At 38.5% G+C, this 255,845-nt stretch overlaps 11 protein-coding genes and 2 long non-coding RNA genes across 18 annotated transcripts; 6 read left to right on the top strand and 7 right to left on the bottom strand.

Annotated features, from left to right (window-relative positions):
• Positions 1-67,024: 67,024 nt before the first annotated feature.
• rhbg (Rh family B glycoprotein) lies at positions 67,025-78,150 on the bottom strand. Its single transcript, XM_014989024.2, has 10 exons — positions 77,752-78,150; positions 73,322-73,511; positions 72,756-72,906; positions 72,494-72,641; positions 71,576-71,742; positions 70,583-70,720; positions 70,285-70,418; positions 70,005-70,126; positions 69,508-69,581; positions 67,025-67,776 (listed from the first exon to the last, which is right to left on the bottom strand). The coding sequence occupies exons 1-10, from the start codon at positions 77,984-77,986 to the stop codon at positions 67,702-67,704; spliced, it is 1,434 nt and encodes a 477-aa protein (XP_014844510.2). The 5' UTR covers positions 77,987-78,150; the 3' UTR covers positions 67,025-67,701.
• A 7,998-nt stretch (positions 78,151-86,148) lies between these two features.
• On the top strand, positions 86,149-90,154 carry hapln2 (hyaluronan and proteoglycan link protein 2). The gene is made up of 5 exons (XM_088013739.1): positions 86,149-86,811; positions 87,440-87,805; positions 88,010-88,126; positions 88,218-88,400; positions 88,946-90,154. Exons 1-5 carry the CDS (start codon positions 86,718-86,720, stop codon positions 89,221-89,223), a joined length of 1,038 nt encoding a protein of 345 aa, XP_087869865.1. The 5' UTR covers positions 86,149-86,717; the 3' UTR covers positions 89,224-90,154.
• Positions 90,155-91,785: 1,631 nt separating this feature from the next.
• On the bottom strand, positions 91,786-102,727 carry bcan (brevican). Its single transcript, XM_014989017.2, has 14 exons — positions 102,530-102,727; positions 101,272-101,664; positions 100,803-100,977; positions 100,271-100,398; positions 99,513-99,806; positions 98,549-99,421; positions 97,376-98,059; positions 96,656-96,889; positions 95,071-95,175; positions 94,818-94,976; positions 93,573-93,655; positions 93,241-93,385; positions 92,982-93,164; positions 91,786-92,755 (listed from the first exon to the last, which is right to left on the bottom strand). Exons 1-14 carry the CDS (start codon positions 102,687-102,689, stop codon positions 92,640-92,642), a joined length of 3,732 nt encoding a protein of 1,243 aa, XP_014844503.2. The 5' UTR covers positions 102,690-102,727; the 3' UTR covers positions 91,786-92,639.
• Positions 102,728-109,346: 6,619 nt separating this feature from the next.
• On the bottom strand, positions 109,347-114,264 carry isg20l2 (interferon stimulated exonuclease gene 20-like 2). 2 transcript variants are annotated; one of them, XM_014989023.2, is made up of 5 exons: positions 114,143-114,263; positions 112,937-113,004; positions 112,180-112,824; positions 111,666-111,866; positions 109,347-111,081 (listed from the first exon to the last, which is right to left on the bottom strand). In XM_014989023.2, exons 3-5 carry the CDS (start codon positions 112,756-112,758, stop codon positions 110,977-110,979), a joined length of 885 nt encoding a protein of 294 aa, XP_014844509.2. In that variant the 5' UTR covers positions 112,759-112,824; positions 112,937-113,004; positions 114,143-114,263; the 3' UTR covers positions 109,347-110,976. The 2 variants fall into 2 exon arrangements, with proteins under 2 accessions (XP_014844509.2, XP_014844507.2); XM_014989021.2 differs by having other exon boundaries at positions 112,180-113,004; positions 114,143-114,264.
• A 517-nt stretch (positions 114,265-114,781) lies between these two features.
• Positions 114,782-120,918, top strand: mettl25b (methyltransferase like 25B). Its single transcript, XM_014989015.2, has 8 exons — positions 114,782-115,137; positions 115,248-115,366; positions 116,320-116,536; positions 116,623-116,685; positions 116,854-116,991; positions 118,281-119,044; positions 120,109-120,293; positions 120,386-120,918. Exons 1-8 carry the CDS (start codon positions 114,997-114,999, stop codon positions 120,469-120,471), a joined length of 1,713 nt encoding a protein of 570 aa, XP_014844501.2. The 5' UTR covers positions 114,782-114,996; the 3' UTR covers positions 120,472-120,918.
• A 6,474-nt stretch (positions 120,919-127,392) lies between these two features.
• Positions 127,393-138,018, top strand: LOC106918924 (uncharacterized). The gene is made up of 14 exons (XM_014989014.2): positions 127,393-128,268; positions 128,858-129,223; positions 129,883-129,981; positions 130,200-130,541; positions 133,013-133,378; positions 133,547-133,894; positions 134,110-134,463; positions 134,556-134,573; positions 135,282-135,345; positions 135,430-135,473; positions 136,409-136,559; positions 136,827-136,940; positions 137,133-137,200; positions 137,607-138,018. The coding sequence occupies exons 1-14, from the start codon at positions 127,876-127,878 to the stop codon at positions 137,628-137,630; spliced, it is 2,751 nt and encodes a 916-aa protein (XP_014844500.2). The 5' UTR covers positions 127,393-127,875; the 3' UTR covers positions 137,631-138,018.
• A 50-nt stretch (positions 138,019-138,068) lies between these two features.
• LOC106918923 (NACHT, LRR and PYD domains-containing protein 3-like) lies at positions 138,069-151,160 on the bottom strand. Its single transcript, XM_014989012.2, has 18 exons — positions 150,827-151,160; positions 149,756-149,872; positions 148,612-148,695; positions 148,175-148,258; positions 147,811-147,894; positions 146,755-146,838; positions 146,126-146,203; positions 145,708-145,791; positions 145,446-145,509; positions 144,746-144,944; positions 143,819-143,915; positions 142,546-142,597; positions 142,199-142,421; positions 140,184-141,960; positions 139,923-140,096; positions 139,581-139,754; positions 139,427-139,473; positions 138,069-139,286 (listed from the first exon to the last, which is right to left on the bottom strand). Exons 2-18 carry the CDS (start codon positions 149,869-149,871, stop codon positions 138,754-138,756), a joined length of 3,954 nt encoding a protein of 1,317 aa, XP_014844498.2. The 5' UTR covers position 149,872; positions 150,827-151,160; the 3' UTR covers positions 138,069-138,753.
• A 578-nt stretch (positions 151,161-151,738) lies between these two features.
• Positions 151,739-170,362, bottom strand: LOC148154946 (uncharacterized). Of its 4 annotated transcripts, XM_088014141.1 has the most exons (20): positions 170,239-170,362; positions 169,327-169,426; positions 168,218-168,322; positions 167,237-167,341; positions 166,855-166,959; positions 165,988-166,092; positions 165,606-165,710; positions 164,771-164,875; positions 164,367-164,471; positions 163,919-164,023; positions 162,768-162,831; positions 162,090-162,318; positions 161,299-161,389; positions 160,424-160,484; positions 159,671-159,890; positions 157,112-158,903; positions 156,849-157,022; positions 155,937-156,110; positions 155,686-155,732; positions 151,739-154,238 (listed from the first exon to the last, which is right to left on the bottom strand). In XM_088014141.1, the coding sequence occupies exons 2-20, from the start codon at positions 169,413-169,415 to the stop codon at positions 153,727-153,729; spliced, it is 4,293 nt and encodes a 1,430-aa protein (XP_087870267.1). In that variant the 5' UTR covers positions 169,416-169,426; positions 170,239-170,362; the 3' UTR covers positions 151,739-153,726. The 4 variants fall into 4 exon arrangements, with proteins under 4 accessions (XP_087870267.1, XP_087870266.1, XP_087870268.1 ...); XM_088014140.1 differs by lacking the exon at positions 170,239-170,362 and having other exon boundaries at positions 169,327-170,188; XM_088014142.1 differs by lacking the exons at positions 165,606-165,710; positions 165,988-166,092; positions 170,239-170,362 and having other exon boundaries at positions 169,327-170,186.
• A 2,117-nt stretch (positions 170,363-172,479) lies between these two features.
• Positions 172,480-196,760, bottom strand: LOC106926011 (NACHT, LRR and PYD domains-containing protein 3-like). Of its 2 annotated transcripts, XM_088014144.1 has the most exons (18): positions 196,691-196,760; positions 195,579-195,678; positions 195,333-195,437; positions 192,531-192,596; positions 184,841-184,945; positions 184,352-184,456; positions 183,889-183,993; positions 183,402-183,506; positions 183,188-183,242; positions 182,024-182,255; positions 181,209-181,299; positions 180,333-180,393; positions 179,194-179,413; positions 176,694-178,482; positions 176,436-176,609; positions 175,345-175,518; positions 175,094-175,140; positions 172,480-173,859 (listed from the first exon to the last, which is right to left on the bottom strand). In XM_088014144.1, exons 1-18 carry the CDS (start codon positions 196,716-196,718, stop codon positions 173,354-173,356), a joined length of 4,068 nt encoding a protein of 1,355 aa, XP_087870270.1. In that variant the 5' UTR covers positions 196,719-196,760; the 3' UTR covers positions 172,480-173,353. The 2 variants fall into 2 exon arrangements, with proteins under 2 accessions (XP_087870270.1, XP_087870271.1); XM_088014145.1 differs by lacking the exon at positions 184,352-184,456.
• A 3,560-nt stretch (positions 196,761-200,320) lies between these two features.
• Positions 200,321-207,316, bottom strand: sri (sorcin). Its single transcript, XM_015000632.2, has 8 exons — positions 207,029-207,316; positions 205,819-205,872; positions 205,410-205,479; positions 205,067-205,110; positions 202,535-202,682; positions 202,227-202,340; positions 201,113-201,171; positions 200,321-200,622 (listed from the first exon to the last, which is right to left on the bottom strand). Exons 1-8 carry the CDS (start codon positions 207,074-207,076, stop codon positions 200,596-200,598), a joined length of 564 nt encoding a protein of 187 aa, XP_014856118.2. The 5' UTR covers positions 207,077-207,316; the 3' UTR covers positions 200,321-200,595.
• A 3,245-nt stretch (positions 207,317-210,561) lies between these two features.
• Positions 210,562-210,988, top strand: LOC148154945 (uncharacterized). Its single transcript, XR_015765601.1, has 2 exons — positions 210,562-210,631; positions 210,755-210,988. It is a non-coding gene; the product is annotated as an uncharacterized LOC148154945 (long non-coding RNA).
• Positions 210,989-215,375: 4,387 nt separating this feature from the next.
• LOC148154944 (uncharacterized) lies at positions 215,376-216,517 on the top strand. Its single transcript, XR_015765689.1, has 2 exons — positions 215,376-215,748; positions 215,986-216,517. It is a non-coding gene; the product is annotated as an uncharacterized LOC148154944 (long non-coding RNA).
• Positions 216,518-229,699: 13,182 nt separating this feature from the next.
• On the top strand, positions 229,700-231,777 carry LOC148154943 (uncharacterized). Its single transcript, XM_088014095.1, has 5 exons — positions 229,700-229,763; positions 229,873-229,954; positions 230,237-230,372; positions 230,527-230,774; positions 231,514-231,777. Exons 2-5 carry the CDS (start codon positions 229,892-229,894, stop codon positions 231,697-231,699), a joined length of 633 nt encoding a protein of 210 aa, XP_087870221.1. The 5' UTR covers positions 229,700-229,763; positions 229,873-229,891; the 3' UTR covers positions 231,700-231,777.
• Positions 231,778-255,845: the final 24,068 nt, after the last annotated feature.

Here is a 255,845-nt window from a genome sequence, read left to right as displayed (position 1 = left end):
ATTTGTCTGCGTCACGTTACGTCAGAGTAGTAATGTTTTGGCTTTGAAAGTAACAAGGCTTGATATAGATCAGCTTTAAAAATTAAAATGTGTAAAAACAGTGCAGATACTTGAGAAATTAAAGCATCAAAATAAATCACTGTTTAATTTTTTTTTTCAATAGGGAAGATAAATGTAGAAATAAGGGGGGGAAATGAAAAACTTAACATAAAAAGTTTTAAAAGTAATCTTAAAATCAACATAAGGTTCCTCACAGAGCTAGATAGCATTTAAGTAGTTTTGTTTTGTTTTATTATTCATGAAAAGCAATAAATAAAACATATATTAATAAACACCTATATTGAAAATGTAAAGGTACTAACATAATTTAAAAATAAAAAATAAGTACTCCATGAAAAACAATGTTTTTAAAATAATATTTCTTTGAAAACTTCTTTCACTGAGCTAAATTAATCTGAAATAATATTAAGGTAACAAGAACACACGTAAGACTAAAGTACAAAAAATAATCAAATAAATTAAAAAATTTAAATATATAGTAAAATGTTAATAGGAAAATTATAAGAAATTAAAAAAGATCAATTCTCTCCTACACTTCAAAGAGGAATTAAATATTTTTTCTTTATATATGAAAATAAAAAAACAACTATCTAAAAATAAAATTAATTTAAAAGAAGAAAACAGTAAAAAATATATATAAAAAAAAAAATATATATATATATATATATATATATATATATATATATATATATACAAATTCTATTTTAATAATTTAATTAATTTAGTTTGACTGCATTTTGTGTAAACTTTGAAAACTTCTTTCACTGAGCTAAATTAATCTGAAATGTTATTCCAATATAACAATAAAAGCATGTCTCTGTAGTGCAGTGGTGTGCCAGCCACAGCTGTTTTGGAGATTTGTACGGAAACTGACCCGAGGTCAAGCCTAAAAAAGGAAGTCAAATGCAACTCAAGTGGCACTGGGGGAATGTTGTAAAAGCACAGAACATGTTCACTTTTTTGTCAGTTCTATTAAAGATGTGTACAGCTTGTACAAGAATGCCCTTTAAATACACTGTGTGGAAAAACTATAAAATGCACCAAAATATTGCATATAACATTTGTCATCTGCTTGCTCATGGTGAGCCAACAGATGCACAGCTGCTTTCTCAAACCTTTCAAAAAAACAATATGTTTTACTGAGATTTTAAACAATACATAGTTGTCAAAATTTCATAAAAATCTGAACTGTGTGAACTGAATTTGCATTAAGTCTAAGTCATGGTTTTTAATGGACAAAATTGCTCACAGCCCAGAGCGCCATTATTTCTGGCAGTGCCATAATCACAAGGGGAAAAAAGTTGTCTCAGCTGGGCCCAAATCTGATTTCTATTGCTTACTGTGATCTGTTTCAAGTTAACAGTGATGCATTAAAAAAACAGCATTGCAAAGACCAGGGAACACCACATGCAGACTTTGGAGAAGCTTGATCAAGGTTAGGTTGTAACACAATACGTCAAGCTTTGAACGCGTCACAGAGCTGTTCAATCTTCAGTCTACCACTCAGATTGAAGATTCTGTCAAAAGGAAAACTATTGATGCTCCACAAATCTGACCTTTTTGGAAGAATAGCAAAAACAGCTATTGCTGAAAGAAAACCATATGAGTTTGTCTTGACACACTCAGGCAGGGAACACAGCAAGCAAGTGGGAGAATATTAGACCGAACTTCAGAAACTGAACTTCTTCATGTTGTGCTGATGATCAATGCTTTAAGAAAACCAGTTAGAGGCTGTTAAAGACTTGAATCTGAGGTGGACATTCACCTTCCAAGAGGACAATGAACCTAAACATACAGTCATGATACAATGAAATGGTTTAGGCAAAAGCATATTCATGAGTTTAAATGGCTCAGTCAAAGTCCAGAGAATCTGCGGCAAGCCTTGAAAATTGACATTCAAAGATGCTAACAAATCAAAATTTTAGCTATTATGCAAGAATTCTTGGCTTTCACTTTCTAAATGTGCAAAAATACATAGAAATACCCCAAAAGGCCCATAGTTGTAATTGCAGTAAAAGTTGGTCCTAAAGAAGGTGGTGGGGGCAAACAATTGTTCACTACACTTCCCTTCCATTTCACAATTATACACTGCTTTCCATAGGCTTGTCACATAAAATCACATTTAAATAAATTCAAGTAAGTGATTTTAATGTGACGTTTAAAAAAAACTCATAGTGTGTGAATACTTTTGTGGGAGTTTGTTACAGAAGACTAAAACAGAAGGTTAAAAAAAAATAAAAAAATAAACTGTCATGTTCTCCAGAATTAAAACATGTGATAAAAGCAGAACACAGCAGGGAGCAGACAGCTAACTCCATTCACAGTCTGCAATGTGAAGCTTTTTCTGTGCAGAGGTTCTGTGGAAATCAGCCCTCTCATTTGCTATCATCTCAGTAACTGTCTACTATAAAAACTGAGAAGAGGACAGATACGTTTCCTCAGTTTGAGAATCAACTCTACTTCTAATCTGATTATTGTGTCTGCGAACACAACGTAGTCTGTCTTATCTGATGTGCTGATCAAGCAGCAGCCAAACCAAAGTAGTGAATTAACTGGTAGTACTAGTAATAATGGTGACAAAAGCTCAGACACAGGGGGGAGTGACGGCGAGAGATTACACCGTGTTTTCTGCTTTACATAAGAAGCTTATACCGTTGGGTTTTTCTGTGGAGAATTGCAGCAGTCAGATGGGCGCCCTGCTGTTCTCCTCTCCTACAGCTGGGTTGTCAGGGGGTCAGCCGCTCAGCCAGGGGTCAGGGAAATGCCACGGGAAAAATGACAGCAAACAATCTCAGACACATCACAAACTGGAGGGAAAATGGAGAACGCAGCGGTAACACAATCTCACGAGAGCAAACCTAAGGAAATCCTAATTGCAATTAATTAAAATGAAATTATATAGTCTACCTTTATTATTGTAAGGAGATACGTTGATTCACCTTTACCCTCAAAACAACAACACTCCAGAGGTTTCACTCACTACAATCAATAACAGTTTGCTGCCCCCTGTTGAAACTAAAGCCTCCTATGGCTCAGTGAACAGCAGTTGATATATATTATTACTTCAGATCTTAATTAAATCTCCAAGCTGATTAAGCAGAAACAAGTCTACTTAATTGCATTGCTGAGAAAATATTATTTTTTATTATGTGCTGTGTGTTTTGATATGATGAAGTGTAAAGTCAGAGCAAGACCCAGAGGGTTGATTAATTTGGCCTTTCAGAAAGATTGGATGTTGGGGGATTAATAAAGAGCACACTGCTTCAGTATTGCCTGTCAAAATGTTCACACTGATACCTCTCCATACTCTCCTTTGGTCGGGGCCTATATATAAAGCTGATGCAAAGCAGTTTATATAGGAAGTACAGCAATTAGCTTTCAGACTTTTCATGTAATAGAGTTTCTGTTGTATCCATTAAAGAAAAGTACACATTAATATACTGCTCAGATATGAAAGTTGTATCACTAATGCATATTTTGATATACAGGTCTGAATTCACATCAATAAAACAATAAATACAAAATAAGAAAAACTGTCAAACAGCATAAAAATGAAAAATAGAGTACTCTCAAAAAGTATTCATACTGTTCAAACTCACTTATGTGACAGATTGACAGAAAGTAGTCAAGTTTAAGTCACGTTTATTTGTATACCACATTTCAGCAACAACGCAGTTCAAGGTGCTTCATAAAAACAACTTGCAGTCATCAATCACATTGTTACAAATAAAATCTGAAAAGAATGGATTTGTATTTGTAGAACTATCTTTTGCAGCCGTCAGTCATTTTAGGGGTTTTGTCAGCAACCAACCAATCAGTGGTCGCCATTTGACCCGATTTGACCTATGTGGGGGAACGAACCTCCGTCAACATTCCTGGATTCATCATCTCTAACACAATGTGGTCATAAAGAATTGGAGGAAAATAATAGGAAATCATGGTCCAACGTTGCCAATGGGGAACATGTAATTCCGACAGCTGCTACCCAGAGGGCGGAATACAATTTATTACATTTCCAAAACCCAAACAGAGTCTGGAATAATGAAAGAAATTGATCAAGGCCTGCAGCCGGCCTCATGTCCAGTTCAATAAAATTGTGATCATTGGCAACAACCACAAAGGAAACAGGTAGCAAACATCCCATTTTTTTAATGTTTTTTTTTTTTTGTAAAGACACCTATTGATAAGGCAAAAAATGACTCAAAAATGTTTTGGGTAACGCATAGAGTACCACTGCCTCTGCCATTATAGCATTTTTTGTTTGTCAGAAGTCCGCTCTACTTCCGCATGGGGGCGGAGCCGGCGTTGTGTCAATTAGGGTGATGATTGGTTACATCGGATTGTGTGGTATTTTGGGGTTTCACAATAACGGAGGCTCAATACATGCATTTGTGAAACATAAACTCTGAAATCTGAAAATTGTGTATCATTTTCTTCCTACCTTACAATTATCCCTTTTTGTTGATCTATCATATAAAATTCCAATTAAGTATATCATTGTCCATGGTTTTAACTTTGCAAAATGTGAATTAGATTAGGGGGCATGAATACTTTTCCAGCTCTTCTTGGATGAAAACTTACAAAAATTGCCCAGGCAGACTATATCTATCTAGTATTTCAACTTGCTGTAAGAAGTGTAAGAAGTTTAAATTGTGTTATAAATTACCATATGTCTTGCAGTAAACGTGCAAAACCAGAAACTCAGCGACCTTATTGTGCATCATCCTGTTTATTCAACATACAACTTGCTGTTAATGGTTTAAAAGTGGAAATAAAATGATTCATAAACTGATTACATCAGTTACTAATATGAATATTTCTGAGAGCTGCTGCATGTTGGGCCCAGAGTTCCAAATATCACATCACAGCAAAATGTGATGTGATGTAAATTGTAAACTAGCAGGTCAATTAGACCACAGTGAGTGATAGTCAGTGTTGCAAGAACAGTTGTGCATGTGATTCTGTTGGCTTCGTGAGGCCATGACCTCCAGCATGCACTGGAGCAGGGGTCCCCAAACTTTTTCCTGCGAGGGCCACATAGCTGTTCCTTTCTGTGGTCGGGGGCCGGTCTTAGTTTTTGCAGTAAAAAAAACAAAGAAATTCTTGTCGACGGGGGGGGGTTGTTCTGTATTCGAAACTGTCGAGCGGGGGGGGGGGGGGTTCTGTATTTGAAACTGTCGAGCGGGGGGGGGGGGGGGGGGGACGACGACGACGACGACACATTCGCGCTTTTGGATAGATTTTTACCCAGAATGCAAATGGAAAAAACCGTGAGTGAAACGGTGACTGACGAGTATATATTCCATTGAGGGAAAGTAAGTTTCACATTTGCTCAAAAGCCCCCTGGTGGTTGAAGAAAAATCCACATATAAACCGGAAAATACAATATATGAAAAAAAACACTGAATGCTCTCTGGTATGAGCAGGCGGGCCGGATCCGGCATTGTTCAGGGGGCCGGACCAAATGACGTGGCGGGCCGGATCCGGCCCGCGGGCCGTAGTTTGGGGACCCCTGCACTGGAGGATGATTCTCAACCAGAAAAGGTGGAATGCCTCTACTGGGTTTCTTCACATTTAAACACAGAGCAAACTGGTCTGTGAAAGCATACTGACTGAGTGCTCAGGCTGTAGAGTGCATCATGCTGTTAGTTTAGCTAATGGGAACTCATTTAACATTGTTGCTTAACTAACTGCCTCTATTAATGAACTTCAGTTCTAAATGTTTGTTCTATTTTTGCACTGAGGTTGTGTACTACAGCTAATTCTTTTCCTGCTATTTTATTGCTATTTGTTTTCATTTTTTATGCAAAGTGAGAACAACAATAAAATTAGTTTAGTCTTAAAATAAGGTCAACATGTTTGTGACACAAAAAGAAAAGAAAAAAAAAACAAAACTGACTGTATTTGATCCCAATTAATTAGCCAAGGCATTTTGTTCTGATAAATGTTTCATAAAGTAATTTTTGATTAGTTTGAAGTGATTCAGTTAAAGAATTTCTGTTTGAGGCCATTTTAATCTCCACAGAGCTGATGTCTAACTCTGCAGACCCCTGAACTGGCGCTGTTGTTTATTCACACTTTCATCTCCGCTGCTGTCACAACAAACCAAAGACTGTTTAGTTTTGAAAGATTTTGCAAACGCAGAAGAATAAACTTAGCGTAGATGTAAAAACAACAACAGAGGTGCCTGTCTTATTTGCGTAACCTGCTCTCAGTCTGAAGCTCCACCTTCACATCCCTTCTGTCTCTTTTTAGCTCTTATCTTCTTCTTTCCTCGCTCTGTCATTCCTCGTCTCTCTTTATCTTTAACTAGTTTCACCTCTCACATTCTTTCTGTTTCCTGTTCTGGTCTCTTTGTTTATTTTCCTCCTTACTTTCTCTCTTTTGTCTTGTTTGCCCGGTGATCAGGTTTTTATTTGCAGTGGGTCTTTTTCAGATCATAAAGTTTGACATATTTTAATATTTTTCATCTTTACAGTGCTTTGCATAAATATTAATACTTTTTTAGCTTGTTTTATTTTCTTACGTTACACATTACACAGTTACAAACCTCAATGTTTTTATGAGGTTTTTGTGATAGACCAACACAGCATATTGCAGAATTGTGAGCATGAGGAAAACTTAGTGTTAAATGTTGATTTACAACTAAAAATCTGAAAATTGTGGCATTCTTTTACACTGAGCCCTCTTTATTCTGATGCCTCTCAAGAAAATCCAGAAGTTACTTAATTACTAAATTATTGCCTTTTCTTTCTGTATTAACTATTTTCCAAATGACCTTATCAGGGACTGCAAGAACAACCAACCTTCATATCACTTTTAGACAACTGGAGAAATATCATCTACCAAAAAGATGCCAAAATACACAATGCAACCCAATGAGGACCAAATCGCTGACCTCTGTCCACTGCTGAAAGCACCAGCGATGGGCACATCAGCCTTCTTCCCTCAGGATGTACTGAGGGAAGAAGGCTGATTTGCATTGGAAGTGTGATGCTTTTTAGCAATGTTCCTCTGGAAAACCTTGAGTCATACTCCCAGGACACATTGCCAGACCAATTTGGACAATGGGAGAAATAAATAGTACCCAGAAATAACACACAGATGTACAGGAAAGTCCCACACAGAAAAAATAAAAACTTTGCAAGGATTCACACAAAAGACCGTATTTCTGTGAAGCTATGCAGTCCTTTCAAACGTGCCACCATGACACCCTAAGCAAAGGATAGATTGTTTTTTTTCTCTCTAAAAAGATGAGGTTTGTACAGAAACCTTCTGTGAGGAAGGTTCATCTGAGGACATGGATTTATTTCTATGACCAGAATAGGGAATAAAGTCATAAAGCTTTCTCAGCATTTCTGGATTTTTCATTGGCTCCAGTTTGAGTTGAGGGGTTCATATCAATTACAACATTAATGACAGCTTCATTTTGGTTAGCAGCTGGGTGCAACTATTTCATGCACGCTTCTAAAGTATCCCTTCCAGCTCAGCCTTTATTGAATTTATTGAGGTGCTGCTTTGAGATGATTCAAATTCTCAGCAGGCACTCGTTCAGTTTTAAGACAGCGTTCGTGCAGCTTATCTCATCCCTTCTGATTTGTCCTTTCTTGCAGATTGTTTCCCTTCCCTTTTGTGTGTGGGTGAACATCACTCTCTCCACAGTGACCCATTGCTCCACTTCCTCAGCATCCCACTGGCTGCTTAGCAACGCTCAGTGTCCATGGCAACAGATCCAACAAACACCCCCGCACCTCCTCTGCCTGCGACCCTTAATTAGGGCTAAAGTGTGCAAATCAGGAGGGAAGAGTCATGTAGTCAGGGAGGCCCAGGAGGAGCCTGAGCGCGGAGGTTCGAACCCAACAGGTTTTGTTGCTGATGCTTGCTAAGTCATCAGAGATGTGGCAGTTTGTATCTGAGGGAGCTCAGACATGGTGAGGAGGTCAAACATCAAAACAGAAACAGGAGGACAGGAACAGCTGCGAAGCAACATGCAGCAGCTGATTGTGTTCGTTGGCTTTATTTCTGGAACAGATTGCTTCAGGTTTTTTAACGAATTGAGAAAAAATACATGACCACATTTCCACATGATGGATAGAGAAATCTGAATCAAAGGGGAAAAAAAGTGAAACAGCTTCATGATGCTCACAACTTGTGCTCCAATTAGTTTTACAGTTTCGCATCTGGTCAGCTGGGGCCATCTCATTACTTCATTTAACACCGCTTCAGAAACTTCTCAGCTTAGACTCCTGGGAACTCGTAACCTCGGTATCTTTGTTCTGAAAAAACAGACGGACTTATGACTGAGTCTCTGTGCAGCAATGAAGCACAGAATCAGAGTCTTTAAGGTATTCAACTGTGTCCACACACACTTTCTTTCAAAGGTCATCACCAAGACTTTTAAATCCATCTTCTAAAATTATCTCCAGTGATTAACAGCAGGTCTTTTTATTCTTAGAGGATTCTTTGTATACCATGACATATAGATGGTTGTAAAACATTACATACCTTTCAAACTTCACCATGTTTTGTCACAATAGAATCACAAAAATCAATACATCCTAATGGGATTTTGTTTGATAGACAAACTGAAAGCCCTGTAGTTTCTTGTTTAAATACAAATAAAAAAACATAAAACTGAAATGTTCATTTCCTTTCCTGAGTCAATGTGAAACTACTGTTTGCTGAAATTACAGCAGCAAATCTTTTGGGGTGTGTTTTTTTTTACCAGTTAGATTGGATAGAAAGAAAATGTGAACATCAATGTTGAAGCCCTACCACAAATTCTCATTTGGTTGTGTTTGTGGACTTTGACTGGACCATTTCAACATTTCATGGTGGAAAGTAAACCTGCATCACAGTCTCAAACATTTTACAGCCACTAACGACATTTTTTCCAGATTCTTCTTGTTTTAGCGCCACTCACCTTCCAGTTGCCTCTGACCAACTTTAAAGAGCCAGATGAAGGAAAACATCCACGCAACATGATGCTGCCACTATTTTGTCTAATGGTAAGGCATTAGTATCCCCCACTCATGCAAGTTTAAGTTTATTGTTACAAATGGGACAATACATATTGAACAAAATATTCTACCAACAAACTTGAGGAGTTTCACAGATCGGTCCACAGGGGGGCAGTCATTGTGACCAGGGAGAGGAGAAGTGGGGCGAGAACAGATATCTGCAGTAGCTGGTCCTGAATGTACTTTAGCAGTTCATGTTGTTAACTGAAAGACAAGTGAAACATTTAGTGAAATATCAGATCTACAGAGACAGGATTATCTAACTAAAGAACTGAACTCACAATATACCACAACTGATAGAAACCAAAACTCATAATCATAAATATTAGATAGAAAATGTAATTTCAGTTTTTATGCTGTCTATTTGTGTCAAACAAACATTTCATACAAAGCAATAAGCTTACAGCGACACTGCAGTCTGTTTGATCTTTGTAAGCAAACTGATCTGATATTAAAGCTTATGCATTCATGTTTGGTGATCTCATGCTGCCTACCTCCAGAATCGCTGCACATCATCAAAGGGACATGATAAATAATACAGGTGGTTCATTTTGCCACCATGTGTTCAGAAATGGATGTGATGATAGACGACTCAAGAGTTTTTAATATGGACTAAATATGTTGATATTGGTATACTTTATGTTTTGGAATGGAGTGTGACTGAAGAAGAAATTAACTCAGTTAAAAATGAAAAACGATACTCGAGAATTATATGGTGTATAAACATAGTAGTAATGTTTCAATGATATTAAAAAGAGTGCTTGTATTTATGTATTAGCATATTAACTGCAGCATATTCATGTCGATGAAGATGTGGTGTAGTAAGACGACAGAGCCACTAGAGGGCAACGTACAATTAAAAATATGATGAACTGTTAGAAAAATCTAACATCCAGCAGGGGGCAGTACACGTCTGCTGTAAATTCTCTGTACTTGATCAAAGTAACTGGAGAAACCCATCACTATTCTTCAGAAATGATTTCTATCAGTTAATCATTGCACTTTAGGTTAACAAAGAAATATAAAAAAGATAAAAATGGCCATGAAAATATTTATTTTACTGCTGTGTTCACTTTAAAAATTACCACTGAGAACAAGGAATTAGTCAGTGGATTTCAGTGAACCTTTATTGCAAGAGCATGTATTTTTATTATCTCAGAAGGTTCCCCTCAGCTCAGCTTACACTGTTTTAAATGATTTTGTTAAAGAACATGGCTGAGAAAGGACTGTGGTGGATGAACTGGTTTGTGAAGACACCAAACAGGAAAGGGAGTCTTGGGAGAATATTTTCTTTTTAAACTTCAAAAATCACATCAATAAATTTAGTTAAAACCTCATTTTCAGACTGGTGACCTGGGTTTTTGATGGATGGATGGATGGATGGATGGATGGATGGATGGATGGATGGATGGATGGATGGATGGATGGATGGATGGATGGATGGATGGATGGATGGATGGATGGATGGATGATAACTATGTGTGGTGTATGGCTGAATACCACCCTCAACACATCATTGTTTGTATGTTTGGAAAAAGAAAAATCTGAAAATACAGACTTTCCTGTAAGGAAAATACAGAAAAAAGGCACAACTACAAAAAACTTAGAAAAGTTTCAAAGAGAACTTTGTTATGTTATTGTTTTTAAAAGAAAATAAGTTAACTTTAGATGCTTGTGAATAAGTTTTGAGTCTCCACACACAGTAACAGTTTGCAGCATGACCATTATTGTGATGTGTGTAATTAGCGGCCCTCACTCTGAGAGACGTGAAATTGCGATGACAGGCTGATGCAGAAGATGACAGGGGTCCCTGGTGAGTTATCTTTAGTTGAACTGCATGACCCGATCCCTCTCTTCATAACTAAATGTTGAGATGAAATCTTACATTCAGCAGCAGCTAAATTATTCAAAATGCTTCATCTAATATTTCTTCAGTTTTTGTACAAATTGAGAAATTCCTCTTTATTTTCCCTCCAGTTTTCCTTCTGTTCATCCGTTTTCCCTTTTTTCGTTCATCTTGCTCTTCCTCTATCTCTCTCTCCCTCCATCTCGCCACCTTCCCGCTCCTCTTTTTTCCCCACCTCCTCTTCCTCATCCTGCTGCTGTCCCGTGTGAACAGAGGCTCCTTTCTCTCCTCTCCTCTCCGCTTTGGATGACCGCCTGTTCCTGGAATTCAGAAGCCCCTCTCACTTTTAATTTATGCGCATATTAATTGCTCTCCATTGTAATTTCCACCGTGGGATACGACATGCAAATGCGCCGTGCATTTGCGCGTGCGTACGTGCGTGCGTGCATGTCGAATCTTGTCTCTCTGTGTGCGCGCGCGATTTCCCCCTCCAGTTATGTACACATACATTTCTTCCTTCAGCGGGTTTTCACACTTAATTTAAACATCAAATTTATGTGTTAAAAATTGTAAAATAATAATTAAACGAACGATTTTTTTAATTTTGTCTTTTATTTTTTAGGTTTTAATTTAAAAAACGATATTAAAATGATCAAAGATTCAATCTTTTTGTGCAATAGATGTAAAACTTAAAGGAACTAAATCATTTTTTGAAGTTTTAGCAACGAGAAGCAGACTAGTAAAGAAAATTTATACTTTTTTCGTTTCGGATTTTCAAAATAATTCATTTTTTTATTTTATAAATTAATACTCTGAAGAATAAATATATTTCCCCATATTTTTTTTCTTTTTTTCTTTCCCTCTATAATGCATTTAAAGACGGGAAGAATGCTTTATAAAGAAAGACGTCAGACTTTGAATAAATGAGCTAAATTCTGCCAAAAATTTTTGGTTTCTGAGAATGACTTTTCATCTGTTGTAACTTTAAAACTGACGGAAGTATTTCAGTTTAATGTGTTGTGTGTGCGTGTGTGTGTGTGTGTGAGTAAGTCTCAGCTCGGTGTTCCCTGAAGAGTGTGTTAGCTGTGCAGAATCCAGGTCTGTCAAACACGCATATTTCAGATTGATTCTTAAGGTTTTTCTTACCGTTTATTCCAGCACACAGTTTAATCTTCTCCCACATTCCTGCTGTGTTTTCTTCCAAAATATTTCTTCAGTTCCTTATAGCTGCTTCACTTCAGTCAACAAGGTTTTTATTTCTGATCAAGAAAGAAATTTCAAGCTTTGACTGTATTTCAGATTTTACCAAAACTGATCAACAACAGGTTGGCTGGTTACAGGTCTGCGGATAAAAGCATGACAAGCAAGAGACTGAAGTTATGCAACTTTAACTTTTATATTTATATAACTGAGACAGAGGCAGATTTGATGTTGTACAACAGGCGAAAAAAACATTTTCTTTTACCGTGTTTTTAAATTAATTATTTGTTCTTTTTAAATTTTGGACTTGTGTTTGAAACAATCATTTTATTTCTTATCTCTCCAAATTTAATACTGAATCAAAAAGAAAGAAAGAAAGAAAGAAAGAAAGAAAGAAAGAAAGAAAGACCGAAAGAAAAGAGAGGGAGAAAGAAAATCCTTTAACTCATATTTATTCAGCATAATTTCACAAAATACACTTACTCAGATTTCAATGGTAAAGAAAATAAAATAAAAACAAAAACAAAAATAGTACACAAAATAAACTGAGATATTGTTTCATCTTCTCCCAGGGAGCATAAAACATTCCTAATACCCCACAAATCTATAAACATCTTTAAAACCAGAGGTAACTCCATGTAAAGCCTTGAAGCCGCCAACCCTTTAAGCTTAGGACCACAGAGAGAGACCCGCTGATCATTCCTTCACATTTTTACTAGCTTTACTGCGCATGTCCGGATTGGAACGGCGCAATTAATTTCTCATTAAGACTCATCTCAGCAGCAAGAAGAAAAACTGTACAGAAACATTAGACCTTGTGTAACCTGACCCTGCTGACTTTCGGTGCAACCGAGCCTCCAAACTGCAGAATGTTCTACCTGATCCGCACCTGCCACCGGTTCGGCTTGCAGAATAAATAATGACATCACACATGAGAGAAAAGAAAAAATACGTGTAAACCCCCTTGTTGAGAACAATTCATTCAGATTTTGGAAAGTTATGTTAAATTTTGGCTTACAAAGCCACACACGTCCGAACAATATGTTTTATCTTCTGGTTTAAATAATTTGAATAGTGTCCATAAGCAGATCTGATATGCTGCTGCTACACATCAGTTCAGAAAATACACATACAGCACATTTCAATTTCCTCCCATGAACAAATTTAAGGGGAAAGCAGTCAGCGGTGGATAACTTCACAGAAGAAGATTGATTCAACTGTCAGCAAATAAAGTGGATGATCAGAACTCAGAAGACCTCCGACAACTTACAAATGACAGTAAAAAGACTTACAAATGGTTTTTTAACCTCGACCAGAGTCAGAAGTCACTAAATAAATGCAGAGAGAGGATGACTCAGAGTGAAGTGGTGCCAAAAGGTTAAACAAATGCAAACAACCAATCACAATGTGGGAAAAAAAATGCGATTAAAATGCCGTCAGAACCCATAAGACCGCAATATCCTTAGTATTGTTGTTGAAACATTAATAATAATAATAATAATAATAATAATAATAATAATAATAATAATAATAATAATAATAATGCTTTTAAATGATGCATTATTATATATAAGAATATGATCATGTTAGATAATCCATAATAATCTTCTGCAATAATGTTTTTTTTAGATTATCATGCATTCTGCATTAATATTTCTCATGCAGAGTGCACCTTAGACATGTTGGATTTATGTAAAAACGATTTTTCTAAATTACCTGAGTTTAAGAGAATTGCTGCCATTTAGAGAAATTATTTTATCATCTCTGTAAACACATGGCTTGTGTTCCTGTAACACCACAAGTCGAAAATGACGCTAAATACACCTCCAAGCATGCAAATCTCCGGCGCGACCATCACGCAAATCAACATGTCTGCGGATGTGTTCAGGCGCAAACACATAACACTTATGAACAAATAAAAGCCTTCTCGGGCCTCCTCCATCCGTGTGAAAAGTCAGTCATGTGCAGAGACAACGCGTGAAGGAATACAAAAACAAAAAAAAAAAAAAACGGGGGGATAAAATCCCAGCTCGTTTCCCTTGAGTGCAGACACGAATTTCTGACTCATTTGCATTTATGCAAATGGCTTTCTAATTGCAGGCGTAATGACTGTGGCGTGGGAGATTTCTCAACCCGCCATGTTTTTTTTTTCTTTTTTTTTTGTTTCTGGATGCAGGATGCATCTTTTTGTCTCTGCATTTCAGCAAAAAACAAAAGAGGACGTTTCTTTTATTCCAGGCTGCTCATCCGACAGGAATCCAGATGGAGCTTTGAGGAAAATCCGGAAGACTTGTTTTGTTTGTTTTTATCAGGCCGCGTTTTCTGCATGACATCGATGGCAGACCGTTTTATTTTTAGATATATTTCTGAATGGGAGTGAAGCCCTGCGAGCTGACTGGGGGTTTGTGGTTTTCTGCTTCTTAAAACTGAAAGGAACTTGGATGAGAAGCCAACTTGAAGGTGAGTCTGATGATCTGCATCTCAGTGATGCCTGTCAGAGGCTGCAGCCTCTCTGTGCATGCACAACGGAGATGCAAAATGGCAGCACATGATAGAGGCAGCATGTGCGAGGATTTCAGTTTTTCATCAAAATAAAAAAAAAACTGCTCTTTTAATTCAGTGAAAAAATATTTAACTTGTAAAACAATATGAAAATATAACTTAGGATTACATCATTTTTTAAATAAAATTTTTTAAATAAATTAAAACAAAATGACTTGTTGCTGTTACATTTGGACCTCAGATTATTCTTCCACATTAAAGCCACACCACTGCTCATTGAGCTGTGGTGTGTCGTGCATGTGTGTCTGTACCAGTGTCTGAGTGTGTGTGGCGGTGGTGGTGGTGGTGGGTCTGTCTGGTTTGGCACAACGAGGTTGTTTGGCCCCCACAGAGCTGCAACAATATGGGCAGATTTGGTTGGACAAAAGATCTGGAGCTTTGAGTTGCTGAGCACGTCTCTGGCACCGGGACACTCGTGTACTGGGGATGCTGGGATGTTAAACTGGGAGATGCTGAAGCAGAGCTGCAACAGTTTAAATGTGGGACATGCACAACAGGTAGCAATACCTTAAAATGAAAGCCCTGACTCAGGACAGCGAGGAAGGATTCATGGTAAAAAACGAAGCCCCTAATACTAAAATGGAGGAAATGTTTGAAATAAAAAGTGAAAAAGGCAAGTTTTAAAGATGATGTCATGCTTCTTTGTTTGAATCAAAGGCATCAAGGCTCTGGTTTATTTTTGCAGAGGGATTTCTGAAAACAATAAGAACCACTTCCTTTCCTGCTTCTCTGTATTCAAGCAATGCATTCCATGACAACAAAGCAAAGAAAATGAGTGGACTCAGGAAGAATTTGCTTTGTTCAGAATGTTTTCGACCTCTGCAAGCTCGTTCATGTTGTGATGCATCACCTGCAGAAAGTTCTGATGCTTTATGATGTGATTTATGTTGCAATTTTAACACTCTACTATTTAATTAAAGACAATGCTCAGTGAAGCTGATTCATTAGAAGCAAGCATGTGAATGTGAAGCAAGGCAGCAATGAGGATCAGTTCTGAAAACGCTGAATAGCATTTATTCAGAAGACGAAGGTTGAATGTTTGCAGAAGGATACATTGTGAATTTAAAATATTTGATGGTTGCATCATAAGACATGAAGGAGATAAAAACTCTTAGATGTTTTTCCATAGCAAATTTTAAGGATAAATTTTGGCCTTTTTGTAATTATTCACAACAATGAAAATAGGGATGACTAATACAAATTTACTGCAATAAAAGTAAAACTGTGAATTATTTTTATTGCTTTTGTTATTTCTCGCTAGAAAATAACTCAATGTTATTTTTGATCCATGTCCTATTATATAAAATTTGAAAATATATGTACAGATCTCTTGTGTTTCCTGCAGAAAACGGTCCTCCATTCATGAGTTCAGGATACAATCATAGAGAAAAAAGCTATAAAACCAACACATCAACAATATTGTCATGGTGCTGAATCAGAAAGGCTTTGGACCATGAAATATTGTTTTTGTCTGTTTTTGTTGTGTTTCATTCTCTCCTCCTCTTTTTGGTGTTTTTTTTCCTCCTGCTCTCATTCATGCTGCTTTCTTTACATGCCGGTCAGCAGCTGAGCTGGCTAACTCAGGAGGTTTTTAAGCTCGTTGTAGACTGTGTGTGGGCTGTAAATGTATCCATCTGCTTTTTTGCACACACACACACACACACACACACACACACACACACACGCACACGCACACGCACACATAATTTGAGCTCCAGATTTAAACAAAACTAACACCTGTGGAAAAAGGAAAAAAAGGCACATTGAAAATAGGAAAATGCAGTCATGTCAACATGCAGTTTAAATAAAAATACAGCATATATAATAAAGGATTCTGTTTTACATGAAAGCATTTTCTTTATTACACATCTTTTGAATTAAGATCGTCAGATAACGTGAATGTTGTTCTTGCTGCTTCTTTGGTTTAATACATTAGTATATATTTTACCAGGTCCATTTTTTTAACCCACCTGAATTCAGCTGCCAGTGATTCACATTTCGGTATGAAATCATCTGCAAGAACGAAATTCCGTCATAGATTTTTGCACATCTGCTGCACACAGACCTGTTCATCCTGAACATAATCTACTATATGCTGATCTATTTATGAACTATTTATTTATTCTGAACAGAAAACATCTCAACCAGACATTCTCAATATGTGTCTTTCTATACCTGTAAATCAAAACAATTTTGACTGGTGGAGAAATTATCTTTGGTTATTTTTTTTCTAATTTTACCAATAATGGATTTAACAAAATTGTGCTAACTTTAATTGGTTGTTTCTGTTGTAAGCAGAACCAGAGACTTACATTTGAATATCTGAATTCTTAAAGTAATCAAATATTTTTTGCATCATAATGTATTACTAGATTGTTGTCACACACATAATTGCTGAAGTTCAGGTTTCAAATATAAATTTAACTGTAACAGAATAATAGAAAGCAATTTATTCAGTGTCTTTGCAAGGACCTTGAAACTATTTGAAATATTCTTGGATGGCATCAGTGATCCAACAGATAAGAAAGGTCGTCTGAAAAACAAACACTTCCCGTAACAAAGCGAAACTGGGTCATTGCTAAGATAAATAATAGTCTGTTAAACTTCAAATTTAACTTCTGCCAACATGATGATGAATTAGTAATATTTATACTTAATGCACTGCTGCCGATAATGAGTGTGTGTTAATGTCAAATAGAGGAAGTCTGAGATTGTATGGGGCCTTGAACCCCATACAATGTGGGTCCAAAGCATCAATTTCTTTGGCACCCCAACTACAGTTTAAATTGTTTATTAATGAAACGGCAGTAAATAAATTGTGGAGAAAAAGTTATTTCTGTGACTTACTGATTTGGTCTGGCAGTTGTTTCAATAACATTTCAATGTGGAATTATAAAGAGGAGCCAGTTGGGATTTCTTTATTGATTAGATTGAAGTTATGCATGGAATGGGATTCCAGCTCAGACAACAAAAACAAACATCATCAGTTCTTTAGAATCCCTTTATTATCTGACTTTGTTTATGCTCTACTCAAATACATTGGAAGTGAATTTTTGAGATCTTGACAAATGTATCTACGAGTGTAAAGTCTTGTTGTCTGCAGCCCAGATCTCAGAAAAAGACTTGAACTTGGGGGGTGTGGGGGATGTTGCAGCATAAAGCTTTTAATCCTGCAGATTAATTCAGTTAAGACACAAGAAATTTTCAATCTAGAAACTCAAGAACTGCATCAGGAACACGGGCCTTTGCAGGGTTAACAGCATGGAAGAGAGGGTGGTGGTCTTGGTGCAGGGGGGGCTTGCCGCCATGCCCTGCAGGAATGGCCTGATGGGTGCTAATGAACTTGGGATGTGCCACCACAATGGGGAGCGGCCCCTGGTGCACCTCGGTGCCCGGGTTCCCATGCAGCCCGTGGATAGAAGAGAGAGGGTTGATGACGGGAGGAGAAGTGATGAGGGGTGAGGAGAGGAGGGGGTCGCATGGTTGGTGTACAGCCCATTGTGCCCGCTCCTTAGCCCATTAGCCAGCGCTACCCCGCTTTCCCAAGGGGAGCTCAGAACCTGCCTGCCTGCTCAGGCTCGGTAACCAGGCATCGGCGAGGGGCGAGAGGAGGGGAGCGCAGAAACAGTAGCCGTATTTAGAGTTTGATCTCCAGGAAAGCGTCCAAAATTTGGAAAGAAAGAAAAGCAGAGAGAGAGCGAGAGAGACCCCCGACAACAAACCGAGGGGCTGACAAAGTTGTCTCTTTGGCAGTCGCGCCTCCTATTGAAGCAGTAATTTATTCAAAGGAGATTTTTATCCCCGCGATCTGATTATTATGATAATCAAGTGACCCAGACCCCCTTTCTTGGCTCTTGTCTGCGGACCCGGGGCCCGGCGGTGACAGTAAAAGCTGATTTGCACGGTCTTCACCCCCTTGGTCACATTCCTGGACTCCTACGTATTAAAGACGCGGACAATGAGGACGGTGGATGTGCGCACTTATCCAGGCGCAGGAAGCCGCAGGCCGCAGCCTCTGCCGGGGGCTTTGTGTCAAACGAATACTGGTAGCCACACAAGATTACACGAAACTTTTTTATAATCCCACATGGTCCAAAACGGGGCTCTAAATCACACACTTGATGGGCTGCGAGAAAGTCCCAAATAGGCTCACAATAAGGCGGCAGAGATGTGCTGAACTGAGCGGCTTTGTGCGTAATTAGGAAATTAATTAAGATTCTAGTGCTTATTGTGCATATTTAGAGAAAATTTTACATCTTTATATTGTAATATACCGCAATGATCTTGGTTTATTCTAAAACGTGGCATCATGAGGAATGCAAGTTTAATTTGATTATTAGTCTCAGGGATTCTGATAACTTGAGATGTTTATTCATGCTTGCATTCATTTTTTCAGAGGGTGGAGACAAGGAAAAAAAAAACAGACCTGCATCGTGTCATAAAGGGGAGGGCCTTCTGTCTGTGGTGCTATATGTTTTTAGAGCCGGAATCTTTTAAGTTCATAGCGCATCTGACGAAGTGAGGAATGGCGATTTGCGCGGAGCGGCGCGGACAGAGAGAGGGAGGGAGAGGAGGGGGGGTTAAGGCGAGATCCACCTCCGACATGAAATAATGGGGACGATAATAAAACAGGGGGAAAACCCGCTGGAGAGAAGCTGAATGGATGAAGCCGGAGAGACGTCACTGGCAGCCGCAGTCATGAAGACCGTGCGGTCCAGCCTCCGGCGAATCACTTCGCCTCCATCCTCCGAGACGCTCGCTGCTCGGTTTGGGAGAGGAGCGGATCCCGCAGCGGCTCGCGTTCAGCGGCGTGAGTATGAAATATCAGCTTTGATTTCGTCAAGGTGGAAAGCTCTGCAGGATATCCGTTAAAATGATGGAGGAGAGCGGGTTTGCATCAGCGCCGCGTACAACGCCAGTCTGCACACATAACGGAGCAGCATGCGTCTTTAGACCGGATGTAACATCAGGCGAATACAAGCGCAGACCACCGGATTTAAATGCATCAATTTGTCTCTATGTCTTTGTTAGCTTCATGGTGATGGGCTGATGGACGCAATTTAAGAAGTGATGTAAGCTGCAAGTTGGCAGCATATTGGTTTGCCCATGCGATGCTCTATGTTCAGTCTGAAAAGATATAGGGCGATAATTCAAATGATTCATATAAGCAATTTTTAAATTGCATATTGAATATGGCACAGGCTCTGAGATGTCACAGCAAAATGCTAAAAACTTCCTCTGGGTTAGGATGTTAAGATGGAACGGTATAATAACTTCTAATTGGAAGTGTTATTGGTATTCAATTTGAAATAAAACTTATTTTTTTTCACACTGTTATTTCAGAGACGCCAACATGCACTTCAGCCAGGATTTCATCTGTCACACCTCCAAATGCTTAGCAGGGTCATTCATTCAACAAAAGCTGCATGTGCAAGTAACCACAGCCCCATAAACGAGGCAGACCTACTAAATCTGGGCAGAAACGGTAAACAGTATGGTGCCTTTTTGTGCACTCTGAGCCCTGCACGGACCCTGTGCGCCCATGTGGCACAGATGTGAGGATTTATCAGCAGACAGACCTGCAGTGCATGCGTAATAGGACAAAGTGGCGGCGTTCACATCCCCATAGTTGTTGGATAAAGAACTCACAAGGCCACATATCCAGTGGACACGTGTGATCCGTGGACAGGCCTGCGCCGTGGACACGTGTGCGCCTTAGGTCTCAAAAAAAACTTGAACGCTGATAATAATAATAATAAGAAGAAGAATATGAATGAATCGTTTTGCGTGATAAACATGAGAATATATGTGCAATCAAACAGACTGAGGCTGAATCTGGAAACATAATGTATACGTTTCATAAGAATATGATGTCTGGTTTAATTTAATAATTAAGTAAATAATTTTATAAAAGCATTTCGTGCACAGCAAAGCATAAATCCCAAAAACCACACGTACATAAAAGAATGATCCCGCGTGCGGCCGCGGATGTTAGAGATCTGATGTTGCACCGCCCACTGTGTGTTATATTATAGAAAAACCCACAACAGCTCAAGACCTTTTTAAGGCCCAGCTTTGTTAAGGAGCTTTGCATCGACCGCTCTAATAGGATAAAGTCTGCAATAAAAGCATTTGTTTGTTTCAAAAACCAAACGATCGCAGCTTTTCGTCAAAGGTCATTCTTCAGCGTTACATGAGTCACATTTTAGATGATCGGTACCAGATAAATTTACCCACTTGCTCCTGTTAGCAGGTGGAATGTTCTCTGAAATCTGCTTGAATTAGTTACAAGAAAAAAAGACGAAAAAACAATAGCTATGCTGTGTAGTTTTAGACATATCAGTACGTTTGTTCTCATGCTGCAGTTTTACATTAGAATATGTTTTAGAGGCAAAATACGTGCTGTTACTTTAGCAAAAATATAAAAATGTTGCCTCGTAATGCAAAAAAAGGAGAAAAATAATAATAATCAATTGCTGATTGTACATTTTTCCCAACAAAATATATGAATCGGTCATCTCTTCTCTTTTAAACACACGGTGAGAGTATCACACACTCCTATAGCTTGTGCAGAAAAAACAAAAGTGTGTGTCAACAGATTTTCCTTATCTCAGCGTCTACTCTGCGTCTAATTCCTGTATTTGTATTTAAATAATGATTAATAATGTGCATAAAATTATTTGTTATGAGCGTAAAACTTCCACTGTAATTGCAGCATTCACTCTGAGAATTTAACTTTAAATTGATTCAGAATAAATCATGTGGCTTTAACCAGATGAGAACCAGTGAGGCTTCATAATAGGAACTCATTTCCCGCTAATCAGCTCTGCTCTATTTGCATTTTTTTCCCAATTAGAGGTGCCGAAATTACTGACGTCATACACGTCTTGGCCAATGGCACTGCCTGATTAGGTTTGTTTAAATGATAGGAAGCAGGAAACCTCATTTCCATTGGCGCTTTGGATCTTCATTCAGTAAATAAATAATGAAATAATTTAATATGAATTTTTAAGGGATTGCATTACAGACCTAACCCGTACTTCTCAAATTTCTGTTGAAAGTTGCATTTACTATGTAAAGAAAAATATTATTAGCAAAACCTTAAACATAAAGTGTAATTTAGTTTGGTATATGTATATATGTATATTTAAAGCAGGATTAATAAAAAAAAAATCCTTTAAATTTTTGCACAGCCTTTAACTATGTTTTTAAATAAATAAAAGAATATAAAAATCAATTGTTTTTTCATTATTAAAATGTTGCAATAACAATCATAATATTAAAAGGATTGGAATCAATCTAAAACAGAAGCTTTAAATTCTATGCAATATTGTTTATCAACAATATAATATTTTTAGATTTTAATTGAACTTCATTCTTATTTTAAACTCAAAATGTGTGTGTTCATGCAGGAGTGAGTGTGTGTGTGTGTGCGTGTGTTTGTGTGTGGCGTATGACTGCATTTACTGTATTCATTTTAAGAGTAATTATGTGTTAAACATGAGTGTACTCATCATGTGTGTGCATGCGTGTGCATGCGTGCGTGTGCATGTGTGTGTGTGTGTGTGTGTGGTGTGTGCATCTGTCTGTCAGTCAAGCTGCATTCAGTGACTCGGGATATTATTTTACTCATACAAAGGCCTTGCTTTGTCCTTGTGCGTGGACATAAATCACCTTAAAAAATATGCTCCACCAAATGGCATAACAATCCATTTTTAAAAAGGCCACATGCTTTCAGAACACAGCAGAACAGAACCTAACCTGGGGAACCAACAATGTCTGGAAAATCGATCATTTGTGAACAGGCATGTAAGTGTCTGGGATAATTTCTGCATATTGACAGTTGGGTCAAAAATCTTCAGGGTTGTTCTAATTGTTGGGAAGAATAATCTGTGCCTTATACTCTTCTCTTTTCCATCAGTCCGTCTCTTTCTTCGCCACTAATCATAGAGCTTCAGTTGGAGCTGGTGCTTTGTGGGGAGGAGCCTGCAACAACAGAGATCTGGGCACACAGAGCAGCTTTAATTAGATGGGGCCTCGTGCCATGTGCCATCACGGCATGTGTGAAAATGAATGTGTGCCTGTATGTTGTGCAGCTTTGTCTTTATCTGGGGATGCTTTTTTGTATCTATGTCTGTTTAGCTTTTCCTTTCTTTTTTACATAAAAATTCTTATTATTTGCACACTGAATAGAAAGCAACTGCACATTTCTTCATTCTGGAGAAGACATTTTTGCTATGCTTGTGCCCATGGACCTTAAACCTTAATGTCCTCCCTGAGGCACCACCCTCGAGCGTCGGCCAACTGCTTTGGCATCAGATAATGTAAATGAAGACAAACCAGTTTCTTTTGTAGTCAAACAGCCAGGATCTTCTTTTAATTTAAAAATGTATTTCGGTCATTGCGGGGGGTGATGTTTGAAGCCATCACACTCCCATAGAGCCACTCAGTGGGCATTGCATATTGACCGTAGGGATGGGCGCCAGACCGGAGAAAGGAAGACTGGAGCCATTGCCAGTATGAACTGGTTTGACAACTGGTGGAATTGTGTTTTAATTGGTGCACCTTGCTGATTGTTTGACATGAAGGGTTTTTGATATACCCCAAACCAATCAACGGGTTTAGTGGACAAAGGGAGGTTTCCAATTGGTTGAGAGGACTTTAGGCGGGATACAGGCAACCTGGTGACATCATAAACTGAGAGGTCAGAACATTTAAAGGATGCTAAGAGCTGAAGGATAATTACAAGCGCTCAAGCCAGAAGACTAACATTTTTGTTCCATGGAGTTAACAGTTGTTTGATTTGTATCACTTAGAATATGTTACGTGGCATAGATTTTTACTCAGTTTGTTATTTGTGAAATAATACAATTTTAAAAACTATACATATATGTTTGTTAACATTTTTCCTATCTGTCTTTAGGTGAGACATTGGCCCATGTTTCTTGGCCTGGGGTTTAAGAGGATGGGTAGCCTTAGGGGTTGATTGTTATCTTTGGTTATCTAGCTGTATGAGTGATGTACATTCTTCATAAAGCTAGATAACCGAAAGTAACAAGAATCCCATTACACTCCTGGAAAGGCATCAAGACCCAAAGTGACTCCTTTCATCAAAAATTTTTAAAATACACAAGAAGTTTAACTTGAGAAAAAATGGACTGCATTTTAAAGGAGAATGGATCGTTCATCAAATAAAGGTAAGAATCAAGGAGTTTCCCATGTACTCTATGTCATATTTAAAGCAAGTACAACATTTTGTCTACAAATTAAACCAATTTCACAATTTCAGAGAGCTTTTCCTTTAGTAAGTTGTAATAAGTGTGATATTGCACTGTATATTTTGTGTATTTTACTGCAGTTAGTGGCAGTGACCCATAGAAGTAAGGTTGGTGCAACAGAATCACTATTAATCTAATAAGCCCCATGATCCTTGTGTGCAGGGCTGTATGCAGGGGCTTAGCCTTGGTATCACATGGCTTGGAGAAAAAGACCCTTACAGATTTACCAAAGCCAGTAAACTCCAACAAGTCTTTTAAAAACTCTACACTGGGTTATTGAGTTTGTTTGTTAATTTGGTAAATAGTCTGTTCATTTGTGCCCATTAATTTAAATGTGACTTTTTTTCATTTTTGGCATGAAGTAACCATGCAATGTGGAAAAAATGTGGCCCTTTAATATCATTGGAGCTGCATATGGTGCTATGAATTATACATATGCTCCAGCATAGATGTGATTGTGTGACTTAAGAATGCTCCCTCGGAGGTAATCTGCTATCCCAATGTCCTGCTGGAACCTAAGTGCAAAGACCAGAATTTATTTGAGGCCCGTTTTGTTAAGTTATCCAATGTCGATTTCTTTCTCCTTTTCACCTTCCCTTTTCAATGTTTTGCTTGAAAAGATGTTTAATTTAGGGTCCTGACTGTTGCTTGATTTGAGGTGACAGTTGGCACAGTTTTGAATGGGCCTGCATCCCACGAGGTGCTACCATGTGGAAAAGCTTGATAGGATGCTGATGTGTGTGCGTGTAAAACTCACAAGGGGAGTGGTCCAGGGGAAATCAAGCAGAAAGAACCCCCAGTGACGAAATCCACGAGTGAGTGAAGGAGAACAATCTCAGCCTTAAGGTTCTGCGGTGGAGCTCGTGGTGAGGAGTAATTGGTCAATCAGATCTTCAACTTCAAGGCTACTGGTGGCTGATTGAAGGTGTGATTTCTGTTCTGCCCATCAAAGTCAAAAGATCATCCCCGCTGAAAAAAGCTGCTGAGGACCATTTCCTGGGTCTCTGTGCCAGTTTTCTAAGTTAACTCAAAGTGTAATACATATTTAACTTGGTGGTTTGCTGTTACAACAGGTTTTAGCTGAAAGATCCCCTTGGGTTTGGATATGTTGAGCTTGATATGGTATAAATTCTAAACAGTTGTGCACAACTGAAGTGAAATACCTGAAAGCTTACAGCCAAGCCTTACCTTGCAATGTCAATCAACTTAAGCCCCAGAGTTGTGTTTGGCATCGTGCTGCATTGCGGGTGCTGAGTGTGACATTTGAGCTCTCTGCTCAACTGCTTCTGTAGAGGAATAATGTTCTTGAGAGAAAGTGACAGCCAAAGACATCCTATTGTTGAACGTCAAGGTTGTGCCTTATTCTCTTCTTTGTTGTACTTATGAAGCCACCATATCTAAGGTTTTCTGTAGACTTTTGAGCATTAGATGGCTTTGATCTGCACACACTGTAAAGATTATTCCAGGTGTCAAGTCTAAACTGGTGTACTTTGCATTAATTGATCACATACCAGGCCCTATCCCCACTTACTCTTTAACATCGCAGAGCTTTTTACTTTGCCTCTCTTTTTGGGTCAGTTGCAGCGTTAGACTAAATGGAGACCAAACTCTGACAGATTGTGGTTTTACCCTAAGCAGTGCCCTGGGAGAGACATGTAGTGGTGCAAAAGCTTTGTTCTTTGCTTTGTGTGTGGCACAGTTATATCACTAACACTTCACACTGGGACCACAGAGAAGAGACTATCTTAGCTTCTGCTTCCCTGAAAATGGTGTGGAAAAGGGAGAGTTCCTGAAAAACCACCTTAGGGCCTTTGCGCTCTTTTTTCTGTGTCCCTTGGTATTGTCTAAAATAGAAAGAAGGAGCATAGAGAAATGATGGAGAGGGAAAAAAGGCAGGGAGATGAAAAAGAGGGAGGTGGGTGATGGGTTTGTCTTAGCCTTCATGCACTAGGCAAGCAGATTTAGACTCTAAGTGTCAACTAGAAAAACAGCCATTGTGATATAGTCCCGCTCACCCCCACGCCACTAGACTTTACAGTCAATAGAGCTAGTCCACTTGTCACCAAAGGACAATGCGCCCCCTTTCCTTCCTTTCAGGCCTGCCGGGTCCGAGCAGCCAGACAGTTTTCTGAATACAACCCAGTGATTCTTGCCCCCTTTTCTCTTCCTCCCTTTCTCTTGATGGAACACACCAACAGGGCTTGGAAAATGGCTTCACTGTTGGGCCAGAGGGCAAAGCCAGACCTTGTTGTTTTCTCCAACATTGGCAGTCCCTCCACCCCTCTATGCTCACAGAGAAATGAATGTATCTAAGGCAGTTGCAAAGTCAATGGGCCTCACCAGACAAAGGAGATTAAGTTTGGCAACTTGGCAGTAACAGGTGTACTTTGACTGAGCTCAGACCACACGAAGGGTAGCTACTGTTGTCTGACTCGATGCTCTGTTTGCCTCCCGATGGGACTCAGAGAAAGAGGAAATTTTTCACTGTCTTTTCAAATGGCACCAATAATCCAAACCTTCATGAGTAAGAAAGTATTGCATAATGTGTATTTGCTGTTCCTGTCCACAGAGTAAGGCTTTGCTTTGCTTGTACATTTAGCTTTTGCTGTTTGATTAATGTGATTTGCTGACTTTTCTCCAAAGGCATTCTTAATATGTAGGACTGACCCAAAGGAAGTGGATATATAGAGAACAACAAACTATGAGAGGGTGACACGGCACTGGAGAAACTTCAGTTTCACTGTTTTCGGAACGGGAGTTAGTCCTTTCCTGGCCACACTTTCAGTACATTCAATGAAAATAAATCAAACCATTCAGTAACACTACAAATACGAGGCACTTTCAGAGCCAGAGGAAAACAGTGTGTGCATTTGTTTGTTTCAGTCATTAATAAAGCTTTTACTGAGAGCCTCTGTAAAGCCCATTCTGCTGAAATGACTTGGCAAAGCATCCGATAGAGGGTCTGTTCAGACTGAAGCTGCTCTGGTTGCTATTGTCTAGCTCTCTCTCACACACCTACGTGTCCAGAGTAAGCACACAATTTCATTGTTGTGTGAGCTGTTAATATCAGCGGCTTCACAATAGAGCCCATTCGCCATATTTGCATAAGGCACTTTTCCAACAAGGACCCAGAGAGGGCTTGAAAGCTGGCCCACTCCAGTGCCAATGGCAAAAAATGTCAAGTGCCAATTAGGAGAGGTTTGCCATCATTCAGCAGTACCCCACCCCTGTAGTCCTTTCCCTCCCAGCTTACCCACCTCAACTCTCTCACACTCCAAGTCACCCCTGGTTTCACCACTTCATTCTAGTTTCAGATGTAGCCTTCCTCCTCTGATACCCAGAAACAAAAGCATGCTCCCTCCTCTGCTGGCTAATGGAAGATCCTTTTTTCTGCTGGGCTTAGAGTATGAGCAAAATGTCTGCTTTCTTTGTTGATTACCTTGAAAAAGGGTTCACAAACTTTGTTGCTAAACCTGTGAGGTACAGTCTCCACCTGCGTGTGAATGTTGAACTTAGACAGCTGACTTAATTGTGCCAGCAGGGTTTTACATTCTCAAGGTTACATGTGCAGGTGTGGGTTATAGAAGTCTATGGCAAAACAGATGCTGATTCAAAACAATTAAGAATGAAGTCCTTTCATCTGGTAGCCACATATGCTGGTGTGTAGTGGTGCTAATAATGCTTCGAAGCTAATGGCTTGCTTTAAGCTTCTCATGCTTATTATTTTGCACCATGCAGACATAGGCGCAGAGCATCTTATTATGAGAAAAGCTACCGCCAGACTTTTCAAACTGAGAGTGCAATCTTTGAGTTACCTAAGAAGGCTACCAAAACTACAACTGTTATTTACAAGAACCGCAAAAAATCCAGGTTAGCTGAACTGTTGTCTGCATAAACTGAAAACCTGTGTAATTATACAGTTGTTGAATATGCAGGAATAGTTCCACATGTGCTTGACTACAATTGTCACGAGAGTGGGTTGACAATTTAAAATGCCATGTGTGCTCTTGAATTTAAGTAAGGTAGTGTCAATGAATGTAAGACACACTTCCTTCAGAATGATGACACTGGAGTAAAAATTGAACAAAAATGCATCATAGACAAAATAAAAGAGACTAACTGTGCTCGCTGACTGCTGTTTTCCACAGATCGTTTACCTATTGCGCAGCCTCCTGCCACTCGAATGGATTTTTCTCTCGTCCCTTTTTCTCTTTCATTCTTTCATTCAGTCTCTGTGTCGAGTTTTTTTTTTCCTTTCCCACCCTTGATTCTCAGATGGTTGGATCTGATTTGCATGCATTTGCATAATGAAAGTCATTTGCATGCTCAGGGGCAGACTGTACCATGAGAACAGACATGAAAAGGTGTGTGTGTGTGTGCGTATGCATGCATTAGTGTGTATGCATAACTTGGTTCATATGCTTCTGTAAAACTGTCCATAATTGTTTTGATGGCTTAACTACATTGTTAACATTTACCTGTAACACCCCGTGTCCCTGTTCTCTTTGCAGGGTACCTTGCCACATAGAGAAAAGATGGCAAAAGAAGACTGAAAACAGAAGAGGAGGAGGGGTTGCTGTTGATTGTGCCCTCCCTCTCTCATCGCCCTCTTCTGCATCGCCTCTTCCCACCTCCTCCTCTTCTCTTTCTCCTCCACTCCATCCTCAGCAGACTGCCCCTTTTTCCTGTACAGCGAAATGCAGCCCACGCCACCATCTTAGAGCAACGCTGGCATAAAATGGAAGTGGAAAGACCAGTCACTGCAGGTAACAGACCAAGCCCACCGTGCCCGCTGTTGTGGTTTTTCTTGCCGTCATCACCCTGACACTCCGTTCAAGCCTCCTCCATCACCCAGTACCCTCGGTCCCATTCGCCACTAGAATACAGTTTCTGCTTTAATTCGCAACGATTTGTTCGTTAACAATTCTCGTAGAGCACTGATTTGGGGGCAGGGAGGGTGAGTTGATGCGCATTGAGCATGTTTTGTATGTGTGCTATATCACTCTGCTCTCATTGCAGAGTGATATAGCACTCTGCAATGAGATGGATGCCCACAGCCATCTCTCAGGAGGCTGTGGGCATCTGTCCTTGAAGAGGCAGGTTTTATTTTCCTGTTTGGGGATTGCCATGCCATCCTCTCTTGCACACACTGACAAGAAAAATGCTGCCATTTTGGAAATGCAACGCAAGTACAGTATAGATGAGCAGGTTAGGGTTTGTGAAAGTGCTATTTACAAGAACTGCATAAAATCTAGGTTAGCTTAAGTGGATTTTATATTCTTGATTTATTGATCAAGAATAGAATATATGTTCAATAATACTGGAAACACTCAAAGCAAGTAACGAGTATTTGAGTCCTGTTAGTACTTAGACAAGTCATGTATTGTTCTCAATAAGCAAACTGGTTGCATTATTTCAACTAGGCAGCTCCCAACTTTGAAAACGGCTTTAACCAAAACACCAATTAGTGTTAGCTGGGCTAATTGAGTTAGGTAGCCAATCATTTAACAATGTATGCCATTGTCCTGATTGCAAAGAAACACTTCTTTGTCTCTGTAATGTGGAGATCAGTGCTAACTCGTACTAATCTTACAGTAGGATCCTTCAATTGCCTAACAGTAATGGTTGCACTACATAAAGGTGAAGATGAAAAGACAGGAAAGCATCCATCCATCCATCCATCCATCCATCCATCCATCCATCCATCCATCCATCCATCCATCCATCCATCCATCCATCCATCCATCCATCCATTCAATTCTGTTATCCCTAATGGGTTGTGAGGGGTGCTGGTGCCTACAGGAAAACCTTATGAAAACCCTTAAGAATCAATTTGCTGAAGTGTGTCAAAAAATCACTTCCCCGTTTTATAAACTTTAGTTCCATAATTTTCTAAATGTTAACAGACTAAATATTAGACATCAACAGTTCTCAAATTAGGTCATGCCAAGCATTTTGCATTAACATTTTTGACAAGGCAGCTTCTTCAAGTGTTGCTTGGCTTGGCTGATAAGTTCTTTGGTAACTGTGTCAAACTGGGTGCACTAATCACTGCCTCCATAAACAGGTGGTAGATTGAGCAAAAGGGACAGGGGCAGTTCTCAATTTACTGTGTAAATTATGCAGAGCCCAAAACAATGCAAACAGTAGACAGTGGAGTGGCTGGCGTTGGCTAATGAGATGATGAGAAGCCTGGGAGGCCCGTGAGTTGATTGAGGAGAGGGGGTGGGCACAGCCAGCAGCTTGTGTCTGGATCTCTGTTCCTGTGTATGTGTGTGTGTGTGAGAGAGTGGGTCTAGAAGAGCTTTGGCAGGGTGCAGACAGTGTTCTGTCTGCATCAACCCCACCATCAACCCCTCCTGCCCAGACTGAGTGCTATAGAAGGAGGGGAGGGTTCTGCAGGCAGCTGGGGCACCCAACCCCCATTGCTCCAGCAAGAGCGCCAACGTTGGGAAACTCTGTGTCAGGGGTCTCCCCAACACTGGCACATAGGGGCCCCCAAAAAGTCTGGCTGTAACCCCCCATCACCACCATCCTCTCCTTCCTCTTGTCTCCTCAAACATCACCACCCCTTCCATCCTAATGTGAGGCTGGGGGCCTGGGAAGGACTTCAAGTTCATGGCCAGACCTCCTATTGAGCTGACAGCCCGACTGTTTGCTCAATTCGGCTCCCTATTCAGAGTCATGCTGGAGGGGGGACTGTGGAGAAAGGCAAGAGGATGCAGGGGGGGGGGTGTTGCTAGATGGGACACCATGGCACTGTGGTAGCTATTCATTCAGTGAGGAGAGACAAGTAAAGAGCAAGCGAGAGTGAAGAGGGATGGGGGGTTCATAGAAAAAAGAGGGGAATCTAGGCGCAAAGTTTGCTTTGAAGGGTGTGTGCCTCTCTCACACTCTTTTAGACTCTTAATTACCGGCGCCTTCCACTTTTCTCCCCTCTTTCTCTGACTGCACCCCACTTCCCATCCTCCTCGCACAAACACTCCTGAACACACACACAAAATAGCAATGACAATCATTCTCATCATCCTCTCTATCCCCTGATTTTATTAGGCCACATGCTGGGGCTGTAAATTTACCATTAACAAGCTTATTCACTGTAGTTCTCTCAACAAAGCAAGACCATGATGCCAATAACTCAAAGTGACACCAATACCCAAAACTGCTTTTTATTCTAGCAGACTCCACTGTCAGCCACTTCTCCCCACCTCACCTCCCTTTCCATCATGGCTGTGCTCAGAGCAGAACTGCAGTATAAAATGCCACAGCTAATGTGACGCATGCTAATAGCTCAGGTGATGTTGATTAGCACGGTGATTGTTGATCTCTGCATATAAGCTGAACAACTATGTTGGTTTCTTTATTTTGAACTTGCTCACCCTCTGTAAGATTTTAAGTTGCTTGTCTGAGCTGCATGAAAATGAAACAAAAATGTGGGTTTCATAGCTTTCTGAAGTCGAGTGAGCCTAGCTTAGGGATTGTCACATGCTTCCTCTTTGCATTAGCAGCTTGCAGCGTACCAGGCTCCTGCTAAGGCCTTTCAACTTCACCCTCAATCCTTTCAGCTGTATTTGTTTTTTTTTTCCTCAGCCTGATTCAGGTCACACAATAAATAACCCTGTATAAGTGTTTTTTTTTGTTCTTGTTAAAAGAAAAGACAAGCCATTCTTTGATTCTCCTAAACTGGAATTTATTGGAATTCACTTTTCATTGTCTCAAATAATTGTTCTGACATTCACATGATTGTCCTCAGTGTATGCTTTGACTCACTGAGATGAATCAAAGCTGCATCTTAATGTCATTTTTCCCTTTCGCAGATAAACGTTGGTGGCCACGGGGTTCCAAAATGGACAGAACACACAATGGGGAGACGGCAGGACTCGTCTTTCACGGCTTGCTGCTATTCAGCTGCTGTAAACAAGGATGCTGCTGTCTGTGTGCAACTTGATGGATCTTGTTTCCATGTCTGTGGAACACTTTGACCCACCTGAACGTTTTGTGAAGACCTTTTGGTGCTTTAGCTGCAAAAACATCATTTTGAACTGTGGCTGTGGAAGCCCATGGGCTAAGAAAGATGATGCATAGCACTATAATGCTGCAATTTTTTTTTTTATTCTACGACTGATTTTTTTTTGTATGTTGTATATGTCTGTGCATAATATTATACAGACAGGCATTGCATTTTTATGACTAACATATAGGCTCTCCCTTATCTAGGTTGCTTTCAATTTGAGTTTTAGCCCTCGCTGATGTTCAGTTTGATGTTTTGTTTTAGTTGCTAGGACTCAAAAGACGCGTGAATGTGAGACCCACGACAGCAGTGAATAATACTGCACTGCGATTGGACAGCTCCGTGTGTCGGCTGACACAATGGCGAAGGAGAGAGCTGTCGTCTTTATACTCTATGCAACTGTTCTGTCTGTTTTGGTTTTGTTTTGGGCAGAGCCTCTTTTATCTACACTTTGGATTTTTCTTTATGGGCTAACAATTAATGGACATTCCTTCATACGTTATCAAGATAAATTGTGCTTTATCCAGAAGTGTACATTCCTAATTTTGATATGTAAAAACTGGAATTAGAGGAGGTGTGTGTCATATTTGATTGCTAATTATATTTTAAAGCCTGGAAAAAAAAACAAAAAAAAACTTTGTGAATAAATGTGGAATCAAATATATAATATTCCTGATGGCAGTCGTGTGTTTGATCAGGAAGAAGTGAAACATTGCTGCTGTGTATGTTTCCTCTGAGGCACATTAGTTTGCCTCATAACAGTTACCTGCGCTGCTGTAATGATACATCTTTGGGTAAGACATGACAAATACATTGGCTTCAAACACTGCCTTAATTTCCTGTTCACACACAAATGCACAGACACGCACACTCACAGATCCCAGTGCAATAACACAAGTACCATCGCAGCTTAATTCATTTTATATTAATTTTCGGGAAGTGGACTTTTTTTTATTATGATTGATAATCTATGCAAATCTTTTAAAGTATTACTTTAAACAATCTATGCACTGCTCTTCTGCTCTTGCATTTGATTCAAGGGAGAATGTCTTGGCCTAATTTAGAAAATGTATTCTTTTGATAATCATGCACATCCCAGTGCTCGAGACAATTACTTATCTGCCTGGATAAGCTTGAAATTATGTTTTTAATCTTTTGCAAAAAAGTCTCTCTTCTGATATCAGTTGAGAGGCATAAAAACCATGATTTCTGGTGTGAAATAATTAAATCAGTATCACTTAATAACCTTGCTTTTTTGTAAAACATGCAAATGTAATTCATCTGTTTAGCTTTGCCTGCTTATTAGTTTTTTTTTTAGAAGATGTATGTTTGTTTTATGCAACTTGTGTATAAGTGCTCACCGCATGTGCCTTTGTATGCAAATCTGTATTAGAATAGTAATAAAGGTTTACATTGAAAACAATAAAAAAATGTGTTTTGGTTGTTGTTTCTATTTGTCTTGCATTCCATTAGCAAGCAGACCATTTAGAGAGAAATAAAACGGTTGTGTGTTTTATCAGCCGTGTTTCATTGTAAGGTCTCCTTGACTGGGCTTGGTCAGTATGCTGCAGTGGATAGATAACTAGTAAAAGACAAATGCTATTAATTCACACATGGAAAATAATAATAAAACTAAATTTAGTGAGTTCCTGACAGCCTTCTTTAATTCATGTGATTTTTCACTTGCGGCATTCACAAATGAACCTGTTTTAGTTTAAGCAATGTGTTACAATCAAACAAAAATATTGGAAATTCCTTCGAGATCAGCTCATTTTCCAAATGTTGTCAGGCATTTAAATGTGTTTTATTGCGTATGTGCGCACGGGTGTGTGTGTGCGTGCGTGTGTGTGTGTTTAGTTTCCAGCTACCAGCTTGGTGGAAAACAGCAGAAATGTGTCCTCCTTCAGTGTAAAATTAATCAGTGCAAAGATGCTCTCTGTAGTAGCCTGTGAGAATCCTGACCCCATTGTTGTTATGTAAATGAATAATGAGCTAATATGCATCCGCACACAGGCTATTAACTTAGAGAAGAAAAAGAAAGAACAGTAGCACTCATCCTTGATTGTAATGATGTGTGTGCAGCACGGCTGCCTTGCAGGCCTCCATGTGCCGTGCAGAACACTTCCCCTGCGTGGTTTGCTGTCTGACACCACATATGGTGAATGTGCCAGCATCAACATATGGTACCCTCACAATTCATTAACATTGTCATGTAAAAAAGGGTAATCCCACTGTAAAACAAATGAAATGAAGCCCTTTACAGTACCTCTCCTTTTATTCATTTCCCGCTCCTTTATGAAGTCTCGGCTAATTTAATCAACGATGCTTTTAACGGAGCTCTGACACACCCTCCTGGCTGTCTGAATCCCTGGCTTGTTGCAGGAAAAGCTTTACAAGGCGCTCTCTCTTGTTTACAGCCACGCTGCACGTTCAAATGAGCTGTTGTACATATAAACAGCATCCCCATGCAAATATTACAGTGCCCTTATTAACCAGGGCAGGATGCAATTACATTATGTCGGAGGCGTTAACATCCAGAGAGTCGGTGCCGGTCCTTGGTGACAACTCCACTCGCCCTCAGTGTTTCTTGGCCGCATTATGGCTCTCATAATCTGATTCACAGTTCTTGTCATGCTGCCAAGATGCAAGTGGCATTAGCCAAGTGCAATAGGCCCTAATGAACTGAGTGCCAATGTTAAGCACACTAGAACAAGCTAGAGTGACGAGGTACAACTGGACTGTCATTTGCAGCCATGTTATATCACAACGTGACTGTCTTAGACTCCGGGTAAATACCAAAGCCTTCTTCAGCTTCCGGTTGGTGGCATCCTTCAATCTGCAAGTCCTGCTATTAGGGAGCTGCTCTCAAAGAGTCATGGGGTGTGTCTTCTTTTTGACATGAACCATAAAATGGCCGCCTGTGACATTAGATCATTATACTAAAGATCTGGCTTCCAAGATGAGTGATGTTAATAAATGCTTCGGTGAGGGAACTCACAAGGCTGGGTGGCAGGGGGGCGTCTGAAGTGGGAAATGGCGGGTGGGTTCTGGTGCATGTCCAAGGTCTAGGAACTCGAGTGCTGCTCTTTTCACAACATCCCAACAATCATCATTGGTATGCAGGAATGTGCCCTTAGGAGGCCATTCTGTGTGATTTAGGAGGGACATGCGTTTGCTGCCAGTGGCTAAGACACAGAACATGTCTCCCACTCAATCAGACAACTGAACTGCCAGTGATTAACAAAAGTGGGCATCTTTACAGAGATGCATCTACCTCTGTGAACCGCCTCTTGCTGTCTCAGACTGGTCATTCTGCTCGTCTAGCAAAGACAAACTGTCTCAGATTATTTTAAAAGCATGTTGTACTGCCAAATGTTTCATTTAAAATAAATATAGAATATATAACAGATGTGTTCATTTGGCAGCTCTTAACTCGTCTGTTGCAGTTGTACTGTCATATTTTTTCAGAAATGTCATAATTTAAACTGTTATTTCATGACTTTTTGTCAGCTGTGTGATATATTATTAGTGCTAAAATCACATTAATATTCTGGTGAACTTATATTTGTGTGTAGAGAGTAATTGTTAGAATGCTCAATAAATTTAACATTTTATATAAAGTATTACTTTCATCAGTGCCACAATTTGATTCTACATGGACATTCAGCTGAAAATATTTTTGTTCAGTATTTTCAAGGACTGGATAAAACAATAATTTTATAGAGAAAAACACTCCTGTATTAATTTATATGTAAATAGAGTTGATTAGATCTGATTAGCTGTCTTTTTTTTTGTAATCAATTTTGTCCAAAAGATTATTTAATAGGGAAAAAAAAACAGCTATATAAAATGTTTAAGGGATGAAAAAAAGCAATGTTAAAAACATGTTTTAAATGTATTTGTAGATTATGCATCTAAATGAGTAAATACAATTTCGAACAATTTGGCGATGTTGAGAAATTTTCTTTAATGTGCTTAAAAAAATCTGTTACGGTATTTTATTTTAAAGAACAAAAAAAGCAAAAACAGAAATTAAAATAAAAAGATCAAATCGTATCAGTGGCCAGATGTTGGAACCTCTGGTGACAACCAACCTCCCCTTCTCATCTGCTGCTGCGTAGCAGGGATCATGCTCCAAATACAGCAACAGGACCACCTTCCTTTTAAACCCAAATGTGACCCTATAAAACTCGAACAAGTGCTTGTAATGCCGCCTAATATATGTAGAAGACATCCTTTGTGTCTGGAGACCTTTTTCTCAATACTCTGACTTAATATGTGGCAACATGAGCCCATTTTAAACATTCCAGCTTCCTGCGAGTCAAAAAATTACACCTATGATGAGTCATAAACAGAACTTTTTATAGTTAATTGTAAGAAAACTCCTTTTCTGGTTCTCTCGCTTATTTCACTTCCACAATTGTTCACTGTCAAGATTTGCATTTTAAAATTTGAATATTCTTTTCTGACAAATATTCCACTTCTCTGTAACATATTACTCATCAGAAAAGTTGCAGTTTTTTTTTTTTTTTTGCACAGTGACATATGTAGAAGTTTTGCCAGTTTTTATAGTATTTTAAGAAGACATTTTCTTAATTCTTCATTTCTTGATTTTGTTTATAATATGCCAAAATGTTGCGTTGAGATTATGGAAGAGTATTGTAAATATACACCGTCTAATCAGTATCCATCTCATTTTCTGATGCCATAGCAACACCTTTGTGCATCCAGTTAAACACATACAGTGAACATACCTGCAGCTGTAAACAAGCTGTCCTATAATCATTAAAACAAACCTTAAATAGAAAGGGATGACATGGAGCCACAAGAGCATCAGTTGTGGCCAAATTCTCTCAACTGTTTGCTATGTAGCCACACATAATGATGGTTCTATCCCCATCATCCTCTGGAGATGGAACAGCAAATCTGTAGATGGAGCTAAAAATTAGGGTGATGGCAAGGAGACCTCTCAACCAAAGGGAGAACTCATCACAAAAAGATAAACTGTCAAAATTGAGTGATTGCATTGTGATGCTCCACAATGCAATCATTATGATGCATTGTGGTTTTTGGAAAGTTTAATTAAATTTTACAACTCTGACTCAGATCTTAATACTGCCAGACTTGCAGAATGACAACAACATGATGTAGGAATAAATGTCCCAAAAAGGAGCACATCATGCAAAACCTGAAGAGCAGATGAAAAATGAAGATATTAGCATTTATCAGTTTGGAAACAAAAAACTAAGGCTTTTACTCCAAGTGGCATTGTCTACAAATAGAGAAAACAAAGAACAGGGACAGTCAAACCTACTAAAATGCCTCTAAGAACACACTGACCACTCGTCCAGGAAGCCACAAAACAGCCCAATGCAACAAGAAAATATTATATTTCCCTTTTTATAAATGTATCTTTAAAATGTCTTAAATGAGGGCAAGGTGGAACGGAAATCAAATTCCTTGTTTTTATGAACAAACCTGGCAAATAAGGCTGATTCTTACTCGGTAACATCATCTAATGCACTGAATAACCTCATTTGCCTAATTTAGATTTAGATTAGCACAAAAGAAACAAATAAAAAAAACAAACTACACTTTCACCTCAGACAATTGGAAACACTTCTATAAGTTCAGTCCTTGCTGCAGGTAGTTTATTGCTTCACTTAAAACCCAGAGCTTTAAATTTTCTTTAAGCCTAAAGCCCTTTCTTGGCTCTTATGTGTTCAGATAATGAAGGGGAACTGCTTGAGCAGGAGAGGTTAGTAAAACTTGCAGCTTAGGCGTGATGATTTGGACGTCTGGATCACCAAGGATGCTTTTCTTGGCGGCAGAAGAGCTCTGTTGTGGAATGTCAAGTAGTTTGGCTGAGGAGGGCGACTGAAGCGGGAAGTGATTTGACTAATGTTTTCTCTTTGACTAATGTTTTCTCTTTCACCTCCCCAGAAAACTTTACGGTGATGTCATTCATATGCAAAAAAGCCGTGCTTTTAGTCGGCGAATGTGTGTGCAAGATTGTGTACTCGTGTGTGTGCATGTGTTGCTTGAGTGGCTGATTCCATTACTTGAAGGACCATTACACTTGCCTGTCAAAAGCCAAAAGACCTGAGAAAAATTAGCAGATTAAATCACTCTGCTGCCCCCCCCCCCCTCACATGTTCATGGGTTGCTAATCATTGCACTGGTGTGTTTTCTAAATATGTTGCATGTCCTTTGAAAGCAGCTTCAGTATTTGATTTGTGACAGGTCTTAATCCTGGTGACAAATATCTAAAAAATATGTCAAAAAAAAGGTAAAGAAAAAAAGACAAAAAACAGAGTTGGAAGATACAATCAGAGCAGAACTCCTGGGAACAAGAGTCACTAAATGGCAAAACCTTGTAAACAGTGGCAACCAAGGAAGTTGGATCTGGAAGCTGGTTTTATACTGCAGTAAAATCAAACAACAGACAGATGCAATAGCAGGATGCTATTCATGGAGTTGGGTGAGCATTTAAACATATAGTTGGAAGATAAACATTCTCCTTGACTCTTGGAAAAACAAAAATCACACTTCAAAAATACATCAGATTTTTGATACAAACAAGTAATTTTACCCCTTAGTTTTGCAAACAGGATAAACCCAGCAGAGTCTGTGCTCCTAAAAACAAAAGAATAAGCATGGATAAAGCATGAATTCCAGAAAGTGGGAATGAAATCCCCTTGGGTCAGATTAGTATTCTGGGAAAACAAAATTCCCCACTGGGGCGTTCGCCACAGACCAGATGGGTGTACCCCAAAATTTAGACACACAGGGGCAAATGGCTGTAGAAGAAGAAGGAGACGAGGAAGACGCATGCCCCCCCCCCCGAGAAAAACAGAGGAGAAAATGAAGGAAAAGGGAGGAGGAGGTTGTGAGAGAAAGGCGCGAAGAGTTAATGCCGACAGCCAAACAAAGGCCACCACCACTGCTGGGGGCAGAGAAGAGCACGGGAAAAGAGCAAAGGTCAAGGGGACCTCTGGGGGGTTCAAGTTCAAGGTGACTGTCAGTGTCTGCATTTTAATAGTCAATCCCCACCTTCCAAGTCCTTCCACTTCCACTTATAACAACAACTACTGCACCCTTCCATGACTGTTTAGTCCTCAACATTAAATCTGAAGCTACATCATTGTCTCTGAGTTGCCACATCAGGGCCTCAATGAGGCAAAAGGTAAGAGCAGGGAGGCGCATTGAGGTTTATTTGGGGAAATGCTGGGCTCCCCAAGTGAGAGCTGGATGCTGGGTGACTGTGAGTGGCATAATAGTGCAAAACGTTTAATGATGCTATACTTCCAGACCTCCTAAATGATAAAATAAAGTGTCATGATGGTCATTGCACTCTTGGCTCTTACTAGTACTTGGATTACTTTGGGTTATTATTCCCATTGAAGTATTTCCATATTGTCTTATTCCATTATGTTGAGTTAGTTATTTATTGTATTTTGCTCTCTGTACTTTTTGGTTTAACCCAGTGGTGTCCAAACTTTGCTCAATTTTAAAGTATTCAGGGCAAAATTATTTTATAATGAATTCTTTTCTTTTCACCTGCTGACATAGAATTTTCTAACTTCTCAGTATGTACTCAAATTCTCCAGAGTCCTGGTAATGTCCTATTCATTTGACTCGGTTGTGTAGAAGCAGAGAGTCTTAAAGTTGTGCTGGAGTGCACTGCGTTTGAAGACTCCTTGTCTGTTCCCAGCAACAAAAGCGAAAACTTTTGCTGTGTTCAGCCAAGTTTGATAAAAGGATTTGTTCAAGTCTGTATTTGAGTGAAAGGTTACTGGATGTTTTATGGTATTGAAATAAGAGCCAAAAACTTGCTACAAATACTTAAGTTGTTACAAAGTTTTCCATTAAAAAAAGATATACATTTGTTATCGTAAATCGTTTCATCTTCAAAAGTTACATAAGTTTCCATCTGCATCAGCTCCCTCTCCTGGATGACCAAATCTGCATCGTTCTTGAACTGCAATCAGGGGCCCACACAAAATTATTCCAAGGGAATAATGGCCCTAATGTCACACTTTGGACAAACCTGATTTATTGTCTTATTATTTTTATTTTTATCCCCATAGTTTTAGATCTATTTGGTACTGCAGTCATGTCCCCTCATTTCTACAGGTTAGGTTCTCACTCAGCTGTTCTGCATTTCTCTGATTTGTCTCACCTGGTTTCTGTGTCACCAATCACAACTGTACAGCATTTTATCTCTGGTTTTGTTAACTTCTTCTGCTGTCACTTTGTCATCCATGTTTCTCTTGTGTCATTCTTTTCATTTTTTCACTATTTTCGTTTTCCTGCCCACAGGTGGGTCTAACATAAAATTTTGAAAACTTTTACACTCTGATTTCTCTATAACTGCATCTGTCAACCTGAGGAACAATTACATTTTTTAAAGTCATGTTTTACCCCTTTCCATTTGGTAACATCTGGACAAGCAACGCCAGCATGTTTCAACATGCTTAATATCCTGAGAGTTATATTTTAATTTGCAGCATTCACAGTTATTTCTACACCTCTCCGAATTGAGGTTATGTTGACTCAGATTGGCCAATATGAGATAAACAGCTGTAATAACAGATTAAAACATCACTGGAACATTTGAGCTCAAATTGCACATGAGTGTTTCCAGTTATCAGTCATCACCATGTAAGCAACTTATCCTAAAAATAGCAATATGAAAAATGTGTAACATTACTGAAACAATTACAATGTTAGCAAACAGAAAGATGTCAGTAACTTTCTCATCTGTTCTAAAAATTTATCTTGATGTGTAGCTTTTTGAGATCTCTTAGCTTACTTCATATGGTCAGAGAATTTTTATTTACGTTATTGAACTAAGAAACTGAACTTATCTTTCAAAAAATAAACTTGGTCATTCACAATTTATTCATGATTCAATAAGGACATAACTGGTTTTGGATGGATTAAAATAAACACAATAATTTGAAGTGAGCCTATCATCATCTCATGTTAAAATTAGTTTGATCTGGAACATTTAAGTGTGAGAAAAATACAAATAAATATGAAGAGAATCACTATTACATACATTAAAAGAATCAGACATGATTGCTTAGTTAAATAAAATTTGGGCAGTATGCTGAAGAATATTATATTATGGGTTTGTCTGGTCACCTTGAATAAAAGCAGAAAATATCACTGCAGAGCAGATTCTGTTGGATATGCAGAACAGTAGCATAATGAGATTTTTAAAGTTAATTATATTGATTATTTCTGCTTCTCTCTCACATGTCAGAGGCTACATTAAGATGCCAAAACAATTTAGCATGGAAGAACAAGATGTAATCTGCAAGACTGTTGGGAAACTTGTTTTATACAACTGATTTTTTAGTTTATGAATCTGAGAGCTAACTTTGGATTTAGTAATCGCCTCCATCAGTGTCTCTTCTTAATTATAATTACTCTAATTCATGCTTAAACAGTAATTCAATATTACGGTAATTTGTCAGAAAATAGCTTTTATGGTTTTAAAAACACCCCACTCTATTCAAATGTTGGCCTGATTTAACATGGAAAAGCATCTGTTACCATACAAAACACAAATTTCTGTACCAGAAATCCTAAACAGGTTTTGCAATAATTTCCCTGTCAAATTTGTTGCTTTTAATTTGGGCTTAAAAACACAAAGTTGTCATAGCCTTTTCCACAGACATACAGAAAACAGGTTTAATTTTCAGGCTTGTCCAAGAGGAGTGTGGCATTACATTGCTTCTGACCCATTTTGGCCATAGTGCATTAAGTTCAAATCTCTTAAATGAGCTTGAAAGCTGTCCCTTGTGGTTTGAAGGCCTTTAAAGAAAAGGTCATATGTTTGTTTTCCTGTCTGTGATGGGGCAGATGTCAAAGGTTAGGAATACCACCAGTGTCACCCCATAAAATGACACATCACCACTGATGACCCCTCGTCACCTCTACAACCTCTGCACAATAGCAGGTCAATTGGTTGGAAATCTGTTTTTGCTGCATCTTTTTGTTGCTGTCAAATTGACCAGATGAACCACAACATGTCCATGAGCTGACCTATGACCAAATCAATCTGCTGGTCACACACGCCAAGATGTGCTGGATGTCTCATCGAGTCACTTTCTGAACGACTTCTTCTGTCTCTTTCACTGACAAAATGAGACACAGTCATATGAACAATCTTTTATTATCTTATTTTTTTAACACTTTTCAAAAAATTACTAAGATTTTAGGGACTATATATTAAAGAAAATCAGTTTTACATAACTCCATACTACAGTATTTTTTGTGTAGTTAGTTGTAGGTGCTTGCTAACACTTATACGTTTCCATAATTCATTCTAATATGTTGAACTGACCAATAGTCCTAAAACTGTTGACCTGGAAATTGCTTTCAGTTACACTGAGATATTCAGGTCCATCGCAGCCCACATTCTCTATATAACATTTATTTAAAAAAAAATATATATATGTTGATATGCAGAGGTTTTCCAGCTTGGCCATAGGATTTATTGGATTTTATTGGATTTTGTTGTATATAAAGCAAAAAGTTTTAAGTATTAAATTGTGGATGAATTTTAGTCCTTTAATCCTTTCAGTGTGGTTCAGGTGATAGAAGCCTGACTTTGTAATTGTCTTCATGTGTCTCTGAAGGTTCAAGTCTGAGTTCATCACTATGGCAAGGTTTGGGCTTAGTGATGTTACATCAGTTACTAGCTGTAGTTTCTAGCTGTAGTAACTGAAGTTGTGTGCCGACCCTAGACTGTTCTGTTGTTCCAAAGATAATTACATCAGTTATGTTTCTTTTCAACTGAAGACAGTTATTGCACAGTCAGACACTGATTTGTTCAAAGCATCTACCAAACACTGGAATAGGTTGAATGTCACCTGGTGACTTTGTGATGTAGAGTGTGTATCTTCTACATAACTATGGTAACTTTTCTTGTCATTTGCTTTTATGTGAGCTAGTGAGATATTAAATAGGGTCCACAAGACAGAACCTTGGGGTGTTCCTTATGCGAGTTTTTAGCCAACTCCAATGTAAAGTTACGTTTTGACACCAAGAACTCCCTGTGTCTTATTAAGTAAGAATCAAACCAGTCAAGTACATCTTGAACCCTGAAGTTGTTTCTATGAGTCACACTGTGATGTCTGTATATTTGTATTAAATGTACCATGTTCTCTTTGCATCCCAGAAAACCCTTCAAAGACCCTGTGGAAACCACATGCTGTGGCACGTGTTAGAGAAAAGGTCCTATTCCAAGGTGAATGGGACAGGAGGATAAACCCAAATTCTCAGTAATTGACATTACATTGTTCTTTTTGCAGAACCATAAACTAATAGCTCACAGTCTTTGCTGTATATGCTTCTCCTATGGTTTTTGAGTTTTGTTAATGGGTGAGAGGATGAAAATGTTATTCCATCTATACGCCGATATCTTATTATCCCATTTAAACACTGAAGTGTAACTGAAAAGCAGGCGACACTTAATGGACACATCATCTTTTGTTATTTACCAGTTCTGGCTGTTAATGTCGCCATTCCCAGCCTCCCCTGTCTCATTATGGGTTCACGCAGGAATGTGCACAAAAACGCACATTACTGCATCACCTTCACACGCACAAACATGCTCGAACACACACAGACACGATGGCAGCTGCTTGTCAGGCTAGTGCCATGTTCTGCCTCTCCTCGCAGATTCTGTGCTAGCTCCCGGGTTGCCTTGGCAACTGGCTGTGCATGTGTGCGAGTGTGTGTGTGTGAACGTTGGCATTGTGTCGAGAACGTGAAGAGAGGAAGGGAGCATGGAGAGCACCCAATGCACACACGCATGCACGTAATACATGTGCGGCGGGAACACAAATGCACACACACACACAAATTAATTTATGGAGATGTGAGAAGTGCAGGATTAGCATTATGCCTGGTTTTACTACACATTCACTTTAGTGGCCTGATGGCAAAACAGACCCACGAAAACAGCATCCTTTCAGCAAGCCGAGGCATGTCAGATCCTTCACTGTTGAAATAAAAAGCATTGTTTGTGAGAATGTACAAAAATAAGGAAGGGGAACAATAAATATTCAAATGACAGAGCAATGTAAGTGAATAACTGTTATTTGTGTTCTATAAATTTTAGAGACCATTTTTTTCGCTTCTAATTCCATCTAAATTTAACAAGATGTGTTTGCAAACTGGGGTTATTAAAACAGACTAAAGCTGATGGATAATCTTAGCGACGCCACAATATGCTTCACTGCAAAGTGTAGATCACACCTGGGAATCACCAACATGTTTGCTATTCATTTTTCAATTATTTGCTCCTATAACAATGAAAATAGTCATTCTATATTTTCATTAATTTTAAATAAAATTACAGTACTTTACTAAAGTATATTTATTAATATTTTTAATCTCCTTTTTATTCTGGTAACCACTCAAACATGTGAATGTGTTTTCATGTTACTCCAGATTGTCAATTTCAACTGACAGTTGCTTGAGCAACAATATAAAGCTTTTTAATTACATATAGAGAATGTGGTGGCATTTATTAGCTTTGCTGCCCTTTTTTTCCTGTTATTATGACTGCAACATATGAAAGCAGGGAAGATATCATCTTCAAATGTCAAGACTGATGCAAAATACCCTTATAGACATTTTCATAATCTGTTGATGTTTTCCAAAATAAAACTTTTTGAATACAGCAGATGGCCACTTTAATGTTTACCATTAGTAATTAAGTAATAGTAATCTTAAAAGGGAGGCCACCCTAAGAGTTATATACTGGAAGATATTAAATCTCAGGCATTACCTCAGAAGAGGGCACCATAAGTTAATTTTTCCAAAGTCCCACAACTTCAAACTGAATCTGCTTGTTAAAAAATTATTTTATCTGCAGTTATTTATCTGATCTGCTGGGAGTATTGTTTTGTAAATTTAAGTGTGCGACATTCTTAATCTTCCTTTTTATTTATTTATTTTTTTACTGATTTTTTAAAAGTGACTGATTACACTCATGATTGAAATCTTTTTGAGTGTTTTTCCAACCATAATGAGGGAAAGTGATTAGTTAATTACCAACAGATGTGAGGATAGGGGTGGGGTCTGCATTAGATACACTGCCTGTTTACCAACTGAACACTGATTTTTCAGAAAGGATTAAGAGCTGCAACATAAATCTAGTAGATGTTTTCTAATTTAAAAGGAAACTGTATTGTACCCTTGACACTTTCCAAAGACGCTGATGCCAGTGATTTATATATACAATAGTGTTTTGTAATAGGCTTAGGAACTGGTATATGCAACACTTTGAGGTTTTTCTGTTTCGTTTCTTTGACTGGTACCTCAGAAAAAACCTTGTAGTACTACAGGGTTTCCTTACAATATCAGTCATCTGAAAAACATAATATAGGAATACTTATGGTGTTTTCATGAAGAGTGTTTTTTGTTGTATTTTTTCTACAGTGACACATTTACCATTAAAACTCACATGATCCCACAAAACCTGCAAGGCTGCTTAAGTGAAATGACTTAAATAAATTTACCCATAAGAGTTATGGAAACCATTGTACTCCCAGCCCTACCATTACTACCTGAACATGTCAGGATTATAGAAACACAAAGCAAAGAAGTCCTTCTGTTGTGTATTATGTGCATTTTATTTTGCAGACTCTTTGAAAAATCCTGGGCAGGTCAAGGCCACCACAAAAACGTCCTGACCCATGGGAGCTGAAGGTTGCAATAGGATTGTCAACCGTCAATCAAGCCGTTCGGATTAGATCTGCGTGGCTGAGGATGGAAGGATGGAAATGAAGTTGGAACTCATCACTTGACCCCTGCATATGCTCCTGACTGTCCCTGTATAGAAAGAGGGGAAGGTAAGGGGGTCTCCAACAGCTATCTGCAGTCTTGTTCGGGACAATGAGCAATCAGGAGTAAGTGTCGATGATTAGCGACCCACTCATAGCAAGGCTGACCTCTACTGACCCTGCTGAACCTGCACAACAGCCTTCTTGTCCACACTGAGCTGAAGAAATCTGACAAAAGTGTGCTATATATTTCCTTTCAGGATCAAATCTGCCAGAAGATGGCTGACATCGAGTCACAACATGCAAAAACAGACAGAACGTAACAAAATGACAGCAATTCCTCAGAAAGTTTAATTTCTATGAGGAATTGCTGGTGTGTATTATTGCCGAGGAGTCTAGGAAGAAAGAAAAAATGATATAGTCTCTCATGTCTAGATTTAATAATTGTTCATATTCAACAGTTACACAGGTCATGACTCCAGTCAAGTGTAAATGTGCTTCGGCAATTCAGAGAAACAAGTGTTTTTTCTGTGGAAATGTTGAAGAGAAAACTGAAGGTTGAAGTAATTGCTGGATGAAGATACTTACAGGTGCATTTCAGTTAATTACAATATCACTGAAAAGTTTATTTTAGTAATTCCATTCAAAATGAAAGTTGTGTTTTACACAGATTAATTTCACACTATGTGATAACTTTATTTCTTTTAATTGTAATTATTAAGACTCATAAGTGACAAGGAGCCAAAATTCATCCAGCCCCACCCATCTTCCATACTTAGTTGTCCTTGCATCAAGATTTTTAACTGTAAAAGGAAGTCAGAGTAAGAACCTATGAGAATATATGCATGCAAAGGGAGAACATGCAAACTCCATCCAGAAGGACCCGAGGCCAGGATTCTAACCTGGCCTCAGTTAGAAGGCCGAGGCCAGGCCTGCTTCTTGCTTCTTGAAGCAAGAAGCAGGACCTTCTTGCTTCAAGACAAAAGTGGTACCAACTACTCCACCAGGCACAGTTGGTGGATGTTTTTCAGAAAATATAGATATTACAGAAACACCAATGAAGAATTACTTTTCATAGAGAATTTTTACATTACTCCCTGAGCAGTCATGGCAAAAATATGGCTTACTAAACTGTTGCCCATCTGAGTCACTACTGGCTTTGTTTCCATCCAATTATTATGTGAATTTTGAGTGAACTTTAAAAATGTTGCAAAAAACGAAAGAAAAAGAAAATGTGAATTAGGTGTGTTTCTTCCATTGGTTTTGAGCGAATCAACCAGGCTACACGAAGTATAATTTCATCAGACGTTGAAACTACGCTCAGCTGTAATAAACAGGATGAGATTGCAAACTCACATGGACCACACATCTCAAAAAAGGCACAGACCCACGGAGCATTCACTTTGTCAGAACTTCTTTGGCAAATGTGTTTCCATCTCTGCTTGACAAACAATGATGAACAGTTACAATGGAATGAAGATGTAGCTTTGATAATAAAAGTCTGTTTTACATTCATGGGCGTCTACTTTCATATTGGATTCATATTTTCTGAAGAGCCAAAAACCACCTCAAACGAGTGCATGAACATTTTTAGAAAACTGAGAAGGTTATTTTGAATTTTGCATTTTCCATCAACCTTTTCTAATGTGATGCTTCAAAATGCGTATAAAAATGTATTGATAGAAACATGGCTACTGGCACCTTCCACCAGAAGGATGAGTTACAAAGGATAACAGTTGAAGAAGCTGTCAACATTAACCAGAATAAATTCCACTATGTGTTTCATGAATTATATATGAATTTCACTAAAATATTTAAGGAATTTACAGAACTAAGTTTTCTTTTTGTTGATATTCTAATTCACTGAGATGCTCTGATATCTAAAGCTTCATACAGACTGAATGTAAAACCACTGCTTTGAAATGCACACCACTGAAGTTCTTCCAGGGTTGAAAAACAATAATAAACAGTTGCAATGCACAACAAAACTTGGAAGGAAGATGTAGCTTTGATATTAAAAGTCTGTTTTATATTCATGAACGTCTACTTTTTTCAAACTGGACTATTATTTTTTTCTACAAAATAACAGGCTATTAACAAAATGCATCAGGGATGTCCCTGATGCATAAAGCCACCGCTGATCAAATGTAAATATGAACGACCCACTCCTGTTTGTCTGGATGATAATTAGGTCTTGTGTTAAAAATAAAATCTGAAAGCAACATTGTTGCAATTAAAACTGCTTTAGTGTTGAAAGAAAAAGTAGCGATTACCATATGGTGACAGCAGGATGCCCAAAGACTTTCCCAGGCTTTGATGGTAAAACAGAGGAAGCCATTGATGCTTCTATAAATGTGATGCACCCGTAATACGCTGCATATGTTTCTCATCCTATTGAAACTCTGCAGGATTAAGCCTCTAAAGCGACACACATGTATATACACATGCAAAGTGTACTGCCTTGCAATCCCAGGAACCCCCCTAATCACGTTCTTTGCATGTGTCCCTCTCTCTTCATTAAAAAAACAGACAAAAAGAGGGTGCAGACAGGAGCAGGGAGGCAATGAAAGGCTGCTGAGACGGAGTCCTCCTGCCTGTCTGGAGGGAAGTGTGGGAGCGTGTATGATGGCGTGTGTTTTTGCGGAGGAGGGGGTGCATGGGAATTGACTTTTGCATTAAACAACTTGATTGAGAGACACCCACCCGCTCTTATTCCTCCAGCGCGCGGGCAGAAGTGGCCGTCGAACTCTGAGGGACTCGCCATTACCAATGCAGCAATTTGCTGTCTGAGAGGCACAAAGGGGAGGTCAGGGGTCAAATAAGTGCAGTTATATGGAGATTCGTTCTCATGGTAATGCCTTCCCAAATGACTCTGCATCATTCCAAGGCCATTAGAGAAGAAAGCAACAGAACACGATGATAGCCTGTTGATGAATGACATCTTTGAGGAATCTGAGAAATTCCACATCAGCATAGATCAGTATGCTACAGATGTCAAACCTTTACAAATACCCTTTAAGACTCCAAAACACCTGACTACTGCAGTCAAGAGTGTTCTGAAAACGTTTCAATCCTTGCCCTTGCCAAACCTAACTCTGCATCTTCACAAGCTTCCAGTGATGGTGCCTCAGATGAGCTATGACTACAACAAATATATCTACTAATAAACTTTGTGTAAATTATGTGTGTAAGCAAGGACAAACTCAGCTTAGTCCTCTCTACCACTGTCTCCGAACAGCTTATTGTTCGAATCTATCTTTGTGGCCACATTGATGGTGAGCGTCAGCAAAGACGGTATCCAGAGTAAAATGGTGGCATCATCAAACACAGGAAAGCTAAAACCCCCCCAAAAAGTAAGAACCTAAGCAGAAGAAGAAAAACATAAATATTGCATCTCTTTAAGATATCCAGAAAATTCTCATCCTTTTTTGGATAATTTATCTCAGAGATGACAAAGCAGTGAAAATTTACTGCATCCTTCAAAGATCACATCTAAAGGTCAATTACATCATAGCAATGCAGCAAAGGCACCAGCAACCCTCCTGACCCCACTAAGGGACAAGGGTGTAAAGAAAATGGATGGATAAATAGAAGGTTTAAAAAGTAGCTCAGTCTTTAACAACTTGAGTTTAGTGCTGTCACAGTTGCTAGAAGACCAAACAATATGCTGAAGTAAGGACGTTCACTTCTGGTCTTTGTGGTCAGTGAAGGACCCGGTTCACGTCGACCAGGTGGGTCGGGTCCTTCATGGATGCAGACTTTGAATTTTGACACACTCTCTTTCTTTTCAGTTTTCTTCTTCTCTTCTAAGTAAATTATGTACAAATTGATGCATTGTCCCCCCCTATAAGGCTTTTATTTTCCATCCATCCATCCATCCATTTTCTTTACACCCTTGTCCCTTAGGGGGGAAAGGCAACAGTTCTACCAACTGCGCCACTGTGCAGACCAGCTTTTATTTTTATAAACCTTATATTATTATTGTTATTATAAATCGAGTTAAGTGACAGAAACACAAATATGAAAATGTTTCACCTTACTCTTGCACTGTCATATTTGAAAGAGTCTCGTATTGAAGATTGGCTGTCTTAAGGAGGACCTACCAGACATCCTCTCCTCAGGGGCCACAGAGCCAGAGAGGCCCCCAACATGCAGACATGAAACAAAACAATATGTGTGTTGTTCTGCTTCTTTTTCTGTCTGGGGGAGGCAGTTTAAGTGCTTACAGTGACTGAAGATTGTTGTTCATCAAGCAGAAAACCTGTTTGTTGTATGACTTCACTAAGTGAAAGAAACTCTGAGAATCGCATTTTAAAATAAAGCCCGTTTTGAACCCTTGTTTCTTCTCATCTAGCCACAAGTCAAGGCAAAAGTCAGACAGATTTTAATGCTCCAGCTGGTTATCCAGACCTGGAAAGTTTGAAGATCTGATGCATTCATTTACTTTACCAAAGAGAATAAAATACGTCTTTGAGAGCAAAGCTTCAACTTGAAGGCAATTTCTAAAGACAGTGGATATTTTGATAAGAAGTATCAATCAAAAAAGACTTTTGTGGCTCAAAAAAACTCACATTAAACTTTACAGAACTCTTAATGTTGCATAAATGTGGACACATACCTGAAACAGTTGATTAATATCAGTCAGTCAGTTTTCCACTAGTCCAACCACACAAACAAGCCTGCTCAGGTGAATAACCCATATTTAATTACTTGCACATGTAAATTTCTGTGTGACTGCCCCCTGGTGGCTTGGAGTATAAAGGAGCACAAATACCAAAATTCCAGTTTTCATAGATTTAAGATTTAAAAAATTATTAGACTCTGTTTGTTAAAATAAGCATTTGCTTATTATGAAATGTTTAATACTATAGATCTTATGAGTGATAATTAGATAATCATGAGTGACAGTTATTTTTATTATGAAAAAAATATCAACAGTATGTAACACAGAACCAGTCGGTGTTTCCAGTTGTTTCTCCACAGACCTGCCTTCCTATATACTTATAGATATTACTTTACATTGCTCACTTGATAAAACATGTAAACAAACTAATAAATAAACCAAACTAACCTGCAAACCATTACTGTTGCCAAACTAAATATCTGAAGTCATCTCTATACAAATTTTGAATAAGTCTGGCATGAAAAAAAAGAAGAAGTATAAATTCACTTTCTTTTGTCAGGCCGATATTGTATTCAGAAACATATTAATCATGATTAGAGCTTCGACATCTATTTGTATGACAATGTAATGTTACAGCTGGGTTAATGAATAGGCCAGCAGTGCACAGACCCCGGACCCAAGAGGGAAGTAAAGGGTTCCCTGACAGAAGTTTGGCTGGATTTACAGTTTAGAAAACTCAAAGGAAGATTCAAAAGGTCTCACAAAAGGAGAAACCAGCAATAACAATGGGAGTATTTTTTTTTTCACGCAGTATTTGTAAGGGTTCAAAATGGTGGTTTAATGAATAAATGACAACCAAATAGTAATAATATGAATCCTGATTAGCACCAAATATCTCCATTCTCACACAATGCTTTTACATAAATGTCGATTATAATTCATTTGATGTTGGATGTAGGAATCATGTGCCATTTGAGTCACTTGTCTATAATTACTCTTAAAACCGTGAAGTAATCCAATAAGGAGCAGAACCGGGGGCCCGTTCTGCTGCAGGACTTCTGGATGCGGCTCGTTAAAGGCGCAGAAAGTCGAGCCTTTTGTTTGGACTCAGCGCTCCGCCTTCCCCTCGGAGCTCTGACGGGTTTGGCTGCCCACAAAACAAAGAAACTCATCAACAAAGTCAGTGACAGTTATTGTTCCTTTAGTTGCTCTCAGAGGAAGCTTTCGTAAAATCTCTGCAGCTTGAAATGAACAAACCGCACATTGCGGAAACGTTAAATAAAAATAATTCATACCTGTTGACTGTTCCTAAAATGAAAATATTATTTAAATGAATTTCCTGAATGCAAAATGCGCTTTTAAATATAAATGCATGAACGCTGACTTATTGAACTTTGGTCAAATAATCGGTAGCAAAATATTTGGTATTATATGCGTTGTAACTTTTCCAGTGGCAAATTATTTGCAATTTATTCATGTACATTATGTAAAAAATAATAATAATAAATAATGAAACAACTTTCTTCACTTTTTTATGAAACAGTTGTATTTATGGAGTAATTTATTTGTAATACTTTATTAATGGATACAACTTTAGATTTCTCAAAACATTTTAATGCATTCATTCTCCTCTTGATATGCATATTTTTTTCACTCTGAAAATATTTCCTATTTGTGAATTGTGGTGATACTTGTGAAGTCTAAAGCTTACATTTTGTAATTGTTTTATTATTTCATATGCACAATGGCTTCCAATGGAAATCAAATATTTTATAGAAAGACAAAAATACATATTTAATATTGAATTTCCAAGGAGAAATATGTACAATTATGACTGTATCAGTTACACTGAGGTGCATCAAAGGCCGCCCACACAACATAGGCGACCTAAATCCCCTTCTATAATGGCTCAGTTGCTCTAATCATTCTTTGTATTCCGAGCTGCATGATGTAAGCGGTTGCAACAATCCAGAAGGTTTGCAATAAAATGATCGCATCCGAATCCGCAGAAGCGGGCCTCATGTGTGGAGGTGCCCGCACAGGAGCGCTCCTTCAGGGGCCTTTCGCTCTTTCTCCTCGCAGGCCCCTCGCTCTCTGTGCGGCTCTGTTCCCGCCGCCTTGTCTGCTGAGGGGTGTCTAATCAGGGAAGACAAGCGGCTGACGGAATGACGACGCTTAATTGGCATGGAGTCGTGGGAACGCGTAAACAAACAGCTGCCATTTTCATTGCGCTTGTTTCCCCCTCGTCCCTCTTCCCCTGGAATAAAAGGCGCGGCGGAGAAGAAGTGGAACAGCAACGTGGCAGCTGCAGGGAGGCTGGAGGAACGAAAGAAAGACGACGAAGAAGAGGAGGAGGCCTGGATTGAAGATTAGGCTTCCTTTAATCCGCCCTCCACCTCCTCCAAGGATGGAAGGAGAAAACACTGCGCAGATATATACCTTCTGAACAACAGACAAATCTCCTCTCTACATAAAGACGAGAACATTTTCAAGATAAGCTCCATCCTTATACATGCATGGATATGCCTCTTTTGGGGGGAAAATCTCCAATTATCACTGGTTTCCTTTGAGAATTCTGCTACATTGTTCTGTACAGAATATAATAATGTGACAATATGAGGCTTTTTGGACACAGATTCAGCTGCCTCTTATTAAGAGTAGATTTAACATTACAGCATTAACAAAACCAAACATTACAGGGGTTTTTTCTGTCACCAAAACTAAGTCTCCAAAATATTGAAACTATTGAAGTCATTTAACTGACCTACATAAATTATGTCAGCAAAGAAAATGACAAAGCAGCCTTGAAAACAGCAAAATCAAGCAAACATTGTTCATGGCAGAGAAGCATTATGAATAAACAGCAGTCGATGTAATTTTTGTTTTTGACAACAGAATCTACAAAACAGTTAATTCAGCTCATCACAATGCAGTCAGCATTTTTCCCCTCATATATTCTTTCCTCAATATTTCCCCTTTTTCTCCTCATTTTCCCTTTCACCAACTACAATGTTCAGGTGAAGACTGGCAGGAAATCAAGCAATAAAATTTACACAATACATTGTTATTACTATTTAAAAAAAATACTGATTTTATTGACCACAACCTACAAATCAGATATAATATGGATAAACAATTCTATCTCATCTTTGCTGTCAGGATAAATGCTGCTTCAGGGATGCCTCTGTTGTATTATTGAAAGATGTCATATTCTTAAAAATTGTATTGTGCTGTTGTTTAAAATTATTTTGAGTGAAATTTGGGCTTTAAAAAGTGACGTTTCACTGATGTTGGGGTCTGAGACAATCGTGTAAACAAATCATTATTATCATAATCAGTTATCTAATGATGGGAAATTATCCTGTTGCTGTTTTTATCAAACTCTCCAGTGCCATACTCTTAGCAGACAACAAATACGTGTCAAATAAGCATTTTATAATTTAAAAATCAATCAGTGAAGTCCCATATCTCTGTGGTATAAATATGATGTGATAGAAAGACTAAGTTCTCTAAGCCACTCTTCAAAGTAGGAAAAACTGAAAACATGCTGTAAATGTAAAGCAGATTTATATGATTTTTTTACTGAACATAGGTACTCCCTATAAACCTGTCAATCTTTAGCATAGTAATTCTTATAAAATAAGTTTCAAACTACTAGAACTTGTTGTAGATTTCTGTTGCTGTGAGCAGATCTAATTAGATAAATCCAAGGTATTTTGGTGTGTCTCTGAGATAGTTTGCGTCTCCAAGCTGTAACTCTACTCATTAAATTTTAAAGAAGGTGATAAAATAGATCATCATTTAGAAAACATTTTATTAGCTTAGCACCAAACTTAATGCATGCTCTCTCTGCAAGGTTAAAAATAATAATAACCTCTGTCCTACAGATGAACATTGTTCTCATTATGGAATAAGATCAGTTTTTGTTCAATTGGACCTTGATTTGTTGATTAAAAACTATAAAGAATGCCACTTGATACATTTTTTCAGCTCTTTTACCTTTAAAGTGAAAAGATGCACAGGTTCATTTACAAATGAATAGATGTTATCTTACTGCACGGCCCCTCTTTGGATCGAGGTAAATGCAGAATGCTTCTGAAGTGTTTTGACCTTTAAATCCCTTTTTGGAGGTTTAAGATTTAAATTACACCCTTTTGTTGAAAGATAAACACACTTAATTCGGTGGCTCACTGCAACATATTCTGCTTCCACAATCCAAAAGAGAAAAGCAACTGAAGTTTTTTTTTTATTATTATTATTATTATTTTTTTTCTGAATCACTTTCTCATTTAATTAATTTTCCATTTATTCAAGAGAAAGCTACATTTTTGTCATGGCTGGATTCATTCATTCAAGGTAAGTTTTAGACTCTAACTAAAGCAATCTGTCTAGATTTGAGATAAAATGACACATAAACAATGTTTTAAAGTACTTTCATATAAGTAACTGCACCATTTTGGCACTAAATTAACATGGAAACAGTTTGAACCTCCATATTAGCTCCTCTTCCTTTTGAGTCTCTTATTAGCATTTAATTTTCAGCATTTTAATCCCTGCATGTTTTATCAGAAGTTTATATAGTGCTGAGCAGACATTAAGATTAAGCCTTGATTAAAAATTAGAATTAATTAAGCCTTCTGAAGTTAAACGCCTCCTGATTGGCTCTTTTAGGGAAAGTAAAATATAATCCTGAAAACAGCAGATCATCTCCTCCGTCTGAGATCTGCTCTGACTGTTAGGCCACAGCAGCAGAATCAGAGCAAACGTTCAAATGGGATCTGCGCTCTGAATTTACAGAGCAAAATATTGCAGAGCTATTATTAACACATTATGAGATTAAACATAGATAGGCAGTATATGCATATTGGATAAAACAGGGAAGAAGTCTGGTAGCTACATTTTCGACAGATCAAGGCCCTGGGGGTAAATCCGGCCCACCAGACTCTAAAGGGGGCAGATAAATAGAACAACAAAGTCGTTTTTATTGGTATGCTGTAAGATTACATCAGAGTGAAAGAATGTTCAATATGATTTAATTTCAAGTACTCATTGAGTGCAGATACAGCTGCTTATAAATATTTTAATAGTTGGTTGATGAATTTTATCAAAACGTTCTACCCAAACTGGCCCTTTGAGGGCATCCGTGGCCTTGATGTGGCCCAAAATGCAACGGACTTTGAGTTCCAGCCAATCCAGGACTGTCATTCATTTTCCTTTGCACTGACCGGCTGTATCCCAAGATCTTGGCTTTTGTGAAAGCTCCAAGACGGTTGGTAGCCAGCAAAGAAAGGCAGAAATCAAATGTTTTACAGAAAGAAGCTCAGAAACAGTTTGAGTTCAAGTTAATAGCTTTAAACAGAGGCAGGGGGTTATGGGATTACTAAATGTGGGAACAGAAATAGTTTAGAAGGAAACCGAGCATTTCTACTGCATGGTGCTTTTGGCTGGGAAGTGAAAGGATAACATGGTTCTATTGTCAAAATGAAAAATCTACAGTATGATGTGGCCTCTAACAGGGTTTCTTTCAGTATTTACTTCCATCCTTCTCCCTATCAACTCCGACCAGCTTCTGTTTTCATTCTGAAGAAAAGTCTCCCCACAGCATGAGCCTTCCACCACCATGTTTCAGGGAAAATGTAGAGTATTCAATGTAGTGTTAGTTTTCTGACACACATGCTGCTGTTTATGTCGACCAGAAAGTTCATATTTGATGTCTTCTGACCTGAGCGCCACGTGTTTGCTGTGTTCACTAATTGTGGTTTTCTTGGTGGATTTCCTCAGGTAAGTTATCCATAAAGCCCTCAGGCCTTTTTTGTAATTAATTCAGTTTAGGTGGACGTCCGTGTCTTAGTAGGTTTGTGGTTTGTTCATCTTCTTTCTATTCAAAACTTTAGATGTTGTTTTCTAACCTAACCCATTTTTTTCCTGACCTGTCTCCTGTGTTCCCTGACCTTCATGATGCTATATAAAAACAGTCATTCTTTAAATATTTCACAATATGTTTCTGTCCTGCATACCATATTTTTCAGAATGAGATGTTGTGTGGTAACGTGATTGTTTTAAATAAATTGTAAACCTGAAAGGAATCTCTAACGAGAGGACTTCCCCCACTCTATGCTTTAAGACAATGAAACAACGGGGTGAACCGGGACGGGTGACCAGCAGCGCCCCTCTCAGCTGGGGGGATTCAATGGCTTGAGGTACCTTTGATTTGTTTCTTTGAACTGAAGGTTGTAGTTTTCCTTTTTTTGTGGAGTGAGTGGTATAATTGAGTGTGTCAGCAGATTGGGGGGAACCTCTGCGAAGCCACAATTTGCATCATTTTCAGAGCGCCATATTTTCTTCATATAAGTAGATGTTGGGAACGCAACAGGAGAAGAAAAGCTATGTCGCCACAATTGGACCAATGAAGCATATCACTCGCATTCACTTTGCATTTGCCACTTCCTTCAAGACTTTTCTTTCTTTGATTTCTTTTAGGCGCTGCGGCACTTCTCACATGCTAATAATAGACACGTCCATCAACTGTCCCCACCCTTGGAGTTAATTGGCGCTGTGCAAAGGGAGCCAGTGTTGCTCTGAAGTCTGGCCATCATTAGATCAGTTGAATGTTGACCGTGCCCGGCTCGCATACATCCCTCTGATCTGCACACACTGCCCGTCTCTTTTTCACCACCCCACCTGCTCTCACAGCACGCCCATGCCCCTGCAGGGAAGGTCCTCCTCTTCGTTGTCCCATGGCGTCTTCTGAGAAGGTCTTGAAAAGGCTGACCAGCCCCTTTTCATATATTCCTTTTAGATGCAGCTGGAATGTCACTCAGACAAGATAATTCTACTAAACACAGAGAAGAGCTATAATATATAGTCCTTTTGTTCAGCATTGTTTCTCAACTGCTACATTAGAAATTAACTTGTAATTGGATTTGTCTGTTGACTCAAATTCAAAGTTGTTGTTTTTTTCCTTAAACCTTAATTTCTCAAAAACTTGAGTTGATTTGGGCACTAATATGATCATAACCCATGTGTAGTTCAAACCGTGTGCATACGGTTAAATCTCAACATAAAGCACAGACTGGTGGTATAATCTAGTAAACACTTTATATTTACAAGCCAAAACTCTATTTATTAATAGAAATGATAAAACTGTTCAACAGATTTTGTGGTGGCAGCATTACAGCAATTACTGACACATTAAACATTTCCTCATGCAGGACTTTTGCAACTGTCATTTATTATCTTGTTGTTTTAATATCACTTGTTAACAATAAATATTTATCAGTTTCATATTAAAAGTGCTGCTTCTGTCAGTTTATCACAACACAGAGTACCACAGTAAAGCAGACTCTCTAGTTCAATGTTGTGCAGAACTGCAGGCCAAAATCACACTTCACACTTTTCCTGGCGAGTTCAGCAGATTCCTTCAGCTGATCCAAGCAGATGCATTTCTTTTAATATAACAGCTACCTTATTTTTTGCTTTAATCTCAACAAACAATATTTAGGCTACTGCAAAAACACAACTGGTTACAGCTTTATGCAACCAGTTTCTTCAATCTGTGAAATTAATTAACAAAGAATAACCACTTCTTAAATGTAGCTTGCAGCAGTTTTGCCTCTTAAAATTTTGCACAGCTGAATATTATTCTGTACAAATGAATTTTAAGTACAGCTTAATTTTCTCTGCTGTACTTTGAGTCCACACTGGCATAAAAAAGTATAAATAATCATAGACTGCTTGGGGATTTGAGGTTACCTCACATTCAAATCAATTCCTCCCAAAATGATATGTGAAAATCACCATAAACTATTTTTTGACGATATGTTTCTTTGATTGTTGTGCTTTTCATTCGCACTCCCTGCAGACTGATGTACAACAGGACAGCTATCTCTCTAAAATGATTAACTTGAAAACAAATAAAATACAAAACCAAATTTCCAAATCATATTTAAATGATCTTTTCCTTTAAAACAATGAATGTAGCAGGATAACATGGGCATGATTTTTAATTTTTATTTTTTGCACTTATCATTGTCTCATGCTTATCTCAGAGAACACAGCAGCCAACAAAAATCCAACCTCAAAGAGTCCCAATTTATGAACAAACTTATCTTAAAGCTTTTGTGTTTGCGGTTTGTGTGTGTGTGTGTGTGTGTGTGAGAGTGTACTGAGTCAAAAGAGAATGGCTCCTCCTTTCCTGCATAGAACAGATTCAATGAGAGCCGACGTCCAGCCGGGGCACACTGCTGCCAAGCAGGTTAAGGTAATATTAGTATATGTTCAACCTTTTGTTCCTATGAAAGTGATTTTATTGTACTAACATTTAGTTTAAAAAAAAAAACTGATGAAGGAGCACCAGTGGCATTCACAAGTAAATAATGTTGATTAATTCACTATAAATAAGTAGCAAGCAGTGCAAATATTTTAATGCACTTGAAATAAGACTAAACTAACTTATAAGTAACCTTTCTGCAAGATATGTGAGCTTTTTTTAAGTCAATGACTCCTTCATATTGATAAAAATAACTTGTTCCATTGGCACATTATTTCACCTGTTACAAGACATTTTCCCATACAGAGACATCTGCCAGTGGAAAAAGTACTTTTCCTTTTATCAATATTAAATAATTATTGACTTAAAGCAAGCTCTTTTATCTTGAAATGCTACTTACAAGTTAGTTTTGTTTCATTCTAAGTGTTCTAAGACACTTGCTCAAGAAATTAGACAAAAATACTTGCAGAGATTTTGTGTTGCACAAACATAAAACATTTGTGTAATATTAGTTCTGTTCCTCAAAGGTTTGCAGACATGCATTCACATACTGTATGTTTCAGCTGCTGCAAGAGAATACATGTGTCCCCTTTGTGTGTTTGAGTCTGTATATATACACAGCTCTGAGTTTAGAACACAAAACGCCACCTCATGCCCTCTGTGCCCCTCCTCCTCTTCCCTGGCAGCTCTCACAAGATGCCCCTACCCCCGGCTTCCTGCCTCTAATGGCTGTCTCTGTGTGCCATCTCGGGAAGCCTGACATCCCCTCCAGAGGCAGAGGGCCCGGCGTTAATGGAAGCCATTGATGGGCAAAGAAAGCCTCCTTTGTGGCGCTGGGGGCAGGCGTGGGCACCCGTTTGCTCAAACACAGCTTCCCCTCCGCACACACTGGGTCGGGCGTTCAGAACTGAGTGCCAACAGCGGAGATCGAAAGACAGGAGCAGCAAAGTGCCCCCTTACTGGGGAAATGGCAAAGAGGGATGGGTAGAGCTGAAGGAGAGAGAAGAGGAGGGCTGGTGAGAATGAGAAAGGGACGGTGACGAGTTGGCAAAGGAGCGGAAAGCGAAAAGGAAGTGATAGGTGGGGATAGGCCCCAGCAAAAACAAAAGCTGAGAAAGAGCATTAGAGATTAACCAAATAAGGCAAATTCAATTGGTGCAAAGAAGAAATGAAAGGAAAAAAACGTGACGGAAATGGTGTAAAAACTTTGCAACAGGACTCAAAAGGCCAGAGAAAGGAAACCTGGAGAAAACGGAAACTGAGCAGCAAAAACAAAGAACCGGAGGTTGGGTTTGGCCTTGTCAATGAAGCTGGGTGGCCAGCAGGGATAAAAAACGATGTCATGGTTCTGGGGGTCCTTTTCTGGCACTGTACTTTCTGTCAGCCTCTCATTGGCTCACTCCTGTTTTGGTGATTTATGCCACCTGAATTGTTCTCCGCTAACAGAATTGTGAATTGAGGAAAAAGAGGGGTGCTGCCAGAGTGTCAAACCATGGTTATTGATACCCAAACAGATGTGTCCAGTTCAGAAATTACATCTGATTCCAAGTCCAGCTGAACTGATTTTTATTGCAGATAAATGCTGGATATGCAATCCAGTGGTGCTGCATCATCCAGATTAGGTCACGTCTTTACTTCTTTATCTTTAAAGAAATCGTAACCAACAAATCACAATGAAATCGCTCTGATATCATCCTTTAAAATGGACATTTTATCGCTTTCGAGACAAATGGTTTAATACAACTCTGATTGTTTGACTCAAGATCGCCACCTAATGGTGTAGCATTCCCAATGTCAACCTTCTTGTCTCCCTGCTGTGCAGCACACAGCCTCCTGCATTGTTCACTCTTCTAATTCATCGCAATAGCTCCTGCTGCTAATTTCCATCCGCTGGCAGCTTGCCACCGCCGGAAGTGGCAGCATGCATCACTTGTATCCATGCGCCACCGTGGGAGAGCAGAGAGAAAATAGTGCCATATTTGTCCCACTATGTCATCTGTTTAACACGCCTGAGAGGATTTCACACCGTAACCTCCTAATTAATATGCAGATGCCCCCCGACCCCCACCGCCCCGCCTCCTCCTCCATGCCTAAGACAAAAGTGTATTGTACGAGCAGCTTCTGTTTTAATTGCGTTCAAAAAGGAGCCATGTGAGGTATGTGTGTTTATGTTTATTTTCTCTTTATAAATGCATGTAGAAGCTCAAAAGACATACAGTATGTGCACCTGGGGAGTCATAAAACATAAATTTTCATCATCATGTCCTCCTACACGTATGCACCTGTGTGTGTGTGGTGTGTGTGTGTGTGTGTGTGTGCGTGTGTGTGTGTGTGTGTGTGTGTGTGTGTGTGTGTGTGTGTGCGTGTGTGTGTGTGTGTGTGTGTCCTGAATGAAGAAGGATCGAGATCCCATCGGCAGGGGAGTTGCTGTTGCTGTCCTATCCCACAGGAGGAGGAAAAAAAGTTGTTGCTTTTATGCAAATTGGCATCCGATGAAGGTTTTTTTAGGGGAGCCACAAAGAGGGTTTGTGGTCACAGTGCTGAGGAGAATGGGAGAGGTTAGGAGGGGTTATGGGGAAAAGACAGGGACAAAATTCCCATCGCTACACCCGGACCCATCATGTTGCATCCTTTCTCTGTTTGTTCCTTTTCCTCTCCCCTTTTTCCATCCTTCTCTTCCTCACATCCATGACCCGGTTATTAATGTGGTTGAGATCAGTGGCTCGTTAATTAACGAATGCCCACCTTTCTTTGTTTTTAAACTCTTTTTCTCTTTTGATTGTATCATATTCCAGGTTTTCTCCAACTACATCTTTTATCAGTAGCATTTTTTCTTCTGGGATTTTTGCTGATGAGAATGAGATAATGTGCAGAACAAGGGAGTGCAATAAGAGGAAGTGGTGGGTTGCCCAATAATAGTGTAGGCTTATCTTTAAATGTAATGGTCTTAACAGAATAAATTGTGATTATATGCCATGTGCAAAGTCGAGATATGGATTTTGCACTTATGTAACAACAAGTACTGCTGAACTGCTGGATGTTAAGGCTCCTGAGCTGCAACCTCCTGAGCTGATGCCTTGTCTTCAGAGGACGAGGTATCACTTTTAAAAGTCAAAGATGTATGACGCAAACAGGATATGATACTACAGATAGTAAGTGATGTTAAGTCCGCTAAGTGAACTTAAATGACCATATTTATCACAAATAAAGAGCATAAGATTAAACATTTTTATGGTTTTGTTACTGTGAAATGTTAGGAGGGTTTCAGCAATAATTTCTGGACTTGAGACGGTTTTATTTGAAATGTCAACAAGTTCATCATTCGATCCACTTCAATTCAGCTTGTGATTCCCAACTGTCACATGTTTAGAATAGTTTTTGAACCATAATAAATGGAACACTGATCAACATAGTTTATGTTATAGTTGTTCACTATATGATGTTTTTCTTTTGTCATGATGTAAAGCACTTTGAAATGCCTTGTTGCTGAAATGTGCTGTACAAATAAACTTGATTGGACTTGATGGATTCAGTAGGAACATGTATGCAGAGTTTTTTGGTGAATTTGTGGTGAACATAGTGTGACTTCATGACTGCTCTCCTTCTTTCACAGCATTGACGCAATCCCCTCTAAGGCCCCCCTGGTGAGGCTCCATGCTTCCTCAATCGGGTGCCTCAATTAACAGGGCACAAAGCCCCGGACCTCTCCCAACCTCTGCAGCCCCCTCTGCAAGGCCTGCAGCTCGGAGACATGCGTGTGTTGGAAGCAGGGGCAGTTGGGGTGACGGGGGACGCATGAAGGTGGTGGCAGCAGGGTCTTCAGCGCTCTTTGTTCCCCCAGTGTCCAGCTTGGCCCCGTTGCCCCTGATGTCTTTCATAAGGAGTGTGTAATAACTGCCTTTGTTGGTTTTTCCTCTTGTAATGAGTCCAGTGGGAGGCCTTGTTAGTGTGCGGGGTGCTCCGCCAGGGGACCTCGCAGGAACTCTGGGATTAGAGGCCGCCCCATTCTGCCCTAAATGTGATCCTTCACAGTAAAAATGCCAGTGTTGAATTAACACCCAAAAGTGTCTGTGTCCAAGTCAGCAGGTGTTAAAGTAACACTTTTGAAAGTGTTTAAAGATTGAGACCCATTTTTTTGTTAAAAATACTGAAATGGGTTTAAGAAAAGTTAAACTTTCCATTTCTGTGTATTGTTTTGAATATTTTCCACTGGATTTGATTGATATTGGCACCTTGTGGGGTCAATTATTTACTTTTTTAACACCACATTATGTTTTGTGATCAACACTACACTGGTGTTACTTTTAATATATTTTAACACTAACACCATTGTAATGTTAATGTGTCACTCTGTATTGTTGAATTTAACACCAGCTGACTTGGACACATAGAGACACTTTTGGGTGTTAATTCAACACTGGCATTTTTACTGCCCATGTCACAATGGTCCTTCAACCAGTGGATGAATTTGATGCTTTTGATCATCCAAATTGTGAATGCTGCTTTGTTCAATCTAAGGGTGTTAAATTTAGGCTTGCTTAGTCATCCAAAGTTAAATTAAAGGCCTGATGTTTCTGTTGTTTCAGACAGAATGAGGGAAAGTGTGTTATAGCGGTGATATAATGACCTCAAGGAAGAAAGTGGCAAAAGATTTTTTGTGATAAAGCTAAAATTTATCTTGAATCTATGAGGTTACATTTAGATACTTCGGTCTTGTTTGGAAACTTTTCTTAAGAATATTTTGTTAGCATTTTTATTTTATGCATAATAAAAAAGGAGGATTAGGGCCACCAGAAAAAAAATACTCTGACTTTAAGAGCAGAATTCTAATTCTGTGTCAATCTATGTCAAAAGCCAATAACCAAACATTCTGTCCATTATATTGTTAGTATATGAAAAAAATCACCTAACTGCTTTGTCCTAATATGATATGTGAACCTGCACTTTATCCACACTGAAAGCCTGTCCCATATTTATTTGGTAGATTTCAGTTTTGAGACCATATTTTCCTGGAGGTGCATAAACAATTTAAACAATTCTGATTCTGAGAAAAAGTCAGATTTCTTTTTTTCAGTGACCCTGATTCTCTACTGTGGGCTGCAGGAACACCTCCATAAAACTTGCAATATAACTTGTAAAAATGCACAGCATCGCTGAAAAATGCTGTCTGAGAAAAACAAAATGTTGCCATGTCTAAAATTATAATTTCCAACTCAAGCCTGCTTTGACTTCAGGACGCCGTGGCTTCAGAAAATTGCAATTTATGGAAAATTTTCTTTCCAGTGAGTGTCCACATTTGTTCGTGAATACGATGGATTCCAGTCATGGCGAGCGCTGCTTTCACACGCAGGATTTGTTGACCACAGGTGAGCTGTGAAAGAATTGAAGAGTTGTGGGGCCTGAAATGCACACAGCCTCCACCTTTGTTGATTTGGCATTCAGAGGGCTAGCCATTTTAGAGGGGGAGGAAATTCAAGTGAAGCACTCCCATGTACTCCTGCAGCACTGGAGGCAATTTCCCCTCAGTCAAGTGGCAGAAACCCTCTTCAGCTGAACAACTTCCTGCATTTAGTGAGCTCTCCCACTGACACCCCTGCTCCATCATCCCCCCTTCTTAGCTGGCATCAGTCACAACCTCTCAGCACGTCTCTGCTCCCTTCAGAAATGTGACAACAACAACTTTGTGTGGGGATATAATCTGGAACTAAATGAAAACCACACACCAAAATGTACTTTTTGTTTTACCTCTATTTTTCCCTCAGCACATGGGAACAACCATGATGTTTTGATGTTGTTTTTTTTGTTTTTTGTTTTTCCAGAGATTAATATTTAGAGCTCACAAGCGTTGATTGGAGAGTTGATGGGGCTGTTCAAAATAATAACAAGAGTTAAATTAACTCTGAGTGTGAATTCCCAGATGCTCACACAAAGTGCTGATGTTTCTACTTTGAGTGTAATTAATGGTGAGAATCTTGCTGCAAAGGAGTAATTATGCAATCACAGAATAGCTGATAGATTTACATGTACCTTCATAAAGCCATGCTATGAGGTCTGAATGCAAAGACACAACAACAGACATCTAACAACAGTTTGGCATGTTCTGGAAACAAGATCTCAGTGATTTCAGTGTTTTAGTGTTGGCCTATTATGGCTTCTGCAGGGTTGCAAGCGAGCAGAGGGGTTCCCACAGGAGACCCGGTCGTCCTGAGGGAGCCTATTAATCTATTATGTTCACCTCCAGAACAGCGTTAAGAACAACAATCGCACACAAGCCGGAGGCTGAGCCACAGGAGGCTACAGCTGCTTAGGACGGACCCTGTGTAGCTGCAGGGGCTGATCAGCACCGTTCCCACGTGCCCTGCTCACAGCCCACAGCTCACACACAGAGAAATACAGTGACGGGGTCAAGGCTAATACTGTCTTATTTAAACGTAATGAGGAAAACTGAAAAGTGATCTTATGACAGCATGGTTGGTTAGGTTGGAGGCACATTCTGAAAAAAGGGGTGAGATTTTGTGTAAAAATCTGCTCATAAAATATTCCAAGCCTTTCATATTTTTTCTGTTTTGTTTAACATAGTATATTGGGGCAGTTTTTACTTGAAGAAAACCTTTAATTTAATGCCATGGCATTGTCTCAGCTTATGGAAACAACAGCATTTAATACTTTTCTCCTACAGAAATTAATTATTTTTTTCTGCAGGTATGATGCCAAGCAAGCTCATCTCCTGAAGACATATTGGACACTAGAAATAATTACCATAATCATGATTATTTTTCTTTGCATTTTAATTAGCCCTATGAAGCTCAATTAAGCTCTTCAGTATGAGCGCCTATTCAGTAAACAGCTGTCCACCTGTCTTTTAGTTCCTGGGAAAAGGCTGCAGTGCCTGTTCACGCCGTGGCGCCATCACCACGCTGGGTGGGGGGTCAGGCGAGGCTGCTGCAGCCTGCAAGGGGCCCTCTATTAAACTAAAAAGGGAGGAATAATTCTGCAGGGCACAAGCAGCTAATCAGGATATGCAAATGGCTTGATTAACAGGACTAGAACCACAAGGAGATAAATTGTTAATGACAAACAACAGCAAATGCATCCAAGTCACCAGAATGTAACATTTTAAACAAGACTTTTCTTTTTTTTTTCTTTTTTTTTAGGAGAAGAATATTCCCTCTGTCAGTCCCTATTTGCTGTAATCTCATTCCCAGTGTTAATTGCCATTACATGTTCATGTAAATTGCTTCTCAAAAAGCTTCACAATGAGGCCTGGCTGTCTTAGTTTTTCTACCAGCACCACCTAGTGGTCTCTGGAACACATTTACACCAGCAGCCAAACAGAAGGTGAGCTGTCCGTTTTGTGTGGACCTACAGTACATCAGGATCGATGGATATGGGCAACAAAGCATCAAGCCTCACCATTCATGCCATGGCTTCTCCCTTAAGATTTACTGAATCCCCCATCTGCTTGCTTCTTTTTCATGTCGTCCTGCAGGAGGTCTGATTGAGAGCTGGACTTTAAAAAAACCCATATTTTTAATGAACCCTTTTGAAGCTGAATATTCTCCACAAAAATTCAGTTCTTATTGCAAAAACTCGTCAATCGTCTGGTGACAAATAGGACAGGACATTATAAATAAAATAAAAAAACAATAAATTAAAACTTCTACCTTTTCTTTATTTTCCTCTGGGGATGGCAAAGGATTTCCTCTACTTATCATCCACGACTGTATTGGATCTTTGTTCTGCTTCATAGCACAGCTGAGCTTCAGCTGAAGGCCACAGACGTATGGCAGGACATTTTACATTTTGCTTGTATTTTATTTTTGTTTTATTAATAATAATATTATGGAAATAAAGTTATTATTTTGGTATATCTGCACTAAAAGATGTGTCCTGTAGCAACATTATTAGCATCACACTTGAAAGAGAAAAGTATAACCAGTTGAGCTCAGTGTTGAGGGAATCAGATTGTAGTGGAAAAGTTCAACTTCTCAGAGAGTTGCTGCATTATAATTACTGGATTTTCTTTTTGTAACAGTTCAGTATCTGCAAATGGAAAATATTTTTTTGTGACACGGCTGAACGTAAACAGTGGAAACAGTCCAGATTTTATTTTAGTTTTCCAAAAATGGTAGTTTGTAAATCACTAATGGGTTTAAACCAGGTGTCCACTGAAAGCTGATCTTCAATTCAAAACAAGGACACAAAGCAAAGTTATTTCTGTGAGTCTTATAGTTGGTATATTATTAAGTGCCAACAGCAGCAATGATTTTTAATGGGTAAAATTCCTGAGCTTCCAGTGTTTTCTGATATATTCCTGCTAGATTTTAAATGCCACATGACACAAAACACTCTTTGAAAACTTTATTTTTAGCCCAAAACTATTCAAAACTGTAATTAAAAGTCTGTCTGCTCTTATAAATACAGTCAATGTAACAATGTTCCTGTAGGTTTAAGTCAATTTGGAAATCAATTTGAAGATTGCCATGCAAATATGAAAGTGTACATAAGTAACAATAAGACTGACGTGGTTTAATATGAGGCAAAACTGTATGCAATTCTAAAGTTAATGTAATCAAATGTAATGCACAGTTAAACAGCATTACCTCACAGCATTACATCTTTTCTGTAATTCAAAGAACATATAGAGTTACTTTAAAATAAATCCTATTAAAATGATATAATCTTGACTAAAAGAATTTAGCTAAATTAATTGATCTGGTTTCAAGTGTCTCTTTGGTTTAATCTTACTGTGAAAATATGTAATTATTTCACATTTGTGTTTGATGGACAACAACAAAGCAGTTTTTAATAAATGGAAACATCCTTTACCAGTGCAGCGTGTTCACAGATGCAGCTCTAGATTGACCTCTAGTGGTTTTCTCATTCATTTCTGTTCTATTGACTTAAAAAACAGGTAAAGTTTCAAATGTATAAACTGTTTGGCAGCTGGCATGAGTATAAAGAGTATTTTGTAGCCTGTAGGCTTTCAAGTGCTGTTAAAACCTCAGATTGGTTCTGTGTGTCTAACTGTTCATCTTCTCAGTTTCTTCCGTCCTCACAGCAGTTAGCTCTTCCTCAAAATGCTCTTCTCCTGGTACCTGAGAATAAAAAATAATAAAACTTTAGAATTACTGAAAATTGAACATCAGGAGCTCTCTCACCTTGCTTTATAACAATGTGCATCATCTGTTTTATGTATATTTGCAAGTATTTCCACACTTAAGTGCTGAAAATACATTTTTCTCATCTTGTTGCACTGTGATATTATTTTATTTTTATTTATTTATTTTTTTTTACATTGACAATGTCTTACTACACAATGTGAATAGACACATATAAAACTAAATCTACGGACACAACAAATAATAAAATGTTAACTAACAATGTTGTCTCTTTTTGTCAATAAAATCATAGGACAGATTTAAGTAGCTACTTCTAGAAATACTGATTTATACATCTGCATACAGGAAATAAAAAATACATAAAATTATAGTAAAACTAACATGCCACATAATATACTTGTGGGTCAATAACAACAAATATCTCCAGCAAGAATTGGTGAATTTGCTCCCCCTGGTGGCCAGATATCATACATAACCAGACCCAAAACATCTAAAAGACGTTCCTCAGAGTTTGTAACATAAAAAAACAAAATTTTACAAAAAGTAATGATTGCACTGAAAATCAGCCTTCAATGTCATCACCCGTTAAATTACTTTTTGTGCAATTCCAATGGAACAGAATAATAACAAATTTTTTTTTTTTTTTAGATTTTTCTCACATCAAATATCTTCATCTTATAAATCGGTGTTAGATTTCATTGACTTATTTGATATTTTTAACTTGATAAGCAGCAATGTGATTGAAAATGTTTTTCTGCAACTGACTGAATCTGTCCATACTTGGAGGAATAATTGCTGAATACCAGGGATGGGCAGTTATTGTATCATTTACCGTGTTGAAAGAAAATCACATTTATCAGGACAAAGATTAACTTTATTGATGATGTTCTCAAAACCCCAAAACTGAAACCATGGTTAGGATTGTTACTTCCATGTGCAGGTTTTACAAAAATAATCAAATCAATATATTTGAAAATATGACAATGCAGTTAAATTTTACAGTTAGCATTGCAATTGCATCACTATATGTAACTGGTGACCAGCAGCCTATTTGATTTTTACTGTTAAAGGATATTTTTGTTTGTTAGGCTCTGGCCATATGAAGTGACAGATATATACTGCTCAAAAAAATAAAGGGAACATTTCACTTTAATTTTGTGTGTGGCTCCAAATCCAGGCCTCCATTGGTTAATAAATTTGATTTCCATTGATGATTTTTGTGTGATTTTGTTGGCAGCACATTCAACTTTGTACAGAACAAAGTATTCAATGAGAATATTTCATTCATTCAGATCTAGGATGTGTTATTTGAGTGTTCCCTTTATTTTTTTGAGCAGTGTATTTACAAAAGATAAAATATCTTTTTAAAAAACATTTTATCACCATTTTATCATTATCGCAATGAATGCCAGCAATTTCAAGATGCAATCTTAATTCATATTAATATTTAATATGGATCATCATGCAGTAGGAATTACTGCATGATGTCATGCAGTAATTCTTATTGCATAACATCAGGACTAAAGAATTCCTAAGTTTTTCTGAGAATAAACATTTAATTTAGAATCAGCCAAGAATTAAAGGGTATTTATCTAAATAAACAAAAGTCATGTAAATACTTCTTCACAAGTTTGCCAATGGAAATTCCTCCACATATTGTACATTTCACGCAGTTTGACTCTAACTGTCTTGTTTTATCAAACTGACCTCCCAGTAGACGCTGTCCTCAAAACAGGCATTGTCACGAGGAGCTCCAAGCACCGGCAGCTTCAAAATGAAACCTGAGAGGAAGGGGAAGAGATGTTACTTCAGTTCTGGGCAGGAGTTAATATTCATCAGAAGATGTTTTGACGTACGATAATATATATTTTTTTAAAGTTAGCCATCAAGTTCCAAACAAAGTATATATTCCAGTTGATGCAATCCTGAGATTTCTTTTTAAAAATCACATATGCAGACTTGCACTTTCATTTGTTCCCCATAAAGCATATATTAGTTGACAAGTTTCTTTCTTCACATTAATTTCACATTAAATATGTCGCATTTCTTAAGACTTAAAAAATAAAATCAACATGATCAGAAAGAGCTTGTTCCCCTCTCTTGTTAAAGTTATCACATAATCTATGTTCTTTTAAGTTTTTTTTTTAATTATTATTATTATTGGATGTCCTTGAGCTGGTTTAAGTAGTTCTGCATCTACTTACCAACAATGAGTCCTCCAAAAATGGCAATAGCCAAAGTGATTACAAGAGAAATGGCTTGCATGCCGGCCTGATAAGTTGTCTCTCTGTCTCCACTCGCCACATCAGGAAAAACCTTTATCAAACTTACAACCAGACAGAAACAAAAACATGTTAGCTGATTGTTCAAATAGAGATCTCTTCTATCATGATGCAAGCTAAAGAGATCATCTAGCAATGACTGAATAAAATATATATATTGGATTTAGTGTTGCATCACGGAAAGCAAAGATTAATTGTTTACCCATTTCCATATACTTCCTTCGGGACCACGGCAGTAGTGACAGCCCCAACGATGGCCCCCAGGATGCCGGGCATGCCGTGCAGATTGTGAACCCCACATGTGTCCTGGATCTTTAGCTTCTCCTCCAGGATGGGCTGATGGGAAATAAATGACATTTGTAGAATGAAGCTTTGAAATGAAGAATTGAAACAACTCGAAATGTAAATGAAGTTAACTCAAAACTTTGATAGAAGGTCCTTCACATGCGTCTTGAAAATAAGAATTGGTTTGTAAACACAACATCATAATTTATTCTTACCGAGAGGTACTTATAGCCAAGGACAGAGATGATTCCTGCCAAAAACCCAACGATCATGGAGCCAAAAGGTGTGAGCATCATTTCACCAGCTGTTCCTGCTGCGACTCCTCCGGCCAGGGCGGCATTTTGAATGTGCACCTAAACATGGAGTCAAAACACATGCTGAGGTCAAAGAAAAAAAAAAAAAACATATACCAGAGCTGAGTAGCACAATACTGAGTTGGTAGCAGCAAAGATAATTTTTTTTAACGAAGAATCTTATTTTCAATTCAGAAAATCTAGAAGTACTGAGAAACTTATATTTCTATTTTCCAAGGTAGATTTGTAATTTTAATACTCACCTTTTTGACACAAAACAAGTTTCCCAAAACACAAAATGAACTACCAGATATGGATTATGATGATGCGTTGTATATTTGCTTGATGATGGTCTTTATCTCATCTTATGTTTTTGTGGTTGAAAGCACTTTGAACTGCCTTGCTGCTGAAATGTGCTTTAGAGATAAACTTGACTTGATTTGTTTTCAACAGCCAAGTGACCAGCTGCTTATTTAATTAATTTCCTCTCATGCTTGATAACCATCAGTGTAGAGGACTGATCTTGTGATGGTTTACAGCCTCATCTTGGAGTATGTGAAAGACAGCTGGAGATCTGATCAGCCTGCCAGCCATTTGGCTGAGACCCAATCAGCATTTTTTGAGGAGGTGTGCACCGTCACTCCATTCATTCATTGGCTCTCAGGTATTGAGTAACAGTTCTAAACTCTGATAAGCGTAAGAAGAACAAGTTAAGATATCACATCTTCCTTGTTTCCTTTTGGCTCAGTATTTTTCTGGCACTATTTTATTTGCTTCATTATTTTTTAGTTAGAAAACTCTTCTTCAAATATGGATGGATGACAAACAACATTCTCATCAAGGCTTTCATCTGATTTTCAGATTTTTTTAATTAACAAAGAGTTGAAAATAGAAATGGTGATCATGCATTATTACCATGTCCAGCTTTCCATCGTGAGCTGTGAGGGCAGACATGGCGTACGTTGACAGAGTGCAGGCTGCCAGGGAGTAGTAAGTGTTCATGGCTGTGCGGTGCTGGGGGTCTCCATGTGCCGTGACGGCAGAGTTGAAGCTGGGCCAGAACATCCACAGATAGATGGTACCTGTATTTACATTGAAGGTAAAGATAGACTTTAAATGTAGCAGCAGTGAAAGGAAATTGAAAACTAGAATTTAAAATGTCTCTGTGGCTTGCCAAAGTATACCCCTTGAACTTCTCTATATTATTTTTCCAGCCAGTGCATTGTTGTAAAATGAAAGATTTTAAACATTTTTAACAAGGTGAAAATAAGCACTGGTACTGCAGATACAGCTTAGTGCATGACTTGCCTGTTTATATTTGCATCGTCAAATTAATATTTCAAATAATACTGCAGATTGGTCATTGAATATGAAGGTCTTAGCTTCTTCTGGGCAAGCCAAGCACATCAATAAGCCATAATGAAAGCTATTCCATTATATCTCCTGGGTGTTAATAGTTACAACCCAGAAATAAGATGGATTTTATTTCTTGTTTTGAAGGTAAAGGGAGTTGAAAACAAATGCCTGCCAAACATTTTTATTTTGAAAAAAAAAAAAAAAATGAACACCTAATTTTCTTTGTGTTTCAGAGGATTCAAGGGATAGATACTAAAAGTCACAGAACAGTTACCCTGCATGCAACTCAATAACATCTTGTTCTTTGTAATTCATGAAAAAAAAGAGGTGGGGAAACCACAAGATGTATAAACTCTGATTAAGTCATTGGTGTCTCACAAACCTCGTATTCATAAAGCATGTTGCAACCTTATAGGTCTGGGTGTAATTTACTACGAAAACAATTCCTGTAGATGTTTGTTCTTGCATGGGAATTACCTATCATTGCGAACAAGTCAGAGTGGTAGACTGACGAGTTCTTGTGTTTGCTCTGCTCCAGTTTGGGGCGGTACAAGATTCGCGTCACCATCAAGCCAAAGTACGCTCCAAAGGTGTGGATGGTCATGGAGCCTCCAGCATCTCTAGTCTGAAACATGGTTCACAGGATAGTTCAAATTTTTGAGTGTGACAGCAGAGAAAATAAAAGATGTTTATAAGTCATTAATACAAGTCTTCAGCAGTTTGATTTATGGTGACTCACTCCTAACATGCTGAGCAAGATGAACTCATTGACGGCAAACAGTGTGACCTCAAAAACAGCCATAATTAGCAGCTGGAGGGGGCTGGTTTTTCCCAAAACTGCTCCGAATGAGATCAGCACAGAGCCAGTGCAGAAGTCAGCATTGATCATACTGCAAACAGAAAAAACAGGTTAACAGTTTGGTATGGAAACAGGAATAAAGTCAGGAACAGCCTTCATTTTTTTTTCTTCAAAGCTAATAACTCATTTTTAAATGCTGCAGCTTTTATGGGGTGTGACACCATCTGTTAAGTGCTAAACTTTCAAAATAACCATAGGTGTACTTAAAAACATAAAAATGTAATGTTAAAGCACTGTTGTCACTACTCACAATAAGACAATGCTAGGGATAAGAAAATGTATTTTTCATTATTGTGTACTTTAGAGGAACAAGTACAGTTACTGTCACTTGGATAGAAGGTGATGCTCTCTTCTAATTTAAGGATGAAGGAAGAACATTGTAAAAAAGGACATCAGAGGAGTAAATTTAAATAATGGTGGTATTCATACTGTATTTCATTTTGCACCTTTCCACTCCAATGTGAATTTTTCCATCCTCATGCAATCCGTGGAAGAAGCCTTGCATGAGAGTGGCCCACTGCAGGGACAGGGCTGCGATGAGGAAGTTGAAGCCCACGCTGCTGAAGCCGTAGCGCTGAAGGAAGGTCATGAGGAAACCAAAGCCGATGAAAATCATTACATGCACATCCTGAAAACCTGCAGAACACAGAAAACAGCGAATGGTCAAGGAGGTTGTGTGCCGCAGCTGCTTTGTTAGAAATACGTTATGATAGATGTTAATTTGTTTCTTTTGAAAATGTGGTCCTGTATGCTCTGCTTAAGGTGTGACTATGACTCCATGCAGGCTTCATTTATCAACGCTGTTAAGCAATGTGTTGTCTCCCAGATGAATCCATTCAATAATCACTAACAGTCTGTTTCCACAAACAAACCGATTGTTCCAGGAGCTTTTAAGCCATATAGATGAAAGCAGTTGTTCTCAGAATGGACAATTTCAGAAACCTCCCTGGAAAATCAGGTTCAGTTTTAACTTGCAAGCATGACTCACAGCAGGTTGTGATTCATTTGTGCTTTATAATGCCTATATATGATCTCTTATAACTTATTATGCAAAACCACAAAGAAAATCAATGCATTTACAGGTCTGAGAAATGGTTGGTGACCCGTTTTCAAAATGAACCCTATCAACTTGTTACGTGACATTGTTTCCTGTCCTGATTCACACAGTTTGTGAACATCGCTCATTAACTGCCATTCATAACATTGCTCTGTGCTGTGAGTGCTGTCGTTATGGTAACTGTTAATTGGCTTGACCAAGCAGAGCTCTTTCCAGCATCCCTGTTGGTATTTTGGCCTAGATTAACACACTTCCCTGTGGCCCAGATGGAAACCTTCATATCAACGCAATAAGGAGCGTTGATATGAAGGTCAGAACACAGAACTGCTCCATGCTGCCAACTGATATGAATTTTAAACATTGAGATTTGCTTCCTTGCTCACTGTTTTGCTTTGATCATGTCTGTTAAATGCAAGGAAATCTCAACTTAAATAACTGACATAGAAAATACAAATTAAGAATCAAAAGTACTTATGTAGCTGAATGCTGGCAAGTTTTCAAGTAACCATGTGCATTAAATAAAAAAGCAACTCTTGACTAACTGTTGTATCTATTTGTAAGTGGTGAGCAGCTTGTCTTCCTGTTTGGGTGAAACTACTGAAATCAACAATATCTTTCCTAACGGTACAGCTGCTATCAGGTGAACTGTTCCACCAGAGAAAGTGTGTGATATGTTTTTCACTACTCCAAACCTCCGATCCTAAAAGAAACTTATAGAACATATAGTTATACACACCTTATGCAAAAACACACACAATGTGCATGTTTGGGTGGTGTTAACCAATACAGACAACATTGTACAAACACATGATATAATGTCTGCTAAAATAAATTAATATCCCCACATTAAACTTTTTTTGTATGCTATTAAACTATTAGTGTTAGTTGCAAGTCCTTTTTTTTTTTTTTTTGCTTTGGTCGATGTAAGTTGGACGTTAAACTGGTTCTTATGAAATATTTACTTTCCAGACAGTATAGGGGTTCTACACTGCAGAGCATGAAACCTGTCTGAACCTGTTTCTGTTTACTATACATCGTCGTTTTTCCTTTTTCCCAGGATATGATACGGATACCAGATGGAGCCTCTGTACAAACAAATATCCCTGAGCCATGACGGTGATCTTCATTTCCAACTTCTGTGACACAAAAGTGTCAGGTTAAACACCGTAAAGTGGGTTGGACCTGACTGTCCGCCTTATTTTTTAACCTTCTGTGGAGACACAGCAATTCATAAAGCTGTTCATGTTCCTTCAAGTCTTTGAACTGTGTTGTGTGTGTCCTAATATTGTCAGTGCTGCAAAAGGTAAAGAGAAATTCATAAGAATTTGTTTGATGGACACATGTTGCGTAAAGCTAACAGCACCTTTTTGTTTTGTTATTTAGGATGAAATACTTGTCAGTTATGTTAAATGAGGTCATGCGTGTCTATGCAGAAGTCAGTCAGTGAGAGAAAACTAAGTGTTTTCTGTCAGACTTGCTCAAATAAAATTTTAGCACAAAGGGAATTTAAACAGAATGTGCATTAATGTGATAACAGATTGGATGATTTAAGGTAGAATCACTCCTGAATACAATCAAAAATGAGAGTAAGAATCTTTTTTCACTTCCTGTCATTCACTTTGTTTTGAGCTTAACTCTCTGACTGACCTTCTTCTGTTATTTAGAGATAAACTTTAGACAATGATACTGCTAAGACGGGGTTATCAAAACTGCAATGTTTGCCCTTAAATACAATACATCTTTCATTATGTGCTACACAATGCAATGGAAATTTCATGCTACTGGTGCAAAACAAACATTTTGAAACAAAAATAGAGGTGCATCCTACTGATAAGTTTGGATTCATCAAACAAAGGTGTGGCATTCCTAGAAAGTCACAACTGACATGTTGCTTCATAACGATGTCAAATGTCCACATTACAGTGACTGAAAGGGAGAAGTTAGAGGATATTCTACAGCAACCTGCTTCTGGGAGAATATGTTAAAGGTTATTACGTAAGAAGAGGGTTTAGTCTTTAAAAATTCCCATCATTCTTTGCTCTAGGTTGAAGCTCCGCCCTCACAAATGAGAGAGATGGCTGAAGGTAAATGCCTCCCAGAATCTGACATGTCAGTGTGTGCTCAACAGTAAGAAATCATGTTTGCATTTTAAAATCTAGCTTTGGGAATGAAATATTGGTTATATTCTTTTGCATTAGTACATAAAAAAAGAGAATCAAACTTTTGCATGTGGAGAATCTATAACAGCATGATTGGAAATAGGAATATTTCTTTAAGTGAAAAAAAAAAAAAAAACTTTTACGTGATGTTCTGATGATATTTCCTGCCAAAAAAACAAAGCTAAAAAGCTGAAAAATATGATTGAATAGATAAATTATAAAGTCAAACAAAATTATCACAATGGATTATTGTCTGTTTTACTATTTTCTGTTTGCTGTGTAAGTAGATTATATTAATCATGGATGAATTTACAGAATAAAAACACTCCTTCTTTAGACTGTCTTGCTACATATTTCAAAAACTGGAAAATAAAATGTTACCCAAACATAGAGCTTGATCCCTATTGTTCAGTCTTGGAATGCTATTAGAAAGCAAATTTGCATAAAAATTCCTCCCACAGGGTCAAGAACTATGACAACTTGAAAAATGTTAGCTGAGGAAGAACACCTGAGATTCACTGTTCCAGTCCAAGAAAGATAGACTGAAAATGTCTTACAAAATGTTTTGGTTGATATTTCCATTATTGGCTGGAAGTCACACACCTGGCTAAGTATAGTGTAAACAGACACGAGTTACTACAGCTGTCACAAAAGAGTACCCTCATACTCCCCACTTTTACATCCCATATGTTTATATTTACTTTTCATTTTTCATTTTTGATACTTTTACCACAAATAAAAAAATTCAAAAGTAGTGGACTGGTGTATCAAATATTATTGCTTTTAATGATTAGTAAGAATTTTTACATATAAGTTGTTATATTCTATCGTTTACCCCCGCTCTTTGTATAAGATTGGACTTTTGAAGGATAATATGCATTTTGTGGAATAGATGAAATGTCTGATCATTGATGACCTAAGACCAGACAGCCCCTCTGAGACCCTCAGCATTCCTTTTAGAATGATAATCAGAGCGCAACATGTTGGCTAGGCAGCATAAAGTGGTGCCAGCAGTGAAATGTAACACTTTGCCCCACACCCAGTGTCCTAAATTTGTTTTGGGAATTTCAAACAATGTATGAGAGGAAAACTAAATCCACAGGGCTTCAAAGTATGTGTGAGAACTGGCATATCTGGCTGATGGGATGCAGATCAGAGGCAATCAATGAAACATTCAGTAGTTTTCATTGAGATGCAAATATTGTTTCCATGTTATTCCAGTAATTACTGTCAATAGCATATGGGGAATTCTGCCATCCAATTTACACAATGTTGTTTCCATAAAACCTGACAAAAACAAACAAAATAATAATAAAATATCATATTTTTATATCCAAAATATTCCAGCAAAAGCATCTGAATGCTTTTCTATGTCTAGGTCTTTCAGGGATAACCATCCCCCTTTCATTTAATGGATTTTTAGATTTTGCTTTTAATCTCATCTAAAAAAAAAAAAAAAAAAGCATAAAACACTATTTTGTATTTTAGGTAAACAACCCCAACATTAAAACAAACAAAAAATGACAACATAGAGAAGATTTAAATATTCAAGCATTTTTTTTCAAAATGTGCTTGAATTTTTTTCCCTACTAATTCTGATACTGGATTGGTGGAACGTGCACTGACACACCTTTTGACACCTGATCTACAGAAAACTTACTTGGATAACGGTAGTAGAAGTCATTGTTATAGTCAGTATCATCAGATGTTCCAGAACCATGTCCGTTGTGCCCACCAGCTGTGGAGTTATTCATTTTCATATTCTTATTAAACGCCTTTGCGTCTGTGTCATCGTCATACACCACCAGAACACCAAAGAGGATGATGAGAATGATTTCCAGGATGAAGCAGGTAATTGGCAGCTTCAGCCGCATGTTGGTAGATGAGTCTGTCATGTTTCCTTGCAAGTCAGATGCGGAGCAGAGGCTTGGAGAGGCTTGTTCAATTCCAAAGATCCAGGGCAGAAAGTTGGGCTGAGGCGTCCACGGTGTAGACACCAAAAGCTTGGGGAGTTTGTGTGTGAGAGGATGGAAGAAGAAGCTCACAGACAGACACAAGAGCTTCACATGTGATTTTGTTAAGCTGGGTCACACCTACCAGGCCAAGTTAGGTGGAGACAAAGTTAGTCCCGCCCCCTGTGACAAGGTGTCTAAACTCACCTTCAGTTTGTCAATTATACTTTTGATGGGACAGGTTTAGGAGTGGTGACCACATTTCATCTAGTAGCTCACAAAAACACAAAAATTAGATGGGGCTGATTGGGGAAAAAAATCTAGTTAGAGATTGCAGATAACTTTGTAAATTTCAAGTTTTATTAAAAAAAAAAAGAAAGAAAGAAAACCATGAATAATGATCCTTTGACTTTACTGCTTTGTGTTTTTCCATAAAAATCCAAGTAAAATGCAACAAATTTTATGGCTCAAACTCAGGATTCCTAATCCAAAATGTGCATTTTACATGATTATTATCAGAAACCATTGATGAATGTCAAAACTGGCAATGGGTGCTAAGTCATTTTCTGTGATTGTAGCAACACTGAGACACATGGCGACTAAAAGCTGACTACAATAATAGAGCTGGCTTCATTTACAGACTGACAGGTATGTTGCTTTGTAAGTGAAACACTACTTTGAATTTACATCTGTTTCTGTTACTTCCTTTACGGAGATGTGATTAAGTGAGTTAATTGAATCTTACTTAAATATTTTATAAGCAGGAAGTTATCAGACTTATTTTAGTCTAATCAGAAGTCGTAATATCTCATATTTAATCAAATTTGACTACATCATGAGGTAAAAAGAACCACAGACAAGAGGAACAGGTTAGAATATGAAGTCTTAAGAAAATAGTATCCACGTCCTTTATCCCCCTGAAGAAAATATTCTCATTAACATTAAAACTGCTCTTTACTCTTCGGTGAGTATCACTGTGTGCTTTGGAAAATCATCATCCTAATGTTGTGTTCTCCGTAATTTAGTCACTTTACTGGCAGAATCAGACTGAAGTCACAACAGCACAGACCATTTACCGTACAGGTCACTTTGTAGCACAGTGTGGGCGGAAACTTTGATCAGCAAAGACAAACCAGTGACAAACACTGGCAGCTCAGCATCTACTGGTAAAGTCGTTGGTTGGGTTGGTCTGAAATATGCTTTATTATGTCTCCTCCTTCTCTTCCTCCTCCTCCTTCTGTCTGAAGTAACATAAGATATGTCACTCACACCTCTATCTGAAATGACAGAGAATGAGACAGACTTTTGTTATGATTTTGAGGAATTTAAATGATCACTCCATGGAGATTTCACGATTTAAAGAAATGTGATGAATTTAAGTGGAACAAAGAGCCCCTTTTTCAGGCCTCCTGTTTGCTTGACTTTCTATCAAGAAGTCAGTTTCTCAGCTAACCGACAGCCTGGTGTTTATTAAACCAACATTGATATCCTAACCTGTACATGTAAATCCTTTTAGTTTAACACTAAAGCTCCCTTTTAATGGGGAGAGTCAATTTGGTTTCCACTTGCCTCAGTCTATGTATGGAAGGGAAGGGCACAGTTAATTCTGCATTTATTCACTAAAATCTAGTCCATTCAGGAGTGATCATGCCGCTACATGAAACTACCTACCTGTTCAACTGTTTTGAATAATAATGCAGAAGAAACCTTAACATGCCTCATCTTGACTTTTTCCTGAATGGCAGTTATTGTAAAAGTTTATACCTGCATCAACAATGTTCAAGCCATTTGACATTACATGAAATCACTTTTCCCCTGCCTTAGTGGTTCATAATGAAACCTGTGACTATTGAACAGATATGCATAAAATCTACCAGTGATCTGTTACAATCTATTATAATTCTGCAAATTCTGCAAATTAAATATGGTGATTAAATATGGTGATATTCTCTTCAATTACATCAAATCAGCACACCATTTAATTTAGACAAAACAACCCAAACTCATGTTTTATTATTGATTTAAAGTCAGTTTGTGAAATGTTTTTCTACCAAAGAAAAGACGGCTACGATCACAGGTGTTGAAGTTTTTTCTTTCAAAAGCCAAACAGATGCCAAAAGTTCCTGTCATTCCAGACTCACGTGACAGAACTCGTGGTCGACACCTGATGTATCATGTTCGTAGAAATGCAGGATGTCCTTTCATTGTTGCTTCCAAGATAGATGATAGTTGCTAATTCCTGTAATGCTTTGGATTCCCTGATAATGTCTTAATACCCTGGTGTTTGAATGATAAGTTAATGCTCACGTCTTTCAGACTATGGGAACGATTCAGGTAAAATTACCATCATCAGAAAATAGTTTAAAGGTTTGTGTTCTCTTATAAAGTCTCTGACAATCATTAAATGTTTTTGATTTTTCTATAAATTCAGCCAGATAAGCAATGCATTAATCATGTATTACCTCTAATGTTTAAAACACTTTGAACTCAACCAAAGCAGATATAAACCCTCATATCTCGTCCTTAACTCAAAACAAGAGGATAATCCACAGCTTAACCACCTTCACAGCTTACTTTTCACTGGATTAACTCACAATCGGATTCAAATGGACACCAGACTGGAACAATGTCTGATTGGAAACATGATTACGGGAGGAAGGAGTTAGAGTTAGTAAAGTAACTTAAAATATCATGATAGATGGATTTTCCATCCATCCATCCATCCATCCATCCATCCATCCATCCATCCATCCATCCATCCATCCATCCATCCATCCATCCATCCATCCATCCATCCATCCATCCATCCATCCATCCATCCATCCATCCATCCATTTTCTTCCGCTTATCCGGGGTCGGGTCAGGATTTTATTTATATAAAATCTAAAATACCTAAAGAATTACAGGCATGCTGCTTCTCTTTTCCACCAGCTCCTGAAGGTACAGTTTACTCAAAGCTATATTTCAGTTTTCCCCAATAAATTGTCTTTAGTCTCATTTCTGTTACTCAAGATCTCTAAACTTTGCAAAAGTGGAATCCTATTATAAGGGAATATTTTTTTTTTAAGTAAACATTGTTCTAACACACTTCTAACATGTTTAGAACTTAATGTATAGATGTTTTGTATGTTGTCTGTTACTAGTCATCAAATAATGTATTAATAAAAATGTAAGTGATAAGAAAAGAAAAAAATCTATTCATCTGTCATCTTTCTTGTATAGGAACAATTTTATATATTTCCACTGTCACTTCTGACAGAGAACATGACAACTGACAATTTAATTTAAATCAAAAGAAGCTGTTACTATAAATCACTGTTGCATAAAAAGGGCATGAAAGACAAGAAACCAGTTTGTCTTTGGAGCATGAAGACATGTTGGCTGTGACCCACACGTTTCACAAAGCTCCAAGTGTGGATTCCACGGATAGTTTAACAGTAGTTGGTGTTTCTTGTCACTCCATCAGTGCAGCTGGCTGGCTCCAGGGCCCCTGTGATAACACAATCACAATCTACCGATCAGAGGCAGGACGACATCTATAGTAACAACACGGAGACCACAAGAAACGCGGCACCAGATAAGAAGATACATAGGCGAGACTAAACCTGCATGTTATGCAACAGTTTAATAGAAAAACTGGAGGCTGTACAAGTACTACACCCTTAAGTTTCTTAAACAGGGAGCCAAAAATGACACCAACACAGGCAAGGAGGAAACATTTAGCTTGCTGTCCTAATGCATTTCCTGACAACATCTTTCTAAAAGTTAAGCAGAAAAAACATTCTATGGAAATGGGAATAATGTCCCAAACACATCAAAATCGGATCTTTACTCTGTACTCTTTATTATGGATTTTATTTTAGCTTTATATTTTTCTCCCTTTATTTTACCAGGCAGGACAGATGTGACATGGCAAAGGCAGGGCATCTAGCAAGAAAGAAATAAAAACACTGAGTTGTAAAAAGGTACAACAGAATTGGGTCCTTACAAATAAAATCTTAGCTAATGTATCACATAAAATCTATTAAAGTTCCCGCTTGGAATGTGAGAATATACGAAATGGGTATGAATGTATTTCCAGGGCAATATAAAATCACATCCCAACCATCTGCCTCATTTGGGGTAATCACTTTACCTTTACCCCACACCCTGCTATATGTTGCACTTGGCCGCTGTTTGAGCTCTTTATACCAACAAAAGACAAAAAATGGACTTCATTTTGTTTATCTCTGCTCCGTTTATGGTACATAAATAATGACTTGGTGGGATATATAAAGTCAGTGTTAATTTGAGAAACTTCTTAGGCACCAGAAATTGTTTAAAAACTAACACATAAAACCCAAAATAAATGGAATAGTTATCTTTCACCTTGACTCAATTTGACTTAGGTAAAAAATGCTATGACATCCTGAAAGTTAATGTTCAGTTACAGGAGCTTAAATTGTCACAGTTCTGCTACTCCAGTGTGTTGAGGCCTTCATTGGAGAAGAGGGATTGTAGAAGCGCTGCAGGCCTAACAGAGCAAAACAGGAATGGGAACATAAAGATATCGTTCTCCAGTATCTGCACTTAGATCGCTATCAACCCGTGTGACTTTCATCCACGTTACACAACTAAGCTAGCAGCAAAGTGATAGGCTGGGGAACAACAGGCCCATCAGTAAATCACTCGGTGTAGAGGACAATAGGTCAAACATGACTTGTTTCTTCAGGCGCTAATTTGTGCTTTGATTTGCTCGTAGATTTAAACAAGTTCTTTATAACTAAAAATTTTATAATCAGTACAGATTAGCTAAACAAAGAACAGTTGTGAGCTCCTTAACGATGTGAACACTTTTCTGGAAGGGATTCCTTGATGGGGTGTTTCACAACACCTGGAAAAGAAGAAAGACAAACCTGGGAAGAGTCATATTTCATGTCTGTGCAATTATAAACTGCATGGGGTACCACATAAACTGTGCCACATGAAAGTAAAAAAGAAAAAAAAAAAAAACGCACAAAGGGAGCCTTTGAAACTAATCTGACCTATAAAAAATATACAAAATGACCACACTGAGTGACAGAGAGAAGCAAACCTTTATTTGAGAACAATGATTGATTTTACCAATTAGTATTAAGTGGCACAAACATCTTAACATTAAATGTTTTTTAAAATAATTTATTGCTGCATTTAGCTGAATGATATTGGATTTTGAGGTCAGGGGTTGTGGAGAGATCTCCAGCTTTACCACTTGAAATTCTGGCTTCAGAAGACAATTCTCAAATAATTGTTTAAGTAGCAATGTTCAGCTTGAGATTGAAAATGTTATGCATATGAAAACTGTGTTTAATGTCAAAAGATAAAAATGTCATTTTCAACAAGAGGGTGCTGAAGCACAATTTTCTTGGAACTCCTCATCCTCTTATGATTGTTAAATGCAAGGCAGTTATGCAACAGTGTGATAGTGTGATATAAACCCTATAAATTTATATCACAGATTTCATTTATAACAGTTGAAAATTTCTTTAGTTCAACTGACCATTAAAACGTTTCTAAATAAAAAGATACATTAGCAAAACTAAATGTTATTTCAGTTACTGTAATATCTACACTGATGTTTAATTTGAGCATTGATAAGCTACATAAAAAAGTGACAGCAACTTATGCTTGAAACAGTTATAAAGTTCTTTGCTTGCTGAATAAGAAGGTCACCCTACACAAACTGTCAGAATAAGCTCAAATGAAACAGTAAACCTGTCTCTGCCTAAAGCACCTTTGGTGAAATCCTCCGGAGAATTTGTTGGAATGTTAAAAAGGTTTTCGGGGTTTCATGTTTCCACAAGAGGAAGAAGGGTCATTCAGAGTTGTCAGGACGTTCTTTCTTCAAGTCATGCAGTGAGTTTATGACCCCACCACTTGTCACAGGGTTTTGTCAACACAGTCACGCACTGATGCACCACCACTGTGGAGGCTGATACTACATCAGGGCTGAAGGCGGGGAAACCTGCTCTCATATCAGCATCAGTCATCTACTTGAAAATGGGACGTTCAGTCAGTCAGTGATTACAGTTAGGACGGATTGATGTATCACAGCACCTTTTATCTATTCCAGACAAAGTGGGGACACGTCCAACAAACTTTGAATTTGTAACCATAATTGGAGAGTAAGGGAAGCATGATTCCAGTGTCACAGGCGTTTTGATGAAGCACCTGACTTTCAGAAAAACAACATAGTCATTAATAACACTGAAATGAAATGTCACAAAGTCAGAGGGAGAATTTGCCTACAGGCTGAAATACATCACTGAGAACCATAAGCTGTTGCAGAGAGCAAATGATGGAAATGAAACAAACTGCACAACTAATGGATTCAACAAAAATGCACTCATTTTTTTTTTCTTTTTATATGAAATTTTATGCATTTCAAATCAATCTCACATGTACATTTTTAACTGGAAATGACACAAGTAAATCAGAGACTTTAAAAATTGGCATAAAATGTAAGAAAAGTTACACTGGCTTTTCTGTTCACCAAAAGGTGAACAGTAGAGGGCAATGTTTCATCTGCCTGTCCATAAAAAATACATGTTTTAAACAAATAAGGCAGCAATACAATCTTGAGAACATAAAACATCAAACCAGAAGCTACATTATTATTCTGTAGTCTAATAGTTTTAAACAACACAAGTATTGTAATACACCATATTTTCCCTTTAAGTCAAACATAATTTTTGACAGCGTGAAAATGATCAAGAAACAAACTCTGTTTGCTGTTTCATTTTTTTTTCATGAAAAAATAAAACTGTACAGTGCATCAGAGTTTAGAAAGATGTGGGTTTGAATTTATATTTATTAACCCTTTTTTTGTTGTTGTTATTTATTTTGTTTTTAATCTCCTGGTTGTGTTGCAAACACTTTACTGACATTTATGGAATATAATTACAGCTGCTGAGGTCATAAAACAAAATTATTAATTAAATCGTACAACTCCAGACCAGTCATGCCATTCAGAATAATTAGGGTTAGTCCTCTGAAGAAAATTGTGATTGAAAAGTAAAAGGTTGGATTTATCTCAGAGTCCTTCTTGGAGCAGTTGGCCACTGTCACCAAGAGGTGTTTGTCTGAATACTAATTGGAGGACAAGAAAGAGTCCCATTGATAATGAGGCACAATGGAGAAGCAACAGCAGCAAAAACAGAGGAATCCTATTATTGCAATTTGTTTTTTTTTTTTGCATGTTCACCGCCTGCTGCTCCTGCACTGAAGGGATGATTCTCACAATGGCACCTTTGTGTCTGGAGGGAATAGAGGCATCGGAAACCAGATCCGGCACAGCATCTTCTCCAGCTATGCCTCAGACCAATGAGGGCAAAAACAAACATGGCTAAATGCACATTGTAGTGGTGTATTCCTTGGTCATTTATTCTTCACTCTGCCTAGTTTCTGCTCTACTGCTAAAGAATTAGCTATTGCACATATGAATGTTGTGTTACAGAACTGTGGATGCAAAATGTGTAATCTTAGTCATTGGGATTTGTGTTCCAACACATAGACCTGTGTGAATCTGTCATAAAAGATGTTTTTCAGTATGTGTTCAGTTTCACAGTCCTGAATCAACACAATCTGTTTCACCTAATGTCCAGCAATAGCTTTTTTTTTTCTTTTTTTTCTGAAAGTCTAAACCATTGTTATATTTATATTGGAGAGTTTATGCAAGATTCAATGAGTTGATACAAGAAATGGAGTGATCAGTTAATTCATCACCAATGATTTCATGTCTGAAAAGTATTGAAAACAGGAGTTATGGAGCATTTCTGGTCAAATTAGCTAACTCACTGAAAAGAAAGGCAGTGCTTTGCCTTTTACACTGTTTTGCTTTCCTATCAAACTGGCTATTCTCAGAACATTTACAATGTTTTTTGCTTTTATGCATTTAAACACTGAAATACTTATATCTCAAAAAGCTGGTTATGAGTAGAATATTCGCTGTTTCAAAATAATTCAAAAATTGAGAGTCCAATCATTTTCCCCTCATGGATAAATCAATTAAAAATTCTGTTTTACCTTTAGTAGTTTGCCTGAAATCATTTACTGCAATTTCCCCACAGTTTGTCATAGATTTAGGGCCTGTTTTGTCTTTTCCATTAGTTAGCCAGTATTCTGTTTTAAATCTTGTCACAACAACAAGACACAGAAAGAAAGCTTGTGAATGTCAGACCGTCATTTGGTCATTAACATCTGGAGCAGAGAGGACAACAGTCCTGTATACACATTGTTAATCAGAGAGGAGCTTATGACCAGAGACAGGAAAGAGGGGGACGGAAGTGAGAGGTAAAGACAGATGAACATTCAACATTTGGACTAAGCAGACAGCGGAAATAAGGAATGGACTGAATGGAATAGGTTAAGAATATTCCTTTTTTTTTTAATTGGACACGTTTATCACTGTCATGTCGGACAGCACTGGGGGCTAACTGGACAATCGGACACCAAATCAAGAATACAGGTTTGTACAATTTTCTTTATAACTTAAAGAAAGTTAGTTGATAGGATTATTGATTGTTAAAAATAAGAAATGTCTAAATTGAATCAGTCTCGATTCAATGTTTTTTCAACCACTCCTAATAGAAATTATGTGTAATTAAATTTCAATCTATGTAACAGGATTTCTTGTGGACTGCAGGAGCTGAGAGAAATGACACCCATAAGAGGGAATTTTGCTGGGATTCTTGTAATAACATTAAACTACTTTATCCAGTCTTCAGCTTCATATAACCCCCACAGAGCAGGTACAGTTGTCAATTTATTTCATCACCACTCTTACTTCAGACTGTGTCTCATTATGTCAGATTCAATGCTATGATGTAACAGAACGTCACGTATTATTATCAGGTCTGAGTTTAACTGAGCTTTGAGGTATTATCAAACATTTAAGTCTTCTCTTGTGTAATATGACGACTTTTTGCATTTGAAATGTGTATTGAACCTGTAAGACATTCATATCAACCATTAATTTTGGGTAAATCAGATGACAAACACTTTAACAAATTTAACTGAGGGAAAACACATTTTTAAGAAGTCAGAGTTTAATTAATTTAGTGATTGGTTTCTTAAAATTTTTGTCACAAAATTGTACAGTAGGCAAACATAAATTTTGCCTTAGATAACATGGAGTACATAAAAAAATAAGAATTGTGAAAAGTTACAATAAAAGTTGTGCAAAACTGAGTTAACAGTTAAATGATAAAAGGAATAATGAAATAACGTCTGAAGACAAGTTGCATCTTTGGCTATACAGCTTGGTGTCTACCAATGATCATAGATCATGTCCTAAATGTTTGTCATTGGCTAAATACACAAAATAAAATATTTTTAAACCTAATGCCTATATTTAGGACTGTGTTATTTTCCCCACAGAACCATCAAAACCAAAGAAGCTTCAGTATCTCCTCGAGCCTCCTGTGCAGGTGGAGGTGGCCGGCCGAAGAGGAGACAACGTTACGCTGCCATGCATCCTCCGAATCAAACCAAACCACTACAAGATTAAATGGACAAAGCTGGACCCTGAGCATTTAGGACAACAGAATATCATAATGATATCAAATGCTAATGCTTTTAAGCCATATGGGCCTGTTGGACGGCGGGCTTCTCTGCTGAGGGCTCACACCATGGACGCCTCCCTGCTGCTCAGCCATCTTGAGCTGGGAGACGATGGCAGGTATCAGTGTGAGCTGATAAACGGCATTGAGGATGAGAACATTGTCATCACTTTGAGGATTGAAGGTAACTAACCACTACTACCAGTGTTTGTTGATGATGTTAAGAGTTTTTCTTTCTGGCGTTTGACAATACAGCTTTACTTTTAGTGCAATGTGATTCAAATGTCCTAACTTGAAATCCACTTTCTACCTGGATTGTACTAAAACCTGCATGGAGGGATTGTTTTTATCAGGGCTCAGGAAACTTAAACAGGGGCTTTGCTTCTAGGTGTGGTTTTCCCATATCAAAGTCAACATGGACGCTACAAATTCAACTTCCATGAAGCCGAGCTGGCTTGTGCTGAGCAAGATGGCATGCTGGCCTCCTACAGCCAGCTTTACAGAGGTATTACCGTTATCCCAAAACATTTCTTACCCTCATGGAAGCAGTATTTGTGCTGTTTGGTTTTGTCACAATAATCCACTTCTTCTGGCAGCGTGGACGGAGGGGTTGGACTGGTGCAATGCAGGCTGGATTCATGATGGAACAGTTCATTATCCAATCGTTCATCCTCGACCCGTCTGTGGAGGAAACTTGCCTGCAGGCATTCGTAGTTATGGGCCAAAAAATAAGAACCATGATCGGTTTGATGCTTTCTGCTTCACATCCCAGATACCTGGTGAGCTGGAAAACAAAACTTAAAAGAACTTTTGGCCTGACTACCCCAATATCTTCAAGGGGACATAATCTAGCATTTGATGTAATAATAATTGTGAAATAAAACAAATTCAGTGTTAATGTCCAAATTAACATTTGAACAATTACCAACATAACCCGTTCTTCCTTTCAGCTGTGTCACAAACATGGTGGGTTTTGAAAGGTTGGTTGTTACCTCAAGTCTGAGCTTCACAACAAAATAAGTCAAATTCTGCAAGTTATTGCAAACCAGTTAAATGATGGCTTGTTCTGTGTGTTGTCTAGTTTATTTTTATAGTACCGTCAAGACACAAACCAATCCAAAGTACTTTAGATTATTATTTAACTGAAAAATGTACAATTTATATAGCTGAACATTTAATAAGCAGCTAATAAATTAGGGGAATTGTTCACTAGTTAAAAACGATGAGCATGAAATAATGAAAGTCAAAATAAAAGTATTCACATATTTTTTTTATTTTTGAGCAGAATTGAATCTGTGTTTTTGTGTCTGTTTCTTGGCGACAGGCTCTGTCTTCTACATAACCGGATCTTTCTCCTATGATCAGGCAGTTTACGCCTGCAAACGTCAGGGATCAGCGTTGGCTTTGGTCGGCCAGCTTTATGCCGCCTGGCGTTTCCAGAAATACGACCAGTGTAATGGTGGCTGGCTGAAAGACGGCAGCGTACGCTTTCCCATCGTCAGCCCCAGGAAACGCTGTGGAGGCGTCCCAGAAGCAGGGGTCCGCACATTTGGATTCCCCAGCAAAACGACTCACCTTTATGGAGCATATTGTTACAGATAACACATGTTAGAAAAGACAAAATCAGTGTAAGAAGAACTTGGCATCCAAGCTTGAGAACGGTGGCAACAATGGAGTTAACTTTAAAGGTGACAGACGCTGTTGAGATCAGTGGTGTAATAAGCAAAGTAGGAAATTAAACATTTAACAGTACAGATGAACAATCAACTCAGCTTATAACAACTTCTTGACTGATGCGGAAACCATCAGGTGATTCCATGTAATGTTTCTGTTATGCTTCCTGTGAGCTTATTAAAAGATGAATAAACTTACAGCAAACAACTGTTAATAAATTAGCCTTAGAATTGCTTCTAATTAGGGTCACAAGCTCTTTGGTGTTTGCCACAATAGAATATATTTTTTAATTATTCTAATATTTAGCAGGATTTTGTACAACTATCTAGGTAAAAAATTGGATTACATTCCAGATGACATTGAGCATATTTCTCTGACTTGGTGTGAATCATTGCATTAGTTTTGGCAGATTCATACATTTGTGTGTGATTTTTTTTAAATAATATGAAAAACGACTTAACTTGATCCGGGTGTCATTTCGTGCTCAAACCTTCTCAATCAAGACAAGATAAAGTCCCCAGTATGTCACAAATGGCTGACTGGCATCATCTGGTGGTAACATTCTTCACTGTAATTGGATCAAACTATGTAACCATCAAATTCAGATTCATCCATGTGCAAAGTGCAGGAACTAAACTCTGACTTGACTAACATTTACTGGGAACTCTTCTAAATGCTGCAGATTAATTAAATGAACATTTATAGTTAAGCAGAAATTCACATTACTTTAGAGAGAAAATAAAAGTTTCACTTGCGAAACATGTTGGTTACAAATGAGATTAAACACAGTTTCAATGTAACCCCTCCTGTTGTTTCTGCATCCAAATGTGACAGGTGTTGTCCTGAATGTCTGATTTCTGACATCTAAAGCTTCATTAATCCATTCAAGAGAAACAATTTTATCTCATTCTATATTTATAGGGATTAACGTATTTGTTGTTTGGTGATAAATGGGGACCACATGTTTATTTCTTCACAGCAATTTTAATAATTTTCATTTTCATAGAGTTAAAATCAATCAACAGCTCTTAAGAGCATAAATTCGTTATGTTATAAAATTATTGCCTTTCATTGCTTTTATGTAGACTTCATTGTCCCTTCATTAATTAAACAAACATTCAACATGATCTTTATTATTGATGTATTACAGCATTTCTCTAAAATGAAGAAAAAATCATGTGAGCAATATTTGCATCCGATACAAAATATGTGCTTTTTCGAAATGAGGAAAAGTTGTCCCAATTTAGTCAGAACACTGCAACCCATAAATGTAAGAGGAATTATATCACTGCAAGTGAATAAAGAACAGAAGGCTGATGGCTAAAAAAATCCTCCATACTAGTGAGATAAAAGGTTAAAAGAAGACACTATAAAGTCTGAAGGAAAGCAGAATTTAAAAAGCACCAAAAGACAAGAAGAGTCAAAGTTCGCAAGAACAATCATCTGGTTCACTACTGTCTGCACTGTGTACTGTTGGCACTTTTATCTAAACAAATTGCATTACATTTTAAAAATCAATGATTTATTGAATCATCTAGCTTTGTCATTATGCCCATTATTCCCTGCAGCAGAGGAAAAGTTGCGTTGCAAGATCTGGAGTTTAATTGAGCAGCCGTAGTTTCCCTCAGGTGTGATAACCAGCATGAGTTTGACAATGTGAACTTAATCTGACAGGCCATATTTCTGGATCAGGTAACCATGTTAGCAAATTCAAACACAAAGCACAAAGCAAAGCAAACATTAGTCAGAATACAGTCTGTTATCCAGACATAGAGATAACTCCTACTGGCCTGATATCCATCAGTTCTTCAGAACGTCCACTGGACTAAAACATGGTTGAGCTATCTAAAGCTCCAGCGTGAAAATAAACACATGCCTTCAATTCCTGTGAGAAAAAAAAAAAAAAAAAACATAAGCAGGGCCTACAGAAACCTATAGAGAGAATGCTAGAAGAGCTGTGAGTCATATATAATTTGGCCTGCTAAGAAACTCCATGCATAAAACAAATTCTGGTAGTTCAGACTGTTTAGTTACAAAGTGACATTTCTGTAATATTGTACTGCTAAACTGAGTTTTGACCACATTCAACTGTATTCTTATCAACGTACATTGACTTATTCAACTTTAATTTGAAATACAAGACTTCAACAAAAACATGCAGTAGATAGTAAATTAGTTAACTATAATTTAGCTTTTAAAATAACCGTACTAACATGAAAGTCAAAGTTATTACAATAAATGGCAACATTTGCATTTATATAGGCAGCAAAGCAACATGAAGTATTTCATTGGGATTCTTAGAACATTATAAAGAAATGCTTAAATGTGTAGCTGAAGAAAAATAACTGTTTTTAAATTAATTTTCACAAATAAAAATGTGAAAAGTGTGGTGTGCATTTGCTTCCAGCCTTCAATAATTTGATTCCCCTAAATGCAACTGAGGGCAACTAATTGCCTGCTGAAGTCACTTCAGAAGGAAAGATAGTTCACTTGTTTGCTGTTGTTCAGAGATTTGCTTGATGCATTTATTGAATAAAATTTCAAACTCCAAAGAACAAACCAAACAACTCCACTGGGGCTTTAATGGATGTCAGAGTTGTTGATTCTGGAAGTAAGTTCACAATGTGCAAAATAAAAATAAAAAAAAACACATCAAAATCTGAGAAAATATGTTTTTCTAAGAAATGCATAAAATGAACTGCACATAATCATGATGGCAAATGAGTAAATTCAATATTTTAGTCTTGATTTAGCATTTTCAGATTTATCCAACAGTATTCCTGATGATGTAAACCAATAATATTGATCATTAATTTTCTATTGGAATGAAAAGATTAACTTAACTTTTGTTATTTGTAAATTCCAAATACATGTGTTGTGTTTGAGTCACAATTGTTACTGCATTTCCGATTATTAATAATTTACTCAAGCAAATTTGATTTTTTTTTTCCCATGGATATCTAAGCTACGATTTTCTACACAAAAAAACAAACATTCTGCTGTAATTTTTATTGGATCCAAAGACATTAGTATTATTATTAAAGTTATCATTTTCTCATGGTTTGCAATGTCCATCAATTTTCTTCATTTGTAATTCTTTGACAGAAAATTTACTGTGGCTGACTATTGCAAAATGACCTAAACATGCTTCATAAACTACCTTTTTTTAAAACAAACTTCACTCTTTGCAGCACAGTAAGACAGATATTTGGATCAAAACACTTTCAGCTGAGGTTGTTTTCTTTTACACAGACAACCATAATGTGGTAATTCAATAGGAGAGTCTTTAAGACATTAATCAGGGAAAAACTGTGTTTTTATTTTCTTCATAGGACAAGATGGCATTAAAAATTCCACTTTATATCCCAGTAAAGTGGTGCTGCTTTCTCTGCAGCTGCAACCATGACGTCCTCATGCTGGTCAGGCTGGGAAGGCGAGGAATCTCCCTCCACTGTACGAGCTAAAGATGGAGAAAACAGAAGTATTTCTTCAGTTATTGTTAAAATGAATGATCTATCAAAAACAAGATGACTGTGTGTTCTACAAATAAATATATTTTCTAACCAATACTGTTATTTGGTCAAAGATAATATATAATATATAATGTAGAGACATATGACGCCAAATAGGCTTGTGATTTATTGGTTGTGATTGCTAATAAGAGGCAGGACATTTAACAAACTCACTTGGCACGCAGGTAATCTGAGGCGCTTCCCAGTGGCCTCCAGGCAGACATCTAATAACAGGGTTGAGCTTTTGTATAAAACCCTCCTCACAGTAGTACCGGATCCTGCTGTTGGTCTCGTAACGCAACCGCTTCTTCCCAAACACCAGAGCATGGTGGACCCGAGGGGGCTCTCCGCAGGACGCTGTTGGAACCAGCTTTAGTTAGAATCTTAAAACCGGAATCCAAAAAGGAAAAGGTCTTCAACAGAGAAAACTCACAGACACCCTTCTTGCAGGTGTAGGACAGGTGGTAGTTACATGGCACATCGCTCCAGCGACCGCCATCGTGCCAAACCATCACCGCGCAGTCCTCGCCAGACAGGAAGTAGCTGTCTGGCTGGTTTTTGTACCAGTTCTCATAGAGCTGAAAGCAGGAAGATGCTAAATCAAATCCAGCTTTTTGATATTACTGAGCATAATTCAGAAGAAAAGATGGTGCAAGCTAAAACTAAATTTACTAAATTGACAGGAACAAATGAAAAAATAAATAAATAAAAAGTCAAAATTCTGGTAAAAGACAAAACAGTTTGAGAAGTCCTGGAAAAACTCACCAGAGGGTTTCCATCAGACCAGCGGAAATCTCCCTCAATGGTTCTGTCATTTAATCCAATCCACTGATATTCTCTGTATTTATCTAAATATAAAAATATAATTTATCTTGTCAAGATATGTAAGTAGTATACAGAAAGAATTAACTGTTCATTTATATTTCACCTACTCAAACCTGTAACCTAAATTTGAACATCCTTTCTGTGGAAGGGCTTATGGGTGCAAAAATGAACTGTGGACCTGGATCTTCTTTGACTGTTAAAGTTAGATTTGTTTAAGGACAGCATTTTAAAAAATGTGCAGCAAAACATCATAGAATGTAAAGAGTATAAATCTGCTTTTGAATTTCTTACACATTTTATGATGTTGACTTTTGTTAAACTGACTCCTTTAGAGCGTTTAGATGTACAGGTAAAATGAGCCGTGCTTGAAAGAGGAGCCAGTGGAATGTCAGATAACGATCTCATCGCCCCCCACCAGACAAAATATCGACAAGAATTTACAACCGGGAAGCGTTCTGAGAAAAACACGGATTCCATAAGTTGAAAGGCATGAAACCCCTTTTCTGTCATGTCAGGACACATTTTTAGCACTTGAGATCTTTCAAGTGTCTGAAAATGAGGAATGTTGGGGAGGAAGATCCCTGGGCTGATATCTGTTTCAGGTGGTTAATGGAGTGGTGCTCTGAAGTGTTTTTCTGATTGTGTAAAATAGGTTTTTTCAGTTGAAGGAAGAACAAAACTATTTTACCATGTCATCCTCAACAGCTATGGTGAGTTGTTTGAGTTGGAGATCACTTTACAAGCCACCATCATGATACTGTTTTGCACTTTTATTTGAGCCTCAACCAAAAATCTGCTACTTCCTTTCATTTATCAATCCATCATTTATACCAAGGGTCTGTAAGCTGCAGCTCTTCAGCTGCAAGTGGCTCTCTGGACCTTCCACAGTGACTCTTAATAACTGTGGCAAAAGTACTACTGAACCAACTATTACTTATGTAATAACAAAAGCAGGTTTGAGGATTTTTCAGATTTTTGATGGAATAATTGCAATAAAATTAAACAAAAGAATGACTCTAAAAGAATCAGTTATATTTTTTAAATCTTTTTTTATCATTAGGTTGGAAGCTGTGCACTTTTTCAGAATCAGTTATATATAGAATAAAACACTGTTCCCAAACAAAAAACTTGACTTTGATTTCAAGCGCTCCCAGCATACAGACACTCTCCTCAGCGAGGTTTTACCGTTGATGTGATGTTGCTCCTCAGGAGTCATGACAGAAAGCAGATGTCCACCACACAACCGACAGTGCTGCTCCGCTGCTTCCCAGCTTTGCCGTTTGCTGAAGTGACGATAACAAAAGCCCTGAAACTTCTCCCAACCTGGCTCACACTCCTCCACATCTGAGTCCGGATAAACAGCAAAACACATTAGTGGGAAGAGTCTGCAGACTATTTCTTGGATTACAGGAAATGTGTTTTGTTTTTGTTACTACACCTCTTTGACACAAGGCTCCTCCATAACCAGGCAAGCAAATGCACCTTAGTGGATCACCATCGACACAAGTTCCCCCATTCAGACAAGGATTCTCCAGGCAGGAGTCTGTAACCACAGGGAAGATAAAGATGATATAAAAAATTTTGCATTTATTGATCTCTTCCTTTCAACATTAGTGTTGCAGATAGTCAGTATTTGCTTCATAATGTCTTCACTGGACATTCAATTTCAGAATATTTTTACATATCACTTGTGATTAGGGGTGTAACGTAAAAAAAAAACAAAACAAAAAAAACAATCATAATTCAATATCTATCGTGGTTTTAAAGTCGTGCTTCAGTAGGTCTTTGCTTTAATCAATAATAAATTAGAAAAACTGTATACCGTTTTTACTTTCAGTGATCTGTAAATGAGGAATATTTGCAAATCTAAATGAATTTGATTTTAATATGTCCTAAAAATTAAAAACTATTCGAAAGTATATAACTGACTTTAAATGTTTTAATACTTCTTGATGAATAAAGTAGTTATTAGTTATTAGTAATAAATGATGATGATTAAAATTGTTTGAATGTTTGAGTATAAGACATATTTAATTCACTTAGGAGTTATTTTACAACCTGCTTCCCCAGCTGGTCCCGAAGTCAGCATGAGGAGTTGTTGTATGATGCAGGGCATTTGGTCTAATTGGATGCTAAAGGTAGCCTTTTGGAAATCAGAAGATTTTTATCCACTATCTGCAGTGTTTTATTTTGAGTGGAAAAACACAAACTGAGAGGGGATATATTCAAATTAAGACAAAAGGTCCTGCAGAGAATAAGCATATCCAAAGATATAAGATAGCTTTGGTGTCTGCACTGAGGCAAGAAGTAAAAGTAAAACCATACAGTAACTATAACCTGTTCATAAAGTTGTAGCAGTTGTTGCCCGACTGTAAAATTCTGTTTATTCATACTTTTTAACTTTATGTTTGTTTTTTGTCTTTGGCATAGAAGGACGTATGTCTGTAATACTATTCTGAAATCCCATTTTTCATAATCTGAAAAAAGTAAATGTCATGTTCCTGTGGAGTCTGAGGAGCCACCACCAGGTGGAGCTGTTAAATCAAGTTTAGTCCCTGCTAGCTGGCCACAGTCCTGTAAATGTCAACTTTATGTTGCAGTCTTGAAAAACTTTCGATACTCTCCCTAAGAGTAATGTACCTCAAGGTTTAAATATATAAGGTTCAATCCCAGTAATAAACAAAAGATTAATTTTGATCTTGGAAACTGTTTAATTAAAAAGCTTTCAAACAAATTAGAAAACTTAATTTTAGTTTTGTATATTTATTTGGCATTCTCAGATAAATAACAATATTTATCCTATCCATTTCTCTTTTTTTATATCTTTTGCAGGTAGTTTGTCAGTTCTTTCCAGCACAACCCTGTTCATGTTTTGGATAAGTCATGCAATAAATGATTTCAATATTAACGTCAATCAATCTGTTCTTTAAAGACTGAAGATGCAGAAATGGTAGCAAATATCTTACAGATGCAACACCTTTTTTCTTTTTAATGTATCCAGGTAACACAAAAGTATGACGAACCTCCTTGTGTTGCAGCAGGAACTTTGGCAGCAGGAAGAGCAGCCCCCATGGCTGTGTGCTCCCTTTCATTCACTTTAAAAACCTCTCCATCTGAATGGGGAGCAGCAATAGTCACATCCACACCAGCAGTGGGCGCTGCAGGGGAACTGTCCTCTTCTTCAGGATGCCATGTACAGATGTGGACTGGGGGCTCATTTGTGGTGGGCTCTCCTGCACTTCCCTCTGATCCTTGCGCTGCTAACCAAAGTTCATCAGTGTGAATTTTCACATAGAAACACAGATAAATACATTTGATATGGACATGTGCTCTCCATGTACCTGGTGTAATGGAAGAATGGCAAGAGGAAAGCAGTTGTTCAAAGAAGGCCGTAAAAAGTCAGTTACAGTAAGGGTTTGCCAAAAAGAGGACAGGGCAGATGTGGAAAAAAGTGCTCTGCTCATGTGAGGCCAAAAACAAACTTTTTGACCTTCATGTCAAGCACAGAGTTGAACACATGGTGGAGGAAGTATTGTGCTGTGGGGATGCTTCACATTAGAAGTTGATAAAAGCTGGTCAGACTTCATGGGAAGATGGATTAAACTAATTACAGAGTGAAATGTGGTAAGGGGGCTCTTTGAATTACATACCCAACTTATTACCAGTCCATGCATCTGCCAGAAAAGAACTACAACCATTATAAAATCAAATGAGCAAAATCCAGAGATAACATTATTATTTACCATGAGTCCTGCTCCATGTTCTAGGAAATTCTTGCTCTTTAGAGATCTCATTAGATTTGTCATTGACAGGAGGCTCTGCACTGTATTCCCGATCAGAGCGAGACTCCAGTGCTGTTGGGGTCGAAGGCACTGGCTCCCACCTGGGTGTGAGGCTCAGATCAGGGATCAGTGTGATTTTTATCTCGGTCAGAGGAGGAGCATCACTGCCATTAATGGTGTGGTCAGCTGAGAGAGTCGGGTTTGTCACATTGAGCTCAGGATTTATCTGTGGGTTTTCACCAGAGGATTCATCCCACCCCTCATTTAAATCATCCTCTGTGGGATTTGGGACAGTGTTGAGGAAGACATCTTGGTTTTCTTCTAATGGGTCTTGATTCTCCTCCAAAGGTTCAACCTCAGAAGGAGTGGGACTTTCTGGATAAAATGTTCTATCATTGGATCTGACTTCCACCTTTACAGAAAGAGGAACTTGTGTTACAGAGTCCGGAGATACCAGGAATGTCTCATCTGTCACTAGAGGCATTTCTACGGTTGGTAACTCTGCTGGATGGATGTGTCCACTCTGCTCTGTTAAATCATCAAGTTCTGTAGAGTTTGAAGAGCTGTTTATATCCTCATCATGAATGTTCAATTGGAGAGCTGATTCTGTTGGTACATCAGAGTGCTCCTGGGTGAGGGTATAACCTGTCAAAAGTACAAAGTCAGAAGGATTTATTCTTCAGACTCCACCACTACCAGTTGCCTTTTTGAGAGACTATCCCTCCTGAGAAGTAGAAGATAGCCATATCTTGGTAGGTTTAATTTTTTTCCATTTCCAGATAATGGATTTATCTCCATGAGATGTTCAAACCTACTGATATTGTTTTGTACACACAGCTGGACTCTTGTCTCTAATAAAGTGGCTTCTGAAAGCTTTTGTTCCCACTGAATTTTATTAAAGAGTATCAGAGCAAGATAGCTGAAAACAAAGATATTCCATGATTTTTAAATATTTATTTGAAATACATTTTTTTTAGAATGGTGTATCATTTTCCCTCGACTTTATGATTGTGCACTATACTGGCATGGTGAAGTTAGAAGGTTTGAAATTTGTGATTTTAACATTCACAAAATACTGTAACTGGTACAAAACTTTCTTTTTCAGTGAAATCACAAATTTTAGAGTTTACTTACCTGAGTCAGAAGTGGGGACCATGACAGAAGTGGACAAAATGTCAATTCCCATAAAATTAGGCGTCACAGAATCCTTTGTTTCCTCTTCCTGAGCATCATTAGTTTCCTCTTCCTGAGCATCATTAGTCCCCTCTCCGGAAATCTCTTCTGCCGAACTCTCAGCAAAAGATGGAAACATGGAGGTGGAAGGAACATCAACTTCTTCATTTTGGGGTGAAGTTGTTTCAGCTGAAATTTGTACAACAGTATGAGTGGCGTTTTCCTCTGATGCGACTGAAACAGCAGATTCAGTTACAGAGAAAGGTCCCGAAGAGACACCTGCTGTGTAGTCCTCTTGTGAAACTGGAAGATCATTCTCCTCATGATGAATTTCCTCCACATCACCTTCAGACGTGACATTAACAGCCAACCAATCCAAGCTCACAGTCTCCGGGGTGTGACCCTCTGTTGGCACCACAGTTTCTGATGCTGTGATATAAGTTACAGGAGTAGTGTTCTCATTGATTACGGCACCAAACTTTGGAGAAGATGTCAGAAATACAAGAGACTCTTGGTGATCTTTGTTTGGGGTTTCTTTAGGTGCTGGCTGATAAGAATCAGGGTAATTTTCCTTTTTTATCATTTCCCAGCTCTCGCTAGTGGCGAACGTCTCTTCATGATCAGACAGAGGAGTCGCAGTCTGTGAAGGAATTTCAGGGTGCTGGTTTACTGGATTTGCCTTCTGGGGATGTTGCATCTCCTCCCTCCATTCTGGTGCAACTTCACTCAGGCTGGCATCCTCCTGAGTGGCCTGGAAAACAATGTCTTGGCCAATGTCCTCTGGCTCAGTGGCAAGAGCATCTTGAGGGGATTCAGTATAAGGGCCATTATCACCTGGAGAAATGAACACAACGACAATATAGAAGCAAAACAAACCAAATTTGGGGTGGCTCCACTCCACAAGAACAAAATAGATCTCTCTTACTTTTAAAACAATAGACATCGTGCTGAGAGAGAATATCAGGGAAGCCTGTCTGATTGCTGTATTGATAGATGGTTTTCACTCCAGGTTCCCCTCCTCCACAGCGCTCTCTAGGGGTGACAATGGGGTACCGCACACTCCCATCAGCCAGCCATCCCGGGCTGCAGTGGTTCAGTCCATCGTTCCAGGCTGCATAAAGCTGAGCCGTGGTGGCCAGCTCCGCACTGTGACTCTCACAGTAGGCCTTAGCCTCCAAGAAGGTGAAATGCTGGGGTTCGGAGCCATGGAACACCTCACCTTTGACATGAGGAACACATCATAACTTAACTTTTCTCCTTCAAAGAAGTCGTGCGTCACAAGCTGTAAGGCACAGGTGTCAAACTCCAGTCCTCGAGGGCCAGTGTCCTGCAACTTTTAGATGTGCCTCTGCTGCACCACACCTGAATAGAATAATTAGGTCATTAGCAGGACTCTGGTGAACTTACCTACACAAGGAGGAGGTAATTAAGCCATTTCATTCCAGTGTTTTGTACCTGTGGTACATCTAAAAACTGCAGGACAGCGGCCCTCGAGGACTGGAGTTTGACACCCCTGCTATGGTCATTGAATGAAAGATACATCCTAGAACTATGACTTTGTTGCTTTATCTCTTCATTGGCTTTGTATGGAAATGTTTTGACATTAAATAGTCTAAATCTACATCAGGTCAGGAAATTTATTTCTGACATCATCTTACCCGAACCCCATCTTAAATGTTTTACCTTGAATATTCTCCACATAGCAGTAGACGTCATAGAGCTCATCATGGTCCAAAAGTCCGTAGTTCCGTACTCCCGGCATGCCGTCCATGTCTCCAAAGCATCCCTCCCTTGGCATCTGAATGGGATATCTGTTGGCAGAAAGTCACACATCATTAAAGCCTCAGCTGCCTCTTCATCTGTAATGACAATGCTTGTTAGGGTCCTTGTCAACACAGTGAAGTGCCCAGAAGTGTTTGGTTAGAGATGTAACAAGAGCCTCTTAGCTCTGGGATGGTCATTGTCTCCTGATGTGTCAATGCAGAGCACATCAAATGGAGGATGGGTAAGTGGAGAACTTTGACCCCCATCTACTAGATTCTGCTTGATGCATCCCAGGCTGCTCTTATTGAGATGTCAGATCAGGTTTGCTATTCATACAGTGCAGCAGGAAAGATTTGGAGGGTTTCCAAACTCATTAAAAAGCTGCAGAGCTTTATCACTCAAAACACAAAATTTGCAAGTCCAGAAGGACCACTTCATCTCAGATCCTGACCTGACGGATTGGTCTGACAGCCATCCTGCATCACACTGCTCGTATCCGCTGTGATAGGCTGCGAGGAGCTGCTCTGGGGAGGCGATTTCAGCCCCAATCTCCTCACAGGCCGCTGTGGCGCGCTCAAAGGTAAAGGCGTAGCGACTGGATGCATCGCGATAATGAAACACCACACCTGTCAAACACAGAGGGAGAGGGTTTTTTAGGTCAGACATCCTCGTTTGTTCTGTTATGCTGCAAATCATGCAGACATGAGCAAAACCTTTTCTGATGGTGAACCTTTATGTGCATAAACAATTAGTTTCTCAAATGGTCTGCTTTCAGGAAAAGCACTAGAATTCCATTGATTTTCCTTTAAAGTCTGAACAAACTGTTAAACTGTGATATTACTATTCATTTTTTTCTCTAAACCATTTGTATCTCATCATTTGAAAACTAACAATAGATACTTATTCTTGATGCATCTCACCCTTGACCTTGACCAGCACCACATCATCAGCATCCTCCAGACCCTGCTGCACCTCGCAGCGATAGAAGCCGGTGTCGTTCTGCCTCAGGCTCTCCAGCCGCAGGGTGAGGTCTGCAGGGGAGAAGGCGTAGTTCAGCAGCGAGGCTCTGTCCTTATAGACCTCGTTGACTCTCACCCTGTCGCCACGGGCCACCAAGATCTCCGTCTCTTGGCCATGCCTAAGGACGCTCCATTTGACTCGGGGCACAGACAACACAGCATGGCGCCCGTTAGTGGGAGGGGACGGCGGTGGGTGGGTGAGCGACACCAGGCAGGGCAGAGTCAGTGAACCCCCCAGCATGGCAAGCACAGGCACAGTGGTAGGGATGGTAACCTGGAGAAGCTTGAAATCATCTGAGTGGAAAGGGATTAAAGTCATTTTGAGTGATGTTTTAAAATGTTTTCATTTTATGTTCTAACATATATATACAGTAGACCGCCACCTATTTGAAGTTTAGTATTTGCAGATTTTTTTTCTGTAAAATGCATCTCCAAATTATTTGCAGAAAATTTCCCAATTTGCTGATTTTTTCATAGAACACATCTTGAATATTACAAAGAAAATGAAGCTAAAATGCCTAGGTGCAATGCTGACATGCTATTGACATTGCATTTGCAAAGCAGCCATTCCAGGAGCACCATTTATCTTTCTTGGAGCTGACTGGCTGTACCCCAAATAGCGGAAATAAGGAAGACCATGAATGTTTGCTTCTGTGGCAGTGCCAAGATGGTTGCCACTGTGCATATTGATGCACCTTGAGGTATATTTGGTGTTTGGTTTGAACTATTAAAACAGTCAGTTGTGGTCCCTAGCCTGAATATCGTGGGTCCACTGTATACATAGAAAGCCAGATCAGTACATTGTTCACCAATGTTATGGTGTATTTAGGGAAAAAAACTGAGAAAGTATAAAAACTAATCCTAAATTTTACTAACCCAATCCACCACAGAGTTTCTCATTAGAGTCGATTTTACTTTATCAAAACAATCTCTGGTGCTACTTTTATTACAAAATTTCATAATGCTACCAACAACTAGATCTTTCTACATTGGGGCCTGTTAAAACTGTTTTTTTTCCATTCAGCCAAACTTAAAGACTACTTTCAAAGTACACATAACCAAAAACACCCAACCATTCCTAAATATTAGCTTAGTAAAATCACAGATGTTGCTGGTAAATAGAAGAATTTAAGTTGATACGGAGCGGTGAAGTGCGTACCTGACTCTTGGTGGGGAGTCGGGGACGATGGCAGGATGAGGAGGTAGAGGGTAAACAGCAGAAGGTGTGGAGATATGTCCAGTCTACAAAACAAAAGGAGAAAAGGAAGGGTTGCACTTAAACTACTACTTTTACTGCGGACATGCATGTCGGTCTCCATTCTACCGTCATTTGAGATCAGGACAGCAAAATGCTTGGACTCCGCTGCCTCAAACTGAAACTCACTGATGTGTGAACAGGAGGGATCAACCCATGATTTGAGTACCTTAACATCAGATCTTGTGATAACATTCAGTCTTAAAAATAAATATGTTTAACTATAAACATACTTTTATAACAGTTTCTAGTTTTAGTAGCTGGAAAATGTGATCCAGAATGCTTGTACATAAAAAAAAGCTACCGGATCAAATTTTCCTTGCCTTTTTAAGATCATATGAGATTATGCAGTATTACTGCAGGTTTAAGAAAAAGTTAGTTTGATTGTTCATAAGCTTCAGGGAAATCATTGAGTTAGGATGGTTAGTTTTGTGGCGTGAGGGTATGCCTCATATCTAAAGTAGCCCCATGGGAAAACGTGTGTGTGTTTACTGAAACAGCCATTTGGACTGAGACAAGCCAAAGGACTGCCTGTGTGTCCCTGGAGCTTTCTAGCTGCTGTGAGTCAGATTTCAGGAGCTGCAGAGTGTGAGTTGAATTCTGATCTCCTAACAACTTCCAGGAAGGTCAGACAGAAACTTAGCTTTGTTAATGTCATTATCTCCCTACAAATAATGAAGAAAGCTTTCATTTTCTTTTTTTTTTTTGTTCTTTTTCTTGTTCTCCTATTAAGGCCTAGAAGAACCTTAGCTTTAGTGATAATCACTGTTATAAAAGTGATCATTTCAATTTCTTAAAAAAACCTGTAAGAATACCTGCTACATGTATAATTAGATTTTCAAATGCAGATCAAAAGCAAATCTTATTTCAGAGCACTATAAAAAATCTGTTGATGTCCAAGTCAGAGATAAAAACAAAATCAAATCCTGTAGTATGAGGATAAATAAACATAAAAGGTTCAAGCAGTTACTCTTATGCAAGCAGTTAAAAGAACAAATTAGAAACAGAGAAGAAAGCCTATCAGTGAGTGTTTGGAGCCCTCAGAGTCCTGCAAAGCAACATTTCCTTCAGGCTGAGACGAGTATGCAATGATGAAGGGAATTAAAACTGTTTTGTGGGTTTCTTTCTAGGGGAGACATCTAATCAAAACAGGATTAATACATAATCACTCAAAGTTTTTCTAATACCTAGACTTAACTTTGACATTGTAAGAAGAAAGCTTTGAAGACTGAGAGGCCACATGGGAGCTGAAAGCTGAAAATAAATTCCTGGAAAGAGCTTTTGATGGCTAAATATTCATATATAGAAGATATTAATAGGTAAAGAAACAGCATGTTTTCTCATTTTTCACAAAATGTTAAACATCAATCCATCCAAAATTGGTCAAAATTGGTCAATTTACCTTGAAATCGACCAATTTCAAGGTAAATGTGCTAAGAGTATGATTTTAATATGTCAGTGTAGCAGTTATCTGATGAAAACAGAAACCAGAGTTAAAAAGCTTAACAGGATTGCAAAGTGAATGATGATATCATACTGCTGCTTATAGAGAGTTGCTTTTCTGTACAAGCAACTGGATTGCCATAAAAAAAGGCAAACACATCAAAAGACCACAAAATAGTAAAAGAATATCAGTATTTTTAAGCTTTGGGGTACAATGATCGTCACAGACTGATCCCATTTACCAACACTACATTTCCATAAAGCTTGGAGGCCATATAGCCAGAGACAATGACGGGAGGAAAACAAATAGAGCTGGTTTTCCCCTGGCAAAGGATGCATCCCAGGCAACATCTCAAAGACAAAGCCAGGCATCACAAAGTGACTGAATAGTCAATGACTTCACCTTGAGGTAAACGGGGTTAAGGCCAAGAGACGATGTTTGACTACTCAGTCTGTCAAACAAGGTCATTTCAGGCTGCAAAGAGGTGAAGGGAAAGGAAGGGGTGTGCTACATTTTTAAAGGACTGCACCAGCTGTGTGAAAAGGTTTGCCAGTTTACCATTTCAACAAGTTAGATGAAAAGACTGGTGTTTTAGCAAATAGTTTAGTGCAAAGCTGGCAATACTGTTACCTCCAGCACATCGCCTGGTGTTTGTCTATTTTCAGTGGACTTCTATTTTGGTAAGTTTTATTAAGTATCTAGCTAAATATTTCAACCACCTGCCTGCTCTCTGCATTTGTGTCCTTCACCCTTGACAACATCAGTCTTCACATTGACAAAAAGGCCATAGCGTGATTCTGTCACATCTATTTCTCTGATTGAATTTAACAAATATGATACAACTAGGAGCAATCAGTCTTCAAAAGTTACCTTTAGTCTAAGGGTGGGCTATATTTATCCCAATATTGTGTTGTACAATTCTGATGATGATAAAGATTATTATTAAAAATTATATTTATTGCCTATTTTTAGGTAATTTTATGGTTGTGACTGCGTGGCACACTAACAGAAATGCTATTCTTGAAAAATATTTCCAATTATAATAGGTTTATTCTTACTTAAAAAGTGTAATTTATAACTCTAAACCACACTGCATATTGAATTTTCAAATCTTCAAATGATATTTATTGATGCACTCATGGAACAGTGGAAAAACTAAATAAAAACATTTTCGATCATACAGTCTGTCCTGTTTTTTCATTTACCATCAACAGCTGAAATTTATTATAACAATTAATCAAAATTATTGGTAAATTTTTCATACTAAATAATTAAAAATACAATAAATTATCACCACTATTTTAATCTATTTAATAATCATTTTGTGAATAAAAATAAGATTTGTGGATAAATAAATCTTCATGTGAACCAGCTCTTTATTATCATTTCCAGTTAGTTACTCCAGCTGCTCCTAATATTGTGAACCTTGTTCCAAAAATAACTTGCCTTTGTCAAATGAATATGCAGATATGAAACCACTGGTTGGCCTTTTCTTCATAATTGTCCTATTTTTGCAAGATAAGCAATAATAAAGTGTTTATAAATAGATACCCTTTATGACTTCTGAGTATTTACAGAAGTCCAGAACTCTAAATTACTGAAAGCGAATGAACTCACTGACCCTGGATGTCTTTCAGACACACAACCAAAGTTTCAAATGCTGCTTTCAACTTCACTGTCATTCAGATTGGAAAATGGGTGCAAAACCACTTGCTGTGGCCCGGTTGGTCCAACTTGACCTCCCCCTCTCTCCTGCGCTTTCTCATGGCAAGGACCACCACTGTTTCACTGTTCTGCCCCTCTGCAGCTCCTCTCCAGTCTGGCCCACCAGCCCGACATCACACCACCTCAATGGAAGCCCATCTCCAGGGGCAACCTGAACACCCCCTCTTCTGACGAGCACAATCTGACAGGAAGCAAGAAGCAGCCGGGGAGGGCTGGAAGCAAGGGAGATCTCAAAGAGAAAAGAGGTAACGGCGAGAAAGAAAAGAGGCTTCGAACAGCATGACTGAGTGCTGAGAGAGATGTTGAGTTCACAGGAATGATTTGGCTCTTATTAGATGCTAGCTGCTGACTCGCTGTGCAGCAAGACAAATACTTTAAAACCCTGACAAAAACTCAATGTGGAAAGACTCAACTTGCTGGTTTCAGTTTGAGTGCAAAAAGTCAACTCAAATACAGTGAGGAAAACAACAGCCATCGCAGAACTCATACTGTAGGAATTCTGTTGCTTGAGCGTTATGGAGGTGACAGTAAAGAAGTGGCACGTCCACAGGTTACCCAACCATGCAGTAACCAGATACAGAACACAATTCTAATGGGATGACAGAAAAAATGGTCAAAAAATAAATAAATTAGAGCACTTAACCTTAAAAACTAAATATAATAAACAAAAAACATTAAACATGCAATAAAAATATGTGTAAGTGTTGTGGGAAAAAAGCATAGTGGTTTTTCTAAGCCCAGAGTGAAGCAAACTGGATTTGGCAACCAGCTGCTGCTTTGAGGATGATTCATTCCTACAAATGTTATTCCGGTGGATTGAAGATCAGCAGATTAGGTGGAGTGGTAAGAGAGAAAACAGCTACAAACTGAAGTTAGGTGGAACTAGCTGCTAGCTAAAATAGCACTGAAATACAAAACAGCTGCAGTAAAGAAATGTCCTGTGACTGCTATATTTTCAAATATTATTTGAAATATAGATTAGCTAATAATCTTGCTGCACAATACCTGTGTGACAGTTATGATCGCAATGATTTTTATCTTATGTTTACGCCACTAACTGTAAGAAAGAGGTATTGAAACTTCCTAAAATTTAAATGTCACTACTGTACAGATTTATATTTTCAAAAATAATAGCTAAATCTACTGAACAATTTGTAGTGTGTAAATTGTTTTGCCAAATATGAACATTTCAGAGAATTCTGAATGATCAAAGTTCAGTTTTAGAGATTATTTCTTTGGGCAAGAAAATATGTAGCTGCATTAACAGAAACTGTAATATAATTAGAAACTGTTTATTTTAGCAATTAAATAAAAAAAAAAAAAAACTCATATTCATTCATATCCTTGAATTTTATTTTAGATTAGATACTTTTAGATAGCAGCCATCAAAAATTCTATCCAATAAAACAATAATTTTTAACAGAAAGGTGGACCAGTTGAAACGTATGTCCATGTTCTGTGCAGCATTTGTACTGAGTACTTGGTTGGACCTCCCTTCGTATGGATTATTGCATCGGTGCAGCATCACATCGAAGCTCAGGCTGATTTGATGACAGTCTTCAGCTCATCTGTATTTTTAGGTCTGATGTCGCTCATCTTCCTCTAATACTCCTTGGATTTTCTGTGGCCTTTAGGTCGGGCTAGTTTTCTAGTCAACCCAGTACAGTGATACAGCAATCATTAAAGCAAGTACTGGTTCATTTGGCAATGTAATAAGTTGCCTAGTCCAGCTGGAAATTGAAATTAGCATCTTCAAAAGCTTGTCAGCAGAAGAAAAAATTAAGAACTCTTATTGACAGGTGCACTTTGGATTTGGACCTTCACTAACAGACTACATGGACCTCTAAATGGAAACTCCACCCTGGACTTCAAGCGGCTTGGATTCTGTGCCAGTCTACTCTTCATCCTGGGACATTGATTTCCAAGTGAAATGAAAAATTAATTTCATCTGAATCACCAAGAAGTAGTCCAGCATATCGGTCCCCTTAGCCAAGGTAAGATGTTTCCAATGTGGTCCCTGGTTCAGGAGTTGCCTAGCACAAGAAATGGGTCAGTTGCAGCCCAATGCTTGGATACGTCTGCGTGCAATGACTCCTGAAAAACCGACTCCAGCTGAAATCAAGGTCTTGAAAATATCCCCCAAACTTTTGAACGGGCTTTGCTTCACAATCCTGTCAAGGCTTTAACCCTCCCTGTGGCTTCTAGAACATTTAAATTTTCTGATTAACTAAATTTATGGTTTTAAAATATAGTTTTGAACAAAAATCATCAAAAGTAACAGAAGAATATCTCTCAGTATATCTTAATAATTTATATATTACTTTCATTATTTGGACTGAAAAACCCAATTGGAAAAAAAAAAAAAAATCTTTCGACGACACATTTGTGAAGATGTACCTGCCCTTCAGTCTACTTTACCATACACACCGGCGGGTCACATCTATCAATACATCTTGCAATTCAAGTTAAATTACCTCGATAAATTATCTATTGCTCTCAGGACAATGCAAAGATAATTCGGCATTTGTTAAATTCAAGCTTATTACTTACAAAAAGAAACAAAACTAAGTGAAAAAAAAAAACGACCACGGATATTACTTATTCTTAAATGCATACAATTAAAATGACTTACTTCATCTTCTAGCGGCTAAACTTTGTTTTCCTTTATGCGGCTGTGCAGTACTGTGTCAGGAACCTCCCGGCAGGTGCAGCAGCTCTTATTGTCTGCGTCAGGATCTCCAGCAGCGCTGAAGAAGCCGAGGCGGTCCTCCGCCAAAACGAGAAAGGAGAGGAGGGAAGAAATGTGTTCAAAGATGCAGGACCCCCTGCACCCACCCCTTCACCCTCCCCCCCCCACCCCTTCTGCCTGTAAAACCTTAAAACATGACGGGAGGTGAGCTTAAATAACGAACCGTATTTATTATTTTTTAAAGTTTTCTAAATAGTTCAAAGCAAAGCGGGTTCTTAAAGGCAAAAACAATTAGACTGAACTACCCAATTTTCTTCTGATATATTGATCACTTTTTGGCCACTAGGGAGCAGTACAATCCAATTTGTTACTTTAACATAATAGATATCTTTTAGTACCACTCAGAAAAGACACAAACTTTTAGATACCTCTTGCAAGCAACTTCTACATTTCTTCTTCAGCTGTCAGCCATGTAGTTTTTCAGCAAATTACTTAATTTTATTGCATTTTCAAAAATGCCTTAGTCATCTTCAAACGAATCCTAACTGCATGTGGAGTTCAACTGGAAATCTGCAAACCCAACAAATTCCTCATAGCTTGGCGGTGTGTTGAATTATGAGCATAGAGCTACCGCTGGGCCGTGACTAATATGTGCATTGTATGAAAGGTGCATGGAAAGGTATATACAATCAAAAGGCAAGGTGTAACTATAGCAATATGACCCAGTGGGCAACAAATTCCTTAAAATCAATAATATAGCATTACACAGTGAGAGAAGCAATGCTTTCATGTGTTTCCAGCTCTTAATATTACAGGTAATCACTTAATCTCCTTCCACTTTGAAACACAAAACAGTCTTTAAAAACAGAGTAAAAGAATTTTATTAACAAAAGTCAACATTTGTCTAACCTCGAATGGAAAGACAAGAACAGTTTTGCATAAATATTATTAAAGAAGAGTTATCCCACCACAAAGAAAAACCTTTATTTGCTTTAAAAGCACTTCCTGAGGTAATAAAAACAAACTAGTGATTCCATTTGCCCTAAAATTCAGAACACAATAAAGGCAAACAATACAACAAATAAAACACTGTGATATTTCTTTTCCATAACATTATTTACAAGCAAAAGTAGGTGAATTATTTTTGGGATATGGTAAAAGACAATGTAAGGCCTTCAACTGATTGCTGAAAATATGAACAATTTAGCTACACCTGCCTTAAAAGCAACAACCTGTGCAACATAAGCTATTACAAAATATAAAGATGGATCGCCATGTTAAAGTTCAGCTCTTTAAAACATGTTAGTTTAATGTGGAATCATCAATGAATCGAAAGAACAGAGCTAAGTCTGTCCTTTCAATTCTGATTTAACTCTATTTCACAGCTGACAATATATATCTCCATCGTAGGAGATGATTTCTTGATATTAACCAGAAAATAAAAAAGATGTAGGATAAAAAAAGATAAAAAGCAAATTCCAAGACAACAGATATAAAATGATATACAGTGAAGGCAGTTATCCTCAAGCACAATGGGGCACAACAGTGATGTCAGAGAATTGTTTATCGCCCCAAGAACTCATGAGCAGCCATGAAGAAAAAAGGAGGCTAACAAGAAGCCTACAGCAACAATAAAGGAGCTGCAGACATTTCTTAGAAGTATGCAGGACAACTTCTGTACTCTTTACATGCCTGGACTATGTGGTATTGTCCCAGAAAACCAAAATGTTTAAGCTTTTTAGACAAAATCCCAAAGTTTCATACCACCAGTGGAGTATGACAGTAGCACCAATATGCTTTCAAACTTCTGAATTATAGAACATGGCATCAATCTTCTTTGTTTTTAGGACCATACACATGGAGTTGATGTTTCATCACATCTTTTCATCACAAGGTGTGATGAAAAGGATATTTCTGATCCAAAAGCAGAAGAAAAACCATTTAAACTCAGTTTAACCCTGAGAAAGAATGTTACAGCTACACACAGTAAGTTGGTGACTGCTCACATCCATGAAAAGTTCTGTGATAAAAATGTAAAAATTATGGGTATTCCTTTGGTGTAAAACTATATTTTAAACTACTCTTCCAGGTAGTTCATGAACATTTAAATGTTTAAACATGCACATGATTAATACATGTGTGAAAAATATACTACAAAAATATCTAATAGTGCTCATTTTGACGCTACAAAATAGTTACAAATGTTTTAACACTTGCATAAATGCCGCTACTAAAACATGTTTTAACTTTCAGTTATACAACAGATTTAAGTAATAAAGCAAGCCAACAAGAAACCTTATTTTTTTCATGGATGAATGTCTGTGTTAGTGGTACCATGGTGTGAAAAACTTCTTGAAACATTATGTCTACAAGAGTCCAAAACAGAACTCTTCACTAAAGGAATAAACTTGGTTTTCATTGTAAGACATCTTCAAATTTAAAGGCGGTTGAGCTGGGTTTATTTCTGCACTTTCAAGTGTAGAACTACGTGAGTCAAGATGTGGAGGCGAGAGTCCTCTCCCATTCCTCTTCTACCACCTTGTAAAGCTCCATCGTAGCTTTAGCATCTTCCACAGAAGAGTGGCCCTTCCTTCCAGTCTGCAGACAAAAGAGGCAGATTTGATTAAAAAATTATTTAACCTTCTAATTTAACCTTCTGACAGCTTTAAACTCAAGGTTCCAAATATAATAATGAATATAAGAAGCTTGTTACAGCATTAAGATCATCACATATTATCACTAAATAACCTAAAATCTGTGAAGAGGATTAACCAGATTATTCTCATGACACATGAGCATCACCTGACATCACCTGACGTGTTTTAGGTAAAAAAAAAAAAAAAAAAGCTAAACATGAACAAATAGGGTTTTTGATTAAATAACTGCATACATATGCAAATGATATATTATTATTAACACTGGAAAAAATAAATTTCTAACAAAAACAACAATCCCAAAAATATATTTAGCATTTATTGTAAGATAAATCATAATTTGCATCACAATCATTTATTTTGTCTGAAAAAGATAAATAAATAAAGATAAATAAATACTACACTGCCGCAACCATTTTTTAGAGCTGAAATGAGTGGGGAGGTGAAGGGACAAAGGACAACTGATGTGGGCTTGTGGTTTCTTAAATCAAAGAACCAATTAGTACAAATCAACATAACTTCACATACCTGGATGTCACGGTTGAAGATGGCTTTGGTGAGTCTCTTCAGTGAGGCGCACTCTTTCTCCCCGAAACCAGCCTTCCGGTTGAGAAGAGGGATTTTCGACGTGTCCCTCGTCATGTCAGCAGGATGAGTGTAACCAAGAGCCTTGAAGTCGTTATGTATGGCGTGGCCAATAACAATCTTCCCCATGAGCAGCCTTAGGATCTACAGAGTCACAGCACATTCCTGTCATTCTGCTTTGGGAAAGTTATGATGCAAAATATATCCATGCAATTGAGTAGGAAAAATTAAATCTAATGATTTGGACCCTCACTAATTGTGATTGTACACTCTGTGTAAAGAAACAGACAGGACCTGCTCTACTTCTGAATTAATACTCAGGTAAACATAAAGGAAATTCTCTATGAAATGATAACGACTTGTAAGTAAGCATAAATACTGAGTGGCAAAATCACAGTGAGAACAAGAAAAAACTAAAAACTTGGCGTTATTGTGCTACAAATTATTTTTGCATCACCTCCTTCCTGGCCTGTACAAATGGTGTGGCTTTGAAGAGATCTTTGGGACGAATACCGCTCCATCTTGTGCGGAAGTCTGTTATGAACATGGAGGGCTTGATGAACTTGTCATAGACCACATCCCCGTCGTACGAGACGATGCTACAGCGAGCCAGCTGACTGATGCTGCCTTTGGGTCCTGCTCCCACCATCTCACAGTCAATGGCGAGGTACTTTGTGGGGTTCCCTATAGGGGTGGAGAGCTTATGAGCACTGGGTTTGGAGGCACAGGACAATGTTGCTGTTGTTTTGGTGTTGACTGGTTGGTTTGGCTTTGTATGGCTATTTTCATTTGTCACAGTGAAAGTAATTGATAGAGGGTTAAAAGAGGAGGTTGAAGGCCCAGAGCTAAGGTCAACACTATGGTCAACGCCACTGGAAGAAGGGTTAGATTGAGGTGAACTTTGGCGTTTTGTTGTCATGTGAGATGGTGCAGCTCTAGTGAAAGGTCCATTCTGTTTTGAAGCTTGGTTGTGTTCATGGTTTCTCCTCTGATGAGAGTTATCATTAAAACACCCTTTCCCCTTCAGGTATTTCATTTTTTTTAAAAACTGCTTCTTCTTCTTCTTCCTGTTGCTCTCCTGGTTCTTTGTGGGAATAATTCCCTGTGGGGTATCAACAGAGGGGGAAACATGGATCATAATATTAGACATGTTAAAATCTTAAATTCTCTACTCGTTGTGCAACGAATAGATCCAAGATTTTGCTAATGCTCACGGCCTCAAAAAGTCTCTTTTCTTTGAAGTCCAAATTGCAACAGATGAAAACAGTTTAAATGCACCACCCTGTAAGACAAAAATACATTGGCTTAGTCCTCTGAAAATGCCAAAGAACAGGTTTAATGGGGGATTCCAAGAAGCTGAACACCAACCAGGAAAAGAACAGTACAATTACTCTGACTGACATTTCCATCTTTAAAAGCCAACAAAAATAATTGACCACAATTTACTTATTAAATGACTACAATTTTTAAAGCCCCTTAACGAGAATCGCCAACATCTGTAGATGCACACTGTCAGTAAGCTGGTTGAAAAAACATTTCTAAACATTTCCCTTTGTATTGTTGGGTTACAAAAAAGCAAACTTATTTGAAAATTGTTTTTTGATGTAAAACTCAGAGGATAATGCCATAGACATTAAAGAAGTATAATCTATCCCGCTCAATCAGATAATACTTTTTCAAAACTACAGTTTTGAAATTAGCAACCAGCTAATTAACTACCTTTTTATGCTATTATAATTTAAAAATCAGAGCTGTCAGATGGTATACTATTCTGTCCACTAAGCAATGTTACTAATTGCTTATTCTCTATTTTAGAATAAGATGGGGGGTTTTTCTTGAGAGTAAACATAGAGATATTATTTGAAACTATAAGTAATTGCAATAATCTATATGTGAATTATAATGAAGATATAATAAATATTGTTTTTCAGTTTTTACATAAAAACTGGACAACGCAGTCTTCTTAAATGGATTATGTGTATATACAGTGAAATGTTATTATAGTAATTACAGGTCACAACAGAAAAGAATAAACAAACCACCAGATCTGTCTCTGAACTCACAGCAGTTCGCAATGGGCATAATACAAAGTTGTTCAATTCACGTTTATATATATTCTACAGAAGAAGAACACCGAATTTAAATTCATGTTGCTTTTTAAACTTTTTTACGAGTAAAAACAAAACAAAATGACATTCTTGATACAAGTGAATTTTGACACAAAAACAATGTTAAGCAGGCCTATAAAATAATGCAACACTCCTCTACGGTGTTAAAGCTTCGTTAATAACGTTTTATCACGGCTAACGTTAGCTCACAAAGGCTAATAGTAATTGTAACTAATGAAAATAAAGATAACCGAACGTAAAAAATCATGTTTCAGTTTGTTTCTAATTTTTTATGATTTGAACAATACATACCCTAAAAGGAGACCTAGAAACATAGCGATAAAAACATGTTAAAATGTCAGCAGCCCGCCTTGCACACACGAGGATTCCTGCTTCGTGACAACGACTGATCAACATCCGGGGCGTGCTGCCTTCAAGTTAGTAAAACAATGTCCGCATTCCACTTGTGCCTCAACGTCCCCATTACTGGAAAGATTTAAGTATTTAAAACATTAAGGAAATAATAACAAGAAAACAATAATTAAGGTGTGTTTTAATTAATATTTTTTAAACTGCAGGTCTCAATCAGGAACTGACTGATTACATGCATTGACTACAAGGCAAAACAACCTTAATAATAAGAACATTAAAAACCGGACTGTTTTCTCAAAGCAGATAAAGATAAAAACTGTTTTATTTATTTATTTTTGTTCTGGTTTTGTTGTCTAACACGTTTTCATAGAAAATATTAAATGCACTGTTATCAATAATCAATAACAACAACAACAATAATAATAATAATAATAATAATAATAATAATAATAATAATAATAATAATAATAATAATAATAATAATAATAATAATAATAATAATTAGATTTGTAAGTTGCATAACAAAAAAGCAGGGGGCTTAAAAGCTTGTAAATCAATGAAGCCAGACATTCCGAGGAGTTCATGAACGCATCGCCAATGTAAGCTGGAAAGTTCAGCAACAGTATCTAGCTAGTTTTTAAAATCAGTCAGTATTTCTTGTATTAAACGATATCTTGTGCCGTTTCTATAGCTTGATTTGAAGACGAATTGCTAGCCTTTCTGGTATTTAAAGTAGTTTTAATTTAAATTGCTTTGAGACGCTAACGCATGTTAGCATTAGCTTACGGAGACTCATGTCAGAACAACTGTCAGTGTCAGCAGCACAAGATGCGGAGTTCAGAGCCAGTTTCACTGCACAACAACAAAGAGACCTGGCGAGGAGACTCACCGCTTTTCTGTCTCAGTACAGTCGTTTGACCGACTCTTTTATTATTGTGTGTATACATGTATTTAAACATAGCAGTCGGACACAATATTGCACATTCAAAACTTTTATTTTATTGAGGAAAGAACCCCAGTTGTTAACTGATTGATTGATTCACAGGAGTTCTTCACTGAAAATCTGTGGCAGACCTTACCCAGCACCTGGCAGGCAGTGCTACAGGATATTTCATATCCACAAACTGCAGAACTACTGCTGGATACTTCTTATGAAGATAAGAGGTACTGATCATAATGTTGCATTTTTAGAAAGGCTCAACCTTTCCTGTGGTGTTCAATATAAAATTTGTAGTCTTAGTAATAGTCTTCTCAGTTCTGACATGACCAAAAAAAACTAATAATAATTTTAAAAATTGCAGAAACTACAGACTTTTGTCAGTCTGAGCTGACAAGAGTCTGCCAGGTCAGAGCTGATAAGAATCTCCTGTTGCTTCACTATAAAGGTTATTCTTCTACATAACATAAAGGCTTGAAATATTTAACTCCATGTGTAATGAAGGTATACAAAAATTTCACTTTCTGAAATGAGTGACAAAATATTGAACATTTTTAGGCTGTTTTAATTCAAGCTATACATATCATAAAATAGACCTTGATATTTTTCCAAATAGAACAAATATAATAATTTGTAAATGTGTATCTGTAAAGTCCAGTTCAAACATTGTTGTCTCTTGAAACAGAAAATAGATTTTTTTTTAGATTACAGCCAATATTCAGTCTTTAGAAAACCCACACATGATGTTAAATACATGTTTCAAAATCTTAATCACTTCCGAAATTATATTAACTTGTGGGTTAAACTAAATACATTTTTTATTGTGTCTTATTCATTTTATGGGGGAGTGGCATAGAAATATAATGATCCAAATTCTTAAAATATGTTCTTTTACCACCAAATACTGGTAAGTGTATTAGTCTAAGCTGTTGCCTTTTTGAGAGTTTGATACTCTGTTAACTTTGGTTGGTTTGATAAATCTTGTAGTCTGTGATCCCTCAGCATTTGTTATGTTGGTGATCCTCAGTCTTTTAGTCATGAGGCAGGTTTGACATTAATTGAACTATATTTTCATGTTTTTATGTTTAAAACACTTGTTTTTTGTGAAAGTGGTAACTAAAACACAACATTCAGACATAAAATGTGTGGTAAATAATAAGTAAAGACTTTGTGATTCCAGATATCCTTCGGTGTGGCCCCTGTCCCTCCTGGCTTTCCGTGCCACTGCTCATGCCCTGGCATTTCCCAGAGAGTGCAGGCCTGACCGAGGCGGGGTGGCAGCGTCGGTGAAGCCTGATGAGTTCCTGGAAAACCAGAGTCAGAGTTCTTTACTGGGCCACATATTCAGGAAGCATGTCAAACCCAAGAAACAGCATGAGATCCGAAAGCTTGGCATGGTACAGGGATTTCTATTGACTGTAGGTTTACAACATTTTGCCATTTCTATGTTAGATGTTGTTGGGTTTTCCTTTTTTCTCCACAGCTTGTTAAACAACTGTGTGACCAGACAGGCTGCAGGAGAGTGGTGGATGTGGGATCTGGCCAGGTTAGCGTGTATTAGCCATCTTTTGGTGCCATTTTAATGCTTTCTATAAAATTCTGCAGTCCCTAATTTACACCAATACTCTTGCAATTTAACATGTAGTGCATTTTGAAACACAAAAGGTTTAGTTGGGATACGAATGATCGCAAACTGAATGCTGTGTTTATAAAGGGTCACCTCACCCGTTTCCTGTCCTTTGGGCTTGGACTGTCTGTGACGGCTATTGAGGCTGATCACACCTTGGCTGCTATGGCCTCCAGATACGATGGGGAGTTACTTTGGGCCCTGGAGAAAGAAAAACGGAAAAAGGTTGGTATTTTGCCACACATATACAGTCATTAAGAAAAATATATTTGTTTTGATAAGGCTTGTTTGTCAGATTAAAAGTACCTTTTGCAAAAATTACCTCTTAGCATCTCATTTTCATTCTACTCACAAAGTTTAATATTTAATATCGATCTTAGCACAGTTATTTAAGGTAGTAACCAAGATTAAGTTCAAGAATTTCATGGTACTGCTTAAAATGTCAGTGTCCTATAGTTATTTTTATGATTTTTACCCATGTGTATTTTCATTGTCCCTCTTACCTTAACTTGCTGCTGTGACACCTGAATTTTCTTCTCTATTCTTCTGTTCAACTGAACTTGCAGTTGCTGTTTTTGGCCACTTGGGGGAGGCACGCTTTATATTAAAACAGCATCGACTGTTCCAGCCCATATGTCAGGGGTGTCCAAACTTTTTGTCAGATGGGCCAAAATTGTCAAGTCAAATGAACTTGAGGGCCAAAAAATGTCTTCTTATCTAATCAAAAATAAACTAAGCATGCCATACTTTAATAAAATAGTAATGTTTGTTGATGTAAATGGATGTCTGAACTATTATAGATCCAAAACTTAAAAAAAAAGTTTACCTTATGAAAGAAATGTTACAAATTTTATAGGTATCAATTGGTTAACTGGAACAAAAATGAGTCAATTTGGGGGCAATAAAATGAAACATTTTAGAACACTTTTTCTTTGAAAACACTTGCTGTATGCCAAGTTTGATAGATAAATTAAAATCAGATTTGGGTACTCAAAAGCAAGGTCAGCTTTTGAGTAAGAGTCACTGACTAGATGTAATATTTGCAAGAGAATAAAAAAAGTTTTGTTATTTGAAGAGAAATAATTTGTGTTGCCCATATTTTCTATTGTAAGAAGATTTTATTTAGTCTAATTGTTCTAATTTAAAATAAAAAGTTTTCATCTACATCAAACACCTCAAATTGGTGTCATTGAACTGAAGTCAGCCTCTACACTTTGGACACCGCTATTATAAGGCATTTGCTAATGTAGTTAATGAAATAGGATTGTTTTTATCTACATAGTTGTTTTGTTTTTCATGTGGTTATTGTAAAAGTTAGTCCTGTTATATTGCTCTCTATATTTCAACTACAGCTACATGAGAAAATTTTCTATGATTTCCTAATGTTTTAACATTATTTAGTCATTGAATGTTGGATGGTTTGTTGGTAATTTTTCAGTAAAAATGTGCATCTATTTCACCCCTTGTTGGTCATTGTCAACAGCCAAACAGACTAACAAAAATCTTTGTCTCAGAGCTGCTCCTTTCAACTTCCTGAAGCACACTCCATTCCCCGGCACATGGCTGGTTGGGTCAACCCCAGGGCTTCATGGGAAGGTTTTATTAAGCAGCTAAAAGATGCACATCATGTCATTGAAGTACCCCAAGCTTCATCTGCACCCATGAAAAAGAGACGTTCAGATCTAACTCAGATATCACATCCTGAAGATCCTTCCCACGATTCAAAAAATGGAGGTGAACAGATTTTTTTTGAGGGAAGCTGCTGCTCAGACATGCAGGCTGTGTCTGAACCCGGTATAAACCCAGAGGAAAGCCGTCTGCAGGACTATCCGGACTTTGTCTTGACTGGTCTGCACGCATGTGGAGACCTCAGCGCCACTCTCCTCCGCCACTTTGTCTGCTGCCCTCAAGTTCGGGGCATCACATCTGTGGCATGTTGCTACATGAAGATCACTACCAAAGAAAACCCCACACCTCCAGGACTGATCTCACCTCCCAGTCCACCCACACCTAGCACCGAGTCGTTTCACTTTGAGTTTGGATACCCAATGAGCTGCTGGGTGAGAGGGTTGCCTGGGCACCAGCTCTCCTATAAAGCACGAGAGGGGGCGTGTCATGCTGTGGAGGACTATGTGCGGCGGCTCAGGGAGGAGAGTGAGCAGCTCAGGACACATTGTTACCGGGCAATACTGGAGACGTTCATCAGGGATGCGAGACCGGATCTCCGCAGGGCAGGAATCCAGACCATAAAGAAAGCCCACTTGTTACCTTTTACTGAGTGAGTCAACACTGTAGCCTCCAATCACTTGTAAAGGTGTCATTTGTTATAGATTCATTGTTATATTTTCATGATACAGTAGAATACATTTCCTTAAATGTCTTATTCATCAGTAAAAACACTAATTGTCATTTCACAGCCTGAAGAGCATTATTAGTGTTTAATTTAAATGAAAAAAAAAGTTAATATTTATGCTATTATATTATATTTAGTTATTTATTATTCAGTACAATTTATAAATACAAATAGCACCAACTCATAACTATGTTAAACTGACAGCACATTACAAATAGAAATATTAGAAAATCGTTGGGACTGGAGATGCAGCGACAAATCTTCTGGTGGCCGATATTTCAACTGATCAACTAGACTGTTGGCCTGTCATTCAAAACTCCAAAAATCCTTCTTTTTTTTTTTTTTTTTTTTTCAATCAGTAAACACACCAAAAGTAACCAATGACATCTCACAATGACTTTAACCCTCCAGTGTGGATCCTGTAACTGAGTGATGTAGACGTCTTGTTAGCTATTTTTAGTATCAGTGAAGTAAAATGTCTTCCTATTCCCGCTCTTGGAGGTACATCCAATCAGCTCCAAGGAAAATAAATGGCACTCCTTTGGCTGCTTTGCGAATGCCGGCCAATAGTCTGTCAAGTAGCAAAGCACCCATGTGTTTCAGCTTTCCAAGCTGAATTTTCTTTTAAGTACGGTATCTTCTATGGAAACATGTGAATTAGCTAATTTTTCACAAATAATTGGAGTTAAGTTATAGAGAAGAATCTATGAATACTGACCCACAAATAGATGGGGGTCAACTGGAACAGTAAAACTCTGTTTTACACAGAGAGGTGCTTCTGTTCCTAATGTAAGTAATTAATTACTGGTCACTGGCAGGAAGACCAGATAAATATGTAGATTTCTGTTCTCATATCTTTTTATGTACTAGTTCTTACAGAGGAATTAGAAGTTTTTGTCCTGACGTGTGTGTAGACAAATTGACTTGTTGAATTTTTAAAAAGTTTCCTAGTTCATGACCTGTTCATTGACTTCCATTGTTTCTGGTAGATATGCCCGACTGGGCCTGCCTCGGGTCGGCCTGCCTGCTGATTTACCCCTGGACCAGGAGCGGGTGGAGGCCATGTTGAAACAACAGAACAAGGTGGTGGTGTACTTCACTTTGAGCCTGTTGCTAGCTCCTGTGGTGGAGACCTTAGTGCTGCTTGACAGGATGATCTATCTGGAGGAAAACGGTGAGCTGCTAGATAATCTGGAAGGACTATTTCTCTTACAGTTTTGTGTAACTGAACCCCCCGACTGAATATAACATTTATTATCTCTACAGGTGTGGACAGTCAGCTTATTCCTCTCTTTAATCCAAACTTTTCTCCAAGAAACTTTGTCCTTGTTGCTGTGAAGCCGTCCAGATAGTGTGAACAAACAGAATCCATCTAATTGTTAACCTGTTGTTTGCAGCAATAACAAGTCAGGAAGATAAGGGATTGTTTCAGGAGATGGATTAAGTGTCTTGTATTAATAAGGGAATGCAATAAACTTCATATGGCACATATTCATGTGGGCCATATGAAGTTTAGAACAACAGGTTGATCTAGATTGTTGTGTAAAACTCTAAGCAAAACTAGTAAGGAATAGCAGTATGTTATTTAAATGAAGTCTTTCTACCACTTAGTGAAGATGTGTTTGACATGTGGTCTTCCAATGTTTTTCTCAGGGTTTGGTTTCAGTTTACAGAAATAATTGTTGTGACATCACTTGTTTTGTTTTCAGGGTTTTTTTCATGAATGCTTTCTTTGTTTCTGCTTTGTGTCTTAACCTGAGAGCAGAAATAAAACGTTGCTTTAAGTGGAACCAGACAAATCCTGTTTTATGTTTCTCATTAATCTTGTTTACAGAGTATAGATTTCGCAACTTTATGCTGAAAGGTTTGTGTGGAGCAGTTTTCTTAAATGTCACGCAAATGTGCCGTTGCATTTCAAACACTTTAAGCAAAGCAATTCATAAATAAGACATCAAATTTGCTGAGAAGAAATTTGTGGATTCTTATTGATTTAATCAACATTCTAAGAGTAATCCATTTCTTTCATCTTGTGGGTTTTTGATTTCACTCTTTTAAAGGTGAGTCAGGATGTCATCATAGTAACAAAGAAAGAGACTCATTCTCTCAGATGAAGGCACTAATGTTGATTAAGAGCAGCTGCAAGCTTATATATGCTGTGTGTAAGTATGTCACCAGCCTTTCACAAAATTCATTCTAGTAAAGTCTTAGGAAACAGCATCCAACCACTCTTAAAAATCTGAATGCGATCAATTCCATGCTTTATGGTGCAAATTAGTTATTTTTTTTGTTCTATTTTCTAGTACTTATTTTAGTTAGGGCCCTGCAACGTGTCCAGGGTGTACCCTGCCTCTCGCCCAGGACGTTAGCTGGAGATAGCCACCAGCAACCCCCCCGACCCTACATGGGACAAGGGTGTAAGAAAATGGATGGATGAATTGATGGATGGATTAATTTTAGTTAGGAACAGTGCATATTAATGAACACATAAAAACACAGTATTTGTAAGTATGCCAAATTGTCTATCCCATATTTTCTATCACAGCAGATTGATGATAAAATACACATGTAATATGCTAGAAGTGTGACAAAAGTTCCCCTAAAAGAGACACAGAAGATGTAAAACAATAAAACACAAAGGGAAGTACAGCTGACACAGAGCATGACAGAATAGGTAATTTATTTCGGAGAACTTTTAAGAAGTCACACATTTCTGTCATTTTGTTCTTGTAAAATAAAAGCATAATATCTAAACACCTTGCATTCTTAACAAAGAGTTGTAACACTGTGGACTACTGGAAACCACAGTATGTTATTTATCTGAACTGTTTCACATCTTACATGCACATTTGCAATGGAGAGAAAAAAAAGACAGCTTTTAGTTAATCTTCGCTGCCTGAGTGCAAACACGTGCAGAAATTGCTTACTGCCTGTAGCAGAGTAAAATAATCTTCTTCCAAGGAAGCTTGGACACAAAGTTTCCATTTGATTTCCTGTAACCCATTTAGAAAGATATTTGCTTCCCAGTTACATAATAAATTGATTATTTTAAATATGCAGAATTGAAAAAAGCTGTGGAAAATACCATGTTTTATTTGGACTGAAGTTAAGAAAAAGGTTCAAATCTTCATACGTGTGTTTTTTTTTCCATTCACACTTTTCCAGGTATGGCTCATCAAGATAATAGAGGAAATTAAGCACGTGTCCCAGACTTAGTCACTCTAAAAACCATTCTGAATGCGGGGCAGCAGACAATGTATTAAAAAGCACAGAATGATAGACACTTTCATAGCTAGACTTTTCGTTTAGAGTTTGCTTGGTTCAACAGTGTATAAACTCTTTGCAATGAAGGCAAAAATCAATTTCCACTTCTTGGAAGAGGTTTAAGGGGGATTGGCTATAAGAAGCCCTGTTCTTATTCCATTTGGCAAAAAGAATATTTTTATTAAGTATAAAAAGAAGGTTAATTAAAGCTCCGCGGAGCCTCAAGCGGCCCTCGCAGCCAAGCGCCGCTCAAGCCTAGCCACCGCGGATGTTCCAGCACCGCCTCCCCTCAGCCACCGCCTCCCCTCAGCACCACCTCACCCCAGCCACTGCCTCCCCTCAGCACCATGTCACCCCAGCCACCGCCTACCCCCAGCCACCGCCTTGCTCTCACGGAGCTGCCAAACCTGCCCTGAAGATAGTCACCCTGTCATGTTCGACATTGCTCCCAGACAATGCACAAAAATCTGGTGTAGATCAGCTGATATCACAAGGAGACACAGGTGTTTGATTAACCTGGGTGTGCAGTGGAGTCAAATTACAATAAAACTCAATTGGGCTCCTTAGAGGTTCACAAGTGTCGCTCATAAAAAGCGTGGTGCAAATTGGATGATGCGTTTGTGAATAAGAGACGATCGTATGCATATGGCGAGGGACAGCCATTTTGCCACGCCCCCACGGGTCAGTAGAGTTCATCATGACAGAGGTCATCATCATCTCATTTTGTGTCAGTCTGCACAGGATGAAACCCATATGACATAGAGAGTAAAAGTCAGACATACAGTAGAAAAAACAGGTGACTTCCTGTCGGAAGTGGGCGGGGCTAAGGTGATGTCATCAATGGACCACCTAACTCTCATGAGGGCTGGTCTATAATGAGACATAGAAAGTCTGATGCAGCTGTGACCTGGCATTTGGAAGTTATTTCACATTCATGTTTCATGGCGAATAGTCAAAGTTTGGGACAAAGCCACGGCCACATGCTTTTACATACAAAAATTCCTGAGATAACTTCTGACCTTTAATGTCTCAACTCTCTGCTGACTGAGTTTGAAGTCTGTATGTCGAAAGCTGTAGGAGGAGTTAGATCAGATGCGACGTCTATGAAAAAGAGGATATTACGGCTTTTATCTAAAATGGCCGACTTCCTGTTGGGTTTGGACAATGGCTCTAAGAGACTTTTTTGTACATCCTGATGAGTTACACATGTGTACCAAGTTTCATACCTCTGGGTTAAAGCATGGCTTGGGGCTGATAATGTTTTTGGTGAGAAGTGTCATTTCACAAATCCAAAGTTTGACGCTTAGCCACGCCCACATGCTTTGATCTACGAGAATTCTGTTGATAACTGTTCAACTTTAATGTCTCAAGTCTCTGCTGAGTGAGTTTGAAGTCTGTATCTCAAAAGGTGTGGGACTAGTTAAATCAGATGTGACATCTATGAAATAGAGTAAATTGCGGCTTTTATCCAAAATGGCCGACTTCCTGTTGGGTTTGGACCATGGCTCCAAGAGACTTTTTTGTACATCCTGATGAGTTACACATGTGTACCAAGTTTCATAACTCTAGGTTAAAGCATGGCTTGGGGCTGATCATGTTTGGTGAGAAGTGTCATTTCACAAAGCCAAAGTTTAACGCTTAGCCACGCCCACATGCTTTGATCTACGAGAATTCTGTTGATAACTTTTCAACTTTAATGTCTCAAGTCTCTGCTGAGTGAGTTTGAAGTCTGTATCTCAAAAGGTGTGGGACTAGTTAAATCAGATGTGACATCTATGAAATATAGGAAATTGCTGCTTTCATCCAAAATGGCCGACTTCCTGTTGGGTTTGGACCATGGCTCCAAGAGACTTTTTTGTACATCCTGACAAGATACACATGTGTACCAAGTTTCATAATTCTGAGATAAAGCATGGCTTGGGGCTGATCATTTAAAACACGCTAGAGGGCGCTGTTGAGACATTAGGCCACGCCCACCAAATATTGCACTGGATTCCTGTCCGGGGTTGGACCAAGATCCGTCCTAGTGAGTTTGGTGCAGCTGCACCCAAAATTGTGGAATTCAGAGCCATAAGTATGGGCACGTTCTTACAGGTCACTTTGCCACGCTGCCACGCCCACCTGCTACATTCCAGCCAGATGGGGTTGGAATCCAATACACACCCACATGTCTTCTGTCTCTGGACACAGTTTCATGTTGATTAGGTCAAAGGGGTCAGATAAGGACCGTTCACAGTAAAACATGACACTTCCTGTTCTCAGGGGGCGTGGCCTAAGTGACGTCATCATTTGACCATTGGGTATTGTAGGGGACCCGATGATGATCAATCACTGAAAGTTTGGTGCTGCTGTGAGTTTATTTGTAAAAGTTATAACCGTTTTATTTTTCATGGCGACTAGGTGAACTTTGACCCCAGGTAACCCCCCTTCAGCATGCACGAAAACTCACCGTTTTGATAACTTTGGATCGGCCATGCCTTATGAATGATCTGACCAAGTTTGAAGCCGATCCATCAAAATCCCTAGGACAAGTTCGATCAAATGCGAACCCTGTAAACGGCCAAAATCGGGTCAAAATCGGAACTTCAATCCAAGATGGCCGACATTCTGTGATACTTGCACTATGACATTAATTGTAAATTCTGAGTGTCTTGGGGAGCTCTACAAGTGTGCCAAATTTCAAGTCTCTACGATGAAGCAAGGGAATAGGAAAGGGTCTTTTGAAAGTTGCTAGGTGGCGCCCTTGAGCCGTTTCTTTTGCGATTTTTTCAACGACCATAAAATACAAAATTTTTCACCGGGCTCTATGCCCCCGCCAAGTTTGGTGAGTTTTTGAAAATGATAAAGCCCCCAAAAAGCCCCCTAAAAAGGGTGGCAGAATCGTAATAATAAACAGCAAGGTTTCAATAAGGTTTCAATAGGCTCTCGCAGCGCTTAGCTGCTCGGGCCTAATAAAACTATCAATACTTTCTGTTGTACTATTGCATTTTCATGAAGGTTTAATTTGTCTGTAGAAATCTCAAAGCGTTAGTCTACATCAACTGCCTGTGCTGGAAGGACAGAGTTGCTCTGTTCTTGAATTGTGGGCGGAGGCCAAACAAAACCTTTCAGAAGGCCACAAAATGGGCCTTGGACCACATTGTGGACCCCCTTGTTTTAAGTACTTGATCCTTGGCGGCACTAAAGCATTTAGTGGTAAGTGCATGTGCGCATTTTCTCAGAGCTTTGTCGTCAAACATAATTTGCAGTTTTCTGTAATTGTTTGATTCATTCATCCACCAGTAAATATTTTGGGTCTTTAGCAATCTGTAAATCTGCCTTCTTTCATCACGTAACTCCACCACCATCTTCTCACGGGCCATCTTATCTAAGAAAGAACTGAATCAGAAAGCAGAGGTTCACATGTTGGATAGTTTAACAATAAAAAATTATACAATTTGTTTACTTACTTGGAGTGCAAACGTTGGTAATCTCTGTTGCTTTGTTGGTGTTCCACCTTGAAGTTTGATTTATTGTGCCAACTTTCTGCAGCCCATTTTTACCCCACAGATCTCACACACAACAAAAGGTTTAATCACAACCAACTGTTGCCCACTGACATCTGGACGTTCTGAACTGAGAGTTAAGCACACACAAAAAAGGAGCCTCTGAGCTAAAATAACATACATAGAAAAGTTTATGAAACAATTTTGAATCTAGTTTTCAAAACAGTGTTGTTTAACAGATGCTGTATTTGAATAATTTTGGAATCTGTAATTTGAATGTGCAGTTATAATGCTTTTCCCTTTCTTTTTAAATAACACATAAAACCACATACTTACAAAAAGAGATAACTCACATATTAGTTTAGTTAGAAACATCTAAGGCTTGTCTTGAGAGACTTGTTGGGAAATGGTAAAGACATCAATTCTTCCAGTTGCGTAAGAGGTGGGCATCAACAACTGGAACTCCCCAAACCACAACGGCAATTTGTGCCTTGAAAACTGAAAGCTTTTATCCTGCTCATTCCAATAAAACAAATGAAAAAAAATACATAAATTCCATAAAAATACTACTTATATAAGAGTGAAATTGATATAAAAAAAAGTCTACACAGCCTTGTTAAAAATGCTTTCATGACCTAAAACAGAGAAATTATTTTAAAACTTTCTGCTTTTAGTGGCAGTTTGTTAAAAATAAACAATTATTTTCAAGAGAATGAGGGGAAAAAAATAAAAAGTTCAAGAACCTGGAAAAGTGTGAACAATCTTAAACGAATACTTTGTTGAATAACCTTCTGAATTAATCTCAGCCTTTTTTGAATCCTGGTTAGGCCCAACCTTTAATAATATAGTGCAGCCATTGTTTTAGTGACTTTGATGTATGATTGGACTCACTGTACAAACATAGAATATGTCTTCATCATCAACTTTGGGACCCAAACCTAAAGGTTTTGGCTTGAATCTGGTAAAATCATGTCAATGATTTCATTCCAATTTACAAAAAGTCTTCCACCTTCTGAAAAATGCAGCTCCACAGCATGATGGTGCCACCACTGTATGCTAGTGTAGGTCTATGGTGTTCTTCTGGTGTTCGTCAGTGTGCTTGGCCATTTGGCCTAAAGTTCAAGGTTGGTTTCATTAAACCATAACTCATTCTTCCATGAGGTTTTGAGACATTTTATCCAGGCCTTGGTGTTTTGCCCTACTTCATTCTTCAAAATGGAAAATAGTCTAGATGGTTTTTAGTTAATTAATAATATAAGACATATGTCACATAGAAGAAAGTAATTTTTTATCCATTACAAAAACTTGGCATTTTAACATGACTGTGTAAATGTTTTATGCACATTCTGAATTGAGAAGTCTTGGTACTCTAAATGGTTAAAGGACTTTATGTGGAGACAACAAGCCTTTCACTTCTGCATCTCTCATGCTTACTTAATTATAACCACATGACAAAGACGTGCTTACTTTCAAAACACATTCTCCAAACATTGCGTTTTCGTCATTAACATTTTATATTATTCATAATGATTAAAGGGTCTTTGAGAGAAAGAAGACCACATTTGGTTTCCATTTGTTAAAACTGGCCTTCTATCTCATGTGCACAATGCTCTTGCTGCTCCTGAGCAAAAAGTTAATTTTCATAACACCAAAGCTTCCTTATTTTTTCTGCTGAAATACTGATTTATGGAACAAATGTTTTACCCCTTTCTTCAAACACAAGGCATATTATTAAAAGCAGATGTGCTACATGCCACAACTCTCTCGAGCATTTGGACTGAATATTTCAGAGAGAGAGAGAGAGCCTCTGCCCTGAGGCCAGCATGACTGGTATTTTATTTTTTAGGATCATTTTGATGTATATTATACTAGTGTTCCTAAGTCACTGCTCATCTTGTAAAAAAAAAAAAAAACATCAGTGAATTTGTACTCCACCTCCTAAAGAGCGGATACATGCCAGTACAACCCACCCAAAAGCTTTAAAATAGTCCAGGAGTTTGTTTGAGAACCATGAGGCATTTGTTTTTGGTGTCTACCTGTTTGCTGCTGTTTCTGCAGCAGACACAATCCAAGACAGATGGCAGGACAACCTGCAAGCCAGTAACAGCCAGTTTCTGTCAAGGTTTGGGATATAATTCTACTCCTTACCCAATCGGGGCCCCAGGGTTCAGCCTGTACCAAACTGGTAAGATGGTGGAGACCGCCTGCTCACCACATATCGCCACGGTCATGTGTCGCGCTGTTGTACCTGAATGCGGTTCAGAAAATGAAAGCCAGAAGAAGCCATGCCGAGCACTCTGCGACAAGGTCAAGAGGGATTGTGAGTCCACTCTTAGAGCAAAGTGGTTGTTCTGGCCGTCGAAGCTCCGGTGTGACTCTTTACCAGTGTCTAACTGTGTGCAGGTTAGTATAACTTGATCAAGTTTTCACTTTGAGTTCATTGGAGGCACAAACAGAGTTTTCAAAATAAGTAACTTCTTTACCTTTTTTAACTTTGTGGTTCATGAAATGTGAGACATGACTTTATGCCAGGGGTCTTCAGCTCCATTCCTCAGGAGTTGCTGTACCACCAACTTGTAGATGCATCACTGTTCCACATCTGAATTAGATTGATTATTGTCCAGGCTCTGCAGAACATGATGATATAATTAAGATATTTGTCTAAGATTTGTTGAAAGGGGAACAAAGGCATCACTCAACACAGCTTAGATAAGTCTTTATTAAAAAAAAGTATCATGGCAAATCGTCTTTAGGTAGAGACAAATGTTGTGGTTGGTATTGTCATTGCATGACTGACTTGATCAATCAGAATTTATCACCTGGAGATGTGAAGTTATTAGAATAGTGATTTCATTAGTTAGAATTAGACCTTTCCGCTGCAGACAGATGTCTAACCAGATACCTCCATAGGTTAGCTGTACGCAAAAAATTGATATTTTTTATCACAACACTGTAATGTATTTTAAGATGATCGTATTTTTTGTTCTAACAGGGTGAAGACAATTCTGTGACAGAAGCTCCCCCAGCAACATGTGAGACAATCACTGTCCCTTTCTGCACTGGCCTGCCTTACAACAAGACCATTCTGCCAAATAGACTCGGTCATGAAACCCAAGCTAACGTAGGCCTGGAAATACACCAGTTTACGCCCTTTGTGAAAGTGCAATGCTCTCCTCACCTGAAGCCGTTCCTCTGTTCAATCTACACACCAAAATGTGTCTCAGCAAAAGCCCAGCCACCTTGCAGAACACTTTGTGAACAGGCACGGTCTGAATGTGCTGCAGTGATGAGTACTCATAACTTTCAGTGGCCCAAGTCCTTAAGGTGTGAATCTTTTACTACAGAGTCTTGTACAGAGGTGAGCTTGTTGCATTAATCATAACTAAACTATAATTAAAAATTTAGTTGAAATTTTGTTTGAACTTTCAATTATTCTTTTTTTTTTTTTTTTGGGACTTTCGTTTATCAAATTGTGTTATATGCTTCAAGTCAAACAAGGCTTCCAAAACAGCTTTTATTGTTAGAGATGTTTTCAATTGGGATCCTTGTTTTAAACATGGTTTCTACACAGTCTTGAAAAGTTTGTAATTTTATCTTTTTACATTCTGGAAAAAAAGAGAGAATCAAAACATGTTTGGGTTTACAGAATTTATTTATAATTATGAAATATTTTATACAAAACATGTAAATTCAAATCCATTATCTTTAAATTGATTTGTCTTGACTATTGAGCTGAATATTGTGGGGATCCATGAAATTATTTGATGATTCTTAGACTGGCGTTTATGACTGGATCTGCATGTTGCTTTAAAAACTGGCCAAAGAACTAGAATCTCTTTGTTCTCACACCTTTACAATCACAATAAAAGGTGTTAAAATTTAGTCTGTTCTTGCTTAAGCGTCTCATTGCAAATAGAAGACGTAATTTATTCTCGATAAAAATTCAGTAAGTAACTTCTTCAGCTTTCTTGTGCCAGCATCTAGCAGCCAGGCTCTAACCACCCATTTTTTCTGCAGAGTGGTGACTCAGAAGCATCTCAATCACAACCAGATGTTGAGCATTCTTCACGGATTTTGGTCAGTCGGGTTGAAGTTTCCCAGAACCGACCGCCTGCTGTGAGACAGCTTTGTTTTTATTGCATGTTGAGCATCGTTTTGTTTCGTGACCTGTGGTCTTAAACAAGCACCTTGTTTGTAAAACCTCCATTGGTAGACTCTTTCTCCACCTCCCAATAAAAGCAGCACACTAAGTTGAAGCTTTGGGATACGGGCTGTTGTCGAGAATCATGAAGCTTTTATTCTTAGTGGTTCTGTGCATGCATGTTTTTCGGCAGGTGCACTCTGGAAGAGATGACAGTTCAAGCTGCAAGCCGCTAACAACCAACTTTTGTCAAAGTGTGGGATACAAAACTACCCGTTATCCAAATGGAGTCACGGGCTTCAGCGTGCATCAGATTGGCCAGATTGTGCAGACAGGCTGTTCCCCACATGTCAATATCCTCATGTGTCGTGTCGTCGTCCCTGAATGTGGCTCAGGGGATGAAAGTCGAGTGAAACCATGCCGGGCTCTTTGTGAAAAGGTCAAGAAGGATTGTGAGCCCATCTTAAGAACTAAACGACTCTCCTGGCCAGTGACACTTCGGTGTGAAAGTCTCCCACTGACTGACTGTGTTCAGGTAAATATCAGACATTTCTAAATAGTTCTATCTCTATGGAGGATTTTCTTCAATTACAAAACTAAACAGCTATGTAGATTCTTTAATTTCGTCAGAAAGGGAATTTTGTTTTAGTTTGTAAATGAAATGTAAAAGCACATTACCCTTAATTATAATTTCACTCTAATGTCTAAAAACCCTGGCTGTAGTAAACCATAAAGATGTCTGTAGTTTTGAAAATTATGAATTAGTGACTATAGTACTACTGCCAAAGGTATTCATGGACCTTAAACTTAAACGAGTGTCATTGTGTTTTATAGTTTGTTTTTTTTATGACAGACTAACACAAAGAAGCACATCACTGTGAAACTGAAAGAACACATTTTATTTTTTAACAATAAAAAATAGGAAAGTGTGGTTTACATATTTGCCTTGCTGAGTCAGAACTGTTTTTTCTAGTCTTTGGAGGCATGTCTGTTTGGACTCCTACAGACTAAAATTATTGTCCATTCTTCTTTGCACAATTTCAAAGCTTTGCCTCTTAAACCCCTTTTAGATGTCTACTTTGACTGGGCCATTATAACACATGAATATGCAGTGAAAATCATTGCACTTCAGTCTTTCCTATGTGCTGTTGTCCTGCTGGGTTGTGAGGCTTTGCCCCAGTTCCAAGTCTTTTGCTACCTATAAAAGATTTTCTACGATTTCTTTCCCTGTGTTTAATTCCATTCACAATCCTATCAACTCTGACAAGATTCTCTGTCCCATATGATGAAAAGCATCCACACAGCATAACCTTGGGATGGTGTTTTCAGGGTGATCTGCAGTAGTAATTAGCATGCAGAGCAAAAAGTTCAAGTTTGACCGCATCGGATCAGCGCGCCCTCCTCAGCCATGTTTGCCTAACTCAAATGGGATTTCTTTATTAAGCTTCTGAGCTTCCACATCTCAGAGCACCTTCTCTGCTCCTCCAGACTAGCAGCAGCAGCAATTAGCAAACACCTGGTGGAACTGCATATCTGCTGAGCTCATGATACGAGCTACTTTGACACTCTTAATATCAGTCATAAACGGCATGATGGAGGAGCATTGTTGTGATGATGTGCTGAAGGCGGAGTGTCAGAAAAGCAAGAGTTTCTCAAAAAGATAGAGGCCAATTTCGGCATCAATTTGCAAAGTCAAATTCCTTTTAAGTTATGTCTCATATATACAACATTTTTATAACAACTGAAGGAAACATGTAGTTGCTTTATTGTACTATTAAATGGCCCTATGTGCCTGGAAAATGCATATATCCCCACTTTACTCCTGTTTATTTTTTGGAGGATGCCAGGTCATTGTTGCAAAACTATTTAAACTTTTAGATGATGGACTGAACAGAGCTCTTTGAGATCTCGACATTTACTTTATAGTCTAACTTACACTAATGATCTGTACACACTCTGAGTGATAATGTACCAATAACTGGCTTCAAACCAGAACCATCTGGCCGGTCTGAGTGGGACCAGAGCTCTCAGTGTTCAAAGAAGAGAGGTAGGACCAGGCTCAAAGTGTGGATGATGAAGCACTGGACCTGAATTTGAAGGCAAGCCAGGCAGCCGGGCATTACGCACCTCTGAGGCTGCATGCAAGTCACACAGGTTGCCCCCCTTTTCAAACCTCTTCTCACGTGCAGTCTGGCATGCATTTATCTCTTGAGCTGCAATATGTAGTTTGTAAACTTGTAGAAGAAGGTGAGGCTGGATAAACCAAAATGGAACTTTTTGAATAATGCTCTAAACACTACTCTAAACATTACTTTTGATAAGAAACTCAGCAAATCACCCAGAAAATACAATTCACCATTAGAATCTGCAAAAAGATAGTAGAGGGGGCAACATCATCCAACAGGACAATGACCCAACAATACAGTCAGAGAGACAATGGAATGATTTAGCTCAATTCTTAATTGTAGAAAAGGTTAAGGACTTTACCTAAATCTAATTTAGAAGTTCTGCCATCCTTTCACTGATACTCACAATCTGACCAATTTTGAAAATAGGAATAGGCAAACATTTCAGCTTTTAGATGTGTAAAGCTGGTAGAGACATACCGCCAACAATTAACAGTTGTAGTTACAGTAAAGGAGCATTTCACAAAATATGACTCAGGTATACTAAATACATGCATGCTTTAAAGATGTTTACTTGTAAAAAATAAACAGCAAGGTTTAATTATCCTTCCAAATCACAATTATGTGTTACTTTATATTGGCCTATCACAAAAACTCCCAATAAAATTGAGTGACCTATGCTCATGTGAAAAAGTTAAATCAAGAATGGCCAGTTCAAAATTAGGACCCTACTTTTAAATAAGAAGCTGTTTTCTGCTACAAAAATTAGGAAAAAAGCAAAGATGTGACACTATAGACAGTCACCAAGGATGGAGATGAGGAACTTGGAGGAATAGATGGATAGAAGATTTATGATTTCCTCTTTTTTTTTTGCTTCCAGGGTCCACCTACCCCTGTTACACAACCCCCACCAGGAACATGTCAGCCAATCACAGTCTCTGTTTGTGAAGATGTGTCTTACTCAAACACTATTCTGCCCAATATTCTTGGCCACAAATCCCAACAAGAGGCAGGCTTGGCAATTAATCAGTTTCTCCCACTTATAAAGGTTGAATGCTCTCCTCAACTTAAGCCCTTCTTGTGCTCAGTCTACACACCTAAATGTGTGTTAGGAAGACCCCAGGCTCCCTGCAGGACCCTTTGTGAAAAGGCCCGCTCGGGCTGTGGGACACTGATGAGCAGTTTTGGTTTTCCATGGCCTGAATCCTTAAAGTGTGAGTCCTTTACCACAGAGTCATGCGAAGAGGTAAGGTTCCCATTTCACTGTCATTAGGATTTATAGATATCTTTAGATTAGAAGATTTCATAAAAGGGAAATTTATTCCTTTGCTTCCACTGAATCTACAAAAAAGCATTGCTTACAATGAAATAATGAAAATGATCCTGATGTTGACTTATTTCTTTATTTTTCCAGTCTTCTCTCGTTCTGGGAACATGTCAGACCATGACTGCTCCTTTCTGCAAAGACATGTCCTATACAGAAGTATTTCTGCCCAACATTTTTGTCCACAAAACGCAGGACGAGGCAAATCTGGCGCTAGATCACTTTACGCCTCTTGTGCAGCTTGAATGCTCCGCTCATTTGAAGCCTTTCCTGTGCTCTGTCTACCTTCCCAAATGTGTGTTTGGGAAGGGACTGACTCCCTGCAGGACGCTCTGTGAGAAGGCTCGATCTGGCTGTGAGCCGCTGATGAACAGGTTTGGCTTAAACTGGCCTGAAAACCTGAAATGTGAACAGTTTACCACAGAGTCATGTGAACAGGTATGTCTGCTGATTTTCTACAAAATTTAAAATAGGCCTATTTCAAATAAGATGGCCTATTTGAACTCTCTTAAACATGGAACTAAATGGAACTAAATACATTCTGGTATTACTACAGGGCAGAGCCAGAAGTGAATTTATTTATCTAATATAAATGAAAAATGTTGCAGCAGTAGTGAACCCAAACAAAGCTCAGTTTGTATTTGTCTGTGCAGTATGGGATGAGAAGCAGTGAGAAGATGTGTGAGCCCATCACCATACCCATGTGCCAGGGCCTGTCCTACAACCAGACCATCGTCCCTAATCTTCTGGGCCACACAAGTCAACGGGAGGCCGTGATGAAGATGTCCTTCTTCAGCTCTATTGTGCAGACCGTCTGCTCCGCGGACATACAGCTGTTTCTGTGCAGGGTGTACGCCCCGGAGTGTGTGGAGGGCCAAGTGCTGCGTCCCTGCAGGTCATTCTGTGAAAAAGCCAGAAGGAACTGTGAGGGTTTCATGAACAATTTTGGAGTCTCCTGGCCAAATGAGCTGCAATGTCATGCATTCCCTGAGGAATCATGCATATCTGTAAGAATTAAATACTAAAATATTTAAAAAGTTGACTTAAAGGATGGAATTTGATATTTTTCATGTTAATTTTTTTTCTCCTTCTCCCTCAGGAAGAAAACACAAAGGAGGTAAGACTGCCTTAGTAGTTTTTAAAAATCCTCTTTGTTAGTTTCTTGGATGTAAACTGTAAAAAAGAAATGCTATTATAAATGTGGATTAAGGACACAGTTGCTTTGCTGTATGGGCCTTAACTTCCTAGAAGAAATAATGTGTGTTTTTAAAGCTTGAGATTAAGTGTATTTTTAACAAGGCAAAATTTAGGAATATAAAAAAAAAAAGAAAAAAAAAAAAAACAGCTTGTATCCGGCAAAAATAAGCTTGTTGTTCTGAGTAAATTTACATTTTGCCCAGTAGGATTTGGGAACATTTTATTAACAAGAAAACACATTTTTACAAGTACATTTCACTGTTTGGACTTGAATTTATACCACAAAAAGTTAAATTAAGGACCTGTAGTTTCCAACCTAAGCATAGTGAATGATTAAGCTAAAACACAAATAGCACAGAAGAATGTTTGACAGCCTTTGTTTCTGTTAGCTATGATGATTTTCCAAATACAATTAATAAAAACATGACATTTAAAATGAAAATATTACATGAAACCATCAATAAACATTTTAATGCCAAAATGTTGGCTTAGTAAAAAGTCCATTTAAAAGAAGCTTTTAGGAAACATATTTTAATTGATTGAATATCTAAAGAAACCCTTTCTTTATTATTATTATTTTTAATTATGACAGTGTGTATTACTGTGTTCACTTTGTGTTTTTCTTCAGATGCTGAGAGACAAAGAGGTTCTTGCTAAGCTGAATGCTGGTGGCTACACAGTCCGTGGCGAATGTAAGTTTATATTCACTATTTAACAATTTTGCATAAATAGAGTAGGAATACTTTACTAATGTTTCTCCCCATTGTTTAAAACAGCTCTTACTCTCAAGACTGCACACCTGCTGTTGGTACTGATGGATGTATCCTTTTGTAATGAATATTCTGGATTTTGTTTTGCATAAATGTTATTATTGGAGTCATACATCAAACTGGTTGATAATGGTTAGAAGGATTGAGGGCTGTCATTGCTTTGTGCTTTTATTCTTCCATATGTTGGCTGTGTTCTGCCTTATGAATAAAGTTAGGAGCGCCATCATGTGGGGGAGCTTAGAACTGCTGCTCCTCTTCTTCAAAAGGATTCAGCAGGGTTGGATTTGATCAGAGGCCTGCTGAATGCCTCCCTTTGGTTGGTTTTTGAGGGTTAATCCTCTTAGAGCAGATCCAGAACTCACTTCAGGGACAATATCTCCTTTCTGGCGTTGGTGCGCTTTAGGATGTTCCAAATTGTGTTGGGTAGTGATTCTGTTGATAGGGATGTCAGGATTTCTATCTTGGACCTCTTACTTGCATAAATCAGTATTGGACAAATGACAGTAGAATAGGTGGGTAATATTACAGATTAAATTCAATCATCTAGCAAAAAAATTACTTTTTCATACAGTATCATTCTAGGTTTATTGAAAAAACTGATTATTGGTGATTTCCAGTTATCAAAACTTTGCAGATTGATTTTAAATTGGATTTTTTTTGCTGTCAACAATTGAATGTCTCCTTCTCCTGCTATTTCCCTTTTACTTTTTAATATAAAAAGTACTCCTACATCAGTTCTGTATTTTTTGTGTATCTGCTCTGTCTTCTCAAACCTCCGGTTTGTCGGGCAGATGGCCGCTTCAGATTCAAAGAAGGTTCTGTTTCTACAAAACAGAAAATGCAAAATCATTTTGTGTTTTTGTCCTGACTAGACAAGTTGTAGTAAACATAGTTAGGAGAAAATCCATGTAAGATCCTCACCAAATGATCCTCATCACAGTCTTGAACATGACAAGTTTTTCTGTTCTTTAACTGACACATTCAGGCAGATAAATCCGGAGACCTGGATGTGGTCGAGTTTTTCAAACTGGAGCACTATGTGGCTGCAATCAGGAGAGAATATGTGGGAAACTATGAGAGCAGGGGTCCATCTGCTGTCACACAAACCCAAATGAAAAAGGTGGTTGCTTCCCATGGTATGTTATGTGTTTATTACAAATATGTGCAAAATTTGCAGCAAAACAAAAATTCCTTATATTGGCGCAACACAGATATCAGGAATGGAAATATATTTCTAGTTGTGCTGTTACACCTCCAGTGTCAAATGTAATATTTTAATATAAGCCTACTGGCATTTGTAACACAAAATAGGATATTTTCCACAACAAACATCCACATTTCTTGCATATTTTTCAGATTTACAGTTGTTTTTACTGTACTAATTCCTGCTCTCTAACTTGCAGATTTCAATTTAGATGAGGGAACCTTCAGAGGACTTTGGTTTGAATATAGCTCCAATGGTGGAGTTAACTATGACAGTTATGTTGCAGCCCTGACAAAACTTAAAATCCTTAAAGGTACTTTCATAAATCTTATATTTTCTGTTGCAACACTTGATATTGTTTATGTTTTGGCTTTTGTATGCATGAAGGTGCTTATGATGTTTGTCTTCCTTCATTTTCTAAGCAACAGTAGGTTACATGTTATTAAAAATCAGTTTATACAATGAAGATTATGAGTCACTTTTCGATTGTTGCTTCTTCTCTCAGATCGTTTCCAGGCTCATCTGCTGAATCTGTCATGTGACTGCAGGGTTGCAAGCTTCTCATTCAACCAGGTGAGTAGACTCTTGTTTTTTGGAAAATCTGTTGTATCTCTGGGAGATTTTACCAACTAATATTTACAATCTTACAGATTTCAAATATGATGATTGGAGATCAAAGTTATTTTTGATGAAGGACATTGATGAAGGAATCAGTATCCTAATTTTATTTGCTTAAATTAGCTTTTAAGTTAATTTGAGAAATTTGACTGTGTTAAATGTATTTACAACGGATTTCAAATAGTGACATCTGCTGTTCTTTGCTGGGTATTACATTAACGTCATAACAACTAAACTAAAGGCCAAAAAAAGAAGGAATTTAATAAAGTGTATTTTACCTCCATAGTGCTATTTTACAGAAACTTTCCATATTTTGATTTAGCTTGACATTATTTGTGTCTTTATTTTGTTTCTCTTTCAGTTCATGAAAGCTGCCATAATCTGAGGATCAGCAGAACTCATCAAACCCCATAACACCTCAGTGGAATTGAAATAAAGCATGTAAAATATAGTATCGTAATTCCTGAAGTCGGCTAATAGTTTATTAGTGCTTCTATGGTCAGAACTCACATGTATGGGTTTACTGATCTATTATTGAAAATAATTTATTTCTTCAAACCTGAAAAAATATCTTGTACCTGACAAAACATCCTACTGACTCTGGGAGAATAATTTGAGGAAGAAGTCTTCACTACTACACAGACTTTTTGATTATTAATATGAAAATATTAAACGTACAAAGAAGAAACATCTGATTACAGAAAACATTCTGTTAGTGTGCCTGCAGAAAATGTAAACTGACTAAGCTAAATAATAAAATACAACGATCAAAATTTTTTATGGTTGGACACTGTTGAAGAATTTTGAATCAGAAGAGAAAATATTACACGGATCTGTGAAAGTGTTTATTTCTTACATTGAAAGTCTTTACATGTCTACATACATCCATTAAATCTTGGGATCATCTTTAATGACTTGATTTTTTCTCTGCTTATTGAAAATCAAGTCATCGTTATTAATCTCAAATCAACAGATTAACTTAACTGTTGTATTTAATCAAACTAAACGTTCAATCTGTAAAAGATACATCACAGAGATAAATCTTTTGTTCTGAACATGACAGTTTTTTTTTTAATTGTGTGACTTTCTTACTAGCACCTTGAAACCAAAACACATATCAAGACAGAAATCTAAATATTTACAATCTTGCTGAAAGGTACAGAAGTCCTGAAGTGTAAAAAAGACAGAAGTCCCCCCTCAAAAAAAGTTTTTTTTTTCTACAATAACTTTACATAGCTGGGGAAGAAAGAGAATGCAGTGCTATATTTTTGTTAAGTCAACCACTATCTATATGACCCGATTTGACCAGGACTACTTCCTGCTATCAAATTTAACTCTGTGGGCTAATCAGACCTGAAAGACCTTGCAGCTGACACCATTTAGTACAAAGAACAAGTTGATGAGAATTAATTAAGTTATGTTTGTTTTAAAGTGTAGAGGATTTCAGAGCTGTTCACTCTGGCTGTAACAGGCGATTCTCTCAAGTGTTCACATGTGGAATAACAAATTTACAAAATGTGGCTGAAAAACAAAGATGAACCCGTTGGCTCAGTAATCCTGAAAGCTGGGTAAACCGGCTCTGTGAACTTGGAGTGGAATGTATGAAGGTGGGTCATTTTTCCAGACGACACTGCAAAGAAGGACAAAATGCCACCAGGCCAGTCCAGGTAAACTCCTACTCTGTTTGACGGAGCTCCATAGATGGAAGCCACTTCATTTTTGTGCAGGCCAGAGTGACCATCATCAGAGCACAGCAAGCTCCAGGACTCGTCATTCTTCCCTAGACTGCAGTCATCATTTTCTCCTTTTCTCTTGATTCTTCTGTATGTCACTGCAATGTGAACTTTTCCTCTCCACTCAACCTCCCAGTAACGGCGCCCAGTAAGACCGTCTGTACACAGCAGCTGTTCCAGGACATCAAACCTCTCTGGATGGTCAGGATAAGGCTGCTGCTCTCCTCCCACTGTTACTTTTCTGTTGTTATCTGACAGTATTAGGTTTTTATGAGTACAGTTGGGGTCCAGCATGAGTTCACAGGCATCTGATGGACAGAAATCAGTTCATTATCTGTTCAATCTTTTAACAGTTCTTGATGCTTATGCTTATTTGTATGAAATGTTAAGTGAGTTCTTTGTTGATTTTGTTTTTTTGCATAAGCTTGAATGTTTCTTTCATACTTACACTTCCTCAGACCGGGTTTTAAGAACTGTGATCCACTCGGCTCAAACCTGAAACAAACCCCAGCAGTAACATTCAGAACATTTTATATTAATATAAAAGGACATGAATATCTCAAAACTAATTATAATGCATAAAAGCTGTAATTTCTTTATACCTGAGAGTCTGCAATGCCAGCTTTAAGTCCTTCTGTCCTGCAGAAAAATGCTTCACTCCACATTCTTCCAGATGGTTGTAGCTCACATCCAACTTTTTCAAGTGGTTGGGATTTAATCTCAAGGATGAAACCAGATCAGCACAGCCTTCCTTTGTGATCAGACAGCCTGAAAGGCTTTACGTAAAAAGAGGCATGCATTAATTTTGAGTAGAAAAATATTTTTTAGAAGAATGACTCCTATTTAACATCATTTGATGTGTTACTGGTGTCTGTATTTACAGTTTTACTGTCTGATATGTGCATTGATTTGAAAAGTTTTTTTTAAACCAGATAAATACTGACCTGAGGGTTTCCAGTGTGCAGTGAGGACTACGCAGGCCTTCACACAGCAGCTTCACTCCTGAGTCTTTCAGGTCGTTGTTACTGAGATCCAATTCCTTCAGCAATAAGCATTTGGACTGGAGAGCAGAAGCTAAACCACTGCAGCTCATGTCTGTCAGATTACAGCAGCTCAACCTAAAATCACAATATTCACCGGACAGTTAACATAATTCACTTCAGTATTTATATTGAATTTGGATGTGATGCTGTTCATTAACTTACACAGCCTTAGTGGAGTTTACAATCACTGTTAGCAGGCCAGTTGCAGCATTGTCTGATTCAAAGTATTTATTCAGGTAAAACTCATCCAGCTTTTCCGTTGAAGACAAGATGATGTTGACCAGCGTTGCCCACTTGGCAGGTGGCAGTTTGTCCGCCGGCAGCTTCCCAGGTCTCAGAATCGCTTGGATCTCTTCTACTAGTGAACAGTCTTTCAGTTCGCTCAGGCAGTGAAATAGGTTGTTGTTCTTCATAATACAGACGTTTTCCCCAATCTTCTTCTTGATGTACTGTATGGTGTTCTGACTGGAGCTGCTTTCTGATCCCTCTACTGTAACGAGGCCTTGGAGGAACGTTTGATTGGTTTCCAGTGAGAGACCCTGGAGGAAGCGAAGGAACAGGTCCAGATGTCCATTTGGACTCTGTACAGCTTTGTCTACAGCACACTGATGGAAATCCTCAAAGGTGGTCGGAGCTGAATCCTCTCCTGCCAGCAGATTGATTCCGGTGTTGGTGAATGTCAGATGGACATGAAGAGCAGCTAAAAACTCCTGAATGCTCAAGTGGACAAAGCAGAAAACATTCTCATGAAACAGTCCTCTCTCCTCTTGGAAGATTTCTGTGAACACCCCAGAATACACCGAGGCTGCTCTGACGTCAATGCCGCACTCAGTCAGGTCAGATTCATAGAAAAACAGGTTGCCTTTCATTAACTGCTCAAAAGCCAGTTTCCCCAATGACTGAATTGTATCCTTGGTCTCTGGAGTCCAGAAGGTATCAATGTCTGTTCTTCCGTCATATTTTATATTTTTTACTTTGGACAGAACCACCAGGAAATAGACGTACATCTCTGTCAGGGACTTGGGCAAGTCTCTTTCCTGATTGGTTTTAATGGCGTCCTCCAGAACAGTGGCAGTGATCCAGCAGAAGACAGGAATGTGACACATTATGAAGATGCTTCTCGACGAGTTGATGTGAGAAATTATCCTTCTGCTTTCCTCTTCCTCTGTGAATCTCTTTCTGAAGTACTCCTCCTTCTGAGGGTCATTGAATCCTCTGACTTCAGTCACCAGGTCAACAAACTCAGGGGGGATCTGATGGGCCGCTGCAGGTCGAGTTGTGATCCAGATGCGAGCTGAAGGAAGTAATTTCCCCTTTATGAGGTTTGTCAGCAGCACATCTAATGATGCTGGCTCTGTAACATCAGTCAGAACCTCTTTGGTTTTCAGGCTCAGAGGAAGTCGACACTCATCCAGACCATCAAAGATGAACAAAACTCTGAACTCTTCAAAGGTGTGAATTCCTGCTTCTTTGATTTCAGGAAAGAAGAGATGAATAAGTTCAACCAAACTGATCTTTTCCCTCATCAACATGTTTAGTTCTCTGAAGGACAATGGAAAAATGAACTGGATGTGCTGGTAAATGCTTCCTTCAGCCCAGTCCAGTGCAAACTTTTTTGTCAAGACTGTTTTCCCTATGCCAGCCACTCCCTCAGTCATAACTGTTCTGATTGGTTTATCTCTTTCTGTTGAGCTTTTGAAGATGTCTTCACGTCTAATTTTTAATTCTGGTTTAGTTGGTCGGAAGAATGCCCTTTCGATCAGCTTCACTTCGTGTTTACAGTTGACCTGAGCAGGGGTTCCTTCAGTGATGTAAAGCTCGGTGTAGATTCGGTTCAGAAGCGTTGGATTTCCTGCCTTGTTCAATCCTTCAAACATGTAACCAAACCTATTCTTCAGGTTAGATTTGAGTGTATGCTGACACAAGGTTATAACACTCTCTGAAAAACAAAACGACAGCACATTTTGTAATTTAGGAACATATGCATTTATGGATATGACCTGAAACAATTTCTTTTGCATAAACAATATGACAAGAAAAGAAAAAAGATTTGTGATTTTGTGCTCTAAACTTGTTCTGATTTTATCACATTGCCAATGTATTTCATGGGGATTTCATGGTTTTGCAACAAGAACACACAAACACATGTATAAGAATATGTATCACAACCATCTTACTGTTTAGCAGAGCGTTAGCAAGCTCCTCCTGCTTCATGTTCCTCATAAAATCCAGAGTGATTTTCAAAAAAGCCTTTTTGATGATTCTCTTTTCATTCTCGTCTTCATGGGGATCCATTTCCACCTCTTGACTCTCAGAGGATTCAGATAAATCTTGACTTAAAATCTTGCAGAAAGTTTGCAGCTCGTTCTTTGCAAAGTGTAAAATATCATCTTCAAGAATCTGTGAAAACATATTTTAAAATTGAAATTATAAATTAGCATTTTAATAACTGTAATTGCAGCACTTACTGGAGAAACACCAATAGAATATTTTTTGTCATGTCACCAAACCTTGACCTACTAACCTTTAGGTTTGTTTGATGAGTGATGAAGTCCTCTAAAGGTTTATGATGAACTCTATGGAAAAATTATTTATTTGAATTAATTGGATGTAGTCAACCCAAATTAGGTAATAAGGAAAGACCTAACATTTGTAATGTTATTCCTGTATTTCAAAACATGAAAATTTACAAGAAACTTCATGTTTCATCACATAAGTTTGTTACTTTTATTGGACATGCAGCTTGGAAACGGATAGTTTATAATTCCCTGGTTAGACCTAAAGGAAATTAGGCATATATAGGACCAAATAAAGACACAAAGGGATTTTCTGCTACAGCCTTTTAGTAAGTTATTAAAAGACTTAAGAGAAAAAGAGTAAAATAATTTCTTTGTAGGTTTAGAAATATTAAAACCTCATGCAGTTTGCCTTAAAAAAAAACTTCCACTTTATTGACATAATATTAAAGTTAGACACGTTTCATACAAGCATGGTGGTGCTTGTATCTGAGCTTTTAGGAGATTTAATATCTGACATTTTATGGGTTTCCTTTAAATGCCAGTTCATAAGAATGTTATTGGACTGACTTTTCAAAGCTTGTCTCTACAGCTTTGGCCCATGAACAGGGTCTTCCTGGAGGCTGTGATTTGACAGGCAGATATGACTGATGCTGATGAAATCCAGATAGAACTGTTTGTCTTCCAAGTCTATAAAATGTAAGTATCAAAGAGATGAATATGACATGCTTGTATGGATTATCTCGGGATTCTCTATGTTCTTCCCACAGTCTAAAAACATGCATTGTGTTTAATGAGTGTGCTACGTGAAATTTATCACCTGGAATTGTCTAATTTGTTGCTTATAAATCAGATAAGAGCAGTTAAAAATATTATTTGGTGTCTGTTTGGGACTTATAGTGTTCATGTCTGTATTTATGGTTCCTTTTTCTGTTGTAAATACGGGGGAAAAAACTTCATGACTGTGTCTCTGGACAAACTCTGAATACATGACATGAAGCTGATCCAGATCTCAACTAATGTCCTTCTAAACCACTTCAGCAGGATCTTTGTGACCAGTAATCATCCAGAGAGTTTGTTGCTCAGGGAGTTCATTACTCAATTCTAAGACTTTAGAAACAATTTAAACCAACAAGGCATGAAATAAAGAGACTTTTGATCCTACAGCTATGGAAGCAGTCAGGCAGTACTCTCCACGGATTGAGTCCAACATTTACTAAAGCGAAAAACAGTTACATAATTTTCTAAAAGAAAAAATGAGCTTTGAAGTTCTCAGTTTACCTCTCAGGTCTTGCCTGGATGTCATGTTCTAGAGAAAGCTCATCATTTCCAGGCAGGTGAGCTTGTTTCTTCACTGCACACTGACTCACAACAGAACCTTAGCAAAAGAAAAAAAAACACATACAGCAAACCAGATGAGCTGGTTTAAGCCATTACATCAAAGCAGCATCACATGATGTTTCGTAACGCTCCTTCTGCAGAATTAGCATCAAGATGCCCATGTTTCCAAAACTGACAGAGCACTTTTAGACTCCATTAACTGAGGAAATATGTACCAAAGTGAAAAAAAAAAAGATTATCAGTGAATATCAGCAGTAATTTATCTTGTTATCTTGGTAAAAACTGTTTTCTTCATTTAGCCTCCAAAAGTTTCATTAGATGTAATTGAAAGTGTTATTTGTTTCAAATACAGTTAATAGCTGTTGATAATGATAAGGAAAGTAAACAATTAAATTATCTTGTATTGTCTTTGTACCTGTGTGTGTTCAGTTAAAGGTGTAAAAACAAATCAAAGTTCCTTGTTTGTTTAAAGCTAACAGGTTTGTCCAGTTCTCTTAAGGTGGGACTTCAGTTGAATCCACAACAGAAACAGCAAAGAACAATTTTAACTCTTTACACCCCCATAGTCAGACATTTAACACCAGAAGCAGAGGGATGATGTTTGAAAGAGGTTTGTTCCTTATTGAAAGATAAAGTCTCAACATGCAATATAAACTTTTAAATATTCTTATATAATATATGCTGTAATATATCATATAAGAACAGCTGGTGAAATGAGTGTTGTTCATAAAATAATAAAGTTCTAAGGATGATGCAGAAGTACTTTGCTTTAGTTACAGCCAATCAGGATTGTGTTTTGATGAGTACATTTCTGGTCCAATCTGTCTATAAGAAGAAATGACCAGATGGTAATTAAAAGTTTCTTACTGTTCAACAGAGAGGAATCCACCTCCCCTTGTTTCATCCTTTTTAGAAACTGCAGAGCGATGGCAAGAAAAGCATCGCTGCTGCTCCTCTTCTCATCTGCATCCTCCTCTTGGCTCAGACATGTTTCTTTGTGATCTTGTTGCTTTGGGAAGTTCTTCAGCTCATTCTTTATAAAAGCAACAATGCTCTCCTCGAGGATCTGTGATAGAACAGTTTACAATGAAACCTTCAAATCAGGAATATTAGAAACTCAGCTACATTTCTTTATTTACGAAAGATTAATCTATAAACATCACAATCTGAAGAATATAACTTTCTCACTTTAATAATCTGTTTTCCTTTTCAGAAGCTTATAATAAACCCTTTTGATTAAATATTTTATCAAAGTAAATGAACTACCATACTAAATATCTGCAGGGTATAAATATAGACTTGTAACACGACATGAATAAAATGAATAGTTCATATAAAATATTTTACCATGTCCTAACTTATTTTAACTCATGTTTTAGTTCTTTATCTAAGGCCAGACTACATGTAAAATAAAACTGGAACTTAATTCAGAACTGTTTAAATTTGGTCCTTAAATCTTAACTAATGAAAAACTGTCAGGTATATGTTAGAACTGACAGACAGATCCCATTTCTCCCAAGATGACCACATGCAGTAGTTAGAGGTGCAACTCAACATTATTACAAACCTTAAATATTGGAACCAGGTTTTGTTGAGGAACTGTAAAACGCTCTGCTGTTTCCTGGTAGCTTCTGTGGAGAAGACACAAGTAATTCCTATGGATGAATAAACCCCACAAACACAAACAATCCACAAGATAGATAAAAAAATCAACATGTTTTCTTGAAGTGAGCTGAATATAAGTCATCTCATATGGTGACTTGGTGCCATACACAAGAATACATGTGTGTGCTTTCATAAGTTGGTTTAGTATTAATTAATAAACTTACTGTTTAAACTCAAGAGGATAATCCCGAGATTTGTCACTTTTAAATGATTCACAGCTTGGAGAGGGACATCTTCTTTGGTCAGAGCTGCAAGACAACAAAGAAAAGGTTCAATTTAAACAATGAAATGTGAAGCTCACTGCCTTTAAGAAAAATGATTAAAGCTAGTTTCTTTACAGAAACTCAGGCAAAAATATTAGATCTTGAAGTTTCAATAAACAGATAAAAAATAAATAACACAATTGGACAATTTAGATACATAGTTATAAGATAGACTAAGTTCTTTTTGGTTGAGAATTTAATAATAATAATACATTGAATTAACATAATTTACTTAAAATGGTTCAGACAGACAGACATTTGTCTTAAAAAGTGTCTAGACTTATGTGGGCTTCTGGTAAATATTAGTAGATAAACTTACTGTTTGAACTCAAGAGGATAATCCCTAGATTTGTCACTTATTATGGATTCACAGCTTAGAGAGGGACCTCTTGGAGTCCTTGAAAAAAAGTTCAAAATGCAACATTTAAATTAAAGTGGAGCAAAATCCCTAAAAGAAAACATTACAGCCAGTTTCTATTTGCAACAAGTCAATCAGGGAAATACAATTTTTAAACCTTTAAACCAGAACAAAAACAGCACAAATTAATATGCATGTACTTGGCAACAATAGCAGTAAGAGATGAAATAACTAAAACTATAAGAAGAAATCTATGAAAATCATGCTTTGTTTTTTGTTGAGTCACGAAGCATACAGAAACACATGATGGAGTGAAACTATGTGAAAAAGTAGAAAAACTAAAAGACTTACACAACACAGTGAATAGTGAAGGAACCAAGTTGACAGCAGTAGTTAACAGACAGGGTAACAAAAATGAAAACTGGAGTATCCAGTAATGAGCTAAGAGAAGCACTGAGCTTATAAACTGAGGCAGAGGTGACAGCAGAACTAATCAGAGGCAAAGAGGAAAAACTGAGGCAGAATGCAGATCGATGGAAGTTATGGGTTAGAAAACGACAAAGCAATTATAAATTCAATAGATAACTTACAGTTTGAACTCAAGAGGATAATCCCTTGATTTGTCACTTTTTATGGACATGCCACTTGGAGACGGACATCTTCCCTGGTCAGACCTGGGGCAAAATAAGACACAAAAAACATTCAAGTTAAAATGCAACTCGGTATTTATAAGACAAAATAAAATTAGTTTCTATGTGCAGCAGGTCAGTCAGGGAAATGGAATTATTAAACATTGAACTGAAAACAACATAAAATAATGACATATTTATTCAAATAATGGAAGTAGACAGATGGAGGGCCAAAAACATAGATAATAAAAGTGTAGGTTGGGAGCATTTGTAGGTTTAAATTTGACGCAATTAAAACAAAAACACCCCCAAAAAATCATGACATTTCTTTGTTTGTGAATTCAGTTGCATCACTTTGTCTTATCTACTGTGTGGAACTACTAAAATCTAACCAAACTATTACAAAAAAGAGCAATCAGGATTGTAAATATTGAGGGGGAAAAGGAGCACACAAACTCACTGTTTTAGTAACTAACATAGAAACTGTCTTATTTGTACAAATTATAAATTGCTGTAAAACAGATTCATTTAAAAAATAAATACCATAAAAAGATATTTTTGGGACATGTATAGCTGAGGATGAGTTTTAGAGAAGCTCCTTGTACTTCTCAGTCATATGGGTCTCAAACTGTGGTTGCTGATACCAATAGAAATCTTTACATGTTGAATAAAGTAATATAACATTTAGATGATCAAGTTTCTTTTGTTTGGAATGAAATAAAATAGTCAAGTCAAGCTTATTTCCATGGCACAATTCCTCAGCAAGGTGTTGGTGAAATGTGTTTTACATCATAAATCATCATACAGTCATCAATTATCAAAAAAGCAGTAAACATTACATTTTGTCAATTGCCATCATCAAACTAAGAAAAATAAACTAAAGTATATTAGGTTATGGAAATTTACATTGAACTTTTTAATGTTGCTGTATAAGATCTCAACATGTTTTGTTGATAAGTGCCTCAATGTTGTGAATGGTGCCTCATAAATTGGGGTATATGTAATAGATTAACTTACTGTTTGAACTCCAGAGGATAATCTCTAGATTTGTCACTTTTCATAGATTCACAACTTGGAGAGGGACATCTTCCCTGATCAGACCTGGAAAAAAAAACAGAAAAAAGAAACATTTTGGAACTCAGTGCCTCTTGGTAAAATGAATAATCATTAAAAAAATAATTATTTGATCATTGTATTTAGATATTTTTATAATATAGATTGACTGCAATCTAGATTATAGTGACATTTAATTATAGAAATTAAAGGTGAAATTGTTTATTTGTATGGAGAACTATATAATTTACCAAACTTTTTGTGAAGCACCTAGAGAAGATTTATGTATGTTTTATTATTTGCCTTAATATTCAGTTGATGAACTTACTGTTTAAACTCAAGAGGATAATCCCTGGATTTGTCACTTTTCATGGATTCACAGCTTGGGGACGGACATCTTCCCTGATTAGAGCTGAGAAGAAAATTTAAAAAACAAACTCAGACAAAGGTATGTGAATCTTAGGTCAGAGCTAGTATATATACATTTCTCAGTCTGAAAAAAATAAATAAATTGACCTTGAAACAAAGGGGTAAATAAAGCAAAATTAGACTATTTAATTGAGATACATTTATATATATTCACTAAATGGGTTTGATAGAACTTAGCTGAAATAAATGTAATTTAATTGTAGAAATTAGATGGATCTGAATTTTATAGATGTAAATTTACCATGTTTTTATACTAAGTTGCCCAAAATTTCTGAGTTTTTAGATTGGTATATTATAAATAAACTTAGTAGGTTTAAATTCAATAGATAAACTTACTTTTTGAACTCGAGAGGATAATCCCTGGATTTTTCACTGTTTACTGACTCACAGCCTGGAGAGGGACATCTTCTCTGGTCAGACCTGGAGAAACAAGTTAGGGAAAAGTTTGTCAAGCAAAAACCTTAAGAGTTTGAAGCTAAAACATAGCAAGGAAAACATAAAACAAACTTGAATTTTTAATTTAAGTTTGTTTAGAGCATTGGTACTGTAATGAATTTAAAGGTACACAGACATCATGGTTTGACTACTGTAAAACTGGACATTTGGTCAGACATTTCTTATCAATAAATGATAAGCAGGTAAAGCCAATAACTATGGATGGATTATACAACAGTAAAAACAATTCAAAGTGGTCAGTGCTGTTGTTTTGAATAAATAAGTTTGAATCTCTTTGATATTTAGATTATTGAGTGTACCAGATGTACTTGAATGCATCATAAAACTTTCATGATAAAAGTGCAGTTTTAAGGAAAATCTCCTCTAATCAGAGGGACTGGTAATTACAGATGTAATAGACTATTGTGTTCTGTCATATGCTCAGCTGGATTTAGTGAAGCCCATATCCAGCTACACTAAGCTGGATTTGGGCTTTAACTGATTTTTCTCCAGTACTGGTGATGTTTACGTTCAGTTTGACATTAAGGTGAGAAACTCAGTTGAGTGTGGAGCGATGCTATGTACTCTATTGATGTTCGCTGATACTCCTCTGTTTAGATTTGTTCAAATTTGTTTTAAAGTTGTGCAATAGAGTGTTGCATTGTGTACTTTATTCCATATTTGTTCAGGTATAAAACTACGCTGTAATTGTTTGGTACATATTTATATGAAGCTGATAGTGGAGTCCCATTTCGCCCCTAGTTTCAACATGATTATTTATAGATTTGTAACATTTTATAGACTCAGCCTGGAGAGGGATAGATTACCTTTCCCTGGTAAGAGCCAGCCTGTGATGATGTGTAGAAGAGCTCCATGGCCCACAACTAGTCAGTAAATCACTCATTTTGAGAGATTGTTAATTAAACAAGTGAAGGATCATTTATATTTCCCTTGGAAAAGTAACAAGGAATAAAATCCTTATGTCCTGGCAGCCTTGTAGCCGTCACCACTAGGAGCAAATAAAAGTTTTCATTATTCATCTTACCTCTCATGTCTGTTCTTCTTGATACAGTCCTCAGTCAAGCCACCGGTCACAGATAAACATATCTTTCTTTTTTCTGGAGACGAACTCATGGCTGGATCATCTTCACCAACATTCATCCTTAAAGTAGAATCATTTGGATTATTACAAGGGAAGCTTCATCTTTCTCTCTGTCAAGCACAGCAAACCTGGACTTTCTTCTTTCTCTTGTCTATTTATAGCCATAAAAAGAGAGACTGTCACATTTCTACATGAATCATTGGTTATTTCCACCTCTATTTTCATTTATTTAAAATGACATTAAATCAAATCCAAAATTCACCTCTAATAAAATATTGTATGACCAGTATAAATGAATCTATTTTTAAGTCAGACTATTTTATATTCAGAAGATCGATGATAGCATAATATATTTCTGCAGCATTTTACACAGCTATACAAGGCTGTTGAACCTAGATGGCTACATTTAATAGTGAGTCAGATCAAATATATTTATTCGAGGTATTATTTAGGGTAGCATGGTGGTTTCAGTACAGAGAAAACGACAGAGTGAGACATTAATGAGCTCACGATTAGTCAGAAGAAGTTCAGGCTACCGGCTGAACTGCAGACAGAAGACGAGCTCAAACATTTAGATTGTTTTGCTGCCACCTACTAAGGCCATTTTAAATCACGTTAATCAACTCACTAACTGAAAGTTGGCAAATCATTGTCCCCATGTTGTTGCTGTACTTGTTAATCATACAGTCAGCCATGTTCTGTCATAAACATACCTGATATTTTTTGAGTTTGTCAGTCTTTATCAAATTTGGCATAGCCTAACAGTGCCATTGTTTTGTCAGTTTTTATCAAATTTGGCATAGCCTAACAGTGCCATTGTTTTATCATAATTTAGAAGTCAGTCTCTTGCACAGTAAAACTGAAAGCTGTATTCAGGTTTACGAAATCAATCACAATCAGTCATGACGCAGCAATTATAGTTCTTGTTGTATGTTGGGAGTTTGGAAACCCTTAAGCTTATTTCATAGGTAATTTAAAAACCAGAAAATAAAAAAAAATAAACTAAGTACTTACTTTGCCTTTTTCCATGAATCACCTCAGACCAACCAAGAGTGTAAGTGAAAGCCTGTCACAGCGAACACCTTGCTTACTGGTTGAAACAGGTTCCTTTAAACGGGTAGAGCAGCTCCGTGTGCCATGGTGAAAGGTGAGTTGGTAGTTCTTCACATTTCTATCTAGAAAACACCTTCTCAGTTTCTCAAAACGCAGAAAGTATCTGTCCTGTCCATATAATCCAACGAACACATGGAGATTTTCTGAGTGAAACGTAGAACGTCTCGGTTAGACGAATGTGAAGAAAAACAATGGAGACTTTGTTTTTTGTTTTCCAAACATTTCCTCATTCATCAGACAAGGAATTTCTCACAGTTCAAAAAACATGAAGGTGAGTCAACAGTTGTTAAAGCAACATAGTTGGCAACGGTGAAGCAATCTAACCTGTTTTTGCCATAAAATCCCCTCATCAGTTTTGTTTTCAGAACAAAAGCCAGCCTATAAGCATATTATATTCGAGTTTAACTTTCCAACAGTATGCTTTTAAAATAAAATAATATTTTTAACAACTAATTGTCTCATCTAAAATGCTCACTTTTTTAATACTCTCTCCCTCCAATTTCAACTTATCATCCCATAAACTCATCCTGAGAGCTTTTGCTGGTGTATTTTGCATTTCTGGGACTTCAGGCATCAGATTTGCTCATAAGATCTAAGATCCCATGAAATGTATTTTGGTTTGTGAGGAAGGTACAGACCTAAAGTGTTTTATGCACAAGCTTTGTTATTGGAAAGTTATTTTCTGTCTAAAGAGTTTGGCTCTGCTGTGGTATTGATATTATAGAGCCGTTGGTGAAACTTCAACACCTAAAACAGCACACCAAAATAATTTTTTATGTTACTTTTCATAACTTATTTTTGTGTGAGCAAAGCTTACTAGGAAAAAATGTATTTATTTCAAACATGATAGAAGTATAAAATCACACACATTTACAAGGAATGCACAAGATACATATTTTTGTACTACAATAATCTTAACATGCTTGGAAGGGAGTAGGAAGAAGTAAGAAACTTATGAACTCCTACCCAAAAACTCAGACAATATTTTCAAATGGACTCGCATTACTAAATCAATTTAAAAAAAATAAACACAGGTTAATTAAGTTTCCATTATATCTGCATTTACATAATGTATACATCCATACATCCATGCACTCACACACAATATCCTCTTAAAAGTCACACGTGAAGTGACTAAGTCATTATCAACAAGTGATTAACAGCCGTATTAAACTGATTAGAATATATGTTTGAGCATATTTATTTTCATAATGGAACAGTACTGCTGTAATACTTAAAGTATACACCAGATGGCAGCATTGTAGCCTCTCCGTTAACGTTTATAATACACTCCCTCTTAAGTTTGACAGTGGCATAAAGACACAGAATAATGCTTAAATAATAAACTGCTCAAAAACTTAAAAGATGAAGTCATTTTTCTTTCTTGCTTATTATTGTATTACTATTCTGCAGAAACATATTGCCCATGACATGGGCCCCATGTTACAAAACAACAACATGACAGAACATTATATCACATATTTACATTAGAAAAATAAATGACTATCTCTCCTAAGACACTGACTTCTGTCTTGCAAGAGATTTTGTTGCAATATCTACCTTCATGTCATTTGTTGGACAGTAGTGCTACTTATCTTTGCTATTAACAAACTCAGGAGGAATGTAATTGTATGTCTATATGACTGGATCCCAAATGGTCCACCGGATTCTTCACTATTGCATTGGTCCCTGGATTGTCCTCTAAAATGACTGGAGGCTTTGTGTCCAAACTGAGATCACTCAGTAATCTTCTCAACCAGCTACTCTGTGGCGTGTTGAGTGAGAGAAACAGTCAACTTCTGATGCTGAAAGTGCAACTGTTGGTTGTTTCTTGCAAAGCCAGTTCACTGTTCCTCAACTCAGAAGAAATTGACGTCTGTAGTTGAATGGCGGACATCCTGATCTCCATTTGACAAGCCAGTCGCCTCAGCGAAGCCAACCAAGATTTTGTTTACTGAACAGTCATTCTTAACGGAAAAGGCCACAGCACCTTTTAAGTACGGTATATCAGCGGTCAGATGTGCAGCATTTGGATTTACATTGAACAGTACTCACTGCTTGTGCTGTTTTCTTGTCATCGGCAGACTTTCTACTATGGACTGGTAAGTATTTGGATTTACAGGATTACTCTCTCCAGCATCCTGTTTCAAGCTTGACACTTAGGTCAGCAGGGGTTGCAACAGGATGTTTCTGCTTGGTCTTAAATAACTGAGATGCCCAGGATGTACAGCAGTTCACCCATGAGATGGATATAAAATCTGACACATACTCCAGATGCTGCAAAACTATATGTGACAGTCGTGATGGGTGAAGAGAGGTGGTGTGTTGGCTGCAAGTTGTAAATAATTTTGTTAGCCTTATTGTAAGTAGTGTAAATACTTAGAATAATATATATATATATGTATATATATATATATATATTGTAAGTAGTGTAAATACTTAGAATAATATATATATATATATATATATATATATATATATATATATATATATATATATATATATATATATAGAAGGTAGATATGCGCTTTGGTAGCTTGTTTTACTATTGACATCCAATATGTGTGTTTTGTCATTTTATTTCATACTTTTGGATTATTACTAGATATAAAAACTAATGTTTAGATTTTATTTATGTGATAAAGGAGGCAAAGATTATTGCTGATTTATCATAAGATTTCTGAAACAACTTGACAAAAGAAAGCAAGATCATAAGTAAGATTATATTACATATTCTTTTTGTTGTGATTTATTTAAGGGGTAAATATCGTAGTCAGCACAGCTTCTGGTCATTCTAGTAGTTACAGCATAGTGGCCATTCTAATTTTAACGGGGTCAGCTTCTATTCTGAAAGCAGGATACACAGGTTCAGTGAATTTGGTGCTGAAGCTGTGAAGGAAGGTCATTTCATCAGGGTAAACCCCAAAGAAAGACACAGTGCCACCAGGCATGTCCACATACACCCCGACTTTGTTTGAAGGGTCTGCATAGATTTTAGTTGTTTTGTTGTTGTGCAGAACAGAGAATCCTTCCTTAGAGCACAACAAAGCCCATGACTGATCATTGACTCCAAGACCACAGCCATTCCTTTCCCCTCTCCTTCTTGTTGTTTTGTACGTCACTCCAATGGCAGCTTTTCCTCTCCACTCTGCCTCCCAGTAACAGCGACCAGTGAGACCATGTCTGCCCAGCAGCTCCTCCTCAGCATCAAACCATGAGAGCTTCTCTTCTTGTCCCACCGTCATTATTCTGTTAAACTCAGATAGTGTGAGGTTTCTGTGTGTAGTGGAGTCCAGGATGAGTTCAACAGCATCTGATGGAGAGACAGCAGCATTTCATTACGTGAACAATTATCTGGATTGTGTGCATTGATGTTAACTTCTGTTCTAAAACAGATTTTACTAAACATTGGTAATGTTGTTTTTATTCATTTATTTTTATGAGCTGTATTAAAAATGGGTTCTACAGATAACCCATGTTCACTGTCACATGTTCTGTGCCAGAAGCATACATAAATAAATACATTATTAATGCCAATTTCAAATAAGTGCTCCTTGTGTCTGAGCCCTACTCTCTGATAAGTAATTACATTAAGCTTAGCATTTTATTTTAAAAAGTAAAAGAATAACAAAAATAGATAAAAAGTTCAAAATAACTGTTGCTTTTCACTCAAAATGAGAGCTACATGTAGGGTTACTTATGGTAAAGGAATTATTCAAACTCCATTCAATAACCATTGAGTGAATTTTGATGCACATCAGCATGAACTTGTCTGTTAAACAGAATTAGAGATATTTTCCTCAAACTCACTTTGTCTTTACTAAAGATCTTTGGACTGGTTCTTTTCCCAGTTACCTCCCTCAGTCTGACGACACGCCCATTTGCATTCAATGTGGCTTATGAAAATTACACTACATCTTATGAGATACAATAAATACTATAACAATATGTTTGTTCCTTGATATTCGATCCTATCTTTGTGTTACTTTAAAAATCAAGAACGTATCAGGATTAAAGCTGTCTTCTTTAAGATCAAACACAGCCATGGTTTCTTACAAAAAGGAAAATAGCAAAAGTATTCATGCTGAGCTCCACAAAATTCCTGATGCATAACAATCCAAAACTTCACCCCTGTGGTAAATGGCTTGTACTTGTACAGCACTTTAAGTCCAGATGATCCCAAAGTGTTTACGTTCAGCCATTCATCCAAACTAAACATAATGATGGTGATAAGCTGCTGGATTGAAGCCATGGTGCACACACTGACAGTGGTGAGATTTCCATGCACTGGTGCTGCTGGGCCCGCTGACCACCACAAGCATTCAAGGCGGGTGAAGTGTCTTGCCCAAGGATGCAATGACAAAGGCAGAGGGAATCAAACTGGCCACCCACCAACTGAGGGACAAATTCAGTCCCACTATAGTTCAATCAAACCTCTCTCTCCATTTGTTGGGAAACAATTACAAGCAGTGACAACCTGCTGTCACAAGATCTACTGACCGGAACAACGTAAAAATAAGACAGAAGAATCTATTTTCAGCTGGTGGAGACTTGATAAACTCATATGACTCTGTATTTTTGTTCTTATGTTGTAACGGTTAAATAAATATGCTACTTCTTCTCATCCAGACAATTAAGTTTTTTTTTTTTTCCATGACCCTACATAGGCTAACATACAAGCTGTTTTTTACAGGAATATCAGATTTGACATTAATATAATTTTTTTATGCCATTTATTTCTTAAAAATGACCATACTTACACTTCCTCAGACCAGGTATTAAAAACTGTAATCCACTCGGCTCCACCCTGGAACAACATAATAGCAAAGTTAGCAGTGATTGAGGAGTTGTGATTACACTAGTTAGTTTAGTATGGCACTGATAAGAAATATGAATTTATTCTCACATTCTGACATTTATTCTATTTTAACTATTTAGTTTGATTGAAAAGATCATAGATCATAGACTTAAAAACAAGTAGACTTTGCCTAATGCACATCCTTATCAGTACCTAAGAGTCGTTAAGGCCCAGTCTGGGTTTTCCACTCCAGCAGAGAGGAGCGCCACTCCATGTTCTTCTGGGTAATTGTAACTCAGGTCCAACTCTTTGAGGTGAGAGGGGTTAGAAGCCAGAGCTGATGCCAGAGCTTCACAACCTTCCCTTGTGATTAAACAACCTGACAACCTATAAAACACAAATATATGCAATTAATATTAACTTCTTGCCTCACATTCAGGTTTTGTGATTCAGTCATCATTGTGTTCTAAATACATTCTTCCATTCCTCATTTATATATTTTACAGCTTACATATAAAAAAGGGATATAAGGTGGCTTTAATTTACACATAATATCAAAATATTAAAATCATAAACAATGTGTGTAGAGTACAGTCTGACCCTCAGAGGGTTGCTAGTTCCCTTTCCTCAATGTGTTGGAGAACCATTGGACAAGACACTTGTGATGCAAATGTTGAGCAAACATTTAAAACGTCTCAAAAAAAGAAAAAGAAAAGTGCAAACATCAGATGTTAATCTTAGCATGCTGTAAAAAATATGTAGCAGTTGCAAAAGCATGCATCGCACATCTCAGAAAAATGAAGCAAATGTGTTTAATATAGTGAATTAACTATTTAGTGAGAAAGCCCAAAACTATCTCAATATTATTAAAAGTATTTGTTACGAAACTGAATGTTATTTCAAATGTTGTCATTTCCATTAACCATTTCTAATGTAATACTATAAAATGTGCATGAAAAAATCATTGATGAAAAACATCTACTGAATCTGAAGTTGTCTGTTGAAAACCTGCACTGCTGAGTGAATGTGGTAACATTGTGGAGGTGGACAGAGATGGACAGGGACCAAAAATGACAGTTAAAAACATTTAAAAGTAATTTATTTTTCTAACAGATAAGAACTTACTTTAAAGTTTCAAGTTTACAGATTGGTTTGGAAATGCCTTCACACAGCATCTTCAGTCCTGAATCTTTCATGTCGTTGTTACTCAGGTCCAAATATTTCAATATATTGCGCTCATAGCTGATAATCCATCCGAAATGTGGATACCTTGTCTCGTCCAGGAAACTGCAACTGAGTCTAAATATAAACATGAAGTTAATAACTAAACAAAATGTTCATCTAATTTATTTCAGTACAAGCAATGTGTGGTTGTTTTTTTTACTTACACAGCTTTAGGTGAGGTTACTAAGAGTGGTGTAAAACTCTTTTGAGCTTGCTTTGAAATATAATACTTTCTCAGATCAAAATATTTCTCATAATCCTCTGAAGACAGCAGAATGTGGATCAGTGCTGCCCACTGACCTTTTGACAATTTTTCTGTCTCCAGTTTTCCTGATTTCAAGATTTGTTCAACCTCTGTCATTAAAGAAAGCTCCTTCAGTTCATTTAGACAGTGAAATAAACTGGCTTTATCAAAGGGACACAGAATCTCTTCAATCTTCTTCTCGATGTACTCAACTATGTTTTGAAAGGAACTGCTTGATGTTTTTCTTTCTGTCACGAAGCCTTGGAGGAGCCTCTGGTTGGTTTCCAGAAAAAGACCAAGAAGGAATCTCAGAACCAGATCCAGTTTGCCACCTGGAGCATCTATAGCTTTCTCTACAGCTTCCTTGTAGAAGTGCTCAAATTGTTCATCAGTTATCTTTGACCCAGGTGAGACTGATTCCTCTCCTGCCAGCAGATTGACACCAGTGTTGATGAATGTCAGATGGACATGAAGAGCAGCCAAAAACTCCTGAATGCTCAAGTGGACAAAGCAGAACATGTTCTGATGGAAAAACCCTCTCTCCTCCTGAAAGATCTCTGTGAACACCCCTGAATACACTGAGGCTGCTCTGACATCAATGCCGCACTCAGTCAGGTCAGATTCATAGAAAACCAGGTTTCCTTTCATTAACTGATCAAAAGCCAGTTTTCCCAAAGATTTAATCATTTTCCTGGTCTCTGGAGTCCAGAAGGCATTTTTATCAGCTTTTTCATCATACTTGACATTTTTCACCTTGGACAGAACCACCAGGTAGAGGATATACATCTCTGTCAGGGAGTTGGGTAGGTCTGCTTCTTCTCTGGCTTTAATGGCATCCTCCAGAACAGTAGCAATGATCCAGCAGAAGACAGGGATGTGACACATAATGTAGAGACTTCTTGATGATTTGATGTGAGACAGGACCATTTTGCTTTCCTCTTCCTCTGTGAATCTCTTTCTGAAGTACTCCTCCTTCTGAGGTTCATTGAATCCTCTGACTTCAGTCATCAGGTCAACAAACTCAGGAGGGATCAGATGGGCCGCTGCAGGTCGAGTTGTGATCCAGACTCGAGCTGAAGGAAGTAACCTCCCCTTGATAAGGTTTGCCAGCAGTACCTCTAATGATGCAGACTGTGTAACATCAGTCAGAACCTCTTTGGTTTTCAGGTCCAGAGCAAATCGACACTCATCCAGACCATCAAAGATGAACAAAACTCTGAAGTGATCAAAACGGCAGATTCCTGCTTCTTTGATTTCAGGGAAGAAGAGATGAATGAGTTCAACCAAACTGAACTTTTTCTCCTTCACCATGTTCAGTCCTCTGAAGGAAAATGGAAATGTGAACTGGATGTCCTGGTTATTTTTTCCTTCAGCCCAGTCCAGAGCAAACTTCTGTGTCAAGACTGTTTTCCCAATGCCAGCCACTCCCTCTGTCATCACTGTTCTGACTGGTTTATCTCTTCCAGTAATGGGTTTGAAGAGCTCTTCACGTCTGATTGTTAGTGGGTCCATTGTTTTTCTGAGAGTTTTTTCAATCTGTTTCACTTCATGATCACTAATGACCTCTTCACGTCCTTCAGTTATGTAAAGGTCAGTGTAGATCTTATTAAGAAGGGTTGGATGACCTTCTTTGGCAATTCCTTCAAGCACATATGCCAGCCTCATCTTCAGGTTAGATTTGAGTTTACCTTGGCATTTACACACCATGCTCTCTAAAAAAGTTAAAAATGAGAAAAAGTATTACAGTTCATTGGTATATATATTTCACCTCATTTAAAGTGCAAGAGAAGGTCTTCCTCTTTCCCTGATGAACACATAGATGCCATAAGAATTTCTACTGGACTCTGATTCACAAAGAATAAAGAAACTTAATGAGAATAACTGCTAGTAAAAACATTTCAGAAAACTTCTCAGAATTTCTGAAATTCTAAGAAGTTTCTCAGAATTTCACTTCAATAAGATAAACATTATTCACAAAACCTTTTAGGCCTTAAAAGACTTTCTAATGGAACAAAATTTCACTGACAACACTGTCAGTAACTCTGACAGCAGTGCACTAAGTGAAGCATCCCAAAGAGTTCAACCTGATGTTAATTTTAATGTACTCATAACACATAATGTTATGAGTTTCCAGACCTCAAACTCATAACAAAAAATCTGTTGGTCTAAGTACTCACTGTATTGGTAAAAAGACATTTTAATAGTGTTAATATCTAAATTAAAACTATGATGCAAACTGCCAGTTGATTTAATTGAAGAGTTTCTTGAACTGTCCACTAATTCCATGTATATTATATATGCTTTACAAAGATTATTGGAGGGAAATATTATCTATGAATTCTATCTGAATTTATTTCAATCCCTTATTTTTTGAGTTTCGGACAACACAACTTGATCTAAACATCCAGAGAGAAAAATGGTATGAACAATTTCCTTCTATGTTGTAATCTTCAGTATTTTGCTATATTTAAGTTCTTACTGTTATGTAGAGCAAAGGCCAACTCTTCTTGCTTCATTCTCCTTAAAAACTCCAAGGTCATGTTCAGAAAAGCTTCTTTGGTAATCCTCATCTGCTCTTCCTCGTCACAGTTAACAACTTCTTCTTCCTCATCTTGGCTATGAAGGTGATCTGAGTATAAGAGCTTATAAAAACTCTTTAGCTCGTTGTCAACAAAGGTAACAATGTTTCCCTCAAGAGTCTGTAACAAAAAGTTTGCAATTTGAATTTGTAGGACAAAAGGAAAAACTCATTTTGGTTCTGACAAATTTTATGAAAATAAACATCTTTTCATGTTAAAGCAATCTGAATTGTCACATTAACTGTAATTTCTGGTCACAAACCACAAAATAAATATGTAGTGCAAAGCACTCAGAAAAAGACAATCTGTTTTTCCTTCTCAAAATATTTCATATCATCAAACACATTTTAAGACCTGAGCAAAAGCAAAATGTCAGATTAGCCACAGACCATGAGAATCAAGAAATCACTGAAACAGGACCTGTCTGAGGATCTGCCTGCATTTGTTAATGCATATTAATACATATTTGATGTTTAAATTATTAAAATAGACAGTTGTAAGCATGTTTAAATACAGTATTCATAGATTTCATGGAGTCTAAAAATTTCAGCTGCTTATGACTGGTTAAAGTCTTTAGCCCAGTGGTTCACTGTACCTAATTTCTTTTAACTTACAACCTCATCTGTTACTTTTTCTCTTATAACATTACTGACCTTAAATGTTGCTTCCATGTTTGCCTTCTGGGACGTTCTGTGAAGAGGTTTTAATCCATTTCTAAAAAGAGATTAAAACAAACCATAGTCATTTCCAGATAAGCATCAATTTGTCTAATTAAAATCACACATCAAAACACAAATAAAGCAGATTTTGGTCATTGAATTATTTAGGATTCAATTAACTTTCTATTGTCAAAAACATTCAAAAGTGAAGCTGGAAACAAGCTTCAAACATCTCACAGAGATTTGTTGGTGGGTATATTAGACACACCTATTAAGACGTAGCAATGCACACCCATCCATTTAAACTGAAATATGATATGTAACTCATGTCATCCAAGTATCTTAGCTCTCTGCTGCACTTTTCAAGCCTAAACTCCTCTTGGATTTGTGTTTGTAGTTTAGGTGTCATTGGAGCTTTTGAGATGTTTATCATAGCAATGTAAAAATGTAAAAATACTTCTGCAAGCAAGCCTTTTTTCAAACCTTTTCTAAAAAAGATATAGAGCATTTAGACACCATGCTCTCTAAAAAAGCAAAAAATTAGAAAACAAGAAAACAAAGTATTACAGTTTGTGGGAATATACATATACATAGTTGGTTGTGCCACAACCAACATTAATTGGTTGTGGTAGAGGAAAATTGTTACACCATTAGAAATTAATTTTATTGTCTGAAAACAAAAGATGCAGATGAATGTTTTTAGTTTTACACCTGAACAATTTAAGAAATAATGACAGTTATGGTAAAAGTTCAAACAAATGATAAATCTTATGTAGTATCTAAAATTAAATTATTGTGATAAACAGATTACTTTTGAAAGCATTTGAGGTTAATGTGTGGTACCACATATTGTAACTCAGCAGTTTTACCTTTCATCTTTGAACTGTTGGTCATCATCTTCAGGGAGTTTGAACACTTGTGACTTATTTTTATCCTTAGATGGATTCATGGTCGAGTGATCTTTACAAAAGAAACAAAATATGTAGGATTAAACCATGACTGCAATAATGTCAGAAAAGTCTGCATTATCTTGATTTTATATGTTTTGTATATCTTTTCATTGAAAAAGAAGATTTTAAACTACTCAAAATATGTGCACACATCTTTGAGTATTTTACCACCTTTCCTTGGCAAAATTAAAACTTGTTCCTGCAGAGCAGCTGCTATAAAATGATGATTAACTGTAATTATTAGTTAATCCTCCAGCTCAAAATTCTCATTGTTGGAGGACATTACTTATCTATTTTTCGTTATTTTAAATTTATATTTTTTTCAGAAGTTGCACATATTTGGCAAGCAACGTCTTCTCTCAGTATATCTACGCTTCCTGTTCACCACAATGACCACAAATATTTTATGTATCAGTTTGCCTCCTGCTTTTCAAAAGTGCAAAGTATTGATGTAATAACAGCATCCAGTGGTTAATAATTATATTTGCATAAACTCTTCACACACGCTAAATGTTTGCACCTGTGGTGGAAAACATCAGCAATAAGCTACATGTAAAACCCAAAGTATTGCCAAATTTGTGGGGATTCTAATTTGGGTCTAATTCACATTAGAGCTATTAATAATATAAACTACACAAAGTCATTCCAAAATGTCCTATCAATGTGTGAAAACAATCTGTTACACACTCAAAGGAATAATAATATCCTACTGGAAGACAGAGTATCAGCGAGTTCTCCAAGCTTCATCATCCTCAGAAATTCCCGAAGAAAGTTCATGAACTCATCTTCTCCACCAAAGATCTTCTTTCCTTCTTCACATTGCAGCACGTTTTTAGTCACATTACGTTTCCCAAGGTGTTTTGGGTAATTAGAAGTTAACAGCCGATGGAACTTCTTCAGCTTCGATCTGATAAAAATTACAGTTTCCCTCTCAAGTTTCTGTAAATGAAAAAGTTATGTTTAGATTGTTTTACTCACTGATACAAACTTTTTAGAGAATACCTTCTTACATATCCATTATTTAGGAGAAGACATTTTTGTTTTTTGGCATTTTTAACCAAATTAATAGACAACAATCTATAAACCGTCTCTTCGTGTAAATATATAATTGTATACATTATTTTATACATTATTTTTAGATTTTGGTACCAGCCATGAATGCCCTCATGGTATTTATTTCATCCACATAACTTAACTGTTTGTCTGATTTTTTGCTCTTGATTCTGTGACTAACGGCTTATTGTGTACTATACTGTAGTAAAATGTTAAAAAAAAGGGAAAAGCTTAACTGACATCCATAATTAAGCCAAAGTTGACATACATTCTTTTCATGGAGAAAAATATTTTCACACATTAAAAAAATATACATATATTTTTAGGTTACTAACCTCAAAAACTGAGTGAAGGTCTGTATGGAAACTGTTGGTCTCATTTGGTATTTCCTGGTCAAATCTGTGGATAATCATTATTCACAGATATTTAAGTTGCTTTAGGATAAACACAACTAAATACTTTTTTCAGGATTCCAGGTTGGTGTGTTGTTTTGGTTTTCCTATTTATTTGTGAACAACTTGAGTTATTCACAAATTAAATAGATGGATGCAAGTAACTGGAATTATCTTCACAACATTCAGAGTCAATACAGCAAGACACAACAGAGGGAAGCACAAGTTCACATGTATTTTTTCTTTTAACCTGCTGGGAAAAAGCCCATTTTACTTTCTAATTGCAATTGAAAAGTATTAAGATAAGCTGTAGCACAACTAGCAATCCAGCTAAGTAGAAATCCCTCTTGTCCAATCCAGTTACCTCAGAAGTCCGACTCAAACTACTTCTGCTCTCCACGTTACAGTAGTTTGCCAGCGATGTTCGCCTCAGTTTGCAATCCAGCAAACAAACCCACTGGCACTTTTTGGACCCACAACCAGCTCAATGCACCAACTTTCCCAGTCAGGCCACAACCTTTCATTATTTTTTTATTTCTTGGACCAGTTCCTGAACATCATTTCAACTGGATTTTGTGGCAAGCCACCGCTTGTTTGGTTGCTGAAGGTAAATTTTCCAGAATGGGACAAAGTCATTTCCCACCACCTTTGGCACATTGTAAGGTGTGTCAAAATCCCAGCAGTGGGAAATTTGTAAGACTGGATGTGTTTGGTTAAGAATTATCCTGACTATCAGGCGGTGCTCCAACTTTTTTCAATGAAAAGAAACTTTAACTCTATTGATATTGTTTAAAAAATATATATTAATCATAGATATTAATTGTTGGATAAACCAAACATTGCTGTAATCCCTATTGTACAACAAAAAGGGAAGAATTGGAAAAATGACTTCAACTTTTTACATTTCTATTAAATTATTAAAATCCTGCTTATTGATTTCTAACTGCAAACACTTTACTGCAAAATGTATTATTAATAACATTGGTAGAAACTCCAACTCATAAATTAAATGTATTGCAATTAATTTATCCGTTGATCTTAGACTGCATGACATGTCTGATAAAATCCAGAGATTCAAAGCTGAGCTTACTCACCCTGAAAATGAAGAATGTCTATAATTGAGAGGGAAATCCATCGATTTCTCGCTCTTTAGGGTCAAAACGCTCGGTGTAGAAGAGTTTCTCATTTTCTGCCAAAATCTGTTAAAAAAGTGGTATTAGCAAATGAAGCACTTCCACAAAAATGTCTGCAATTGTCTGAGAGTCATTAATTTTCAGTGTGTTGCTGAGTGCCTATGATTAATAAATAAACACATTAAAGATCAAGAATGATTTGTGGCCATCATTCTGTTGGACTTGTGCAGCTACAATGTTTGACTAAAAAAAATAAATAAAGCTGACTACATCTGTAGAAGTTTTCTGTTTTTCAAACCAGCTGTCTCAAATCCTACTGTTAGAACATAATGAGCGTTTTGACAACTATATGAAAAATATATTTTCTTAATAGATACCTACTGAGGTTTTTAAAGCAGAGTTGATTTACCTTGAATCTGAAGAATCTTTATAATTAAGGGGAAAATCCATCGATTTATCGCTCTTTAGGGACAAACTGGTTGGTCCAAGAGAGTTTCTTTTTTTCTGCCCAAAACTGTTCAAAAAAGTAGCATTGGCAAAAAAAAAAAAAAAAAAAAAAGGCAGTTGAACAAAGATGTCTGACTCAAGTTGAATAAAGCATGAATCATGCAATAAACTACCGACAAGAAGAGCTGACATCTTGAGCTTCTGATTATAATGAACATTTTTAAAACAATTAATATGTTAAGAATATTGACAGATTTCAACTTAAAAACTCATACCCAAGCTTAATGCAATGCTAATCCTACACTTTACCTTAAGCTGTATAATAGATTTGATCAAATTTGGAGATTAAAAGCAGAGTTTACTCACCCTGAAGATGAGGAATCTTTATAATTGAGAGGGAAATCCATTGATTTCTCGCTCCTTAGGGACACAGCATTGTGTGTAGAAGAGTTCCTAATTTCTTCCCCGAAACTGTAAAAAAAAAAAAAATGCTTTAAAAAATGAAGGATTTGAAAAAAGATGTTTAATTACAAAAACAATAAGACAAACAGAAGTTGTACAAATTTGCAAACAAGGATTGTCAAGGACAAAATTTGTGAAAATTGATTTCGGAGTACTTGTTCAAGTTCCTCTGCTCAGTTCTAAAATAATTCAAGATGGATAAAATTCAAGCAACAAAAGAGAGAGCAAAACATCCTGCAGAAAGAGACATCCAAAAATATTAATTCTATGTAGATTAGAAAACAGAAAGAGAAAAGAAATAAAAGCAATCATTTAGAATCATGATTATTCTGAAGGATACATGTGGTAACTGATTTGTCATTTTCATGCTACCAAGAGATGAGTCAGCAAGAAGAGAAAATACTTTGATGTTCTTCTTAACATGCACGTTTCTAAAAGCGACATGATCTGTAGATTACCAAAGAGAGCAACATCTAGATTCCCAGTTATTGTTGGTTTCCATGAAAGGACGTATGCCAACATCACTCCCTGCTTATTATTGAATCACTGTGCTGATAATTCTACTCTCTGTAAAGTTTTCTGTCAGTAAATTAAGAAGCAAAGATATTCTAACAGGAAATGAAGATCAAAGACTTAAAAGGCTAAGAAAGCCTAATAAGAAATAATCAGAGTCATTACAAAATGTAAAATTCATTGTATGATATGTCTTGTAAAAATTCTTAGAGCAGAATTTACTCACTCTGCGTATGAAGAATCTTTATAATTGAGAGGGAAATCCATTGATTTGTCGCTCTTAAACGACACAACGCTCGGCGTAGAAGAGTTCCTCATTTTCTGCCCATGACTGTCAAAAAAAGTAGTATGTGTAAAATGAAATACTTGAACAAAGATATCTTAAAGAAGATGTTTAATTACAAAAAGCAATAAGGCAAACTGAAGTTGTTCAAATTTGCAAACAATGGATTGTCTATGAAAAAAGCATCGTTTGTAAGACAGAGTTTGCCATATGGAAATATATTATAGAAAGTGCAACTCAAAACAGAAACCAAGCATATGAATATCTGTTTTGACCTTAGGTTGTATGATATGTCTTGTAAAAATGAAAAACAGAATTTACTCACTCTGAATGTGAAGAATCTTTATAATTGAGAGGGAAATCCATTGATTTCTCACTCTTAAGTGACACAACGCTCGGCGTAGAAGAGTTCCTCATTTTCTGCCCAAGACTGTTAGAAAAGTAATATGTTTAAAATGAAACATTTTAACAAATATATCTGATTTAAAAAGAATAACAAGAGATGTTTATAAAAACAATACAAGAAACAGAAGTTGTTCAAATTTTCAAACAAGCGGATCATCCAAAGATTCAATGTTTTTTTTTTTGTGAAAATAGATTTCGGAGGTACTTGTTCAAGAGAGAGCAACAATAGAGAGAGCAAAAATTATATCATAACATCCTGCAGGAAGATTCATCCAAAAACATTAATTCTATGTAGATCACAAAGCAGAAAGAGAAATAAAATAAAAGCAATCATTTAGAATCATGATTATTCTGAAGGATACATGTGATAACTGATTTGTCATTTTCATGCTACCAAGACATGAGTCAGCAAGAAGTGATGGATTGTCAGCAGGAAGAGAAAAAACTTTGATGGTCTTCTTACGATGCACATTTTTAAAACCGACATAATCTGTAGATTACCAAAGAGAGCAACATAATATGTAGATTTCTAGTTATTGTTGGATTTAGTGAAAGGACGTATGTCAACATCACTCCCTGCTTATTATTGAATCACTGTGCTGATAATTCTACTCTCTGTAAGGTTTTCTGTCAGTAAATTAAGAAGCAAAGATATTCTAACAGGAAATGAAGATCAAAGACTTAAAAGGCTAAGAAAGCCTAATAAGAAATAATCAGAGTCATTACAAAATGTAAAATTCATTGTATGATATGTCTTGTAAAAATTCTTAGAGCAGAATTTACTCACTCTGCATATGAAGAATCTTTATAATTGAGAGGGAAATCCATTGATTTGTCGCTCTTAAACGACACAACGCTCGGCGTAGAAGAGTTCCTCATTTTCTGCCCATGACTGTCAAAAAAAGTAGTATGTGTAAAATGAAATACTTGAACAAAGATATCTGATTTAAAGAATAAAGAAGATGTTTAATTACAAAAAGCAATAAGGCAAACTGAAGTTGTTCAAATTTGCAAACAATGGATTGTCTATGAAAAAAGCATCGTTTGTAAGACAGAGTTTGCCATATGGAAATATATTATAGAAAGTGCAACTCAAAACAGAAACCAAGCATATGAATATCTGCGTTGTATGATATTTCTTGTAAAAATTAAAAACAAGATTTACTCACTCTGAATGTGAAGAATCTTTATAATTGAGAGGGAAATCCATTGATTTCTCACTCTTAAGCGACACAACGCTCGGCGTAGAAGAGTTCCTCATTTTCTGCCTACGACTGTTAAAAAGTAGTATTTGTAAAATGAAATACTTGAACAAAGATATCTTAAAGAAGATGTTTAATTACAAAAAGCTATAAGACAAACAGAAGTTGTTCAAATTTGCAAACAAGCAGATTTTCCAAAGATTCATTGTTTTTTTGTGAAAATAGATTTTGGAGTACTTGTTCAAGAGAGCAAGAAAAGAGAGAGTAAAAATTATATCATAACATCCTGCAGGAAGATACATCCAAAAACATTAATTCTATGTAGATCACAAAGCAGAAAAAGAAATAAAATAAAAGCAATCATTTAGAATCATGATTATTCTGAAGGATACATGTGATAACTGATACGTCATGTTCATGATACCAAGACATGAATCAGCAAGAAGTGATGGATTGTCAGCAGGAAGAGAAAATACTTTGATGTTCTTCTTACGATGCACATTTTTAAAACCGACATAATCTGTAGATTACCGAAGAGAGCAACATAATATCTAGATTTCTAGTTATTGTTGGATTTAGTGAAAGGACGTATGTCAACATCACTCCCTGTTTATTATTGAATCACTGTGCTGATAATTCTACTCTCTGTAAGGTTTTCTGTCAGTAAATTAAGAAGCAAACATATTCTAACAAGAAATGAAGATCAAAGACTCAAAAGACTAAGAAAGCCTAATAAGAAATAATCAAAGTCATGACAAAATGTCAAAATCAAAAATATTTGAAGTCTATGAAAAAAAGCATGTAAAATCATTTCTAAGACAGAATTTGCCATATGGAATCTTATTATAGAAATTGTAACTCAAAACAGAAACCAAGCATATTGTAATGAATATTTACCTTGACCTTAGGTTGTATGTCTTTTAAAAATTAAAAACAGGATTTACTCACTCTGAATGTGAAGAATCTTTATAATTGAGAGGGAAATCCATTGATTTCTCACTCTTAAGCGACACAACACTCGGCGTAGAGGAGTTCCTCATTTTCTGCCCAAGACTGTTAGAAAAGTAGAATTTGTAAAATGAAACATTTGAACAAAGATATCTGATTTAAAAAAGAATAAAAGTAATTGAACTTGTAAAAATATTTCTGTTTGAAACCAAGTGTATAATCCAAGGATTTGTTATTTTTCATTTAGGAAAACAGATTTTGGAGGACTTCTTCAACTTCATCTACCAAGTCCTCAGATAATTCAAGGACAAAATTCAAGCAATATAACAGTTAGCAATAAATGATATGACTTTCTGCAGGAAGAAACATCTGAAAATGTTAATTGTGTGGATCAAAAAACACAAAAAACCTGAAATAAAAAGATCATTAACAATCATGAGGTTTATAATCATAAATGCATCATAACTGAGATAACTGGATGTGTTCTTTTCTTTTCTACCTTTTCCTTTCCACTACATGCATGCTTGGTGTGAGGGATTGCTGTAAAGCAGGGGTGCCCAAAGTCGGCATCCTGCATGTTTTAGTTTTCTCCCTGGTTTAACACACCTTGATCAAATGATGGCTCATTAGAAGGCCTAAGAGGAACACTGACAAGGTGAAAAGGTTGTTACTACCACCAGGAAGAGAACTAAAACATGCAGGATGTCGGCCCTTGAGGACCGACTTTGGACACCCCTGCTGTAAAGTCAAAGACACAATGAAAGTGATTTTTGACTGTCGCTAAATGCTCGTCCAGAAGAGGTGAATGCTGCAAGTTAATGAGTGTGCTTTTTAATCACTATGATTAATAATGTGACTGAATTGTATGTGTGATTTAATTAAAGTGAGTTATTTTGTAAATAGCCTCAATATGATGTTTGTTGTGCATTGGTTCTATACAAATTAACTGAATTAAATGGAATTAAGATTTCTCATTCCTGAAACAAATGAAGCATTTTTGGATTTCAGTAAAATGTAAATGTAACAAACTAGCATAGTTCTCCCAAAATCAAACAATGTTTCACATAAAGTACAGCATGTGCTTTTAGAGTGTTGATTAATCATCTTACCTTTCAGGTCCAATCTGAGTGTTACTTTTGGAGGACAGACGATCATTTAAGGGCCTGAATGTCTCATTCCTTTTCTCAGTCTGACTCATTGTAAAATGTCCTTTACAAAGACAAAATGTGTTAGAATCAGTTAAAGTCATACTGGATATCCTAATACTCTATTATGATGTTATCTAAAATTCAATTTAATTCAAACATACTTCATTGATCCCAAAGGAAAATTAAATGTTATTATTGATTTGCATATTAGTCAAGGTACTTCAAAGAGTTGTTGTAGAGACTGATCTCCCTTTTGCTTAAGAAGCATCTCACAGTTCTGCTGTGTGGTTGTCCATATGGAGGCTTATATAGTCTGTCACACACTCAGTCAGGGCATATTGATGTCCTCTCCATGTGGTCGGCACAGAGTCTCCAGTTTGTAGCCTCAAAACACCCTGCAAGGCTTCTTTAGCTTGACCACTATCTCACGTCTCACAGTCTTTTCCTTTACATGTTGTCTCTAAACAAAGGGTTTCTATTACCGGCAGATGGTGATCTAACTTTTGTAGAAAAGGTCTTGCTTTGGATATATGAATCCTTGACATTTGTATAAAACAAAACAAATAAATAGCATGTCTATTTATATCTCACAGTATTGTTCTGGTTCCTTGGTTTTTTAGTTTCATTACAAAAGCCTTTGTTTGACAAATCATAATCAATGTAACAGATTTCCCCTGTAAGGAACAGTTTTACACGGGAAAGTTGTTAGTTAAAACCTTAAATGTTTTAACTGACTTTTTACCTTCCTCCTAACCTGCAGCAACATGAGTTGTTTTGAAAGGATACAGTTCAGTAACACATAAACAAGTTATTTATGTAATGAGACAAAAACATACAAACCGTAAAAACAGAGTAAAGACGTTGTTACTTTACCATATATGTGTTCGTGAGAAAACTGTAATCCACACGGAAATACAAATGAAAAATACACTGCTATTTCCTTGTTCTCTTGACACAAAGTCTGCCAAGTCAACAAACAAGTCCTCCAGGTTTTGACTTCAATCTGATCTGGGAGGTTCAGAGCATGACTGAGATTCCACTGCCCTGATTGTGGCAACACAGCAGAGGCTATTTTTACCACAGATTATATCTCACAGTATTTTTCTAGTTCCTTGGTTTTCTAGTTTCATTACAAAAGCCTTTGTTTGACAAATCTAAATCAATGTAACAGATTTCCCCTGTATGTATTTAAATGTAAAATATATACTTTTTAAAATCTATAGTAACACAGAAATTCCACAAAAACACAAGTAAAAGGCCAAGTGGAGCATTGTTCATGAATCAATCTACAAGTCTAAATGTCTGTAATGTCACCAAGCTCAGGGACTAGTCCAACCCTCAGGTGTCCAATGGAATGACACCATGACAGGAAGAGAAAACTATTTTCTGTCACAGGTCAAAGTTTTTATTTCTGCTTTATGCGTCTGACAAATGCTGATAAACTGGAACTCCTGAGTAGAATGTCAAACACTTACCTGACAGGTAAACTTACCAAACAAAAGTTGAAATAAGAAGTAAAGACTTCAATCATAATCTTTTCCTTTACAGTCAAAACATTTATGAATTACGTCGTCTTTTCATTTGAGTGTTGAATTTCTAAATATAACTATGTTGATCAAAGAGGTTGTCCAGAGGTGGAAATTAATGTAGTTTCATGTTTATTTTTCCCATCAAGGCAAAAGGAAAAAAAATTAAAAGTGAGACGCAAATAATCTAACTACATAATTCATGGAAAACATAAAATGTCATCAAATAAAAATAATTCAGGTTTCAGTTTCTTTGTGAGGATTTGAGTTTTTTTGTGTTTATTTTCTAGGTTTTGTTTCCATGAGTCTCTGTGGTGTCCTGTCTCTTCCCCCTTGATTGCTTCCCAGGTGTGTCTTGTTCCCTTATTACCCTCCCTGTGTATTTAAGTCCACCTGTGTCCTTAGTCTCTTGTTGGGTCCTCGTCTAACGTCGTCTGTCATTGTTCTCTGTGCCAGTCTGTTCAGTCGTGGACCTTTTGCCTTCTGTTCTTCCCTGTGCTGCCTGTATGTTTGGATTTTGTTTTTGTGGATTTTTCATTAAAACCATCATTTTTTTCATTTCTACCTGGGTCGTCAGTGTTCTCTCTCACCACTATCACCTCCACTTCATGACATTCTTAAACAGCAGTTTACACATTGATACTGTAGTACAATTATTATTCTGCACACAGACAAGTTGTAGGAAATTCAACTAAATACTTGAGACTGTAAATCTCTGTGACTAAATGCTCCCACGGAGAACTTGAAAAGTGTTTTATATTCAGGAATATTCTGCCCTCTATTGGAAAGAAAAGGAAGTACAAAAGAATCATATCAAGTTACTTCTACAGATGTACAGTTTTGTGTTCATAAGCTGAGGTTCACAGTCTTTTATTGAGCACATCACAATAATATGCTCTTTAAGATGGAAGCAAGCAGTAATCCATGCAATAAATACATGGATTACTGGATGATCTTCTCTAGATCTTCCTGAAGCATTAATCCTTTAATCCTAGAAATAGGGTTGGTGATATAAGACTGACTTTGCAAACTGTCTTTATGTGTCTCCGAAGGTCCAGGTCTGAGTTCATCACTAAACCACACTTTCGTGCCTCATTATATATGTGTATTATACATTTTGAAAATATTTCTTTTCTACATATTTGTTAAAACTGAGACATAATCTGTGAAACAATCAAGCTCCTCTGCCTTTTCCCAGTGCTCCAAGTGCTAACTAGAAACAACCAATCAGATCCAAGAGGAGGGTTTTAGCGCTGTTAATCACTCCTGTGCTGTTTCTCCATGTTCAGTTCTGGTTCTGGGGATGCAGAGCAGAACCAGAAGACCTGGGAGGTCCGGAAGGATTATATAACAACAAAAGGTCTTTAAGTAGAAGTCATTGTATTTTCTCCCAGTGCATACTGAGGTATACTAAGGTTTGTGACTGGAGCTAAAGTGCCCTCAGGTAAAGTGAGTGTGCAAAATTACCTTATGCATTTTTGAGCCATAACATCTGGAAATGTAACTGTATGTTTGCTAAATATTTCTATCAGCTTTTTAAAAAGTTTTCTAGCATGTCATTTCAATCATTGTGTCAAAATGTCATAAATTGTCTGGTTTAAGAAGAATTATCTTTATTTATGTTCCACAGCATATGTTAACAAATTTTGTATCATTAAATACATATCACAATTACAATAAACCCTACTTGTACTCGAGGAAACATAGATTGATAAAAACAATAAGTAAAAAAATTTTGCAATTAAAGAAATTTTCAAAATTTGTTTCAAGATGAAATTAAAGTAAAGCTGTTTATTATTAGAAATATCTTGTTTACAAAATTACACTGGTTTTATATTCATCCCTTAAAAGTTAGCATCATGTTATCTCAGTTATGTTGTTACTTCAGACAGAAGTGACTCATTTTACAGTAATGCTCTGATCTGATTCAATTTTATTTTTATCACCACATAAAGATTTGTTTAAGCTTCTAATTTATTTTACGCAGTGTTTACTTTTATGTGACTATATAACTCATGACAGTAAAACTGTTCTGCATTTGATCAAAAGTTCTAATGTTCAGACATAAAATACATGATTCAAAAACATTGTAGCAATACTGAAAGAACGTCCACACTGTATACCATACCATGTTTACTTATATAGCTCTTTAAAAAAAAACACTAGGTTGACCAAAGTACTGCACAAGGAAAAAACAAAATATCAATAAAAAATAAAAAACAGTCTTAAATCCCAATCACACAAATATTGGATAAAAATCAGGCTAAGTAGAAAAGGTAATGTCAAAGAGTAGAAGATGCCAGGAGTAGAAGAAGTTTGTTTTCAAATGACATTTAAAGGCGTCAGTTTGACTTATGTGCAGAAGAAACTCATAAGGATCCAGAATCCTTTTTAAATGTTTGATAGGAATAATAAATTCAGATTTAATTTGACTACTCTGACCTTGACAATCTTTACTAAATCTAACACAAAGTAAGAGATGAATTAACGGGGTCAGCTTCTATTCTGAAAGCAGGATACACAGGTTCAGTGAATTTGGTGTTGAAGCTGTGAAGGAAGGTCATTTCATCAGGGTAAACCCCAAAGAAAGACACAGTGCCACCAGGCTGGTCCACATACACCCCGACTTTGTTTGAAGGGTCTACATAGATTTTAGTTGTTTTGTTGTGCAGAACAGAGAATCCTTCCTTAGAGCACAACAAAGCCCATGACTGATCATTGACTCCAAGACCACAGCCATTACTTTCCCCTCTCCTTCTTGTTGTTTTGTACGTCACTCCAATGGCAGCTTTTCCTCTCCACTCTGCCTCCCAGTAACAGCGACCAGTGAGACCATGTCTGCCCAGCAGCTCCTCCTCAGCATCAAACCATGAGAGCTTCTCTCCTTGTCCCACCGTCATTATTCTGTTAAACTCAGATAGTGTGAGGTTTCTGTGTGTAGTGGAGTCCAGGATGAGTTCAATGGTATCTGATGGAGAGACAGCAGCATTTCATTACGTGAACAATTATCTGGATTGTGTGCATTGATGTTAACTTCTGTTCTAAAACAGATTTTACAAAACATTGGTAATGTTGTTTTTATTCTTTTATTTCTTTAAGATGTATTAAAAATGGGTTCTATGGATAACTGCCTTATGTCCATTGTTACATGTTATGTGTAAAGCCAGTGAGAAGCACACATGAAGTCTCCCTCACTGAATTAGAGATTTTCCTCAAACACATTTATCTTTACTAAAGATCTTTGGACTGGTTCTTTTCCCAGCTACCTCCCTCAGTCTGACGACACGCTCTTCAGTGTAGGGCGTGTAGCAAGTTCATAAGTAAGATTACATAAGCCATTCAGTGTGGCTTATGAAAATTACACTACATCTTATGAGATACAATAAAAACTAAAAATATGTCTGTTCCTTGATGCTGGAGCCCATCTTTGCGTTACTTTCAAAATAAGAACGTATCAGGATTAAAGCTGTCCTCTTTAACATCAAACACAGCCACTGTTTCTTACAAAAAGGAAAATAGCAAAAATATTCATGCTGAGCTCAACAAAATTCCTGATGCATAACTATCCAAAACTTCACCCCTGTGGTAAATGGCTTGTAATTGTACAGCACTTTAAGTCCAGATGATCCCAAAGTGTTTACGTTCAGCCATTCATCCAAACTTAACATAATGATGGTGATAAGCTGCTGGATTGTAACCATGGTGCACACACTGACAGTGGTGAGATTTCCATGCACTGGTGCTGCTGGGCCCGCTGACCACAACAAGCATTCAAGGCGGGTGAAGTGTCTTGCCCAAGGATGCAATGACAGAGGCAGAGGGAATCAAACTGGCCACCCACCAACTGAGGGACAAATTCAGTCCCACTATAGTTCAATCAAACCTCTCTCTCCATTTGTTGGGAAACAATTACAAGCAGTGACAACCTGCTGTCACAAGATCTACTGACCGGAACAACGTAAAAAGAAGACAGAATCTATTTTCAGCTGGTGGAGACTTGATAAACTCATATGACTCTGTATTTTTGTTCTTATGTTGTAAGAGTTTAATAAATATGCTACTTTTTCTCATCCAGACAATTAAGTATTTTTTTCCATGACCCTACATAAGCTAACATATAAGCTGACTTTTACTGGAATATCAGATTTGACATTAATATTATTTTTTTATGCCATTTATTTCTTAAAAATGACCATACTTACACTTCCTCAGACCAGGTACTAAAAACTGTAATCCACTCGGCTCCACCCTGGAACAACATATCAGCAAAGTTAGCAGTGATCGAGGAGTTGTGATTACACTAGTTAGTTTAGTATGGCACTGATAAGAAATATGAATTTATTCTCACATTCTGACATTTATTCTATTTTAAATATTTAGTTTGATTGAAAAGATCATAGATCATAGACTTAAAAACAAGTAGACTTTGTCTGATGCACATCCTTATCAGTACCTAAGAGTCGTTAAGGCCCAGTCTGGGCTTTCCAGTCCAGCAGAGAGGAGCGCCACTCCATGTTCTTCTGGGTAATTGTAACTCAGGTCCAACTCTTTGAGGTGAGAGGGGTTAGAAGCCAGAGCTGATGCCAGAGCTGCACAACCTTCCTTTGTGATTAAGCAACCTGACAACCTATAAAACACAAATATATACAATTAACGGTATTACTTCTTGTCTCACATTGAGGCTTTGTGATTCCATCATCATTGTCTTCTAAATGCATTCTTCCATTCCTCATTTATATATTTTACATAAACAATGTGTGTAGAGTACAGTCTGACCCTCAGAGGGTTGCTGGTTCCCTTTCCTCAATGTGTTGGAAAGCCCTTGGGTAAGACACTAGCGGTGCAAATGTTGAGCAAATTTTTAAAACGTCTCAAAAAAAAAAGAAAACAAAAACAGCAAACATCATCAGATGTCGATGCTAAACATGCTGTAAAAATATGTTACAACATATTGCAATAGCATGCATCGCACATCTCAGAAAAATGGAGAGAGTCCTCCCCTCTGTCCTGGTGGTTTGAACTTGTAAATCTTGTGGATAAAGTTAAAAATGTCTGAGCGCCTGTTGCAAGTTGTCAGGTGCATGTCTAGTAATCTCTCAAAATTATGGATTACTTTTAAGAAAAACTAATCAAAGATGGACAATGTTATGTTAATACGAACTCTGGTTCCACCACTTCCATCCATAGAAAAGTTTGTTACGTCAGACTTTATTCAGCAAATGTAAATCACATACTCTATAGTGAATTAACTATTTAACTAGGAAGCCAAAAACTATCTCAGGTATTATTAAAAGCATTTGTTGTGAAATTGGATGTTATTTCAAATGTTGTCATTTCCATTTACCATTTCTAAAGCAATACTATAAAATGTGCATGAAAAAACTTTGATGAAAAACATCTACTGAATCCAAAGTTGTCTGATGAAAAGCTGCACTGTTGAGTGAATGTGGTAACATTGTGGAGGTGGATAGAGATGGACAGGGACCTAAATGACACTGTTAAAACATTTAAAGGTATTTATTTAACTAACAGATAAGAACTTACCTTAAAGTTTCAAGTTTACATTCTGGGTTGGAAAGTCCTTCACACAGGAGCTTCAGTCCTGAATCTTTCATGTCGTTGTTACTCAGGTCCAAATCTTTCAATATACAGCCTTTAACAGTGATAATACATCCCATAAGCCGATAGCTTGCCTCATCCAGGAAACAAGAACTGAGTCTAAATACAAACATGAAGTTAATAATTAGACAAACTGTTAATCTAATTTATTTCAGTACAAGCAAGGTGTGCTTTTTGACTTACACAGCTTTAGTTGAGATTAATAATACTGGTGCAATACACTCTTGAGCCTGCTTTGAAATATATTTTCTCACATCAAAGTTGTTCTCATAATCGTCTGAAGACAGCAGAATGTGGATCAGTTCTGCCCACTGAGCGTCTGAGAAATTTTCTGTCTCCAGTTTTCCTGATTTCAACATTTGTTCAATCTCTGACATTGAAGAAAGTTCCTTCAGTTCATTTAGACAGTGAAATAAATTGGATTTATCAAAGGGACACGGAGTCTCTTCAATCTTCTTCTTGATGTACTCAACTATGTTTTTAAAAGAACTGCTTGATGGTTTTCTTTCTGTCACAAACCCTTGGAGGAGCCTCTGGTTGGTTTCCAAAGAAAGACCAAAGAGGAATCTCAGAACCAGATCCAGTTTGCCACCTGTAGCATATATAGCTTTCTCTACAGCTTCCTTGTAGAAGTGCTCAAATTGTTCATCAGTTATCTTTGACCCAGGTGAGACTGATTCCTCTTCTGCCAGCAGATTGACACCAGTGTTGATGAATGTCAGATGGACATGAAGAGCAGCCAAAAACTCCTGAATGCTCAAGTGGACAAAGCAGAACATGTTCTGATGGAAAAACTCTCTCTCCTCCTGAAATATTTCTGTGAACACCCCAGAATACACTGAGGCTGCTCTGACGTCAATGCCGCATTCAGTCAGGTCAGATTCATAGAAAACCAGGTTTCCTTTCATTAACTGATCAAAGGCCAGTTTTCCCAAGGATTTAATCATTTTCCTGGTCTCTGGAGTCCAGAGGGGATCTTTTTCAACATTTTTGTCATACTTGACATTCTTCACCTTGGACATAACCACCAGGAAGAGGATATACATCTCTGTCAGGGAGTTGGGTAGGTCTGCTTCTTCTCTGGCTTTAATGGCATCCTCCAGAACAGTAGCAATGATCCAGCAGAAGACAGGGATGTGACACATAATGTAGAGACTTCTTGATGATTTGATGTGAGACAGGACCATTTTGCTTTCCTCTTCCTCTGTGAATCTCTTTCTGAAGTACTCCTCCTTCTGAGGGTCATTGAATCCTCTGACTTCAGTCATCAGGCCAACAAACTCAGGAGGGATCAGATGGGCCGCTGCAGGTCGAGTTGTGATCCAGACTCGAGCTGAAGGAAGTAACCTCCCCTTGATAAGGTTTGCCAGCAGTACCTCTAATGATGCAGACTGTGTAACATCAGTCAGAACCTCTTTGGTTTTCAGGTCCAGAGCAAATCGACACTCATCCAGACCATCAAAGATGAACAAAACTCTGAAGTGATCAAAACGGCAGATTCCTGCTTCTTTGATTTCAGGGAAGAAGAGATGAATGAGTTCAACCAAACTGAACGTTTTCTCCTTCACCAAGTTCAGTCCTCTGAAGGAAAATGGAAATGTGAACTGGATGTCCTGGTTATTTTTTCCTTCAGCCCAGTCCAGAGCAAACTTCTGTGTCAAGACTGTTTTCCCAATGCCAGCCACTCCCTCTGTCATCACTGTTCTGACTGGTTTATCTCTTCCAGTAATGGGTTTGAAGAGCTCTTCACATTTGATTGTTAGTGGATCCATTGTTTTTCTGAGAGTTTTTTCAATCTGTTTCACTTCATGATCACTGATGGCCTCTTCACGTCCTTCAGTTATGTAAAGGTCAGTGTAGATCTTATTAAGAAGGGTTGGATGACCTTCTTTGGCAATTCCTTCAAGCACATATGCCAGCCTCATCTTCAGGTTGGATTTGAGTTGACCTTGGCATTTACACACCATGCTCTCTAAAAAAGCAAAAAATTAGAAAACAAAGTATTACAGTTCATGGGAACATACATTTTACCTCATTTATAGTGCAAGAGAAAGTGCCATTGGCATTCATACTGGGCTCTTATTCATAAAGAATAATGAGACTTAATGAGAATAACTGCTAGTAAAGACATTTCAGAAAATGTCTCAGAATTTCTGAAATTCTAAGAAGTTTCTCAGAATTTCACTTCAATAAGATAAACATTATTCACAAAACCTTTTAGGCCTTAAAAGACTTTCTAATGGAACAAAATGTTACTGACAAAACTGTCAGTAACACTGACAATAGTGCACTAATTTAAGCATCCCAAAGAGTTCAATCTGAAGTTAATTTAATGCACATGCAGACCTCAAACTCATAACAAAAAATCTGTTGGTCTAAATACTCACTGTTTTGGTAAAAAGACATTTTACTATATAAAATGAAACTATGATGCAAACTGCCAGTTGATTTAATTGAAGAGTTTCTTGAAGATGTTCTCTAATTCCATGTATGTTATACATAATATAGAAAGATTATTGGAGGAAAATATTATCTATGAACTCTATCTCTGAATTTATTTCAATCCCTTATTTTTTGAGTTTCGGACAACACAACTTGATCTAAACACCCAGAGAGAAAAATGGTATGAACAATTTCCTTCTATGTTGTAAGCTTTAGTATTTTGCTATATTTAAGTTCTTACTGTTATGTAGAGCAAAGGCCAACTCTTCTTGCTTCATTCTCCTTAAAAACTCCAAGGTCATGTTCAGAAAAGCTTCTTTGGTAATCCTCATCTGCTCTTCCTCGTCACAGTTAACAACTTCTTCTTCCTCATCTTGGCTATGAAGGTGATCTGAGTATAAGAGCTTATAAAAACTCTTTAGCTCGTTGTCAACAAAGGCAACAATGTTTCCCTCAAGAGTCTGTAACAAAAAGTTTGCAATTTGAATTTTTAGATGGGCAAAAGGAAAAACACATTTTGGTTCTGACAAATTTTATGAAAATAAACATCTTTTCATGTTAAAGCAATCTGAATTGTCACATTAACTGTAATTTCTGGTCACAAACCACAAAATAAATATGTAGTGCAAAGCACTCAGAAAAAGACAATCTGTTTTTCCTTCTCAAAATATTTCATATCATCAAACACATTTTAAGACCTGAGCAAAAGCAAAATGTCAGATTAGCCACAGACCATGAGAATCAAGAAATCACTGAAACAGGACCTGTCTGAGGATCTGCCTGCATTTGTTAATGCATATTAATACATATTTGATGTTTAAATGATTAAAATAGACAGTTGTAAGCATGTTTAAATACAGTATTCGTAGATTTCATGGAGTCTAAAAATTTCAGTTGCTTATGACTGGTTAAAGTCTTTAGCCCAGTGGTTCACTGTACAGCAGCACAATGATAAAAATCACAGCAGTTTATTCAGCACTCAACAACTCAAGCACAAAAAAATGAAGGTTTGGAATGGTCTAGTCAAAGTCTGGACATAAATCTGACTGAGAGGACCTGGTAGTTCAACACACAGACTCTTCATGCTTGAAAACTTTCCAGTTTGGTTAAAATAAAAAAAACCTTATCCTCTAAAGTGACATAAAGTGACAGTAACAAAAACACTTATCAGCAGTTGCCTGTTACCAAATAAAATTATAATTTCTATTTGCTGTTCACATTTACTCAGGTTATCTTTGTTCCATGTAAAAATTGCTAAATGATTTGAGATATTTTACTGTGATAGATAAAGGAAACTGAAAGGAGGTATTCTTAATAATCACCTAATTTCTTTTAACTTACAACCTCATCTGTTACTTTTTCTCTTATAACATTACTGACCTTAAATGTTGCTTCCATGTTTGCCTTCTGGGACGTTCTGTGAAGAGGTTTTAATCTATTTCTAAAAAGAGATTAAAACAAACCATAGTCATTTCCAGATAAGCATCAATTTGTCTAATTAAAATCACACATCAAAACACAAATAAAGCAGATTTTGGTCATTGAATTATTTAGGATTCAATTAACTTTCTATAGTCAAAAACATTCAAAAGTGAAGCTGGAAACATGCTTCAAACATCTCACAGAGATTTGTTGGTGGGTATATTAGACACACCTATTAAGACATAGCAATGCACACCCATCCATTTAAACTGAAATATGACATGTAACTCATGTCATCCAAGTATCTTAGCTCTCTGCTGCACTTTTCAAGCCTAAACTCCTCTTGGATTTGTGTTTGTAGTTTAGGTGTCATTGGAGCTTTTGAGATGCTTATCATAGCAATGTAAAAATGTAAAAATACTTCTGCAAGCAAGTCTTTTTTCAAACCTTTTCTAAAAAAAGATATAGAGCATTTAGACACCATGTTCTCTAAAAAAGCAAAAAATTAGAAAACAAGAAAACAAAGTATTACAGTTTGTGGGAATATACATATACATAGTTGGTTGTGCCACAACCAACATTAATTGGTTGTGGTAGAGGAAAATTGTTACACTATTAGAAATGAATTTTATTGTCTGAAAACAAAAGATGCAGATGAATGTTTTTAGTTTTACACCTGAACAATTTAAGAAATAATGACAGTTATGGTAAAAGTTCAAACATATGTTAAATCTTATGTAGTATCTAAAATTAAATTATTGTGATAAACAGATTATTTTTGAAAGCATTTGAGGTTAATGTGTGGTACCACATATTGTAACTCAGCAGTTTTACCTTTCATCTTTGAACTGTTGGTCATCATCTTCAGGGAGTTTGAACACTTGTGACTTATTTTTATCCTTAGATGGATTCATGGTCGAGTGATCTTTACAAAAGAAACAAAATATGTAGGATTAAACCAGGACTGCAATAATGTCAGAAAAGTCTGCATAATCTTGATGTTATATGTTTTGTATATCTTTTCATTGAAAAAGAAGATTTTAAACTACTCAAAATGTCTGCACATATCTTTGAGTATTTTACCACCTTTTCTTGGCAAAATTAAAACTTGTTCCTGCAGAGCAGCTGCTATAAAATGATGATTAACTGTAATTATTAGTTAATCCTGCAGCTCAAAATTCTCATTGTTGGAGGACATTACTTATCTATTTTTCATTATTTTAAATTTATATTTTTTTCAGAAGTTGCAAATATTTGGCAAGCAACGTCTTCTCTCAGTATATCTACGCTTCCTGTTCACCACAATGACCACAAATATTTTATGTATCAGTTTGCCTCCTGCTTTTCAAAAGTGCAAAATAATAACAGCATCCAGTGGTAAATAATTATATATGCATGAACTCCCACAACAAGCTAAATTTTTGCACCTGTGATGGAAAACATCAGCTATAAGCTACATGTAAAACCCAAAGTATTGCCAAATTTGTGGTGATTCTAATTTGGGTTTAATTCAATAAACTGGACAAAGTAATTAAAATTGATGTGTGTCTCAATGTCACACTGATGTGACACTGACACACACACCAATGTCCTATTGATGTGTGTGTGGAAAAAAACATTGTACAAACAAAGGAAAAGTTTTCTCCTACTGGACGATAGAGCATCAGCAAAGTCTCCAAGCTTCATCATCCTCAGAAATTTCCTCAGGAAGTTCATGACCTCCTCTTCTTCTCCAGTAAGGATCTTTTCTCTTTCCTCACAATGAAACACGTCTCCGATCACATCATGTGTCCAAAGGGGTCTTGGGTAATTGGGAGTTAACATCTGATGCAGCTTCTTCAGCTCGATCCTTACAAGAGTGACAGTTTCCCTCTCAAGTTTCTGTAAGCAAACATGTTATTTTTAGATTTTTGAATCACTTATACAATATGTTTAGGTACTACTTTATTATTTATTTATGATGCAAGGTTTGGAATAAAACTTGATCAACACACAACGTATAACACAGTCCATGTATCAACACCAGTTAGTTGATACAAACTGTTGAATCAACAACTAATTTTTTACATGTAAAATTATGGTAGTTTTCATATTGTGTCTTCACAGAGAGCTTTTCTCTGTTAATTTATGGCAAACTGTTTTTGACTAATCTCTTGATTCTGGGGTTAATGCCTTACTGTGTGTTACACAGTAAAATACATAAAATAAAGTTTCTAGCTTTGTTTTCATATAAAACTATGCCAAAGCACACATATGAAAGAGTATTTTTGCTCCAGGTAGGATGATTTTCTCTGGATCCTGGGTTGTTTTAGTTTTCTCCTGAGTTTACATTTTGATCACTTGTTATTTTTGTTCATTCTTATTAGTTATTTGTTTTTGGTTTTGCTCAGTGTTTACATAGTGGTTTATTTATGTATGTATAGAGTTAACAATGTAACTTCATTCTCTGTGTTCAATATTTTTTTTTATTTCTGTAGATTTATGTTTTGCCAGCTCCCCAGTTATTGATTTTCTTGTGCTTTTCTCCTTCAGCATGACAGCATTTACTCTCTCTCCCTCAGCATGCCTGTCTGGTCTCCTGTCTCAGCAGCATTCTGTCCTCTTTATTGTGAAAAAAAACCCATAAAAAAATCCACACAAACTGTCATTGAGGCTCATTCACAGAATTTAACCAATAAATAAATGTTTATGTTCAAGTGTTACATAATTTTTAGTGTACATATAATGATAAAAAGATTAGGACACAAATAACTATTACAAACCAAATAGACATAGTTTATGCTTCACAGGCCGTTTAATTTTGAAACCGTTACCTCAAAGAGGTCTCCATGAAAACTGCTGGTCTCCTCTAGTATTTTAACATCAGATCTGTGAAGAGTCATTATTCATAAGTGTGTAATTTGCTTTAACATGAAACAAAAATATGTAAATAAATATATTGTATGTATGTCTACATTTATAAAATATCATGCCAAAGCACCTGAAATGGCCAAAAAATTGCTAGAACATAATGCAGAGTTTACTCACCCTGAAAATGAAGAACTTTTAAAGTTAGTAGGGTAATTCATTGAGTTCTCGCTCCTTAGGGACACAACGCTTGGTGTAGAAGAGTTTCCTGTTTTATTTCCGAAACTGTTAAAAAAATGCAACACTGGCAAAATGAATGACTAGGACAAAGATGTTTGATTACAAAATTTGTAAAACAAACTGAATTAGCAGAAATGTAGTGTTTGGAACCAAGTTGATAATCCAAGAATTGATTATTATCCATTGCAAATCAGATTTCAGAGGACTTGTTCAATTTCCTTTGGTTGGTTCCAAAAAAATTCAAAATCACTAAAAGTCAAGCAATAAAAATATAAAGAAAAACAGAAACATAAAAAGAAACAAGAATATTAAGGATCACTCAGAATCACAATGAAGAAAAACACAGCTAAATATGCTATAGTGTGTTTCTGCAATGACCTTAAGCCATTTGATTTATCTGATAAAATTCAAAGCAAATTTCACTCACCCTGAAATTGAAGAACTTTTAAAGTTAGTAGGGTAATTCATTGAGTTCTCACTCTTTAGAGACACAACGCTCGGTGTGGAAGAGTTTCCTGTTTTATGTCCGAAACTGTTAAAAAAAGCAGTATTGGCAAAATAAATGACTAGGACAAGGTTGTTTGATTAGATTTATAAAACAAACTGAATTAGCAGAAATTTAGTGTTTGGAACCAAGCTGATAATCCAAGAATTGATTATTCATAGCAAATCAGATTTTAGAAGACTTGTTCAATTTCCTTTGGTTGGTTCCAAAATAATCTAAAATCACTACAACAGGAATGTAAAGAAAAACAGAAACATACAAAGGATCACTCAGAGTTTTGATGAAGAAAAACACAACTAAATATGCTCTAGTGTGTTTCTGCAATGACCTTAGACCATTTGATATATCTAATAAAATTAAAAGATTAAAAGCAAATTTCACTCACCCTGAAATTGAAGAACTTTTAAAGTTAGTAGGGTAATTCATTGAGTTCTCACTCTTTAGGGACACAACGCTCGGTGTAGCAGAGTTTCCTGTTTTATGTCCGAAACTGTTAAAAAAAATGCAGTAGCCTATTGGCAAAATGAATGACTAGGACAAAGATGTTTGATTACAAAATTTATAAAACAAACTGAATTAGCAGAAATTTAGTGTTTGGAACCAAGCTGATAATCCAAGAATTGATTATTCATAGCAAATCAGATTTCAGAAGACTTGTTCAATTTCCTTTGGTTGGTTCCAAAATAATCTAAAATCACTACAACAAAAATGTAAAAAAAACAGAAACATGAAAAGAAACACGAATACAAAGGATCGTCTAAGAATTGTGATGAAGAAAAACACAACTAAATATGCTCTAGTGTGTTTCTGCAATGACCTTAGTCCATTTGATATATCTGATAAAATTCAAAGATTAAAAGCAGATTTCACTCACCCTGAAAATGAAGAACGTTTAAAATTAACAGGGTAATTCATTGAACCATTACTCTTCAGAGATACAACACTTGGTGTAGGAGAGCTTCCAGTTCTCTGCATCAAACTGTGGTAAAATAAAGGACTTCAATTAAAGATATTTTCTTAAAAGAGAATAAAATCAACTGTATTTGTTACAAAGGCTCGGTGAAAATTGTTTGTGACCAGATTGGGCCAGGTGTTGGCTGGTTCGGCCTGGGTGGGGAAGGTGCGCCACCCAGTGGTGAGTTCTCTATAGCACCTTCAGCAGCTGTACAAAAACCGTGTCTCTGAGAGTGGAGGCGTGCAGTTGGTGCCGACAGTTTCGGTTGGAGTAGATGTGCGTTCCTGACTTGTTGTAAGTGTTTTTTTTTGTTATTAAATATGTTAGGGTAGTTTATTTAGTAGTTCTGCCTGTTCTGTAGGATGACGTTGTTCGTCGGGCCGTTGTTAGCATGCTACACAGGGTTAGCTTCTCACCTGCGAGTATATATTGCATAGTATTTCAAGTATTTAGGCTTATTACTGTTTCATGTGTTCTGGTTAGTATCCGTACATGTTGATGTGCCTGTTTATTGTGACTTTTAAGTTATTTCACGTGTGTAAATCTCTTTAGCCGTCAGTTGTAGCATTTTATGAACATGTGGTCAGTTTGTGGCCAGCAGGTGTCACTGCTGCTACTTGTATTGGATACATGTGTAAGGTGTATTAATGTGGGCTCGTTTCTGTTAATCTAGACCACATCTCCAACTCCAAGCCACCTTCTGCTGCACATCTGCTGTAACGACGCAATAAAGAGAGATTCAAACAAAGCCCATCTCCAGTTTGTTCTGATCCGACACACAGTGGCGAGTGTATATATCCCACCAGCTTCAACTCCAGAGTAGATCCTCAGCTACAATTTTTGGTCCTTCGAGCCGGATCAGGACACTTACCACTGTTTCAGCATGCGGTCCAGCCAAGAAGCAACAGTTAGACCGAAGCGGCAAACCCGCCCACCTTCATATTTACAAGATTATGAAACCAGTTATATGGGGCGACATCTTCAGCCTTCATTTGATTATGGAGGTGTACAAGCTGATACTGGATGCTATGATAGCTCGTATTCACCAGAAGAGGGAGCTGCCAAGATGACACCCCTCACTCCCCCATCTGATACACCACGATGGCCCAATAGTCAATGGGAAATCACGGTAGATGAGTGGGTTGGTTCCCCAGAACAGAGAGTTACTGAACCACAGCGGTGGAAGAGCTTATCAGAAGAGGACTTCAGAGATTACTCTGTGTCTTCACACCCCAGACAGTTAATGCAGACCTCCTCACTCTACCGCTCAGAGCTGGAGCTGCTAAGAAGACAGAGAGCTGAATTGGAGCAGTCTAAAGAAGCGATGCGTGCTGAGATGGCTGAACTCCGAGAATTAAAGGAAGAAATGAAGAGAAGGATGGGACCTCCCAAGCAGAGCACAGCCACTGTCCAGCAGAGGTTTGGAGTCCCACCACCAGCATATGCAGCACCACCACCTCCAACACAGCTGGTGAACGATGAGGAGGAGGAGGACTGGCCTGATCCTCCACCATGGCCTGAAACAAGAGAAGAAGCTGAGCCTTCTCCACCATCCCAGCCAGTTTTGACTATGTTGGAGAAGCTGATGAGTGATTTACAGCTCATAAAGAATCAGAGTCAGAGTATGATGTATCAAAGTAAACCTCCCTTTGCATCACATCATACAGCGTATGTTAGTAACAGTAAGGTGGAGGTGCAACAAGAGAAGATGAGGCACAGCGATACCAGATATCAACCGCCATCTCACTCTTCTCATGTCGGAGGAGTAGGAAGACCACAGTTCCGTGGATCCACCACTACACAAGAGGAGATGCTGACAGATGTTCATGGGTCACCAAGGGCAGAATGCTTGGAATCAATGGGTTTGCATCCTTCGTCGACCTTACCAGTTCTAACTGAACAAACCTATCGAGGTCCTAGGCCAAGCATTCCCTACTTTGCCAGACGAGACCCCAGCGACTTTGCTCGGCTAAGGATTGCCTTAACTAATTTGTTACCTCCTGATGGGACAGAGCTGTTCAAGTACCAAATCCTGGTGGATCACCTTAAACTTGAGGAAGCCAAGCTCATTGCAGATTCTTATTTGAACTCCGCCACACCATACTCGGACACTATGGAGGCTCTGAATGAGAAGTTTGGCCAGCCACATCAGATGGCATTGAATAGGATTGCCAGTGTAATGGATGCTCCAGATGTCCGCCGAGGTGACTCTACAGCATTTGAGAAGTTTGCTCTCCAAGTCCAGTCCCTGGTCGGGTTGCTCAGAACGTTGGGCCCAGATGGTGATGCTGAGCTAAAATGTGGATCACATGTAGCCCGCCTGCTGAGTAAATTGCCTGCAGATCAGCGTGCAGACTTCCGACGAGCTATGTTCCGCCATCCCAACACCGTCTACACTTTGGTAGATTTTGCTGAATGGCTCCAGTACGAAACGTGGTGTCATAATTCTGATAGTCATGATTCTGGATCAGGAACTAAAGACAAAGCAATTCATCAGAAGAAGAGGGTCACCACTATACTGCACGGATCCAAGGACGGTTCAGTTCCCAATTATGCAGGGAAGAAGGGCACCAAAGCAGAACGTTATTGCCCCTACTGTGGAAGTATGCACCATTATCTCAGCCAGTGTTCTGACGTTCAGAAGTTGTCAAGGGACCAACTGTCCCAGTGGATAAAGGACCACGACAGATGTTGGCGTTGTGCAAGATCTCATCATGCAGCTCAGTGCGATCTCCGGAAGCCTTGTAATCTATGTCAAGGGAAACATCTTCAGGTGCTCCATGATGTAAACACTAGAGCCAACAAAGAAACAACTAAGGAGGAAAGTTGTCTCATCAGTACCACCACTGACATGCTTTACCTTGACAGGCCACTGGAGGTCAGCAGAGTCTTGCTAAAAGTAGTCCAAGTCACTTTGCATCACAAGAACCACAGCCTCAAGACCTATGCTCTGCTCGATGATGGTTCTGAACGCACAATGCTCCTGCCCTCTGCTGCCCACAAGCTTGGCCTCCAGGGCAATCCAGAGACTTTGAATCTGAGAACTATAAGGCAGGATATCCAGACATTGAGAGGTGCGTCAGTTTCCTTCCATATATCCCCTTCCTTCAGCAGTCGCAGCCGTTTCGCTGTGAATGGAGCCTTTACTGCTGATCGTCTGGTCCTAGCAGAACAGTCCTACCCAATTGACAGACTCCGGAAGCAGTTCAAGCACCTGTCTGATCTGCCTCTGCATTCCTTTAAGAATGCACAGCCTCTGATCCTCATCGGTACGGACAACCCTCACCTCATCACCCCCATCGAACCAGTCCGGTTGGGTCCACCGGGTGCACCTGCTGCGGTCAGAACCAGACTCGGATGGGCTCTTCAAGGACCCATGAGAATAGCAAACAGTGGTCTCCAACACCCACAGTGCTTGTTCACATCAGTTTCTCACTCTAACACGGAGCTGCTGAGGAATGTGGAGAAACTCTGGCAGTCTGATGTTCTTCCCTACCGGAGCGAGAAGACAGTAACTCGTTCCAAACTGGACCAGGAGGCTGTGGACCTGTTGGAGAAGAAGACGGAGCGCGTGTGTGTGGATGGGGTTCTCCGTTACGCTACACCACTGCTACGAAAGAAAACCATGCCTGCCCTCAAGGCCTCTCCTGATTCGGTGATGTCAAACCTGCGGAACAATGAGAGGAGATTAAGTAAGAACCCAACAATGGCTAATATATATCAGGAGGAGATTCAGAAACTGGTCCAGGCCGGTACTGTGGCAAAACTTGATCCCCAAGAAACCACAGCTGATGGAGAGTCATGGTTCATCCCTCATCATATGGTGAGCCATAATAACAAGAACCGGCTTGTGTTCAACTGTTCCCACCAGTACCAAGGTCTCAACCTCAATGACTTCCTACTACCTGGACCTACCCTCGGGGCATCACTTTTAGGAGTGCTGCTACGGTTCCGGGAACATGCCATCGCCATAAGCAGTGACATAAAGGGGATGTTTCACCAAGTTCGCCTCCTATCAGAAGATAGACCCCTCCTGAGGTTCTTGTGGCGGGACCAGGTCAAAGACCGACCACCAGACATCTACGAATGGCAGGTGCTTCCCTTTGGCACCACTTGTAGCCCCTGCTGTGCTACATATGCCCTCCAGCGTCACATCACCGACCACAGTAAAGATGGAGAGGATGTGCGGTTTTCTGTGGAGCGGTGTTTTTACGTCGACAACTGGTTGCAAAGTTTGCCATCTGCAGAGGAAGCAAGAGCCTTAGTGGATAAATTAAGAGCATTGCTCCTTTCAGCAGGGTTCGACCTTCGTCAATGGGCAAGTAATGCGACGGAGGTGATCAGTCACCTACCGAGTGAAGCCCGTTCCCCCACTACAGAGCTCTGGCTGACACAGGACAAGTCCGATCCCTTTGAAAACACACTTGGACTCAGTTGGAACATTCACAAAGATGTCATAGGCTACAAACACAGACCCCTCAACTATGGACCTTTGACCATGAGGAACATCTACAAAGTTCTTGCTTCCCAGTATGATCCCCTGGGTTACATCCTGCCCTACACGACCCGTGCCAAGGTGCTGGTTCGTCAACTATGGGAGAAGCATCGGGACTGGGATGACCCACTGCTTCCCTTAGATCTACAGCAACTGTGGGAGCAATGGGAAGATGAACTCAAGCTACTGCCACAAGTCACCTTACCCAGACACTATACTCCTGCAGTCGACGATGCTTCAGTCACTAACAGGCAAATACACATCTTCTGTGATCCGTTGGAGCAAGTTTATGGGTCAGTTGCATACCTCAGGACTGAGGATAGCCAGGGTCAAATCCACCTATCCTTCCTCCTAGCCCGCTCACGAGTAGCCCCCAGGCGACAACTGTCTATACCTCGGTTGGAGCTTTCTGCAGCCTTAACAGGAGCTCAGCTAGCTAAGCTGTTAAGTGCAGAGCTCACCCTGAGGCTCGACACTACCACCTTGTGGACAGATTCCACCACTGTGTTAAGATGGATACTATCGGACTCATGTCGCTACAAAGTATTTGTGGGCACCCGCGTGGCTGAGATTCAAGACCTAACAGATTTACAGTCTTGGCGTTATGTGGATTCAGCCAGCAATCCAGCTGACGACATCACCCGGGGTAAGACCTTACAGGAGTTGTCTGAGCTGACCAGATGGAACCAAGGACCATCTTTCCTACTTCAGGCCTCAGACTACTGGCCTACTAATCCAGCAATCCCACTCGAAGAGGAATCCTCAGAACTACGGAAATCCGTATTTTGTGGTGTAACTTCGACCACCACATTCTCAAGCCCAGAATCTGAGACCTACAAAGACTGGCAGGAACTGCTTGAATCCACTGCACAGAACCTACAAGCTGCAGTCGGGAAGGATGTGAGTTTGAGTGCTGAAGACTATCGCAAAGCAGAGAGGCACATTATGGCTAAGATACAACATGATAGCTTTCCTGATGAGATCAGACTTCTTAAACTGGGGAAGCCGGTTGCCACCAACAGTAGGTTACGTGCCTTAGCACCCCAGTTGGATGAAGCAGGAGAAATCAGGGTGGGTGGTCGACTGAGACAGGCGAAGGATCTTGAATTAGGAGCAGTACATCCCATAGTTCTAGATCCAAACCATCCATTCACCAGACTTCTGATACAGGACTACGATCGACGTCTGTGCCATCCTGGTCCTGAGCGACTGTTTGCTGACATTCGTCGAAACTTTTGGATACTGCGAGGCAGAGAAGCAGTTCGACGTCATCAGTCCAAGTGCCCAAATTGCAGACGTTGGAAGTCCAAGCCTACTATCCCTCAAATGGCTGACTTACCAGCTGCTCGTCTCCGCCTCTATAAACCTGTTTTCTACTCTACAGGGACAGACTGTTTCGGACCATTCCATGTCAAAATCGGACGGCGTAACGAGAAAAGATGGGGCATCATATTTAAGTGTTTAACAACCAGGGCTGTCCACCTTGACATCCTCACCCATCTTGATGTTGACTCCTTCCTCATGGCCTTACGGAGATTCATAGCCCGTCGGGGTACACCTTCGGAAATTCTCTCAGATCAGGGGACCAATTTCCGTGGGGCGGAACGAGAGCTACAACAGGCCATAGCAAAGATGTCTCCGGACCTGCAGCAGTCCCTTGCCAAACAAAGGATTGTTTTCAAGTTCAACCCTCCTGGTGCCCCTCATTTTGGTGGAGTGTGGGAAAGAGAAATACGTTCTGTTAAAACTGCTTTGTATGCCACCGTCGGGGCCCAACCATTGCCAGAAGAGGTGCTTAGGACAGTCCTTGTTGAAGTGGAGGGAATCTTGAACTCAAAACCCTTAGGTTATGTATCCTCCAGTGTTGCAGACCCTGACCCTGTAACACCAAATCATCTGTTGATGGGGCGGCCGGATGGGTCGCTGCCCCAGGTTGCGTACCCTGCAACTGAACTTCCCAGCAAACGCCGCTGGCGGCATTCACAAGCTTTGGCAGACCATTTTTGGTCCAGATTTATTAGGGAATACCTTCCCAATCTACAAGTCAGGCAGAAATGGCAGACTTCTCAAGCTGACCTAGTTCAGGATACGGTGGTCATGCTCATGGATCCTCAACTTCCCAGAGCACTCTGGCCAGTCGGACGAGTGACCAAGTTGCATCCAAGTGCTGACGGCCGCATCAGGTCTGCAGATGTTCGAGTGAAGGACCGAATCTACACCCGACCAGTGGCGAGGATGATTGTTCTTCCTGCAGTTCCTGAGGATTCCAACAACCACGGTTCATCATCAGAGACTTAAATTGTAGCCTTTGTTTAGAAACAAATGTATTTTATACATTTGGGGGCGGCTGTTACAAAGGCTCGGTGAAAATTGTTTGTGACCAGATTGGGCCAGGTGTTGGCTGGTTCGGCCTGGGTGGGGAAGGTGCGCCACCCAGTGGTGAGTTCTCTATAGCACCTTCAGCAGCTGTACAAAAACCGTGTCTCTGAGAGTGGAGGCGTGCAGTTGGTGCCGACAGTTTCGGTTGGAGTAGATGTGCGTTCCTGACTTGTTGTAAGTGTTTTTTTTTGTTATTAAATATGTTAGGGTAGTTTATTTAGTAGTTCTGCCTGTTCTGTAGGATGACGTTGTTCGTCGGGCCGTTGTTAGCATGCTACACAGGGTTAGCTTCTCACCTGCGAGTATATATTGCATAGTATTTCAAGTATTTAGGCTTATTACTGTTTCATGTGTTCTGGTTAGTATCCGTACATGTTGATGTGCCTGTTTATTGTGACTTTTAAGTTATTTCACGTGTGTAAATCTCTTTAGCCGTCAGTTGTAGCATTTTATGAACATGTGGTCAGTTTGTGGCCAGCAGGTGTCACTGCTGCTACTTGTATTGGATACATGTGTAAGGTGTATTAATGTGGGCTCGTTTCTGTTAATCTAGACCACATCTCCAACTCCAAGCCACCTTCTGCTGCACATCTGCTGTAACGACGCAATAAAGAGAGATTCAAACAAAGCCCATCTCCAGTTTGTTCTGATCCGACACACAGTGGCGAGTGTATATATCCCACCAGCTTCAACTCCAGAGTAGATCCTCAGCTACAGTATTTATAGATTTCTTACCGTTTGAAACCAATTGGATAATCCAAGGATTTGTTCTGTTTCATGGGGGGCTTCATCTGCTCTGCCCTAAAATAATTCAAGATGAAATTCAAGCAATGAGTAAAAAAGATATTATGAAATCATAAAAAGACCTATTATGAAATCTGAGGGTTAAGTAAATCAGAAAGCAGAAAAAGAAATAAGGATATAAAAGATCACTCAGAATAATGAATTCTGAGGTTGGTAATAAACTATGATAAATGGGATAACTAGAAGTCCTTTTTATTGCTTGCTCATCATGGCAATAATGTTGATTGTAATACTAATTATGTCGTGAGGTGGGGGTGTCGGTGGTGAGGAGAGACGCTGAGACCCAGGTTATGGTGATGATGATGATTTAATGATGATAAAGCACACAAACAGTCCGAGGCAGGCAGCACGGCAGGAACAAGCACGCAGCTAGATACCGGTAGCAACTGTCAAAAACAGACTAGACGAAACAAACACAAACCAGGACTTTACAGTTCTACTGGCGAGTGAGACGGAAGCATACACAAACCAGGACTTAACAGTTCTACTGGCGAGAACACTAGACGTGAGAACAAACGACAAGGACCCGACGAAGAACACAGACAACAGGTGGGTTTAAATACACACGGGGTAATTAAGGGAATGAGACACACCTGGGGAGCAATCAACGGGGAGGACAGGACAGAGACTCACAGGAAACAGGGCTGAACACAGAAAAACTCAAAAATAAACACACAGAAACACGGAACCTAACAGTACCCCCCCCTCAAGGGCGGATACCAGACGCCCACAAAAACAGTTCAACAAAAAACAACCCAACTGGGTGGGCGGAGGGGCGATGGCCGGAGGGCAAGTGTCCAGAAAACAAGAAAAACAACCCAACAGGTGGGCGGAGGGGCGGATCCGGCGGGCGTCGCCGGCGCAGGAAGCGGAGTCCCGGAGGCGGGCGTCGCCGGCGCAGGAAGCGGAGTCCCTGAGGCGGGTCCGGCGGGCGTCGCCGGCGCAGAAGGCGGAGTCCCGGAGGCGGGTCCGGCGGGCGTCGCCGGCGCAGGAAGCGGAGTCCCTGAGGCGGGTCCGGCGGGCGTCGCCGGCGCAGAAGGCGGAGTCCCGGAGGCGGGTCCGGCGGGCGTCGCCGGCGCAGGAACCAGAGACGTGGAGCCGGGTCCGGTGGTCTCTTCCGCCGGCGCAGGAACCAGAGACGTGGAGCCGGGTCCGGCGGTCGTTCCCGCCACCGCAGCAGGAGGCCCTCGGGCCCGTGGGGCCGGCTGGAGGCCCTAGAAGGCCGGCAGAGGGGCCAGCCGGCAGGAGGCTCGGACGGAGCTGGCTCGAGGAGCTCGGGAAGCTCGAGGTGCTGCGCACCGGCAGCGGGCTGCGCACATGCAGGCTCAAGAAACTCGGGCGGAGCAGGCTCTGGAAACTCGGGCGGAGCAGGCTCTGGAAACTCGGGCGGAGCAGGCTCTGGAAACTCGGGCGGAGCAGGCTCTGGAAACTCGGGCGGAGCAGGCTCTGGAAACTCGGGCGGAGCAGGCTCTGGAAACTCGGGGAGCTCGGGCGGCTGCGCTCCGGCAGCAGACTCGGGGAGCTCGGGCGGCTGCGCTCCGGCAGCAGACTCGGGGAGCTCGGGCGGCTGCGCTCCGGCAGCAGACTCGGGGAGCTCGGGCGGCTGCGCTCCGGCAGCAGACTCGGGGAGCTCGGGCGGCTGCGCTCCGGCAGCAGACTCGGGGAGCTCGGGCGGCTGCGCTCCGGCAGCAGACTCGGGAGACTTTGGAGCGGCCCACGCCACTAATCGTGCCGCCTGCCGCCCGGGCGCCAGCCTGGCTGCTTGGAACCCCACTGCCAGGGGAACTGTGGCGACAGGAGACGGGCTGATGGCGGCGGCTGGAGAGGAGGCAGGAACTGGTTGAGGTGGCGGAGCTCTGACAGGTGAGGTGAATATTTTCTTGATGAGGAATTCTTCATGCATTTCTTGAATTAAATCCAGCATGAACGGATCAGCGTGAAACATGCTAGACAGGTAACTGAAGTCCTCCTCGAACTGGATGTTATAGATGTCCTTTGATTTAAGGAAGGGGTAAACGGGTGGAGCTGTGGCGGTGGTTGCTGGGTCCATGTTGGCGTTCCTCACCGGTCTTGGTCGGGTCCTTCTGTCGTGAGGTGGGGGTGTCGGTGGTGAGGAGAGACGCTGAGACCCAGGTTATGGTGATGATGATGGTTTAATGATGATAAAGCACACAAACAGTCCGAGGCAGGCAGCACGGCAGGAACAAGCACGCAGCTAGATACCGGTAGCAACTGTCAAAAACAGACTAGACGAAACAAACACAAACCAGGACTTTACAGTTCTACTGGCGAGTGAGACGGAAGCATACACAAACCAGGACTTAACAGTTCTACTGGCGAGAACACTAGACGTGAGAACAAACGACAAGGACCCGACGAAGAACACAGACAACAGGTGGGTTTAAATACACACGGGGTAATTAAGGGAATGAGACACACCTGGGGAGCAATCAACGGGGAGGACAGGACAGAGACTCACAGGAAACAGGGCTGAACACAGAAAAACTCAAAAATAAACACACAGAAACACGGAACCTAACAAATTAAGAAGCAAACACAAAAAAGACCAAAGAGCCATAAAGCCAAGATAAACCCAAAAATACAAACAAAACTTTCACAAAATGTGAAAAGTGGGACAAGATATTTAAAGTTTAGTGAAACAAGGAAAATGTAAAATTGTGTTTATAAAAATGGAAAGGCTATATAACAAATTAAAAATAATGATTAATTTACATTGAAGCTCCATCTTCCTTTTGGAAAGTCAGAGGATTATCCACGGATTTCTTATTTTTCAGGGAAAGACTCTGTGAATCAGATGTGGAGTTTTTCTCCTCGTTCCTGAAACAAATCAAGCATTTTCAGATTTCAAGTTGAAGACAAGATTAAGTCCAATGAAATTTGTTGCAAATTAGCAGGCTGACTATATTCAAACATTGTTTCACATAATGTTTAGCACATTAGAGTCTTAAATCCTCTTACCTCTGAGGTCCGACCTCTGTGCCGTTTTCATAGGACAGACCATCATTTATGGGCACAGACGCCTCTTTGGTTTCCTCAGACTGGATCATTATAAAGTTTCCTTTAGATGACAAAACACTGTATTAGTTCTTCCTTAATGTTATATCAACGTCTCACAGACCTCGGCCTAACGCAACTATGTCTGAGGTTTACAACTCAGAAGGTGAATTAATATAAATCTGGAGAAAATTGGATAATTCTGCTAAATACATTAAACCAATAAGGCTCCTCATCCTTCTGTCTTGGTATTTTATCCCCCAGCCACCTTTTAAATTTATTTTTATATGCACTGATTGTCACCTTGGGTATTTGGGTTTTGTTTTGTCATTTGTATAACAGGTCTTACCACATTAGCTCATAAGGTGCTGTGACATATGTTTATAACTTTCTGTTGAGTTTCCTGATTTATTCTACTGTTCTGTTTCTTTTTATTACTTGTTGGGCTTTTTCCTTTTGGTTCCCCAGTCTGGTCAGTAATCACACTCCCCAGTATCTGAGCTCCTAAATTTTTGACATTTGTTCCTGGATTCTTCTGTTATCCTGTCATTTTGTCTGGACCTGATTTCATGCATTTCCCCCTGTGTGTTGCCCTTGATATTCCACATGAAAAAACAAGTTTTGCACTTGGGTTTCATTATCAACAAAAATGTGACACTGACATTAATTAAATAAACCCTGGGCCAGATACAAATCACTTAGAAAAAGTGTGCTTCTCATGTCAGGTTATTTATTTTCTCTTTCTCTTTGCATTTATTATTTCAGATGAAAATTGCATGTGAGCTTCCTCAACACATCAAACAGGTCTTCATTTCTTATATTTCTACCTCATGACAGAACAAAAAAAGTTCTCAAACAGTTATAACTCAATACATTTTCTGTTTGACCACATAGGATAGAAAATTAAAGACAAATAACGCATTTAAATATATCTGACTGTATTTTTACTGGTTTCTGTTAAACTGACAATGTTTCCATATAAGAGCTATTTTCTGAAAATGAATAATTAGTTGTCATTTATGTAATGAGACAGATATATAAATTATAAAAACTGAATAAACCCAATGTTACTTTACCGTATATGTGTCCATGAGAGACCTGCATCCACACTGAGATCTAAATGAAAAATACTTTGCTTCCTTGTTCTCTTCCCTGTACAAGTCAGCAAACAGGTTCTTCAGGTTGGACTTCAATCTGATGTGTGAGGGTTACCTGAGATTTCAGTCTCTCCTGCAATGAACAGAAGTGGGAAACAGCAGAGAATAGAAAAACTCAAATAAAAGATTGTTAGAAGCCTAAAACTAAAATTTACAATAATTATAAATTAATAAGGATTTATCAAATATCAGTGATTCTTGAGAATGGGGACAAAACAGGTCCTATGGATAAAACACAAAATTTGAATAAACAAATTTTTTTTCAAATATCTGACTAAACTAACCTAGGTTATGGACCACAACAATGTATATTTTCCTGGTGTTTGCTGAATATTTTTTTATTTTAAACATTGTAGTCGGTGGATGATGCCTGTAAAATCCCTTGTCCAGGAGCAGAACTCAATAATAGTTTAAAACAATTAAAGAAATACAAAAATTATACATTATGACAATTAAGTATAAGTAGTCATATAAGTAATTATACAAGTATCAATAAATTGAATTAAAAATATTTTTTAAATATTTTCCAACTCCATTGAAATCTGTCCCTAGTTTTTGTCAACACCATCAGAAATGAAAAGAATGTAAAAAAAATAAAATAATTCATTCATTTAATTCATTTTAATGTATTTTACATAAATTGCATTACTTCACATGTATCAAGTTTTTAATTGACAGAGAAAATGTATTTACAAAAGACATAATTTTATTTCAACAGTATGTACTCAGGGTTTACAACTTAAGAAGACATCCATGTAGGGTCCTTGGTGGGTGCCAGTCTGCAGTGAACTGGTGGATGACAGAGGCAGTGGTAAACTGTAGTGAGCAGTTTGAAGCAGAAGTCCCACCATGTGATCCACAGGGTTTTCCCACCTGAGCACAAACTTCATCCACTTTGTTTCCACAGGCACCACAGCAGAATCAAGTGTAACCTGTTAAAAGGCATATGAAGTTATTCCTATGCTATCAATTTTCTACTGCCAAGTCTGCAGGAAAACAAAGTAAAAGAAATGTGTCCTTCTAATCATAACCTTTGATAAATATTCATTGGAGAAATGTGAAGTTAATGAGCTAATATAGATAGATAGCTCATCGCACGTCTCCAATGAAACGTTAATATCTATCTATCTATCTAAAACAGCATCTTCCTCCTCATGTCTTGATCGTAGCAAGAGCTCGACTTCTCAGGACGTAATGGAGCAGCGGGTGTTTGGCATAACTGTTAAGTTTTGGACTTGTGGCTACAGGTAATGTCGCTACTTAGCGGTGGTGAAACTAGCGTATATGAGGAGGGTTTAATACGATCACGCATTTTACATGATGGGTGGCAACCCCAGTCTATACTATAAAAATCTGATTAAGATTAGAGCCTAAATACGTTCTATTTCCAAAACAGAAAGGCTACGTAATGTTAGCCAGCTAACAAATTACTATTGCTATCCTAGCACATCAACTAACGGCTAGAAAAAAACATAACACGTACCTTCGTAGTGAAACTGGTATCAATCAGCGAGGACTTTGTCCAGTTTAGATTATGTTGATAAAGAAAAATTGTTTGCAAATAGTGATATATCTTTAAATCGTATTTGTGGCAGCTGCTTTAGAGTCCAGAAACAGCTTTAACTACACACACCGGAACTGAAGATACACCGTTTCGAGCCATAACGGAAGTTGTGTGACGTCATGTGAAAAGGGTCTATACAGCAGATTCAGTTTGAATCTATGAGCCATTGTGACTTAACAGTCCCACTGAGAAAAATATTCCTTATTGAGGCACATCCTGCCCTCTACTGGAAAGAGAAAACAATGCAAGAAAAAAAAAACTTGTTCCTTATCAGTGATCCCTCGTTTTTCGCGGGAGTTGCGTTCCAACAATAACTGCGATAAGCGAAATCCGCGAAGTAGAGTTACTGTATCAAGTTACAGCCCATACACTGTCATCAACCAGTCTTTTTAGTCTTACTGTTTTGTGATATTTTGTTAAGACTCAGTCTTTTGTAGCAGTTAATGATAATGCAGTCTGTGAGATGCTGCCAAATAGGGCACCTGAGAAATTTGCTACATTTTAAAAAGAAAATAAAAAAAAAACTAGACAATAATTTAAGTAGTGCAGCTATTTAAATTTAACTGAAACAATCTCCTAAACAATCATGTTTGAAACATGATTTCAAACATGTTTGAAATATGTATGGCAAATTGCATCAGCAGTAAAATAAGAAAACAATTCCAGAACACGCCTTAGGGGGGCGCTCTATTGCAATAAATGGAGACAGCCATATTTCATATCAGCATGTAGGTAATTTGGAAAGTAACAGCTGTTGTACAAACTTCTTCAAGTATTCAAGTTTTATTTTAATCTTCTCAACAAAGAAACACAATTTTCTAATGAAACAAGCAAAGTAGTCTGTAAGAAAAGGGATCCTTAAATCACTCTACAGCCAAAACATGAATACGGCCCTGCTGCTTTGCACTTATATGTTAAGCAAATAAAGTGAATTTATTCACATTTTAAACAATTTTCAAATGCTCATTTATTTTAGTATGCATTTCAGAAACAAAACAGAATATTGCTCACACAAGATTCATTTAGCCAACTTAAATAAATTGTCGTGCCCAAAGCTGTTTCAGTGACTACAATGAGATTAAAAGCAAAAAAACATTGCTTTTTTTCAGCAAAAGCAATGTTTTGCTGAAAACATTGATTTCAGCAAAACATTTCTGAAAGCAATATCCACTTTTAATTTCTCTGCATGATCTTTAAAAAAAAGTTAAAAGTTAAAGTTGCACTCTGACATTTTCATCTGCGTCAATCACCCAAGTTAACCAAATTGAGAGTGTTCTTGAATTGTGGTCAAGGCCAGCACTACACCTGCATTATTGAATTATTAAGCTGTTGCTATGTTTGGTTGACTTGCTGTTTGAGTTAAGTATTTTCAGGCGTTTATAATACAGAAGCCAGTCGGTGCATGTCTGTTGCTTTGTGTAATCTGATGTCCATTTCTTCCTAATATTCATACCAACATCTTCATTCATAAAACAACTTCATATCTCAGCTCTCCAGACACTAATATTACTGAAAGCACTTATGACTGACTCTTCATTACAAAAAAGAAAATTAGGATAACTCTTAAGTAGACATAATCCATTCATTTATACCATAACCCAGTGTATAATTATTTCTATTAGTAATTATATTTATAATAAAGGGGAGGTCATTTTGAAAATGATTATTCTCTACCAAATGGTTTAGATTCAAGTGAAATAGTTTGACATCTACAAACTGGAGCACCTTTAAAATAAGCTTTACAACCCAATGTTTAACTAAATGAAAGCTGCCACCATTCATATAAATGTAGTAACTGAAAAGCTTCAGTTACTGTAGGGCCTTTTATTATGATGCCGTCGCTCAATATTAAATCGAGTTTAACAAAAACTTGATTTCATCACATCACGTCTTTTTCTGCATCAATCCACCTGCATCACACTGCAAATGTTCAGACTCAACTGTAGAAGACAATCACATTGATTCCACAATAAAAAAATGAACAATCAGACTTCATAAAGTTTTATTAATTTCATAATGGTAAGCAAGGGATAACATGATGTGGTAGAAAGCAAACAGTGAGAGCAATTACTGTGTTAAGACTGCAAGTACTTCTATGCTATGGATCTTAGTACATTTCTCATTAGGCTAAAAATGGCTTTAAAATTGTCCAGTTGGAATAAACAGTGATATTTGGATCCTGTTTTTTTTTTCAAGAAAAAGTAAATGATATAAAAATGTTAGAAGGTCAGCAGGTCCTCACAGGAAAAATGTGTCTTTTTCAGACGCTCATGGTGACCTGGATAAACTACAGAGAGAGAGACATGACCAGAGTTAATATGCCACTTTTCATCATCCAACAGTAAATTATTTCTACTTATTCTAATTTTAAAAATCATGTTTCGACAATATTCTGCAACTACCTGACCTGCTAAGCAAAAGAAAGCTAAATATTTATCAGATTATTTTAAATAAAAGGAAAGGAAGATTGCAAAGGACATTTTTAATTCTTTTGTTAATAAACCAGCTGCACAAATCTGAGGTTTACATCCAAATAGAAGTCACAGATCTTTAATTTGAAATTTGTAAAGAAAATCTGTTGAAGTCAAAACTGGGACAAGAGAGTCTGGTGTATCTTCACATCTGGACCAGGCAAAAGGTCCAGATGTGTTTTGATTCTCACCATCTGAACCCAGTGTGTAAACTCTGAGTTTTATTGACAGTACTAGTCTGGTCCCTAACCAATCTGTTAAACTTCCAGAAACTAAAACAGGAAATTTACTTTTGCATAAACTTACGTCATCATACTGAAAAGAGGCATTTCCACTGTGGGTCGTATCCCTCCTTCGGAATTGATCTAAAAAAAAAAATAAAATAAAAAAACACAAAAAGTGCAAAAATTTAAACCAAAGCAATTAGAAGTGTTACATTGAGACAAGAAATACATAAAATAAATTTTAATTGCATAAAAATAAACCAAACACTAAACAAAATGCTAACAAAGCTGACAAAATATAATTTTATCCTTTATTAGATGTTTAAATCTCCCTAATAAACATTTAGGCAGGGTAGTGACTTAAGGACTGCAGTGCTCCATTTTGGTCAGGACTCTGGCAGCAGCAATTTGAATGAGCAGATTTTTACAGAGATATGGAGCCACTGCATCATAATAAAAGGCCCTACTAAAAATAAAAGCAGAAACCAGTTTTTCTGGATCTCGTTTCAAAAGGAAGCCTTTTATTCCTGGCAACATTTTTAAGGTACAGTTGGCTGATTTTAAGATATACTTTATTCAGTCCAAGTCCATATGTAGGGCCGATGTCCAGCCATCGTCTTGGTCTCTATCCAGCAGAGGATGTGAAATGAAATAAAACTGAAACTGGTTTTCTTCATAAAATGAAGAAGTTAGATCAGATGATTTGATAAAATGTCTCAGTAAACTGAAGCTGATGTTGGGAAGCAATTGACAGATTTTCAGTTTTGAGGTACACCACATATTTAACAAGTCATATTTTCCAAACCACAAAAAATTTCCATCACATCTGTGGTTTAAACTGTGAAAAACGGATAGCATGCAACACAAAACCACAAACTTATTTTAATTTTCTGCCTACCTTAACATATACACCTGGAATTTACTTATTTTTTATATTCCATACAATACTGTTTCAGTATTTCTATGTTCACTTGTATTTTTTGTATATATAGATTTTTATATTGGTTGTGCTCTGTCCTCTGTACTGCTGTAACAATGTCAATTTCCCCAAACTCAACCAAACTGGTCCTAAAATGAGTAAAGATAAACATGCACCCATTTTTCTGCTGTCCAGTTTTTAGATCTGCGTATTTTCATGTTTTTAGAAGTAGAAACAGTATTGTTAGGGTTTCTGTTTTCATACCAGCTCGACTCACCAGTCAGAGCTCGGAGTCTCACACAGCAGCTCACAAACTCATCAAAAGGAATCCTGCCATGGTTGCTGTAGCGCTTCATGATGCAGTTCATGGCCTGAGGGCTTAGATTGTAGCCTGCAGAAACACGCAGGGTAAAAGAAATCAATCATCCAACCTGCGACACAGAGTGACTTTTACTCTACATTGAAGAAAAAGACATGATGCAATGTCAATTAAGAGAAATTCCAGCACAGTCTTAATTTCAGCAAACATATCAAAGTTGTTTTGAAGAGTTGAAAACAATAAAAATCGTTAAAATCAGTGCATACTCATGGTAGTGATGGCCTGCTGCAGCTCATGGCCCTCCATTGTGCCGCTGTGGTCCCGATCGAAGGATGAAAAGGTGGCTTTCCAGCCGGTCAGGGCCTGGCACAGATCCTTGAACTCATTAAAGCCCATCGTTCCAGACATGTCCCTCTGTGAGAGCATTTTCAGTCAAGGACCTCACACAACTGAAGAAATGAACGTCATTCAAGACTAATTTTAAAGATTAAACATGTTCATTTGATGTACTGTGGTGTTGTCAATAACCAGAAGAGGGATTGGGAATCTTCTATTGTGAAGATTTTCCCCAAAAACAAAAACATAAAAGGCTCTCATTTCTGTAGCTAAAATGTACGGAGCCCCCCAGGGGACATGGGGAATTTTTTTTCTTTTGCGTTCCCTCGCAAAACTTTTGCGTTCCCTCGCAAAAGGTTTTGCGTTCCCTCGCAATAATCTACTGATCAGTTCATGCGGCATAATTGATACTATAAGCCTTTTTTACGGTGGAAGCCGTACTTTCTGCTTTAATACAAGCTTATAAGGTTTTTCCATGGACTATTGAGTTATTATCGCGGGGTAATAAGTCATCTGATTGTGTCTCTATTGTGTTCGTGTCTGAATGGTTTAAAGGGCAGCTTTCTGTGCCGTTCCATCTGAGCCTTAACAGACATAAACATGCAGTAAATAAATCGATTTTCAATCAGTTTTTTGCACCAAAGCGTTAATAATAATAAACACGTTTTATTATTATAAAACACAGCAAACTAATGGTGGTAGACGGCCGCACTGGATTAACTCGGGGAATCTCTTCTGTCCGTGTATCAATCAACTCCTAACCTCTTCTTTGTTCTGTCACAATTATCGATTTTTTAAATTTTTATTATGCTCCAAACTTTGCGAGGACTGACCCCCCAGCTCACCCGCTGCCTCACACACCGAGCCAGCAGCATCACCTTCCCATTCATACTTCATGACAGTCACTCCCACATCGACACGCCCACCACCAGGTGTCAAAGCCGCTGCTCCTGTCATATCAATAATTACTTATTTCATTCATATTGCTCTTATAGAGCCTCAGTGAAAACGTGTTTATTATTATTAACGCTTTGGTGCAAAAAACTGATTGAAAATCGATTTATTTACTGCATGTTTATGTCTGTTAAAGCTCAGATGGAACGGCACAGAAAGCAGCCCTCCATTCAGACACGAACACAACAGAGACACAATCAGATGACTTATTACCCCGCGATAATAACTCAATAGTCCATGGAAAAACCTTATAAGCTTGTATTAAAGCAGAAAGTACGGCTTCCACCGTAAAAAAGGCTTATAATATCAATTATGCCGCATGAACTGATCAGTAGATTATTGCGAGGGAACGCAAAACCTTTTGCGAGGGAACGCAAAAGTTTTGCGAGGGAATGCAAAAGTATTGCAAGGGAACGCAAAAGAAAAAAAATTCCCCATGTCCCCTGGGGGGCTCCGTAAAAATGACACTTTTCAGAAAAATATTGTGAAAACTGGCATAATTTTTCATCCCAACTATAAATCAAAGCATTCATCATTTTACAGTTGATCATCTTAAGCTGGAGGTAAACAGACAACTAAAGTATTTTCTTAACCCAATCTTTGTTAAAAAAGAAGGAAAAACTATTTAATATCCAATGCAATAGCAGAATATAAAGTATTCTTACATAATATTATCATGCAAACCGTCTACTTTAACTGTTTTTTTTCATCCATTCTGTTCATTTCACTGCTGATTATTTTTGCAGTATTGGCGTTTCTCTGTTTATTGAGGCAGTTTGCATGGTGGTGTTGTGGTTAGTTCAGCCCCCACATACCTGGAATTTCTTAAACATCTTGTGGTTTAAGTGTGACTAAAATCAAAACATCTTTATTTGATTTAAAGCAAATCAGAGGTATTAACTGTATTTTCATTGCATTTCTTTTTCTTCAGATGTACATTTTTCTCTTACATAGAGAATTTTAAAAGCAGAGCATGAGACATATTTTGTCTCTAAATGTTATAGAACTTCTCTTAGAAAGGGACCAAACCGCAACAACATCTGATATGAAGTGTTTGTTTCCTACAAGAAAATAAACCAGTTGCTTTACTCAGATGTCTAAGCTGCATCAATCCCAGCCCCCACTAACCACTAACAGACTAAAGTGGTTAAAGATGGAGACTGTGTGTGAGAGGAATATCTGGGCTGATGAAAAGCACATCTCTCTGAAGGAAGTACTCTGTGTAGTTTGCATGAACTTAAGTGAATCTTGCATTCATTTTGACAAAGAGTCAGATGTGATAGTCATGTGTTTTGGATAGAAAGTATATAAAATATTCAGTTTTTTGCAATTGTTGACAAATTTGAACCTTGTATGTTGCCAAAAATATTAACCCAACCCCATTTTTTCTGTATTTTACTCCGTCTATGCAATGCATTCCTTTCCTGACAGGCTGGGCATTAAATTCATAGGGTCTTAAATAAAATTTTTACTCAAATGTGATGTGGTTTCCATATAAGGAAGGATACATCCAGCATGTTAATCATCAGTCGGCAGGATTCCAGGCTGAAAGCTGCAGAGAGAGAAGCACACGTAATCAAACCCATTCAGGAAGCTTTAAAAGAGGCAAACAATAAAACACAGGTCCTTTTTACCTATTGTTTATGGTCGCAGGGCATAAAACTATGTGAAACGGCTTGTGACGACCTTAGTTTTAACCCGATTGTGCTTAATCACAAACTGGAATAGTTTATGTTTAATTAAAAATGGAAATAAATTGCAATATGTCAGGATAAAGAGCCAAAAAGACCATAAGTAACCAAATCCTCATTCATTTAAGTGGATAAGTCCACTAAAATGTTTTCCTCTTACGTTGGTATGATCCAGACATGCCGGACTGCGTGAGGCAGCGCTGCAGCTCATCCGCTGAGATCTGCCCATCCTGACGAGGTTTCATGAAAAAGATGGAAGAACAACACACAAACCAGTCAGATGCATGTTTTTATTCATTTAACATTTACTCAACTAGTTGAGTTATTAAAAACAAATTCTTTGCAATAATCTGGCAGCGAGGTTCTTGTAAAGCACACTTTAAAAGAAACAACAAACAATTCACAATATTGTTAAAATTAACAGTAAAGACAACACAGAGACAGGGGCATACAACAAAATTGACATCAGATTTATTTTACAGGTTTCAGGGAGGATCTTCTTTAAAATAATTATGCAGAAACAAGTACAGAAGCATCAGAAACACTTTGCAGTTCTCATCGTCTCTCACCTGTCCAGCCACCTGGGAGAAGTATCCATACAGAGGATCTTGTTGCTGAGGGGGCTAGAAAAGGAACGCATAAGATTAAATCAGTGATTGTTACATTATAGTTGCTAAATAATTTCTCAACTCTGGGGAGAAATGCCAATGTAGAGCAGGGGAAGTTACTTCAAAGTGTTGAAAATCATTTAACTGAATCCTAGAAGAGAACAGCTGCATGTCATGGTTATAAAGCAATCCTAATTTTAAAATGGATGGGTATTTTGTTTTACTGAAAAGGTCATAAAATCTTCTGAAAAATCTTTTTTTTTAAACTCAAAAATAAAAACGATAAAAGAAAACTAAAAATCAGAAATGCATTGTTTCTTTACAAACCATTAGAAAAAGCACACTGGTTGAATCTTTTATTATGATAAAGTGAAACAATAGTTATGTGGACAACCAGACCAGTTGATATAGGTTGTTAGGTCTTTCTCTACTATGTTTGTTACATATCAGTCAGTGGATCGCCCAGGGGCAGAAAGATGTGCATTGATGCAGAAATGGAGATAACATTGTAGCTGCTTAATTTTCTTTTTGATTGAAAAACACTTCTGCAGTGACTGGTTATTTAAAGTAAAAATTTTGATTGACTGATTCAGTGGAGGACATCTTATCATGAAGGAACGCCACCCAGCCTCACCCTCAAAGATACAATAAAGTCAGTATAATGAAGTCACACACATCAACCTTTCAACAAGAGCTTAAAGTTCAAAGGTTAATCTGTTATAGGCATATATATGCTTGACAACTAGATTTTTTTCAGTCAGTTTTCATTATTTTGTTCATAATTTATGAAATAATTAATCATCTGGAGATAAATATGAGTCATCACTACAATTGAACAGAAGGATGAATCAAAAGAAACTTTTTGAGTCTAATGTTAAAAAATTAAACTAATTAATGTTTAATTAATTTTAGTTGGAGAAACATCAGCTTAATTTAAGAAACAAAGAAATAATCATTTGTAAATGCACAAAATTAAATTAACCTATTTAAATAAAAAAAATACCTGCAAACTTGTGGGATTTATAAAATAATTTCTTTGAACACTAGCAACGTCCTGCTGTTTCTAATTTATCACTTCCGCACTGTTTGGGTCAGATGTCCGATTCGGGACAGAAGAACAATAATAATCAATATTTAACCTTAAATCACTTTGAGGTTAAATTTATCTCACCATTCCTGGGAATCCACCGCCCGGAGCTCCATATCCTGGATAGGCCATTTGATTGGAGTGCAAAAAACAACTAGTTAAGGACTTTTACAGGAAGGGAGTTGACTGCCGAACAGCACAAGCTCAGAAAGCGACCAGTGACAACACTGAGATAACCGAGCAGCTACAATACAATTTATCTTGAAGAATTGAGCTGTAACTGTGGGAGGACAACGTAGAAAAAAGATGAGGAAGAGAGAAGGCGTACAAACATTCAGATGTGTTGTTAAATATCGCATTTCCTGCATTTGACCCACCTATCTACCTTCTAATTGGAGGAGAGAATCCACGTGACATAATATTAGCAAATCAGAGCCCAGGGTAGAGATACGAGATCAGAAACTGGAGAGTGAAACTGATATGACCCATAGGAAGTGCTATCAGTAAAATGTACTCGTAAATTAAAAAAAAATGACATACATATTATAAGAAAGGGAAGAAGAGAGAAAAACAGAACAATGCGCGTCTGTAAATAAGAAGATAACATCTGTGCAACAGCTGAAGTAAATCTATGGGACTTTTTCAGCTGATTGAAAATCGACTTTGACACGCCTGCGGGATCCAGGTCACCACCCTGGTCTTTGAACAGATTTTACACATAGCCTAGGACAATACAGATAAGGAAACTACTGCCCAGATCAAAAGATTTTATCAAAAGGATTTTACTTCACACCATCAGTTAAAATCATTTAGTAATTTTATATAAAAATGTACAATGTACTATATGTACTAATGTACATATTTGCAAATAAAAAAACTTACAAAATGTATATTCTTTTAAAATAATTGCATGGATTCACAGCATTCACAGCATTAAAGTTATTTTGTTTTAAAGATGTACCATTGAATTTTTGTAGACCAACAAATCTAAGTCACGAAAACAAACTGAAATTGGAAAACACAGGAATGATCCTTTAATTGCAAGCATTACATCATTGACTGAGAAAACAGAACCAATCAGCTTGTTTTTACAGGATGAAACGCATGTGGTCGCTTCAGTCCAGAGTGACCCAGCCCGGTCAGATTCTTCTTCCTTCGCAACAGAAGCCTTTGGATTGAAAAGAGGAGGTCCGGTTTTCCTCATGTGGTTGTGAAAGGATCTGAAGAAGACTAAATTTGTGTCGGGATGTACAAACTGACTCCTGAATGTTGGATTCGGTCACATGGACCTCAGATTTGTGTCAGTCCTTTTCACCAAGGCGGACTTGCCACAGGTGTCCTGAACCACCAAGATAACAATGAGGATGAGGATGAAGAAGTATTTCCTGCTTCGTGTCATCATACTATGGGTAAATTTAAGGTTATTCATTATCAGAGAGAAAAACAGGGTGGAAATCAGATCTTGCTGTGAGAATACACAATAATAAAAATAGAGTAAACATGAATGAATTGTCATGATGCTAATATTACTTGTCATTATTGGCATCTATTTTTATGCTCACTCTTTTTGTATCTTTTATAGCAGTTAGTGGGCTTATCACTGATTCTCTGCTATCACAATCACAACTTTTATCTCTAGAAAGACATAATTCATTCAATCTTTCTTTTCCCAATCCTTTTAAAATTTAAATCTACACACACCGGAACTCAAAACAATTCAGTTCAGTGTTTCATATTTTTCCCGTTTAATATTTTTTGTTGCTTGTATTGTGCTTAAATGGTCTTTTTTTGTTTGTTTGTGTGTTGTTGTTTTTTTATCACCCACACACTCCCTGTTGTGTGAACATATGCTCTTCGTGATGCACCTGCAGGGCATTAGTTTTACCGCTGCCCAAGCCCAGCAGGTCTTTTCAGGAAACAGATGGATCAAATATACGTTTGAAGGAGTAATCCTCCTTTTTCAACCAAACATATGACAGAAAGTTTCTAAATGCTCAGCAGTTTGTGTCTAAATTAACCCTGTTTTTCACCTTTTATCACAGGCTGTGATGATGGTACTCATCAATCTGATGATGCTCATTGGTTCACTTATGGACCTCCAGGCCTGCCTGGAGCTGATCACTCATCACAGCATCAAGTAACAGAAGCAGAGCATGTGGAAGAGTTGCAGGAATGTGCTGACTGCTGTTGTGCTGAAGGACAACTGATAGAAACCAACCCATGTGCTGGAGTTTATGGCCAGAGAGAACAAAAAGGTTTGAACCCCTGCTGGTCTGGATTTCCACCCAACTATTACGTCAGTAAGTGGGCTCCTGGTGTTTTATATTAACCTGGTCAAAACTGTCACTTTAGGAATAATATTACAATTTATAACTCTAATATCAGAGTTATTTAGTAAAGGTGATGTTTTCTCTTCATTTTCCTGTCTCTACCATTTGCAAGAAGAGTTCACTGATGCTTATAAAAAGGTTCAACTATTACAACAGTAATCATTGATTTTCAAGATCTCCTGACTTCACAAATATTGTTTTTGACTAAAAATAACAGCAGAATTTTTCATAATTTTTCAGTTTCAGATCTTCTCTTGAACTGTTTGCTCTCTTAGAACAGGAGTCTGCAACCTTTAAAACAAAGCAATTTTTGCTCTCAGTTCAGCTAAAAAAAAAAAACTGGTTTAGAAAAAAAAATACTGACTTTTTGAAAAAAAGATGACATATATTTTAAATTCTACTATAAGAAATCTGTCATAATTTTTAAAGAATAGTAATTTTTTCCCCTATTTTTAGGTTTTGATATGAAAATCAAAACACAAAACGTTTTAAAAAATAATAGGTACACATGTAGGTCTACATTTTGTTATTTGTACATAGTTTCCAGTTTAATAATGAACTTTAATAAGGAAAGTAGATCTAAATAATAATTACTGGTACTTTTAGTGTCATTCTACTATAGAAATTAAAGGTAAGTATTCCATTTAAAAGATGTAAAATGGCTAGTACTTCTTAAAACTTCACTTGTTTCTATATAATTTTTAACTAAAATTATAAAGAGTCATTGTGGCGGGTCTAAAGAGTCACTTGTGTCTCCAGAGTCACAGGTTGACTAAGAAAATATTAGTTTCATTTGCATTTGACTAAATGATAAAACTAAAAACAATTCACAACTTAAGTTCGAAATGAATTTTCTTAAAAACTCTTAAGTATGAAAACAATTCCATTCATCCATTTTCTGTACATCCTTGTCCCTATAGGGTCAGGGGCGTTGCTGGTATGAAAAAAAATTCTGAAATACAAATTAATACTAAAACATACTTCTGTAGAATAAACATTCTATGTTTGCTTATTTCCAGGACTTTTATATTTGTCAACATTTGATTACTTTCACATGTCCAAACTGATGGGAAGAGTTACAAATTATCATGAAAAGTAAAAGAAGAAGAACTGGACTGTCATGTAACAGCTCTCATAGTTTTGGATCATCTACATATAATCAGATAGACTACTAAGCTAAATAATTTATCACAAGCAAATTACTAATAATCCATGATGAAGTTGATTTGGTAGGTGATTAATAGAGCAAACTAAATTTGAACATAATTGTGAATATCTGTTTTGCAGTGAGATGAAACATGGTGTTGGAAGTGGAGGTGGTGGAGGAAGTTGCTGTGGAGGACACTGTTGAATTAATGTGAGAACAAATATTTTTATCTCTGTTTTATGGTAAAGATTTAAGATTATTTTATATCCTAGTACATATGTGCATGTTTGTTTTTTCTAAGAGTTCTAAGAGTTGCTGTTCTTCTCTTCCCAGGACTGAGGATCTGCTTGCAGATGATTTTCTGGATGTTGAATTTTTGCCAGGCGAGCAGCTCTACCCACCATAAAGACCTGGGTGACTTTCATGGTGCTCTGATTTTACTAATCATGCGCTCAATCAGCTTCTCTTCAGATGTGATTTGATCTGTTTTATATTTCCCTGTTTCATCTTTAATTTTGTGTGTTATATGTTTCACAGATGTACATGAATAAAGATTTTTAAAAGCTCTTTTTGTGTTTTCAGTAAGTAGTCCTTAAAATGTCACTTTTTCTTTAATTTACTTAAAAATATACTTCTCTTATAAAAAAACAATCTAATTGACTTAAGTGCTCAAACAGCGCTTTATCTACTCATAACACCAAGTGTGACAAAGACAAGCAGGATCAAACTTTGGCCTGTCTCTACATGTTGTGCAATTTTACCTGGAAAACTGAGGGAAACCAAAGCATGAGTAAATATGGAAAAACAATATACGCCTCACATCTACGGCTTATTGCTTCAGAAAGGCATATTTTGGGAAAATCAGAAAACAAATGAAAGAAGCATAAAACTGTACAAATTCATCATCCCTCACTTATTGCATGGACCATAAGACGTGTTGTAGTGACTCTTGCATTTAGTCCCTATAAGGCGGTTTTCTTATTGAGCTCTTTGTGATATTTAATTTATTTGCAGCTCTCATTACAGGATTTTCTCTATAGTTGACACAGAATGAAGTGTTGACTGTACTGAGGGAGAAATTCAGAACAACAATGTGGCAAAAGATAAAAACCACACGCTCATGCTGGTAGGATTTGTTTTTCCATTCGATGGCCCATATCCTGTGGTTTTCCATGTATCACATTTCAGTGGTCCAACCACAACAGCAGGCTGTGGTGAAAAGCAAAGCATGAAATATAGAACAAAACTAAGTATATGGCTTCTTTTCACATTTTCAACAAATTTTCTTCAATGAAAAATGTGATTTTGTTGAGTTGTTTCATATTTCCAGATCCATAGCACCATTACCTGCAGAAGAACCAAAAAATGCAGACACACTCCAACACATGTGACCCAGCCCACTGAAGACAGAAAACCAGGTTCGCTGTGGGAGCTTAAGATAAAAATCAATGAATTGGATTTGAATTGTAAAAAATGTAATGAAATATGGAAACATATGGACATCAGATTAAGACTATTACATCAGACAAATGGCTATAAAGGATCAAAGTTATTTTTTTCCAGTCTAAGTCTTTCAAAAGGCCCAGTTCTTCACCACTAACTGTGGCGAAGTTAGTGGTGCGGTTCAAGTATTTAAAAAATAAGTTTAGGTCCAGAGGTCACAAATATGAAAAAAATGGCCGTTCCAGCTTAAGGTTCTGGTTCAAAATGAACCTCCTGACCTACAAACAAGATCAACAAAAGCAAAGTTGGTATTTGGCAAATCACATACATTGGATTACTAATGGCATTACAAAATTTCTTCTATGCATCCAAAAATAAAAATCATAATTAAGAATTGATTTAATTAAGAATGAGTAAATTAAATACATGATTTAAAATACACAACAAGGTTTAAGTCATTTAAGAAAAACACATTAAATTTTCTCTAAGTATTAGGCTAATGTGGCAGCATAAATGGTGCGCTGCCACTTTAAGGCCAATTTCAGTTGCTGCATATAAGCAAGCCTTCACCTGTCATGAGGCTGCTTGCGTCGTGACGTCAACCAAATCTGCTTCCTTTGTTTGCACTGCTCTGGGTAAGCGTGGCTGTTTTATTGTTTGTCGGCTTTAATAATTGCTAGTAATACTAATTGGTTTATCTGCTTAGCCTCCTTCGCGGCACCTCCAATATTTGGACCGATCTGTCCGTTTATTCATTTGCTGACAGGAAGGTAAGGGCTTAGCGTGGCTAAGTAACGTCTACCCCATGTAAACAAAACCTTCACATAGCGTTTTCTTACAGTTGCACTGCATCTAGGCGGAATTGGGGATCTGATTATTTAGTATGAGAGGCCCCATAGGCCAAAACCTACAAACTCTCTTACACGTACTATCAAACCCTCTCACATTCGCTATCAAACCCTCTCACATTCGCTATCAAACCCTCTCACATTCGCTATCAAACCCTCTCACATTCGCTATCAAACCCTCTCACATTCGCTATCAAACCCTCTCACATTCGCTATCAAACCCTCTCACACGTACTATCAAACCCTCTCACACGTACTATCAAACCCTCTCACACGTACTATCAAACCCTCTCACACGTACTATCAAACCCTCTCACATTCGCTATCAAACCCTCACACGTACTATCAAACCCTCTCACATTCGCTATCAAACCCTCACACGTACTATCAAACCCTCTCACATTCGCTATCAAACCCTCACACGTACTATCAAACCCTCTCACATTCGCTATCAAACCCTCACACGTACTATCAAACCCTCTCACATTCGCTATCAAACCCTCTCACATTCGCTATCAAACCCTCACACGTACTATCAAACCCTCTCGCATTCGCTATCAAACCCTCTCACACTCGCTATCAAACCCTCTCACATTCGCTATCAAACCCTCTCACATTCGCTATCAAACCCTCTCACACTCGCTATCAAACCCTCTCACACTCGCTATCAAACCCTCTCACACTCGCTATCAAACCCTCTCACACTCGCTATCAAACCCTCTCACACTCGCTATCAAACCCTCTCACATTCACAGTCAAACCCTCTTGCACGTATTATCAAACTCCCTGACAGAGTTTGATTGCAACGGAAGTTCTTAAAATTTCAGTTTCTGATTGGACCCCTGGCAGGCTTTTCAAAATAAAAGCGGACCTCCGGTTTATGTTTGATTCATGTTTCTCTCCTGCGGCTTTAAAAATGTAAAACTTTGTGTTAATTGATTTGCTAAATGTTAGAGCCATAAATAGGAAATATTTAAGTTATTTGTAAGATGGTTTGTTTGTATTTTATAAAATTTAGTTAGGACGATTGATATTTGTTTAGGCATTTTTATTTTGCAATTTAGTTTTATTTTGAAAGGTCTAGGGAATGAAAGCTATTGGATCTATTGCCATAACACTAAAGGAAATCATGTATCTGAAAATAAATTAAAATATATTATGTTGGCAAAAAATTCTGTAAACCACATATGTGCTACCTCAATCAAAATTGTTGACATTTAACAAATGACATTTAACAAATCTTTCCGATTACATAAACAATACCTTACCAGGTACTTTTCTGACTTCAGGATGACACAGGGACACCTATAAGACCAATTTTAACTGAGGTTGCACATATGTGCTTTACAGGATTTTTTTGCCCACACAATATTTATTTTTTCAGATACATAATGTTTTTTCCTGCATTCTTTTGGGAGCTTGTTCGTTCCTAATTACATATCAATCATAAAATCGGACCCTGACATCTCCCGGAACCGGATTTGGGTTTGTTGCCTCAGGGCAACTTTGCGCTACCAAGGGGTCTAAAACGGCAAGTTTTCTACAGTGATTATGAGAAATGAAATACAAATCAAACAAACTATATTCATAAAAAAACCTTTTTTGACAAAAATAAATCAGACATGGTTCCAACTCACAAAATAAAAAATAAACAACTAACTTTCATTAATGAATGGTACATTTGCGCAAATTACTAAAACGAGCATTTGTGTGTTTGTACATGGGTATGTTTGGCAGAGTTAGAATCACTAAGGATGTTGAAATTAGTCTTTTTCCCCATTATATGTTAAACATCAGGAAGGAATTGCTTGCTGATGTGAAAAAAAGTGTGTATCACATTTTTGGCATTTGATTATTGGCGTACCTGGGAATCACCATCTGTTTATCTGAATATCTATGGGTTGTAGTGACCAGATTCATATCAGTGACAGGAGTTAGGGGTGCAGGTTATAAGAGTTTGTAGTTCAGATTTTTTTGGTAATGTTGCCCTGAGGCAACAAACAAAAAAAAACACAGTTTTAGCATATAAATTATTTTAAAAAATTGTCTTGAAATGATCTATAATGCTTCTTTACATACTTACAGATATTAAAATATTTTAGTTAGTGACCCAAATTTAAACATGAAGAAAAGTGATGTATAACTTAAAAGTAGGAGGCAATATGCACCTCTGCTTCATAAAAAGGACTGTTCCTCTTCTAAGTAAAAGATCACATGAACCTCAATACCTTTTATTTGGATAAAAATATGTCTGGAGGTATTTTAAATCATTCCCCCCAAAATAAAATTACAGAGCAATGTGAGGTACAGAAATGTGGTTTGTTGCCTGAGGGCAACGCCATGCCATAGAGGGTTTTAATTTGCAGAACATTATGTATCTGAAAAAAAAATATTGTGTGGGCAAAAAATCCTGTAAAGCACATATGTGCAACCTCAGTTAAAATTGGTCTTATAGGTGTCCCTGTGTCATCCTGAAGTCAGAAAAGTACCTGGTAAGGTATTGTTTATGTAATCTGAAAGATTTGTTAAATGTCATTTGTTAAATGTCAGCAATTTTGATTGAGGTAGCACATATGTGGTTTACAGAATTTTTTGCCAACATAATATATTTTAATTTATTTTCAGATGCATGATTTCCTTTAGTGTTATGGCAATAGAGCTTTGGAGCGTGACGTCACTGCTCTAGTCGGAGGGGTATCAGCGCCATCTTAGGGGTCCATAGACAACAGTCTCGCAGTATAAAAAAAAACAGTCTCGCAGATTTTTTCAATCCAAGTTACTTAAAATAATTTAACTATGGTACGAACTTGCTACGTTATTGTCTGTAATGTCCGATCACACGACTGAAACGGTAAAAGGATATAAGACGGACTTTGGTTTCACTATTATCCTGCTTGGAAACAACGTGAGGAGGCTAAGCTATCGGTGCTAACGAAAAGAAGACGAATGTCCTGGTATCAGCGGTGACACGTCTTGATATCACGTTCTCGAAAATCCCCAGATACCTACAAGTTTCCTCCAGACATTTCCTTTCTGGTGAGTGTCTAAATTTGCTTTGTTGGTTTTGTGTCATAATGTTGTTCTATGATTTTGTCCGAGTGTTCTTACGTTCAGTTTCTGTTGTTTAGCTCGGGCTAATATTGTTTATGTAGCATAGTCCGAGTTTTGTCAGTGGACATCGAGGTTATTACATTATTGTGAAGTAAACTATTTTACTAGTGTTATCAAATTTACAGCTTTAATAGCGATGTGTTCTGATATGTCCTCTTAAAGGCAAACCGACGTATGAAATGGATGAGCTCAATCCTGACTGGGGTCCAGTGCTGAATGTGGGTCACTGAGGTAAACGCCACAACATCGGACCGACATGGGCGTCAATTAAAGAGGCGATACAGCAAAACCATCAACAGGTTACTGAGACTGATTTCATTATTTACCCCAGAAGAGGTAAATAATGAAAACACAGTAGCAGAGGCAACAGAAGTGGAGCAAGTTGGAGAGGCTGAGGAGGAAGGAACCCCAGCAGAGGAGCTCAGCAAGGCTGCAGACTCTGAAGAGGAACAGGAACCATTTGTGTTGAAATACAGTTGGAAGTGGCTGTTCTCTCATTTAATAATTTAATGTATTAAACATTCATGAATCGTTTGATTCAAGCACTTCAAGTTGCATGTAAACGTGAAGAAAAGAATCACATTTTAAGTAACAATTTGATATTTAAATATTCAGGTAATAAACATACATGTAATGAGATTATATTTTTAAATAAATATTTTATGTGATTAAAGTAAACAATTATATAATCAGACATCTGTCAAGACACTGGGTTTTTGGGTTTGTTTTGCTTTTCATTTTATTAACTTTGTGTTTCAATTCACTTAAGTGGTTCATGGTATTTAGTGTAGTTAGAATAATATTATTGCTTTTCCTTGTTTGTCTGAGTCCATGTCAAGCCTTCTTTAATGACTATTCTATTTTATCCTTCTAGTTATTTCTTATTTCAGCCTCCCTGCAGGGTTTCTAGTAATGTTTATTTCTTAATTTGATCACCATAGGTTCAGTTATTGTTTCATGTCTGAGTCTTTATCTTTCTGTGTCATTCTAGTTGGGTTATTTCTTTGTTTAGATCTTCTAGTTTCTCTTGCTCTGTGTTCCTTAGTTCTTATTGTTAGATCAGCCTTGTTTCTACATCCACATAAAGTAAGTCCACTGCCTGCTGCATTTGTGTCCACCACCACATCATGACACAAACCAGATGAAAGAGCCCATCTTTAAACATTTAATGTGTAATTAAACAATAAAGGTGACAAATTTTATGAAATAGACCACACTTTAATAAATATTTGTTGTATTTAACATATTTCAGGTAAGTGAACATGTAATGACATAGATCCTGGCCTAGAATTTTATGCAATTGAACATTACGGGTAACAAGTGATGATCATCTGAAGTAATACATTTTATGAATTTTCTTTTTTTTTTTCCAATATAATTCTGGTTAAAAAAGGGGTCAAAATGGAATAAAAATATGCCTAATCTATAGTTTAATAGAATAATTGTACACAGATTTTGAGATAATAGGTTACATGACCTACAAGCTAAGAAAAATAAAAAAATTTGACTGCAGAAATAGCTAAAAAATATATAAAAGGTGTTCAAATGTAATAAAGGTGAGTGTGCCTCATCTATACAATCTAGTAGAACAATTTCAAGCAGATTGAGTTAATGGGACACAATTTGGAAGCTACTGAAGAAAACATTTAATATTAAAATGATTGAATATGACTTAAAATTTTAATAGAGGATAGTGTGCCTCGTGTAATAGCATGAATGTCCACTTTTTGGTATCAGTTGGTCACAAGACAAAGCATTTATGCACAGGAGTGTTCGGAAATTGACAGCAGCAATGTGAAACTCCGAGCGCTTGTGGAGAGACTTAAGAACAGCTGGCCGAAATTAGCGTTCATAAATCGGATCAACCTTGAGCTGAACGTCTCTTACTCCGTGGAGCTCGGTTTATCCAGTATCCAACTTGAAAACAACTTTACTGCGGTTGGTAACACAATGAAAACACCGGTGTTCTGAATAGTTTGTTTTGGTCTGTGGACCCCAGACATGGCGCCGAGCGACGAAAACGTCATATCATGTGACGTCAACTCCAAAGCTCTATAGATCCAATATCTTTCATTCCCTAGACCTTTCAAAATAAAACTAAATTGCAAAATAAAAATGCCTAAACAAATATCAATCGTCCTAACTAAATTTTATAAAATGCAAACAAACCATCTTACAAATAACTTAAATATTTCCTATTTATGGCTCTAACATTTAGCAAATCAATTAACACAAAGTTTTACATTTTTAAAGCCGCAGGAGAGAAACATGAATCAAACATAAACCGGAGGTCCGCTTTTATTTTGAAAAGCCTGCCAGGGGTCCAATCAGAAACTGAAATTTTAAGATAACTTCCGTTGCAATCAAACTCTGTCAGGGAGTTTGATAGTACGTGCAAGAGGGTTTGATAGCGAATGTGAGAGGGTTTGATAGTACGTGTAAGAGAGTTTGTAGGTTTGATAGTACGTGTAAGAGGGTTTGATAGTACGTGTAAGAGAGTTTGTAGGTTTTGGCCTATGGGGCCTCTCATAATTTGGCAGTGCAGTCATTTATCAGGTCACAGGTAAGCAGCTGCTGCAAGTTATGTTTTTGTTAGCAGTTGTATTAATAATTTGCTTTATTCTTTTTAGCCTTCTGACGCATCAGCATTGCACCTGGAGTGACACTCGCTGCTGTTTTGCCTACTTATAAATTGTTTTAAAATACTAGTCTGCACTTTCTCTGAGGATAAAGTCCAACATTGAAGGGCTATTGTATTGTTGTTTTACTTGTATTGTTTTCTTGTCTGTCTTTTAGGGACTGAGGCTTCTGTGGTGGCGGTGGTGACCCCTGGTGGCGGTGTCTTGTCTTGTGTGTTTTGTTGGAGCACCTTTTTCTTTGTTTGTTTGCCGTGTTTTTGTAGTGTCCAGGGTGGTCCCCTTTTCTGCACTGGATGTTGCCCCTTCCCTCACTACTTCCCCCATCGGTAAGCCTCAGTTTCCTTTGAAATTTAGACATTTTATTATCTTGTCAAATGCATTCACTGTTTTAACCATTCAATTTCAGACTATTGGGAATTTAAAAGATATTTTGAAGTTTAATAAATTTTGTAGAACTTTCTGAATCTTGTCTCCTCATTTCCAGTAGAACTTACCTGTGTCCTTACTCATCATATTTTCCTGGATTTATTCCAGGTGGCGTTGTTGGTCATCGTAACCTTTAATATTTTATATTTGGGTTCATACAAAGAAAATCCACCCCCCAGGTTGCCACACTAAGAAAAAAAAATTAACTTCATGGGCAATTCAATGACGGTGTCAAAACACCACAAAAGCAAATGAATGGCTCAATGGCAGTACAGATGTATTCTTAAATACCTTTTAACATTTACCACAACTGGGATTTCAACTAAGGCTGCACAGTTGGCAGCACTGTTGCCTTGCAGCAAGAAGGTCCTGGGATTGGGATCCCTGCCCAGGGTCTTTCTGCATGGAGTTTGCATGTTCTCGCTGTGCATGGTGGGTTCTATTCAGGTACTCCGGGTTCCTCCCACAGTCCAAATATCTGACTGTTGATGAATCTTTCTGTTGACTGCTGGCAATAGGCACCAGCACCCCTCACAAAACCCACAAGAGGCAAGCATGTAAGACAATGAATAGATGGGAGGTCAGCTATTTAGAAGTGATTGTTTCCTGCAGATATGGACTCTGTTTATGTTTTAAATTTTACCCAATTGTTCACGTTTGTCTGTCACATATGTAATGCATTTGATGCTGTGAAGCTTACCGGAAATGGCCTGTGATGTAAACAACCATCCTCCTCTGTTGGAGGTGTGTGTGTGTGTGTATATATATATATATATATATATATAAAAAAATTCCCCTCTCACCCTCCGTGGGTGGTCTCTTTCATCCTCTGAGCTCGGGTCCTCTACCAGAGGCCTGGGAGCTTGAGGGTTCTGCGCAGTATCTTGGCTGTGCCTAGAACTGCACATTTCTGGACTGAGATGTCTGATGTTGTTCCTGGGATCTGTTTGAGCCACTGCTCCAGTTTGGGGGTGAGGGCCCCGATGACCACAGGCACCACTGTGGTCTTCACCTTCCAGGCCTTCTCCAGTTCCTCTCTGAGGCCCTGGTATTTCTCCAGTTTCTCATGCTCCTTTTTCCTGATGTTGTGGTCACTTGGTATTGCTACATCCACCACAACGGCTTTCCTCTGTTCTTTATCCACCACCACAATGTCCGGTTGGTTCGCCATTACCATCTTGTCTGTCTGGATCTGGAAGTCCCACAGGATCTTAGCTCGGTCATTCTCCACCACCTTTGGGGGTGTTCCCCACTTTGACCTCGGGGCTTCCAGTCCATATTCTGCACAGATGTTCCTGTACACTATGCCCGCCACTTGGTTATGTCGTTCCATGTACGCTTTCCCTGCCAGCATCTTGCACCCTGCTGTTATGTGCTGGACTGTCTCAGAGGCCTCCTTGCACAACCTACACCTTGGGTCTTGTCTGGTGTGGTAGATCTGATCTTCTATTGCTCTGGTATTTAGGGCCTGTTCCTGTGCAGCCAGGATGAGGGCCTCTGTGCTGTCCTTGAGTCCAGCTTTCTCCAGCCATTGGTAGGATTTCCTGATATCAGCCACTTCAGTTATTTGTCGGTGGTACATCCCATGTAGGGGCTTGTCCTCCCATGATGGTTCCTCCAGCACCTTGTCCTCTGTTCCCCATTGCCTGAGACATTCGTTGAGCACATCGTCCGTTGAGGCTTTGTCCTTGATGTATTTATGGATCTTGGATGTTTCATCCTGGACAGTGGCTCTCACACTCACTAGTCCTCTGCCTCCTTCCTTACGGCTCGTGTACAGTCTCAGGGTGCTGGATTTGGGGTGGAACCCTCCATGCATGGTTAGTAGCTTCCGAGTCTTAACATCCGTGGCCTTCATCTCTTCCATTGGCCAGCTAATTATTCTGGCAAGGTATCTGATTACTGGCAAGGCATAGCCGTTTATTGCACGGATCTTGTTCTTGCCATTGAGCTGGCTTCTCAGGACTTGCCTTATTCGTTGGAGGTATTTGGCTGTGGCTCCTGTCCTTGTGACCTCATCGATGTTGCCATTTGCTTGCTGTATTCCCAGGTACTTGTAGCTGTGCTCCATGTCTATTGTTCCTTCTGGGAGTGATACCCCTTCTGTGTGGACGACCTTCCCTCTCTTTGTAACCATCCGGCCACATTTCTCTAGTCCGAATGACATCCCAATGTCAGTGGTGTAGATCCTGGTGGTGTGGATCAGTGAGTCGATGTCTCGCTCGCTCTTGGCGTACAGCTTGATGTCATCCATGTAGAGGAGGTGACTGATTGTGGCCCCATTCTTAAGTCGGTATCCGTAGCCAGTCTTGTTGATGATTTGGCTGAGGGGGTTCAGGCCTATGCAGAACAGCAGTTCTCATGGTTGCTCTTATACCCGAGCATTTCAAGGATCACTGATGCTGAGTTGTATATCAGCTCATTGGTTTCTGTTATGGTGTTGGTAGGGATTGTTCTCAATGCTGCATTCACATCTTGAATGAGACTTTCTGTTGGTACTTCACTCAGCCGTTGTAATTGGCGTCGGGGTTGCCTGGTGCACTCTAAAAAGAAAAAAGTTGAACCAACTTAATTGAATTGCTTCTGTAGGTAACAAGCAATTCAATTAAGTTTATCCAACTAAATTTATTAAAGTTTAACCAATTCAATATATTATAATCACCCAACTCAATTTGTTAAGTCAGTCTTACTCAAATCATTTAGTTTACTTCAAAAATGGTAAATAAACTTAAATAACACTTTTGACCACTGAAAGCACATATTAACACATTTATTTAATGCTCAGATTGGTTGGCAACTTGCGATTAAGTACCCAGGGGACACATTAACATACGGCAGGAGGAAGCTGGAGTTGAACCGTCAACCTTCCGATTACAAGGCGACTACTCTATCCACAGAGCCACAGTCGCTTACTGGGAACGTGTCCCTGTAAGCGTAAGAGTCATGGTGTCAGACGTGGGACTGAATTATTTCAAGTAAAGTCAAAGTGAAAAAGGTTATTTAAGGAAAAGATTTGTGTATTTAGATGACACTGTAAAAAGATTATTTAAATTTAGTTTGGAACTTCTTAAAAGTTTGAGTTGACTTTCTGTAGAATTAAATCAAAGAGATTTTAAATGTTTATTAGAACAAAATAAATGATTTGAGTAAGAATGACTTAAATTTGTCATGTTAAACCCCCTTATGAATTAAGTTATAAAAACTTAGCAAATTGAGTTGGAAGAACTTAGTGAATTGAGTTGGATGATCATAATAAATTGAGTTGGTCAGACTTAGGATACAAAACTGGCGTTGAACTCAATTGTTTTAAGTAAAGTCAAAGTGAAAAGTTCCTTCAGGTTAAAGATTTGTAAGTTTTGAGTTAAATGAACACAAAAAAGTAAGTTGTCATAGCAAAAGCAAAAGAATTAAGTTAAATTAATGTAAATAAGTCCATAAGATGAACTACAGCCAAAAACACTTTTTAGAGTGTGTTCATTCGGGCCACGATTCTCTCTCTCAGGTCAGTTGCTGTCTCGTTCAGCTTTGATAGTTCGTTCATTACTGGGGCTGCATACCCAGTCTCGGGGTGGGGAGTTGTAGTTAACTCCCCCCTGACCTTACCTTTGGGCTCCTCCCTTTTGCCGTAGCATTTGTGTTGTACCTCGTCAATCTCAAGTTGTGATAGCAATTGCCGTTTGCGGATGTTGGAACACTGAGCTACTAGTTGTTTGGCAGTCATTGTAGACTGTGGGTGTCGAAGTAACCATTCCACCCTCAGTCTTTGCATGTAGCCCCTCTGACTAGGGTTACTTGAGTAGTAGCATTCCAACAGATCCATGTTTTCGTCTCTCGCCCATTTCCGTCTTGTTCCAGTAGCCCATTTTTCATCAAGGTGCTCTGGTTCCCCAGCACCTGACGCAGACCTTGTTTGTTTGGTGTGTGTGTATATATATATATATATATATATATATATATATATATATATATATATATATATATATATATATATATAAATCTCATTCACCCCCAGGGCCTTGCCAGGTTAGTTGAACTAACCTTCTAATTTGTATTTTGTGCACTCTGTTTACAGCAACAGTGGTGAATATCAGAGAAGAGATGGGCTCTAGAAAATGCTGCTTCTCTGGTTCAGGCTTGCCTGATAACGTGCAGTAAGTTTTTATTGTCATATCCTTTTTATTCCACAAGGAGGGGCTGTGAGACTCTTTAAAAAAGGAAGGTCCAGTCAGTCAGATCTGCAAAGAATGTTCCAAATGTAAATATATATTGCCTGTGTAAATTAAGTCTTTCTTCTTAATCCACTCTCTTGCCACTAAAGATCAACAGCTATTTCTGAAGATGATGCAGACCGAAATGGAGAACAATGTTTATTGTGTGAAAATGAATAAATGAATTAAGTGACAGCCTACAGTATTGTTACTGTAGTGTTTTTAAATCTAAAATGAATATTTGTCAAATAAAGTCTATTGTTACAACTAATCATGGATCCCTATAAGATTCTGTTATAGGGTTGTATTTTGTTGGATGATGCAATGCAATGTCACTTGGACATCAGGAACATTTTTCCTAAATTGGCAAATTGGGGTGGAGTGGTGGAAAGTATTTGTAATTACAAATGTTTTTTCCAAACTCTATTTTCTTTTCCATATTTGTTTAGACTTGGAAAATAAATTGATTTCAATACTTTCCCTAACTGCACATGAATTCCCCGACTGCAAGTGGAAAAAACTGTCAGTCACACTCACTGTCACCGAGTCACTGTTTTGTTTTAAAGCTGTTTTATGTAATTGTGAGTTTTGGTGTATCACAAACAGCATTTTTTTTAATTAGGAAAATTACAACATATTTAGACCAACATGTTCAACTAATTATGGATCCCTTTAAGGAACTTTGTGTAAATCCCATTCACCCCCAGGGCCTTGCCATCAAGAAGCTTTTTAACCACCTTGGTGACTTCAGCACTTCAGATGGGAAAGCACAACCCAAAATCCTCACACTTTTCTTACTGGGAGAAGTGTGGATGGGATTGAGGAGTTGTTTAGAGTGTTCTCCTCATCGGCTCTCAATGTCCTGACTTGAAGTCAGCAGCACGCCATCTCCAGCATTCACAATGTTAGTGGTGCACTGCTTCCCCCTCTTGAGATGCTGGATGGGGCACCAGTATAACTCAGAAGATAGAAGTTGCTCTCTCTGGTTTCACCAAACCCCTCCTTTGCCAAGTTTTAGCCTCAGTGACCATCTGAACCACATCCTGCTTGGGCTGTTGGTAACTAACAGCTGGTTCCAGAGTCCCACAGTCTGTATTATATTGGATACTGTCCGATATTCACAGTATCTCTCACCATGGGTGTACATCACTGGGTCACTAGGATTTCCTCTGCACAGAAGATAAAATAAAAAATTAAATTAAGTTTGATTTAAAAAAAAAATGCAAATAAAATTGGCACTGAAATACCAGGAAAATAATAAAACAAATAGAAAACAATACAAACTTAATTTCAGTTATAGCAATTTCCCAAAAATTCTGATCAATTAATTACAAATTTTTGCCAGTTTGTCTTTTTCTTTCTTTCACTGGTATTAAAGACCAGAGAAAATAGATGAGTTTACAGTGTGGACTTAAACTGGCTACTGGCTGAGAGACCTTAAGAGACAGAGGATCCTGTCTAGGTGCTGCCACAGAGAAGGCTCTGTCCCCTCTTGTCTTTAACCTGACCTTTGGGACAGCCAGCAGAAACTGGTCAGTTAACCTCAGAGCTCTGAGTGGAGTGTAGGACTGCAAGAGCTCACTTAATCAATAAAATGTTAAACTTCACCTGAAAGAGAACGGGGAGTCAGAGAAAGGTGTCAAAACGGGGTTAATAGACTTATGTCTCTAGTTGCAGGCAGCTCTGGTCCAACCCTAAATACATTAAATTACAGTAATCTAAACAGGATTTAATAAGTGTGTGGAAAACCCTCTCAAAATCAGGCAGAGGAAGATAAGATTTTATCTTATGAAGTGTCCTCAGCTGGAAGAAACTGACTTTGATAAAAACACTAATGTGCTTATCAGATTTAAACGGGGGATCAACCATCACATCCAGAAATTTCACAAATGAATAACAGAATGACAAGGGACCAACCACAGTGTAATGTCCAAGCAGGGGACTGCATTGACCAAACACCAGGATCACATCCCCCACCCCTTATCTCATGTATGCCTGTACATCCCTAAGGCAATTCCCTACCAAATGTACACAGACTGGCTGTCACTTGTAGCTACTGACAGATTTGAAGATCTTCTGTAAAACAATGAAGAGACTGTGCTTTTTAAAGTTAAAATCCAGAGGCAGCAAATACATGGCAAAAAGAACATGTGCTAAATATGGGGCACCCCCATACTTCAAAGAAGACACAGAATTACTTTTCTAGATTTACAGAAAAACTCCTATTTGAGAGATAGAATCAAAGCCAATTTAGTGCTGCACCAACAAGTAACTTCAGATGGGTCAAAAGGTTGTTTTGAGCCACGGTAGTCAAAGATAGCAGACTGTTAAGAAGCAATAAGATTTTGTGCAATGTTTGAATTCTAGAGTGTGTATATGATCCTTTGTCTGTGAAATGTTTGTTACCTTGTGGGTGTGTCATTGTAGCGGCCATCTTGGAACCCTGCTAAGAAGGAGACCCTCCTCAAACTCAGCTCTTTTATGGATGGAGCACTGTTGGCTGGAGTTTGATTAGCTGGGGGAAAATTGAGAAGGTAGTGATAACCAGTATATAGGTGGACTGCTGGCTGTAACAAGCTGACTGTGAAAGGTGGTGGTAATGCACATATAAGTTGTTTTCCAACCACCATAAAAAAGGAAAGAAGAAGAAGAAGAAGAACAAGCTGACTGACTGACTGATGGGAAAGCTGCTGATGAACCACAGCATGTTTTGGGAAAGTTGGGAAACATCCAGACATCAGAGAAGCATTTATTATTTTGACAATACATGGACAGTCGAAGGCATCTTCTTGATAGGACCCGCTAGTTGCCTAGTCTTGTCACTGTGATTGTTCAAAAATGTGTGTAAACTTGCATTAATGGGAATAAATGTCTTATGTCAATGCCATCAGTTTATTACAACTATGCCATAAATAATCGAGACACGTTTGACAGTTGTACTAGCTTTTTTGCATGTTACTCAGTTATGCTCATAGCAGTTGCAGTTTTTCATATCAGCCATTCTTTGAATAAGTCCATGAAACTCCTGCGCACTTCTATTGTGCTTGTTCTCAGTCATTTTCCTATCATTTCATTGATAGTATAATTTTAATTCTGCCACACAAGAGCTTCTTTGGAACTGACTACTTATCCTAAACAGACAGTTTATGCAAAGTAAAAACAATTTTATCCAACTTTTTGTTTGTTTTGTTTGTTTTATGAAAGAGCCAAGGCACAGAAAGCCACCTAAACAAGACATACTTGAAGTTCAATAATAATAAAAAAATACATAACAAGAATGGCAACAGCATATTAGATAGACACAAAACTTTAGAATCTGGATATGGAAATAGAAACTAGCAGATGGAACAGAGAGACATGGAAGCTTACACTCAATAGTTTAATAAAATAAGAAACACTGTTTCTTATTTTATTATTGTATAGCTCTTTTATGATGTTTCCAAGATTAGCTTTAAAAATGTGTCTGTTTAGGTTTCTCTTTTTCATGTGCTATTCTCCTGGTATTGCGACATCTTCTAAAGAATAATTAACACAGATGATCTAATAGGGTAAATCAAACCTAAATAGAAACAACAAACCCACAAAATAAACAAAATTTGTACAAAAGAAAACCAAAACACATTCATGCAGGAGTAGGTTGTAGCAGGAATTTTCTAAATGAAACAAAATAGCTTTGCAGGAATGAAACTAAACGTGAAGAATAGAATATGCCTGAATGAATCTATGAAACACAAAATGAATGTAAACAAAACTCAAACGATATTAAATGTCTACTCGTGTCTAACCAATGTTGAACCTCCTGTTGCTTTCTAAAAATATTCCTACAAAAGAAAAAATAAGAAAACATAAAATAAACATATTGAATTTAGTGCTTTTTTTAATACAGGTCAAGCGATTCATATATGCAACATGAGCAAAGTGAACATGAAAACTGCTGAACTCTTAGCTCTAACTCAAGCATTTATAACAAGCATCATTCTTCTGTTAGTTCAGTGAACCAATAGAACATCACAGAATCTCACTTTCAAAGACTGAATAGGGAATGCATTCTCAGGAGAGTTATTTTAAAAGGTCAAACCAAGTTTGACTGCTGTAATATAGTGAATGCAAACCTATTATTAGTTTGAAACAATGCTGCATAATGCAGCATTGGGATGGTTAGTGTTCAAGGTAATAATAGGAAAGGCGCAATTTTGGTATTGTGCACGATTGTGACCTGTGATGACCTTGTTGCCAGTGGCAATAAAAAAATATTCTGCAGCTAAGGTCTCTGCACAGCAGCAGAAGAGAGTGTGGCTCTAAAAAAAATGGGGTGTGGATGCGACCGAATAACAAGCCCTACCTCCGACAACATGTTTTTACTTATTTTTCAGTGGACAAGATATAGGTGCATACTACATTATATGAAAACTCACAGACATACCATACAACCATTCATTCACACACTAACTCCAAACAACGGTTTTACTGTGGTCATTTATTCTAACATGCCTGTTTTTGGACTATGAGTGAAAACTACGGACACAACTCCCACATGCATAAAGTGAACATGCATTAAATAATTTAATGATTATGATAATATAACATTTTTTTCAAATTCAACATTCACTAAACCCAATTAAAATATCCAAATTAGGGGATCTACCTGGCACATTGTTATTCTAATTATTAGTGTGTGTACATACCCTAGGAATGTAATGTTTCATGCTAATGTAAGACAGGAGAGATATGTCATAGTCAACAGTATCAAATTTTACACTGAAATCCAACAGAACCAGCACAATGGTTCTTCCACAGTCTGTGTCTATATGGATGTCACTAAACACTTTGACAAGGGCAATCTTGTCAAAGTGTTTAACCAAGTGATTGGACATTTTTAAGAAGCTGATAAACTGTTGAACACAACTATTTACAATTATTTTACTGATGATTGGCCTGTAATTTTCCAACAGCAGCTTGTCCTGAATGTTTTTTTCAGCAGTGGTTCGATAACTGTTGATTTTAGAGCCTGTGGGAGGACACCAGATAAGACGGTTGAGTCTTATCTGAACCAGATCAGACGCTATGATAGGCAAAACCTTTTTAAAGTGAGCTGAAGATAGAATATGGTGCCAGCAGGAGGAGGAGCTTATTTGATTTGTCATTTTTTTCTGTTTATGCCTGAGTTAGTATAACTGTGTGTTACACCTGTTGTTATGATTACATCTAATGAGGAGGACCGGGAAAAATCCATTACTGTCAGAAAGATCTGACAGTAGTGAATTTTCTGATGATTTAGGCTAGAGAGTTTTGATGGACATGACTTTGAAACATACAGTAGTCGGACAGCTACCATGCATCTGACTTTAGTGCCTCTTTGGAGAACAACAGGGTGAAATAGAAATATTCTTTTCTTCTCACAGTGGGGAAGATCATGCGTACCAGCAGGAAGTGCAAGGTAAACTGAAACAAACATATTCACACAAATAAAAACATAAAAACTGGAAAAATGAGAATTGATGAGCAAAATGAGCAAATTTACAACAAAAAACAAATACTGCATTGTCATTACATTGAATACTTAGATTAAAAGAAATATTCTACTGAGTAGGCAATTTAAACAAAAAACCTGTACAATATGGGCACATATATTTGTGCATAAAAAACACGAGACCTTTTAGAAGAAATGAAAAATGAAGAGTATATATAATGGTAAACTCCTACAGCTTCAAATGTTATATAATGTAAGGTATCGGATAATTTCACTTCACCTGTCTTGTCTCTTGGTGGTGGTAAGAGGGGCTAGAGGCACTGATTATATGCAAGCCTCACTGCTCAGTCTGCTCCATGTCAGGTATGAGTACAATGTAGCTTTCCACCATCAGCGTGTGAAAGGGTGAATGAATGTAAGGTGAAACGCTTTGGGCTCCGCTGGACTTGATAAAGACCAATACAAGTGTTTCATTTACCATTGACAGTAAATGAGCACACATAGGTCAACTATTTTTGTGGGTCACGTTATTGATCATGTATACCTCTCCCTTTTGGCTTTCCCTAAAGGAAAACCAAAATGTTTTCCCAGTTATTTTCTTAGCAGAATTTTTATTCTACTAAGAATTAAATATCAATTCTTAGCATTATTAAGATATAACCCTGCTATTTTTTTTCTGTTTAGCATAGTAAGTAAAAATATCCTGAATTATTGTATTTGAATACACGTATAAGTTTTGAATCCCTCACCTGAATGTATTCTGTCACTTTTAACTTCACTCTGCTAATATGAAACACTCAAACAGGATAATCATTTTTTAAACCAAAAGAAGAAGCAACAGCCTCTCTGTCCTTTGACAGCGGCCACAATTAGAAACAGTAGTTTATAGGCTATTTCTCATTCAAAGTATGACACTCATTTACTCTGACAGTTGTAAAAGGAAAATATGTTAATAAGAGCAACTTCAATAAGAAAATAGCATGCAGTTTAAGTGGTCAGTCTATCTTTTGATCTATGGGTTAAGCCTTCCAAATACGCCCAACCCCCCAAAGTGGGGATGGACTAGGAATCCATTCTGTTACGTTCATTGTTCTGAGTGATATATAAGGAGCTAATTTTCTATGACAGAAGAACCTCTCGTTTGTTCAAGAGAGACTTCAACAACAGACCAGACCATTTTCTGCATAAACCTTCCAGGTAACTATAGCATAATATTAATCTGTTTAATGGGTTCAAGACTTAATGATGAAAAATGTTGTCACAGAATAGCTGATCTGATTATGTCGTTTGTACTATACTTTCAAAGGTTTTTAACCTTTGGAAAAATGAAGATCCTCATCTTGATATTTGTGACCTTACACTTGGTCAATGGAGCAGCTGAGGGTGAAGTAAGACATTTTTTAATATTAAATATATTTCTTCCATCTCAACATCTTGTAATTTCTTGATGCAGTTTGTTTTCACTAATAGACATACTCTAAAGCCTGGAAAGTTACATTGTGTGATGACTGGGAGTTTCAGTTTGTTTCCTAATGTGTTTCTCTGGATATTTTTGGATATTTTTCAGTTATTATTTCTGATACCCTATATTTCTGATGGAATACTTAAGTACTCTAAATGCTTTAAAATGACTCATTACTATTTTCCAAAATATTTTTCTTGTCTTATAGCTACAATATGGTGACATAATTTCTGTGTCAAAGACTTGTGGATGCACCGGATTTACATACAAACACTATGGTATTTATCTGGACAAAAAGAGATTTGATAACCAAGAAGCAGATGACAACATATTTCACTTTACGGGTAATGTATATTTTGGCAAAGATGCATTTATTTAAGACAGCTGTGAAATTTCAATGTATATCATTTCTTTCTTTATGCTAGTTTACTTTATTAAGTTATTAATAAATAATAAGTCAGACTTTGACTAAAACTTTAGAAATGCATATTTCCACAGGTCTTAAGAAAAAGGCGATCTGGGGTGGCTGCATCTTTGATAAAATTAATATCCAACATTATGAGAAGGATAATTACCTGGACAAAATAGAAAACTACAAAAAGAAAGTATCTATAGAAGATATAACAAAGCGAATCAATGAGAAGTATGAAGACTGTAGGAAGAAAAAGGACGTGTGGGAAGCCTTCTCCAACAACTGCGAACATCTGGCTAACTATATACGTTACGGAGAGAAAATTTCGCTGCAGGTATGTGGCTTATTGAAGCAGAGTGGGAGAGTATATATACTCCTATTGAACATGTAAACAAAATATTTTTCTATCTCAAATGTGACATATATTTTGTGTAATAAAAGTGAAAAAAAAATCTACCAGAGGAAAATGTTTAAACAAAAATCTGCAGTAACCAGACTGCAAACATCCAAACAGCTAAAATACTTCTATGAAACATTTTTATGATTCAGTTTTAGCATTAACATACATATTTTATTTGCTATCAACTTTAGAGAATATGATTAAGTTGAAATAATGGAATAATATTATTTTTCTGTACCTTGTTCCATTTGCATCTTTTAGCTAAAACCACAGTTGGTGGAGAGGTTACACAAAAGTAAAAATATGTAATTGTAAAGGTAAATCAGTTTGGGGGATGAACAGGAAATGTCTTCACATGATGCTAAAAACTCCTGAAAAAAAGAAAGAATGATGAAATTGAATCAAAGTGTTGCTTGATAAAGTCCTAGTTTAAGGGTATGCACACTTATGTAATCAGGATGTTGCAGCTTATTCTGTTCTTAGATTTTTCCTCTAAAAAAAGGTTTCCAGTTGAATTGTAAAGATCACCTTAAAAAAAGAAAAGATCTGAAATATTGTATGCTGTTCATTTTTTGTGTCATAAAACCTTAGAATTTTAACAGCAGCATGTTTCCTTTTATGTCTACTGTATATTAATGTTTCTTAACCACAAGTCACCTCCTTGTGTTCACAGCGGGGCCAAAAAGCATCAGTTTTGGTATGGAACCGCAAGAAATCCAAGGAGGACATAAAACAAATAAAACAACAATTGAAGATATCAGAGGTTTCATGTGATGCCACTTGCAAAGAAAAAGGAACTGAAATTATGAAAGAAGATTACTGTGATGAGAGCTGTGCTGCCAAAAAAAATAATGGCTAAAAATACCTTATTTCAACAATCTTTCTGTTGTTCTTCATGAAGACATGAGATAAAAATTAAATTTATTCAGAACTTTGAGTCTTTGGCTGTAGTTTGTTTTTTGAAGCCCCTATTTTGACAAGAACAATGATCAGATCTTTTTTTTTTTTTTTTTTTTTTTTTATCATTCTTGCAGCCATTTATCAGAAATGGAGTTTATGAACAATATTTAGGGTTTATTCTCCAGTTTACCACCTGCATAGTTGAATAGTTGAACATTGGTTTCTTGTTTTGAATTTATATTAATTCTGCTTATTTTTATTCTATTTAAGTTAACAGTATCTGAGGGTAGAAACCCAGACAATAGACATGGTGGTGGCTTTTACAATAAGCCAGTGATTTCTTTAGCCTCTAAAAATGCCAAGGAGACTTTCTTCATATTGTCCTAAGCATGTATAACACAAACAGAAGCCAATAAAAATGTATGTAGTTTTTGTCGTAATATGAAACTGAAAAGCACAGGGAGGGAATTTAAGAGTAGTGTGCTGCACGATGTGCCTTACTTGAACTTTTACAATTAAACAGTTTTACCAAACATGAGCAGCTTTTAAAAGTTCATTTGCAGCAAGGAAAATTTGTCCTTAGAATTTAAGGACATGAAATATCATTCGTATACAGAGGTGAATATGAATGAAGAAGTACCCAAAATTGTATGCCAGTATGAATAGCACTTTGTCATATTTTTACTTAAGTAGACATAAGTAAGAGTTAAAAAATGGTATTTGGTGAAAATTTTACTCAAGTACTGATCATAACACCTAACCCAAGCAAGGTTACTTTCAATTGGTAGACATTTTACTTAAGTAAAAGTAGTGATACTTCATAAAAATATTACTGATGTAAAAGTTTAAAAAGTATGGTCTTCTCTCACATATAAAGCTCTTAATAATGAAGTCCATCAGTGATCAGATTGTTCCATTTCCTAACAGAAAACTTAACTCTCAGACTGCAGGTTAACTGGTGGGTCCTAAAATTTCTAAAAGTAGAGGTCCTTTAAAGATAAAACTAATTACATGATTTAAAAAGATGTTGTTAGGCTTCCAGCACAAATTTTAGAAATCTATTTGCAGTTTTGGAGTAGGAACTAAGATGGATGATGCAATTTCAATTAAGAGAAATTCCAACTGATAGGATTTTTTGTGTTGTTATAATTCTTACATTTATAAAATCAAACATTTATTACTTTAGAGTATTAACTCAACATTATATTGTTATAGATTATTGTGATTCTTAATTTAAAGTGTTCTAACTTCCTTCTGTGTGTATAAGCTGACCTGAAGGCCCCATCTGCCTGTTTTGTTGTGAAAATTAAATTATTCCATTAAAAAACCTTGAAAACAGCTAATACTTGCATTTATTATTATATCTCTTTTTAAAGCTTCAGTTGTTTCTTTGTAATGTTCAGTTAAAGTTATTAAGATCCAAAGGGTCATTAGCAGTTCAGGAACAACAGGTTGGAGACCTGGAGCTCCAAAGTCCATTTTGGAGTCCAATTTAGTCAAATGCTAAATTTAGTCACTTAGCATTTGATTAAATGATGAAACTAAAAACAATTCATTACTAAAGTTAAAAATGAAGTATCTACTTAAAAACTCCTAGAGGTATGAAAGAAAATTTGAAAATAAAAAAGTAATACTAAATTAAAGCTCCGCGGAGCCTCAAGCGGCCCTCGCAGCTAGCGCTGCTCCGGCCTATAGCCACCGCGGGGGTACCAGCACCGCCACCCGCCCGCCACCGCCGACGCTCGCGCGCCCTCATCCACGCTATCCGCTTTTACGGCTTCGACAGAGCTCCCTGGCGATGAACCAAAAATCTGGAGCACATCGGGCCATGTAGAGAGGAGATACAGCTGTTTGATTAACATAGGGGGCGCAGTGGAGTCAAATTGCAATTAAACTCCACTGGGCTCCTTAGAGGTTCACAAGTGTCACTCATAAAAAGTCTGGTGTAAATCGGATGATGTGTCTGTGAATAAGAGATGATCGTATGCATATGGCGAGGGACAGCCATTTTGCGACGCCCCCACGCATCAGTAGGCATTGACAGAGTTCATCTTCATGTCATTTTATGTCAGTCTGCACAGGATGAATCCCATATGACTTAGAGTGTAAAAGTAAGACATACAGTAGAAAAAACAGGTGACTTCCTGTCGGAAGTGGGCGGGGCTAAGGTGATGTCATCAATCGACCACCTAACCGTGATGAGGACTGGTCTATAATGAGACATAGAAAGTCTGATGCAGCTGTGACCTTGTATGTGCATGTTATGTCACTTTGATGCTTAATGGTGAATAGTCAAAGTTTGGGACTTTACCACGCCCACACGCTTTGACACACAAAAATTCCTGTGATAACTTCAGACCTTTATTGTCTCAACTCTCTGCTGACTGAGTTTGAAGTCTGTATCTCGAAAGCTGTAGGAGGAGATGGATCAGATGTGACGTCTATGAAAAACAGTAAATGGCGGATTTTGATCCAAAATGGCCGACTTCCTGTTGGGTTTGCACCATGGCTCCAAGAGACTTTTTTGTAGGTCCTGACATCATACACATGTGTACCAAGTTTCATAATTCTAGGTTAAAGCATGGCTTGGGGCTGATTATTTAAATAATTCTAGGGGGCGCTGTAGAGAAATTAGGCCACGCCCATCAACGACTGTTATGGATTCCTGTTCGGGGATAAATAAGGATGCATCCTAGTGAGTTTGGTGCAGCTGGGCTGAACGATGTGGAATCTAGAGCCAAACGTATGGCGGCGGCGTTCCCTCTGCTTCGCCGCGCTGCCACGGCCACGCCCTCTACTGAAGACTCTTGGCGCTTTAAAGCAAGTGAGACCAACATGTTATCTGTCATCCAACACAGAATCATCTTGATTAGGTTGAGAGAACCATAGATGGAGCTTTACAAGTCAAAAAAAGGCACTTCCTGTTCTGAGGGGGCGGGGCTTAGATGACGTCAGACTATGACGACATAGGATCGTAAGGCATCCCACCAGGATCACTCATGTGAAGTTTGGTGCAGCTGGGCTTAAAATTGTGGAATCTACAGCCAAACGTATGGCGACGGCGTTACAGGTCAGTTCGCCACGCTGCCACGCCCACCTGCTCCATCAAAGCGAAACAGGGTTGGAATCCATGACACACCAACATGTTTTCTGTCTGTGGACACAGTTTCATGTTGATTAGGTCAAAGGGGTCAGATAGCGACCATTCACAGTAAAAAATGACACTTCCTGTTCTAAGGGGGCGTGGCCTAAGTGATGTCATCATTTGACCATTGGGTATTGTAGGGGACCCGATGATGATCAATCACTGACAGTTTGGTGCTGCTGTGAGTTTTTTTGTAAAAGTTATAACCGTTTTATTTTTCATGGCGACTAGGTGAACTTTGACCCCAGGTAACCCCCCTTCAGGAAGGTCGAAAACGCAAACCTACGATAACTTTGGATCGGCCATGCCTTATGAACGATCTGACCGAGTTTGAAGCCGATCGATCGAAATCCCTAGGACAAGTTCGAAAAAATGCGAACCCTGTAAACGGCCAAAATCGGGTCAAAATCGGAACTTCAATCCAAAATGGCCGACATTCTGTGATACTTGCACTATGACATTAATTGTAAATTCTGAGTGTCTTGGGGAGCTCTACAAGTGTACCAAGTTTCAAGTCTCTACGATAAAGTAAGTGAATAGGAAAGGGTCCTTTGAAATTTGCCAGGTGGCGCCCTTGAGCCGTTTCTTGTGCGATTTTTCAGAGGACCTTAAAATACGTAAATTTTACACGGGCTCTATGCCCCCGCCACGTTTGGTGAGTTTTTGAATATGATAAAGCCCCCAAAAAGCCAATTCATTTGGCACAAGAACTATAATAATAATAATAATAATTAAAGCTCCGCGGAGCCTCAAGCGGCCCTCGCAGCTAGCGCTGCTCCGGCCTATAGCCACCGCGGGGGTACCAGCACCGCCACCCGCCCGCCACCGCCGACGCTCGCGCGCCCTCATCCACGCTATCCGCTTTTACGGCTTCGGCAGAGCTCCCTGGCGATGAACCAAAAATCTGGAGCACATCGGGCCATGTAGAGAGGAGATACAGCTGTTTGATTAACCTAGGGGGCGCAGTGGAGTCAAATCACAAATAAACTCTATTGGGCTCCTTAGAGGTTCACAAGTGTCACTCATACAATGTCTGGTGCAAATCGGATGATGCGTTTGTGAATACGAGACGAACGTATGCATATTACGAGGGACAGCCATTTTGCCACGCCCCCACGGGTCAGTAGAGTTCATCATCAATGAGTTCATCATCAATAAGTTCATCATCATTTCATTTTATGTCAGTCTGCACAGGATTAAACCCATATGAATTAGACTGTAAGACATACATTTGAAAAAACATGTTACTTCCTTTCGGAAGTGGGCGGGGCAAAGGTGACGTCATCAATCGACCACCTAACTGTGATGAGGGCTTATCTATAATGAGACATAGAAAGTCTGATGCAGCTCTGACCTGGCATTTGGAAGTTATTTCACATTCATGTTTCATGGTGTATAGTCAAAGTTTGGGACTTAGCCACGCCCCCACGGGTCAGTCGAGTTCATCATGGGAGAGTTCATCATCATATCATGTCATGTCAGCCTACACCGGATGAAACCCATATGACTTAGAGAGTAAAAGTAAGACATACAATAGAAAAAACAGGTGACTTCCTGTCGGAAGTGGGCGGGGTTAAGGTGATGTCATCAACTGACCATCTCAATGTGATGAGGGGTGGTCTGTAGTCAGATATAGGAAGTCTGATGCAGCTGTGACCTTCTATGTGGAAGTTATTGCATCTTGATGTTTCATGGCGAATAGTCAAAGTTTGGGACTTAGCCACGCCCACATGCTTTGACATAGAAAAATTCCTACGATAACTTTTCATCTTTAATGTCTCAAGTCTCTGCTGACTGAGTTTGAAGTCTCTATCTCAAAAGCTGCAGGAGGAGATAGATCAGATGCGATGTCTATGAAAAAGAGGAAATGGCTGATTTTGATCCAAAATGGCCGACTTCCTGTTGGGTTTGCACCATGGCTCCAAGAGACTTTTTTGTAGGTCCTGACATGATACACATGTGTACCAAGTTTCATAATTCTAGGTTAAAGCATGGCTTGGGGCTGATCATTTAAAAATTTCTAGGGGGCGCTGTAGAGAAATTAGGCCACGCCCATCAACGACTGTTATGGATTCCTGTTCGGGGATGGATAAGGATGCATCCTAGTGAGTTTGGTGCAGCTGGGCTGAACCATGTGGAATCTAGAGCCAAACGTATGGCGGCGGCGTTACCTCTGCTTCGACGCGGTCCCACGGCCACGCCCTCTACAGAAGACTCTTGGCGCTTTAAAGCAAGTGACACTAACATGTTATCTGTCATCCAACACAGAATCATGTTGATTAGGTGCAGTGAGCCAGAAAGGCAGCTTTCCATGGAAAAAAAAGCACTTCCTGTTCTGAGGGGGCGGGGCTTAGATGACGTCAGACTATGACAACATAGGATCGTAGGGGACCCTACCAGGATCACTCATGTCAAGTTTGGTGCAGCTGGCCTCAAAATTGTGGAATCCACAGCCAAACGTAAGGACACGGCGTTTAGGGTCACTTCGCCACGCCGCCACGCCCACCTGCTGGATTCAAATGAGCTTGGCTTGGAATCCTCAACACACCAACATGTTTTCTGTCTGTGGACACAGTTTCACCTCGATTAGGACAAAGGGGTCAGATAGCGACCGTTCAGCGTAAAAAATGACACTTCCTGTTCTCAGGGGGCGTGGCCTAAGTGACGTCATCATTTGACCGTTGGGTATTGTAGAGCATCCCATGATGATCAATCACTGAAAGTTTGGTGCTTCTATGAGTTTTTTTCAAAGAGTTATAACAGTTTGATGTTTCATGGCGAATCGGTGACCTTTGACCCCCGGAAAGACCGCTTCAGCAAGCCCGAAAACGCAAACCTACGATAACTTTGGATCGGCCATGCCTTATGAACGATCTGACCGAGTTTGAAGCCGATCGATCGAAATCCCTAGGACAAGTTCGATCAAATGCGAACCCTGTAAACGGACAAAATCGGGTCAAAATCGGAGATTCAATCCAAAATGGCCGACAATCTGTGATACTTGCACTATGACATTAATTGTAAATTCAGAGTGTTTTGGGGAGCTGTACAAGTGTACCAAGTTTCAAGTCTCTACGATAAAGTAAGTGAATAGGAAAGGGTCCTTTGAAAGTTGCTAGGTGGCGCCCTTGAGCCGTTTCTTGTGCGATTTTTCTGGGGACCTTAAAATACGTAATTTTCACGCAGACCTGATGCGTCCGCCAAGTTTGGTGAGTTTTTGAATATGATAAAGCCCCCTAAAAGCCAATTTATTTGGCGGAAGCATAATAATAATAATAATTAAAGCTCCGCGGAGCCTCAAGCGGCCCTCGCAGCCAAGCGCCGCTCAAGCCTATAGCCACCGCGGATGTTCCAGCACCGCCTCCCGCCAGCCACCGCCGACGCTCGCGCGCCGTCCTCCACGCGATCCGCTTCGATACATTCGGCAGCATTTCCTGGCCATGCACCCAAAATCTGGAGCAGATTGGGCCATGTGGCAAGGAGATACAGCTGTTTGATTAACCTAGGGGGCGCAGTGGAGTCAAATTGCAATTAAACTCTATTGGGCTCCTTAGAGGTTAACAAGTGTCACTCATAAAAAGTCTGGTGCAAATCGGATGATGCGTCTGTGAATAAGAGACGATCGTATGCATATGGCGAGGGACAGCCATTTTGTCACGCCCCCACGGGTCAGCAGGCATTTACAGAGTTCATCATCATCTCATTTTATGTCAGTCTGCACAGGGTTGGAATCCATGACACACCAACATGTTTTAGAGTGTAAAAGTAAGACATACAGTAGAAAAAACAGGTGACTTCCTGTCGGAAGTGGGCGGGGCTAACGTGATGTCATCAATCGACCACCTAACTGTTATGAGGACTGGTCTATAATGAGACATAGAAAGTGTTATGCAGCTCTGACCTGGCATTTGGAAGTTATTTCACATTCATGTTTCATGGTGATTAGTCAAAGTTTGGGACTTAGCCACGCCCCCACGGGTCAGTAGAGTTCATCATGGGAGAGGTCATCATCATTTAATTTCATGTCAGTCAGGACAGGATGAAACCCATAAGAATTAGAGAGTAAAAGTAAGACATACAATTGAAGAAAGAGGTTACTTCCTGTCGGAAGTGGGCGGGGCTAGGGTGATGTCATCAATCGACCACCTAACTATGATGAAGGCTGGTCTATAATGAGACATAGAAAGTCTGATGCAGCTGTGACCTGGCATTTGGAAGGTATTTCACATTCATGTTTCATGCTGTATAGTCAAAGTTTGGGACTTAGCCACGCCCCCACGGGTCAGTCGAGTTCATCATGGGAGAGTTCATCATCATATCATGTCATGTCAGCCTACACCGGATGAAACCCATATGACTTAGAGAGTAAAAGTAAGACATACAATAGAAAAAACAGGTGACTTCCTGTCGGAAGTGGGCGGGGTTAAGGTGATGTCATCAACTGACCATCTCAATGTGATGAGGGGTGGTCTGTAGTCAGATATAGGAAGTCTGATGCAGCTGTGACCTTCTATGTGGAAGTTATTGCATCTTGATGTTTCATGGCGAATAGTCAAAGTTTGGGACTTAGCCACGCCCACATGCTTTGACATAGAAAAATTCCTACGATAACTTTTCATCTTTAATGTCTCAAGTCTCTGCTGACTGAGTTTGAAGTCTCTATCTCAAAAGCTGCAGGAGGAGATAGATCAGATGCGATGTCTATGAAAAAGAGGAAATGGCTGATTTTGATCCAAAATGGCCGACTTCCTGTTGGGTTTGCACCATGGCTCCAAGAGACTTTTTTGTAGGTCCTGACATGATACACATGTGTACTAAGTTTCATAATTGTAGGTTAAAGCATGGCTTGGGGCTGATCATTTAAAAATTTCTAGGGGGCGCTGTAGAGAAATTAGGCCACGCCCATCAACGACTGTTATGGATTCCTGTTCGGGGATGGATAAGGATGCATCCTAGTGAGTTTGGTGCAGCTGGGCTGAACGATGTGGAATCTAGAGCCAAACGTATGGCGGCGGCGTTACCTCTGCTTCGCCGCGGTCCCACGGCCACGCCCTCTACAGAAGACTGTTGGCGCTTTAAAGCAAGTGAGACTAACATGTTATCTGTCATCCAACACAGAATCATGTTGATTAGGTGCAGTGAGCCAGAAAGGCAGCTTTCCATGGAAAAAAAAGCACTTCCTGTTCTGAGGGGGCGGGGCTTAGATGACGTCAGACTATGACAACATAGGATCGTAGGGGACCCTACCAGGATCACTCATGTCAAGTTTGGTGCAGCTGGCCTCAAAATTGTGGAATCCACAGCCAAACGTAAGGACACGGCGTTTAGGGTCACTTCGCCACGCCGCCACGCCCACCTGCTGGATTCAAATGAGCTTGGCTTGGAATCCTCAACACACCAACATGTTTTCTGTCTGTGGACACAGTTTCACCTCGATTAGGTCAAAGGGGTCAGATAGCGACCGTTCAGCGTAAAAAATGACACTTCCTGTTCTCAGGGGGCGTGGCCTAAGTGACGTCATCATTTGACCGTTGGGTATTGTAGAGCATCCCATGATGATCAATCACTGAAAGTTTGGTGCTTCTATGAGTTTTTTTCAAAGAGTTATAACAGTTTGATGTTTCATGGCGAATCGGTGACCTTTGACCCCCGGAAAGACCCCTTCAGCAAGCCCGAAAACGCAAACCTACGATAACTTTGGATCGGCCATGCCTTTTGAACGATCTGACCGAGTTTCAAGCCGATCGATCGAAATCCCTAGGACAAGTTCGATCAAATGCGAACCCTGTAAACGCCCAAAATCGGGTCAAAATCGGAACTTTAATCCAAAATGGCCGACAATCTGTGATACTTGCACTATGACATTAATTGTAAATTCAGAGTGTTTTGGGGAGCTCTACAAGTGTACCAAGTTTCAAGTCTCTACGATAAAGTAAGTGAATAGGAAAGGGTCTTTTGAAAGTTGCTAGGTGGCGCCCTTGAGCCGTTTCTTTTGCGATTTTTGCAACCACCATAAAATACAAAATTTTTCACCGGGCTCTATGCCCCCGCCACGTTTGGTGAGTTTTTGAATATGATAAAGCCCCCAAAAAGCCCCCCAAAGAAGGTGGCAGAAAAATAATAATAATAAACAGCAAGGTTTCAATAGGCTCTCGCAGCGATAGCTGCTCGGGCCTAATTAACAGCACGATTACAATAGGCCTTCGCAGCGCTTAGCTGCTCGGGCCTAATAATAAGAAACAGCGCGATTACAATAGGCCTTCGCAGCGCTTAGCTGCTCGGGCCTAATTAAAGCTCCGCGGAGCCTCAAGCGGCCCTCGCAGCTAGCGCTGCTCCGGCCTATAGCCACCGCGGGGGTACCAGCACCGCCACCCGCCCGCCACCGCCGACGCTCGCGCGCCCTCATCCACGCTATCCGCTTTTACGGCTTCGACAGAGCTCCCTGGCGATGAACCAAAAATCTGGAGCACATCGGGCCATGTAGAGAGGAGATACAGCTGTTTGATTAACATAGGGGGCGCAGTGGAGTCAAATTGCAATTAAACTCCACTGGGCTCCTTAGAGGTTCACAAGTGTCACTCATAAAAAGTCTGGTGTAAATCGGATGATGTGTCTGTGAATAAGAGATGATCGTATGCATATGGCGAGGGACAGCCATTTTGCGACGCCCCCACGCATCAGTAGGCATTGACAGAGTTCATCTTCATGTCATTTTATGTCAGTCTGCACAGGATGAATCCCATATGACTTAGAGTGTAAAAGTAAGACATACAGTAGAAAAAACAGGTGACTTCCTGTCGGAAGTGGGCGGGGCTAAGGTGATGTCATCAATCGACCACCTAACCGTGATGAGGACTGGTCTATAATGAGACATAGAAAGTCTGATGCAGCTGTGACCTTGTATGTGCATGTTATGTCACTTTGATGCTTAATGGTGAATAGTCAAAGTTTGGGACTTTACCACGCCCACACGCTTTGACACACAAAAATTCCTGTGATAACTTCAGACCTTTATTGTCTCAACTCTCTGCTGACTGAGTTTGAAGTCTGTATCTCGAAAGCTGTAGGAGGAGATGGATCAGATGTGACGTCTATGAAAAACAGTAAATGGCGGATTTTGATCCAAAATGGCCGACTTCCTGTTGGGTTTGCACCATGGCTCCAAGAGACTTTTTTGTAGGTCCTGACATCATACACATGTGTACCAAGTTTCATAATTCTAGGTTAAAGCATGGCTTGGGGCTGATTATTTAAATAATTCTAGGGGGCGCTGTAGAGAAATTAGGCCACGCCCATCAACGACTGTTATGGATTCCTGTTCGGGGATAAATAAGGATGCATCCTAGTGAGTTTGGTGCAGCTGGGCTGAACGATGTGGAATCTAGAGCCAAACGTATGGCGGCGGCGTTCCCTCTGCTTCGCCGCGCTGCCACGGCCACGCCCTCTACTGAAGACTCTTGGCGCTTTAAAGCAAGTGAGACCAACATGTTATCTGTCATCCAACACAGAATCATCTTGATTAGGTTGAGAGAACCATAGATGGAGCTTTACAAGTCAAAAAAAGGCACTTCCTGTTCTGAGGGGGCGGGGCTTAGATGACGTCAGACTATGACGACATAGGATCGTAAGGCATCCCACCAGGATCACTCATGTGAAGTTTGGTGCAGCTGGGCTTAAAATTGTGGAATCTACAGCCAAACGTATGGCGACGGCGTTACAGGTCAGTTCGCCACGCTGCCACGCCCACCTGCTCCATCAAAGCGAAACAGGGTTGGAATCCATGACACACCAACATGTTTTCTGTCTGTGGACACAGTTTCATGTTGATTAGGTCAAAGGGGTCAGATAGCGACCATTCACAGTAAAAAATGACACTTCCTGTTCTAAGGGGGCGTGGCCTAAGTGATGTCATCATTTGACCATTGGGTATTGTAGGGGACCCGATGATGATCAATCACTGACAGTTTGGTGCTGCTGTGAGTTTTTTTGTAAAAGTTATAACCGTTTTATTTTTCATGGCGACTAGGTGAACTTTGACCCCAGGTAACCCCCCTTCAGGAAGGTCGAAAACGCAAACCTACGATAACTTTGGATCGGCCATGCCTTATGAACGATCTGACCGAGTTTGAAGCCGATCGATCGAAATCCCTAGGACAAGTTCGAAAAAATGCGAACCCTGTAAACGGCCAAAATCGGGTCAAAATCGGAACTTCAATCCAAAATGGCCGACATTCTGTGATACTTGCACTATGACATTAATTGTAAATTCTGAGTGTCTTGGGGAGCTCTACAAGTGTACCAAGTTTCAAGTCTCTACGATAAAGTAAGTGAATAGGAAAGGGTCCTTTGAAATTTGCCAGGTGGCGCCCTTGAGCCGTTTCTTGTGCGATTTTTCAGAGGACCTTAAAATACGTAAATTTTACACGGGCTCTATGCCCCCGCCACGTTTGGTGAGTTTTTGAATATGATAAAGCCCCCAAAAAGCCAATTCATTTGGCACAAGAACTATAATAATAATAATAATAATAATTAAAGCTCCGCGGAGCCTCAAGCGGCCCTCGCAGCTAGCGCTGCTCCGGCCTATAGCCACCGCGGGGGTACCAGCACCGCCCCCCGCCCGCCACCGCCGACGCTCGCGCGCCCTCATCCACGCTATCCGCTTTTACGGCTTCGGCAGAGCTCCCTGGCGATGAACCAAAAATCTGGAGCACATCGGGCCATGTAGAGAGGAGATACAGCTGTTTGATTAACCTAGGGGGCGCAGTGGAGTCAAATCACAATTAAACTCTATTGGGCTCCTTAGAGGTTCACAAGTGTCACTCATACAATGTCTGGTGCAAATCGGATGATGCGTTTGTGAATACGAGACGAACGTATGCATATTACGAGGGACAGCCATTTTGCCACGCCCCCACGGGTCAGTAGAGTTCATCATCAATGAGTTCATCATCAATAAGTTCATCATCATTTCATTTTATGTCAGTCTGCACAGGATGAAACCCATAAGAATTAGAGAGAAAAAGTAAGACATACAGTAGAAAAAACAGGTGACTTCCTGTCGGAAGTGTGCGGGGCTAATGTTATGTCATCAATCGACCACCTAACTGTCATGATGGCTGGTCTATAATGACACATAGAAAGTCTGATGCATCTGTGACCTGGCATTAGGAAGTAATTTCACATTCATGTTTCATGATGTATAATCAAAGTTTGGGACTTAGCCACGCCCCCACGGGTCAGTAGAGTTCATCACGGCAGAGTTCATCATCATTTCATTTCATGTCAGTCTGCACAGGATGAAACCCATAAGAATTAGAGAGAAAAAGTAAGACATACAGTAGAAAAAACAGGTCACTTCCTGTCGGAAGTGGGCGGGGCAAGGGTGATGTCATCAATCGACCACATAACTGTGATGAGGGCTTATCTATAATGAGACATAGAAAGTCTGATGCAGCTCTGACCTGGCATTTGGAAGTTATTTCACATTCATGTTTCATGGTGTATAGTCAAAGTTTGGGACTTAGCCACGCCCCCACGGGTCAGTAGAGTTCATCATGGGAGAGTTCATCATCATGTCATTTCATGTCAGCCTGCACAGGATGAAACCCATAAGAATTAGAGAGTAAAAGTAAGACATACAATTGAAGAAAGAGGTTACTTCCTGTCGGAAGTGGGCGGGGCTAGGGTGATGTCATCAATCGACCACCTAACTATGATGAAGGCTGGTCTATAATGAGACATAGAAAGTCTGATGCAGCTGTGACCTGGCATTTGGAAGTTATTTCACATTCATGTTTCATGCTGTATAGTCAAAGTTTGGGACTTAGCCACGCCCCCACGGGTCAGTCGAGTTCATCATGGGAGAGTTCATCATCATGTAATTTCATGTCAGCCTGCACAGGATGAATCCCATATGATTTAGAGAGTAAAAGTAAGACATACAATAGAAAAAACAGGTGATTTCCTGTCGGAAGTGGGCGGGGTTAAGGTGATGTCATCAACTGACCATCTCAATGTGATGAGGGGTGGTCTGTAGTCAGATATAGGAAGTCTGATGCAGCTGTGACCTTCTATGTGGAAGTTATTGTATCTTGATGTTTCATGGCGAATAGTCAAAGTTTGGGACTTAGCCACGCCCACATGCTTTGACATAGAAAAATTCCTACGATAACTTTTCATCTTTAATGTCTCAAGTCTCTGCTGACTGAGTTTGAAGTCTCTATCTCAAAAGCTGCAGGAGGAGATAGATCAGATGCGATGTCTATGAAAAAGAGGAAATGGCTGATTTTGATCCAAAATGGCCGACTTCCTGTTGGGTTTGCACCATGGCTCCAAGAGACTTTTTTGTAGGTCCTGACATGATACACATGTGTACCAAGTTTCATAATTCTAGGTTAAAGAATGGCTTGGGGCTGATCATTTAAAAAATTCTAGGGGGCGCTGTAGAGAAATTAGGCCACGCCCATCAACGACTGTTATGGATTCCTGTTCGGGGATGGATAAGGATGCATCCTAGTGAGTTTGGTGCAGCTGGGCTGAACGATGTGGAATCTAGAGCCAAACGTATGGCGGCGGCGTTACCTCTGCTTCGCCGCGGTCCCACGGCCACGCCCTCTACAGAAGACTCTTGGCGCTTTAAAGCAAGTGACACTAACATGTTATCTGTCATCCAACACAGAATCATGTTGATTAGGTGCAGTGAGCCAGAAAGGCAGCTTTCCATGGAAAAAAAAGCACTTCCTGTTCTGAGGGGCGGGGCTTAGATGACGTCAGACTATGACAACATAGGTTCGTAGGGGACCCTACCAGGATCAGTCATGTCAAGTTTGGTGCAGCTGGCCTCAAAATTGTGGAATCCACAGCCAAACGTAAGGACACGGCGTTTAGGGTCACTTCGCCACGCCGCCACGCCCACCTGCTGGATTCAAATGAGCTTGGCTTGGAATCCTCAACACACCAACATGTTTTCTGTCTGTGGACACAGTTTCACCTCGATTAGGTCAAAGGGGTCAGATAGCGACCGTTCAGCGTAAAAAATGACACTTCCTGTTCTCAGGGGGCGTGGCCTAAGTGACGTCATCATTTGACCGTTGGGTATTGTAGAGCATCCCATGATGATCAATCACTGAAAGTTTGGTGCTTCTATGAGTTTTTTTCAAAGAGTTATAACAGTTTGATGTTTCATGGCGAATCGGTGACCTTTGACCCCCGGAAAGACCCCTTCAGCAAGCCCGAAAACACAAACGTACGATAACTTTGGATCGGCCATGCCTTTTGAACGATCTGACCGAGTTTGAAGCCGATCGATCGAAATCCCTAGGACAAGTTCGATCAAATGCGAACCCTGCAAACGCCCAAAATCGGTTCAAAATCGGAACTTTAATCCAAAATGGCCGACAATCTGTGATACTTGCACTATGACATTAATTGTAAATTCAGAGTGTTTTGGGGAGCTCTACAAGTGTACCAAATTTCAAGTCTCTACGATAAAGTAAGTGAATAGGAAAGGGTCTTTTGAAAGTTGCTAGGTGGCGCCCTTGAGCCGTTTCTTGTGCGATTTTTCTGAGGACCTTAAAATACGTAATTTTCACACAGACCTGACGCGTCCGCCAAGTTTGGTGAGTTTTTGAATATGATAAAGCCCCCTAAAAGCCAATTTATTTGGCGGAAGCATAATAATAATAATAATAATAAGAATAATAAACAGCGCGATTACAATAGGCCTTCGCAGCGCTTAGCTGCTCGGGCCTAATAATTAAAGCTCCGCGGAGCCTCAAGCGGCCCTCGCAGCCAAGCGCCGCTCAAGCCTATAGCCACCGCGGATGTTCCAGCACCGCCTCCCGCCGGCCACCGCCGACGCTCGCACGCCGTCCTCCATGCGATCCGCTTCGATGTCTTCGGCAGCGTTCACTGGCCATGCACCCAAAATCTGGAGCAGATTGGGCCATGTGGCAAGGAGATACAGCTGTTTGATTAACCTAGGGGGCGCAGTGGAGTCAAATTGCAATTAAACTGTATTGGGCTCCTCAGAGGTTCACAAGTTTCACTCATAAAAAGTCTGGTGCAAATAGGATGATTCGTTTGTGAATAAGAGACGATCGTATGCATATGGCGAGGGACAGCCATTTTGCCACTCCCCCACGGGTCTGTAGGCATTGACAGAGTTCATCATCATCTAATGTTATGTCAGTGTGCACAGGGTTGGAATCCATGACACACCAACATGTTTTAGAGTGTAAAAGTAAGACATACAGTATAAAAAACAGGTGACTTCCTGTCGGAAGTGGGCGGGGCTAAGGTGATGTCATCAATCGACCACCTAACTGTGATGAGGGGTGGTCTGTAGTCAGATATAGGAAGTCTGATGCAGCTGTGACCTTCTATGTGGAAGTTATTGCATCTTGATGTTTCATGGCGAATAGTCAAAGTTTGGGACTTAGCCACGCCCACATGCTTTGACATAGAAAAATTCCTACGATAACTTTTCATCTTTAATGTCTCAAGTCTCTGCTGACTGAGTTTGAAGTCTCTATCTCAAAAGCTGCAGGAGGAGATAGATCAGATGCGATGTCTATGAAAAAGAGGAAATGGCTGATTTTGATCCAAAATGGCCGACTTCCTGTTGGGTTTGCACCATGGCTCCAAGAGACTTTTTTGTAGGTCCTGACATGATACACATGTGTACCAAGTTTCATAATTCTAGGTTAAAGCATGGCTTGGGGCTGATCATTTAAAAATTTCTAGGGGGCGCTGTAGAGAAATTAGGCCACGCCCATCAACGACTGTTATGGATTCCTGTTCGGGGATGGATAAGGATGCATCCTAGTGAGTTTGGTGCAGCTGGGCTGAACGATGTGGAATCTAGAGCCAAACGTATGGCGGCGGCGTTACCTCTGCTTCGCCGCGGTCCCACGGCCACGCCCTCTACAGAAGACTGTTGGCGCTTTAAAGCAAGTGAGACTAACATGTTATCTGTCATCCAACACAGAATCATGTTGATTAGGTGCAGTGAGCCAGAAAGGCAGCTTTCCATGGAAAAAAAAGCACTTCCTGTTCTGAGGGGGCGGGGCTTAGATGACGTCAGACTATGACAACATAGGATCGTAGGGGACCCTACCAGGATCACTCATGTCAAGTTTGGTGCAGCTGGCCTCAAAATTGTGGAATCCACAGCCAAACGTAAGGACACGGCGTTTAGGGTCACTTCGCCACGCCGCCACGCCCACCTGCTGGATTCAAATGAGCTTGGCTTGGAATCCTCAACACACCAACATGTTTTCTGTCTGTGGACACAGTTTCACCTCGATTAGGTCAAAGGGGTCAGATAGCGACCGTTCAGCGTAAAAAATGACACTTCCTGTTCTCAGGGGGCGTGGCCTAAGTGACGTCATCATTTGACCGTTGGGTATTGTAGAGCATCCCATGATGATCAATCACTGAAAGTTTGGTGCTTCTATGAGTTTTTTTCAAAGAGTTATAACAGTTTGATGTTTCATGGCGAATCGGTGACCTTTGACCCCCGGAAAGACCCCTTCAGCAAGCCCGAAAACGCAAACCTACGATAACTTTGGATCGGCCATGCCTTTTGAACGATCTGACCGAGTTTCAAGCCGATCGATCGAAATCCCTAGGACAAGTTCGATCAAATGCGAACCCTGTAAACGCCCAAAATCGGGTCAAAATCGGAACTTTAATCCAAAATGGCCGACAATCTGTGATACTTGCACTATGACATTAATTGTAAATTCAGAGTGTTTTGGGGAGCTCTACAAGTGTACCAAGTTTCAAGTCTCTACGATAAAGTAAGTGAATAGGAAAGGGTCTTTTGAAAGTTGCTAGGTGGCGCCCTTGAGCCGTTTCTTTTGCGATTTTTGCAACCACCATAAAATACAAAATTTTTCACCGGGCTCTATGCCCCCGCCACGTTTGGTGAGTTTTTGAATATGATAAAGCCCCCAAAAAGCCCCCCAAAGAAGGTGGCAGAAAAATAATAATAATAAACAGCAAGGTTTCAATAGGCTCTCGCAGCGATAGCTGCTCGGGCCTAATAAACAGCAAGGTTTCAATAGGCTCTCGCAGCGATAGCTGCTCGGGCCTAATTAAAGCTCCACGGAGCCTCAAGCGGCCCTCGCAGCCAAGCGCCGCTCAAGCCTATAGCCACCGCGGATGTTCCAGCACCGCCTCCCGCCGGCCACCGCCGACGCTCGCGCGCCGTCCTCCATGCGATCCGCTTCGATGTCTTCGGCAGCGTTCACTGGCCATGCACCCAAAATCTGGAGCAGATTGGGCCATGTGGCAAGGAGATACAGCTGTTTGATTAACCTAGGGGGCGCAGTGGAGTCAAATTGCAATTAAACTGTATTGGGCTCCTCAGAGGTTCACAAGTTTCACTCATAAAAAGTCTGGTGCAAATAGGATGATGCGTTTGTGAATAAGAGACGATCGTATGCATATGGCGAGGGACAGCCATTTTGCCACTCCCCCACGGGTCTGTAGGCATTGACAGAGTTCATCATCATCTCATGTTATGTCAGTGTGCACAGGGTTGGAATCCATGACACACCAACATGTTTTAGAGTGTAAAAGTAAGACATACAGTATAAAAAACAGGTGACTTCCTGTCGGAAGTGGGCGGGGCTAAGGTGATGTCATCAATCGACCACCTAACTGTGATGAGGGCTGGTCTATAATGAGACATAGAAAGTCTGATGCATCTGTGACCTGGCATTAGGAAGTAATTTCACATTCATGTTTCATGATGTATATTCAAAGTTTGGGACTTAGCCACGCCCCCACGGGTCAGTAGAGTTCATCACGGCAGAGTTCATCATCATTTCATTTCATGTCAGTCTGCAGAGGATGAAACCCATAAGAATTAGAGAGAAAAAGTAAGAAATACAGTAGAAAAAACAGGTCACTTCCTGTCGGAAGTGGGCGGGGCAAGGGTGATGTCATCAATCGACCACATAACTGTGATGAGGGCTTATCTATAATGAGACATAGAAAGTCTGATGCAGCTCTGACCTGGCATTTGGAAGTTATTTCACATTCATGTTTCATGGTGTATAGTCAAAGTTTGGGACTTAGCCACGCCCCCACGGGTCAGTAGAGTTCATCATGGGAGAGTTCATCATCATTTAATTTCATGTCAGTCAGGACAGGATGAAACCCATAAGAATTAGAGAGAAAAAGTAAGACATACAGTAGAAAAAACAGGTGACTTCCTGTCGGAAGTGGGCGGGGCTAATGTTATGTCATCAATCGACCACCTAACTGTCATGATGGCTGGTCTATAATGACACATAGAAAGTCTGATGCATCTGTGACCTGGCATTCGGAAGTAATTTCACATTCATGTTTCATGATGTATATTCAAAGTTTGGGACTTAGCCACGCCCCCACGGGTCAGTAGAGTTCATCACGGCAGAGTTCATCATCATTTCATTTCATGTCAGTCTGCACAGGATGAAACCCATAAGAATTAGAGAGTAAAAGTAAGACATACAATTGAAGAAAGAGGTTACTTCCTGTCGGAAGTGGGCGGGGCTAGGGTGATGTCATCAATCGACCACCTAACTATGATGAAGGCTGGTCTATAATGAGACATAGAAAGTCTGATGCAGCTGTGACCTGGCATTTGGAAGTTATTTCACATTCATGTTTCATGCTGTATAGTCAAAGTTTGGGACTTAGCCACGCCACCACGGGTCAGTCGAGTTCATCATGGGAGAGTTCATCATCATATCATGTCATGTCAGCCTACACCGGATGAAACCCATATGACTTAGAGAGTAAAAGTAAGACATCCAATAGAAAAAACAGGTGACTTCCTGTCGGAAGTGGGCGGGGTTAAGGTGATGTCATCAACTGACCATCTCAATGTGATGAGGGGTGGTCTGTAGTCAGATATAGGAAGTCTGATGCAGCTGTGACCTTCTATGTGGAAGTTATTGCATCTTGATGTTTCATGGCGAATAGTCAAAGTTTGGGACTTAGCCACGCCCACATGCTTTGACATAGAAAAATTCCTACGATAACTTTTCATCTTTAATGTCTCAAGTCTCTGCTGACTGAGTTTGAAGTCTCTATCTCAAAAGCTGCAGGAGGAGATAGATCAGATGCGATGTCTATGAAAAAGAGGAAATGGCTGATTTTGATCCAAAATGGCCGACTTCCTGTTGGGTTTGCACCATGGCTCCAAGAGACTTTTTTGTAGGTCCTGACATGATACACATGTGTACCAAGTTTCATAATTCTAGGTTAAAGCATGGCTTGGGGCTGATCATTTAAAAATTTCTAGGGGGCGCTGTAGAGAAATTAGGCCACGCCCATCAACGACTGTTATGGATTCCTGTTCGGGGATGGATAAGGATGCATCCTAGTGAGTTTGGTGCAGCTGGGCTGAACGATGTGGAATCTAGAGCCAAACGTATGGCGGCGGCGTTACCTCTGCTTCGCCGCGGTCCCACGGCCACGCCCTCTACAGAAGACTCTTGGCGCTTTAAAGCAAGTGAGACTAACATGTTATCTGTCATCCAACACAGAATCATGTTGATTAGGTGCAGTGAGCCAGAAAGGCAGCTTTCCATGGAAAAAAAAGCACTTCCTGTTCTGAGGGGGCGGGGCTTAGATGACGTCAGACTATGACAACATAGGATCGTAGGGGACCCTACCAGGATCACTCATGTAAAGTTTGGTGCAGCTGGCCTCAAAATTGTGGAATCCACAGCCAAACGTAAGGACACGGCGTTTAGGGTCACTTCGCCACGCCGCCACGCCCACCTGCTGGATTCAAATGAGCTTGGCTTGGAATCCTCAACACACCAACATGTTTTCTGTCTGTGGACACAGTTTCACCTCGATTAGGTCAAAGGGGTCAGATAGCGACCGTTCAGCGTAAAAAATGACACTTCCTGTTCTCAGGGGGCGTGGCCTAAGTGACGTCATCATTTGACCGTTGGGTATTGTAGAGCATCCCATGATGATCAATCACTGAAAGTTTGGTGCTTCTATGAGTTTTTTTCAAAGAGTTATAACAGTTTGATGTTTCATGGCGAATCGGTGACCTTTGACCCCCGGAAAGACCCCTTCAGCAAGCCCGAAAACGCAAACCTACGATAACTTTGGATCGGCCATGCCTTATGAACGATCTGACCGAGTTTGAAGCCGATCGATCGAAATCCCTAGGACAAGTTCGATCAAATGCGAACCCTGCAAACGCCCAAAATCGGATCAAAATCGGAACTTTAATCCAAAATGGCCGACAATCTGTGATACTTGCACTATGACATTAATTGTAAATTCAGAGTGTTTTGGGGAGCTGTACAAGTGTACCAAGTTTCAAGTCTCTACGATAAAGTAAGTGAATAGGAAAGGGTCTTTTGAAAGTTGCTAGGTGGCGCCCTTGAGCCGTTTCTTGTGCGATTTTTGCAGGTACCTTAAAATACGTAAATTTTACACGGGCTCTATGCCCCCGCCAAGTTTGGTGAGTTTTTGAATATGATAAAGCCCCCAAAAAGCCAATTCATTTGGCTGAAGAACTATAATAATAAGAAACAGTAAGGTTTCAATAGGCTCTCGCAGCGCTTAGCTGCTCGGGCCTAATAATTTACAGCACAGTTTCAATAGGCTCTCGCAGCGCTTAGCTGCTCGGGCCTAATTAAAGCTCCGCGGAGCCTCAAGCGGCCCTCGCAGCCAAGCGCCGCTCAAGCCTATAGCCACCGCGTATGTTCCAGCACCACCTCCCCCCAGCCACCGCCTCCCCTCAGCACCACCTCCCCCCAGCCACTGCCTCCCCTCAGCACCATGTCACCCCAGCCACCGCCTACCCCCAGCCACCGCCTTGCTCTCAAGGAGCTGCCAAACCCGCCCTGAAGATAGTCACCTGTCATGTTCGACATTGCTCCCAGACAATGCACAAAAATCTGGTGTAGATCAGCTGATATCGCAAGGAGACACAGGTGTTTGATTAACCTGGGTGCGCAGTGGAGTCAAATTGCAATTAAACTCTATTGGGCTCCTTAGAGGTTCACAAGTGTCACTCATAAAAAGTCTGGAGCAAATGGGATGATGCGTGTGTGAATAAGAGATGATCGTTTGCATATGGCGAGGGACTGCCATCTGGCCACGCCTCCACGGGTCAGTAGGCATTTACAGAGTTCATCTTCATGTCATTTTATGTCAGTCTGCAAAGCATGAAACCCATATGACTTAGAGAGTAAAAGTCAGACATACAGTAGAAAAAACAGGTGACTTCCTGTCGGAAGTGGGCGTGGCTAAGGTGATGTCATCAATCGACCACCTAACTGTGATGAGGTCTGGTCTATAATGAGACATAGAAAGTCTGATGCAGCTCTGACCTGGCATTTGGAAGTTATTTCACATTCATGTTTCATGGTGTATAGTCAAAGTTTGGGACTTAGCCACGCCCCCACGGGTCAGTAGAGTTCATCATGGGAGAGTTCATCATCATGTCATTTCATGTCAGCCTGCACAGGATGAAACCCATAAGAATTAGAGAGTAAAAGTAAGACATACAATTGAAGAAAGAGGTTACTTCCTGTCGGAAGTGGGCGGGGCTAGGGTGATGTCATCAATCGACCACCTAACTATGATGAAGGCTGGTCTATAATGAGACATAGAAAGTCTGATGCAGCTGTGACCTGGCATTTGGAAGTTATTTCACATTCATGTTTCATGCTGTATAGTCAAAGTTTGGGACTTAGCCACGCCCCCACGGGTCAGTCGAGTTCATCATGGGAGAGTTCATCATCATATCATGTCATGTCAGCCTACACCGGATGAAACCCATATGACTTAGAGAGTAAAAGTAAGACATACAATAGAAAAAACAGGTGACTTCCTGTCGGAAGTGGGCGGGGTTAAGGTGATGTCATCAACTGACCATCTCAATGTGATGAGGGGTGGTCTGTAGTCAGATATAGGAAGTCTGATGCAGCTGTGACCTTCTATGTGGAAGTTATTGCATCTTGATGTTTCATGGCGAATAGTCAAAGTTTGGGACTTAGCCACGCCCACATGCTTTGACATAGAAAAATTCCTACGATAACTTTTCATCTTTAATGTCTCAAGTCTCTGCTGACTGAGTTTGAAGTCTCTATCTCAAAAGCTGCAGGAGGAGATAGATCAGATGCGATGTCTATGAAAAAGAGGAAATGGCTGATTTTGATCCAAAATGGCCGACTTCCTGTTGGGTTTGCACCATGGCTCCAAGAGACTTTTTTGTAGGTCCTGACATGATACACATGTGTACCAAGTTTCATAATTCTAGGTTAAAGCATGGCTTGGGGCTGATCATTTAAAAATTTCTAGGGGGCGCTGTAGAGAAATTAGGCCACGCCCATCAACGACTGTTATGGATTCCTGTTCGTGGATGAATAAGGATGCATCCTAGTGAGTTTGGTGCAGCTGGTCTGAATGATGTGGAATCTAGAGCCAAACGTATGGCGGCGGCGTTCCCTCTGCTTCGCCGCGCTGCCACGGCCACGCCCTCTACTGAAAACTCTTGGCGCTTTAAAGCAAGTGAGACCAACATGTTATCTGTCATCCAACACAGAATCATCTTGATTAGGTCGAGAGAGCCAGAGATGGAGCTGTACAAGTCAATAAAAGGCACTTCCTGTTCTGAGGGGGCGGGGCTTAGATGACGTCAGACTATGACGACATAGGATCGTCAGGCATCCCACCAGGATCACTCATGTCAAGTTTGGTGCAGCTGGGCACAAGATTGAGGAATCTACAGCCAAACGTATGGCGACGGCGTTACAGGTCACTTAGCCACGCCACCACGGGTCAGTCGAGTTCATCATGGGAGAGTTCATCATCATATCATGTCATGTCAGCCTACACCGGATGAAACCCATATGACTTAGAGAGTAAAAGTAAGACATCCAATAGAAAAAACAGGTGACTTCCTGTCGGAAGTGGGCGGGGTTAAGGTGATGTCATCAACTGACCATCTCAATGTGATGAGGGGTGGTCTGTAGTCAGATATAGGAAGTCTGATGCAGCTGTGACCTTCTATGTGGAAGTTATTGCATCTTGATGTTTCATGGCGAATAGTCAAAGTTTGGGACTTAGCCACGCCCACATGCTTTGACATAGAAAAATTCCTACGATAACTTTTCATCTTTAATGTCTCAAGTCTCTGCTGACTGAGTTTGAAGTCTCTATCTCAAAAGCTGCAGGAGGAGATAGATCAGATGCGATGTCTATGAAAAAGAGGAAATGGCTGATTTTGATCCAAAATGGCCGACTTCCTGTTGGGTTTGCACCATGGCTCCAAGAGACTTTTTTGTAGGTCCTGACATGATACACATGTGTACCAAGTTTCATAATTCTAGGTTAAAGCATGGCTTGGGGCTGATCATTTAAAAATTTCTAGGGGGCGCTGTAGAGAAATTAGGCCACGCCCATCAACGACTGTTATGGATTCCTGTTCGGGGATGGATAAGGATGCATCCTAGTGAGTTTGGTGCAGCTGGGCTGAACGATGTGGAATCTAGAGCCAAACGTATGGCGGCGGCGTTACCTCTGCTTCGCCGCGGTCCCACGGCCACGCCCTCTACAGAAGACTCTTGGCGCTTTAAAGCAAGTGAGACTAACATGTTATCTGTCATCCAACACAGAATCATGTTGATTAGGTGCAGTGAGCCAGAAAGGCAGCTTTCCATGGAAAAAAAAGCACTTCCTGTTCTGAGGGGGCGGGGCTTAGATGACGTCAGACTATGACAACATAGGATCGTAGGGGACCCTACCAGGATCACTCATGTAAAGTTTGGTGCAGCTGGCCTCAAAATTGTGGAATCCACAGCCAAACGTAAGGACACGGCGTTTAGGGTCACTTCGCCACGCCGCCACGCCCACCTGCTGGATTCAAATGAGCTTGGCTTGGAATCCTCAACACACCAACATGTTTTCTGTCTGTGGACACAGTTTCA

The sequence above is a fragment of the Poecilia mexicana genome, unplaced genomic scaffold (genome assembly GCF_051168715.1).
Source record: "Poecilia mexicana isolate PSO_F unplaced genomic scaffold, ASM5116871v1 scaffold_16, whole genome shotgun sequence".
NCBI lineage: Eukaryota > Metazoa > Chordata > Actinopteri > Cyprinodontiformes > Poeciliidae > Poecilia > Poecilia mexicana.
This window is presented reverse-complemented; position numbering and strand designations above follow the sequence as displayed.

What these genes read in the sequence shown, in the direction of transcription:
- rhbg (XM_014989024.2), bottom strand. Translation starts at nt 77,986, where the DNA reads ATGACAGACTCATCTACCAACATGCGGCTGAAGCTGCCAATTACCTGC. An exon ending in CTTCTACTACCGTTATCCAA is followed by an intron (nt 73,512 to 77,751) that starts GTAAGTTTTCTG and finishes TGTGTTCTGCAG; the next exon opens with GTTTTCAGGATGTGCATGTA. An exon ending in ACGATGGAAAGCTGGACATG is followed by an intron (nt 70,721 to 71,575) that starts GTAATAATGCAT and finishes CTCCATGTTTAG; the next exon opens with GTGCACATTCAAAATGCCGC.
- hapln2 (XM_088013739.1), top strand. Translation starts at nt 86,718, where the DNA reads ATGACACCCATAAGAGGGAATTTTGCTGGGATTCTTGTAATAACATTA. An exon ending in CATCACTTTGAGGATTGAAG is followed by an intron (nt 87,806 to 88,009) that starts GTAACTAACCAC and finishes CTTTGCTTCTAG; the next exon opens with GTGTGGTTTTCCCATATCAA. An exon ending in CTTCACATCCCAGATACCTG is followed by an intron (nt 88,401 to 88,945) that starts GTGAGCTGGAAA and finishes TCTTGGCGACAG; the next exon opens with GCTCTGTCTTCTACATAACC.
- bcan (XM_014989017.2), bottom strand. Translation starts at nt 102,689, where the DNA reads ATGGAGACCGACATGCATGTCCGCAGTAAAAGTAGTAGTTTAAGTGCA. An exon ending in CTGTCAGACCAATCCGTCAG is followed by an intron (nt 100,399 to 100,802) that starts GTCAGGATCTGA and finishes TTCTGCCAACAG; the next exon opens with ATATCCCATTCAGATGCCAA. An exon ending in CTATGTGGAGAATATTCAAG is followed by an intron (nt 99,807 to 100,270) that starts GTAAAACATTTA and finishes CTCATGTCAAAG; the next exon opens with GTGAGGTGTTCCATGGCTCC.
- isg20l2 (XM_014989021.2), bottom strand. Translation starts at nt 112,872, where the DNA reads ATGTCTAATATTATGATCCATGTTTCCCCCTCTGTTGATACCCCACAG. An exon ending in TTGTACAGGCCAGGAAGGAG is followed by an intron (nt 111,867 to 112,179) that starts GTGATGCAAAAA and finishes GTGACTCTGTAG; the next exon opens with ATCCTAAGGCTGCTCATGGG. An exon ending in TCTTCAACCGTGACATCCAG is followed by an intron (nt 111,082 to 111,665) that starts GTATGTGAAGTT and finishes TTTTGTCTGCAG; the next exon opens with ACTGGAAGGAAGGGCCACTC.
- mettl25b (XM_014989015.2), top strand. Translation starts at nt 114,997, where the DNA reads ATGTCAGAACAACTGTCAGTGTCAGCAGCACAAGATGCGGAGTTCAGA. An exon ending in AGATCCGAAAGCTTGGCATG is followed by an intron (nt 116,537 to 116,622) that starts GTACAGGGATTT and finishes TTTTCTCCACAG; the next exon opens with CTTGTTAAACAACTGTGTGA. An exon ending in TGGATGTGGGATCTGGCCAG is followed by an intron (nt 116,686 to 116,853) that starts GTTAGCGTGTAT and finishes GTGTTTATAAAG; the next exon opens with GGTCACCTCACCCGTTTCCT.
- LOC106918924 (XM_014989014.2), top strand. Translation starts at nt 127,876, where the DNA reads ATGAGGCATTTGTTTTTGGTGTCTACCTGTTTGCTGCTGTTTCTGCAG. An exon ending in CCCAGAACCGACCGCCTGCT is followed by an intron (nt 129,982 to 130,199) that starts GTGAGACAGCTT and finishes GTTTTTCGGCAG; the next exon opens with GTGCACTCTGGAAGAGATGA. An exon ending in CACTGACTGACTGTGTTCAG is followed by an intron (nt 130,542 to 133,012) that starts GTAAATATCAGA and finishes TTTTGCTTCCAG; the next exon opens with GGTCCACCTACCCCTGTTAC.
- LOC106918923 (XM_014989012.2), bottom strand. Translation starts at nt 149,871, where the DNA reads ATGAATGTTGGTGAAGATGATCCAGCCATGAGTTCGTCTCCAGAAAAA. An exon ending in TATCCTCTTGAGTTTAAACA is followed by an intron (nt 147,895 to 148,174) that starts GTAAGTTCATCA and finishes TTTTTTTTCCAG; the next exon opens with GTCTGATCAGGGAAGATGTC. An exon ending in CTCATCAAACAAACCTAAAG is followed by an intron (nt 142,422 to 142,545) that starts GTTAGTAGGTCA and finishes ATGTTTTCACAG; the next exon opens with ATTCTTGAAGATGATATTTT.
- LOC148154946 (XM_088014140.1), bottom strand. Translation starts at nt 169,466, where the DNA reads ATGACTTTAACTGATTCTAACACATTTTGTCTTTGTAAAGGACATTTT. An exon ending in AAAGATTCTTCATACGCAGA is followed by an intron (nt 164,876 to 165,605) that starts GTGAGTAAATTC and finishes TTTTTTTTACAG; the next exon opens with TTTCGGGGAAGAAATTAGGA. An exon ending in GGCCTTTGCTCTACATAACA is followed by an intron (nt 158,904 to 159,670) that starts GTAAGAACTTAA and finishes TAACTTTTTTAG; the next exon opens with AGAGCATGGTGTGTAAATGC.
- LOC106926011 (XM_088014144.1), bottom strand. Translation starts at nt 196,718, where the DNA reads ATGCAGGTCTCTCATGGACACATATACG. An exon ending in AAGGAAGATGGAGCTTCAAT is followed by an intron (nt 192,597 to 195,332) that starts GTAAATTAATCA and finishes GAATTATTTTAG; the next exon opens with GGCAGAGCAGATGAAGCCCC. An exon ending in TTAATCTCAACTAAAGCTGT is followed by an intron (nt 176,610 to 176,693) that starts GTAAGTCAAAAA and finishes GTTTGTATTTAG; the next exon opens with ACTCAGTTCTTGTTTCCTGG.
- sri (XM_015000632.2), bottom strand. Translation starts at nt 207,076, where the DNA reads ATGGCCTATCCAGGATATGGAGCTCCGGGCGGTGGATTCCCAGGAATG. An exon ending in GCGGTGGATTCCCAGGAATG is followed by an intron (nt 205,873 to 207,028) that starts GTGAGATAAATT and finishes TTCCTTTTCTAG; the next exon opens with CCCCCTCAGCAACAAGATCC. An exon ending in GCAGGCCATCACTACCATGA is followed by an intron (nt 202,341 to 202,534) that starts GTATGCACTGAT and finishes GTGTTTCTGCAG; the next exon opens with GCTACAATCTAAGCCCTCAG.
- LOC148154943 (XM_088014095.1), top strand. Translation starts at nt 229,892, where the DNA reads ATGAAGATCCTCATCTTGATATTTGTGACCTTACACTTGGTCAATGGA. An exon ending in CAACATATTTCACTTTACGG is followed by an intron (nt 230,373 to 230,526) that starts GTAATGTATATT and finishes ATATTTCCACAG; the next exon opens with GTCTTAAGAAAAAGGCGATC. An exon ending in GAGAGAAAATTTCGCTGCAG is followed by an intron (nt 230,775 to 231,513) that starts GTATGTGGCTTA and finishes TTGTGTTCACAG; the next exon opens with CGGGGCCAAAAAGCATCAGT.